Here is a 288,358-nt window from a genome sequence, read left to right on the forward strand (position 1 = left end):
GCAATAGATTATCATTATCTTGCAACCCCAAGTGAATTAATGAATTCATGCAATTATCAATGACTGCTAACATCACAAAAAGAGATAGCCAGATACCGCATACACCCTTAGATACGTACCATCTGTAAGTAATCTTGCCAAAAATTTTAAATGGAATTAGATCAAGCCTCTACCTCCAATTACCAATTTGCAAAGTATACAGAAAGATGTTGAATGATAAGGACAGACCCAGCAAAATGTAACAACAAAATTCAGACAGATAACAAGACACTCTACAACAGACTGGCTGAGAAAAAAGAGATTTCTAGTCTGGTTTCCAGTCTGCCATGCAAGAGGCTAGAACTCACCACGCCTTCCTAACAAATAAAACGGCTGAACAAATGGAAAAAATCAACAACTCTTCATGGCATGGTTAAGAGAAGTGAGGTCACCGTGTAGAGACCAATAGATGAATATAGAAAATCACAGCTTACCAGAGCAAACACCCAGGAGCACAAGCCTCTGAAGGAACCAGGCAGGGAAGTCAGAACTGCAACTGATGAGGGGCTGGAGGCTCAGCACTGACACCTCTGAGAGAGAACAGGAGGGGAAGCCAGTCACTGAGAGGAGCCCCATACCTTTGTGAATTTTACCTCCAAGAGTTCAACCAGATTCTCACAGTGAATTTCAGAGAAAAATCACCTTGTGCTTCTGGCAGAGGGAAGGGAAAAGGAACCATTTTGAAATACGTCACAGCATGGTGTTCTTAACAAGGTCTGCCCACAGGAGCAACTATTTAACTGCAGCCTAAACTGCTGGGGTTTTATCAGAGCCTAACTGACCTGAGGGGGAGGAAATTTGCAACTCCAGCTGCCTCTAGCCATCCTATCCCACTTAAGTGGAAAGAATTGGAAAATGAGAAGCAGGTGTGTGGTTCACAGCCCAGGGGTACCAGCTCATTTAAAGACTGAGACCTACTCTTATGACCATAGAATTCCTCCCCTCTCCTCACACCTCACCGCCACGTTACCAAAAGCCTATTTAGAGTGGTTCTCTTACCCAGCTGATCATTTCTAAAACATCGTGAAAAAAATTACACAACATACTAAAAGGCAAAAACATACTTTGAAGAGACAGAGCAAGCATCAGAATAAGACTCGGGGGGAAACTCAGTGGTAGAGTGTGTGCTTAGCATGCATGAGGTCCCGGGTTCAAACCCCAGTACCTCCATTAAAAATAAATAAACCTGATTACCTCCCTCTCTAAAAAAAAATTTTTTTAATTAAAAAAAGAAAATCAAACTCAGATATAGTTTTAGTTAACAATATTGTACTGCATTTTTAAAAGTCGATAAAAGAATACATCCTAAATATTTCCACCATCACCAGTAACAAAAAAATGGTAATTATTTGAAATGATAGGTGTGTTAACTTATCATGGTAATCATTTCATAATGGATATACATTAAACTTACACAATATTATATATCAAATATATCTCCATAAAGCTGCCAAGGATTCTAAGGATAATGTAGACAGCAATAACATAAGCAGAGAGATGGAAATTTTAAGAAAAAACCAAAAAGAAATGCTAGAGATCAAAAACACTGTAACAGAAATAAGGAATACCTTTGATGGGCTCATTAGTAGACTAGACACAGCTGAGGAAAGAGTCTGCATTTGAGAACATCTCAATAAAAATCTTCAAACTGAAAAGCAAAGAGAAAAAAGATTAAAAAACGGAATAGGATATCCAAAAACTATGGGACAATTACAAAAGGTGTAACATATATGTAATGGGAATTCCAAAAGGAGAACAAAGAGAGAAATAAACAAATGAAATATTGGAAAGAATAATGTGCTAGTCTCTCTGTATTTTTCCTCCCCCTGAAAATTTCCCCAAATTGTCAAATACTGAAACACTGATCCAGCATGGTCAGAGAATACCAAGCCATACAAATAACCAACCACCCCCAACCAAAAGAACCAAACCAAACCAAAATCCTAACTAGGCAAATCACTTTCAAACTATAGAAAATCAAAGATAAAGAAAACTCCTAAAAGAACCAGAGGAAAAACATCTTACTATAGAGGAAAAAAGATACGAATTACATCTGACTTCTCAGAGATCATCTGAGCAACAAGAGAGTAGAGTGAAATATTTAAAGTTTTGTGAGAAAAAAAAAAAAAAAACAACAACCAAGAATTCTGTACTATGTGAAATTATTCTTCAAAAGGAAAAGAGAAATAAAACTTTCTGAGACAAACAAAAATTGAGGGAATTTGTTGTCAGAGATCTACATTGCAAGAAATGTTAAAAGAAATTATTTAGACTGATGAAAAATGCTGTAGGACAGAAACTTGTATCTACATGAAGAAAGTTAAGAGTCAGAGAAGAAATAAGTGAAGGTAAAATAAAAACTTCTGGTTTTCTTATTTTCAGTTTCATCTAATAGATAATGGTTTGTTCAAAATAATACTAGCAACAATTCAACTATGTATGTACATAGATAGTTCTATATATATGTGCACATATATACATGAAATGAATGACAGCAATAATACAAGGGATGGGAGGAGTTAAAATGATCTGGTGTACTCACACCATCTGTGAGCATATCAGTTATACATCTTTTTTTTTGTTTTTACTTTTTTTAGTGATTGCCCTAGAGTTTGCAATATTCATGATAACTAATCCAAATATATTTTTAAATGACGCTATGCAATCTCACAGGTGATCTAGCAATCACGCTTCTTGGTATTTGCCCAAAGGATTGAAAAATTACGTCCATACAAAAACCTGTGCACGAATGTTTACAGCAGCTTTGTTCATAATGGCCAAAACTTGGAAGTAACCACGATGAATAATGGTTGATGAATAAATAAACAGCAGTACATTCAGACAATGGAATATTATTCAGGAAGATCTTTTCTTTTTTGTGCTGGGAAAAGACATGGAGGAACCTTAAATGCATATTAATAAAGTGAAAGAAGCCAGTCTGAAAAGGCCACATGCTGTATGATTCCAACTACGGGACATTCTGGAAAAGAGCACAACTGTGGAGACAGTAAAAAAATTCAGTGATTGTCATGAGTTAGTGGGGAGGAAGGCATGAAGAGGTGGAGCACAGATTTTTAGAGCAGTGAAAATACTCTATATGATATACCATAGTGGTGGATACATATCGTTGTACATTTGTCCAAACCATACAATGTACTTTTAAAAACTTTTAATTGAAGTATAATCGATTTACAATGTCGTGTTAATTTCTGGTATTCAGTACAGTGACTCACTTATACATATATGTATATATATATTTATGTATATTCCTTTTTAAATTCTTTTTTATTATAGGCTATTACAAGGTATTGAATTAGTTCCCTGTGCTTTACAGTAGGATCTTGTTTATCTATTTTATATATGTAGTTAATATCTGCAAATCCCAAACTCCTGATTTATCCCTCCACACCCCTCTTTCCCCTGGTAACCATAAGTTTGTTTTCTATATCTGAGTCTGTTTCTCAAACTATGGAATGTATAAATCCAACTATAATCTATGAATTGGGTAATTATGATGGGTCAATGTATGTTCATCGATTGTAACAAATGTACTCCTCTTGTGGGGTATGTTGATAATGGGGGTAATGCATGTATGGGGGCAGAGAGTATGTGGGAAATCTCTGTACCTTCTGCTCAACAGTGCTGTGAATATAAAACTTCTGTAAAAAAAAGTACATTTTGAAAATGAAGAGAAATATAAAAGGGAACCTATTGATTAAATATATGGTTGTTCCTTGTATGGATCCTGATTTAAAAAAAAATACATATATACACTTTTTAAAATAATGAGATAACATGGTAAATATGAATTTAAACACTAGGCATTTGATAATTCTGAGGAATTAGGTTTAATTCTTTTTAAGTATGATAATGGAATTATTTTTTAAATAATCTTTTTTAGACATAAATACCAAAATATTCAACAGATAAAAGCATATGGTGTCTGAGACTTGCTCCAAAATTATCAAAGGACTTATGTGGGTGAGACATTAGAATAAATAAAATTGTCCATAAATTCATCCTCACTGATGCTGGGTGTTGAGAACATGAACTATATTGTACTAGTCGCTCTACATTTGTATATGATTGAAATTTTCCTCAATAAAAAGTAAAACAATTCAACAGTAGCATACTTATCCCAAAACACATACTCATGCTATGAATTATAATAATAAAATTAACACACTTTACCACCCAATGTAACTTATAATACCAATACTGTTACATTTAGCCAGTGTTCCTCAGTGATCTCTTCCCCATTAGCCTTTATCCTGACTTATTATTCCCTAGTGTTTTCACTATCATCCTCACCATCATCATCATTGTTATTATTTTATTATGTTTCAGAGGTATCTCTAAATATTTGATTTTGCTTGATTTTCAAGCTTTTCAGAAATATTATCATAGTTTAAATAATTTTCTGGGTTTTACTTTTGTCAAAGTTATAATTCTAAAGTTTGTTCAAATAGTTCATTTCACTTAGTTCATAAAACTCACCTTCATGGGAACACTTATTACATAACCATAATTAGTAATTCCAGGCCCTAAGAAAACCAAAATGTTATAGAGAACAGAAACCATGACTTTTCACTAGTTGTCTCATTTTCTATAGACAGGCTACTTCGTGGTAGGTATTTGATAAATGCACACTTAATGAATAAGTATAGAATGAATGAGTAAACATTTGCATGAATAAAATAGCTAGCAAATATGCTTCAACAACAAAAAGAAGTGGAAAAATGGTTCCTTGTAAAAAATATATATTATTTCTGAATTTTTTAGAGGACAGCTGTGAAAAGGCAAAGGTTAGAGATTCTGGTATTAGATGAAATTGAGGATAGGTCCTTCAGTTCTTGGAGTAGAGGCTCCCCATTACCTCATTAAAATACAGATTCACTCAAGGAATAATCTTCTCAATTTTAGGATTTAATTACATAAAATTTAAATTCTGATTTTGGTATTAATGCAAAAAAAAAAAAAAAACCCAAAGACACAAAATATCAGTCCAACAAATGAATAACTATTTAGTTAATTGAAAACTGACAGATGCCTAGACTAAAACTGTTGGATACCTTAAAGTCAAACTTGATGCAGGGAAGATAAGTCTTTAAAAAAAAAAGAGTATGACTCAAGCTCAAACATTTCTCTTTCTCACTTAGGAAGGATTTTACACTTGGGATAGAAGCCAGTGATTTATTAGGTTAAGTCTTCTCTCAAGAGCACTCTGGTCATTCTCACTAGTCAAACGTAACAGTTTCATTGTACAAATCCAAGCATTATACTTTATTTTTATTACTTTTCAGAGACTGTGAGAGTATTGAATTTAGAAAGGAAAGACTAATATCTTCGGTGACATTATTGTTGATCAAAGCACTTCTTTGCAAGGAGCTTGAGTCTTCACCAACAATGACTATTGACTCTTCAGATAAAGCTTCATAAAAAGTTCAGAAGGAAAATGATGAATACAATTTTAATTTAGCAACTGGGACCACTGGCCAGGATTAGTAAGACCTTTAAAGTATCAGTAAAATTTGGTCAACCTGAATATAAAGATAGCAAAATATTTTCATTCTTCTTTCCAGATAGTCAGTGGAAAGAATTTGTTGTTATTCAGTGGTACCATATAGCTTGGTTCTCCTCTGCTTCTTTTAGAAAGAAAAACTTTCTATTCTCAGTGAATTAGGAAAAAAAAAGAGACAATATCACTTAGAGTTTTTATCTCTTTCTTTCAGTTATAAATCTATTTTTCTGTCAGCTGCAATCATGGACATAAAAATGTGCATGAGTCCCAGAAATTATCAGGTGTTGACCCTTTGACAAATTATGTATTTTCTGCTTTTCATCATAATTCCCATTTGGTTATCATTTTTCATGGTACTTATGGTCGGAGCATCAAGTCTGCCAAAGTTTGACAAAAACTGTTCCAAGTTAGGCTTTGTTGCTCTGTCCTACCACCCAACATAACAAGAAATACTAAGGACACAGTTAAATGGAGCTAGAATAAGGCTGATTGTCATTGTAATAACCACACTGAAGTATTGTGGTTTAATGCAGAGTTTCTCAACAGGTAAAAATTATACTGATACTGATATTCATATCCCTTGGGGGACTTTGAAGAGCCAAGAACAGAATCTTGGGCCCATCAAACAGCCTTATCAGTGTACTTCAGTATGTCACACTGATAATCACGTTCTCTGTGTGTTATATTGTAAAAATGATTGTAAAGAACTGTCTAATGTTTTAAAAATTAAGCAAAGGAATTCTTCCTCAATGATTACATTCTCAAATTTTCATATGCCCCCACTAGTATTAATTAAATACAATTATTTGTTTTTGAAATAAGTGTACTGCCAATATATATACACATTCCAAAAAATAGTTTGCAACTCAATAAATACTGATGTTAATATTTAAAAAATCCTTCACATAAGTTCCAGAGAGAGAGATTGTATTTCATTATTCTTACTTACTGTTGTATTATGAATAAAATCTGGATCCACAAAAAGGAATAAAGAGTACTAGAAATAGTAAATACATTGGCAAATATAAAATATTTTTCTTATGTAGATTTCTTTAAAAGATAAAAAATAAGTTTCTGAGCTGAAAAGAATCTACATATGTGTCCAAGGAACTCATCACATTCCAGGAAAAAATATCAATAATAAGAGACAAACATTTAGATATATCCTGGAGTAATTTTTGAGTTGTAATCACAATTAAATATCCTCTTTTTGTGCAGAATACTGCTTCTTTGCTTCCGCAGTAAGTTTTAATCAGGCTAATTTTTTTCTTATCTCCTTGAAACCCTTATGTAGTCATCTCCCTCTTCACTTGCTTGTGGTACCTTTTAAATGATCGTATTTTCTCCTTATGATTTTCCATTCTTGTTTCTAAGAGTCCAAGACTTTTTTGCATTCTATTGAGAATGTCTACTCATTTTTTAAGCCTTAGAATGAATTATATCTTATTTTCCAAAATATTCTCTTCACATGAGGTTTGAGTTCCCTCTTTTCCCTTGCTCTGCAGTATTTTTATATTGCTCTCTCTTGCTTCTGTTCCTTTAGTCACCATCAAAAAACCAAAATCTTTTCAAATTTTATATTTGGCAACAGACAAATTGTGCAAATTACCCTTGGTTCAATTCATACATTCTTGGACCTTGGATAATGGTTAAATCTCTCTTTCAAATCTACAACTAGAGAGAAGGTTGCTATAAACAGTTCTGAGGTTAATTCTCAGTTTCTCACAAGGATACGCCTAGTTTGGCTATGTACCACTATGGCTGCTATTTATACTGCAGAAAATTTCCTCTTCTCTTCTTAATGACAAGCTGTACAAATTACTGCAATTCCTAGGACATACTCTTTCTAGGAAGTTCTGATTGCCTCCAATTCTTGGTATTGGTTTATTTGTGGAAACAACTTTTAGTCTGTTAGACAATAATGCTTTGTTACTAGACCTCCATTGTCCAGCTGACTTTCTGGGATTTTCTATCTTTGATTAGATAAACAAAGAATAGAAGTCAAGAGGCAAAAAAAAAAAAAAAAAAAAAAGAAGGGTAACCACATTATTTCAGTTGTCCCAAAATGGAATAAATGCATGCTAGAAGGAAAGTAACTTAATATTCTTCTTGCTATAATGTCAAGTATCCAATCATTGAAACTACAGTGGGACAGGAGCAAAGTATCATCTCTACAAAATGAAATCTGGATGACCTAATGAGGTGACCTTAAGTAACTTTTTTCCCTAATCGTATCAATTCTCACATACTTAAAAAAGACTTCCTAAAATCTGACATGAGATGGTCTATGGACCTCAGTGTTGTGCTGTTTTTGTAACATTTTCTCTCATTGTCTTCCTAGATATTTTAGTGGGAAGTAAGGGAGAAGGCATTGGGAACTACCAGCCAAATGCTATTTGAATGAAAAGTCCAGATGGGGACATTTTTTGCTTCATTCATTAACTTTTTTATTCTCATTTAAAAATATTAAGAATCAGTTCCATTACTGGTTAGCTAGACATTTATTCAATTGTTCTCTTTGTAAGCATCTTCTGTAACTTTCTGGTTGTGAAGTTCCCAAATTGCTCTGGTATCACTGTTGTGCTACTACCAAAAGTCAAGGAGAAAAATATAGCAGAAGTTTGGCCTCATCTGATGGGCTTACTTATACATAATTTTCCACTTGAATGAAGAATTGTTTATTTTTTCAAAAATTGGAAAATAATGCATTTTGAACACCTACTCTGACCAATACCACATTAAATACCTTGATAAATCTTTTCCTATTTTAACCTTTGAAAAAAGAGGACATCCAACTACCGGTAATAAAGATGAGACAAAATGAGCCTCAGCGAAGTCAAGGGAGCTGTTCAATGCACTGCAATTTTTAGCCCAGCTCAGATCTATGTGACCAGTGAGTCCCTGGCCTTTCCAGCACACCATGATGAACATTTAACATATGAAAGTAATTAATACATTCACATTTTATGTACTGTCTTTAAGCAAATTCTTAACCAGAAACAAACAATAAATGAATTGTACTGATGACAATATTTTCAGCCTTTTCCTGGAAGACAAAGTTAGGCAAAGCAAATAGTTACAATATTTTTGAAAATCTTTCTAACTTCTCATAATACACCATGAACTGCTTAAAAAATTAAAAGATTTGAATCATCCTTCCTTCCTTGTTATGCAATAATTTACTCTTTGAAAATTTACTTGTTTGGATAGCTGGAATCCATAATTTTGGGAAAACAGAAGCTTCCAGAGAGAAAGACTTTGAAGGCAAATAAGTCTGGAAGCCTACCCCTACCCTATCATCTGGGAATGCTAGGAATCCTACCCCTTTGTTATACAAGGCATAAAATAGTCACCTCCAGCTTCCAGCAGGGTGCTTCACCACTGTGCTCTGCTGACTATAGAGCCTGCTAGGAAGGAAACAGGGTCAGGTGTTCTGGAGAGGAATTGATATGAGTATGTATGTAGTAAGTATGAGGCAAAACATGGATTAAAGCTGTAATCCTAATGGTGGAGAGAAGATAACAGTGAGAAATAGTCTCCAAAGAAACTCAAGCAAATACAGGATATTTATGGACCAGATAGAGAGAACTTAGGGAAGATAAAGTGAGCTGCAGAGCTGAATCGATGGCAGGAATTCTGCTTGAAAATGAGACACATGAGAGCAAGGATGGGGTCCAGCTCTGGGTAAATAAGTACAGGCCAAGTGTAAACGACATAGACTCAAGGCAGCTGGTGAGTCAGAGTCACGTCTGCCCACCACAAGTGCTCAGGGCTGGAAAAGCAAAGGAATCCTGGATAGTGAGATGGCCTGGCACAAGGGAACACCCTTGTGTCACCCCCTGGCGTCCACCATCATCACCATTATACTCACATACACACAGGCAAGTGTATTTTGCAGGAGTGCACTTATCTTTTCACAATTTGAAAAGATGGAACAAACAGGACAGGTAGCTTGATGATTTTGCCAATTCAGATCTTGTTCAGGAACTGCTCTATAAGAAAACCAGATTTCTGATAGCAGTTTTCATGCTGACACTCAGAGAATTATAAATCTCTTATTGGATCTTATTTGAGTATTTCTCCCTGAACAACAGCTGAAAGTGAATATTTGCCTCAGAGGTTTAACAGAGATGCAATGGTTTATGAGTGAAAAGTTCAATCCATTTTACAGAATTAGTTTTAGAAGAATTAAGAGAGACATATATACACTGATAGACTATTACATGCAGGGTGACTATACAATTACACATAGAAAATATGTTATTTAATAGACACCTAAAACTCAGGCATAAATACATATCAAACAACTAACAACTCAGAGCTAGAGAATAGTGTGCCTCTGTTGTCAATGACCAACTCCTTCCAAGAATGACTGGTAACACTCTACCCACTCCTTCTCTTTTACTTTTCATGTTAATCACAGAAACAATCCATCCTGGACTGGTCAATTCCTTTTACTAGAAGTGGTATAAAAAAATCACAACTATTTCCATGTATCTAAGTTAAACATAAGTTTCAAATTTTAGGCATAGGGACTGACTTCATCAATGGTGGTTCTCCTGATTTATCTGTGTCTTTATTTCTTTGGTACATCATTGAGCCTTGCAAATACAAGGATTGCACTACACTCTCTTTCTTCTGAGTCACTTTCTGGACAAAATAACTTCTCAATGATTCCCTGGAAGGTTGCTTAAAGACATTTCTGACTATTGGTGGAAAGAGAACATTAAGGACAAGATCATATAGTAAAGATTTTCCTTTCTTCCTCCTTAAAACATTCATTCTATGATTACTTAACTTGATTAAAAGTTGAATATATGCTTGATAGTAAAAGTTATCTGAATCAACTTTGGTATGATTTTACTGTTTAATAGTTTCATGCACTCTGAATTCACTGTAGGAATGAGGTGATATGGAAATGTATCAACATTTCCCGCAGGAGTTATTTGATAAAAGGTATCAAATTTTTAATTGTACATGCCCTGCCATTTCAACTTCCATGAATCTGTCCTTAGATATATTATGTACAAATCCTTAAAGGTATACATACAAGTACATTAACTGCAGCACAGCTGGTATATTGAAAGCCATTTAAAAGCCCACAAATAGATATTTAGTATATTAGTTAAGCGTCCGGGCAATGGAATACTATGCCATTTTTAAAAGAATGAGGTAGATTCTGTAAGATTCACTATAAAAAAGATATCTAAAATATATTAAAGAAAGCAATGCATAGATTATTGTGTGTAATACAATTCATTTGTATTTAGACATATGTCCTTGAGGGGAGGGTATAGCTCGAGTGTTAAGAGTGCATGCTTAGCCCTGGGTTTAATCCCCAGGACCTCCCTTAATTAATAAACAAGCAAAGAAACAAACAAAACTAATTACCTCCCCCTGTCAAAAAAGCCCAACAAACAAAAAACATATGTCTTTGAAAATTCTTGTATACACATAAAACATTTCTAGAAGGTTATGAAAGATACAGTTTACAGTGCTTATCTCTGGAGAGTATGACAGGGTAGGAGGAGGGAAGAATGCTGTTCACGTATAAAGTCTGCATTGGTTGACATTGCTAATCATATGTTATTTTTAGAATAGGAAGTTTAGTATCTATTTTCCATCCTATTGACCAAAGAGTTTCACAAAAGTAAGCACTTCTAATACGAGGCCCCTAAAAAGAGAAAAGAGGTCTTTTTAGTGGATATAGGAAGGAAATTTCTTAAGTTTCCTAAGAAGGAAATACCGGCACCAGTTTCCCATGCCACTAGTCTCCCAATTTGATTCTATGCAGGTTCCTCTAAAATTGTAGGCAACTCCAAGAGGATGACTGGTAATTGAAAATAGAGATCATGTAAATGATGCCTTTTGATCTTGACTTACGTTTTAAATTTCCTAAGGCTGCGTTAACAAGTTATGATAAGCTGGATGGCTTAAAACAACAGAAAGTTATTCTCTCACTGTTCTGGACATTAGAAGCCCAAAATTAAAGTGCTGGCCTGGCCATGCTCTCTCTGAAGGCTCCAGGGGAGGAGCCTTCCTAACTTCTGATAATTGTGGGCAAACCTTGGTGCTCCTTGGCTTGCAGCTCACTCCAGTCTCTGCCTCAATCTTTACATGGCTTTTTCCCCTGTGTCTGTCACTCTGTCCTTCTTATAATGGTCAGGTAGGATTAGGGCCCACCCTAATCCAGTATGACTTCATCTTAACTTGATTACATCTATAAAACTCTAATGTCCAAATAAATTCACATTCACAGGTACTAGGGGTTAGCGCTTCACCACACACAATCATGGTGGGACATAATTTAACCCTCAACAATGTGATTTTTTTTTTGGATCTTCTATTTAAAATTGCTTATGAGATGAACCCTATAGAATTGTTTAGGGATCCATGTAGCAGCTGAATTAGCAGTGGTCCCAGAGAAATCTCAGCTTCTAATGGGGCTCAATGCTCTTCTCCATCATCCTCGAGAACATTTCTCTCATAATGTACTCATATCAAAAGTTTTAACACTTCCTAAAACCCAATCTGAAAAGGCAAATACGTCAACACCCTTGGTTCAACTACATCATATAATTTAGGATGATATTACCCAGGAATTACAGCATTTTTATGGCTAAAACTTGCTATATGGAACAACTGATCTCTGATGTAGTGTGTATTTAAATACATTCATTATCTGAAACTAAGCACAAGGAGTAGAACTCCTCTCTATTAACAAGGGGAAATTGGCCATAACACCATACTTCAGAATTTCATGAAAAATATAAACCAATATTGATGTTCGTTTTTACTTACTTCTTCAAGAAGGGATGATCACAACGAGCCAATTACAGTAGTCTCCTACACACCCACAGAAGTAAGCCTTGTGTGAGTTTGTAGAGTTAAAAATCCTTCTGTTCTTTGACTGTTGAGAAATCTCTTTGGCTGCTTAATCCTACGAATATCCCAGGCTTCCAGCAATATGAAAGCCAGCCAACTGTAGCATCTCTTCTGCTGCAAACTCATGATAATGCTGGATAATATATATTTTTAAAGTTTTAAACACATAGCTGAGCTCACAAGGAAAAAAAAAAAAAACTCATTTAAATCCCAGGTGTTAGAAATCAAGAAAAAATTTAAGCCAGCGTGATAAGCACCTGAGTAGCCAAAAGAACTCTTTGACCATACAGAGGCATTAGCAGATGGGGTTAATGGTTTGTTGTTATTGTTTTATATTCTATTTTTTTTTATTTTTTAACATTTTTTATTGATTTATAATCATTTTACAAGTGTTGTGTCTATTTTATTTTTAAGTAGATGATGTATCCACATGATTCAAAAATTAAAACTATATAATAAGTTTTATTCTCACTCCATCCCCATCTGTTATGTCCCCTTCTTCCTGTAAGTAATGTATTTTACTAATTAATTATAATCCTTCCAGTGTTTCCCAGGCAATAGTAAGCACATATTAATGTACATTTCTTCTCCTTTACACACAAAAGGGAGCCTACCTTTTTATGCAACCTTATGAAACATTGTTTTTTCAGTTAACACTATATCTTGGAGATGTTTCCACATCAGTACATGGAGAGTTCTTTGGGCTTTTAAAACACTGCACAGTAACTATTTACAATAGCCAACACATGGAAGGCAACCTAAATGTCCAACAACATATGACTGGATAAAGAAGATGTGGTATATATGTGTGTATGTATACATACACACACACACAATGGAATACTTCTTAACCATAAAAAGCAATGAAATAATGCCATTTGTAGCAACATGGATGGACACAGAGATTATCATATTAAGTGAAGTAAGTTAGACAGAGAAAGAAAAATATACTGAATCACTTATGTGGAATCTTAAAAAATGATACAAGTGAACTCACTTACAAAACAGAAACAGACTCACAGATATAGAAAATAAATTAATAGTTACCAAAGAGGAAAGAGGGGGAGGGGTAAATTAGGAGTTTGGGATTAATAGATACACACTACTATACATAGAATAAACAACAAGGACCTACAGTATAGCACAAGGAACTATATTCAGTAGCTTGGAATAATGTATAATGGAAAAGAATCTAAACAAGAATATATACATATGTAAATTTATATATATATGAATCACTTTGATGTACACCAGAAACTAACACAACATTGTAAATTAACTATACATCAGTAAAACAAAACAAAACAACACAACACAATCATTTATTGATCAACACAGGTTGTTGCAGTGTATAAACTTGAAATTACATCACTATGAATGAACATTTGTAAATTTATCTATAGGATTAAGTGAGATCCATGGATCACAGAGTAACTTCATTTTTATTTTGAGTTTTAATTTTTATTTTGCTATTGCCAGATTGACCTCCATAGAGAATGTACCATTTGGACAGTCAGCCTGGCTTTCTAATGAATGTCTCTTCCTCACAGACACACAAAGCACATGTCAAATCTTTGGATTTTTTTCCAATCTTATAGGTGTGAAATGGCACCTCACATCTCATATTGGCATTTATTTTGTTATGTATGTTGATGAGCATCTTTTTATATATTTAAAGATCTTTTATATTTCTTTTTCTCCAAACCATTTATATCCTTTGCCCATTTTTCTATTGGGCGTTTTATGTTTTTGTTATTGATTTCTTGGAACACTTTATACATGAAAAAGCATTATCTACAGGACGGTACTTTCATACTTCACAAAGAACAGAAAACATTACATAAGCTTATACTCTGCCAAAAATGACCCTCAAAAAAGAAAAAAAGCATCTAAAAAAGAAATGATTCATGAAAGAATGATTCATGAAAGGTCAGGGAAGAGACAGGAATTTCTGGCTATTTCTGACAAGCTTATTTCTGGTTGGACTTTAGGGAAGAATAAAAAGTTCTCTGTGAGAAATTTCTGTGAGTCCATGTTTATAGTCCCTACTTAGCATGGAGATTCTCAAAGCTTAGAGATGAACACAAACACTGGTCTAGAGCCAGTGAAACTCTGGAATGCACTGAGGATATGGCCCACAATCCACAATTTGCTGATCTATCAGCTTCCTGATGTATAGTCTTTCTGTCAGAATTCCTAGAACTCAGAGATGAGAATGAACTAATGAATGGATAGATTCCCACTATACAAAATGTAGTTTCAGAGGAGTGGTCCCTGGATATTTGCCAGAAAGAGAGCAGTAGTGCATAAGAAGCGTCAGGTAAGTGAATTCTTCCTTTAAAGGGAAAAAGAATTATTAAATGAAGAACTTATGACCAGTGAGGTTGAAGTTGTATAGTATGTTTATGTGTGTGCACTTGAGTGTGTGAGGCACAGGGACACAAAATACACAATCTAAATATTATGTCTGTCTGAACACAGTGGGTAAAGTCAAGTTAAGAAATCAGCAGTGCAGAAATCACGGCTTGATACTATTAACAGTGAACATTGAAATCAGTGAAACACAAATACACATGTAAACAGTATTTCATACAGATTTACAAAATTAAGTGCAGAGTTTGAGATCATCTTTAAAAAACATATTTACAACCCAATTGTTAAAATAAAAAGAAAAATGGATAGGCAAATGTCCGTCACATCTTCACCTTCATCTTCCATAAGGAGAGTTTAAAAACTGTCTACCTTTGAGAGTTGCTGGGCCACCAACTTATTTCTCTGTAAACTGATAATTAGGAAAAGATGATAAGCCTTTATCCTGTCTTTTCATGTGAACTGTGTGTTAGGGAAAGCAAGTAGTCCAAGTAAATGATGGAAATGTTCTTCCATTGAAAAATTCCAGCTAATATAAACAAGCAAACGATAAAATTAGAAGATTACCATTTTCGCAATCTTGGCAAGAAGTAAATGACTCAGGCCCGGGTCACCAATGGATAGTCAAAACAAAAGAAATAAAAAGTTAATGGGAAATTTAAAGTGAAGAGATAAGCTCTGACCGCTTGAACTGAGTGAACGATACCTGATGTGAGGCGGTATGACAGGCATAGAACGACCTTTGAAATATTCTCTCTTAAAAGAAAGAAAGGAAAAACCTAAATCTAATCAAGCATTAAATCTAAATTCTCTGGCAATATCGGGATATGAAAGAAAAGTTAGGTAACGCCACCAGGAAACATTCCAGCAACCTAGGATGTGGAATATTCTTCAGAGCAACTGAAACGGTTTATCAAGTCAGTACATGCTGCTTTCTCACTAGAATATCATAGTTGCTTCTAAAGTGATTTGTCTGCCTCTAAATTCTTATTCATCTTTACTACCCAGTCATGCAGATAATATCATAAAATTTCTCGGCAAGCTGTAAAAACAGAGTCGCTCAATAACCAATTATTAAGCAGCGACTTAGCTAAACAGTAGATGTCTAAATAAAGACATAATACATATAATTCCTTTCCTACCCACTTCAGCCTTCATCTCTTCTTGGGAGAGGCAGAGATAACATACCTTGTTCCTTTTCCGTCTTTATTTTTCCCCTTTTGCTTTTCATATTTCTCTTCTAGTCATAGCTGGCCAAAATGTCCTAAATTTCTGTAAAAGTTTTATTGTAATATTTATTATTTTAACTATTCCAAATATGTTTTAATTAATAGATCAAAGCAAAAAGAACATCACAGTGAATGTTTTCATATCTAATTTGCAAATCCTCACAAAAAGTATTAAGTAGGTTTAGCTACTATTTTCCCAATTTTATAAAGAAATTCATCAATAGTTAAAGGATGTGCTCAGGAACACACACAAAGTAGAGGAGGAAATATTAAACTTTGTATTTTCATACTAAATTCCCTTTGCCATTATAGTTATGTTTTTCGTTCATCCAAGCTAATTCACAAAGTTTACCAGTAAACATAGGTTAGCAGAGGAACCTGAAGATGGTTCTACCTGAACAGAATGACTTTGTTCACAACATTTTATCATAAAAAAGGACAAAATACTTGCTCCATACAGCTTCCTAACATTTGGAAAATTTTAGTGATAATAAGTTTAGCAATTTATTTTCAGTCTTGTGCAAGTCATGGTACCCACATGCTGGAAAAAAAAAAAATCATGAGACAGATAATTGTAGAGAAGAAGAATCATTTACAGTGCTAGAATTCTGATTTTTAAGATTTTTTTCAAATTCAATAGGATATGTTTTATATAATTTCAGGTGTTATGACTTTATTATAAATGTAAGTCTTCTCTGAAAGTAAATATTTTATCCAGTTCTATTTAAAGTCCTAAGAAGCTAATTGTTTCTAATAAAAATATTTGCTAGATTGAAGGGTTATGCTTTATGCATTCAGAAAGTTTACAAGTTGCAAAAATTCAAATATTTCAACTCATCACCAGCAAATTCTGTCAACACTTTAGGAACTATTTAAAATATTTCAGCTCAAAGAGTAAGAAAGAAAAACTCTAAAGTCTACTTAACAGTGAATACAAAAAGATAAACTATAGTTCAAATACAATATTATTCCAAAACTTTAAATATTAGAAAATAGAACTCACCTGCCTACTATAGGAATAATACAGTATAATAAAGAGAAGTTAATTTCAGGAATGAAAAAATAATTAATATTAGGATATCTATTAATATCATTTCCTTAATAATAGATTAAAAGAAAAGCTTTAATCATCTTCACGAAGGTCAAAAATGCATTTGATTTATCAGCCACCCATTACAATTTTTTAAATACCTTATTATGTTATATCTAGCAGGATATATCCTTGACTTTATATTTAAATATATCACATAAAAAAGCCATCACAGCACTAAAATTCTAAAAAATATTGACATGAAATGCAGGAAAACATAGAGACCCAGAATTTTTCTTCCTTCCTTAACTGGTTATGGGGAAACCTGGAGGGGTGGCCTGAGGGAGATACAATTGCTTCAATATAGGGGATATGAAGGTCTTGGCTCCTTGATTGCCCAGGTCCAACCCCAAATGGACTATTTCCACAGTTTAATGGATTGCTGCTATATCTGCCCAACCTTATGACTTGGTGGGTCAGAGAATAAGGAATTGCATCATGACGTTATCCCACGGTACCCAGTAGCATGCCAAGAGCTATTTTTGAATGTTGAATAGGTTCTTCTTTCTATGCTACAAAAGGTATGGCCCTGCTCTAGAACCATCGAAGATCTGGTCTGCAACTCTCCTGTCAGGATGTGCCAGAAATTCCTTATCTACCATATTATTACTTTCCACAGCATGGAATTTGCATATTGGAATCTAGAGAAAAGTTTCAGAAAGAAAAGTAAGTTATTAAAATTGATCCAACTAAAAATAAGAAATATTAATAGATCAACAATCATTACAGAAATGGAAGCAGTAGTCAAATTCATCTCCAAAATATGTGAATTTTACTATATTAAACACACTTGGAACTTTATGTAGATTGAGTGAGGTCATAACCTAAGTCTTAACAAATTCCAAAGTAAAGGCATTCTGTACTCCACATTCCCTCTCCACAATTAACTTTAAAATATACATTAAAAATACATGTTTGAACATTGAAAAATACACCTCCAATTTTTCATGGTAAAAGAAGAAATCAACAGGTAAATCAGAAAGATTTTGAACTGAATGATAAAAATATTCCATATTTAAAACTATGGAATGCAGGGAAAATGGTACTTTGAGAAGAATTTGTAGCTATAGATGTTTCTATTAGAAAATAAGAAAGCCTGAAATGAGCTAAGTGCGCAATTTAATGAGTTTGGAAAAAGAACACAAAAAATCCAAGGAAAGAAGAAGGAAGATGCCAGGTAAAGGATAGAAACCAATGAAACTGAAAATAATTCAGAGGATCAAGAATCCAACCAAGTTGACAAGTCTCTGATGAGATTAATTAAGAGAAAATCTAGAAGATGCAAGTAAATATATAAATCAAACCCACCAATTAATGCAAAGTTAAAAATAAGATTATTTTATCAGCGACTCTGAAACAATCAATTCGAGAACTTGGATGAAAGGACAATTTCCTGTAGCAATATACCTCAGGAAAAAATGGAATCATAAAGAGAGAGCCTAAAACAATAGGTTGAAGAGTTGGATAATAAAAGTACCCCATATTTAAACTTGTGGAATTCAAGGAAAAATGGTGTTTTACATGATGGGGAAATAAGGCAGTTGCCTTATACTTGGCCTTTTCTGGATCCACCCCATCTACTGTCCTAGGTAATCTCAGCACAGCCAAGTGGGGAGTGTTGGTCCTTTTAAATGAAGACAGGAATGGTACTATTTCCGTCTATTTTCTGTTGAAATTCTTCTAAAAAGTTAAAATGCATTTTGGAGGATAACTTCCTAAAACCTGATGGTTTAAATAAAATAAGATTAACAACATAAGCAAGATATAAATAATTTATCACATTTTCTTTCCTTAACTGCACTATGTGCAGCAAGAGTCCTTCTAGCTAAATCTCAGTCTATCTAACTACATGGCTGAGGTCAAACCCTTGAGTTAAAATGGAGATTCAGTGGTAACCCCAGATATTTGAAGCAGGTTATTTATAGTATGATAAGGAATTATTTTTATCACAATGTCTCTGTATCATTCTTATTAAAGAAGTCTATGATTTAACTATTAAAGCAGATGCTCTTGGCTAAATAAAGATAAAGGAAGGAGAAAGGTAAATTAAGTTGATTTCTGCTTGGCTGGGTAGGGAACTTAGGATGTTAGAAGTGTGAGAAGGAGAAAGATTGAATTTTAATGGATTTAAAGATTACATTCACACAAGGCAGATGGTGAATTGAGGTAATCAACCAAATAATTCTGTGAAATAACAACAAGAACAGAAAATGCCACTATCCTACAAAGTATTTGTACTGTGAGAATTAATTATCTTAACTTTGCCAGAGAGGCATTCAAGTTCAGTTTTAATCAAAATTATTAAATAGACTAAGTTTGTTTTCAAAGGCTTCCTGTTCCTTCTTTCTTTACTTCTCTCTTTGCCTTTGCTCTTTTTGTAGGCATTGATCCTAACACCCCATCTTTACCTTTTCTCCCAAGTTTGCTTCATTCAGGCACTGTCCCATGTTCCAAGATAATGTCATGCTTTCTTTTCAAAGTTTAAGGATTTCTTCTTGTGACTTACAGCGTTGTCAGCTGTGACACATCTAACAGCTGATGTTCACATCTGCATCACGCTCCCATGGGCATTCTGAACATGAGAGCTTCAACTCTTCCTTCTTCCCTTAAGAAACAATTACAGGATGCCGAGAACTGAAATGGATATGGCCCTAAGGAGGAGGGGGAAGAATCCTGTGTGGTTTTTGAAGTATATAATTAGTATTAGTATTAGTATTACTAGGAATAAAGTTTTAATACTTCTCAACTGATCACTACATCAGTGTGTGAAGACAGCTGAATTAGAGGAAGTAATTCTGATGAGGCGGATTCATCCTAAGGGAAACATTACTGATATTCTCTCTTAGGAAATTTAAATATTTTTTCCATTTTTATTTCAAAAGAGCAAGTTGCAAATTGAGAATTTTACATGCAAAATGAATGCACTCTTTTGACTCCTTATATCTATTTGCCTTGCTTCTATCTTCCAGTTTTAGGCCATATTTAATCATAAATAGAGGGATGGTCATCTTTTAATGGGGCAGGACATTCTAACTTGCCTCTAGGATCCGTGGGAAGGAATTGATTTACCTAGATGACAATTCACTTCCTTCCATGCAAGTGAAAAAAGTAAAGAGTTGGATAAAGAGTGAAGAAATTAAAAGTAAATTACTCAGATGTCTTGAGGATAAACATATTCTAATACACAAACAGAGTTTTCTAAATAGAAAGAAGGAAGGAAGAAAGAAAGGAAAGAAGGAAGGAAGGAGGGAAGGAGGAAGGAAGGAAGAGAAAGGGGGAAAGAAAGAAGAGAGTGAAAGAGGAAGGGAGGAGTTAAAGGAAAAAAAAGATAATTTCATAGCAAGACATTGTGTCTTCAAGGGAACTATCAGCTCTCAGAGGAGGTCAGGGACTATATTTTATATGGTATTGCTTTTGAATCTTCACCTGAATCTTCTCCAGCAATGTGTACATGGTAAGCATCAAATAAATACATGTTGTTTGTTAGGAATAATCAAATATACAAGACACATGGGAGATTTTGTTTTGTTTTCTTTTAGAGAAATACCGAGCTATGAAAAAAAATAATGAATGTGTTTCTCATAAAGTTGCACAAGCTACAGTATGTAAGGGTCATATTTTTCCTGTGACACAGTTTCATCTGCTGTTTTACGTGTAGCACCAGCTCTCTGCTACCCTGCCAAGCTTGAGCAACTCATAGGTCAGGCTATTGAGGAGAGATCTCCAGGGGCTAAAACATGTTGATTACAAAAAAAAAAGTGGTGTTAATGAGTCAGAGCATTCTCCTCTCCTTTTTCACTGATGTTTAATCTCTTCCAAGAGTAACAATTGCTTTGTCATACATTACTTGCAAGATTAAGTGACCACAGAATTGACTGTACCTAAAAATGACTGCAAAAAACAGGGGTGGGGGCATATACTTGTAATCTAGTCAGGATCTGACTAAGTAAATTAATGATATCTCAAGGACTCTAAAGTCAAGAAACTGTCTTTGAAAAAAGACTCAGAAAACTTCAGACATGTAAATAATGCGGAGTTGACTATGTCTAATCAATGATAACTTTTTTTACAGGTCCTTAGCCTCTAAATTTACTATCATTCTTTCTCTGAAAACCAGCTCAAAGACATTGATTTAGTATATAACCATAAGGAATTAATTAGTTCAAAAACCATGCATGAATGCTTCTTATGTGGCAGGCATAATATCAGATGACAGAAAGAAAAAAAAATGACCCCTTCTTTCTCTAGTGAAGAATGGAGAGAAATGAATGGATTCTTTTATTCCAGAAATACATCTGAACATTTCCTACGTGCTAAACATATGATAGTTTCTTGAGATAAAGAAACAAAGGCAGATATAGACCCCACTCACAAAAGTTCAGCGTCTAGTGGGGACACAGTATATAAAGAAGCAATTACAGTATGGTTTAATAGACATTAAGGAGGTGTAAATTGAATGGTATTAAAAAAACACATTATTGAAACACAGATCATTTGCAATTCAAGGTTAAGTACAATAATAAGGGTATGAATATGTGATGTGGGAGTATAAAGGACTGCAAAACACTTACTGGGAAAGTCAGGGAGGGCTTCCTGGAAGAAGGTGACATTTGAGCTGTGGTAGAAAAGTTGTCTAGGATATGCCAGGTGAAAAAATTCAGATGGGGGTGACAGAAGGAACAACACATAAGAAGCCATAAATTTGTCAACAAGCCTGGCTTGGGCAGGAAACATGGAGAAGAACAGTAGGGTACATATCATGGAGTGATGTAAATGACACCAGAATGAGAGATTAGCTACAGAATGTGAAAGGTGACTTGAAGTGAGCCAAAAAGAAAGCTGCACTTTTCCCTCAAGAAAGAGAGCCAAAATAACTTTTTAAGCAGAGGAAGAAATGATCAAACTTCTCTCTCTCTCACCTTCCTTCCTTCCTTTCTTACTCTTATCCTTCTTTCCTCTCTCCTACTGTTATGCAGAAAGTGACCTAGAGTAAAAGGAGAATTGAGGGTAGAAACCCCAGTTCGGAGATAGGTGCTGAAGCTCAAATGAACAACAATAAGTATCTGGGGAAAGCCAGTGACAGTGGAAATAAAGAGGTGAAGACAAAATTGAAAAGCACTTCTGGGGTAGAAGTCACAGTGTTTGGTTATGACATGAGTGAGTTTGTTTGGAGGATAAGACAACAGGGGGCAAAACATAAAATGTAAGAATCAGGAAGATGGAGATTTTCAGCTTGAAGCCTGAGTGACATCATGGATGTAGAATGGACGATTCAGGAGACAAGCAGTTTTAGGAACAAGGAAAGTTTTAGAATAGAAAAAGATGTTTACATTGTAAGTTTAAATTTCAGGTATCACACAGGTATCTTTAGAGGTAGTAAAGAAATGAAAGGGGACATTTCAAATGGTTAATTTTCCAATGCATTATCCAGTACACAGGGAGAGGTTTTTCTGGCTCTTAGAGCTCAAAACTAAAACACTAATTCAAAAAGATACATGCACCCTAATGTTCATAGCAGCATTATTTACAATTTCTGTAATATGGAAGAAACCTCAGTATCCACCAATAGATGAATGGATAAAGAAATTGTGGTATATGTATATAATGGAATATTACTCAGCCATAAAAAAGTATACAATAATGTCACTTGCAGCAACATGGATACACTTAGAGATTATCATACTAGGTGAAGTAAGTCAAAGACAAATGTCATATGCTATCACTTATATGTGGAATCTAAAAAATACAACAAACTAGTGAATATAACAAAAAGAAGCAAACTCAGATATAGAGAACAAACTAGTGGTTGCCAGTGGGGAGGAGGCTGGGGCAATCTGGGGGTTGGGGAGTGGGAGGTACAAACTACTGGGTGTAAGATAAGATCAAGGATGTATTGTACAACACAGGGAATATAGTCAATATTTTGTAATAGCTATAAATGTAACTTTTGAAATTGTATAATTAAAAAAATTTTTTAATCTAAATATATAGTTCCATGGTGCACTATAGCAAAAAAGGAGAAAGTAAATGGTTGGGTTATTCTAAAAGGTGGAACTCAGTTTTTCTGTGGAAAGCCAATATTGGAAAATTTGTAAAGTTTTGCCACAAGCTAATAACACATGTACTAACATCTTTGGGATTTGTAAATAGGTTAGAATTGGTTAAATACCTATGTTCTTCTTTCTCAGGATTGTTTTGGCTATACAGGGTCTTTTATGTTTCCATACAAATTTAAAAATTTTTGTTTCAGTTTTGTGGAAAATGCCATTGATAATTTGATAGGGATTGCATTGAATCTGTAGATTGTCTTGTGTAGTATGGTTATTTTAACAATATTGTTTGTTCCAAGTGTGACCTTTTTCTGAATGGCACAAAAGGAATTGCTTGAGATACTTAGACAAAATACTCATTTCCAAATTCTTCTAAGCACATAAATCTCCTTGTATCATGAAAAATTCTATTTAGTTTTGTATTGAAAGAGGACTAGCTCCTTAAAGGGGTAAAAGAAGGTTCTATCAACAAGAAGATTCCTGGTAGTTACAGTTTAAATCTAGAGGCCTGAAATGGAGATGCATAATACAGACATCATACTGAGATTGACTTAAGTGACTTTATTCTTGAAGATATCCAGTTTGCAGAATTTCTCTCTTCTGACTGTGAGCTCAGAATTGCCTCAAACTTTATATATATGAGGTTGCCTCCCAGCAGGATCCTTTCTCAATACTTCTGCCTTTGTGCATGCTTGTTTGAGTGTGTACAGGGTTAAGGGAGATACCTCTCTTTTTTCCTCCTCCTGGCTGTGGTCTGGGAAACAAGTAGACAGGAACGCCGAATCTCATATTATGGAAGAAAGAGATAGATGACAGAATTACCTTGGTAATGCCCTGTCTCCTAGATGAGTGGTATGTTTGCCTTTCCTTTTATTCTGACTTTGGGGGTTGGCTGCTTTCATGAAACAGTTCAGATTTGATGCATTCATTTTGGAATAAACATTACTAAATTTGGAAGAAGAGCAGTTTGAAACTAATGGAAAGTGACCAGAGCAAAATGCAAAATCCAAATTACCAGTGTTTGTTGCATAGGGAAAAGGAAAAGTATGAAATCAATATTACTTTATAATACAATACTGATGTGTAACTATTTCTAATTTTATGTATACTTAATCAAATACTAATGGGCTAGATGAGTCTCTATTAACTATTAAAAGAGTACAAATAAATGAAAAATTTAAAACAGAGATCAAGTCTTACGGGGGACTACAAGGTACCTGAATGAGATTACCTAAGAATAAAAAATGCAACAAAAACTAAATGTGAGGGTTGAGTAAATAAATTATGGCATGAAATGGACTATAATGCAGCCACTAAAATATGCTATAGCTCTATATTTTTTGAGATATAAAATATGTCTGTGATATATGTTTTGTGATAAAAGCTGATTATAAAGTTGTCTTATAGCATTAAATGATTTTAATTATTTAAATTATAGAGAGGGGCAAGATTGTGTGTGTCCCTGTGTGTGTATGTCTACTAAACATTTTGGAAAGATGCACACCAAAATATTAATACTGCATGATAGGATTAACAATGATATTTTTCTTTTAGAATTTTTTGTTATTAGTACTAAAATGTTAAGTTTCATATACATATGTTTATTATGAGTTCAAGAGGGAAAAAACAAAAGGCAATTTCCACTTTTAAAACAGTTTGGTTGAAAAAAGATAAGCTTACTTATAAAATTTAAAATCTGACTCTGCATACATATGAATTATTTTTGAAGAGCAGTTGAAATAGTGACCAAAATAGATGACACAAATTAGGGGAACGAGTTTGTCATTCACTTTTTTAATGTGCAAACTTGAATCAAATTAGACTTTCAGGAAGCATGATGGTGTGAGTACATGTTTGCATAGCACGCTAACCAAAATAGCAAGCACAACAGAAAACAACAAAAGCAGCTCCATTATAAGGAAGTTAGTAATTTACCAAAGTCCCATACTGCAGAATCTAAAATATACTTGCTGTTTACAGTAATATTTGATCAAAGTAAATCATGCTTAGTTTTTGACACATATATTCCACAATCAAAAGTGGAACGCTTTTGGGGGGAAGAAAGTAAGCAGTATCCCTAAAAATCCTTTACTTGGAGACAGGCTCCCTTGCAGTTTGGACGGGTTGCAGAAGTACGGGCCACCATCTGTGATACCCTGGATCACAGGCTCGGTGAAGTCAGGAACTCTGTTTTTTGTTAACAACCGTGTCCACAGTTTCTGGCATATAGTAAGGGCTGAATAAATATTTGTCTAATAAATGCTTGAAGTTGTTTTCCTGCCCATGTAATGGCCGGAGTGGAAGGATAAACAAAATAGCCATGTCATTTAATTTAACCCAACCTAGATTCATAAGCCGGAGGAAACAGCTGCTCAGCCACAAAGCAAAGTTAACCAAACAGACATAACTGTTAACTCATCAAGTAAAAAATCGTGTGAGCCTTAGAGCAGTGCACTGATACACACTGCATTACACTGATATGGAAGTCTGCCAGGATGACCTAAACCAGGCTCTAAAAGGAGAAATAGCTAATATTCAGGAGACTTAAGATTGGAAATAACTTGAAATATCTTGCCTTGACAAAGTCTGGGGACAAAGGCTACTCTGGGTCTTTAGCATCAGAAACTGTTGAATCTTCTCTTGACTTAGTTTTAGCGATCCCACCATTAGTGATCTTCATTCTCTGTGTGGCTCTGTTCAAGTGTCATATTTCCAAGAAAGAGAATTGGATTTTCCCAACTTAAATCAGACACCTCTGCCTTTTTTTTTTTTCTGAAGAAGCAGAACATAATTTGCCATATTCTACAGCCCTGACTTATGACTCAGATTTAGTATTAGCATTCCTCTCTCCTTCCACTACCTCCAGATTCTGTTGTTAGAAACTGTGGCCATTTTTCTTTGCTTCATTTTTCTCAAGATTACTTTATGAGAAATGAGAAATGAGAGCTGTTTTCTCATTGACTTGCACAGTCCTGTGTTTAGCTTATTGGACATGAAAGGACTACATCTTGTTGGCTCATTGCTCACACTAGGAATCATTAGCCAATATTGTAGTAATCATTTCCTAGAAGATGCAACATCATACCTGTATCTTTTAACCAAAATAGTCTATTTTGAACTTGAACATAATCCAACATCTTATAATTCTCATTTTTCCCTTTTTTTTAAGGTGAGATATTCATAAAAATATACTTGTAAAACTTTCATTAAATAGAAATATCAGAAAAGATATCTGGCCAGATGTTTTAATTATCTATTGGTTCATAATATATTATTCCAAAAATTAGCAGCTTAAAAAACAAACATTTATTATCTCACTGTCTCTGTGGGTAAGGGATTCAAGTGCAGGTTAGCTGGGCATCTCTCAATCAAGGTTTTTCATAAGGCTAAGTTAGAGTTGTGGCTAAGACTATACTCTTACTAAGGCTCAACTGGGGCAGGATCCTCTTTCAAACTCCCTTAACATGGTTGTTGACAGGTTGTTCCTCATTGGCTGCTGAACTGATGGCCTCAGTTCTTTACTGACTGATGGCTAGAGGCCTCCCTCTTTCCCTTTCCACATGAGCCTCTCCCAAAACATGCCATCTGGCTTCCCTCAGCAAGCAAGAGCGTGAGAGAGACTGCCAAGACAGAAGCCACAGTCTTTCTGCCACCTAATCTTGTAAGTGATAGCCCATAATCTCTGCTACATTCTACTCATTAGAAGTAAATTAGTAGATCTAATCCACATTTAAGAGGAAAAAATTACACAAGGGTGCAAATATCAGGAAGCAAAAATCACTGTGAGCTCCCCTAGAGCCTGCTTATGACACCAGGGAAAACCAGGTCTGTGATTCCTGTAATATTGGAATTATGGGTATATTCTGACATTTAAGAAGTAGAAGAAAGAAAGTAAAGTACAACAAAGTAACATTAAAATTGAGGAGGGACTTTGGGTAAAAATGAAAAGCATTTACTATTACTGTTCTATAAACCAGGAGGGAAAGTGGTTTGATCATTAAGACAAATTTTCATCCACAGGCAAGGGGAATTTTACAGCAAACGTTTACACCAGACCTTCCCTGGGTCACGCATTTCTGCACAAGTTTTAAGAATGTGCCTCGTTATCCTCTAAAATAGTAGCTGTCCATCATGACTTACGTTTTTCAATACAAAAAGTTAAGCGAGGATGTTGGTGATGTAGAAATGACCAGTAAGAGAAACTTTTGTCAATACAAGAAAAATGTGAAAAAGTATTAAATAATTTTAACAACAACAACAAAAAGATTATAAGAAAGATCCACAGAAAGGGAAAAAATGCAACAATTAAAACAACTTACACCAACACAAAAGCAAAATATTTTGAGGCAAAGGAGTTCAAGACCTATGGGCCTCTTTCAGCTCTAAAGGAAACTAGCCAGTTACATTTCTACATGTGAAAAACAGGAGGATAACCAAATTCCTTAATAATTAGATAAAACTGATTATATTAGATATATTAGTCTTAATGAACTGCTCTGACACATATACCCAGAATGAATGCTGTTTCGGATGGGTGGAGTAGCTGAGAAGTAAACAGAGAAAAAAAATTAACAGACATTGGAAGAAAAATTTAAAACATCCAGTTTGGATATGTTATAATCAACATGGTATGCTTTACTTAAGAACTGGCAGAAAATCTACCCTACTAGCCACCCTGAAGATTCATCTTTCAGGTAACAGGAAACTCTCTAGTGTGTTTTCTTTCAAGAGGAAGAATGAATAGGCGAAACAAATAATAATACATCAGAGCCTTATTTGGAAATGTGGGAAAAAATTTTCACATGAACATTTTCAGATCAATTCACCAGAGACTCTATAGAAACATAATAATTGAAAGATTTAAAAAGATGTCAACAAACCAATGGCCCCAATATTCCTAGCAATTCACCAAGATTTACTGAATGTCAACAATATGAAGAGCACTCTGCACCAGAGAGAAGAAGTCAACGAACCATCATTTACATAATTATTTTGTTTCACAATAATATTTTTTCTAGTATTTATTATTTGGAAAAATTGAAGAGTATAAAGAAGAATATGTAAAATAACCCACAGAAAAACATGGCTAACATTTTGGTATGCTTTTAATTAAAAATGATATGTGTTTACATATAAATATGTGTATATACATTTAAAATATTGATATATAATTTTTATAAATTATTTTTCAACTTTCTTTTTTCTCACCTATGATGTCAGGGATTTTTTTCTTATGTTACTGAATATCCTTTGATTAATATAATTTACTAAATTGTATTCATTACATGATTTAATATATTAATTAATATAATTACAATTATATTATATTACCTAATATAACAAATAATTGTAATTCATTACATCTGCTCATATAATAGATATTAGGTTATTTCCAATCTAAATATTTATTTTATTTTTGATATTCATGAAGTAATAAACATCCTAAAGCAAAAATGTACTGGTCATTTATAATGCAGCATACGATCTGTACTTTCAAAGAGTTCTTACTCTGGTGGGGGAAAAAAAGAGGTATAAAGGATTACTTTGACCTATGGTAAATTCTAAAAGTCAAATGCCAATTGCAATGCAAATATAGGCAATGCAGAACTACCTGCCTTCTGCCTACATAAACCAGCGAAGGTCTCACAGAGATCTCACTTGCCTGGGTCTTGAAGGAGAAAAATGAGCTTGTTAGATAGACCACGAGCTTAAAGAATTCCAGGCATAGAGTATCAGGTGCAAGCTTGACATCTGAATAGTGATTAACTGGTTTCTTCCTGAAACACTACCTTTTCTTGCTTTCCATGACTCCAAACTCTCCCTCTTCTCCTCCTGTCTCTTGTTTGAGGAGGAGTACATGTATTTTCCATTTCTCCTATTTCCAATGGATGGACTTCACTAAAATAAACTCCTGGCCTCTTGCCCCACCCCTTAACCACATCTTCCTGTGAAGAGAGCAGATTCCATTATGGTTGAAAGTCACTGGTCCATATGTTACACCCATCATCTGCTATCACTAACAATTTGAATTTCTTTTCTTCTTTCTCTACCAGGTCAGTGGGAAGCAGAAAGCTTAAGTTAGATTTTCAACACCAAATTTACCCACAGAAGAACTTTCCTCAGACATAGACAAGAGATGTGAGAGGAGCCAAGGGCTACCACAACATTCTAGTCAGTCGGTTTAGCTCTCAGGCAACCTCAAAAGTTTAGCAGCAATTAATATTTAATGTGGTATAGCCATTATGGAAAACAGTGTGAAGTGTCCTCAAAAAAATGCAATTAGAACTACCTTATAATTCCAGCAATTCCACTCCTGCGTATATATCCAAAGAAAATGAAACAATAATTTGAAAAGAAACAAGCACCCCAATGTTCATAGGAGCATTGCTTACAATAGCCAAGATATGGAAGCAACCTCAGTGTCCATCAACAGATGAATGGATAAAGAAGATGTGGTATATACATAGATTAGAATATTACTCAGCCAAACAAAAAAAGAATACAATTTTACCATTTGTAATAATAATGGATGGACTTAGAAGGTATTATTCTTAGTGAAGTAAGTAAGACAGAAAAAGACAAATACTGTATGTATCATTTATATGTGGAATCTAAAAAATAAAGCAAATGAATAAATATAACAAATCAGAAACAGACTTACAGATACAGAGAACAAACTAATTGTTACCAGTGGGGAGGGAAGGGAGGAGGGACAAGACAGGAATAGGAGATTGATAGTACATACTACTAGGTACACAAAAAAGACAACACTATAATCTCCACTTTATGACACCCTATTTCTCAATTTGCTCTGCACTGGACAAATCAAAAAGGGGTAATACGTTACTGCCCACCTAAAATCCCAGCAATTTGTATCCTATTTGTAATTACTTTTCGTGTGCCATGAGAATTAGTGGTTGGTTGGATATGAGAGATGAGGGAGAGAGAACTAGAATGATTCCCAGATGCTAAAAGAGAACCTTTACAGAAGTGGCAAAACGGGGTGACTAACATAATACCATTCTTTGAGTTTAAGGTATCCCTGGGGCTCCAAATGGAGAGTTCAAGTAAGGTCAAGTCAATAAAAGAAGAAAGTTGATTTATAGATTATTAGAGAAAATATAATAAGAAATAGCAATAGTCTAATAAAAAGACTATTACATCTTAGGAAGAAAAAAAATTTAGGAATCAGATATATCAAAGTCATTCCATTAATCTAAAAATCTGTATAATGTGAGAAAAAGCAACAATGACAATAATTTGTTGATATCTCTGTTTTTAAAAAACGGAATTATGATAGTCTATCCCACTTCCCTCCTGCCCTAATCTCAACAGCAGTACTGTTACATGATTAACTGGAAAATGACAGTGGCTTGGAGGCCTAAATTAAATCTTAACAGGAGAGGTACAGGAAATGTTCTAGATTATAATTTAATGTGTAAACTTTGACAGTGGGAAGTAGGCCAGCTTTTAAAGAATAATTTATGACTCAAAAGCAAGCAGAAAAGTACATAGCAGGTATGTGAAAGTATTAGCTACTAAGATAAAATATAGCTTCCAAAAGGAGTATATTTGCAGTGGAAGACAACCTTCCTTATCATTTTCTCTTAATAAATAAGTGTATGTTTGTAGCACTTTATCATTTAGCTAGTTCACTGAAAGTTACACACAATGTGTCACATAAAACAGTATAATATATGTCAAACCAGGCTTCTGTAAATTTTCAAACCCAAAAGGCCAGTTTTCTATTCCGCTGTGCTGACAAACTTGTATTCTCTACAAACAGTACAAAGAAAATCTGCAGGATTTTTAAGACATCCAAATGGGGGACCAAAGAAGATTTTGGAGGGGAGGTGGAACTTGAGCTAGACCATCAAGAATTTTGACAGATGAGAACATGACAGAAAGAAAAAGACAGAAAATATGGGTGTTTCTCAAAAGTACATTAAACACTGTATAATGAAGTTGGATATTTTGAAATCAGTTTTTTCTCTTTCCTTGCTACCTTAATACTCTGCAATTAAGTCAGCCTGAACTCCTGAGAACAAGTAACCCAAGTGAAATTGAAACCCCAGGGACATTTTGGGTATTCATGGCAATCATCAAGGGCCCCATCAATTCCTACTTCACCTTCTTCTGCTCCTATTCTCATCTGTTTTTTTCAATCTGGCTGTGACTCTTGGTCTTGGCTCTTACTTGAAGGTACATGTTTTACCTTTTGGATTTAGGTCTTCATTGTCTCCCTGATTTTTGGTTATTATTTCTCCTTAATCGTTTTTTGACACATATTTATCCCCTTGACACTCTCCTACTCTAGACTGTCTCTGGTAGGATGGCTCACATCTGTTTTGGCCCTTTGGGACCCACTCCCAGTGCCAGGATTGTTTGGTAGCTGGAGCAGCCTAATACAGATCCACATCAGGAAGGATTTGGACAATGTCATCCATGGAAGTCGCTTTCGTTTTACTGTTATTTTTTTCTTGTAATTAAACACATGTTCATTGGAGGAAAGTATACAAAAGTAGAGAAAAATCACCTGCAATTCTACCATTCAAGATAAACACTATTAACTTGTTGTTATATTTCTTTCTAGTCTTTTTTCTATGTATTTGTTTATATACATATTTTAAATGATAAAATTGTATTCATAGTACATATACAGTTTGTATGTTTGCTTTTACATACTTATTATTTTATCATGATCACTTCCCAGTATCATTACTTCTGACAAAAAATGCTTTTTAATGGCTGTACATTTCAATATATAAATATAACATAATGAAACTCTATTATTATGCATTTCTGTTATTTTGATTTTTCACCTATTGTGCAGGAAACATGAATATCCAGTGGTCTATGTAGTGCAAGTTACAATCAAGGAACTAAAGATATAAAGCTAAATGCAACGAAAAAATAACACAGATTCCATTGCATCTTGGAAAACATACTTAGGGAACCCATTCAGAGTTCTGAAAACTTCCATAACATCCCCTATTCATTTGAGATTATGTAAATATCCTGTTTCTCCTTAAAATTTTGCCCACTAAATACATGTAGCATTCATCAGTGGATCTTGTGTATAGCAAGTGTTACTGTGATGTTCTAAAGGTAATTTCCTATTTCCCTCATTTCTTCTTCATCTATTATTTGGAATTCTTCTGTAAGGAAGATTTATCTCTTCCCTCATCTCCATTTATTCAGTCATTCACTTAAATCAGTGTAGACTCATATATTCTTGGGGGAAGGATGCTATAATCCAATAATATTGTTATTTATTTTGTTCAAATTGTAGCATTGGCCATTGGGAACTCTTTCAGATAGGCTCTTTTGTCTTTTTGATATGACTCCATTTCTGCATCCTTTTCTCTCTCTCTCTCTCTTTTTTTTTTTTTTTGAGCATTTCCTTACTTTCTAGTATTATACAGTGCTTTAGACTTATTTTGCAATTTTCCCTGATGAGCCCTACTATCAACCATTTCTCCAAGGAGCCCAAATCCCTTTAATTGGAGAAGTGTATTTAGAAACCAAGATCTACGTATTGGGTGAATTTATTGTTACCATGATTGTTACTAGGCCTTCTCAGCAGACAGATCTAGGAAATATGTGTTTGTATACTAACTACCTATGCACACATATCTATAGTTCTGTATTTATCTATTATTAAAATAAACATGAGTTTATGCCTTTATTTCCAACTCCAGTCCAGCACTACAAGGTTCATTCTAGTCTTACTACTTCTTGTTTATTTGTCAGTTCTTTTTCTGATGGTGAGAAAACTTATCCACAAAACAGTACCATACTGAGCAGTTTCATCACTCTCAAAATTCTATTGCATGCCTCCTGTATGGTCATTTCCTTTATTCTTTCAGCTAATGATCTGTTGCCTATTCCTACAGTTTTTCTTTTTGAGAATGCCATATAATGGAGTCAAACAGTTGTAGCCTTTCTTGAATCTAGCTTCTTTCATGCAGTAAAATGAACACAGCATTTTAAAGGTATTTCTGCTAAGCCCTGCAGGATACAGAGATATCACAGAAGTCTCAACAGGAGGTAAAAGGGATATATATTGAGAAACACTTTGAATTTTTTTCCACTCCTGCTAGATCAGAATAAATGGGCTTGTATCTGTTACAAAAGAGCTTCTGTATGCCATTTTATTTTCATATTTTTTTTCCTACTTGAAAGTGTATTTCAAATTCATTATTCTGAATTAAGGCAGTCTTAGAGGTAATGAAGAGTGTGGAACAATTGGAAAAGATTAAAAAGGGAGAATTTAAAAAACATAAAAACTTGTTTGAATGTGTTGAATACATGTACAAAGAAAATTCCCAAGTATTTTGGTTAAAGAGTAGATAGATATAGATATCATTCATCAAGTTATATTCAGAAGAAGAGAAGATTTGGAAGAAGAGGAAAGTTCTGGTTTGAAGATTTTCTAAGTGGAGAGTTCCACTAGTCATTTGTAGCTCAACAATTAGGTCTGGGTAAAAGATACACATTTGGATGTTATTAGCATAGAAACATTAATATAATGTGTGGATATGGATGACTTATCACAAGGACAATGTAAAAAAGGAGAAATAATAAAAGCTTAGGATGCTGTTATGTGAAAGACTGATGTTTATTAAGTAAAATATGGGAAGACCACAAAGGAGACAAGAGAGCTATGTACAAGAAAATCCAGGAAACAATTATACAACAAACTTTAAGAGATGGTGCCTTTCAAGGACTAGGGTGCTTAGCAATGATAGAGAACAGAAGAGAGGAGGTAAAAGACACCAATAGAAATGCTTCCTCTGGATCTGACTGTCAGAGGTTGCTGGTGATGACCAAAATTTCAGTGTGTCAGAAGTTGAAGCTAGATAGCAGTTGATAAACAGTAAGAGAAAATAAAGATGTATTAGAAGGAGTGAGTATAGCCTATTCTCTCTAAAAGTTAGAAAAGAAAAAGATTAGGAGAGAAAGAAATGTGATCTGGGGAATTTATTGGATTGGTAGGCAGCATTATAGCTCTACTTTAAAATATTTAGAACATGGGTTGGTATTTCAGATGTTTTAAAAATAATTTATATCTTTATTTCGCAAAATTATTGTTTGGTAAATGTTCCTAAGTGTGCTTTAGTTAAATTTGTACTTGTTATATGTGAGATAAATGAAATTACAAAATCACAAAAGTTAACTAAAAATGAGTTAAAGACTGAAATGTAAGATCTAAAACCATGAAACTCCTAGAAGAAAACATAGGAATAAAGTTACTTACATGGGTCTTGGTAATGATTTTTTGGATATGACAAATAAAGCACAAGCAACAAAATTACAAAATAAACAACTGGGGCTACATCAAATTAAAATGCTTCAGCACAACAAAAACAAACAAATGAAAAAAACAACCATCAACAAAGTGAAAAGACAACCTATGGAATGGAGAAAAATATTTGTAAATCATTTATCTGAAAAGACATTAACAGCAAAAATATATAAAGAATTCATACAACTTAATAGCAAAAAACCAAATAATTCAAAAATGGGCAAAGGACCTGAATAGACACTTCTCCAAAGAAAATATACAAAGGGCCAATAGGTACATGTAAAGATGCTCAACATCACTAGTCATCAGGGAAATACAAATTAAAACCATAAAAAGATATCATTTCATGCCTGTTAGACTGGCCATCATCCAAAAGACAAGCAACAACAAATGATGGCACAGTTGTGAGAAAAGGGAACCCTTGTGCACTGTTGGTGAGATTGTAAGTTGGTGCAGCCACTATGGAAAACATTATGGAGTATCCTCAAAAAATAAAATATAGAACTATCATATGATTCAGCAATTCCACTTTTGGGAACATATCCAAAGATAAAAAAGACTCACTAGCTTAAAAGATATCTACACTCCCATGTTGATAGCATTATTTACAATAGCCAACACATGGAAACAACCTAAGTGTCCACTGATGAATGAATGAAGAAATTGTGCTATATATTGTATTCAGCTATATAAAATGACTGCAACAATATAGATAGACCTTGACATCATTATGCTAAGAGAAATAAGTCTGACAGAGGACAAATACTATATAGTCTTAGGTGTGGAATCTAAAAAAAAAAAACAAAGACAAAAACAAAAGAATCCCAAACTCACAGAAAAAGAGCTCAAACTTCTGGTTACCAGAGGTGGAGGGTGAGGGGAGGGGGAATTAGAGGAAGGTAGTCAAAAGCACAAACTTTCAGTTATAAGGTAAATAATAATAGAGATATAACGTGCAACATGATGACTATAGCTATCATTTCTATATGGTATATCATAAAGTTATTAAGTGAGTAAATCCTAAGAGTTCTCATCACAAGGAGAATTTTTTTCCTTTTTTCTTTTATTTTTATTGTGTATATATATAATATACATATGAAGGTGGATGTTAGCTGAACCTACTGTAGAAATCATTTCACAATATATGTAAATCAAACTATCATGCCATCCACCTTAAATTATATAGTGATATATGTCAATTATTTCTCAATAAAACCAGAAAAAAAATTACATCCAGTTAGTAGCATATCTCTAGGATTTTTGGAGTCAAGTAAGGTAAAAGAAAAAGGGTTTTAGCGATGTTGAAACTTAGACTTGTTCACTAGTCCTCTACAGGGTCCTGAATACTAAAGACGAAATTTTTAAGTATGTTGGATAAGAGTTTACTGGATGAGCCAGCTTTCTTAATAAAACAAAAATCATCTAAAGCAATCAAACATAAAAAGTTAAATTCTGACGCCCAAAACTTTGGGAATCAGAAAGGAAACAAAGGAGCAAATGCTAAAACTAAGTAGGATTTACATGATAAAATCAGCCATCTTGGATTTAAGAAGAAAAAAAAAATATATATATATATATATGTATAATTCAAAGACAACAAACTAAAAAATGGGACAAGAGGGAGAAGAATTTGTTGTTAATTATTCTCACTAGAGTTCTGACATGCAAACTTCTAGGCAAAGGTGTCACTTAGTTCTGCCCCCTAGGACCTGGGAATTTAATCTCCTGAAGCTGAAGAAATCTCCTTCACAAGATTGGAATAATGATGGCAATCTACCTTATGGAGTGCTTGTGAGGATTAAATGATGTACTAAAAATTATGCTGTGAGATCAAGAACTGGCACTGAGTCCTCAGCAAAAGTTTGATGAACATGATGATTTCATTTCCTCAGTCTAGTTTCCTAATTCCTCTGATACACTAGAATGGAAAAAAACAGATCTAGGAGTTAAGAGCACTCCCTTCCAAGTTTGTATCACTTTCTAACCAGCAGAGCTGCACCAGTGAAGTTACCTGGATTGAATTTTCTCATATTTTGAGTACATTTTTAGCCCCCAAATGTTATTATTCAAATACGCCGCATCTCTTTTACACAGTATAAAATTAATGAACAGTCACTTATGTCTGGAAAGAAAAAAAAAAGCCAAGTGACAAGAATCTCACTTTCTTACATAAATAAGAGAAAAAAGTTCAGCTGAAAAAGCATCTTCTGTAAACTATTAAGAAAAAAAGTAAAATTAGAAAATATCATTTTCCAGCATTTGAAAGTTCTTTGGCACACTTAGGTTGATTCATACAGATTTGAATAGTTTACATGTATGGTCAAAGTTAAAATTTGTTTTGACATTTTCTTGGCCTACTATTTGAGAATTTTTAGAATAATTCTTCATAAAATATGATAGGACACAATTGTTTTGGAGAACTGCCTCATGAAACTGAATTTTTTTATCCTGATGAAAACACTGTAACTCACTGTTTGTTTAGGTTTCACTAAAGTATACTTGCCTTTAGAAACACTTGAAAATATTTACTTTAATTATGTGTTAATTAAGAAAAAAATCAACTGGAAAAATGACTCAAAAAACCCCCAACAAAATGTAGAGAGGTGTCTCAAAAGAAGCCTAGAGAAAAAAAAATTAATACAAAGTAAATATGGATTGAAAGCTAATGGACAACACATAAATGGAGGACATATCACAGTTTATGGTTTGAGGTTTCTAAATGTACACTTAATTGCGATATAGAATAAGATGCATTGGCAAAAAATCATCTAATTTCTTAGAAAATATTTAAAGAAACATGCAAACCTTATGGTGTTTCCTTTTTCAGTCTTAAGTACCTTCCATGGGAAAGTAGTATGGATATGCTATTTTTATTTGGAAAATTTTAAATTATTCTAATACTACTATTATTATTTTCCAAGTCAAAAATAAAATAAAAGGAAATATGGAAACTTAAAGTAATCATTCCTATCATAAAACATTTTCTTTTTGTATCATTTATAAAATTATGATATACCTGTAAATACTATTTCATGGAGCTGGGTGAATTTTTCTCAGTGGTAGCACTTCTAGTTGTCTGATTTTTATGTCAGAAAGAATATATTAATTTATAATTAAAATATGTTAGTAAGTAACTAGGAAATGATATAAATATTTCATTAAGTGGGGTATATATCAATTTATAGATGCAAAAAATTTAATTCATCTTACATGAAAAATCTGCTAACTTACACGGTAAGATTTTCTCTGTTGAAAGAGGACTGGCACTAGAGCAAGTTACTGAGGGTGACTAGATCTTTGGAAATAATCGTAAGTGAAATAAATGGAGATATGATGTTTATATCCTTCATGGAGCTTGCACCTCAATATAAATAAATACACAAATAGACATTTATGTATGTGTTATTTATATGTTTCTCACTTCATTTGGGCTTTTGCTTAAAAATAAGCATTTCAAAATGTTTTCCCAAATCATTCTATATAAAATAGTCCCATTACCTCACCTTACTTTGGTTTATAGCACCTACGACTATCTAATACTTTATTTTTTGTATGCTTATCTTCTCCCCTCTTATTAGTGTAAGTCCCATGCAAGTAGGGATTGTTTTATTTACCAGCATATCCTAGAATCTACTAAAGTGATTGGAATACAAATGTGCTCAGTAAAAAGTACTTGACTAAATAAATGAAATACTATTTGTCTTCTTGAGCAGAGGTTGTTGTTGAGGGTCAGAATATTGTGCCTTGTCCAAGGGTTGGCTTACAATAAAGAACGACTGAATTTTATTTTAATGCTAAAAAAAAATCCTTGGAGTGTTCAGGAAGATAATATGGCATTTTGTGGAAAATACTTCAGTTCTCACACCCTAAGATATCCCTTATCTAATTTGGGCATATTGTATAACCTAATGCAATGTTCAACATTTTCCTCCAAGTTTAGATAAATTGGTTTTCCAAATTATGACCGTCTATAAGTAAAACTATACATAGTGCTATTTCTCAGTGCTTTACTCTGCCTCTAAGTGAAATTCCTCCTTGGTGGGATTATCCACATCTGGTCCCTATCCAACCCCACTCCCCGCACCCCAGCCAAACAAAACCACCACTTCCAGATCTCAGGAAGCTTGGATAATATTCCATGATCCAACTTGGATTCTCAAGTTTAATCTCTCTGCTACCCTCTTAGCTGTTTCCAACTTGTATTACGGATCTAATCAATTTCTTAGCTTACATTACTCTCTCTAAATTAAGAGGTTAACTAGACAGGCACAAAGTTCCTTTTCATGTCTTACTCTCTATGATTTTATATGATATATATCTCTTGGAACTTCTAATTAGTATATCAGAGGAATAATATATTTCAAACTACTTTTATTTTAAACATCGGCTTCAAAAATAATTTTAACTTTAAAACAGAAGTCATTTGATCATGGATTAAAACCATAAATATGATCTGCTACTAAGAGTCAATGTTTCTTTACTTATTAACCCCTTCTAAACAATCATATCGTAGCATACCATAGCAAAGCTAAATTAGAATTGATGTTATTTACAAATGGGTTGATCTTCTAATAATTTTTTTTTCTAAATTATTTCACAGCATTGTACAATTCAGTACTCTGAATTTCTTTTCCAAACTGGGATCTATTATTATATATACTGCTGTTTTTTTCATTCTACCAGATTTATTCTGTCTGTTGTTAATGTGTTTTCTCTTACAACTAGTACTACCTGCTAATTTTAAAAGGTACAGAGATTTAGGGAAATAAATTATTCAAACACTGGTAACATACTGTATTTCCTTCTAGTCATACAATTATGAAAAACCAACATTATTATCTAAGATCCTATGTATATAAATGAAGTGCTAAATTATATTATCTTGACCACACATTTTTAAACAATACCAATTATACCTTGTCTCTTTTTGCATCTGTTTTAATATTAAAATCCACATTTTCTCACATTATCAAAGCCTATTTTTAATAGTTTTTATTTTATAACAGTTTTTATTTTTATTTCTAACAGTTTTTATTATCTTTTTCAGTTATCTACTACTGCATAACAGAGGAACTTAAAGCTTATGGCTTAAAACAACTTTTATTATATCTCATTATTCTGTGGTTGACTGGGCTCAGCTGGGAAGCTCTAATGTACTACATCATGTTGACTGGGCTCACAGTCATCTGGGGGCTCATTTGGGCTGAACTGTCCAAGGGGGGCTCACTCATATGGCTGACAGTTTATACAAGTTTTCAGGAACACCATTTTTAACTGCAAAGATCTATACTACATTATAAGACAAATATCTCTAAATGGTGGCACAGCATATGATTTTTATTTTATTTTTTTCCTTATCCTTTTCTTAACTTTTAAATCCTGGAAAAATGATTTTTTCTAGGTTAAAGATGATATTTTCTAGGTTTTATCTGTAATATAATATAAATATCTATAATCTAAGTTCTCTTGTGAACATATATTGCTTTTGTGGCAGGGTATTACTATATAATTATTATTCATAAAAAAGTATTTTTCTAAATCAGATTAGCTTACATGTATCAGTTAAAAAATAAATAGTACAATATTTATAGAGGCAAATCACAGGCATTCTATATGTAGTTTTGAAGATTTGACAGAAAAATTTTAAAGAGTGCTATGTCCTTTAAGTAGCATTAACTTTGTAAAAGTTAAATTTTTAATTCTTATCTTATAATTCATCATAATATTTAAAGCATATCCCTTTTCATTCCCTTTTCTTCTCCATTCCCCTCCATACTCCTAGGTATAGTGTAGGGAAACATTACAGTGATTTTTTCCCCTAGTTCTTACATTGAAAAAAAAAAAGAAGTTAAAAATATCTTTAATAATCTAGTTTAGGGACAGATGGCGATACAAAAATAACAAAGTTTGCCAAAATGATGGCAAAAATGTCACATTTCTCTGAACACTGTCACTGAGCAACAGGAATAAAATTCAAAGCTTCTATGTCCCCTTCCTCAGAACTGAAGAGTGTGGTGGAATAACACTATAAGGATCAGTTAAAATAATATTTTCCCCACTTATTTCATTTTGATTAGTTAAACTAAAAGCCTTAACATACAAATAATTCAAACTCTATCTCAATTGTCTAGTCATTAAAAACCACAAGGCTGTGTTCTTTTTCCTTCCATGCTAGAAAAATAGAACTTCTTAAATTACTTTACCTTTAGCTTTCTTTTCTGTAAGATAAGGAATTGCATCCTTGAATGTTTTACAGCTTTGATCTGATTTTGACTCCAGGGTTAAGAAAATGACAGTAGCTATGACTGACTTCCTGGGAGGGCTTGGTCCTTACTCTTCATTCGGCTCACATCCCTCTCAACACCCCTCCCCCCACCACAATTTGACTCAGCATTCTTTGTAAATTTTTATTAAGTTAAACATATTTTTTTCCTTAAGTGATAAATTAGTTCAGTCAGCAGTTGATAGGAGACTTTGAATTTACTAAAATATTATTCTAATACTAGTATTCAGTAACTTTAAATATCCAGTGGAAGACTGGATTCTATTCTTGTGATTTTGGTCAGAGTACTTCTAAACACTCCTGTGAGGCAACTATAGGCATCAGAAGAGAGATTTCTTCATTTCTAAATCAGTATCAAACTGGTAGAAACTTCTGGGATTCAAGAAAACACTCTTTTAGCAAAATGATTAGAAACTATATGCTTAAAATGTTTATTTTTTTAAAGCATCGTTGTGCCTTTTTGTTCCTGTTGATGAAGTCTAAATCTCTAAGCTCTTTTCATTCATTCATTCACATGTTCAACAGACATTGTATTAAGCACTAAAATTTATATTAAGTACTAAAATGTGGAAGTAAGGCATCCTCATTATATTTATGAATCTTAAAATTTCTTCATTTATACTGGATTATATCTCCAGAAAAGATCAATTAGTAACTTATCTTGTCTGTCTCTATAATGAGGACAGCTCCAAAACATGCTAATAGATTTACAAAATCATTAAAAAAAAACGGTGTTAGTGAAAAAAGATAGTGATGAGAGCCATTTACCTTGTTCTGAGGAAGTATTTCCTATGTTTAGAGTATCAACAATGAATACAGACAGCATATTCATTGCCTATAAAAATGATCTGGGGAGGGGTTGTGGGTGAAGGCAGAGAGAATTTATGTAGACAAACCTGACAAAGGATCATTTCTTTGAGATCCTGTATTAAATTTCACTTTCTCTATTGAACTAATTGGCTTTGTTGGTGAGGTTTACCAGACATGAAAGCTCCATTCCTGCCCTACATCTGTACCTTGTTAAATGGCTGGCCACTAAAGATGGCTAAGCTATGACACTAGCTACACCTCAGCAAAGTGTGTATACATTATTCCTTGCTAGGGCTTCTTCCCAAATCCCTGCCATAAAGACTGAGGCTGGATTAAGTCATAAACATCAAAGATCCCCCACCCCCTCTCTCTCTCTTTTTTTTTTTTTTAAATCTATCCCTTAAAGTTTAGTTCACAGCTTGCCTTTTGATCCCTTTTCCTTGGGTCCTATGCTGGCTCCAAGTGACCATCCAAAGTTGATGATCTCCCAGAGTGTTTTACAACCTATCACAGAACCTTTTCCAAGGAAGAAATTGCCAATCCAATCACAACATTCCATTGTTGAAGATAATTCCTGGAAAGAATGGGACCCCGACTCCCTTTTCTTCCCTTCAAAAGCTCCACCCTAGTGTGAGTATCTTATTGTGTATCCATTAAGCAACCACTCCATATCACTAGCCTCTCTCTGAAGCTGAAATGATAAGAATGTGGGAAGTAATCTTTACTGAAAAGAGTAAGATTAGGAAATCTTAAAGATTTTGAGAAATCTTAGCCGTGGCACTGTTGAACCAAACAGAGGAAATAGAGATACAGAGCACCTAATCAAAAGAAATTCTTGGGTAATAAAAAAGCTGCTGTCAGGCTTTTACAGAAAAGAGACAATCTTAATTCTATATTTGTCCATATCTCTGAGATAAATGTTGCTAAGCAACAAATGATGCTGATTCTCTGTTTTAAAGTCTGAATGATGAACAATTCCTGATAGGAATTGAGGGTACTAGACAATTGTATTTAAAGCTCCAATACACCCCACCTATACAAGAGATACATGGCTATTCCAATTCAGACAAGAGTCTACACAAATTTGGAAGATGGAGAAATGAAAGAAGTGACTGAATGATTTTTTAAAAGATTTAATCTTTTTAATCTCTTTCAATCTCTGTACAGATTTTCTTTGGCCACATATGCTTAAGGGTTTCACCAGAGAATTAGGGGTGAAGGTTCCTAAGGACCTCGTTGTTGAGAGCAGGCTGTATTTATAGTCATTCTTAAGGTAACTGAATAGTAATTTACATATTTTTTTCAAGACTTAGTGTATATTTAGTTCATTTCAAGATATTCTTACATTATTTTTCATAAAATCCTAAGTAGAATAACTCTTTACATTTATTAAAGGCAATTAGGAGTTAGTACCTGCAAATCCTAAACTCCCAATTTACCCCTCCCCATCCCTTTTCCCCACTGGTAACCATAACTTTGTTTTTTATGCCTGTGAGTCTGTCTCTGTTTTGTAAATAAGTTCATTTATATTCTTTTCTTAAATACCACATATAAGTGATATCATATGGTATTTTCTCTTTCTGGCTTACTTCACTTACTATAAAGATTTCCAGGTCCATCTATGTTGCTTCAAATGGCATTATGTTATTATACTACTATATATAAAATAGATAAACAACAAAGTCCTACTGTATAGCACAGGGAACTATATTCAATACCTTGTAATAGCCTATAATGAAAAAAAATATGAAAAGGAATATATATATACATATATTTGTGTATAACTGAATTACTATGCTGTACACCAGAAATTAATACAACATTGTAAATCGACTAAACTTCAATTTTAAAAAAAGGCAATTAGGTGATCTGATAGAAATAAAGCAATTGCTAACATTCAGATGCCCTGAATGGCTAGAGAAGCAGAGCCGTCTGAGAATAGTGTTTCAGTACAACTGATTCCTACTGAGTTGTGCAGCAACTGTTTCATAGACCCTGCTATCAGTTGGCCAACTGGAGTAAACATTTTGCAGTAATTTGGACTGTCAGAGAGTTAAAATGTTTATGTACCTCCATTGTCACTGAAAGGATTTCTGGTTCTCTAACCAAAAGTATAAGAGAAGGAATAATAAGTGGCAATAAAAATGATCACCACTCAACCTAATACTAAAAGATACAGATTCAGAATATATATTTTAAAAAGCCACTTTAATTAAAAATATTAGCTAAGTCAGTGATGAAGCTGAGAACTTAATGCATCCTAAAATTTATTCTACTTAAGGATTATTTGTTCTCTCCTGATTTCAGATTTACTAGCCACTCCTACTCAATTCTTTTAGACCGATTTCAAATACCACCTCTTTGGTGAAGCTGTCTTTGTCCTCTCTCTGCAAATATACACACCTTCTCCAGCAGTACTCACTGTTCTCCAAGTGTTCTTAGAACACTTTGTACATAACTGTCATAATTTATTATTAGAGTTAGTTGTTACATATTCCTTTCCCACTAGCTGTGAAATTATCTAAGGCATGGATAGCATTTTATTAGTAAGTTTATCCCAGGGCTTAATACAGTGTCTAAAACTAAGCAGTCACTAATTAAATACAGGATTTGGTGGAATGGTGGATATGCAGCCAGTTCCACTAAAAAGTGACCATGGATTACACAAGCAGCTGCCATAGATAACATTTTTTAGCCATAAAAATTCTACATTGTTTATTTATCTTTGGTCTCTTAGATCATGCTCCACATGCATCTTTGTTTTCAAAATTATCTGTGTATTATGTTCAGCCAAAAGACAAAATACCTATTGACTTAAACAGATTTCCTTTCTGTTAAGAGCTCTTTAAGCAAGTCTCAGAATTTGATGCCTTTTTACAGCTATGGAAATAAATTATAAAATGTGTTACCAGAAATAAGGTTTTCCTTTTTTTTTGTATTTAGGACCATTTGTTTCTAGCACATTTATTACAGTTTCCTCCTTGGAGTGTTTTTACTGGTGTTTGTTTAGATGAAAACTATGAAAATTTTGGTTAGGTACAGAGGATAAAGAATTGCTTTAGGATTACACTGATCTTTTCAGTCTAGGCCACACACAGGAGGCAACACTGGCAGGGATATCCTCAGCTAATGAACGGATGGCAATGTAGAGAAGGCACTGGATTAGCACTGAAGTCTAATTTAACAAAATCCTATAATGTTCAGTAATTAAACAATTATTCCTTTTAGGAAAACTAAGGCACTCTTCATCTACCAGCAAGACATTAAGGATAGTATCAATCCCAATCAATCCCAGCAGGCTTTTTTTATAGAAATTGAGAAGCTGATTTAAAAATGTTTATGGAAATACAAGAACTCAGCATATCCAACACAGTCATGAGAAAGGAGACTAAAGCTGGAGAGCTTATAGTGCCTGATTCCAAGACTTAATATAAATGTACAATATTTGAACAGTGTGGTACTGGCATATGGATCAACAACTAGATCAATATGACAGAATAGAGAACTCAGAAACTGACTTACACTTTCATTCAGGTTTTTGGTTTTTGACAAAGGCTCCAAAGCAATGGATGATAAATAAGTCTTTTCAGCAAGTGGTACTAGAAAAAGTAGATATACATATGAAAACAACAAACTCTGACCCTTACCTAACACCATACACAAAAATTAATTTGAGATGGATCATAGACTTAAATGTTAAAGCTAACATTATACAAATTTTAGAAGGAAATATACCACAATATATTTGTGACCCAGGGGTAGCCAAAGGTTTCTCAGATAAGACAGAAAAAACAATAACCATAAAACAAAAGATGATATAGCTTAGATTTAATCAAAAGAACAGTTTTGACTACTTACCAAAAGACATCATTAAGAAAATTAACAGGCAAGACACAGAATGTGAAAAAAATATTTATAAAACCTGGATCTACTAAAGAGCTGGTACCCTTTATTATAGACATAGATATGATCATATCAAGAGTAGGAGGTTTTGTCGGCTGTTGATAGGAACTAACAAAAAACAGTAGCCAGGTCAACCTTGGTCAGAGGCAGTTCAGGTTGTTGAGCCCATGCGTAGCCTCTATCCCTGTCACCATGGCCACTTTTCCTATGAGCTCACTGAGCAACCAGTGGGATGGCTGGAGAAAGAGGCATCTAGCCAAGAAGCAACTACTGTTGAGAGAGCAAGCCAAGAGTGAAAATTGTCCATATTGCTTCATTTCCTTCATTGGAATATCAAGGGCTTAAAGGACCCATTTCACAGAGCTCTCCGGGAGTACAGAGACACTTCCCAACCCATAACAGAAAAGCAGCCAAGCTTGCTGCTACTCAATGGCAGAAGCGAGATACGACACAGAAAACACACAAAAAGCCCATTTTCTGGTCCCAAGTGAGAGTAGGAGGAGACAGCAAGAAAGAAAGGTAAACATGAGATGATTGTATGGCAACCTCCCTTCTTCCCCAGCCTCGGACTTAGTTTAAGAGAGGAGAATGTGATTTAGAAAAGTGAAGGCAACATGAGGGAGGGAGGACCAGTGTGGCTATCCCCTAATCTCTTATTTAAGACGTAGGAAGAGTTTACCTTGTGTAATGCTCTTGAGCCAACTTGGGGCTTGGCCATACTTCCTTGATGTTCTACGAGATAGAAAGAGAGGGGCTCTTAGAGCTTAACTTTCCCAAGCTGCTTTCCAGACTTGAAAGGCATGGATGAGTGTTGAGAGCAGAGAGCTTGCCATGAGGCCTGTGGGAAGGGGCACACAGACAGAGGTTTAGGGTTGAGAGTAAGAGGACATGGAAATGCCTCTTGGGTCTGCATCTAACAGGAAATGAAGTCAGCTAGGGAATCCCTTCAAAATCTGGCTGAGACAAGGGGTGCCAGTTTATGAGTGACATTACCTACAGACTAGAATCAGAGATTGTTCTAACTGAGACCAGAGGCTAGCCAGGACCTCTCCACAGCTCTAAAACTTCCTTTTCAACACTGTCTTGGGAATTCCTCACACTTTTCCTAGGTGGGAACATTTGTTTCTTGAATCTCATACTTCTTTGTTTTCACCCCCAATATCTTCTGGAGCATAGAAGTTTCTTGAAAAGGAAGGTCTGGAAGGAAAATTAAAAATTTTTTTTTCTTTTTTTAAATATTTTTTTTTAATGGGGGGAGGTAATTTTAGGTTTATTTATTTGCTTTAAAACTTTTTTTTAAACAGAGGTACTGGGAATTGAACCCAGGACTTCATGCATGCTAGGCATGCACTCTATCACTGAATTATACCCTCCCCTGGGAAGAAAATTTTTTAAGAATTTGGTTACCTGAAAATGTTTTTATTATATATTTATACCTCAATTAACAATTTTGGTTTATTTCTGAGAACACTGTAGCTAAGTAAAAAATTGTTAAATGATAAAATATTTCCATCAATTTTAAGGGGAAAAACTATGATCCATTCTTTCCCAATCCAAAATAAACATGATTTTCAGGAAAAAAAAATCAATTGAGCAATGAAAATATGTTTATATAACTAAAATATAAAATTCTGAAAATAAATATGGTCTGTATGTAAAATGTAGCTTAATGAACATTTACTGTACTTACCAAATGAAAAAGAAGAGACTACAGCGGGTGGCGGCTGGTGGAAGGAGGTACAAGGCAGCAATTCTTTGAAACATAATGGAGAATTAGATAGATAATCAACTTTCGGGCAGGCATTCAATGTCTGAATCAAGTATGCTTGATGATATTTTTGTTTTCTTTGAGACACTGGCAAAATAAAGCTATGCCTAAGAGCACTTTGAAATAAATGAATAAAACACAATATAACCAAAATATATATGCACTGAAGGGTCATAGAAAATCATGTCTCTTCCCCTTTCTTGGCTATTTATTCATACTTAAGAATGAAGCTCTAAAATGCTGACTGGATACTGTCTGTTCAAGGGTGAGATGTGTTGATTGGGGGGTTATGACAATGTGGTGATTGTAGATTATTGTTTAAGGACTTTCAAATTATAGAATCTGTGGTGTTTTCCTTTTAGACTGGTTTGTTTCCTCAGAAAGTACTGCTCCAGTCTTTTACTAAGGAATGCATTTGATGGATGGCACAGGCTTAACTGTCAGTATTCTTGAAGCTAAATATGGGAAGACGGTTGGACTCTCATAGTTTGCTCTGTATAGTTTCAATTAATCAACAATTCTTTAGCACATGTCTCTTAGTGCAGTAGGATACAATTTCACCAGAAAGCAAATTTCTTTTTTACTACCAGGAAGGTAGATACTAGTGAGAGGTCAGGAAAGAATTCAAGATGCCTAACTACCTCTTACACAGACTTTGACACATTCTTTCTACCTTCCAGGGTACCTAATGCTTCTTAATCCTGAATCTTTATGGTTCTATGACACTTATTCTCTTGTGTCATTTGACATCTTTCTGTACAAAAACTTAGATTTCTGCTTTTTTATCTTTGCTGAAATCAGTTACCAATTCATCTGTCAGCTTTCCATCTTCAAAAATTTGTTGACATCTTTCAGTACCATCATCCTCCACTCCTTTTGTCCCTTCTAGTTTACACATTATTATTCCTTTACAATAGTTTTGGAAGGGGTAGGGACAAAAACAAATTCACCTGTAATATTTAACTAGAAATTTCCTACTCACTCTTTTTCTAAGACTCAGTACGAATTTGCTCACATCAAATGATTTTGAACTAAAATTTTAGTAGATACCAAAGAGTAAACATGAAAGACTAAAATGGCAAAAAAAAAAAAAAAAAAAAAAAAAGGATGTAAGAAGTATTCCAGGTGAGCTGAAAGTAAAACTTGCCATAATGTGTTATTAGGAGTTTCCTTATTATTAAATGGTACTTACAATTATTAATATACATGAGGAAAGACTTTGGAGTCAAGTGAACCTGGATTCAATTTATAGCTGTGTGACCTAGACAAAGTTGCTGTGGCCTCCTCCTTTATAATGTGAAGACAACGAATGCCTTCCTGATAAGGTTTTTATAAGGACTAGTTTAGAAAATTTCAAGTGCTTAAGCTAATACCTTACTCAAACATGGTGCTCTTTGGTAGTTATTACATTAAATTTGGCCATCTATCATAATATTTATACTCCTGAAGATTTCTACATTTTATAGTATATTCTTTTTGTTTGTATATAGGATGTATATAGTGCAAGTAGCAGGTACATGCTATATAGTATGAGCATATTATATAGTATATAAGTGAACAATTTGAAGAGGCACTGGTAGAAGAGCAAGAAGAAGGACTGAAATCTGAAGTTTCACTTTTGAAGCCATTTATATCTATTCTACTCTACCTGCCTTCCACATTGTAAAGACATTCCTACTAGTGCTAGCTGCTCAGAGTTGTCCACTGGCTCTCCTGTTGATGTTAAAGGGATTTGATCTATGCAAGGAGGAAAAATAGAGTAAAATTTATAGCTGAGGTAAACTTCTGAGTGTCGCGAACTGTTGAAGTTATGAACTGACCCTTCACTTGGCTTCTTGCATTGACTCTATTCTCTTCTTTACAATCTTCTTTGGGCTTTTAGCCCAAGTCTATCTTAAGAACTACAGGCAGACTTCAGTCAGGGTCCTTGACCAGAAATGAAATGTGTAGTATCATGTTCAGATATTTGCATGAGGTCCTTAAGGATGTCAAACCCAGCAAAGAAATCCTAGAACAACGCAAGCCCTGGTCCTTCATTCAAATAAAATATGCTTAAGTTCTAAATCTAAAACTTGAACAGCAAAAATGAAAATTATAAATATTAAATCTACATTTTAATCATTATCAAAGCCAGTAAAATTTCCTTTAACCCAGGGAATATAACTCTAATATCTATCTGTCTGTCTACCTATCTATCTATTGATACCATCATGGAGTTCTTAAAATAATTTTCTTTTTCAAAACACTTTAAAAAAATTCTAAGTTGAGCATGGAAACAAACAGGATCAAAATGTTAGAATAATTTTTCAAATAATTTGTACTGGAAATTTTAGTTGGAGTTAAAGAGAAGAGCTCTCTCTGCACGTGCATAAAACTATGCATAACTAAATAATACTGCATGCAAATGCAAACACATTTTATTTTATTTTAACAGCTTTCAATAATTTAATTCATTCATACTTTTTCTTTTGAAACCCATTAATATCTAGATTTATAACCTGAAAACTTCCTCTTTGGGCATAGGGAAACATTCCTTTGTCTATTTGAAGACAAGAGGACAGATTTTCACTTCGTTTTTAATAATATACTCTGTCTTCTCAGTTATTTGCTAGGAGAAAATGATTAAAAGGCAGTTACATACGAGAGAGCCTTTAAAGACTTCAAGGAAAGGGATCAGGTTTGAGACTGTGTTTACTATTTTTTAATGTCAGAAATAGATTGAAGGCAGGGTTGTTTTTTTTAAAACAATAAACTACAATTTTAAAAATTTCAAATGTGAAAACTAAGCTGTTGTCCTGTAGATTCTGGGACCCAATCTAATCATGTGAGTCCTTCAAATTCAGAGACTCTTTCCTGTCCTGGCTATGATGAGAAAGGTACAACAGACAGAAGGATCAGTGAGGTGCAACATGAGGGCCTGACCCACCATTGCTGGCTTTGGGGATGGAGAAAGGGGAGCACAAGCCAAAGAGTGTGGTGACCTTTACCAACTGGAAAAGGCAAAGAAAGGAACTCTTCTCTAGAACCTCCAGAAAGGAGCACAGCACTGTCGACATCTTCTTGGTTTTAGCCCAGTGAGACACAGGCTTCTGTTCGATTTCTGACCACAGAATTGTAAGATAATAAATTTTTGTTGTTTTATGTCATTATATGGATAGTAATCTGTTATGGCAGCAATAGAAAACTAACACACAATCTTTAATATATTTAATAATCTATGCATTTCTTTAATGTTCCAACTGTATTAAAATATAAATTATCTTGATGAAAATATTTTCCATAACAGAAAGAGTAAGCAATTAAAAATTTTCAGCATTTTAGATGAAGGTTCTAAAACGCAAAAGAAATTTCCAGTTATAAGCTAAATAAGTTGAGGATGCAGTTTCAGAATGGTGACTATAGTTAACAATACAGTATTGTGTATTTGAAAGTTGCTAAGAAAGTTGATCTTAAAAGTTTTCATCATAAGAGAAAGAATTTGTAACTGTGAAGTGATGGATGTTAACTAAACTTATTGTGGTAATCATTTCACTATATATATGTATATATACATACACACACATATATGTATAAAATCATTATGTTGTATACGTTAAACTAATACAATGTTATCTCTCAATAAAACTGAAAAATATTAAAAATTCAAAAGAAAGTACTTTCATAATACCAAACAATTAGTCTTATATAAATTTTTAAAGTAATGTGTAATATCTCTTGTCACAAAGGAACTACTAAGTTAACATCTTTTTCTAGATCTCAAGAGTCTATACTAGTCACAGCTAAAGTGACTCAAGTGATGAAATATTCTTAACAAAGCTTTAAAGTGATCCAATTTGTGACATGTACTAAGCACATTTCAATTACTGGACTTTTGTGTATGAATAAAACCAAGTATCAAGATTCACAAACATATGTTGAAGAAAACACATCAACATCTGGAAATTAAAATCATGGGAAGAGATGGTGTAATGACAACAAAGTGATGAAAGATTAATCTGGCAATGTTTGCTTCCTGGAAACTAAAGGCAATTTTCCTATAAAGTGAGAAATATTTTGAATTAAATACAAAAACAGAACAGAATAAAATAAAACAACCTAACATACTCAAAATGAAACTCCTGTAACTGAATAAACTGAATATTTTCTATCACAACATGATATTTGTTAACATATTTAATTGGAACTCCAGAATAAGGCACCAAGCATGTTTAAACCTCCAGTGTGTAGAGCACTCTGTTAGGTATTGTGGTTGATTCAGAAAATCCAGTCTCTGATATTAGGGAGTTAAATACTCTCTGGGGAGTCAAGATAAGTGCAAGTGAAATGACACAGAATTACTACATGGCAATTACTAAGAAGTGCACAATATCAAAATGATGTAGAAGTCAGAGAAGACAAGAAGTGGGCAGGCATACCTAGAAGTAACTTGGATTGCCAGGTGCATGATGCAAATGAGCATGTGCTAAGAAAGCCACTTTCAGAGAAAAAAATATACATCCCCTACCAGCCCTCCAAGATGACTTAAATTTCCACCATTAATCCCACCCACTAGCTATTCTTTTAACCAGAAAATATTTCTTGAATACCACACACCAAGTTGCATGGACCCATGCACCAGTACAAGTATTTTCCTTTCTTCCTCCTTTCCTTAAGCTTTGGGTCATTTTAAACAGGATTGTTCTCTGGTAAAGATAACATAAAAAATCATTAACAGATGCTAACATGCAATTTTGACCTGCACCTTCCTCTCCTCCCTCAACCTTAACTTCACTGAAGAATAGCATGTTCCAATTATCTGCTGTCTACACTATTGCCTGAGCAATACTCTAAAATCATAATCCTCATATCATCTTATTTATATTTACTATTCACTGATCAGTTCTTCAGAGTCCTAAAAGAATAGCTGAAGTAAAACTAAGAGAAGTTTAGACAGAGATGGGGAGTTCAGGAAATGACTAGAGCTTGATCACTTTTATGATTCTGGTAAAAGACCCAAATTAGAGGTAACAGGTAGTAGTACAATGGAGAATGAGTGGATGACAAAAAGGTATTATTTTCTGTGAAGAAAGATAAGGGGTCAGAATTTGATATGAGCATGACTGATCTACAGACAATTATTGAGAGTTTGGAACTTAAGGCAACATTTAGCAATCAAGCCATACAAGGTTGGTAATTCATACCGTGAGAATGGAGGAGCTTCTGAAAAGAATAAATGTTAAGGGAGAAGAGCAAAGGATAAGAAATTAATTCCTCAATATTCCTAAGTAATGGTAGAGGGGGAAAAAAAGGAATCAGAGAAAGAGCATTAAAGGGAGAAATAATAGAAGAAATGAATGTTATAAAATTTGTATTAGGGCTTTAAAAAATTTCTATTTTATTTGCAGTCAGAGAGCTTGTGTATGAGGCGATGTAACTAAAATAAAGTGTTCTGTGAAATTCCTCCTGATTCTCCTTTGGGTCAGCTAGGTTTTGATATTAAGCAGGCTAAATGGTTCCAATTCTTCTTTTCTGGGAATTAAATAAACCAGAGCAGCATTTTGGACTGTTTATAAAAGAAGAAAATGAGCTGCCAAGACACAGTTAATAATATTGTGTATCTTTAAATTTGTCATGTAGAAACTTTTAACAAGCCTTAGCATGACATTTTATTTTTGCATACCCCAGCCAAATAACTTCCCAAATTTCTTATTCTTAAAATGCCTCATTAGTATAAGCTGGTAGCCAAACTACAGCAATAGCTGAGAAACATTGCTTATTCAGCCACAAACTGAGTTGCTTTAAGTGATTTTACTTATTGACTCATTAAAATGAACCATGATAATCCAATTTTTTAAATTTATGTTGAAGTAGCTAAAGGCTAAAGGTGTTTTAATTTATTGACATGAATTTATATAGAACTTGACTATGAAAAAAAATCATTTGGGGATGTTATCCAAGAACATAGACCTGCAAAAAGAGACAGGAATCAAGGAATGAAAAAGCAAAAGTTTATATGTCCTGCAACTCTAAATTCCCATTATCAAAATGTTTCAAAGGCTGTTGTGCCCATACACTGTCATCCTCTTGTCCATTGCTCATTGCTATCGATCATTCTCCTCCTTTCTGCTGACTAGGGATGGACCAACATTGGGTTCTAGGCAGCCATTACCAATTGATCTCAGCTAGCATGCTATTTAAAAACAAATTGCCATCCCTAAGACATTCAAAAGTTATCCAGGAAAAGAGTATGAAAGGGATTAATTTAATGTACCTTCAGAATAGTATCTGAGCATAGTTCCATGAATCCATAATCAAGAAGAATGGCATGTTATTATCCTATCTATCTATCTATCTATCTATCTATCTATCTATCTATCTATCATCTAGTCATCCATCTACCCTTCCATCAGTTTATCTACTTTTTTCTTGCATCTCCTCCTAGCATAGGCTCCTGTGAGCTATTGCTTTAGAAAGAACTTAAAAGTGTCATTTTGAACTTTACTCGAATTATTAATTATATTATATAAATCCTTTTTAGATGTGAAGAATACCTAATTACACTTGTGATGGTCTTATATTGGCTTTATCATGATTTTTTTTTCAAATGTCTGCTTTATTTCACCTAATCTGTAGCATCCTCTAGAGCCAACTCTTTCAACTCTTAAGAAGTAGGGAAAGCACAGCTGCCACGTATGTACTTGTATGTACCTGGGGTGTTCCAAGCATGTGATTTGCAGTGGCAGGAGCTAGGAATACAATAGGCAAGTCACTTAAAAATATGTTGTGAGAGCAAAGCTGAAAGATCACTTACTCTTCTTAGGGGAGAAAGAAAATCTTCACAGAAAAGGTGATATTTTCCAGAGAAATAAGGTTAGAGGTTCTTCAGCAGAGGAAAGAAAGGGTTTGGCATTTTACAAAGGTATTCAGAGGACCCATGGGATACAGAGGTAGATAATGAAGTCAACATCAGATGTTAGACCCGATGTGAAATGATTTTGGGTGCCAAGATAAAGTGTTTGGATTTTTATGCAGTAAATGAGTCAGTAGAGGTTTCTTAAACTGAACATTTAAGTACATGATCAGATTTGGAGTAGAGGTGAGCATAATCTTACTCTTTTAGCAGTTTAGGTTTTTCTTACTTTTCTTTTTTATTATTATCCAAGAAGATTGTTTGAAATTATAAATACAGATAGGTAAAATCATAGAAAATAAAAATCAACTACAATTCTACTCAGCTGACTCATACAATTGTTTACTCATATTTAGTCTGCTATTTTCTTAAAAACAGTTCATTGTATGGACGCACATTTGGACAAGTGCTAATTTTCTGAAACTTGTGTGTCCTTCATGGAACTAACACCTACTACATAGTAGAGATGTTTTAAGGGTTAAATGGCATAGTGTATAAAGAGCTGTTCCTAGTCTGTCATATCAGAGTACTGTGGGCATTGTGCTAAAAAGTGACTATTGAGGAAAAAAGGGATAAACTCAACACTTTTGTTGCATGTTTGCACTACACTGGAATTCCACTCTAGTCACACTGAAATTACTTGGATTAATTTGCATGCGTGAAGAGAGAAAGATAAATAATGTAAACAATATATGCTGTTCTACTTTTCATTCCACCCAATGGGCACATGAAAGAGTGACTATAATTTGAATTTTCTCTTTCTTAGTCAGGCTATTTTCTCATGCCTCCCACAGCATGAGGCTTTGGGGATCAACTGTTTAAATATATGTACTCTTTCAGATGTTATTGCAATTATTCATTCACATATCTGTTTTTACACTACGAAGTAAATCTGATAAGAATATTAGTAGTCATGACTAGCATGTAGTCAGTGTTCAATATATCACAACTACTATTATTATACAAATAAATATGTATTTAAAAAAAAGAAACAAGTGGTCACCAATAAACTGGCAACATGTAATGAGAAAAAACAGCCTGGTGGAGTAAACAAATTTCATAGTCAGATACATCTAGTTCAACTCCTGAATTTTCCATTAGCTCTTTCCTTGGGTATTTGACTCAACCTCTCTAAATCTCAATCCTATCATTTCAAAACTAGAAATTATAACATGATCCCTTTAGATGTGAGGATTAACACTGGACTCTAGAATAGTTTCTGTCAATAAATGATAATTATCATTACCTAAATAAATCTTTTCTTAGTTTAAACACATTTAGCAAACAAGTTTCCGAATAATAAGTATAGGTATTATAGATGGAAAAAATAAAATTATTTAAATTCTATCTAATCACCTAGGTTTCTGAAGTATGTAAACTTAAAGGACCTATGGCCCATTACAAATTTTTTACTAAGTGGATTTTCCGTACTATTACGGCCAGGCTATCTAAGGTCTCAAGTATGCTCAAATGCACAAACACTAATGTACCTTCAATGAAAGGGTTTATAAGAATACAAGGAAATGCTAGTAGCACAGTTCTTAATGTTAGCAACAGCACAGTCAACCCAAGTTCTAGATCTTCTGAGACTGGGAAATGCAGTAGATTCTACAGATAAGTGATTCAGTGTCTGCCTGTTTAGCAACTGTGACTTCATTGATTCAACTTTTCTATTTTCACCAAACATTTAATTTGGAAACTACTCAAACCACCACAGAGGTGCTTGGGTTCCCTCTTGCTGAGTCATTTTAAAGTTATCTCTGGCTCCTGTTCATCCCTGATCCTATCCATATTAGACAGGAGCAATGGTGACTATAAAGCAAAAAAAATCTATCTTTGAAATGTATCTGCATGCTTGCAGGCATTAAAGACTACCTCTGCTGTCCATCTATGTCCTAGCTCTAAACTACATGAGAGTCTCAAGAGTGTTTTTTGGTTTTTTTTTTCCTTTTCTTCTTAAAGACCTAAGTAGGGACTCCCTGCTCTGTTCACACTTGCCTCTGCATGGAAACTCGAGCCTAAGTTTTTGTGTCTCAACATTCCACCTCTGCCTCAAGGTAGCAAGTAAAATGTTGTCTGCCTCACAGAATCTGTCCTCTGAGCTACGCTTCAATTATCTTTGGCTATTTAACATCTTCAAAGACCTTCTTCTCAATGAGTTTTCCTAGATATGATCCCACACATGTAAGCCAACTTAGAAGGAAGAAAACTAGGAAGAAAACTAAGGACAAAGAAATAATGATCAAAAGAAAACACATCACAAAGAAGAGAGCACTATGCTGAGGAGATAACTATGAAAAGAACATATTTTACAGAATCGTAATATCTTTATTCCAGTCTCTGAAATCTCCACAACCTGTCACAGTTACCCTGGTATATGCTGACCCTAGGGACAGCTATTCCAGGAAGGCAGTACCCTAGAAGACATGGCCTCCATGGTAATTAATGTCCTTTCTTTATTTTTAGTAATTCTCTTTCAAGAACTTAGTTTTCCAGTCTAGCTGATAATCAATTGTTAACTCTTTCATAGGTCTTTACCCTTATGCAATTCTTCAGTTTTTCATTGTTCTTGGTGTTCAATTTTACTTGGGAAGAAATCTAATGACTTTGTGGATACCTGGAAGAAGAGTGCTTCTAAGCAGAGAGAATGGGAAGTTCAAAGGCCCTGGGGTGGGAGCTCAGCCAGAAAGCTGATTGAGATGGAGTGAAAAGGGCAGAGTGGTTAGAGGCAGGAGATTAATCCAGGAGAAGGATCATGTAGGACTATTTAAAGCATATTAATCAGACATTTTGTTTTTGTAGATTTTTTGAAAGAGGATGCAAAACTCAGAAAACATGAAAAAAATCCCTATGTTCCCTCCTGTTGAGCAATTTTATCAGTTCCAATCTGTCTTTGATTAATGTCAGACTGACTCCAGAAAAACATGTTGCTTTGAGAAAAATTTTTCTTGGATTATAAGGCATTGGGAATGTATTTAAATGTTTAAAAAGTATATATCAGTAGGTTTTATTTAATTTCATATAACAGGAAATCCAATCCAAAAGGTTTAAGAACAAAAGGAAAATAATTCTTTCAAGTATCTGAAAAATCCAGTTATTGGCTTCTACTGTGTCTTGACTGGGGACCAAATGATGTCACCCAGACCCAGATTCTTTGTTTGATTCTGTTCATTCACCATGCTTTCTACTGTCAGATTCCCATGCCTTCTCTTTGGAGGTGGTTGCTGCTCTAACACCAGACTTACACTGTGTCTCAATCAAATCCAACAGAAAAAGAGCAAGAGATTTTGAGAAGTTCCAGCATCTTACCAATTCTGTCACATACAAAATCCTAAACTTAATGGTGATAGCCCAGGGGATGAAATACACTTATTTCTTTCAGTGTGCATCACTTTCTTCCCTCTAGTAGAGCATCCCTGAATGAATCCCCAGATGGCAGTACTAGAAATAGGGTGAAATGATGTCAGACAGCTAACAAACACAACCAGGGAAATGTCCATTCATCTGCCTACCCCATCTTCTCATCCAATCACCTTCAAAAATATCTCTATTGACATAATCAACTTATGTTATGTCCCAATGAAAACTCACTCTCCTCTACTTTCCCAAAGTCTTACTCATTTACAGAATACAGCTCAAAGTCCAAAGTATCTGTTCAGTGAACAGTCCTCTTAGTCAGACAGCTCTCTAACTCCCCTTGACCCAGAGCACTAATGCTAAATAACAAGTTTAATAAATCCTCAAACACCATTTTTTTTCTAGGCTGCTGTTGGGGAAGGGAAACAACACAAAGCAGTTGTCAGTACATAACTCACATCGTATCTTGCATGAAGAATAAGGTAAGGACCCCTCAGTACAGAAGTGAAATGTAGTTCCTTGGTCAACCAGTCTGGTGGTCTTAACTCTGCTCTCTGGAAGGATCTTTCTTCCACTGTCGAGAAGAAAATGGTTAATCACAGATTAACAGACTACTTTTTCCCTAGTGGGGATAACAGGGAAGAATGACTTTCACCAGATCTCCTTGCACACAGGAATTACCTAACTACACAATGTTTTGGTAGGATATTTCTGACCCATCTGTTTTTCTTATTGTAGGCAACAAGATTTTTTGGATTTTATCTATATCTGGTATTTGCTTGTATCTTTTGAATTATTAGTAAAGTTTGGTGTAAGGTAAGATCTACGATTTGTGTGGGTCTGCTTTGACAATCCAATCTATTGAGTTAACACAATTGTTTTCCATGACCATATCTGAGATGACCCCTGTAATTCTTTATCAGTGCACTTTGTTTAACTTCATTTGCTGGAGCCTGAGGATTTCTTCAAGGTTTGAGCAGTCCTCACCTCTTATTTGTAAGGCTTGGGATTTCTCTAATAGCAAAACTTATTTAAACTCTAGATATACTTTTAATCTATTTCCATTCACTCTATATCATGGAGTAGTAAACAGAAATATCAATAAGTATCAATCTTTAAGTCTGGAAATCACCCTTGGATATTCTGTCTTCTAGAAATTTATCATGGCCCCTTGAATTTTATCCCCCTAAAAATATGTTTAAGTTTTAATTCTTGGTACCTCAGAATGTGACCTTATTTGCAAATACAGTTGTTGCAGACATAATGAATTAAGATGAGGTTATATTAGAGTGGGACCTTAATCCAATATTATAGATTAAGAAGAGAATACACACACATACACAGAGACAGAGACAGAGAGAGAGAGAGAGAGAGAGAGAGAGAGAGAGAGAGAGAAATGCCATGTGAATGGAGGCAGAGATTAAAGTGATACATCCACAAGCCAAAGAACATAAAAAGGATTGCCAACAACTGCCAGAAGCTAGGAGGAAGTTATGAAACAGATCTTCCTTCAGTGCTTCCAGAGGAATCAACACTGACAACACCTTCATTTCAAACTTCTAGTCTCTGGAACGGTGAGACAATACATTTCTGTTGTTTTAAGCCATTCAAGTTTGTGGTATCTTGTTACAGTAGCCTTAGGAAACTAATACAGCCACCATGCACTGCCAATCTCTTTAGCCCTAAGCTGAATGTCCTTTTTATTAGTATCTGTGCACCGTCTCAACAGGAGCAATTTGTACTCTTCTCAGCCCATGTCTGCTTAAATGCAAGAATGTGAATGGGACCTGAGATACTGGATTATATCTTCTCATCTACCACCTTGCTAACTCTCCCACCTCTGATTTTGCTTGAATCAGTGTTAGTTTGAGGCAGAGAATTTGGCTTGCTAACCCTTGCCAATCTTGCTACTGTAGTAGCAGCTATCTCAGACTTCAGACTGCAGGTAGAAAGGATGCCATACTAAAACAATACTCTGATTTGTTTGCTGACAGAATGGATCCATCTTAAAACTTCCTCATTCTTGTTTGACCTTTGTAAAGTCTCTAACAAGTCAAATTTTTCAAAACAATGTCTCTCATCCTGTTGTTTTGTTCAGCACAAGGCACTCAGAACAGTTTAACCAGTCATCTTACACTTAAAACTGCTAACTTCCAAGACTTGGATTGAGTGGCCCACACTGCCCTTTACGAAGAGACCTCCTGAGCTTGGCCAGACTATATATAATCTAGTCCATGTTCAAAAGTTGGCACAACCACTCAGCTATGGCTCAAATGGCTTCCACTATGGGTCTCCAACAATATCACTGTGACCCAATTTCCTGCCCCAGTGACCTGCCTACTCTATCCTGGTTCCATTCTTACATAAAACCTCTCTTTATAGTGGTAAGATGACTGCCACAAATACAAACTTACACTCTGTCTCATTTCAAGACAATGAAGTGTTAGCAAAATCATGGGTCATTTCACTGTTTTTGGTCAAGTTCCCATTCCTAAATGAATCACAGTAGATGGGTCAACATAACGTGCTGAATGACTTAGGCCTGTGTCATATGCTCCGGCTTCTACACCTCCAGCAACATGTAGGCTAATCATGAATGAGTACTGAAGTCCCAAATGGCCATTTGGAGAAATGCAGTAATTGAAGCTGGACAGTCAGAAATGTGTACTACAAATAATAGAATTAAAATATTTTTATTGATTAGTATTTTTAAAATAATGAATAAACGAGAAAATAAAAATCACTGCACCAGAGATAAAATTTGCATTTGTATGTAAAGATACACAAATAAAGGCTATAGTATATCCATACGATGGACTACTACTTAGTAATCAAAAGAAATGAACTATTGATAATTGTACTAACAGGGATGAATCTCAAAATAATTATTCTGAGTGTGTCTTAGCTCAGGCTGCTGTAACAAAATGCCACAGACTGGGTGGCTTAAACAACACTCACTTCTGACAGTTTTGGAGTTTGAGAAGTCCAAGATCAAAGTGCCAGCAGGTTTGGTTCCTGGTGAGAACCCTTTCCCTGGGCATGCAGATAGCCACATTTTTGCTGTGTTCTCATAGGGTGGGGGTCTCTCTTCCTCTTCCTATAAGGACACTAATCATATCATGGGGCTCCACTCTCATGATCTCATCTCAACCTAATTACCTCCCAAAGTCTCCACCTCCAAATACTATTACATTGAGGATTAAGGCTACAACATATGATTTTGATGTGAACACATTCAGTTCATTGCAGAGTGAAAGAAGTTAGACAAAATGTACGATTCCATTACACAAAATTGTAGAAAAGGTAAACTACTCTACAGAGGCAGAAGGCAGATCAGTAGTTTAGGGACAGGGCTAGAAGGGAGGGGTGGAACTGGAAAGGGCATGAGGAAATTGGAGAGGTGATAAATACGTTCACTATAACAACTGTGATTCTTTCGCAGGAGTGTTATATGTATCAAAACTTAAATTGTACATTTCAAGTATGAGTAGTTCATTGTATGCCAATTGTATCTCAAGAAAGTTGTTTTAAAAATATTCCATGATACATTCTTCCAGTCATTCTCTACAACTATTTCATATTTACTTAAAAAAGTAAACTGAGATTGAATGATTCTTTTATATTTCACCTACATTTTTATTGTATTTTCTATTCCCTCAAATACATCTTTTAATACTATTGAACTTTTCTGAAGTTCATTATACATCCAGAAAAAAGCATATATCTTGAATGAATTATCAAAAATTGAACCTGTGAAAATTCACCCAGATCAAGAAATAGAACAAAATCAAAACATCAATACCCACCTCATGCTCCCTCCCAAAGAACACCCTATTTCCTTCCTTGAGATAACAATTATCATAAATTCATCTTGGCAGGTTCTGAACTTCATATAAACAGAATTATAGAGTAGTAACTTTTGTGTGTTTTGCTGCTTTTATCCAATATTTGTGTGATCCATCCATGTTGCTACATGTAGTAGTTCATGCATATTCTGTGTATATATCATAACATTTCATTGTTTGACCATAACACAATTTAAATATCTTATCTACTTTTCATAAATATTGTGGTTATTTCTATGTTTAGACTCTAATAACCTTGCTAAGAATAAGCTTGCATCTGCATTTTAGTGTGTGTTTTTTTTTTTTTTTTTTTTTTGGTCTCTGCAACTCAGAGTGGGATTACTGGGTCATGACTATACGTCACGCTTTAAAAGTTCCGTTGGGCTCCTTTGCTCCTGCCTCAACCCTGTAGTTCTACACATCCACTATAGATGAATTTTGTCTGTCCTGGAATTTCATATAAATGAAATTGTATGTAATGTACTTTTGTGTATGGCTTTTTTTGCTCACAGATTCATCTGTGTAGTTGTATATGTCCGTTTTTTTTAATTGCTGAAGAATATTTCATTGTTTGAATGTATTACAACTTGTTTATCCATTTACCTGCTGATGAGCATCTGGGTTGTTTCTAGTTTTATGTTACTATGAATAAAGTTGCTACGAACATTTGCTTTATGGTCAAAGAACATCATCTTTTGGAATTTACGATGGTTTCCTTTGTGGCCTGATACATAGTCTACTTCTGTAAATATTCTGTATGTGCTAGGAAATAATGCATATTTTCTGTGTGTCAAGTGTGAAATTCTATATGATAGTTCAAACTTATTATTTAGGTCTTTATCTATTTTTTTCTCTGCTGCATCCATTTGTTTCTGAGTGCTTTGTTAAAATATCCAGCTACAATTTATCTATTTCCTTGTATTACTGTTTGCTGTTGCTTTTAGACTGTAATGTTAGAAGACATGCATATTTGTGATGGACATATTTTCTTGTTATAGTGTTACTTTTACCAGAATACACCATTCATTTTCACCTTATGCCTTTTTTCCCCTTTGGCCTTAAATTCTATTTTGTTGTGTTTTAAAATTGCTTCCCCAGCTTACTTTGGCTCATTTTTGCTGATAGAATTTTTGTCATGCTTTTATTGTTGGACTTTGTATTTATAATTCAATATAATTAAATATATACAACTTAGTTGAATATAATTAAAACATATTAAAATTCTTAAGTTTGTTTTGTTAGGTTCAGCCCATTTACATTCATTTTAATTATTGCTACATTAGCCCTTTAGTCTAGTATGTTTTGTATGGCATTTTCTATTTATTTGCCTTGTCCCCATTACTACATTTCATTCAACAGAGTGAGTTTTCTTTTGGTGGATTACAAGTCATACATTCTTTGTGTATATTTGTAGTATTTATTTTAATCTAAGTCCAATAATCATATTTATTTACCCTATTGACGTCTTAACTTTGCCAATGTTCTGAATATTTAAGTAAATCATTAACAAGATCTCATGTCCTTTTGGAATCTCTCTTACCTCCCTTCCCTGCTTTAAGTTGGATATATTTTTTCTTCCTTCTTCTTTCTTAGAGTGAATTTATTATCCAGTAGGCATGAGGTCTGGAAGAGAGGATGCAGAAAATGATGCCTATGGTTGGGATGTTCAGTAGACCACTGGATTCACAGGTCTGGAGCTTACAGACAATCTGGGCTGAAGATTTGAAATCACATATAGCTGAAACCACTGCTTCAAGAAGAGGGGTGAAAAAAGGGTAAAATAGCAAACACTAGAATTTAAAGTATAGGCAGAGAAAAAGCCTGCAAATGACACTGTAGATTCACCTAAAGAAATGGTGACATACAGAGATCATTTATTTAAAATGTACACACTGTATCTACTGCCTAGGAATTAACTTTACAGATCCAATTCTGCTGACAGTCCAGTTATGCTGATTCCACTCCTAAAGGGCAGTATCTGGCCTGCCAGGGCCCATCAGAAACAAGACTCTGGTCAGAATTGGCCTTGTTGTGGTTGCAGATCTTCTTTGTGGCCTCTCTCAATTAGGAAGAATGGTGGAGAAACTCCGTACCACTCAAATAACTCCTACTACACTGCCTGCAACTTGACAAAGCAAGAGGTTCACTTGAATTAACTGTTGAGATGGCCACCCATGACTCATACTTTAGTATGGGTTAATTTAATCAGACTATGTTCCTAATATCAGAAACTAAAGCCATGGGGGAAGGAAGGAGTAAAGACAATTTTAACCATGAAAATCTTTAAGAAAGGGCAAACTAGAATGGTTTGATGAAGGGTATCCTGCTCAAGGCAGAAACATGGAGGTAAACAGGTTCTTACAGAATATAATGCTACTTGATAGGAAATATGCTATCCATGACCACAGTCACAGAATTAATCAAGAAAGTAGGTTCCAAAGAACATTAATCTTCCTGAAATCAAGTCTTCAGAGGCTTTTGGGCATTAATATTTCATCTTATGCTACTTCCTGATGGCAGTGAAGAGCAAGACTGAGGTTGTACAATTTTAAAGTGTCTTACTTTGAGTTATTTCAGTAACTTTATTAAATAAACTTATTCATACATTTAATATTTAATAAATAGATTTTATTTTAGGTTATTTATATACTGGCTGGTTTAGATTGCTATGGAACAAGCATTAATATTAGATTTCTTATAATTTGTTTGCTGTCATGACTGTCATTTACCTCTACTAACATATATATAGATGAAATAATATGCAAACACAAGCCTGAACCTTGCAATTACATTAATAATTAACATCTACTATTATGTGACAAGCACTGTCCTAAGCAATTCAAATATACTAATAAATATATTAATATAGTTAATATAAATATATATTATATATTTCCAGTGAATTTATTTAAAAAACCAATTTAGAAATGTCATAGAAGTAAAACTTCTGACATGTTCCTGAAACAGATGTTGACACCAGGATAAGTTAATAATTGCTTGTTAGGAAAGCTGTCCATAAATAAGGCTAGTCTTTAGTAGAATTAAAAATATATTGCTTCTTTAGCTTTTCTAGTCTGACAGTGCAATATTATCAAACTACAAATATAACAGACAACATTGGATGGATCTATCAGTACCACTGGTTACAGCTGTTAAGTTTCATTCTTGGCGACATAAAACCAATTAAGCCAATTGCATCAAATAAATCGTGGTTTTAAAATTAATCACAATTCACTGAGTAATGTTAATTATGGTTCTTGTCAAATACATTTGGTAAAGGCTATTTATAGCATATATGGCTGCACATGCACTGTTTAGTTATAAAGATACTTGCCTGGTTTATTACAATAGGATAGATACATACTGGCAAGTATATATATATATATATATATATATATATATATATATGTGTGTGTGTGTGTGTGTGTGTGTGTATATATATATATGTTTGTATGTATATGTGTATGTATATATCTCTCTCCTTTTAATAACTTCATGAGAAAAGTATTTTCTCCAACTAGCAGATGGGGAAACTGAGGACATATAGGTTAAACAACTTCTCCTAAGTTAAGCTAGCAAGGATGGTAGCAGGATTTGAATCCAGGCAGATTCATAACTTAAAACTCCTATTATTTCACTACACTGACTTACAACTGTGTATGTATATAAAATTCCACATTTGAGTTTGTCTCATTTTCTTAATAGAGTTTCTGTCACTCAGGGATTGGAAATATATCACTGTTGGGAAACAAGTTAACACATACCTTTCTCAGATCATTATTAATAAAACTACCTGCCAGCTCTTTTTTCTTTGTGGGGGCAGAAATTTCTTGATATGTCATTATATTTTTCTTTTTAACACTAAAAGGCAATTCAGGTTAAAGTTTTAAAAAGTATCAATTTAATACTGAATATTTAGAAATATGGTACACAGACACCATAGTAATATAAAATGCACACAATTATAAACTATTCTATGAAAACTTAACATGGGTGGCTGACAGCTTCGAACAAACAAAACTTTGGACAAAGGTACCAGATATTTTTGAGGGTTCATTTTAAATACCATTTAGTCATGCAGACAATTAGGTTTTCTAAAAAAATAAATATGACAAATATATGGATTTCTGAAGTATAAACTGACATACAAATCTATATATTTTCATAATATTTTTCATTAAAGCATCTTTAAGGAAGCATTCTATAACATGAAGTTGAGAGCTCAAATTACATGTAATGAAAGGCATGAGGTTTTATTAGACTCGAGTAATTCACATATCAAGTATCTACATAAAAGTAAGCACAAAATTGCAAACATATTTGTTTTATCCTCCAAGTCATCAACTACATAAAATTACTTACTGGAGTAATTATTATAAAATTCCCAATTCTGAATGTTAGTAAGGAAACATATATAGGAGCAATATTAAGAAAAACTCAATTCTTCCTTCTGAGAAGCAGTGAAGGAGTAACCTAATTGCTCCTTGGGGATTGTCAAAGCTTCCTAGAACTCCTAGGATATAGATTCTTTTGTAAAACAACATGAACTAAAACTACATCCCTTCACCAGCATATAAACCAGTATATAAGCTTTCTTTTCCAAACTTACAGATGCTCACAATTCAGAAATACAGGCTAGCGAACTGGGCTAAAATGTCCTTACTCTCCATTTTCCCAAAATGACAGCTCCAAAGGGGAAAGAAAAAAAAAAAATCCATTACCTTTTTCACCTGAAGAGCTCGAATAAAACTTCTATTATGAGTTTAAAGAGAAGAAATAATCATCTTACACATAAGCAAGCTTGATAGAACTTAAGATGGAATCAATACTAGTTTTTAAAAGAGCATATTCCTTAATGGAAGTTAAAACATCAAAACTTTATTGGGTTATATCACTAATTTAAAAGTTAACACCTGAGAGAAGAGGATTTTTTGAACTAATTTAGAGCAGTGGTCCTTCACCCTCACTACAAATTAGAATCACTGGGAGTTTTTGGAAAAACTGAAACATTGCTCTATCCTAAGACATTCAGATTTAATTGTTGGGAGGTGGGGTCCAGATGATTCTAAATATAAAATGAGGGTTGAGAAACATTGATTTGGAAACATTATTACTTACTCAGGGTGGATTTGATTTAAATAAATTATTTAAAATTCAAATATATGAACATATTCTACATGATAGGCACTGTTCTAAATGCTAATATGGAGAAAATTCTTTTTTCTATAAAATCATTGGATAATATTAATATATCTTTTACCTTTTGAATAGTTACACAATTAAAATACTACTCAAAGCATTTATTACGGTCTGCTGTCATGAAAGATTTCCTTCTACTTTTCTGAACTATCCCCACTTGATATTATAACACACGAGATCAAACTCAAATTTTTTCTCAAGATATGTGCAGAGAACATAACAATAACATTTCATTTTTCAAGTTATAGTATATGAGGTATTCGCCACCTTGTATCTGGAGTCACAAAGCTATAATTTAAGAACTGAAATTAGATATTGCTTTAATGCTTATTAGAATCTCCTGAATCAAAAAATCAACTACCATTGGTATCAGTACTTACTTTATATTGCCTAAAAAATAATCTATGACAGAGCCTCAAAGAATCTAGTAAGAGTAAGTCTTCAATGCAGACCATGTTTCTTATTACTTACTTATAAAACAGTTCTTTTTAAAAAAATGTTATAGGAATACGGTTTTTGAAACATAATTAGAAATTATCTCAAAAGAACAGAAATACAGTTTTTGAAATGACACATAATTAGAAATTAGTTACTACCCCAGGATGATAGCTTGGGCTTTAAACATTTTAAATCAAAGTTAACTTTATCAGGTTTTATAAAACGCATCTGAAATGTATTTTAACTCATGAAAAAAGTCATTTAAATTAATACGTCTGATTTATATCTACTCTTTAAATGAACAGTTTTCAGGTTTAAATCTGCTAAAACTTACAAATGACTTATTAATCTTATTCTAGGCTAATTATCTTTTTAATAGCTGAACAGATGACAATTTGGCTAAACATGTATGTATATATGGACATATAGAAAAATGCAATAGCAATTTATTTTCCATACTTGATGGAATTGAAACAGCATTAAAATTTTTATGAAAGCTCAGTAGTCAAAATAAATATTTAATAAAAATATACACCATAAGAAGATATCAAGAACTTAGTGTTTAAAAATAAACTTTGTCACATTGTTTTGCCTTCAGTCAAACAGAACTCAGTTTAAGTATCTAAGAATAATTAATGTGTGATTTTGGAAACTAAATTAAAATTCAAGTAACAGTAGAGAGATAACACCAAGATGAAAGAGAAACTGTTATAACTCAAAAGTTTAATAAAGTTACAGTTACTGGGACTTCTCACTATGACTATGACCTTAAGAAACATGAATAATTTGGGAAATAAAAGTCTAGGATAGTCATGATTATGTAATTCATGCTGTGAAACTCTTCATTATGTAAAAAAAAATGAAAATACAGTATATATGAGCACCATTAGAAGTGTGTATATATATTTAAAACTTTACCTGATTAAAAACTGCATTTTTTGAGTGAAGTTAAGGACAAGCACAGTTACAAAAATACATTCTTAAACTAACATGTCACATGACTTATTTTGAAATGTTTCATCTGGCATTCCCTCTAAAAATAAAAAAAAAGAATACAACATAAAGAAAGCCAGTATTCTTTTGTAGTGCAAAGTCCCTTGGTTAAATAGACGGTTACTGAAGAAAAAAGAATGTGTTTAGCAAGTGTTTTCAATCCATAGTTTAAGGAAAGTTTAAGGAAAAATGAAGCTAGCTAATAAATGTGAATTCACACAATAAACCAGCACATGTTGGATGTGACCCTATGAAACTACCATTCAGGCCTCAGATTATTTTTAATTGAGAGTAGTCAATACTATTTTGCCAAAAGAATCTTCCTTCTGTAAGACACAAATTTGCCACCTGTAATTTAATATTCCTGTTAGTCACCAAAACTCAGAAAACTACTCTCACATCTTATACAATACATACCCTGGGGTAATGAAAGGGTCTTTAATGAAAATCTTATTTTGATCCTATGTAGAGGCAGTTCATGATAGACTGATTAAGTAGCCTTGGTATTTTTCAAAGCTCCCAGTATAAGTAATCACAGGATATAGAAGAATTTCTTTGAAACCACTGTCACATCATAAAGAGTAACACTATTATTCACCATTTAAAATACGTTCAATCTCTTCTAGTCTTTTTAAAGCAGCAACTCTTTTCTTCTCAATTTCTTTTATTTCTTTTATTGTTTTGTGGGGGACTTCTTTGTCTGTATTTTTTCCTAATTGTTTGTTGGATTTATACTGACTTTTATTATCACTTGTTTTTACTATCTGTGTGGGTTTGGGTTCACTTTTGATTTCCTTTACATTTTCAGTTGGAATTTTGTCTCTTCCTACACCTGAAGTCTTACTAGCTGGGAATATTGGCTGTTCTACAAGACTAGATGAGGAAATTTTATCTCTGACTATATTCAAATGGCGTTGAATATATTCTTCATGTGGTGCTAATGCCAATGTTTCAACCAGGCATCTTTCAGCTTTTAGTAAGTCCTTCTCTTCAAAATAAACAACACAAAGATTGTGTTTGCCTTGCACATTGCTTGGATCCATCTCCAAAATCTTTTCAAAACATTTTTTTGCTCCAAGTATATCTTTCTTTTGATTCATCAGAATATCTCCCTTTAAAATGAGACCCTTGATATGATCAGGATAGTATCTGAGTAACTCTTCCAAAACTGGCAAAGCCATTAATTCCTTTGCAGTCTGAGAATACAGGAGAGCCAGATTAAACAAAGCACTTCTGAAGTCAGCTTGTAATTTTATGGCTTTCTTCATCCACATCTCCGCTTCAGTGTCCTTTTTGTCATCCATAGCAAGCATCCCCAGATTGAAATAACCATTAGCATCCTGTGGCTCTTCATTTATATAGCTTAGAAGTCGTTTTCTAGCTTCAGGTCTGAGCTTAACCTCACCTAAGAACATTTTTTTAAAAAAGAAAAAAAAATTATATTGCTAGCAAGTGAGTAAGTCTGAAGAACAAAGCCACCTGCAAGTATTCATCTAGTTAGATTACAAAAAAATAGCATCAAAACAAGTAACTGATGTACTTAAATCAAAAAGCAGAAAGCAAAAGCCTCGAAGTTTTCACAGGAAAGACAATATGCTTGAAGTACTGAAATGGTAGCTCATCTCCCTTCCTTTAAAGCAGTAAAAGTGAAAAAAAAAATTAAAAGAGGTGAAATATCTGCTTGGTAGTTTAGATTCTAACCGAGAGAAAATGAAGAACAAAGAATTAAGAGAAAGAGGCATGGAATTTGTCAACAAAGACAAGTATTCAACTTCGATTTTGTTAATATTATGACTTTATACATATATGACTTTATTTGTTTATATACTAAACAAATTATTTAACTTCTCTGGGTTAATCTATTGAATATTCTAAGAATTACATAAGACTATAAAAAATGTTCAGCAAATAGTAACTATGATTGGATAAACAAAATGTTTGTCTTACTAAATCAGATTTTTTTTAAGTTACTTAAAAATTTTTAGGACATTTCAAAGGTAAAAATATACCATTAAATATAAAACTTAAAAAATATAAATTAGGATTTAGGAAACAAGTATTTATTGAGATAATTGCAAATCAATACAAAAAAATTAAAGTTCTATAATTACACATCTCAGAGTGCAATCTTGTGTTGGATAATGGGCATCTTTCATGATTACTAAGGTTAGCTAACTTAACAAAAATATTAGTATTCTAAATTTAGCTTTTTTGACTACAGGTATAAAGATCTCCCTCGAATCTTTTATTTGACAATAGGATGAATAAAGAAAATGTGAAATAAATCAGTAGGCTTAAGTTCTTGTCTTGGACTATTTACTAAACTAGCCATATGAAGTTAGGGTAGTTATTAGATCTATTTGCCCCTCATTTCTAATCTACTAAATAGACAACCAGCAAAAATAAACTCAAAGGTTCCCTTTGGCTCTAAAATACGATTTTATGATTCTTACTTTTTTTTGCAAAAGTTATATAAAAGTATCAAAAAATTAACTAATAAAAAGATTTTTCTAAATGTAAAAATTAAGATTATAAAGTACATATACTGCCTTCTGAGGAAGTACTAAAATTCTTATATATCAAAGATCCTGATTTATTGTGATGAGTAATTTAGTTTTGCTAAATTATAGAAAATATGTGATATTATAATAATATCTCAGAAAACAGTAAAACTGGATATGATACCGAAAGTATTTGGACTTATAAATCAAGAGAAAATAGAATATTATTTTGTCTAAAACATATAATGCTCTTGGTTTCCTAGAAATAATAATAAAAAATTTTATAAATTCAGAGTATTTGAATAGTATGATATTAATACATAAGAAATAGTGCATTTCCATATATAAAATGACAAAACATAAATTAATAAGACATTGCTTAAAAAACTGAAAAATCAGTTTTAACACACAAGAACTAACAATTAGTATTGTGATATTATGTTAGTGCATATTACTTGAAAAGCTTACTTCAAGTATTTTAAAAATTCTCCTTATAAATTATTTATGCAGTTTTGATATAAGCCATCCATTCACAAAATGTTTGCTGAAGATAATATAAGTTTTTATTATATTTCAAACTAGAGTATGTTTAAATATAGAAATATTTTGAGAAAGCATACCTGATTCTTGCATTAATATAGCAGAATTGAATAATGCTAGCTTATGCTTTGGATTTAGTTCTAAAGCATGATTAAAATTTTTTAGGGCTTCATTTGGTTCTTTAAGTTCAATGTGAACAATTGCCAAGTTGTACCAAAGATCTGCATTATTTTTGTCCAGCTCTAGTGCTTTAAGATATGCTTCTTTTGCTTTGAGAGGTTTATTCATTTTTAAAAGCAATTCTCCTCTGTAGAAAAATCAAACACAAGCATTACTTACAACATTACCATGTCAGTTTGTCACAAGTTTTAAGCTTATTCATATAGTCACAGCTTTCTTTTTAATTTAGGTTCTTAAAGTTTTCTTTCAAAAATAACTATCTGAAACTGTTCTTAAACTTGAACACATTAGTTTAGCAAATTTAGCTTGATATGTTTTCAAATATTATTAAAGAAGGAAAAAGTACTCCTGACTTTAGACAGTAAGATGTGGTCAGGTATCCAAGAAAGGGGAACAGAGAAAATATATTCTTTAAATATATCTTGAAAAACAGCAGACTAGACTACATCAGAAGAATGACATCGACCAGAATGGGAGACCAATTTGTCAGGGGATGAAAAAATAGCATTTGAAGAAGGAAAATAAACACAGTAGTGGTGGGAAATTCCAGTATTCAAACATTTGTTAGCAATGTCTCACTATATAAAAGGTAGAACATTTGAAATTTTTTATTCCTTGTAATTATTTAGTTTTCATCAATGTATTCTTATAAAATGACCATTCTATAGAAAGAAAGAAAGAAAGACAGACAGACCGACAGACAGGAGTAGACTTAAGAAGCTGATCTGGTAGAATGGAAGGGCACTAGTGCCACCTGTAGATACCTTTGAGGAATACATCTGAAACTGATCAGTTTGAAAACCATTTTACAAATCATTCTAATATGGTTATATTTTCTGTTAAGAGAGTTTTAAAAAGTCATTTTGCTTATATACATATGTGCAAGTCAATTTAAGTATCAAAATGAGAGCTACTTTTATTATGATACTATTCTTTCCTAAAGTATTAGCATATGAATGAAATCAAATGAACTATTAATATTCTCAATTAATTTCTAGAATAATATGTTGAAAATGTGATTTTTTAATGCAGAGATTGTTAAATAATTCTTTAAAAAATCAACATATGACAAGTTCTATTTATATATACAACCCCACCAAACTTAGTGAATTTCAACAAGTACTAGATAAGGCAGAACAAAGGCAGCTTCCAGCTTATGAACAGATTTTATTTCAAAAACTTAAATTCTGAACGCATTTTCCCCATATAAACAATGTGATAATTATGATCAGGTTTCTGGAGCAGGTTACAAATCAAAGTTTAACATAAAATTTTCTTCAAGTAGAATACAAATGATAACATTTACATGAGAAAATACAACAAGTGCTAACATGCAATACCAAACTTTGTTTTTCACTGGCAACTAAAGTTTCTTTGTAGTAAAGGCATCAGTAACAAGGCAATTTCAGTATTAATTTAAGCAAGCTACTGAGAGTTGGATATTAAAAGAATTCCTTCTTAATTATTTTATATATAATGATTTCTTAGTTACATAATGATTTCTTAATTATTCTATAATAGTTAAGAAGTAATAAGTTCTTATAAAAATGACAATTATTTTATGACAATTAAGTAATTATAAAATGTAATCTTCAATTGTTTTAAGTAAAAATGAATTTGGTGATGAGAAGCAAATGAAACTAAGGAGCTTCTTCTATCCCTTTGTACAAACCTAAGTTTGCTGTTATGAATAGATTCCCTTGTCAAATTCAAAATCAAATCAATTAAATTTGTTAGCCTACATTTATTAGTCTATAGTCTAAACAGGCTATATTATGTTTATATGCTGTTCATTGTCAACTAAGATTACTAAAAGGAAAAAAAGGGGCAAAATTAGCCTAAATAGCCTAAATGTATATGTAAATGCAGCTCCAATCTTCTATTACTGAAAGATTAAAAGTGAACCACAGTACCTGCTAATGTAAGCCTGCTTGAAGTCCGGCCTCATGCTTATCGCTTGTCGGTATAGCTGATCCGCTTCTTCCAGTCGAGACTCATTTGCTCGAATCAGGTTGGCCAGATTAATATAAACATTTAAGTGGTTAGGTGCAATTCTGGCTGCGTATTTTTTACCAGGAATAATCTATTCAGAAAGAAATCATTTTCATAATTTGATACTTTAGAATGAAATAAAAATCAGTAGTAAGTAGTCCTAGTGTCTTATTTAAAATATAGATAGAACATTAAAAGATTATGCTATTAGTTTTTACTGCTATATTAAAATAAATCATAAAAAATGTGAAACAATCTTCAGTATTCACAAAATACAAGTAAAATAATTAGTATTTAGTGGCACTGAAGGATATATTTTTTCATTCATGCCAGCTCGACAGATTACGGTTAGCTTTTTATATATGTATCATTTTATGAAGTCGTATAAATCAGAAGTTTTAGACAGTAAGGTCTCTTCGTACGTTTGTATCACACCAGGAATAGAACTCAGGTCTTTTCTCTCAGTCTAGTGTATTTGTTACACCATGTCAATTTTCATGTTGTCAGCAAAATATTTCCTGGTTGTAACAACAGGGTAGTTAATTTTATTTCAGCACTCTACAAAACACTCACGTGTTTGAAGTTAGGAAATAAAATTCTCTAATAAACTGATTATTCAGGTTAAGTAAAGGTTATTATATTTAATCTATATAAATCCAAATTCTCAATGAATATAATAATTCATATCTGATAAAAATCTATATTGGACACAACTTAACTTTAGAATCGTAGGACTGCAATAACCCTTAATGTATTATGTCATCCAACTCTGTTTTTAAAACATTTCTTAAACTATCCAATCACTTTAATATTACTACTGTTATTAATACAGCACTAATATAAACTATAATTGAGAAAACTGTAGTCCAAGGTAAACTATTTTTTCTGATTATACATAGCTGTTCAAGGGCAGGATCAGAATTTCCAACTTTGACTTTGTATTGTGATATCCAAGGAATCTTCTACTAGTGTCATTATAGCAACTTACGGACACAATACAGCAACAGAGATATATCCATTCATTTTATCACTGTTTTGTTCATTTTTTGATAGGAGTAGTGGTAAATTTAGTGCATAATCCACATAAATAAAATTCTCTTCATTTAAAGTCACTTAACTCATTGACAACTTGTTAATATCTAAAATTCATAATTTCATGGATTTAGTTTTCACACACTGTAATTTTTTTTTTTAGTGAGTTAGAAAAGTAAATGTTACACTTGTTGTAACAGATGGTTCACTGGACACCTTATTTTTAGTATCAACAAATTGAAGAATAGATAGAAGTTTTCCATTTGGATAATTCTATTCAATATGGACATATAGTAGACATGACACAATAGAAATAAACTATGACAACTTACTTGAGGCATCAGCGACTTAGCCATCATGTAAGATTCTTCAGCTTCTTTGGTTCTATTCAAATTTTTGTAAGTTCTTCCTACATTCATGTGGGCACCGATATCATCTAAAATAAAAAAAAAATCATTTGTTGGCAAATATACTAAGTAGTATTGAATGTCAAGAACTAAGACATGTTTCTAGCAACAAACACACTAGGCAAAAAATGCAAAAGCAGGCAATAGGTCCTGCTTCTTTCTTAAAGCTCTCCTAACACAACCTGTTATAACTTAAGAGCAAGGCTACACTAGAAAATTATTAAATAAAGTACTCTAAGAACAGAAAATACGTATGTGACAGGAAAAAACTATTTGAATGGCTCCTGGAAGGGTAAAGCCATGAGAGGGAAGAAATAAAGATGATGAAGAAATTTACCTCATTTTTCTTCACTATATTTTACTATCCTATACTAAGACTTGCTTCCATTTCCTTAATCACATAGTTTTGGTATTCACTCAAAAAGTATGCCTCAACTGTAAAAGTGAAAAGGATCTATGAGTGAAAAGGGTCAACATTATTCCTAGAATTATTTCAAGTGTTATAACTAACAAATATGCATCCATGGTGGGATAGGGGCAAAGAGACTGAAAAAAACTTTGTGATTTTGTTTTTAAAAATTTTTGTGGATGTGGTTGGAGTGCAGTCAGGATTCTATAGTATTACTTAAGATGCACAGCCCAGCTCTCTTAAATGATGATGAATTCTCATATAACTTAATTAAAACTTTTTAAAAGGTTGTGTTAATATCAGAATGTCAGGAACTTTCATCTCTTTCCCTGATATGGAAAACTGAATCCTCAGCAAATTTATTCAGGGACAGAAAAATACGCAACTTAAATAAAAAAGATATGAGGGTTCATTGCACACTAGTTTTAAGATACACTTCTCAGTAAATGTTTCAAAGGTTCGGAATCAAGATAGAAAGAAGGGCGAAGATCTTATATCAGACAAATTTTACTCAACATGAATCTCTAACAGACATTACAAGGTTTCAAATTATGATTACTACTTGCCTGTGACATCGATGATTTTGCAATTGTGGAATAGTTCTCTGTCTCCAACTCCCAGGACACATAAGACCCAAGCATATATATCTTAAGCATTCTCCTAGGAGGAGAGTAACAGTCCTAAGATCTTGCTACATTATGTTTCAGGCTGGCAATTGTGTGCACTGCACAAAAACTGTCAGATGCCATATGGGTTTAGTTAGAAACTAGGGGACAAGACTGGGGGGAGGAGATTGATTTTTTGCTTTTAGATATATTGCTGAATCTCAAGAGATCTTGGGAGTAGGGGGGTAACCCCCCCCCAAAAAGGGAAAAAAATGTTTAGGCTAACTATTCCCAATACTGGCTGCAATTCAGGATACCTGTGTAGCTTTGAAAAATTGAGGTATCTTAGCCCCATCCAGCTCTATCAAAACAGAATCTTCAGGAACAGAATTGCAAAAACGGTTTTAAAAAGTTTCAAAGGCAATTTTGATGTAAAGCTAAGGCCGAAATACACTGCATTCCCAAGTGCATATAAAAATAGACTATTTGCTCTTACATAGCTCTTTTTTTTTAAATGTCAGATAAATCTGTATCATTTACTATAGAGATCAGAAAGTTACTCAAAAAACAGGATATACAGAACCTGAAAAAATTAATCATACAGTAAGAATTTAACTGAAGAAAAGAACAAATAAACAGAAAGTTTAAATAAATAAAAGTGCAATTATGTCAGCTAAGTATTTAAAATGTTACTGAAATGACCAATCTTAGAAAAGGAAGTTAGGATGAAAGACAAGGCAAATTACTACCCACTGGAATCAGGTTCTTAGAATTATGGCAAGGAGTTATCATCATCAGTGAAGACTACAGACACTGGAGTAAGACATTCCCTACCTTTTCAAAGAACAAAGATAGCAATTAGAGAGTGTTTAGCATCTAAAGGACTGCACAACACAGCTAATAAAATGAAAAACAAATTTTAAGCAATTTTCTTTATAAGTCACAAAGTTTTAAGACTCCAGGAATAAACAGCGTTATTGGGAAGGTAAATTTTAAATTTGAAAAAAAAAAAATAAGGTAAGAAAGCAGGCAAGATTAAAAATCAATTACATTTGAATGACTAAAAAGCTACAGAACTTCAAAAACCAATCTTGCTATTATGAGTGCACTATCCAAATCAACAGGAGCATGAAGCAAGCAGTCTGTCTTTAATTCAGTGTAAACAAGGCAAGTATCAGGCAACCCTGTGCCTAATAATTCTTCAGCCATCAACAGAGCAGTTATGTATTCTCACGCTAATGACCCAGGCATCTGTGATGCTTTCCAGTATTCCCTATCCACAAAATTTTCATTTTTTTTTGAAAGATAAAATTTATAAACATCTGGAAACTCCTAAAAACACTTTAAAAATCATTTCCATCTTGATGGCATCAGAGTTGAACTACAGGTCCATTAATTCTTTTCTGATATAAACTGTTTCAAAGATTTGGAGTTAGATAAAAAAGAAATCATTGATTTTAAGGCAAAACAAACCTTATAGAACTCTGGTATTCCTTGAGAGAAATCTACCCATGTCTTGTGAAGGTGTTTATGGAAACTGTAATTCAGTTTGCAAAAATTTTATCTTGTGAATTGATTTTTTAAAAAACACCTGTAACCATCAAAATAAAAGAAATGCAATAAACTGTGTCTAACATGACATGCATGTCCCATAGTTTATATTCTTATTCTGGCTAAGCAAGAAAGTCTTCAGACTGAATGTCTTTTTTTTTTTTTAATTGAAATGTTAAAAATCCCTACTCTGTGTGATCCTATACTATTCTAAGGTTTTAAATACCATCTACATGCTTGTTACTTCAAATTTTTATCTCTGGTCCTGACCACTTCCCTTATCTCCAGACTGACAGATCTATCTTCATCTGTATATCTAAAAGGAACAAAAACAGGACTCTCAGTTTCCTTTCCTACACGTTGTTTCATCTGTCAAATTTATCTGTGGAGATCACTGCTAAAAAACTTGAGTCAAGAAGCCTCTCTGGATGTCAAATTCAATGTTTTTAAGATTACTTACTTTTTCATAATAAATTATAATAAAATGATTTGCCTGTTTTCCTAGCCCACTGCTTATGAGAAACAATGATTTTGAGAGTGAGGTAGGGAAGTAATACTAAAGAAGATAGTTTCAGCAAGTATCTCTAAAAGTGACAACTGACAATGAGAGGAAAGTGATTTTAAAACTGAGTGCCTATACCTGGTAGAAGCCTGGGATACGCACACTCTTCACTAAAACTAAATGTGCACAATCACACACACCCACGCCATTTCATTCAGTCTTTACAACAATACAATGAGGTAGAAATTACTGTCCCAATTTAGAAATGAGGAAGATAGGGCTGAAGGAGCTGAAATAATGTCTTCTAAGTCTCAAAGTCCCTGTGTGTCCTGGCATAAAGATAACTGCACTTCTCTAAAAACTCCCAGAATGAACCTAAAATGCTTTAAAAAGCAATGAATTAAAACTGCCACAGTTTTCCATGTCTGTGAGTCAGTTTTTGTTCTGAAAATTTGTTTGTCGAAAACAACCTTATGGTTACCAGAGGGGGAAGGGAGTAGGAAGGAATAAATTGGGAGTTTGAGATTTGCAGATACTAACTAATATAGTATAAGATAAACAACAAGTTTATACTGTATAGCACAGGGAACTATATTCAATGTCTTGCAGTAACTTACGGTGGAAAAGAATATGAAAACGAGTACATATGTGTCCACGTATGACTGAAGCATTATGCTGTACACCAGAAACTGACACAACATTGTAAACTGACTATACTTCAATAAAAATATATATATACCAAAAAACCCCCACAAAAACTGCCAGTTAATGACCACTGACTGTATATAAGACCATGTTAGGTGACTCAGGGGATATGAAAATGAATCAGAAGTTCAAGCTTGTTTAGGGAACGCCTCAGTCTAAATACATAAATATTTTAAATAAACATTTAAATAAACACTAGACAGAAAATTACAAACATCACAGGAAAGATATGAAAGTTGAAAGGAGTCTTGAAGATGAGAAATGTTTGCTTCTAGCTGGAAAGATAGGAGGGTTTTTTCTCTTTTTTTTTTTTAAGAAGAGAAGTCACTGTAAGGGTTGCAAAAGATGGGTAGGATATGGCAGAAGTTGGATGGGAAGGAAAGGAGAAGGGAGGAATTCTAGGCTCAAAGAAGAACATGAACAAATGTAGAGGTGAGGAAGACCACAACATGTACCCTACACCTTTCTCTCGTTGATATCTGGGTTTGCCTTGAGGACATGGTTTACACTGTAGCCCTTCCAAGTGGTGATGGTGTTCTTTTTCATCCTTTGCAACAATGGGCTTGGAGTTAGAGTAGGTGTCCTCCTTGATCCTTACCACTTCCAGACCACTGTCACTCCTTAAAATCATTCATCTCTGAATTTCAGGTCACTTTATTATCCACTATCCCTCCTTGTCACAGTCACCAATCTCTGGGTCACACATAGCTCCTGGTTCTCTCCAATATCACAGTTGTCAAAATTCTTAGTGGTTTCAAAATCTACACAGATGTATCTTCTAACTCTTGCCTTGATGTCTTTTCTTCCAACGATTTTCATGTCCATCCTCCTTTAACTAGTTAAATGGCCACAGTCATATCTAATAAAAATATAGGGGGCCCTACCCACCACTCCCCATCCCTCTAAGGATATTCTGAAGTGTATGTGTGGGTAAGTACTTTTTGGTCATCACACTGAATGAAAAGTAATGATGGTACTTGGTGGATGAGGGCCACGTTTGGTACATATCCTGAAATACAGTTCTGTGAAATGCCAATAGCATTCCTATTGGAAACTAGCAATGCTCTAGCTTGACCCTACTCAGACATCAAAAATTCTTCAGCTCTGTAAACCACTGATCAATCACCTTTTCCTCATCCTTCATCCTCCCTCACATCCCTTCATAACCAGCTTAGATTGTGTCCCAATATTATAATCAATCCCTTATCTATTTGTTTAGTAATACACATCTGACAAAATCTTAATCCTGTTTAACCATATTCTCCATGCCTGTACCAGTGTAGCTATAAAGTAGCAGGAAAAAACACATACCCAAATCAACTTATTTAATAAAGTATTGCTAACCTCAAGTAGGGTGTTAGAGTTGCTTGACGATCATAATGTATTTTCCTAGTCTATACACTTTCCTAGATCTTTGTTTCTTTTTTTTTTTTTTAACATTTTTTATTGATTTATAATCATTTTACAATGTTGTGTCAAATTCGAGTGTTCAGCACAATTTTTCAGTTATTCATGGACATATACACACTCATTGTCACATTTTTTTCTCTGTGAGTTATCATAACATTTTGTGTATATTTCCCTGTGCTATACAGTGTAGTCTATTCTACAATTTTGAAATCCCAGTCTATCCCTTCCCACCCTCCACCCCCCTGGTAACCACAAGTCTGTATTCTCTGTCTGTGAGTCTATTTCTGTCCTGTATTTATGCTTTGTTTTTGTTTGTTTGTTTGTTTTTGTTTTTTAGATTCCACATATGAGCGATCTCATATGGTATTTTTCTTTCTCTTTCTGGCTTACTTCACTTAGAATGACATTCTCCAGGAGCATCCATGTTGCTGCAAATGGCATTATGTTGTTGGTTTTTATGGCTGAGTAGTATTCCATTGTATAAATATACCACATCTTCTTTATCCAGTCACCTGTTGATGGACATTTAGGCTGTTTCCATGTTTTGGCTATTGTAAATAGTGCTGCTATGAACATTGGGGTGCAGGTGTCATCCTGAAGTAGATTTCCTTCTGGATACAAGCCCAGGAGTGGGATTCCTGGGTCATATGGTAAGTCTATTCCTAGTCTTTTGAGGAATCTCCACACATGTGATTTACAGGCTAAGTATCACCTAGGAACTTAACAGAAATGCAGAACTTCAGGCCCTACTCTAAATCTCTATATATCAGAACATGCACCATAATAACATCTCCAGGTGATTCACAGGCACGTTGAAGTTTGTGAAGCACTGTCTTAGATGACTACCTCATACCCTCCCCTATTCTGAGATCTCCTGCACTTCCTCTCCCTTCCTCACACTCTACTGGTGATTCTGCTTCCTGTTTTACTGAGAAAAGAGAAGCAAACAAAGGGCAACTTCCAGAAGCTATTCATCTATTAGTCACTTACCTATATTCACATCTCTATACTCTGCCTTCCCATTTATCACAGGTTAGCTGTTGGTTCTATAACTGACTGAATGAAATCCTCACCCTTAGCACCAGATCCTATTTATTTCTTCTCATCTATTTAAGGACATTGCTCCAGTAATTCATCCCCTGACCTTGAATTATTACTTTTCCCATTGTCAATGGATTAGATGCACACATGTTTTGTTTCTCCCCCCTTAAATAGAAAAACCTCATCATCCTACTACCCTTTCTTGACTCCACATTCAGCACCACCACCATTTCTTATCATGATTTAAATGATTTTTCAATAACAACTTCAATTACTCTTCCTCCACTGTCCTAAAAGCACTCTATCAGGCTTTTGCATCTATCACTGCCACCGAAATTGCTTATCAGTGCTACCCAACAACTCTGTGTTTAAGATTTCTTAAATGTCTGATATAAATAGCTGTAACATATAATCCAATAGAAAATAAGCCAGCACTGAACACTGTGGTATTCAAGTCAGTTGGAATAAAGCTTGAAAATAAACTCTATTTTCCACAAATATCATCAAGTTTTTTTTAAAAAAGAAAATAAACTATTCCAATAGGTTTATTAATTAATAATGCTTACCTGGCTGAACATGGGTAGCCTGTAAGAAGTACTTCAAAGCTCTCTCAAAGTTCTTTTCATTTTCCAGAGCATGACCCACATTATTCCACAATTTGGCGTTATTTTTATTTACCTTAAATACACAAGTACAGATAGAGATTAAATTAAAAAAAAATTCAGTCTAATTAACACAAATTTTTATTTGGTATGCTATTAGGAACGGCGTATTACACAGAAATGCCCATGAATGTGTGAAGGTGGACCAAAGCTACAAACTTCCAGTTATAAGTAAGGTCTACTGATGTCATCTACAGCATGGGGACTATCGTTAACAATACTGTACTGCATATTTTAAAGTTGATAAGACAGTAATCCTTAAAAGTTCTCATCACAAGAAAAAACTGTAACTATATGAGGTGATGGATGTTAACCTATTGTAGTAATCACTTTTAATATATATATACATATATATGTATCAAATCATTAAATTCTACACCTTAAACTAAGACAAAGTTGTATGTTAATTGTATTTCAATAAAACTGGAAAAAATCATTCAGATTTCTCCCAGAAAAAAAAAAAGTGTATATATGTGTATGTGTGTGTGTGTGCAACCCTAATTAACACAGATACTTGTTTGGTATATTATTAGGAATGGACTATTCCATGGAGATGTTCTTGGAGATGAGGAAGGGTCAAATGAACACTGCTTCATAAAATTTACTCTCTCCTTCCTTTCAACATCAACAGACTAAAACCACAGTTCATCTATTTTATATATTAAACTTTTACTAAAAGTTTTATTTCATCAAAGCATAGTGCCATCTGAAAACTCCTCCTCTACTATTTATATGCTTTTGGGAGAGGAGTTTGAACATGAGAATATGTTTAAAGACTGCACTGAGTAGTTATTTTTAGGCTCAACATAAAGCTATTTATATAGTCTATTATAGTAATGGAAACCCTGGAGAATATAGAAGCAGCCAAAAGAGAGTTAAGATTTTAGAGATTTGAAGAGGGAATTGAAAAGAATCTTTGCTTATAATTTTTATAGAAAACAAATTTTATGATTTTTAAAAAGAAATATTCCCACGTATGTTGTCCATTCTATAGAAATGCTGTACCACTCCGTTCTGCCAGTTTCTATTTTTCCTACCTTTCCTACAGAGTATTATAACCATTGGTTATCCTCCACATAGTAGGGCACCATTTTTTGCCATGTATTTAATTTCATTAAATCTAAGATGCCATCAATTATAAAGCTTACCATTATGTTACGTATCATTAAGAAAGAAAAAATGTCACTAGTTAATTTTAAGATGCCTTTACCTGTAAGATTTATTCTGATTTCAGAGATGTTAAAATGTACACCTTAAGAACTAATGAAACAAAGTGTTCTTATTTAAACATTTTATCATTTGAGCTTCAACAACTGTATAGCATTTGGGGAATTATTCATATATGCTCTTGACATCCAGCTAAGTGCTACCTAGAGCACTGGTTAAACAATACTGGTATATTTTCCACAAAGAACAAATTATTTTTATTGATCTTTTAGTGGCTGCTCTCCCTTTTGAGATGGACCACATTCTGTCTATGGAATGAATATCTCTCTAAATAAACTTGCTTTCATTAAAAAAAATCTTCTGGTGAAGTACTTAATATTGACAGTTATTTGTCTAGCTAAAAGTAAAGTTAAGATATATGAGACCTGGCTATAAGAAATAATTGATGATATATTCTGAGTAATACTTTACCTTCAAGGCTGACATAAACAACGTATATTCAGACTCCCAGTCCCAATTTCTGTGGAGTGTTTTTAAGGCATGAGTAAATATCACCATAGACAGACAAACCCAGGATAATTTTTTTAATACACTGTTTAAGGAAAAAAAGCAGAACAAAAAAACATTGTCTACATCACCCAAAACAGAGGTAAGAAATATGTTAAATATCTCCAAATATCACATTGGAATTCATTCTCAAGATTAGGAATTATTCTAATAATCATTCAACTTGAGAGGAAACAATACCAAAAAAATTAAATATTATGAATACTTACACTTGTCTTCAATTACATTAAATATTTTAATATTTGCCTTTATTTCAGAAGTTTTATTTAGATTTAATGACAAAATATTAGTAAGACCAATTTTTAATTATGACTTTTTATATATTTAGTTCTTTTGTACCTTTACCTACAACTTGAATGTTCTTAATTGTATTTATAAAGGGTCAATCTTATTATTGGCTGTATTTAAAATCATTATTATTTACAATAAATATACATATATACCACAGATTATCATGAAATTCTTGAGAGAATTTTACATTTTAAAGCTTGAATTATTTATTAAAAGTCATAGTAAAACTAACTGTTTTTAAAATAGATGCAAATTTCACATAGCCTTAGGCTAATCACTTGGAAATCAATTTCTCATTTAAAAAAGATAATTATACTTCAATAATCCTTATGATCCTATTAAGCACTAATGTTCTGAGTCTGTGTTTTTTGTCCAAGTAACAATTCAATTTCTTTCATTTTGATAGCTCCATTTAACCAGGATAAGAGTACATGGATCAGAAGGAACATGGACATTGGAAATAGTGAGATGTAAATTTGAATCAAGACTCTGCTGTTTACTACTAACTGTGTGGTCTTGCATAACTCAGGTAACCTGAATGAGCTCCAATTTTTAAATGTGCAAAGTGGAGTTAAGCAGTGTCAAGATTAAATAAGAAAACAAATCTAGTTTATTGTGGAGCTGGTATATAGTAGGCATTCAAAAAGTGGTAGTGATTATAATTGGGTATAGGGATAGAAACAAACAAAAAAGATTTGGTAGATGGTAGTGAAAACTGTAGACATGGATGAGATCATCAGGGAGAACATGCAGTGTGAGAAAAATGGCTATTAGTGTAACTCAGAGAAATAAAAAGCATTTAAAGAGCAGGTACAGCAGGAAGAATCTGAGAAGAGACTGAGCAGAAATGAATAAATGTTGAAGAGAATCAGGACAGAGACTTTTATAGATGCCAGGGAAATAACTTTTAAATAAAAGCACTGACTAGATTTGGCTACTAGAGGCAATTTGTTATGTTAGTAGGGTGATGTAGACAGAAGTCAGAATTCTGCAGGTTGATGGGTGACTGGAAAGTAAGAAAAAAGAGATAGTGACCATATCTTACATATATACACAGTGACTATTCTGTTCCTTAATTGGCAGTTTAAGGCAACTAGGACACGGTGGTTACTGTGAAGCAAGAAATTACAGATTGCATACTATAAGCATTTTACATATATTAACCCAGTATGACTCACTTAAAAACACTGTATCTTAGTTCACTGCATGTGGAAGTAGAAATGACCATTTGAAACTTTAGTCATAATAATATTCTTTTTTTCATTGGGTCTGACTCAAAATTAGTTATGTCTCAGGCTATAAAACAAAATTACATAAATATGAAGAACATAGGATGAGGTAGGAGCTACTGAGCTTTCCTAACCTCAATTATAGATAAATAAGGAGACTATCAATATGCAAAACAAAAAGGTATAAAAATATGACTCATAAAAACTAAATAAACATTTGAAATATTTTAAAATATCACACTTAATCCTATAGTTAGTAAGCATTAAATGCACTAACATTTTAATTCACCTTTTGTTTGATATTTTCTGCCATCCATGGGCTACCAAAATACAGAACCCCATGCTAGGAACATATAATACTCGCTCAGCAACAACAAATCCAACTGGAAAAAAAAGGTTTGATGCAGGAATAAATGGTAATGCCATTAAACAAAGTGCCTACAAAGAAAAACAAGACATTTTATTAAATTAAAAAAATATGGACATCAACAGTCAAATCCAGAATCATTTAATTTGGACAATGTATTGGCAGACCATTTTTAATAATACTTAAGAATACTGATATAAACATAAAGAAGGCCACTTAGGGATGGAGACAATAAACAAGAGGATGAATGTCAGCAAGGTGAGATGAAGTTTTCTTGAATGCTAGAACTTACACTTAGGGCTCATTCAATTAAATAAAAAACATTCTTTGAAAATATATCTAAAATAAGATATTGGTAATTTTTATACATCCAACTTATGTGAATGTGGTAAAATAAACTGACAGGAAAGGATGTTAGTAGGCTTTGGCAAAATAAAACTACAAAGGTTGATAAAAACAGCCAAACATGACAGTTTCTTGTAATTTTACTACTATATATTAAGTATCCATATCATACTGGAAATTGTTAAGGTATGTTTCAGACAAAACAGCAGACTACTTCTATACCACAGTACTATTTTGCACAGTATTCAGATATGTCACATTTAACAGAGAATTAGTATATGTATAAAAATAAAAGTGGCCCCTTTAAATTAATAGTCTTTATAAGAATTTCTAAAACTCTTGACACTGTGTTAGAAGTAAACATCATAAAATGCTTAGATTTTTTGCCATTTTGAAAATGGGATAGCATATGCCTTCCAGATTACAAAGTCATTACAAAAGATAGGACACAAACAACTAGCACACAAATAACTTATGGAAGAAAATGAGTTGGTTGTCAGTAGGACATCTGTTTCTACGGACATCTGCTTCCATATTTTGTTACCCTGATTTGTTTTATAGTACCTAATGGAATAAATAAGTTGCTCCCTCAGCTTCAGAAGTTTGAGTCTTCTAACAGTTTGAGAGGATGGAATGCCTTTTATTACACTTATTAGTGAAATATAGAAATGTAAATACATTGAAAAGAATACTTTCTCCATGAATTACAAATTAATAATTTGTAATGTGGCAAGACTGAATCTGAAGAACTACCATCAAACTGTTCAGTATCATTTATATATATCAATTTATATATCTGAAATTTAAATGCTTTCTTTTTAATCAAAAATGTAAAACATAAGAGTGCCTAATTCACTTTCCACTTTCCAGAAATGCTTGACAAAAATGACAGAGATTTGTTCCTAAATATATGATCCTTAAAAAAAATTCCCTATTAATTCACGGCTGCCTTAAGGCAATTTCACTTGAAAAAATTGAAAGTATTAAAGTCATCCAAACATGCATCATGGATTGATGCATAAGCTACACAAAAAAGAAAAGGACATCTCTCAAAAAACCTATCTGTTCTTGAATAAGGAATGTCTTAATGATTAACTTACTCAGACATTCTAATCTGCTCTCTATTAATATATGTCAACCAAATTAACTATGACTAACATAGTATCTGTCTTCTAGTGACGTAAACTCTCTCAAAAAGGAAGGATGGTAGGGGAAAGAGCAAACAGCTTAGAGGCAAATCTGTTTCACTTCTTCCTATATAACATAGAGTAAACTACTCAAATCATCTTGTGACTCCATTTTTTAAATAAATAAAATAGGGATTAATAACCTCTTACATTATATTATTGAGATACATATGACATCTTATTTAGTAAGTGTTTAAGATGGTATCTGGTACTTGAAAAGTACTTTTTTGATCTATTCATTCCCTTCCAGAGATCTTCAGGAAATATCATCATTAAATAGCATGCATATATATACACATACATATATACATTTTTTTTCCAGATTTTCTGTTGTAGGTTATTACAAGGTATTGAATATAGTTCCCTGTGCTATACAGTAAAACCTTTTGCTTATCTATTTTACGTAGAGTAGTTTGTATCTGTTAATCCTATATTCCTAATTTATCCCTCTCTACCGTGCCTTTCCCCTTTGGTAACTATAAGTTTGTTTTCTATGAAACTAACACAATGTTGTAAATCAACAAAACTTCAATTAAAAAATAACAATAAAAAAGTAAGTTTAGGACTGTACTCAAAGCAGTTATATCTAAGGTCACAACTGTTCCTTTTTTATACATATAAAATATAATTCATGCAAATCTATGTTTATTTCAATGGCACAATCTTCTCTTCATTTTTTAATTGTTTACATATATATATATATACTACATAATTTTATTTGCCAAAATTTAAAATTTACCCACCCTTCTGTTTTTTACCTTTCTTTTAGCAGAACCTCAGCTTTGAATGTATTCTACCATATACCTACATCGTCTTTATTTATGTGAGTAGCAAAGCACTACTAGATAAAGTCCCAAAGCAAAACAGGTTAATATCATCATAAATTCCTGATCTCAACTTCAAATTAATCTTTAAGACTGCTCATGATTCCTAGGTTTCTCTGGGAGGCTTACTCCCATTCTCTTTGACTATTTTGAATCTTGACTATTTTTCTCAAACTTTTGACCCATGTCACTTTTAGCAGGTAACTACACTTCAACCCTAAAGAGAAAACTAAAGCCATAAAATAAGAATTCCTTCAATTCTCTGCTACTAAACCTACCAACATCCACATTCATTTTCATTTCCATCCTTTCTGTCCTGTCTGTCCTGTCTCCATCTATCTCAGGCCAAACCTGAGCTCTATACCTCCTTGCTCTTCACCAATCTCACTATCAATCATCCCTTCTTTCATTTAATCACTTTATCAACTGTATCCTTTCTACCTATACTAAAAATGCTCTTGCCTCTCCAACCTTAAATATCTTCTCCTTTGAAAACACATCTTTAAGCCATCTCATCCATTCACTGTGCCTATGAGGTATAACACTAGTTCCTACACTCTTAGGAAAAGATTTGTAGCAAGTAGCTGGTTGTTAACCCCACTTAATCAATCAACATTTCAACTCAATGAGTATGTTTCTGCAAGCCAATCCATTAGTGATATTCTTTTGCTTCTAGAAGTCAGCCAACTGAGTACTCCAATGAGATTCCTAAATGCCAACCAAGCAACAGTCTTTTCTGGACATCAACCCACTCCAATCTCTGAAGGTCCATCAATTCCAGATCTCTGTGCTTCCCCCAAGCCCTACATAAGAACAGCAATTTATTATGCTTGAAGCCATTGCCTGACTGGCTATTTTCTCTTAGTTAGAAAAGTTCAAGCTTGTCTCATCCTTTGAAATATTCAAAGTTATATCACCCCTACAAGTTACCTACACTAAGAATCTTCACTTCCTGATCTCTTAATCAAACCACTCTACAGAAATAAATTTCATTTAAGTAACTAATATACCTAAAAGAGGTCAAATTCAACTGATCTCACTTTTCTACTTGACAGCAGCTGTAAATGTTAACCATTCTTTCTTGAAACACTTTCCTTTCTGTCCATTTGGTCTCTCTCCTATTTAGGTTCATTTTCCCTTACACAACGTCTAAATAAAGGACTTTTTCACAACCCAGATGTAGGCTTCTTTGCTTTTATTCTATCCAGTCCCCTTCAACTATTTATTAAGGAAAAATTAAGACCAAATATTGTATGGCATTCATTATGCATATGAATTGACTTCTATGCATCTAGAATGGTGCTTGCTAGTTACCATCTCTAAGAGAAGTGACAAAATCCCAGTTGAGAAAGGTGTTCTATAACCTTTCCATAAGCTGCCTTATCCATACCCTAATTTCAATTACTATCTCTATGACAATTATCAAATTTCTCTATGGCATTAATCAAAATTTTACCTGCAGCTCAGCCTTCACCACTGAATTCCAGGCACAAAGTACTATTCAAAATCTCCATTAGAATATTTCAAAGGCACCTCAAACTTAACAGGTCCAAAGATAATAGTAAATATGATCTTTCTTCAAACCCTATATTTTTTCACATTTCTCTAGAATACAAGTTCTTTAAAAATGGGGACCCCTGTATTTCTTTTTATTATCATATCTGCAATGCCTAAAATGCTAGCTGGTACATAGCTGCAATCAAAAATTTTTATTGAGGATGGAGGAGAGTAATAGCTCAGTGGTAGAGCACTTCCTTAGTATACACGAGATCTTGGGTTCAATCCCCAGCACCTCCATTAAAAAAAAATTACTGAATGAGTAAATGAATCTCGTGGCTGGAGCCAAAAATGATATATTTGCAAAGTATTAAAAATATTTTCTGGCATATAGTAAATGCTCATGAAAATGTTTAAGATTATTATTGTGTTCAATAATTTCAAGTTAGAGTAAGCAAAACTGTTATGAGTAAGAAGTGAGGACTGAGTTAAGAAAATTACAAAGAAATAGATCTCAGAAAAACAAAAAGACTTTTCAAATAAATCAGAGTTCAGTGAACATAGTAAGAAGTATCTCAGGGAGTAATTACAATCTTGCTAATGAGAAATGAAGAGCTATATATTTATAGCTGCTTATCTTTTCTGTGCCAAGAAAACAAAGAAGTATATAACATGATTCATTTCTTTAAAGACTGTATAGTCTAGTCGAATAAAGGTAAGAAATGTATTTTAAAAAAGATGCTAAAAAGGATGCTTCATGATTTCAGAGTTCATACCAAATTAGGAAAATTCATAATCATTCTTTGTTTTGCATGCTGAATATGAAGCATTAATCAAATTCTGATACGTAATTTTAGTATAACCTAAAATAAGTTCATAGATTAGGCTGATATGAACTAAGAAAGACAGTATGTCTTCAAAGATGCTTTTGATGAATTAAAAGTACTCTTAATAAACTGAACATAATATCATCTGAAAAATTTAAAAAGTTCTTACCATTAAAACAGTCTTAGAGGAATCACCAGGGTATCTGAGACTGAATACTCCCAAAGCCCCCAAAAGCAAAAGAAAGTAAATGTGGCAAGATTTCGAATGTCTAGAAATGACTCTATAAGTGGTATTGTTCCCATGGTCCAATCACAGCAAAGCTCTGAAGGATTTAATAGAAGCCAAGCATTTACAGGAAGGAGGTAGTTAAAAGTTAGCTGCCTTGTAGGAGTTGGGCTTACAGCAGCTGGGTTATCAAACCTGCATAAAAAATGAAAAAGAGTTATTTAAGCTAAAAGTTTTTAAACACAAAATTATATATAACAGATATAGATAAACACTAAACAACAGTAATAAAAACAATGTTTTATATGTAATCTCATTAAACAGAAGACAAAAGTACATTTTTATGGATAATTCTGATTCTTGACGGAGTTCAAATTGTTTAACCTTTATGAAATGTCTAACTGACAGGAGTGATATTTATGAAGAACTGTTTGAAGGGCAAGCAGATTATCTATTTCCAGTTTATTACTAGAATGATTCAGACATGCATTCTATAATATTATGACATTCTGAAGAAGTGCATTCATTAAATTGTGACCTTCTGATTAAAATAAGGAAAGTATTATAAAATTTATTGTTGTATGTGTTGTATGAACGCTTCTGAGAACACTAACCAATGTCTTCCTACATGACACAATTCTTTCAGCACTAAATGCTAATAAAAATTATGCTTCCTGTAAAGAATTACTATGATTTTCCTCTCATCATGGACAGAGAAAACTATACCACCTATGAACTTTTCCTCTCTGCTTAGACTTCTAGAAAGTTAAAAGCCAAGTTTCCAGTACAGGGTAGTAACTGTACAGGTCTATGTAACATTTTATTTAATGTAACATAAGCATATATCCTAGTTTATACAGGCCATGATATATTAAATATACATTTCATTAATTTAGTCTATCTCCTGCAATAAAGTCGAATCATTTTTTTAAAACTACATTTAAATGAATAGTTTCAGATTCTTATTTTAGTCTGTGTTCTAAACTTTATTGGCTATATTAATGCATAGTCCTTTAAAAACCCAATTTCTCAGTTTAAAATGAATAAATCAATGAAAAATCAACTTCTATTACTTATTTGACTTGGTCTGTTAAAAATATCAAATGATTGAGAAAAAATATTATTTGAACAAAATATACTTTAAAAACTTTCATATTTGAATACATAGTGAAAAAAAACAAATCTTGAGAGTCAAGACTTGAATTCTCAAAATAACCAACAAAACTGAATACAAAGCTCCTTTCCTATAATCCATTATTCAGTGTTCATTTAAAAAAATTAAGTTTATTTGGGATAGCTGATTTAATATGTGAGCTATACTCAAAGAGTACATGTCAAACAAGTCAAATCATACTATAATCAACTTCACACGGTAATACAATAAAATTTATATAACACACACAAATACATACACACACTTTTAAATGCTTATATTATGAAAAAAATATATATGTAACACACCCCATACAGCTATCCACATACACAAAACAAATACATTCACACCTATAAGCCATGTTTTTCATACTGTAGAGCTGGAGATGAAAAATAGCTGAATCAAATTCTCTAAAAGGAATGATAAACAGAACAAAAACACTGAAACTAAGGAGTAAGGAAGAAAATATACAATACGTATCTACAATTCAATCTATTTCCCATACTACTATACTTAAATGAGTTGTTCAGTTTAGTGTAGATAGACTGGAGGTAAAAATTCAGGAAGTTAAAAAGTAATTATTCTTAAAAGAAAAAAATGCTGATAAGAAGAAAAATTCTGTGGGAATATAAAGAATTTGTTGGGCATAAAAGAAATATCTGAATAAAATTTATTCTAACCAGGGCCAGCAATGCACTATCATGGATAGCAACATGAACATTTCGGTCTTTCATTAAAAAAAAAAGTTCTTGCATGTAGTGTCAGTCATTTAAAAAAACTGAATAGGATACTAGTATAAATTTCATTTTAAACTTTAGATGAGTAAGATGAAATGGAAAAATGCTAAATGTTAGAGTAAGAAAAAACAATATGAAGAGTGTTAAAATTCAGTATAACTTACGCTTCTAGCCTTACACAACTAAAAACACGGACAAGATATGCAAAACTTAACACACTGAGCATCAGGCAAAGAAGGACAATGATATCTAACAGAAGAAAAACAAATGAGGGGAGCCTTACCTGGAGAGTTTAGTACCTGGATAGAGTTTTTAGTCTGTGTGGCAGCAAAGGGGAACCTAAGTGGAGCCCATTTATACCCCTGAGTTGAGAAGATGGAGCTGGGAGTCCTAGGAGCCCAGTGGGGTAGAATTAGTGGGCAGAATACCAGAGAGAAGAAAGATGCTGAGAAAGAGAACTCAGGAGATCCGTAGAGGATCTTGTTCCAGTTTTTGGTACTGATGAGAACTGATCAGCATATATATGTGAGGAAATACCTAAGGACAGTTGTAGTGAGGTGATTCGTGTCTCCCCAAAGTTCATTTCTATCCAAAACCTCAGAATGTGACCTCATTTGGAAGTAGGGTCTCTGCCAATGTAATTAGTTAAGATGAGGTCATACTGGATTAGGGTGGTCCCTAAATCCAATGACTGATGTCCTTATACAAAGAAAAGAAAATACAGAGAAATACACAGGGAGTAAGGCCAGGTAAAGGCAGAGAAGATTACAGTGATGCAGTAACATGCCAAGGACTGCCAAAGATTACCAGCAACTGCCAGAAGGCACAGAACAGATTCTTCCCCAGAGTCTTCAGAAGGAACCAACTGTGCATAACACCTTGATTTTGGACTCTGGCCTCCAGCACTGTGAGAGAATAAATTTCTGCTGCATTAAGCTACCCAGTTTCTGGTAATTTGTTACAGCAGCCTTAGGAAAACCCACACAGTTAAGAAAGTACCTCCTGAAATGATTAAAGATTCACAAATATCAAACAGAATTGGTAATAGTTCCTGAGCAGCCAGAATGGAAATCCTCAAAATTCAGTCTATCAGGCAGAGCACTCAGAAGGGTTTTGTGTCAGCAATGGAGGTAAATTAGTCCTATCCTAAATGCTGCTGTGGTCTCCCCAAACAAAGCTGAAAAGCAAGACTAGAAGATGAAACTTTTTTTTTACAAATAACTTATATGCATCCAAGAACAATGCTCAAAGAAATTTACATTAATTTCAAATATTGCACCCATCAAAAAATTACCAGGCATATGAAGAAGGAGAAAAATACAATCCATTAGGAGAAAAATTACTCATTCTAAACTGACCAAGAAATGACATGGATGATAAAATTAGTAGTATAAGGACATTAAAACACTAGAACATGTGAAAACATGGAATACATTAAAAAAAAAAGGCTCAAACAGAACTCAAACAGAGATAAAAAATCTGAGATGAAAACTAACTAGAAGAAATAAAGGGACGATTAGACAGTGCAGAAAAAAATTAGTGAACATTAAAAGACACAACAAAAGAAACTAACCAAAATGAAAATGGGGAAAATAGCTTTGGAGGGGAGGGGAATTAACAGAGCATCAGTGTGACTTCAAGAAGCTTAAAATACATCTAATTGGAGTTCTAGAAGACAGGAATGCAAAGAAGAAATATTTCAAAAAGTGATAATTGAAAAATTTTCAAAATTTATATAAAGTAAAACCAACAGATTTTAAGAAGCTCAGTCAACCTAAGCACAAGAAACATGAAGATAAAATAAACAGTATCTAGAAGTTTGTACCTTTTAGCCAACTTCACCCAAAATTTCAGTTATAAGATAAACAAGACCAGGGATATAATGTACAGCATGATGACTGTAGTTAATACTGTATTGTATATTTGAAAGTTGCTAAATGAATAGATCTTATAAGTTCTCAATACAAGAAAAAAAATTTCTGTAATTAACATGTGGTGATGGATGTCAACTAAATTTACTGTGATAATCATTTCTCTGTGTGTGTGCGCACACTTGTGTGTGTATATATATATAAAAATAATTATGTTGTACATTTAAAACTAATACAATGCTATATGTCAATTATGTCTCAATTAAAAATATATAGAGAAGAGAAACAACGATAAAGAGAAATTATTAAAAGCAATCATAGATTAAAAAACCACACTATGTGCAGAAGCATAAGGATGAGAAGATTTCCCACTTGAAACAATGCAAGCCAGAGAAAATCAGACCCACGTTTTTAGACTACTGAATGAAAAAGTCAACTTAGAATCCTACACTCTGGGAAAATATTTTTCAAATACAAAAGTAAAATAAAGATAAGTTTACATACAAAAGCTAAAATAATTCATCACCAGCAGTTCTACATGTCAAAATGTTAAAAGAAGTGCTTCGGTCACAAGGAAAAATGGTACCAGATGAAAATCTTGATTTAACAAAGAAATAAGGAACACTAGAAATGGGGTAACATAAAAGAATTTTTAAATTTAAATCTTATCCAAAGATAACTGTTTAAACCAAAAAATAACAATGTATTGTGGGATTTACAATGTATACTCAAGAACAATGTATGTGAATAGCACAAAGGCATAGTTCTTATTTATAGTAAGTTTATATATTTATAACAACTTATTTATTGTATATGTGATGTTTGACTATATCTTCTGACATTTATATTACATATACCTGCAATGATAACATCCCTTAAAGATAAACTGTGATGAGCAAAGGATGTAAACAAACAAACAAAAAAAAGGATGCAATCACTAAAAATTCACAGCAAAGATTTTTAGCTAAGAAGCCAAAAAGGAGACAAGAATGAAGTAATAAAAAATACTCATTCCAAAAGAAAAAAGGGAAGAACAGATGAGACAAAGAGAAAACAATTAAGAAGATGGTAGATCTAGTCAAACTATATCAATAATCATATTAGAGATGGATAGATGAAATACCCCATTTAAAAAACATATTATCTGAGCAAACAAAAAATGAAGACCCAACTATATAAAATCTGTAAGAAATCTGCTTTAAATATAAAGATACAGACAGATACAAAGTAAAAGGATGGAAAAAGATAAGTCAAGTGATACTAACAAAAGTTAGCTGGAGTGGTTACAGTAATAGAAGGTAAGGTGAGTATCTCAGTAGAGACTATTACCAGAGATAAAGAAGCTCATTTAATAATGGTAAAGGGATCAATTCATCGAGAAGACATCACAATCTTGAATACTGATACACTGAATAAAAGAGCTTTAAAATACATGAAGCAAAAACTGATAGAACTGCAAGGAGAAATAGAAAAATCTACAATTATAGTCAGCGACTTCATCATCTTTCTTTCAATAATTAATAGAACAAGTAGACAAAAATCACTAAGGATACAGAAGACTTAGCACTTAACTAATTTGGGAGGTCATTATCTTGACTGTGATGGTTACATGTATGTCAGAACCGATTAATTTGTACATTTTAAATATATGAAGGTTTATTAAAAAGTATTAATTATACCTCAATACAGCTGTTAAAAAAACCTCAATGTAAATCAAAGCCTTTCTGAAACATTTACATCATTTAAAATCCAAAGTTTAAAAAAAATAAAAAGGATGGAAAAACCAAAAAAGAACCAGAATTTCATACCTGGTGAATACTGGAAGTTGGGACTGAATAACCTGGACTCTAATCACAACAAGTAATAGTGTACTGAACATCAAAACAATGAGTTTTATTAGTGTCTGCAGCATAGAAAACGGAATACTACCCTTTCCACGAAGAAACTGTCCAGCAGTAGTATATAATAATGGCAAAGTATACTAGAGAAGAAAAAAAAAAAAATTAAATAACAAATTGCAATTTACTGAAATGCTTTCAACAATTGTACTTTTCTAAATGCAAGATTAGATACAAATTGGCTATAATTATAAAATTAACATGGAAAGATTTGTGGAACCGATAATGACTAATCATGAGGCCAATAATCTTATCTAACAATGAATTATACTATACTGTATTACTGTGTACTTTTCCAAATTGCCTATTGATTCCATTATTGACACTTGAAAAACTGTAATATAAAATGTTAAGCAATTTTCAGTGGGTATGAAGGAAAAACATATTTGTTTTTTGCAAATTTTTGGTATACATCATTAGTAAACAGACCAATTTAAATAATGATACATTGAGAGAACAAGTTTATTATAATCTAATTCAAATAGGGTAAAAGATAGCAACAAGAAAATTTATATTTCTCCTTACCCCCTGGGCAATAAATACTTCATACACACAGCAAATTCCCACAACTGTTATTCCCTGTTCTTTACACAGTGTTGCAACTGCCACTAAAAAAACTGTCACTGCAATGGGAGTCCACACTGCAATTTAAAAACAGAAAAATACAAAACACTCAAAACAATTTAATAATAGCATAAAGCAGTATTTTAAGTGAGACAACTATCAGATACTACTGAAAAACTTCACTGGTGTTTCTATATTCATATTTGTTATTTCCAATTGAACCATACCTTGTAGTTTAAAATATATTTAAATCTGTAAGTAAATTTTGCTTTATATATCCAATAGAAAAACAAGATGTATAATTTGAACTAACATTTTTTTTTGTGGAAAGGAAAATTATCTAACAAAATGCTAGCTTTTTAAAACAAAGTGTGGCCAATTTGGAGAAGGGAACTTACAAGACTGAATGTGATGATTAATGAACTACCAATTTGAAATGAAGATAAATACCTGAAATTATCATACAGATAATTTTATTATATCTGTAATTAATTAAAAACGAAACTGAAAATTGCTGGGCAAAGTTCAGTACCATTCTTTTTTAAAAAGACTACAAAAACTGAAATGGGTTAACAATAAGCATTTAAATCAATACTATTAAAAATTTGCAATAAAATATTCACAAGTTCTTTTTAAATGGAAAACCTACTTCACCAACTATAAATAAATGTCTACTATTTAGTAGTCATTTGAATAAAGAACAATAAATTGTGAGGGTAATTCTGGATCTGCTACTAACCTGCTCTGTGATTTTTGTGCAACTTTTCTGAGCTTCAGTTTTCTTATTGGAAAATATGATCTCTAATTCTTTTCCAGTTTAAAAAATATATGGTAGTATGATTATGTGACCTCAATTTTTATTAACAACATTAATCAAAGCAAAAACTCAAATAATTGACTTAAATCCAGGTATAAATAAGAACAGAACTCATGAATTTAATACCTTTTTCTTTTGTCACTGGGCTTTATACAGAAACATCTGTTTTTGAAATTATTTTCAATTTTAAAGTACACTATAGACTAAAATTACCAAAAAGAAAAACAACTCAAAAAACAAAAATTAGAACACTATTGACAATACTAAGTATAACAGTATTCCTTCCTCAAAAAAAATCTCATGTTTTAGATAGGCCCAAACCATCAATACTAATGTAATAAATAGGTTATATCAAGGGCTGAATCTTCGTGCTAAAGTCAACAAGAAATTCATAGAGCAAAGAAATCAGACGATAATTATTTACTACACAGGCTGAACCTAAAGTTGGACCTTGAAGGAAATATAGGACATGGGAAAATTAGGGAAGGGGTATGTATGAGTAAGGGAATACAGGAGGGAATAAGCGTGGCAAATGAATGATACAGAGAATAGCATACTCCCTGGATGAGTACGCATATATTGAAAACTAGTGAGAAATAATGGCCTTGAAAACAGATACACTAAACAGTCTGTATAAACAGTTTAGCATATTTCATTGAGTCTCAACCACTCTACGGCATAAGAGGGAAGTTGTAATTGTACCCATTTTCAAGATGAGGAAATAATATGGAGGTTTGATAAGAGTCATGTACCATAAGGAGACCACGACTTTAACTTGATTTTTCTAATATTAAATTCAAAGCTTCTTACTAATTTGTATCTCCACTCCAAGGAAAAGAAAGCAAATAGCTGCCTCCATAATGTTGGATTCAATCTAAGCAACTGACAGTACTAGTGAAGGCAAAAGTTTTACTAAAGCTGGTCATTTCAGTTCTTCAACCTTTGGTGACTAAATTACTGTATGAACATATACACTTTGATTTTTATAATCAGATCTCTGTGGCTAAAGTTACCATATGTGATTTTGTTCAAAACAAGTAGCCCTGCTAAATAAGCTGATATTTAAAACACACACACACACAAGTGTAGAATGAATTCCAATCATTAAAAACTATTTCAATTTCAAAATACAGGTTTCTAAGCTGATTTTACATGTGTAAAGATACATATCGTCAGCAATCATGTATTCACATAGTCATTTTAAGTATCTACTGCATTTGTAGGGGAGAGAGAGAACAATACGTAAACAAGTAAAGATACATTTAGTCAAATGGTGAACTAAGTGTTACAGAGAAAAACTGAAGGTGAAAGGAAATAAAATGAAGTGGGAAGGATGTGTGATGCTACTGATGACATTTAAGCAGAAATCTAAAGTAATGAAAAAGCAAGTGCAAAGGGTCTGAGATGAATCATGCTTATAAAAAGGGTATGGGACATGAACAACCTAGAATTTAAGTGATTAAATAATTACGAACAGAAAGTCTCTGCATAGGATAACATACACTAGATAGAATGGAGAATATAAAGATGATGACAGAACTGTGCTCTCTAGGGTAAAATAATGCAATGTGCAATATGAAGTATCATAGGGGTTAAGAGGATACAGAGAAGTCCAGAGCAGGTCTCAATACCTTTCCACCTATAATTTAAAATATATTACACTCTTTCACCTGACCATGTCCTCAACAAATATATACCAAACACCTTCTGTGCACCAGGAACCACTCTAAGAAATAGAGATAGAAAGTAAGAGAAAGTTACTTGCCCTAATGAAGGTTACGTTCTATTGTAAGAGAACGATAAGGGGTGAAAGAAAAAAGTACAAATTCTGTATTTTTAGATTAGAAATGAGTCTTATGAGAAATGTAGGTTGGAGGAATAGAAAAGCAATACAATTTGGTTTTTGGTCTGGTCAAGTGGTGAACATGATCTGTTGACTCTTCCCCCAAAATCAAGCCTAGAAAGATTCAGTGAAAGGGAAGTATGGCTTCTAAGACATTAAAAATAAAAAAAGAAAGAGAGAGAAAGACTCCTGGGCATTGAAGGTTATCTTAAAAATGTACATTTATACGCATGTTATGAGGGACTACATCTAAAGCAAGGATGACAAAAAAATTTTTTTTAACTTTTTCCTTGCCAACCCTGACTGCCCAAAGTAAATCATTATCTGTGCCTTTACTGTAGAACTCTGCAGTTGCAGTAACTTGTGGTGATCCAGGAATGAAATGAGAATACTTCAATATAAGTCCTGCTGGGGTAAAGAGCGAGATTTTTTTTTTCAAGGTCCAAATGACCATCCACTCTTGGGTAGTCACTCCCACACATTTTCTATCTAAACGTAGGGGGGATGGTGGACTGGCTGGTTCTCAACGCTGAATCCCTTCAAGAGACTAGAGTGGGTGGTTGGTAAAATGGTAAAAAAAGAACAGTGACCAACAGTGGCCCTGGGGAGCCCAGAGCTCTCCACCCTGGGTTTTAATGAATTACGGGATGGATAGAGTGGCCCTGGTGTTTCTCCTTAACAGAAAAAGTGGTCAATAACTTTCAGAGAACATGTAGCCTGAGTCCACAAGCCAAAATAAGTAGACATCTAAAGGGTACAACAATTATAGAAGATAACAAACATAATAACACGTATGACTAAATAAGAATTACTTGAAAAGATACACTACAAATTTAAAATATGTAATTCTACAGGAAATAAGAAAACTAAGAATTTAAAATAAGTAATTCTAAAGGAAATAAGAAAAGATACTGGAGTTTACAAAGAATAAGAAATCATTAAAAAGAACCAAGTAAAATTATTAAGAATGAAGTAAAGTGAAAGGCTACTTTGGTTAGAATGAAGTTTCTCTAAGGGCAAAGCAGTTGAGCTGAGGCCTGGTGATATGAAGAATGTAAATGAGACAACTATGTGAAGATCTAAGGGAAGAAACCTCAAGTAAGAGGGAATAGCAAGTATAAAGGCAGGTGCTTCACCTGTTTGAAGAACAGTAAGGTTTGCTTGACTATAGTGAAGTGACTAGGGCAAAACTGCAGGAGACATGTTTAGAGAGATAGGCAGGAGCCTGATCATGGTCTTGAAGTTCAGATTTATCATTCATGCTTTGCTGAGGATGGTATTTAAAGAGAATATTAGTTTGTGATTCTGTATTAGTTACTGGACTACCTCTCACCGCATAACAGACAACAGGGAAAACAGGTATAATGCTTACTATGAGCCAAGCAGTGCCCTAAATGCTTTAACATGCTTAACTCATCTAATCCTTTTCAAAAGGTAGGGATTATTATCTATGTTTTATAAAGAAACTAAAGCAGAGACGTTATGTAATTTGACCAACATAGTAAATGGAGTTACTAAACGGTGGACCTGAAATGTGAAACCAGACTCCAGAGTCCATGCTCTTAACCATTACGCTATGCTGTACTCAAATTGTTTTCAGAAGGCATTACACACAGCAGCAAGAGGCGAACCTACTCATATTACAAATCTAAGAAGACACTGAAGGTATTTAGCTAAATTGCTTACTTCTTGAACCTTAGTATTCATACATAAAAAAATTAAGCTCCTTATCATCAGTGCCTTATGTCTACAGTGAGAAAATTCTCCAAGAACATGGGGAAAAAAATCTCAGGATTAAATTTTAGGATCAATGAAGTACAGGTTAAGGCCATTCTGTGAAGTCTCTTTCATGCCCACTGTGCCCATATTCTTAAAATAATCATTTTCACTACCTGGAACTCGTTTTCTGAGAATACCAGGCATCATTAAGACTAATGGGCTAATACACAGAAAGCATTTTCCAAGGAAGGGCACATGGTAAGGACTCAACAAGCAGCTGAGCTATGATAAACACATAATAAAAGTTATACTCTTACAGGCTTTTAACTTCGTCTAAACAATACAATACACAACCTTCCTAGGTGTTATTTAGAGAAAAAAAACTGAAGTACTGGTACCTGAATCATTTAGAGGTAACAGCAAATGGAACTAAGAATGACCCTACGACTCCTACATTCTAGGCAAATTTTTTAAAATTAGATCATATAGAATCTTAGTTATGATAAAACTACACACAAAATTTTTAATATTGATAAAACTGCATACTTTTCTTATGTACATACATGTTAAAATAATATAACATACAAAGATAAACACCAAAAATGGCATATATTTTATAAGAACCACTTGAAATATGTACCTGATCGAGTTTTATAGCTAAAGGAAAAATTAAATGTTACACATTTACCTATGGAATTATCTGGTCCTTTTGATTTGGTATATGATAAAAATGCAGCTAGAAAAAAGATAGATGACAAAAGTTCTGCTCTTCCTACAACACCTGTCACCTAGAAAGGGAAAGGAGGAGTGTTCATATTAATGAAAAGCACCTTCAAAATTTAACTATATATAACAGCAACAGTAGTTTAATTAGAAACTAAACTGCCATAACTTTTCAAGTGCACATTTCTGTTTTTTAGGTATTCTTTGAGCGCCCTCATGTGGTGAATTTGTATATCTTCCATAAAAATAAATTTATTAGTGATTATAACAATTATTATTATTTTATTATTTTGAAGTAATTATAGACTCAGAGGAAGTTGCAAAAATAGTAATAGAGAGGTCCTTTTTACCCTTTATACAGCTTCCTCCAAAGGTAACATCTTACATAATTATAGTACAATATCTAGTTCTTAACTGAAAGAAAAAGGCTTTTCTTATGTGTTTTCTTAAAATACAAGTATCCTTAAAATACAAAAATATAATAAATTTAATACATTATATCTCCATATTAACTGCAAACTAAAGTTTAAAAAGACAATAGTTTTAAAATGTCCTTATGAATACAAAAAATTTAAATGTAAAACTCCGAAATTTCCCTTCAAAGTATTCTGAACTCATCATACAATTTAAAACAATCTATCATTTTTGTAGATGCAGAGAAAAATGTTCAGCTAGACACCAAAGGTTCAGGATACTGAGAGAGACGTACAACCCGCCTCTAACACTCCAATACTCTACAAAGTTTACATATACATACTATTGTTTACAACCGAAAGCTTGTAACAAAGCAACTGAGCAGAGTCTTCTGTGCTGTTGAGAGTCAATTTTGGAGTTTCAAAATTACCAAGGAAAATGAAGTTATAGTTTGAGTATGTCTTAGTGACAGACATATCAGCAATAGCAGAGACAGCTCACAATTTTGAAACACATGGCAACAGACAATATGAAATTACTGAGCATCATCTTTTGCTAGGATGTCTGCTCACATTTGCATATATTTTGATTTATTTTTATCCTTATATAAGTTTGTCTTGTTATTTTGTTTTTTTGAAACATGAACAGTATCAAGTTGACAAATATTTTAAAACTATGTATTTTTCAAAATTTATTAGCAAAGAAAATAATTGCATTCATTTATCTTTTATATTGCTAATGTTGAATGATTATATCTTATGTTCTTGAATAAATGTTTATGTTTCAAAATTTGTTGTAAATTTAAAAATTTTATGCAGTAGGACATTAAGACTGCACTAGGAAGTTAAGACATTGTACTAACTTAGGAGTCTTCAAATACTTGGATTAAAGTTATGGTTAATACTTTTTTCCTAAAAATATATAACCATTATAGTCACTGTGTAGGCTTTATAAACAAAATAATGCAAAAAATATCTATAGTTTTACTTACTGCTTCTGTGTGTATTGGGTGCACTGCAAAAAGTAAAGAGGCAATCACACTACTCCGGCTGTCCAGAAAATGTTTGCAGACTTTAAGAAATATCACACTAACCACAGCATGAAAAATCATATTTAGGAGATGATATGACATTGGTTTTAGTTCACTAAACAGATAATTTAAGCGAAACGTCAATACTGTTAAGGGACGGTAAGACTTGTGGCTTCTCTCCTAAAAAGGAGGAAGAAAAAAAAAAAGAAAAAAAAGCAATCATTGATTATTAAAGTATCTTGGTCCTCCAAGGTACATAAACTAATCATTGCTTTTACGACTGAAAGGATCCACACTTAGCTGAGAAATAACAATAAAATAATGAAATGTCCCAAGAATAACACAAACATAAAAGACAGCTCTATAATCTGTGTTTTCCTATTTTCTTTGTCCAAAAACAAGGCAATTTTCTCTCTGATATATAGTGGTCGAAGAATTACTAGTAGAGGAAAAACATTTGATTATTAATTCTTCTTCAATACATATATTAAAAAAAAAAAAAGAAATAGGACAATAGTGGCACTAATCAAGTTGTAGCACAGGATTCTCTCCAGAGGCTGTTCCGAACTTACCAGTGTAAGTGTTTATCTAACTGCTGGCTAGATCTTCAAAAGGAAACTATAAACAGAATGCTTACCAGTGCAGTTTAAACAGTGATGACTCAGAAAGGTACTGTCTAGTTGTTTTATGAAGAAACACCTCCATAATGTATAGATCTGAATACATTAGACCAAAAATCCCTAGGTACTACATAGAGAGTAATACAAGGGCAAAAACTTTCTCGGAATTTTTACTGTAAGACAAAAATCAAACCAGATTTAAGAATAAAACTCACAAGTCAAAACTATATAAAATATTATCCTAGTTATATTTTGTAATTTTATACAAGGGTATCCACATTCAGCTTCTTTGCTCTCCTATCTCTTACCATATTTTGCTGTAACTCTGACATATAGGTATAGACTTAAGCCAATTCATCCCTAAAAGGTGACATTAGGAAGCACAAGCAACAAACATTTCCCATTTTGAAATTAGGAGTATTTTAACATCAGGCTGTACTAACCACATACAACGTGTTATCTACCTAGAATGTTCTTTCTTGCTTGGTTAATTCCTGTACATCCTATAAATTAAAGTTTAGGCATATGAAAAGTTTTTTAAGGCAAGGTATTGCACTGAAATGATCTGTACCAGAAAGCAGCAAAATGTTCTAGAAGCTTCTGAGTGCCTGAAATGTTTCTGGGGCTCCACTAGAACATATTTGCCAGTTGAAAGGATAAAGTCAGAAAGTAGCAGGGAATAGGTATTTTTAATTGCAGTACACATAATTGCTTTATTAGATACATACATATGCCATACGTAATGACCAACTAAAAGATAGACTAATCATTATACATAACTAATTACTCACATAATTCATTAGTAATCTATTTAATACTCTACTGTGACAAACAATCATCAGCTTAGTAAATATCAGGTTTACTCTGTGAATATATAGTAAAACAATTCCACTATGAAAAAACCCAATTCAGATCATTATTAAGCTCAGGTATTTAAAAAAAAAACTCCTAATTATTCATGGTATTAGTTGGCAACAGAAACATAAACATGAATGTAATGAATGAATAAGCTAACAGTTCCCTATTAATGTGAAGCTCTCCATAAAGGTATGGAAAAAACACAGCAAGAAAGGATATCTCCAGAAGTTATCTTAACACAAGTACCTTCATAAACCAAATGCCGGAAGAGTGCGGCTCATTACAGCCCAGTGATTCTCAATCATGGCTGTACCAAAGAATCATCTGAATAATTTAAAAACAAATTAAAAAAAAAAACAACCTACCCCTCTCCGAAAAAACCACAACAATAAAAAAGCAAATATATAAACAAAACAAAACATATTGATACCCACATCTCACTCTTAGATAACTGCAATAACTGTAATTAACAGGCTTGGGAGGGCTTTGGTGTTAAATTTTTTAAGTGCCCCAAGTGGATTCTAATGTGCAGCCAGGGTTGTAATCCACTGAACCATCAATAAACAGAGTATTACATATCTAAAGAATGGGCTTATTAAAGAGTTGATCTGAACACTTGGAGGACCAGGGAGTCCAAAGACCTCTAACATAGCAGTATTCATGTAGCTAAGAAGAATGTCCTAAGCCCAAAATGTGTCTTTGAGGTCTACATTGGCAGAAAAATCCTTAACGTTTGGGCGCCTGCACTATTCAGGCTATCATTACTTGATGACATCAAACATTAGATCTTTGAATGTGCTAATTTCAGACTTGTCAAGAAACCTTATGACACCTAAATACTACTTAGAATAATTTTTCCCTACAGGGAGAGACTATACCCATCAGAAAGTATGAGGAAGTGACACTCTTCACTCTATAAACTATTATTTTATTTTATTCTTAATTGAAGTATAGTCAGTTTACAATGTTGTGAAAAGGGATCCAAACTAGAAGAGAAGAGGTAAAACTGTCATTATATGCAGATGACATGACACTGTATATAGAAATCCCTAAAGGCTCCACAGGAAAATTACTAGAGCTGATAAAAGAATTCGGCAAGGTAGCAGGATATAAGATCAACATAAAGAAATCAGTAGCATTTCTTTACACTAATAATGAAATATCAGAAAAGGAAAGAAATAATCTCCTTTAAAATTCCATCCAAAAATAAAATACTTAAAAATAAATCTGACCAAGGAAATGAAAGACTTATATGCAGAGAACTACAGAATGCTAAGGAAATTAAAGAGGAGTTTAAGGAATGGAAAGATATCCCAAGTTCTTGGATTGGAAGAATTAATATTGTTTAAATGGTCATACTATCCCAAAGCAATCTACAGATTTAATGCAATCCCTATCAAATTACCTGAGACATTTTTCACAGAACTAGAACAAATCATACTAAAATTTATATGGAGTCACAAAAGACCCAGAATTGCCAAAGCATTACTGAAGAAAAAGAATGAAGCTGGAGGAATAACCCTCCCAGACTTCAGACAATACTACAGAGCTACAGTAATCAAAACAGCATGGTTATTAGTACAAAAACAGACATAATGGGTCAATGGAACAGCACAGGGAGCCCAGAAATGAACCCACAAACTTTTGGTCAATTAATCTTTGACAAAGGAGGCAAGAACATACAATGGAATAAAGACAGTCTCTACAGCAAATGATGTTGCTGAAAACTGGACAGCTACATGTAAATCAATGAAGTTAGAATACTCCCTCACACCATACATGAAAATAAACTCAAAATGGTTTAAAGACTTAAATATAAGACAAAACACAATAAATCTCCTAGAAGAAAACATAGGCAAAACATTATCTGACATACATCTCAGCAATAAACCATCATTTTCATTTGTTTATCCATTCCATCTGAGTTTATTATAAGCCTTTTTTCTTAATGTGTATACTTAAGGGGGCTCTGAACAAAATTAAATTTTCAATCTGTAAAGCTCGAAATATCACAAAGCAGAGCACTGACACTGTGGTATGACAACTTTAATGATCCCTTAATCCCGACTAACATTTCATGTCAAAATCTAATGTCATGATTAAAACATAGGATCATATTTTTCACTCATTATCAAAAGATATTCTTTTAAAGGCTAGAATGGGTGAGAACAGGAATGTTGCAGGAAAACAAATAATCTGATTATTTAATAAGAAAAAATACTTGTCTGTGATCAGAGGAATGAAAGATTCCATAGTCCACCTGGAGAAGTTTCTAAATTTGGAGAAAAGGGCCACAAATGATAACTGACAAACTGTAACTATGAAAGAGTATTACATGTTATCTCTCTACAACTATGTGCTAGGTACCATAGACAGACTAATTAATTTATCCTCAAGGTATTATTCTTTTATAGATCAGGAAAATGCCCTGCCATCTAAAAGCTGTGTTCCCACCTATTCCACTCAACTTTTGCATTATAGAACTAAAATGAGAATCCAATCTATATGAGCCCAAGCTAACAAGGGTTTAATTCTGAACAGTTTAACACTGACCTTCAAAATAAAGTCACTGGCAAAGTAAAAACACTTTCATTAAAAACAAACTAAACCTTTGGGTTCTCAAATACTAAGTCAAAATAAGTATTAGGTAAGAGATACACCACAAATTAAAATTTTTAATAAGTCATTTTTTCCACAGAAAACTGGCAATATATGGACTCAGCATTTTTACCCTTCATGTTCAATCTATTTATATTGAAGTTATATACATTTTTAAATGGTTAAATATACCACAGGTAGTCATCTTTTTGCCTGATTCATAAGACTGGAAAAAGAGAAATAAGTCAGGTGTAATAAACAGATTGGTATTACATCTACTGCTCTTCTAACACATTTGGTTTTTACACACACATATTATTTTTAAAAAGATTAAGCCGAGGTACACAACCTAGGAAAGAATCAAGCACTACTTAAAGAGGATAATCACATCTTCATATTCCTACCTAATTTATTACAAACACATTATGTCTCATATAAAACCTTTGAGGGAAAAAAACCCGTAATTGCTATGATAACAATGCTGACAATTAAGAGAAATAAACTGTAAGAATATTTAAAAATCTGATACAAATAAATAATATATACTTACCTCAGACATAGGAGTTCCCCAGAAATCATTCTGAAATAAAGTTTTTAAAGGAGTAGATGGATGCAGGTCTTTATTATCCAGTATTGCTGAAACATCATCAAAAACAAAACCACAAAATAGGCTGTTCCAATAGCAGGCAGTAACCACACCTATTATTAAGGTTACTTCTTTAAGGTTAATATCAGCCATCTTTTCCACAAGCACTTGTGGACAAAATCTGGGGGAAAAAACGAAGATAAAATGAAATAAGCAACATTTTTTCCCAAGTAAGTCCAGTTTTAATAGAAGGATGATAAGTAAAATAAAGATAGAATGCTAATTCTCCTAGGGAATTCTTCAAAGCTCAGTTCAAATGTCATTCACCTCTAAGAAGCATTAGCTGACCACCTCCCCACATTCCTAACCTAAGAGAGAATTAATTGCTCTTTCCTGTGTGTTTTCATACCTCTATTACAGTCCTTTACCACAGGACTCAATCTTTACGCCTATCTCTCTAGCTAACTAAACTAGATAGTGAACTCCTTATCAACTGTTACAGGTCAGGTTATCTGGGAAACAAATACATGCAAGATAACTAAAACAACAACAACAACAACAACAACAACAACAAAAACACTAGTATGATGTGCTCCAGCAGTAGCTAAATGAATCCCTATGAGAAAACAAATACATACTTAAAGACACTGATCATGGGTTTTCTGAAATGTAGATAAAGCTTATGTTTTAGTACTTTATGAACCTAAAGATCAACTATTACCTAAATCAGGAGTTCGAACTTGTAGCCTGAAGTCTTGTTTAGTTGACTAGCCAGTTAACTACAGTTCCATTATCTTTCACTCAGATTGATTTATTTGACAGAGTTATGTTATTTATTTGGCTCTTGGAGCATAGCAGTTTATGATTCAGATTTAAATCATGGTTTTTCTTTTTCCCATTGCAACAAAAACTTTTAATATAGACAATGGCTTCATACATGACAATTCATAATTAAGTCACTGCTTTAGAAAGGATTCAGTGATGGAATGTTTATAGGGTAGAAAGAACTAATGAACTGAGGGATACTGAAGAATAAACTCTACTATAAAAAAAACAAGGTTGGAAAGTACTCTAACAAGTTGATACACTTTTCTAGCTTGAGTAGTGTCATTAGTATCATTTTAGTGTCATCACCTGTGGAGGGCAGAAAAATGACCCCCCCCCCCCAACTGTCTATACACAAGTCATCTGAACCTGTGAATATATTACCTTACATGGCAAAAGAGACTTTATAGGTGTAACTAAATTGAGGATTTTGAGATGAGGAAATTATTTTGGATTTTCTGGGTGGGCCAATTCAATGGCAAGAGACCTCACAAGTGAACAAGGGAGGAGGGGAGTCAAAAAAAACAGGGATCAGAGTGATATTATGGCTGGCTGCAGGCCACAAGTCAAGGATTGACAGCAGCCTTCAGAAGTTGGAAAATGCAAAGACACATTCTTCATTAGAGCTTCTCAAGGGACCACAGCCCTACTGACATCTCAATTTCAGTGTGAGACCCATTTGGGACTTCCGACCTCCAGAACTGTAAAACAATACATTTGCATTACTTTCAGCTACTACATATGTGATAATTTGTTACAGCAGCAATAGGAAACTAATACATAATTTACAGAGCCAGAAGATCTGGGACCTGAGATATATCTGTCTGTTCAGAACAGAGGAAGAATAGGGTAGAGAGGGTGAGCAGAGATTTTAAGTCATATGTAAGATTCATTTAAGAATATAAATATAAGAAACTATGGGAAAGTATTAAATTATCTTTAAAATCAGATGGGAAAACTTTAGAATATATTAGCCTTTTTAAGGAAATGGAAAATCCACTTAATAAATGGATAATAAATCTAATAAATCAGAGAAGGAAATTAGCTGTATTTTTTGAAGAAGTATAGTTTTTAATTAAAAGAAAAATTATTTAAGGGTTTATCTTGAATCCAGAAGCAATTTAGCATTTCCAAATGGTAATAGACATATTTATTATTAAAAAAGTTGATGGTGCTTGTTTAAAGATTGAAAAGATTTGGCTCAGCTTCTCTCAACCACACTAAAGTGACAGTCAAGGTACTAAGAAAAAAAGAAAACCTATAAATTAACAAGGATGAATATAATTGGAGAGGAGATTACAGCACAGTTTGGAAGCTGCAAAAGGCAAAAGGATTAGTAAGTGACTCAACAGAGTTTAGGAAAGTGAATCATTAGCTGAAAGGGGAAAAGCTGAAAAGTTTTCTGCACCCTTGAAGAAATTTCAAAAAACTCATGTCAAGTATCTAAGGAAAAAGAGCTAAGAACAGATGGATGTGTTAAAGTTTAGACCCATCTCTCACAAAGCCAAGTACCCTCCCCCTCTACATCTAGGTAGAACACTGGAGACCTTCCCTCTGGAGTAGGTGAAACACAGAATGTCTGATACAGGAGACACTAGTAAGAATAAAGGTAGCATACTGAAAATGAGGGTTAAGCTAAAAGTCTGTCTATGTATTTTGAGATCCTCCAGTTATCTTCTACCAGTTAAGCATAATCCTGTAAAACTTTACAACAATGGAAACAAATAGAGGATTCTAAAAGCTCCCAGAAAGATATATAGCAGGTTCCATATGAAAGATTAGGAATCCAAACAAATCACTTCTTTTACCAACAAAACTGGAAGCTAGGGGAAAAAAAAATTCTGAAAACAAAAAGGGAATAATCAAATCTCTGAAGGATACTGATTTCCAACTTACAATTCTGTATTAATGAACACAAATTTCCAAAGTTGGAAAGTAGAATAAAAATATTTTAAACATTCAAAAACATACTTCCAATGTCTCTCTTCTCAGGAAACTAATAGAAGAGCTACTCCAACAACATGAGGGAGTATACTAAGAAACAGAGACACAGGAAAATCAGGAGACAGAGGATCCAACACAAGACAGTGACAAAGGAAATACCCAGAATGACAGTCATGCATGCAGGTCTACTACTCAGGAAACAATGGAACAGCTCAGCAGCTTCCTGAATGACAGTCCCAAGAAGATGTAACTGACAGAACATCTGAGGTGTTTAAACACAGAGTGAAGAACTGTTTCATTTTTAAATTTTGAGTGTGTAATTGTAATTCAGAACATCCACCATTGGGTAGATGAAAATCAAGTCTTATGTATGGGTCAAAAAACTCTCAGGTCCCTGACCAAACATTTGGGGTGACAAACTGCTGTTTAGTTAAATGTTCTTATAATAGGAAGGTTTAAAATTAAGAGGAAAAACAAGGAAATTAAACCTATAGTTTTAATACTCTCGAATTATATTTGGGAATAACGTGTATTTGATTTTTAAAGTACTTATAATGTTTAACAGTATTTGATACGTCACTACAGACTGTCGACTGTAGGAAAAAAAAATCCTTAGCATTGAGAGTTATGTTTTATTTGGAGGACATTCTGAGGACTTAAGCCAGAGAGGAAGCCTCTCAGATGACTTTGAGGGACTGTTCTGACGAGGTAAGTGAGAAGCCAGGAATATACAGGAGTTTTTGCAACAAAAACCACGGAGAAGGAACATCAAAAGAATACTGTTAATTAAAGAAAAATCAAATATCTCAAGATAATGAATTCAGCACTTTGCTGTGTAAGATGTTAAGAGTCTGGGTTCACTGAAATCATTTCTTTGATATGTACCTTAACTATCTAGAGCAAGTATCTTGTTTTTCTCCGTCCCGAATCCCCTCAGGGTACACAGCTGGGGGTGGATGCAGAGGCTGATGGCTTGAAGGCCACAATGCCCTTTTTTACTGATATGGCAGGTGATGTTCTCGGTCCACAATTGCCTCCTCTTGATCATAAATTCTACCAACATTTGGGAGGCATTTCATGACCAATTTTGTCCCACAGACTAGGAAGGCTCATTCCTAGATCAGGTGAAGACTCTGTTGACAGGCCACTAGATGAATGGATTTTTTTTGGATTAGGCCCTATTGATAAGCTAAAACTCTCCAGATTGCTTGTCTTATCAGTTTATCATGATCCAGGAAATGGTTTCCCTTGTTGCTTCTTCTCATATTTAGGGTTGCACTATTACAATTATTCTATGTAGAGTTATATATACAATCAATCGCCTCAAGCATTGTTTTAGCCAGCATTAATTTTGTCAGAGGCCTGGTTACACATTGCATAATGCAAGAGGCAATCTTATAAAATAAACAGGATAAATAATATAGCTAGTAACATTAATAAGTTCATAGTAAAGCAGAGAGGGACACACAGCATTAACAATTTGAAAACTAAGGGAACAAACAGTGATTAGTATAACTAGTTGTAATCTGGTCACAATAAGCCATCAAGTCCACAGGAGAGCCAGCTGGAGAAACCAAATTCTGGAATGATCACGTAGAGAGAAAAAGACAGATGTTTTATCTTTGTTTAGAAAGTTATACTTTATCACTTTGCTGTAGGTCATGGTGTACATTTACATTTCTGATTTGACAGGTGCCTTTAATTCTCCAAAGGACTGGTGTGATGCCTAAATGATATTAAAAGATTGATTTGCCCAACTATATTTTCTTTAATTTGCCTTTTAACAAAATGGCACTGAGTGGCTACTTTTCCTAACACTCTAACAATCATGGAAAGAACAAACATTTAGGAGAATTTTAAATGAAATCTGGGAATATTTAGCTTGGAAATCAAGGTCTTCTCAGCTCAATAATTTCATGATTATATCTTCTTCAATAAGTAAAACTTTGGCCTGCATGGTTTGCAAAGTCTGCATTCACACAGACTCCAATCTTTCCAGTCTCTTCATGTTGAGCAAAGACAAGTGTTTGCTTGCTGCACACTGACTACTCTCCATGAGAACAAGGTAAAACAAAACATTTACTGTACACAGTGGATACTAAATTTCTTACCACTGTGCTTTATGTTAGAAGCTGGAAAAGTAAGCTACCATTTATTTTCTTGATAAGGGAGCAAAAAAGGAACAGAAAGAACATACAGAATATAGGTTCATTGGTACAGAGAACAGAGGTAGCATTATAAAAAGCAAGTCTTTCTTGTGAAGTGATTTTAGTCAGATAAAATTATTCATAAAACCACAGAAATGAAAGAAGGTAGATCCAGGCAAGTGTTTCTGTAGTAAAGTCATTTATAAAGTTGTCAGATAAATCCCTTCTCTTGGTGAAAACTGACTGATTTAGAAAATCTGATGAAAAATAATGGTGAGTTTTAGTGATTTTCCTCAAAATACATACAGTGAGCAACTGAACTAGAACTCAAGTTAAATTTCTTGATTCACAGTTAGGCACAAACATACTACAGTGCATTAGGACCTACACCTTAGTTAACTGGTTTCCTGCTGTATCCCCAGTGTATCAGCTCAAAAATATTGTTGGAATGAGTAAAGTAATAAAATTTAAATATGACTTTGCACTTAGTCTGGGCTGTAATTGAGGTCTGGATTACAACTTTAGCTTCATTAATTATTACGAAATTACTCAGCCTCTGTGAACCTGTTTTCACTTCTGGAAAATGAGAATAAAACTTACCATTTGGCCAGATAGCTTGAGTTAGCAGAGAATTAAATGTAAATAATGTGAGGGAAGTAAGGGTAGAGAAGACCAACACAGACAAAACAAAACAAATAAATAAATAGAAAATAACAGCGATAATGAATGACAGAACAAGAAAAATAAGGTGCTGTAGTAAAAATAACAGATTACTATGAAAAAAATGCAGTATTAAGCACAGTGCATGACATAATATGTGCTCCAGAAACGCTGGCTTTCATCTCTACTTTTCCCTGCTAAATAATGACTTAGAAACACTGAGCATGAAAAATATTTAATTCAAATTCTTGAGTAAACATAATTAGAGTATGGTAATATTTAATATAGATGGCAAAACTGAAGAACAAGCACTCTACAAGTATTGGTTCCCCGCTTGCCTGAGAAGGCAGTGTAGCAGTTATGAACATGTCCCTTAGCCAGAAAGGTCTGTGTTCAATCATACTACTTAAGTTTGAGCAGAGTACTTAACCTCTCCAAGTCTCAGTTTTTTCGCTTAATTGGGAAGTGAGGACAATATAAGCAGTTATTTCACTGAATTGTTAAGATTAAATGAAATAATGAAAAAGCTATAGTAATCAAAACAGTATGCTACTGGCATAAAAACAATCAGATCAGTAGAACAGAATAGGGAGCACCGAAATAAAGGAACCAAGAATATACAATGGGGAAAGAATGGTCTCTAATGAATGGTGTTGGGAAAAATTGGAGAGCCACATGCAAAAGAATGAAACTGGACCCCTATCTTACACTGCTCACAAAAACCAACTCAAAATGGATTACAGACTTGAATATAAGACTAAAACCATAAACCTCCTAGTAGAAAACATAGTGGGTAAACTCCTTGACACTGGTCTTGGCAAAATGGTGAGAGAAAAATACTATGTGATCTTATAAATAAATATAGACGTAGAATCTATAAAAAACGAATTCATTGAAGGAAGGAACACATCCGTCAAAGTACAAACTTCCACTTATAAGATAAATAATTTCTGGGGATATAATATACAGCATAGTTTAAAAAAAGGTTAATGAACAGTATTTGGCATATCATCTTTCAGTAAAGGATTAGACAAAATGATCATTCCTACAAGTCTGATGAATGTCTTTAAATGCATCTCACAAAATCAGTATATCGGTTTTATTTTCCACTTCGCAGTCTGGGAAGAATTCTATTATTTGCTTTCAAAAGGAAACTTTAGTGTCAATTATAGGGGGGGAAAGTGCTTAAAAAAAAAAAAAAAGATAAAGAAGAGAGGAACTGGTCCAAACAGTTGAAAATGTCATTTAGATCTCAAGTCTACAGCTTAACAGAGTTATGTAGTGCTGTATCTTGCTCCAGAATGGTTGAAAGCAGCTGGATGTGCAAAACCTAAACAAACAGAACTATAAACACCTCAGAAAGCGTTTTCACAGAAGGGCACCCTCGGTCACCAAGCAAATGACAGCAACAGGACTGGTGACTATTGGGACCGCTTCTCTCGCCACCTCCAGCAGTGTGGCCTGGACTAGTTCTATCCTCTGCTGTCGAGAGCCTCCCCAGCTAAATGTACTAGCTCCTCAACCTTCACGTTCTGTAATCGAGAAGGTAGTGGTGCTACAGGTAAGGCAGCGGGGGTCGGAGGATGCAGTGTCCTCTTCTCAATTCTCCACTAGCCTCCAAACCACGATAGCTGCTCCCACACCACTGTAGAGAGACAGATTTTGATACCGAAAAAGGCTAAAACTTTTCCTTCTTCTTACAGAGGGCACCCGTCCACCCCACCCCAGGGCGTCTTGGCCAATGCCTAAGGAGAGCGCGGGGTCTACCCACCTCTTCAGACTCCAGCCCGGCCCTTCCTCCCCAACGGTAAGGAGCGTCTCCAAGGCGGGACCGCTCCCCTCAACTCCTCTCCCGCCGCTGACCCACAGCCCGACCTCACCTGGGAGCAGTTCCACCACGGGATGGCTTAGAGAAATCTTGGGAAGAGCGGTCTAGCAAACGACGCCACCGAAGGCACAGTCATGGTCCACCTCATTCAGGGCGCCAGCGCAGACACGCCTCAGCTGCTGCGCCTCCCGCCTCCGGGAGGTTCCCCAGCCGCCCCGGTACGGTCCCAGCCTCCCGCACTGCACGCCGGGAACGGCCTACCTCCTCTTCTCAAAGACTTCAGCGTCCAGACGCACCAGCCGCCAAGCAGAACTGCACTCTGGGATTTGGAGTCCTCATCCCACGCCTTCTCAGCCTCCTGAACGCAGAGTCCCAGGACCCGGCTGAGGAATCTAAACGTAAAGCATTGCTCACAGTCGTGAAATATTGGCGACGCTTGCATCCGGGTCCTTGTTCCGGCCTCGGCGGGGTGGGAAATGGTGTTGCCTAGCAATCACCGCGGCTATTACTTGCTCCGGACCGGTTGGCGGGATCCCGTGTCGGATTGGAACCGCGCTGGGGAGCAGTGTGGAGTGGCCGCGGGGCCTGGCTGGGTGGGTGCGGTAGCAGAGTGGCCATCTCTGGTTACCAGGCTTTGTCTAGGTTGGTGCATCCTGGTGAGCGGGAGCGGCAAGTCTTCTCCCACGCAGGTTCCTTAAGCCTCAAGGCCCGTATACCATAGCCCAGCTTCCCCGCTTCAGCCTTTAGCCCGCAATCCGTCTACCTTTTGCTCGCTTCAGCTCTGGTTTCCCCAGCTCAGCTGCAGTTATTTCAATCGTTTATCTACTCACTTTTTTTTTCTAAACCCTTAGCTCCACTTCCCCGAATCAAGGGTTACTTTCAGCTTTCTAAGTACCCCTGCGTTTGGCACCATTACATGTTCGCGCGCCTTGGTGGTAAGGGGGCGTAGAGGAGGGGGAATCAGAATCTTAGTTCTGACTTAGATTAGTTTTAGCGAGGAAGCCGTCATAATTTATTCAGCCTATAAAATATCTAATGGTTTGTGCCAATTGCTGTAATTTTGATCTAGGCTATTTTACCCACATATCTGTTATACAATTTAGGGGCTATAGCCCTTTGCTAACACCATAGAGAGTTATAATAAGATAATCTGTACAAGCTCTAAATTACTGTAAAAATAGTAATGCTGTTTACCTTGAAAATGCTAATACCCACTTGTTTTGTTAGAGAGTAAAGCACAGTGAAAGAATTCAAGATGCCACCTAATATAAACTGGAAGGAAATAATAAAAGTTGACCCAGATGAGCTTCCTCGTCAAGAAGAATTGGCAGATAATCTATTGATTTCATTATCCAAGGTACTTAATTGATAAATAATACATAGATGTATACATACAACTGTGATTAATCAAAGTTGTCCATGAAATCACTGAATGCTACAAGTGGAAGGGTTCTTACATTTTGATGAAGGGTTATAAAATATGAAATAGTTGCTTTTCTCTTTACTTAGGTGGAAGTAAATGAGCTAAAAAGTGAAAGTCAAGAAAATATGATACACCTTTTCAGAATTACTCAGTCACTAATGAAGGTTTGTATGCAGTAGGTTTAATAATAGCTTTGACTTTTAGAGAAAGTTTAAGAAACTGTTCTAGTTCGATAAATTAATCTCTGTGAAAGTACTTTGCAATATCTAAACCACCACTAAAAAGTGAAATATCTTCAAAAGTGGATTGAGACTTTTAGGTGCAAAACATTATTCATTTCTGCTCTACAGTTCCTAAAAGAAATGTGTAGGGGAAACAGAATGTATGTTTATCAAAGGATAGAGAGCTCCTATGCTAATTATGTTAATATAATTTGTCAGTTATGTTGGCATGTAGCTGACTACTATAGGGTTCTGTTAGGAGGGGAAGAGATTTAAGTGTGAGAAGATCCTATAAAGATCCAAGACTAAAGAGTAGTTTTGGGTAGGTGGAAGGCAGTGGTAAAGTTAAGGAGATTCTAGAGCTGGAGGTACCAAAAGTAAAAACTGGGAATAGAAAATATGCACGTTCTTTCCATTTGAGGAGACAAGTGTAGAAAGCTTATAGCAGGTTGTAGAGGAAACAAATGATGGGTATAGTTTGGAATAGGCTGTCCAGTGCCTTCAAAATGTATATTTATGCTGTCAGTAGTTAGGAGCCATTAAAGGTTTTTGAGCTACATTTGGTAGATATAAAAAACATGCCTTAAGAAGGCTAAATGAGGAATGTTAAAAGGACAAATTGAAGGGAAATTGAAGCTGTTAGCTTCAAATTAGCATAGAAAAAAGTTGGTAGAAAACATTACAAAGGGAAAAGTTACAATACTAAATATAAGGCTTGTGGGAAAAAGAGGAATCAAAGATGTTTCAAAGTTTTAGGAATCTAGAAGTTACAGCCTTCAGTAAGAAAATCATCTATTCATTGAACAAATATTTGCTGAATGTCTCCATGTACCAGGCATTGCAGGCACTAAGTATTGGGATAGCAAATAAAACAGTCCTTATTTCGAGTGCTTACATTCTAAAGTAAAGGCTTACTGAATAGCTTTTTTTAAAAAATGTTTAGATGAAAGCTCAAGAAGTGGAACTCGCTTTGGAAGAAGTTGAAAAAGCTGGAGAAGAACAAGCAAAATTTGGTACGTACCTTGGAGAAGATTATTATGGTGTTAAATGGTGGATTGCATTTATTCACTAAGCAATAGAGAATTAGCTTTAATATATTCTATAAAATGTATATACTCAGTTTATTTTGAAAGATTTTTCTAGAATTCCTATTTCATGGATCAGGTACAAAATAGTTACTTTCTCTTATACCTTATTGCAGTCATGATAGAATCTTTAAAAAGAATTAATTTTATTATTTTATTGAAATTTATTTAAAAGTTTATTTTGAGATAAATCTGACCAATTGACACATTTCTTTTTTTCTAATAGAAAATCAATTAAAATCTAAGGTAATGAAACTGGAAAATGAACTGGAGGTATGTTCTTTTGTATTCATTGGGGTATTACTGTTGTAAATTTTATTATTTTCAATTGTTATTTTCAAAGTTTTTCATTATAATTAGCTGGAAAAATCACAGGAATGATAATTCTGTTTGTAATTGTTCAATATATGTTTTGCATGCTTATTGTGTACCTTAAATTCTACTAAGGATTGCATATCCAGTTGTGAACAAAATAAAGACATTGAATAATCTTACAGTCTAGAGAAATATGCAGAAAGATTACTATTGCTGAGGTGGAGTGAGGCACATTGGAATTTGAGGAACAGTGACAGAAGAGTACTGGGGAAGAAACTTTAGAGAAAGCCAAGAGCCAAAATGTGAGTGTATTGCTGAGGAGCTGAATACACTGAAATTACTGAAATTGTGGAAAGAATGTGATATAAATGGTTTAGCCTTTAAAAGGAGGAAGGACCTTTTCGCTTTGTAATAGGAAGGGAGGAAGAATGGATGTGTACAGAAGCTTTTTATGTTTGTAAGTTTTGTGCCTGGATTTTGAGAATGGGGATGTCGTCTGCTAAAAATAAGAGTGAGAGATGTGTGGTCAAATTTTAAGTCAGATAAAACCTTAAATATAGTGGAGAATGAACTGAAGATTTCATGACCTGTAATCAAGCAGTTCAAGTTCAAATCCTGATTCTTTAATATGTTAACTCTATGATCCTGAATGGTTTATATTTTATTCCTTACTGTATATCCAACTCTTAGGGAAATAGCAGTCATTCTCAATAATGAGTTGTTAAGTGAATTATAAAGTCAGACTGATTCTGTGTTAGTGTTTAGCAAGGCAACTGTTATAGTATAGAAGAATAGGGCCGATGGAGGTATTGGTATGAAAGTGGATGAAGTGATGATTATGAAATCTTAGCTAAATAGACAAGGAGGTCAAGATTGGGGTGGGGAGGAGAGGTTAAAGAGAAGAGGAGTCGAGGGATTAAAGGGTTCTGTGCGGTAAAAGGGCAGGTATAATGTTAATAATTGGAAAAAGTTCCTGCTTGGACAAGATTCTAGTGTGGGGATGGGAGCAGGAGGCTACAGTGAATTCAAGAAACAAGTTAAAAAAAAAAAAGACCAGAATGAAAGTTATATAGATGGAATAGATGCAAGAATTTCTAGATTGCTTAAGGGGCTTCTGATGGGAGACTATGAGCTGGGTGCCAAAAATGAATTTTGTGAAGGAGTGATTGGGAAATTGGTAGTTTGCTGCTGCAGTAAGTAGGTAGTGATCAGATAGGTGGATATCATGTAAGACTGATAGCAGCTGGAGTTTTTACAGAATGGTAGAGGAACAATAGCCTAGAAATTACAGGTTGGGATAAATCAACAACTTCTTTTGACCCTGGTGTATATGGATATGGGATGTGAACGAACGAGCATCTCCCAGTTGAAAGAGTGCCAAAGGCATTAGTGTACTAAAAGAGCCAAACTGTAGCTAAAGCAAGGAGATGGACAGGATGATTCAGTAAAAAGGCTGAGGATGTAAAATATTAATTTATCTTGGAAAAGGATTTTCGAGAGCACAGTGGAAAGCTTTCTGAAGGAGGTAAAGACGAAGAAAATTTAGTTAAGGTGGAAAAATAACAGAGCTGTCTGGTGAAGAGATGAAGGTGAGACAGATTAGATGACCAAAGGATTTGATGTTTTGGATCATGACCTGAAACAGCAGGAATGTGAGGTAAAATGTATTTAGTTTGCTGCAAGATTTTAAAGATAATCTAAGTAAGGGCTGTCCGATATGGTAGCACTAACTACTTGTGGCTATTAACATTTAAAGTAATTACAATTACAATTAAAAATTTAGTTCTTTAGTTGCACTGGCCACAATTCAACTGCTCAGTAGACACATATAGATAGTGGCAACTATACTGGACACTGCAGAGAGCATTTCCATTATCCTAGAAAGTCCTGTTAGATAAGCACTGGTCTAAATAGTCCACGATATGAGGAAAAGTGAAGGTTAAGAGCACTATGAGTCAGTCAGTGACTAGGGTGGAGTCTGGTGGTTTGTAGCCTGGTTTTAGAGCTCTGATCCTCAGGGGAGTTCATTGCTTAGCTAATTCTGTGCCCTTGCATTTTTCCCTGTTGCCTGTGGTTCAGCGGCTATAATAGCCTGAGTGATTGACAGTCGATTCTTCATAGCTCTGAGTGGCTCAGGAAAAGCTTAAGGGGTTGTCAGCCTGTAAACTAAAACATAAATAAGCTTAATTTAAAAAAAAAAGGTTTAAAAATTTTTTTTTTAATTTTTAATTTTTTTTCCTTTTTTAAAATTGAAATATAGTAAGTTTACAATTTCTGGTGTACAGCATCATGTTTCAGTCATACATATACATTTTTTTCTATTCTTTTTATTATAGGTTACTAAAAGATATTGAATATAGTTCCTTGAGCTATACAGTATATACTTGTTTATCTATTTTATATGTAGTAGTTAGTATCTGCAAATCTTGAACTCCCAATTTATCTCTTTCCACCGCTTTTCCCCCTCCAATAACCGTAAGTTTGTTTTCTATGCCTGTGAATCTGTTTCTCTTTTGTAAATAAGTTCATTAATGTCTTTAAAAAAATGATTCTTAATTTTAAATATTTGGTGCTGATTATAATAAAATTTAAAATCAAAATAATTATTTGTTTGTTGTTGATTCATTTGAATCTCCAAATGTAATGTGATTAACTTATGCTTTTGGTTTATTGCTTTAAGATGGCGCAGCACTCTGCAGGTGGACGTGATACTCGGTTTTTACGTGATGAAATTCGCCAACTTGAAAAGCAATTGGAACAAAAAGACAGAGAACTGGAGGACATGGAAAAAGAGTTGGAGAAAGAAAAGAAAGTTAATGAACAAGTAAGGCACATTTTTTCAATGGATCTTCAAGTTACCTAAAAACAACACCTGTGTTTGCCTTATATAATTATTAGTAACAATACTAATTTTTATGTTTTATGTTATATGTGAGAGTTGATGTACACTTATTTCTAAGGTTTTATATCACAGTTCATGTTATCATCACATCTTTAAAATATAATGGATCAGGTACTTCTAGTGAATATGTCCTAGGGATTAGTTTTTTACATTTGGAGGTACATTTTTTTCAGGGTGTTTGAGTTGTTTACATAAAGTTGATTTGGTCTGGAATATTGGAATGAAAAACTTAATAGACATTCAAAACCAATTGATTTTTTAATTTGCCATAGTTTATTTTGGGAAAAAAGATATTTATTTGTATTGATATTAGTAGTAAACTTGGAAATTAATCTTTAAATGATGTACTCAATAATAATCAAATTTTTTATTTTCAGATGTACCTCACATGTAATACATAGGTTTTCAAAAAGTGTTAATGTCAGAATTTTGTAAATCAATTTGTATTTTAAATCGACATCATCTTTTATATTAGCATGATTTTTTATTACTTCATATATTATGCTTATTATTTTTAAAATAACTCATGCAATGTTCACTTAAATTTAGTTTGAGGAAAAAATAAGTTTTTTGCAGATAAACTTGTTTTCCCACAAGAAAACAGTATGTTTTCTATTTTGCCTCAGCTGTCAGTGAACTTAGTACAAAATTTGGTGCCTGTATGTAGTAACTGTCCCAGCCCTGAATCCCAGAAGCTTTTTCTACCTTTGTGTCCTTTAGAAAGTCAGTGTTGTATTACATCCTGATAACCTTATAATGTCTGTTGTTCTCTTTGAAATAGATGGTTGTGAACTTCAGGTAAACCACAGTGATTATGAGGTGACATTGCTATTTGAAAAGAATCCACTGTAGACTGATTTGTAAGGAAAAGCATCCTTACACTTGATATATCTATTTTACTATATAATTTGAAAGTCATGTGAAAGTGAACTATCTATATAGTTTTTGCAGGAAAAAGTATGGATTGTTGCCACCTAAGGGTTAAGATAAGCTTTTGGAGGATTATGTGTTTAGTTGACTCAGTAAAACGTAACAGATCTATGGATTTCTTAATCATGAAGGATCTAACCTGTGCTACACTGTAGTAATAGGTTTACTTAGGGAGATGTCTGTCTGTGTGGTTTTCTGAATTATTGTTCTTCTGTTTAGCCCAGATATTAGTCAATTTCTCTTCACTGATACTACACACCATTAGCTACTCTGAACTATCTTGTCCATTCATATCTTAGACTATTATCTTTATTCATAGGCACACACAGAAAACTTGTATAGATGGCCTCAGTACCTCTCCAGATGCTAGATTTCTTAAGAATATGGACGTGAGTTGCTTTGGCAATTTCTTCTTTGTCTTTAACCAATCATTCAGTTTTACTGAGTATTTATTGCATGCCAGAAACTGTGCTAGGTACTAAAGATACAGTGGGCAATGCTGTTCTGCTTCTCAGGGATATTCACCATCAATAATAAATGTAACGTAGGATAATATGATACTCTGGAGACACATAAGGATATAAGAATAGTCTGGGGTACTCTGGAGAGGTATACCTGAATCAGTCTAGAGATTCAGAAAATGATCTGTAAACTGAGACCTCAAGTAGGAGTTAGCCTGGCACAGGAAATGAGATATACTTGGTGGTTATGGAAAGGACATTTTGGGTAGCAGATACAGTGTTTGCTAAGACCTAGAGGTAAGAGGTAGCATGGTATATTCAGGAAGCTACAGTTATTCATTTAGGCTGGAACATGTATAAAAATAGCTAGCATAGAGTCCTTACTAAGTGCTAGATATTTTACGTTTGGGATTATTTTGGGATTATTATTTGGGATTTTTTGGGATTATTATTTGGGATTATTATTCCCCATTTGGGATAGGTAACATTTCCCCTATGCTACAGAGGAAAAAACTGAGGCACAGAAAGGGTAAGTAATTGCCCATAGCTACGTAGCTAATAAGTGATAAAACCATGATTTGATCTAGATTTACTCTAGAGTGTGTGCTCTTAACCTCTGTGCTACCCTACCTCTGAGCTTTTAACATTTACGATCCTGTGGAAAGATAAGCAGAGGCCGATTCCTAACGAATTTAGTCCTTTTTCTAAAAGGAGCCAATGAAGAATTTGGAACATATCATGATCAAATCTGTACTTTTCAAGTTTACTCTGCTTTGTGGAGAGTGAATTGAAGGGGTGCAAGGCTAGTAAGGAAACATTTGTACTAATTCAGGCAAGTGTGATGATAGACTAGTTAAAGAAGTAAATGTGGGGCATTAGGACGTAGACACATTTGAGAGATGTAGATGTAATTAGATATGATGAATGACTGGTTGTCTGCGAAGAGGGAGGAATGGGTAGTCCACCTAATTTTCTGGGTAGAGCCACTGGATAGGTGGATAGTGCTATTCACTTAGAACACAAGAAGTGCTTAGGAAGTTTGTGATTATTATTTGTTTTGTACATGTTGAATTTGAGGTTCCTGTGGGCATATTCAAAAAGAGTATCTGTGGATATGAAATTCATGAGAGACACTGGGTTGATGATAAAGATTTGTGGGTCATCAGCATAGATACTGAAGCCATAAAAGTGGTTGTAAGGCAGATCTCTGAGGTATAGAAATGTCTAATGAGACAGGAAGAGGTGCTTCAAGGGACAGCCCAAGAAAGGACAAATATCAAGAGTCTGATGTTTCAAAAACCAAAGGAAAAGAGCGTCAGTAGTGTTAATTGCTTCAGCCTTAAGTTCTTGACATTTCTCTTCTTGTTAAAATTTTCAAATTCAAAACAGGATGGGACTGGTTCTTAACTCCTAGATAATAATAATAGGTAAACTAAGACTTGTATAGCACAGTGCATCTTATCATAAACTTTCTTTAAACTTTATTTTGAAAACTTTTCTATCTTCATTAAGAGTGTAAGAAAGACAGTAAACACCCATGTACTCTTCATACAGGTCCACCAGTTAACACTGTGCTACGTATGCTTTCTCTGTCAGTATCTTTGTACACACGTATTTCTCTCTTTCTCTCTCCTCTCCTCTTTTTGCTGAACCATTGAGTGTATTGCAGATATTGTGATATTTCATACTTAAATATTTCAGCATGTTTCCACTGAAAGGAGAATTGTATTCTCCTTTATAAAGAGAATTATATTCTCCAACATAACTGCTATATAATTAGCATACCCATGAAATGTAGTATCAATTCAATACTGTTATCTAATCTCTAGTCCATAAACTGATTTCCCTTACTGGCATAATAAGAACCCCCTCCCCCAGTATCCAAGCGTCCATGCTTCTTTTTAACCATTTTGTTATACTGCCTTGTATTTCTAAGTAATTTAATGCTCACTGAGAGCAAAGAGTATTCTAGCCCTGATAATAGAAGAACTGCAAAATGATAAAGGTCTTGGACAGAAGACTACTCATTATTATGTCTTGGGCTGGATGAGGGTAATGTTTTTGTTTTCTGTATCCTTTGGTTAGAGTTTTTTGTTGTATGATTTTTTTTAAACTCAACCTGCTTAACCCTTCTTAATCCTTAGTTTTCAGAATTTTGGCTTATTCATGTCTTGGGTCATCACGAGGTCCTTAGTAGTTAAACATTCTCTTCTTTATTGTGGAGGAACTGAAAACCTAATATTATAAAATTACTTCTGAATTTCATCATTCATTTGTTTTTTGCTATTTTAGTTGGCTCTTCGAAATGAGGAGGCAGAAAATGAAAACAGCAAATTAAGAAGAGAGGTTCGTAAAAAATTTTAGTAGTTATGGTGGTTCAACAGAGATGATTGTTTAAAAAGTTTTCGTAAGTTTATACTGTAGCTAAAACTGGAGTCGTCTAAATAATTGATGTTTTCAAACTGTCTGATTTTATAATATAACTTTGTCTTAAGGAAATAGAAAGTAAATTGAAAGGTGAAGACATTAATACATTCATCTTTTAGGTCTGTGTGGGTAGCTCTTTGTTTTATAAGCTGTTCTTTGCTAGTTTGCTGTCTAAATATATGACTGGATTTCTACCTTATTTCTCATATTTTATCTAGCGTTCTTTTAAAACTTTTGTTTCTGACAAGTTTCAATTATTATTTGGTTCTTTTAAGCCAAATAATGTTTGTACATTGTTTATCCTGATAGGAGTTCTTGCCTTTTCAGTATAATCAACTTTTTTTTGGTTTTGGTTGGTACTTACTATTCTTGCTTTCTTTGGTTATCCTTATTCTCCTAAATTTTCTTTTTGCTGTTTTCTTTAATTTCTAATTATTATTTTTAACTCTGTATTGCCTTTCTCATTTGTAATTACCTTTTTCCTGTCCTTTTCTGGAGAACAAACGTCTAAAGAAAAAGGTGAGGTTTTAAGGGTGGTGAAACCTTGGGCATTTAGAGATATGTTTTGAGATCACTGTTTAGAGGGTGCAATTCTGTTTCTTTGGATAGTTTTTTTAATAGAATATTGTGTTTGATCTACCTTCAGAATGAACAGCTTCGTCAGGATATTATTGACTATCAGAAACAAATAGATTCACAAAAAGAAACACTTTTATCAAGAAGAGGAGAAGACAGTGACTATCGATCACAATTGTCTAAAAAAAACTATGAGCTTGTCCAATATCTGGATGAAATTCAGGTAAAATGGATAGAAGTCAGTTCAAAGCAATATGTTTTTTGTTGTTGTTGTTGTTTTTGTTTTTTTTAATGGAGGTACTAGGGATTGAACGCAGGACCTTGTGCATGCTAAGCATGCTCTCTACCACTGAGCTATACTAACCCTCTCCTCAAAACAATGATTTTTTTTATAAAACTTTAATTTCATTGTAATGTAATTCTAGCATTTAGCTCTACATTTAAATTCTTTAAATCTGTAAATATGGGATTGTAAAAGGTAAAATAAGTTGCATCTTTGAAGTTGCAAATCTTGCAAATTTATTCCTGTTAACATTCCTATCTTGGGCATTGTTTAAGAACTAAGATCCTTAGTTCCAGTTTTCTTGATATTTAATTTGATTTAATTGGCCAACAACAGTTGATACTAAATATCTATAAAGAATTCTGTTTTCTCCAACAGACACTTATGACTCTATTTAATTTTACTTTAATTTAAATTTTAGTTTCTGAAATTTTTTTTAACTACAACGTCTTTACCTTCTTAGACTTTAACAGAAGCTAATGAGAAAATTGAACTTCAGAATCAAGAAATGAGAAAAAATCTAGAGGAATCTGTACAGGAAATGGAGAAGATGACTGATGAATATAATAGGATGAAAGCTATTGTGCATCAGACAGATAGTATAATGGACCAATTAAAGAAAGAAAATGATCATTATCGGCTTCAGGTAAAAATTCTTGTTAGACTAACTGATTTGGGCAGATGTCATATTGCCTCATTATTATTTACTGGAAAGGAGGAAGTACTTTAACTTTCTAGGACATGAGTTTTTGTCTTATGCTCCAGTATGTCATCTTATACTGTAACATGTTGCCATGCTGATACGTTTGTCCATATTTATTTCTCTAGTCTCCTTTCGTATACCTTGTAACTCTTGCCATGCAGGGTACATGGGTGATAACCTGAATGAATGTGTAGATAGCAGTCTGGCAAAGCTAATAATTACAGGGAATTTTCTACTAACGACTCTTCAAAGTCCTGTGGACCATAAAGTTTAATTTTACACCTTAAGATAAATACACTCTAAGTATCATCAAAACCAATACATTGTTCACTATTTACATGGATTAAAGTCATTTAAAAAAATAGAGTAGTGCTTAAAAACATAATTTTCTAGTAATAGAAATAGACAACTGTAAAGATGCACAAACCATTAAATGTCACCTCTAATTACAGAACTGCTCCTGTATTCATTTGTATATGTATACACGTGCATGCATTTGCTTATCATGTGTGTAATGTACATGTAAATATTCTTATATAATAAATATGTATATATTGCACTGATTTGCAATAATTCTTGAAATTGTTGCTTTTCAGGTGCAGGAGCTTACAGATCTTCTGAAAGCAAAAAATGAAGAAGATGATCCAGTTATGGCAGCTGTCAATGCAAAAGTAGAAGAATGGAAGGTGCTTTTTTCAATTGCTATTAGTTTTTTCATTTTTATTTTAGATTTCAATTTTTTAGTCTTTTTTTTAAAAGGCCTATACTAGTTAATGACCTTTTCATTAGGCATTTTTAAAAGTGTACTAAATGTCTTAGCTAGAAAAGCTCTAAGAACTGTCTTCTGGCTTATTTGTTGTTGAATAGATTCTTCTACATCAACGAGTTAAACTTTAATCTAAATTTTATGGTAGAAATTATAAGTACAAAATATAATATAGTTGTCATCTCAAAGAGATCATTGTAAATAACAGCTAAATATTTTCACATAAATCATTCTTACATTGTATATATTTGTTATATGGTTCTAGGTTTAATTTTAGTTTTTCTGACTCTCCTTCTATGTTAGATTAATCAAGCTATTGGCATTGGGTGGGAATGGGAGTAAGGAAATGGACTGGGAATCAATGTAAGGAAAGGGGTCTTTTATAATCACCTGAGAAGACTTTTCAAAAGTCTATTCCTCCTCACCAGTCTGTAACTCCAACCAAATCTCTTAGCCTTACTTATCATATTAGAAGTTAGGATTGTAACGATTGTGTATTTAAAAAAAAAATCTGAAATGATTCTAAATAAATAATTCTAATTTAAAAAGTTATCCCTTTTATAGTCATTGTTTCTAATAGTGTTCACATAAATCTTGTTGCCTATTTGGAATTATGTGGGAGGCTAAGATAACCTTTATTTTAAACAAAAGCAGTAGCAATGGAAATAAGGTTTATAGAATCAGCCAGAGGTCAGTAAACCTTTTGTGAAAGGCCAGGGAGTCAGTATTTTGGACCAGTTTAGTTTTTGATATAATAACATGAAAGCAGCTGTATAATACACAAATAAATGAGCAAGGCTGTTTTCCAATAAAACTTTACAGAAGCAGGCAGCAGGTCAAATTGAGCCATAGTTTACCAACCCCAGGAAGAAAAGAGTTGTTTTTAACTGTTTAATTTTGTGGGGAGAGTTGTTAGTGTAGGTATTCTTCTGCACTTTGTTTTTCCTTCGTATTTTTAACAATTGGCTTATATCAGTACATATAGTATTGCTTTGCTCTTTTTTAATGACTAATTTTTCTTTGTAACTATATATGTTATTTACTTAATGGATTCCCTGTTGTGTGCCATTTAGGAAGTTTCTGATTTTCTTGTTAGCTACAAGGTTTTAATGAGTATCCTTGTATGTTATTTTGAAAATGTATATCTGTAGAATAAATGCTACAAATGTAATTCTGATATAAATTGCAAATATATCCCTCCAGTGCATCACTTGTCTTTTGGCTTTATGGTATTTTTTGCTATGAAGTATTTCTTTTTATATTGTGTACATTTTTTTTAATGGCTTTTGGCCTTTGCATCATAATTAGAAAAGATTCTGAATATAAAATTGTTCTCATATTTTCTTCTAGTATTTTCTAATTTCATATTTTACCTTTAAATTTAGCATATATTATTTATTTTGATATGAAAGGTGACAGAGGGATGCAACAGAGCTACTCTGTTGTCCAAGCATCGTTTATTGAATATTTCATCTTTCTTCTACTGAAATACAGTTCCATTTTTATTATATACAAAACTCAAAACTGCTGAATTTGAATTTATTTCTGGTCTCTCTTCTTTTTTATTGATTGATCTGTTTTCTTACCACATACAGTTTTTAATTATTATGTTTAAAAATTTGAAAAAGCTGTTCTCATTATTTTTCTGTTCTTTAGACTCTTACAAAAGTGCTTTTTTAATACAAATTTTAGAAATAATTCTTTAAAATATTATAGTTATTTTATTGGATATGTATTAAATATATAAATTAATTTATAGACTGATTTTGCTATTTCATCCTAGCAAAGAATACAAGATACCTTTCATTTGTTTAAACTAATGTGTTTATGACATAACATTAATTTCAGGTGTGCAATGTAATGATTTGATATTTGTATACATTGCAAAATGATTACCACAGTAAGCCTGGTTAACATCCATACTCATACATATTTACAGTTTTTTTCCTTTGGTGGCGAGAACTTTGAAGATCCATTCTCTTAGCTATTTTCAAATATGCAGTACAGTATTAAAAAATGATGGTTAGATGCCATGAAGTAGATAGCAGTACCTTAACCGCATGCATGTTGTCAGGCCTGAAGGCCTGTTGCATTCCTGCTAAGGGGAGTGCTAACCTTCTCTTTTCCGATAATACAGCAAGATGCATTTCATTCATTCAAGATATTTTATGATTCTTAGTGTCATTTTAATGTTTTCTTCCTAAAGAGTAGTTGTACAAAGCTTTTTGTAGCTGTAGGGAGACATTAATAACTTCTTGTTTTAGGAGTGGGTTTTAGAACCTTGAGATTGTTTAAAAGATTGAATTCCTTAGAAAGCAAAAAATACAGTGTATATTTTTTAATCGTTTCCTATTTGAACTTCAGGTTGTATGCACCAAAGGAACAATGCTCATTCCAATACTTTCTGATATTTTCTCACTTCAAAGAATTTTATTTCCTGTATTTTCTTGAAATCTGCTAATATTTCATATTAGAGTACTTACTGTAAATGAAATTGCTTTATTAATTTTCCTCTTATGTAACATCCTATTTTGTTTATTTCTAGTTAATTTTGTCTTCTAAGGATGATGAAATTATTGAGTATCAGCAAATGTTACATAACCTGCGGGAGAAACTGAAAAATGCCCAGCTTGATGCTGATAAAAGTAATGTTATGGCTCTACAACAGGTAAAACTTTCTCAAAATTTGGCTTATTAACCAGTTTTATTAAAGTTGGCAATGAAGCTCTGAATTGTGTCTTAGTTATATATTATCGCCTATGTCTAATCTAGTCACTTGCACTATTGGATATATAATAAAGTATTTTGAAGTTTTTTACACCATCCAGTTCCAAGAAAAAATTAGAATTAAGGTGAAAGTTATTTTTCTATGCTGTTGCAGATAATACATTTATTGTTTTGTATGGGAATTATTTAATAAGAAAGTATTAAAAACTTCCAGAAATTCAAAAATATCTTAATACTCCTATGAAAAAGTTCATAATATTGTATTTTAGTGCTAAAATATCCTGTGCAATGTGAAATAAGCTAAGAGTATGGTTATAATTTATACTACATAAAAATTTTATTTTTAGTAAAAATACATTAATATAGAAGTTACACTTGTATCATCTGTGTTCTCTAGTCATGGTCCAAAAGAAAGAAGGAAATCTGGAAAGTTTTTGGAGACTAAGGACAATTGCAAGGGACAAAATTGCAAGGGACAGAATTACTGTAGGGGTGAAAGCTAAGTTGAGTAAGAGAAAAAGCAGACATATGAAATGATAAAAGGAATTGGACGCATGATGAGGAAGAGTAACCCAAAAGGACTAATAAGAACACACAAATATTAGAGAGTTCTAGAACTCCTATTTGCCAGAGTGTTAGCCATCATATCATCTGTAAGTACTAGAGTGACAGCGGTATACGTACCATTGAGTAGTGCATTTGAAGTATACAACATAGTAAAAGGCATAGTTTTGACCCACAAAAAATATACTCTATAGTTTTGTTGAAAAAAATAAGACCTACCTTTTTCCTTTTAAGGTTTATATTAATATTCATAAAGATAATATATAATATTTAAAAATATTTTATAGGGCATACAAGAACGAGATAGTCAGATTAAGATGCTCAGTGAGCAAGTAGAACAATATACAAAAGAAATGGAAAAAAATACTTTTATTATTGAAGATTTGAAAAATGAGCTCCAAAGAAACAAAGGTAATTCAATGTTTTTTAGTATATAGTTATTTTATATACTTTAAAGTTTTAAAAATACTTTATTTTTATTGAAATGAAATTGTCACAGCAATAGACATATTACTAATTTTTCTCTTTTATCATTTAAAAAAGTGCAGGATATTATTAACTACGTATATTACTAATGTTTAAGTTTGTAAATAATGGCAAGATTTTTTGTAATTTTTCTCTGATAAAAATTACAGTAACCTCTATTACCAAATTGGCTGTATGAAAGAAGTAAAAAATGGTGATAAAATTGTATTTAACCTCTTTTTGTAATTAAGAAAGAATGGAAGAAAATAAAATTTTGATCATTGTAGTAGCATTGCAGAGATTTTTCCGAAGTAATTTGACTTGTCAACCTTTGAATTAACCTTACTGGACTTAATATCTCATCATATTCTCCCCACCTTGGGTAATACTCCCTTACTTAACTCATCAAATCCTCTGAAGTAAGCCCTTACAACATTAGTGGCCTTATAATTCCATACTATAGTTTTACCAGAGCACATTAATGCAAACTATTCATAATAATTTCACGACATTTATTATAATTGCTGAAGATAAAAAAAAAGACACACAGGGGGAAATAGTCTGTGTGTGTGTGTAAGTAAGATAATGGTGCTGGTGTTTGGAGGTGTGGTTGTAATTCAGAGTGTGAGGGAAAAGCCTCACTGAGGAGATATTTCAATAAAGACGTAAAGAAAGTAAGGGAGTGAGCCATGCAGATGTCCCTAAGCAGTGGGAATAAGTGTAGGATCCTGAGGCAAGAGTGTACCGAGCATGTTTGGGAAACAGCAAAGTAGCCTTCCTGGCTGGAGCAGAGTGAGCAAGTGGGCAGTGGTAGGTGATGAGATCAGAGATGTAACCAAGGTCTTATCATATGGGGCCTTACAGTTCATTGTGGAGACTTGGGCTTTTATTTTAAGTGATAATGGGCACTGAAGAGAGTTTCTGAAGAAAGTAGTGATATATTTTGACTTAGACTGTGTCTCTAATAGACTTTAGGAAGGGTAGGGACGGAAGCAGGAGACCTGCTATAGGACTATTGCAGTAATCTGGAGAGAGCTGATGGTAGCTTAGGGCATGGTGAGTAGCAGTGGAGCTATATGTAGTCAGTTCTGGATGTATTTTGAAGGTAATAGAAGTAAAATTTGCCGACAGATAAGATGCAGGATGTGAAAGAAAGTTATCAGGCCTTTTGGTCTGAACACTAGGGAGGGTGGTGGAAAGAGCAGGTTTGGAGATGATCAGGTGCCTAGTTAAACAGGACATGTTAAGTTTGAGTTGCTCATTAGACATCTGAGTGAAAGTGACAAGTAGGTATTTGTATATGAAAGTCTGAGGTTCAGGAGGACGATCTAGGCTAAACATACACATTTGGGTATCATATGCATAAAAATGGTAGTTGAAGTCATCAGGCTGCTGCTTGAGATCATCAAGGGAGAAAATGTTGGTTAAAAAGGAAAATCTTGAGACTGAGCCCTGGGATACTGTTACTTTAGAGCCTGGGGAGGTGAAAAGGAACAACCAAAAGAGACTGGAAAGGAATGGCCAGAGAGATGGGAGGAGGACCAGGAGCCTGTAGAGTCCTGAAATCCGCATGCAGAAAGTCATCAAGGAAGAGCATAAGCAACTCTGTTCAGAACTGTATTCATTGCTGATAAGTCAAGATGAGCACTGAAAATTGACCATTGGATTTAGCAGTGGCCATTTTTGCTTCAAGAAAAAATGGGTAGAGATGAAACAGAGCAAATACGGAGGACTGTTTCTATGAAGAAAAGGAGAAAAATAGGGTGGTAGCTTGAGGGGAAGGAGGGACAAAGAAAGTGTATTTCTCTTTAAAAATAGAAGAAATAATCATGCTTCTAGGTTGATAAGAAAGATCCATTGAAGAGGAAACAATTCATGAACTGATGAAGCAAGGGAGGGGGAGAATAACTTCTGGAGTAATATCCTTGAAGAGGCAATGGAATGGGATCTAGGGTTCAGTGGAGAAGGTGGCCTTAGGAGCACGGAGAGCTCCACCATAGTGACAGGATGGAAGGTGGAGTGAATCGATAGTTCGAGGTGGCTGAGTGGATGTCCTGATGGGAAAAGCTTCAGTTTTCTCAGTGAACAAGGAAGCAAAGTATTCACCTGAAAGTGAGGGTGTGGCAGATATATTAGAAGTTTGAAGAGAGAGAAGAAAAGCAAAGATATGGAATGGTCATCTGGAAGAAGGAACACACTTCTGTTCCTTCTATTGTAGAATACACTACAAACTCAGTATGACTGTTGAGCACCATCCAGGCCCACTTGATAGAGTCATTTCTATATATGTGTTCTCTGTGTGTATATTAGAATTATAGTTTGACAGTAGTTTAAACTGCTTATTCGAGCCACCAGGAGAAAAACCGGCAGTTGATCTTTGCTATCAAATAAGGAAGAGGTCTTCAGTCAGTCCATAGTCATATGTCCCCTAAAGCTCACAGAAGGTGTATGTACTACAGTATCTTGCATTTAACTTGAATTTGACTTATGTATGACAACTAATGGTATTCTCCCTTTATTGATTAGGGTTAGTTTTAGCTCTCTGAAGCAGATGTGGAAAATGGTGGCAAAATCAAGATTGTGTATTGGTCTAGAATTAGGCAGCCCAGGGTATTGCCTTCATCTGCCTCATGCAAAATGGAACTTTACCCTCACATCCAATCCTAAACAGCAAGATAGAGGAGGAGGGGGCAAGAAGCAAAGAGCAGGTACTGAAGGATAGACAAGTAAATATATTGTGGAGGGCCATGTAGAAGAAGTGGAGGATAGATTTTGGGGACAGCAGCCTCTGTCACTTTGTCTAGTTAGACTATTCACTCCAGAGAGCAGATCTCATTTTTTATAAATGTATGTGATCTGGTCTGATGCCTGTGTGTAAGTATATTTATGCCCTAAAAATCAGTAGATGTTTATTATGGGTAAGTATAAGAATGGTTTATGTCAATAAGTTTTAGAATGATAGGAATACTATATTTTGGTCTTGGCAACAGTTTGGTAAAATTTACAAATAGGAATTTTGTTAGCTATTAATTACCGTTAAATTCAGCTGCAAGTGACAAAAAGAATTAAATGTAACAATGGTTAAACAGGACAGAAATGTGTTTTTCCATAATACAAACAGAGCTGAGGCAACTAGTTTAGGGTTGGTGTGCTAATTGTACAGATACCAGATATCAGGCACCCTACCTTGTTGCTCTACCTGTCTCAACATGTGGTCATCTCATGTTCTAAGAAGACTGTTAGAGTTACACCCCTAGTGTCCATATTCCAGCTGACAGGAGGGAGGAAAGAGAAAAGGAAGAAACATTTCCTGAAATATGGACGTGGCCTATTTCTATCCCATTAGTCACATGACCACACCTAAGTTACTTGCCTGTAAGTAGAAATTTAGTTTTTGTTTCAAGTGGTCATGTGTCCACCTAAAAATCTATAGTTCTATTACAGTGGACATAAGGGAAGTTGAGTATTAGGAACAGATTTCAGCCTTTGCCACAATGATCATCTTTGTAAAGCATTGTTTTCCATTCTTTTGTAATCCATGTCCCTTCAGCTAAGAAGATTTTATTAAATTTAAAATTATGATATTAATATAATATTAAATGGACTTTTTTAGTGACATACCACTTTTCCTGCCTCCCATATTGGAATCTGATTTACAGGAGTAAGTAGTCAATTGAATTCATTTATGATTTATTTTGCCCTATAGGAGCTTCAACACTTTCTCAACGGACTCATTATATGAAAATTCAGTCTAAGGTTGAGATTTTAGAAGAGAGAACTAAAGAGGCTGAACGAGCAGCTGAACTGGCTGAGGCTGATGCTAGGGAAAAGGATAAAGAGCTAGTTGAGACTCTAAAGCGATTAAAAGATTATGAATCGGTATGTATTTTTATCTCGTCAATCAAGGAGCTTAGAATTATCATTGTCATTTACAGTTAGACTGCTCTGTGCCACTTACTGTGTACCATTTAAAAATATTCCAGAAGTATGATAGAGGTTATTGTTGACTTACACTGAAATTTTCAAACTTCCACATAGCGTTTACTTTTTGGCAGAATTGTTTTCAAACCATTTGGTTAAACCATTTTGCCCAGGTAATCAGCTTTGGCGAGGCAGCAGGATTAGATTCTTTGTAATCTATGTCATTGTACCACCATGTAGATGTGACACCACTGATAAGTTGTATAAAAGTTGTAACAGGGACAGTTTTGCTGCCTACAGTGCCAACATGGCCTTATTTTGCACTTTTGTATTTTTAAATCTGATTACTGCTAGGTCAGGCAACTAATAACTTACATATTCTAATGGTATCACTGATTCTCCCTTACTGTTCCTTTTCTATATTTTGTTATGTGTTTTATATGTAATATTCTGAGTCACTTTGTCATTAGGATGCTGTACTGGGAAATTTCAACTGTCCATTTCCCATTATTAGTATTACTGGATTTGTTTTTTAAGAGTACAGTAAAGTATAGTTTAGAGAAATAAATCTTAGCTATATGTACACTTACCCTCAGACTTAATGAGAAAGTAAATTCATGAATTTGATATTTCAAATAATGTTATATTTAAATTATATTGGGTATTTTTCAGGGAGTTTATGGTTTAGAAGAGGCTGTTATTGAAATAAAGAATTGTAAAAACCAAATTAAAATAAGAGATCGAGAGATTGAAGTATTGACAAAGGAAATCAATAAACTTGAGTTGAAGATCAATGATTTCCTCGATGAAAATGAGGCACTTAGAGAGCGTGTGGGTAAGCCATCTAAAATATGTAGTTTGCTCAACCCTAATTGTCAGGTCATTTTCTTGTTTTTTCTTTTTGTTTAGTATTATTTTAAAATAGATGCTTTTTTCCCCCAAATAAATCTTCCTATAAAAATATTTAAAACAAGTAAAAGTAGAGCTGTTCCAATTGAAGTGAATTATGAATTTGATGCAGTTGGAGCAGTGGATGGGCAGACCAGGAGCACTGCTATATTCAGTCTGGGATCTCCTCTGTAATAATTGCTTGTTTGAAAAATGAAAGTCTAATAAGTTAATATCCCACATTAGAAGTTAACCTTTTTTTCAACAAAAGTAGTTTGTTGGTTTGCAAAACGCTCTAGTTTCAGATGGATGCATGGGAACATTTAGAAATAACTGTTTAATCATTTTTAAGACTTAAATACTTGACTTATAATTTAGACTGTTAAGTTTTAATTGGGTTGAGTATTTTAAGGTTACTATTGATTCTAAGAAGTAATTAGTAAGTATAGCTTGAAAGTTTATATGCTGATATCAATAAATAGTTCAGTAGTAAATATTTCTAGTTTGAATTTTATGACTGCAATCTAAATTGCTACTTTAAAACACAAAAAAATAGCTGAACAATGACTTAAATACCAGTAGTTTCTTAGAGTTTAAATGATTGCCTTTAAAAACTATTCTCTAAAGGAAGGGGAAATAAATATTTTATACATATTATTTATTTGTAAAAAAAAAAAAAAAAGCATCTAACTGGAACACAGAATCATGCCAGAACCTCAAGTTAGACTTCTAATGTACTCGGCTTATCAATCACAGCTAACTTCAGTTTGGGCTTTCCTAAAGATGACTGAGCTGTGTAGATAGCTGTCACAAACACCAGATTTTCCATATTTTAAAGGCTCGAAATCTTGATTTATAACTACTTGAGACAGTCTTGATATCTGGTTTTCAGAGCATAGTGCTTAGTAATTGGAAGTTAGGAAAGAGGCACACTGAGAACATCAGGCTAGTCATGATAATATAATTGAGACTGATATTAATAATGCCTACTCTGTGCCAGGCACTGTACTAAGTTCTTTATTTGGGTTAATTAATTATACTCCTGACAACAAGCCAAAAATATAAATACAGACATACATATAGTATTATCCCTACAACTCAGTTAATTGTTGAAAGTAGAAATTTAAGTTAATCTTGTTTTATTCCAAAACTTCTGTTGTTAATACATTATAGTACCTCTGTGACAGTTCAACATGGAGAAAACAAATCATAATATTTCCATTAATAATTTTAGCTTGTAGTGTTACAGTGTGACTTTCTGAAAAATTCTTGTACAAAAGGTAACCCATTTTTCAGTGATGCTGACTAAATAGACTGTAACCTATTGCTTGATGATAACCAGTTGCTGTATGAAATTTTTGTAGTTTATTTGGATGTTAATAAGGTTTCAATCATAATTGCATTTTATTTTAGGCCTTGAACCGAAGACAATGATTGATTTAACCGAATTTAGAAATAGCAAAAGTTTAAAGCAGCAGCAGTACAGAGCTGAAAACCAGATTCTTTTGAAAGAGGCAAGTGCAGTAATCAGTTGGTTATTTTCTTGGTTGAAGTAAAGAAAAATACTAATAATTTACACTTTGTAGATTGAAAGTCTAGAAGAAGAACGACTTGATCTGAAGAAAAAAATTCGTCAAATGGCTCAAGAAAAAGGAAAAAGAACTGCAACTTCAGGTATACTCAGTTATTCCAAACCTTTAAAAGAACCAATGGAAAATGACTCGTCTGAATCTGAAATTTTTTGTTCTGTTCGAAATATTTTTACTATATGACTGTGGTTTTGCTACAAGTTTAATAAATGAAAATAATGGCCTGATGAAGGGTATATGAGTGTCATTGGGTTCAGTCCTAAATCTGAAACAGGTGAAAAAAATAATAAAATAAATAAAAATAAGTGAACAAAAAACAATATTAAAAATCATGGACTCTTAAAAAATTTACAATGTAGTCTGTATTAATTTCTAAATAATCCCAATATGTTATAATTAGTAATGATAAAACTTAGTAGTTTCCATGTTAATATATATTATTGTTAATATTTTCCCTTAAGAGTTACGCATTGGAAGCATTCTTTTTACATTATTCTTTACTAAGTGAAAGTAATGTTTTACTGAGTAAAAATTAACTTTTTTTTGGTTTATATTACATAATGTAAAGAGAATAGTTGGTTTAGTTTTTTAATAGCTATTGCAATGCTTTTTTGTAAGAAGACCATAGAAAAGGAGGAATTTTTTTTTCCTAACTTGGCCCAAGTCCACAAGTGTCTATGAATAAAGAAGGTTTTTTTCTGTTTTTTTCTTTTCTTTTCTTTCCTTTTTTAGCATTATGGTCTCTATAGTACATCAAAAAATTTCAAGAAAGGTAAAACTTCATAATTTATTAACCAGTTTAGTTGTTATTTGTGATTCTTGTCTACTTTTTTAACATGTGTCTTTTAACTATTTTAGTATTTATTCATAAGGGCAAAGAATGATAGAGAAGGTAAAGTTTGTATTCATTTCTCATTAATATCTTATTAAAAGTGAGCTAAATTAGGTGATTATATAGGCTACATGTGGATCAAAGATTTTGGAAATAATAATTCTACCTTTTGTTTGAGTTAAAACTTGATTCTAGTTCTTATGAATTAAAGTATTGGAATAATAGGAGAATTATTTTTATGTTTCAAATTTGTTAATTCTTTTATGTGTAGGATTAACTGTTGAGGACCTGAATCTAACTGAAAACTTTTCTCAGGAGCATAGAATGGGAGAAAGAAGATTTGATTTCATGAGTCTCAAAAATATGAGTGAAGCACAATCAAAGGTAAACATATTGTTATGGCAAAGAGAATAAAGAAAAATGTTATTATCAGTGCTTTCATTTCTGCCCTCATCTCATTTTAGACCTTGCTGCTTTTTATACTTGTTAAATAAAAAAAAAGTTTTATGTAAATAACCTGTTGATCCCAAGATTGATTAATGAGGCATTATTTACTCTGAATACAGATTAGGAGTTCAGATAAAGTAGAGCTGCTGCATAGGAGACCATCATCCAATATTCCACAGTCATATCAGAATGAGCCAGAAGAGAACATGACCATAGGATCATTATCAAGAATGTTACCTGAAATCCATCACAGTGTAGAAAGTGAAGTGGATCCTTCTGCCTCTTTAAGTAGACATTCTTCATCTCTACAAGTAAAAGATATTTCATCTCCAGAAACTATTACAATAAGGGAGATTTTTAAAGCACCCTGTCTACAATCTTTAAGAAATCTAGAATCATTAATCAGTACCTTTAGTAGGGAGAGTCGTGAAGAAATAAACGACTATTTATACTCTCTTTCTGATGACTCAATGAAGAAAGTGTCAAGAAGCCATCAGGCACTTGAAAAGACTAATTTCACACAAAAAAGTGCTGCATCTTTACAAGCCTTATCAACAGCTTCAGACTTAATGCAGAAGTTACCAGTTAGGCAAAAATCTGCAATATTTTGTCAACAAATTCATGATAATAGACCTGACTTGGGTAAATCACAAACAGCAACATCAGAAGATGAACAGGTTCACACCCAAATAAAATATGCTGATACCAATTTGAGAGAAGACGTAAGAAAAAGTGAGATACCCTTACAGATAGAGATTTTGAAAAGTAAACTTGAAGTTAGTGTTCCAGACCCTGTGCCTACGACTACACAGTCAAAATTATCTCAGATAGATCCACTGGAAAATCTTATAGAACAGTTACGGACAGAACTAGTATTTCTTACGTCTCAGGTGAGTTTTCTTCCAAATTACATTCCTGGGATTGCATTTTAATTCTTTTCTATTACTTCTCTAACAAAGTTCTATAAGTAGTAATTATAATAAGAATTTTTTTTTTCATGTTTGCACATTAACACTCATTTATACATATTCTGTTTTTTTTTTTAATCTAAAAATGCAATACATTTGAAATGAACTCATTGACTTGCCAAATGTATTAAATGTTTCTTTAGAATGAGGTCATAGCACAGGATTTATTGATCAAAGAAGCACAGATTAGAAATGCAGAAATAGAGCTTGAATGTCATAGAAACCAGGCAGAACAGGTAGTGTAAAGGCAGATCGTTAAAAGAGTTGATTGTGGTACTAAAGACAAAAACCTTTATTATTTGTTTGGCTTTTGCCTTGGGTGTCGTGGGGAGGGAGAAGGTGGGAAGAGGATCATTATCTGTTTTACCTTTTAGATTTTATTTTTTTTTATGACTGCTGCTATGTTTCTATAGCTTGTTTTGGGTGTGTGAAACCTCAATAAACTTTTTTTTTAACTTCAAAAGTCTAAATTATTGTTATTTTTTTAAAAATTGATTTTTTTAATGTTTTGTTTAGAATGAATTTCTTTCAAGAGAACTACTTGAAAAGGAAAGAGATTTAGAAAGAAGTAGAACAATAATAGCCAAATTTCAGAATAAATGTAAGTTACTATTCCTTATTTTTCTATACTTATTTATTTTATACTGAAAATTATAGGTTTGAAGGACTTTAATACATTCTGTTTTCTAGTCTGTTTTAGCCTTAGTTTCCTCTGTAATGTATAGACTTTTGTCTTTCCTTTATCTTGCTATATTCATCTTCAGAGAATGTTATTAACCTGAATTTTTTGTGATGATAAATAAGTCTATTTTTTCTCTTCTGTTCTCTTTTGAAAGTGAAGTTAGAAAAACCAGTTTAAAAGTTTATTTTATTTTAGTTTAGTTTAGTTTTTAAATGTCAGTGCCTTTTTATTTCTTTTTTTCCATTTTATGTTATTTATTTATTCATTTGGAGGGTAGGTGATTAGGTTTATTTATATATTTTTAATGGCAATACTGGAGATTGAACCCAGGATCTCATGCATGCTAAGCATGCACTCTACCACTAAGGTATATCTTCCTCCCTAAAAGACTTTTTTTAATATAAAGTGAAGGTAAAGTATACTCATGATTTATTCCTTTCAGCCATGAGATATATATGTATATGCACATAATTTAAACAGCTGTGAGATTTAACTCTACTGTTCACACATTGCACTTGCTGAATTTTGGGGGCATTTATTTATAGTTGCATTTTACCAATGGATAATTTTTACTGTATATGAAATATTTGCCATCTCCATAGAATAGTGTAAAATATAAAAAAGATTTATTCATTCACTGAGAAAAATGTCATTCTAGTAAAAGAATTAGTTGAAGAAAATAAGCAACTTGAAGAAGGTATGAAAGAAATATTGCAAGCTATTAAGGAAATGCAGAAAGATCCTGATGTTAAAGGAGGGGAAACGTCTCTAATTATTCCTAGTCTTGAAAGACTAGTTAATGTAAGTTATTTTTTTCATATGAATGGTTTTATTTTGTTGTTTCATCACTTTTAAGATGTTATTCCACTCTCTGTGGTCTGCGTAGTTTCTAATGAGACATTTGCTGTCATTTGAATCGTTTCCCTGTATGAAATACGTAGTTTTTCTCCGGCTGCTTTCAGAAAACTTTTTTTTGTTTGGTTTTCACTGGTTTGACTGTAATGCACCAAGGTGTATGTGTGTGTGTGTGTGTGTGTCTTGTCTGGGGTTTGCTGAGCTTCTGAATCTGTTTGCTTATTGCCACTCAGAATTGGGAAGTTTTCCACCATTACTTTCTCCAATTATTTTTGCTGACCCATTCTTCTGAGACTCAATGAAACATGTTAGGCCTTTTGATACTGTCCCATAGGTCCCTAAGGCTCTGTTCATTTTTGTTTGTTTATTTGTTTTGTTTTAGGCTCTGTTCATTTTTTCCCCTAATTTTTAATCTTTTTTCTCTCAATTGGATAATTACTCTTGATTTATCTTCACGTTCACTGATGCTCTCCTCTGTCATCTCCATTTTTCTGTTGTAAGGGTCAGCCTGAGACCTGGTAGAACTTTTACACAGAATTTGGAGCTCCCTTTTGCTGGCTCTTTTTTTTTTTTTTTTTCTGGGATTCTCCTCTCACTTTCCTATGGCTTTGGGCTCTAACCTCTGGTTTTCTAGGCCGGAAGACAGGTCACTGTAACTGCAGCTTGCCCGCGCAGTAAAGCCTTAATTAGCAAATTCACTCCTTGCTGGTACTGTCTTCCAAGTTTCAAGTCCCTTCCAAAATTTGCTTGCTTCTGTTTTCTAGAACAAACATGTATGTAGTAGTTTTTTGTATTCACTTGTTAAATGTGGAAGGGTAGGTCTGTTAGGACCTTATGCCACAAGCCTAGAAGTGTAATAGAAGGTAATAAGAATATTTTAAATATCTAAAGAGTTAAACATTGCTACAAGAAAGATTTTAACCATCAAATGACATTCTATTTATACTTATCATATAGGGTCTTAAGAGTTCTGTAGTATTAATGAGAGTCTGTTATAACCTTGAATAAAATATACATTTTTAGATTCTTAATATTTAAATATGTCATTTACATAATCTGAACATATTTAACAGGCATTATTATACTATTATACTGTGATTGATTTGATTAGAAAAAAATTCTTATTATTCATTGAGTTGCCTATTTAATGATGACTAGTGAATCGTTGAATACTTTTTATTTTTTTAAAACAATACCATATTGCTACCAGAGAAGGAGAGTGATACTGGTATGTTAAAAAATTTCTGGGGCAAGAAAATGATTTGTCAAAATTTATGAAAACCATTTGATTCTCTTTATATGTTTGTTATTCATTCTGACTTTCCTTCTCTGGTTAGTGACTTTGTTTTGCCTCTGCAATTTTGAATATCTAAATGATTCTTCATGCTTTCTTATGTGAACATCTTTTGTCTATGATGCAACCCATTACTAATTCTGTATCTTAGAGCAAACTGTATTATACAAGGAAAACTACTTAGTGACCAAATAGAAGCAGAATGAATAGCTTAGAAAACCTGGACTTTTTCTGTTTCACTTGACAGCCTCTGACCGTCCCCGGAGTGCTGCTTCCATAGATTTCAATTGCTTCTGTTCTGGGTTGTTATTTTATTATTTTTTTCTTTTTTCTGATTGACGTGCCTTGTCTGATACTAACAAATAACTTAACGATACTTCCTCTAAGAAATCTTCGGAATCAGTTACACTTTGGATCAGATAATTTCAGTTTACACACTTCAATTCACTTTCTATTGCTACAGTATATTTTTCAGGTCCCCTAATCACCATCTAATTCAATCTCATTTTACCAAAGGCCGTAGAGTCAACATGGTGCTCTTTTTCAGCAAGACAGCTAACTAGACTACTTTGCCATCTGTCAGAGTATCTCCTCTGCCTACTTCTGTCTTTCTGCTATCCCCTTTGAATTAGTATAGCTTATTACTCCACGTAGTCTGTTCTGACCTCCTTGGGGTAAAGATTTACTTTTACAAATCTACTGCCCTAAGTTAATCCCAGATCAACTTCCTGAGTAGATTACATGTGCTTTTACTCACCTTTCTTTCTTTATCTTCTGCCTTCATTTCTGTACAATTCTTTTAAAAGTCAAATATTTTATATGTATGTATTCTGTAGATGTATACATGGGTGTAGGTATATTTATGTATGCCATTGTTGGAGAATTAGGACCAGTGAATCCTCTTTGATAATATTTTAGTATTTGTCATATTATTTTTCCTTATCCAGCACTCTTAGATAATACTGTGTTATCATACTTTGCTTTTGTTATTATGTATGCTTCAACTGTGTGGAGAGGAAGCACTGAAAATTTACCTAATTGAGTGTAGTAGCTATTTCGTTCCTTTGCTCATGCTTTAAACTCAGGTGCTGTACAGTTTCAAAGTATTTACATATAAATTATCTCATTTTGACTATATAAAAATCTTGAGAAGTAGAAAGAGTTCTCTTCCTTAGAGATAAGGAAACTAAGGTAAGAAAACTAAGGTGTAAGGAATTTAAGTCACGTGCCCAGCTAGTAAGAGATTGGTTCAGATTTGGACTCCAGTCGTCTTATTACTGTCCAGTTGTTTTTCTGTTCTACCAGTCTGCTTGGATTAGCTAGATATTTGTTAATTGCTATAAGGAAGTGATTACTATGCTTAGCAATACTGATGTATTTAAACTCGAGTCTTAAAAATTTAAATTTATAAATAAGAAATAGATTTGGCGTATTTTATTACACATGGCAATGAGAATAGTAAAATGCTAAAATGTGAATTTTACTTAAAGGTAGATTATTTTACTATGATTTTGGTGTTTTTCTTCACATTTCTTCAATATAATCTGAATATATTAGGCTATAGAATCAAAGAATACAGAAGGAATATTTGATGCCAATCTGCATTTAAAAGCCCAAGTTGATCAACTTACTGGAAGGAATGAAGAATTAAGACAGGAACTCAGAGAATCTCGGAAGGAGGCTATAAATTACTCTCAGCAGTTAGCAAAAGCAAATTTAAAGGTGAGAATTGTATTAAATAAAAGAAAATGCTAAGCTTATGAACAAAAGTTTAATGTGAAACATTTGATTTTTTTTAAATGACTATTTTATGAGAAAATGTCCCTTGAATTAATTCTTTCAACATTAGGAAAGCTTCTGTTCAGATTTTTGCATAAAATATTAAGTGGAAAAATAAGTGCTTTATAATATAAAGGGCTACGGAAATTCTACATATATACATAGGCATTTCTAAGTAGAAACTAAAATATGATTTAATTAATTCTTAGCAAAGCATTCATCTACTTACTTTTTAAAGATATTCAGTAGGTGGTATAAATTACTGCTTTTAAATTTGTCTTTCTTTAGGTGTAAGAGATGTAATTCTCATTTCTGAACTGTTCATTTCCAGATAGATCATCTTGAAAAAGAGACCGGTCTTTTACGACAGTCAGAAGGATCAAATGTTGTTTTTAAAGGATTAGACTTACCTGACGGAATAGCACCATCTAGTGCCAGTATCATTAATTCTCAGAATGAATATTTAATACATATTTTACAGGTACTGAAAATTTTATATGTGAATAGCAAAAATAATTAATAGTATGTTTATAATTTAATCATCATGTATTCCTTTGAGTTCTTAGAATATTAACAGTGAGATATATTTTTTAAAATTTCATTTTAATATTTTTAATGGAGGCACTGGGGATTGAACCCAGGATCTCTTTCATGCTAAGCATGCACTATACCACTGAGCTATACCCACCCCCTGCCAAATATGTAACGGATTTTGTTGTTAGATGGAATGTTATGAATAAAAGCAATTTGTTCCACTCATCTGAATGAGAAGCATGCTGACACATCTTCATGTGTGCCATTCATATGAAATATGCTATTGACAGGTAGAATAACATGCAGGTGTTATAAGCTAATAATGTATAAATAAGATAAACCCTTATCTATTGCTGGTTGGAAAAGCAATTCAAGTGAATAAAGTCTGACACAGCTTTTTAGTGTAATGGTTAGAGTTGTTTTTTTTGTGTGTGTGTTAACTACAAGAAGAAACTTTTAAACAAAATTGTCCTTTATCTCTTTCTTCCCTTTACACTGTAAAGTGTTAGTTAATCCATTAGCAAATTAGAAAGGGCACTGCCTTCCCTGTGTTTCTCAGTTTTGCTGTTTATATTATGGTCATTATAAATGGCCTAATGGGAGATGCTTTTCATTCTTTCATTTGAAATGTGAATATCCACAACATCACATACATTGCAAATACCATTACAAAAATGTGTTCAGAACCAATGAAAATACATTTTTGATTATAATGACTGCTGTTTCTCCTAGATAGTCCATTTGAGAATATACTTGAGTTATGAATATCAAGTACTTGTATATGTATTTGTAAGTTACATTAACTAATCTTTTTTGAATATTGGAATTTGTACATTGTCAGGGAGGGACAACCTTAACTACTTACTAGAACATTAATTTATAAATCATCTTATATCATTACTTTTAAATTTAGCACTCTTCATGACTTTATTTTTCTCCAAGACAGGAACACTGTCAATAATATCAGCATGGCATTGTCATGTTGCTTGAGATAAGATTCATATTTGTTTTTTCATCGTTATATACAAAAACGCATGAGAAGCATTGTAGTAGATTAGAGAACATTAACTGGGAATCTGAAAACCTGTTAAGAGTGGCAAAACAGGTGCTGGACTCCCAAACCTAAGGCAGCATAGAGTGACGGAAGTAGCAAGGTCCTTGGAGTCAGACAGACCTGAACTTCAGTGTTGGATCTGTAAATACGTAAAGCACCTAGCCCCAGGCTTGGCATATGTGCTTAGGAAATGGTTACCAAGTGTGGTACTAATGAGTGTTTTAATGTTGAGTAAGTTACTTAATCCTTCTAAGTCTCAAGTTTCCTCATCTTCAAAATGAAGTAATTGGAAAGGATAATTTGGGTGGAGGTATGAATGTGTATGTTCACAAAAGGGTGTCTGGGGCTGAGTAGCTCGGTAACTCGGGGTCTGTTTGTAACTACTGTAGCTGATAATTTGTATGGTTACTGTAACTGTCATATATGATGAAAATAATTTTACCTATTTTATAGCACTTCTTTTTTACACATATTGCTTAATTCTGTATGCCTTAAACTAAGATGTTCAAAATAATCAGAGAAATGATCTATACTGCTTATGGATTTGCTGAATATTTTCTTTTATATATTTTTCTATAATCTTGTCAGAATATATTATACCTTCAGATTTAAAATGTATTCTGATGCTTTTTTTCTTCTAATTTCTAAACCAACTTTTAGGAACTAGAATATAAAGAAAATAAGTTAAAGAATTTAGAAGATTCTCTTGAAGACTATAACAGAAAATTTGCAGTAATTCGTCATCAACAAAGTTTATTATATAAAGAATATCTGAGGTATAGTTTTTAGCAAAACTTTATAAATATAATGGCTGCATATTCTTGTTAAAGATAAGTAACATAAAAATGTTTAAATATTTTTTCTTCATGCCTCTTCACCTTCATTTTATCTTAGTTCTTTATCTAAAAAGTCTATGATACCTTTTTCATAGGGTTATTATGAATCTTAAGTGAATTATGCAAAAATGCCCAGGTATGAGCATTTTATGAATTTTATGGCACATATGAACACTTTGTAAATACTATTAGCAACATTCTTCTTCATCACTGTCATCATTATTTATTATTTTCATAGGGAACTGACCTGTTTCTGCTTATTTCTGCCATCTCATCTGTACCAGTGGACTAATATCCTTAGTAATTAGAATACCTGATCAAGGTGATTTAAACACTAAGGCTGATTATTATCTGATCTAATAAGAAACCCAAAGCTAATTATAGGGTAGGTCGTATTTGGGAATATTATAGTGTAGTTTATATTATCTCCTATCATGGTTGTGAAATAGATGAAGGAGTTCAAGGAAGATGGAACCATCCCCATGGAAGAAGAAAGGGTTTTTTTTTTTCCACGTAACTTTTTATTTTTACATTAAAAATTTTTCCAGAGGCTTCTGGCAGATTTAGATCTAATTAGCTAGAATTGGATTAATAAGCTATACTAATTATTTGTTTAAATTTGAACCATTCAGTGGCAGAAAGAATGATGACACCGTAATGGTTTATGCCAAGCAGATTGCAGGTGACTATGAAATATCTTTTGGGTAGGCAACGGCGTCTTACCTAGCTTAAGTCTAATGATTTCTTACTTTGTTGGTATTCTAAATATTTCACAAGTATTAATACTCAAATTTAAGAGTAGAGTCAGAATATTGTGACTTGATTTCTAGAATTAGTTTGGGATGTTGATTATTTTCCTAATTGTTTTCTGTTTTTTTATTAATAAAATGTTTAAGATTCAGCTGCAGTTGTTAATAGTGTAACAGTTGTAGACTGATAATTCATAGAATAATGAAAATAATTTGATAAAGTAATTTCTTTACCTTGCATTTATTAAATGAAAACGTACCTTTGAGGATAAATCCTTTCAAATGGAATTTTGACTTCTTATATTATCAGATATTGAGTAGTTATGATTTATCTTGTTTTATGAAAACTTTAAATTTCCATAATCTAAAGCTGTCTCTTCCTATAGTTAAGTATTATATTAGGTTTACTGTGCTGTTATTTTTTTAAGTGAAAAGGAGACCTGGAAAACAGAATCTGAAACAATGAAAGAGGAAAAAAGAAAACTTGAGGATCAAATCCAACAAGATGCTATAAAAGTAAAAGAATATAATGTAAGTAAAAGCTTTTAAAGTCAATATACACTATTATACAAACTAAGATAGCTAGGTTCAACAAGTAATAAAAATGTGACTTTCTGCAGAATTTGCTCAGTGCTCTTCAGATGGATTCAGATGAAATGAAAAAAATACTCTCAGAAAACAGTAGAAAGATCACAGTCTTGCAAGTGAATGAAAAGTCACTCATAAGGCAATATACTACTTTAGTAGAAATGGAGAGACAACTTAGAAAAGAAAACGGGAAACAGAAGAATGAATTGATATCAATGGAGGCTGAAGTCGGTGAGAAAATTGGACGTTTGCAACGTTTTAAGGTACATCTGATTTTTTTGACTACGAAAATTTTCAAATTTTAAGAAGAAAGGATAGTATGATGAGTACCCATCACCTGAATTAATAGTTAACATTTATTAACATGCAGCTATAATTGCATCATCTGTTTTTTGTAGGACTACTTTAATTACAGACATTTCTCCCTTAAATATTTTAGTGTGCATCTCTTAAAAAAGTCTTTTTCTATTTATATAACCACAATGACTTTACCATGCTTAACAAAATTGACTGCAGTACCTTGTATTATCTAATGTCCAGACCATACACATTTCCTCAGTGTCCCAGGATCCAGTCAAGGACCCTGCATTGTATTTGAATGTTACATGTCACAAATCTTTTTAATACAGAATCCCCCCCGCCTTTTTTTTTCTCTCTGAAAAATATTGAATATTTATCTGATTATTTTCTAGCATAATTTTACTTCTTCCTCTATCAATTGTATTTTCTAAAACTTAACTCTGAAGCCTTTGTTATATTCAGGTTAAACATTTTTGGCAAGAATACTCTGTAAGTAATGCTTTGTACTTGCATCACTTCAAGAGATAGAATGTCTAGTAGTCCCATGTTTCATGCCTGATTACTTTATTAAGGGGGAGACAGCCATGTATCCCTATTATTAAGTGATTTATTTAACTCTTCAGTGATGTTTTGGTACCATTCAAATGACCAGTTCTTCATCAATTCTCTTAATGGTTTTAGCATCCACTTAATTGTTGTTGCTGACCCAGTTATTTCATTAGGAGTTGCAAAAATCATGATTTTCTAGTTATGTTCTCTACATTTATTAGCAGATATTCTTTTGTAAAATAAAGAGCTTTTCCTCATTAGCCCAAGCTCTTTGGTTTTCTTGAAGTATGGTTCTTACTTGAAAGGAAAGATAAAAGTTTCATTCTTTCCTTTTAATGACAGTTTTCAAAATACGTAATTGGTGTACTCTGCTTCTGCCTGTCCCCTCCCACCCGCTGCACCCTCCAGCTTTCTCTTTCTTAAGTATTGTAGCAGACTCACACACTTTTAAATAACTGTGTTTTAAGTCAGTTGGAGCCATTATTCTTTTGTTTCCACTTTGGCCAATGGGAGCCCTTTAAAGCTGTCTATTGTGTCCCTTTGACAGAAATCCATCATCTTTGAACCAGGCTGCAAAGCTTGGTTTGTTTTCTGGCACAACATGATGTCCAAGATTTATCTTGTGTACTTCTCTAAAGAGCCCTAGTTCTTTTTAGTGGAGACGGCACTTAGATACCACCGGTACAAGGTGTCATTTGCTCTTGAAGTATCACTGCTACTAGTCCCTTCCAGGAAACAAGTTAGGAAAATATGTATAGACTTAAACCATGAGTTCATATTATTATTTTCTATTCAAATTTAACATTTTAGGGTAAGTAAGTAGTTTGGAGTTTTTACTAACCTTTGATTCTGTGCCTTATATTTCTTTTTTTTTTAAACATGGAAATCTTCAATAAAATAACATTAAATCTAACATTAAAATAATTATTAGTTTTATACTACAATATTCATACATTAATTTGAAAATAATATTCTTATATTGGGATTAACAATAACAATAGCAGTGCTACCATATGTAGTTTAAAATTTCTTTACAGTTCTTATTTTCTTTAGAGTATCTCTCACTAAGGATATATAGTCGTGATAACATATTGTACAGTAATTTGTCTTTGTTTTTGTTTTTTAGTTTGTAAAGTCTTTATTCTTTTTTTAATGTTGTACAATAATTTGAAATAATGCTCCTGTTTGTGTCTAAATTTGCATGGGAACATATAGACAGAAAAATTCAAAGTAAAATTAAAATGAACTTGAGTTCCTTACCATCCCCTTTTAAATATAGTAATGGATGAAACTGTCATGCTAATAAACCTGTTTTCAGTGTGAAATGTTTTTGTCTTTATTTTTGTGTTAGATTTTGTAAAATATACTTTTGGGGTATTACAAGTAAGTATAGCTAGTATTTGAGATAGAATTGAAGAAAGAACTACAATTTTCTCCCTCTTCAACCTATTGTTCAGCCTTTTGTTGTTGTTGTTACAACAATTGGAAAGCCAAAAAAAAAGGGATATTTTTAAGGATGGGGAACATAATCTCTCCCACTGCAAAGAAAAAGTGAAAGTGAATTCCAAGGGTTACTTATTTATATAGAGAAGTTGTCAAAATGAGATCTGAGCATTATTAGCAATATTTTCCCCTCATTACTATACTTCAGAATGAATTATAACCATAAATTCTTAATCTTTTTCACTTCATAAGTTTTGTTTTACACTCTTTGGATAATGTCTTTGAATAATGACTTTTTATGGCTCTGTAGCTAGAGTAGAACATGTACCAAGTAACTTAAAGGCTTTGATATTATTTGTTACAGATAACTATGATGCAGAGAAGCTTTTTCTTCTTAAATAATGTTTTCTTCTTGAGAACAAAATTTTTTCTTATATTTTTAAGCTAATCTGTGTAACTATAAATGAACAGCAATGGCTGAACTGTCAATGTTACCTATAGTAATGCTAATTTTGCCATTCAGCTGTCAAAAGACAAGTTTTTTTTTTAATTTTATGAATTTAGAAAAGCCATCCTTAGATACATTCTGAGTGATATGTTTTCTTGCTGGTGTATATTATGCTTTTCTCAAATTAATTGAATTTCATTAACTATGACAGGAGTTATAAAAGTATTCACTTTGTTTTTATTTTTATTATGATTAAAAATTTCCAAATAATATTATTTATTATGTGAAAGAAATTGATAATTATTGCAATATTTTTCCTTACATGAGAAATCTTATATATTTTTAAATGATTCTAAAACCAGTTTTCCTTCAGTTATATTATCTTATCCTTCTCAATAGTGGCTAATGCTTCACTAGAAAAAATATACCAACTTAACGCAGTGTATCCTTATTTACATAGGAAATGGCCTCTTTCAAGATTGCAGCACTCCAGAAAGTTATTGATAATAGTGTCTCTATGTCTGAACTAGAATTGGCCAATAAACAATACAATGAGCTGACTGCTAAGTACAGGGACATCTTGCAAAAAGATAATATGCTTGTTCAAAGAACAAGTAACTTGGAACACCTAGAGGTAAGTGTGATCCTTAAACCCTGAGATATTAGCCATTCTTCTCTGGTGATATCTTACTGTAGGTGCAGAATGATTTCTGGATGACTTCCTCCAGGTCATCCTCCTCAGCCCACTTGCATGATTAAACTGAATCAAACCGCTTTCTGCCAGGCACTTAAAAAGAAAAAAGAACATGAAACAAGGTATTGTAATCAAAAGAGGAAGCATCATTAAGTACCCATTCCTTTCTCTTCCCCCAGTGCAAATCATTTCCTCATCATCCGTAGTTTTTTGGGATGAATGTAGCCAAGAATGGATGAGGTATTGATTGCTCTTTCTGGACCATGGATGAACTCTGCAAATCCCTGTGCTTTCTAATTGTAGAGATAGAGTAGGATAGTGTATCATTAGTTCAATTCAAAGAATCTATGACTATGGCCCAGACCCTTTGTAGTTCTCTTCAGGCCACTTGACCTCCATACCTGTTACAGTAGGCAAAGCAAGCTCCCAAGTTTGTTTATCTTCTTCATAAAAATAAAAGCTTATGTCCTTTGGCTCATTCTCTTTTATGATCTTCTCATAGGACTGGAATGAGATCTAATTCTTTTGGCTCACAAGCTTACACTCGCTTAGGGCTACACATTCAGAAAACATTCTGAATAGCTTTCAATGACTCTTGCAAAATTATCTGAGTCATTATTTATTAATACTAACTAGAAATAATCATGATCAGTTTACTTATTATTTTGGCCAAAGAGAGATGATTGTGATAATTTTTATAGAAAATTCTGAATATTTAGGTGTGTTAAAATTTATTTTCTTTTTTCCCATCTTTCATGTCTGTTCTCCACTCTTCTTTAGCATTAGAAAATCCTAGGTAAGAAATCTGTAGATAACATATCAATGTGTAATTTTTAACTTTTAAAATTTATTTCTCCAGATAATATTTTTCATATTTACTAAAAACTTAAAAAAAAAGTGTATTTGTATTGTATCCCTTTCTCTCCTTTACTTCCTGCATCTCAGTTATAATTTTGAACATATATCTCTTCTGAATGACAGTGTCTTAGCTTTATTCTTTATTATCTTTATTGTAGTAGTTGTTACCCATATCCTTTTCTCCAGTGTTACATGCTCCTTACTACCACCAGAATGATAATTCTAAACACAGATCTGGCCATGTTTCTCCCTTGCTTAAAACCTCTCAAAAGCTGCCGGTCACTTAAAGAATAAGTGACTTTTGTGATTAGTCGCAGTTACCTTACGTCATTTCTTGTGGTATGCTACGGAGTTTCACAATTTATGTTTTGGAAACTGAGCTACCAGTTTTCTGCAACACAGTATTTTTTTTCTTACAGATATTCTTCTGTATGTGCAATTTTCTTTGTCTTGAAAGCCCTCCCCCCCCCCAAGTTTATCTGCTTAGGGAATTTCTATTATGTTTCAGAATTTTTTTCAGGCATTATCTCCTTTTCTGTAGCATCCTTTATAGAACTAACTCACTCCCTCTGTCTATATTAGTTCTATATCTTATAAATAGTTCTGCTGTTTATATCACATCATATCATATGTGTTTGTATGTCTGCCTCCCCCACAGTAATATAAGCCTCCTGGTATCAGGAACTCTACTTAATTCATTTTTATGGGTTTGGTACCTCCTGTTTGGCACAGAGTTAGAGTTAACAGATGTTAACCTCAGGGATTAATTAATAGTGTAGAGCTAGTCAAAAATCATCAGAATGGTGATTGAGAAATCATTGGTACCTTTTGAGAGTAAAGTTTCATGAGAATAAAGGTGATGAAAGTCAAATTTTACAGTATAAAATATAGAGTGAGTGGTAAGGAAATACAAAATCTGAGTGGGTGATAAGACAATAAAACCTGGAAATTTGATAATAGAAGAAAAGAGAAATAGATACATGTTGAGGTAGAATTAAGAGGATTTGCTGTGGGTTTTATTTTTTTTAGTTTAGTTTAGTTTTTTTTTTTTTAAATAAAAGAGACCAGTGAAATTTGAGAGAATGAAGAAATAAAATTTAGCACTATAAAATTTAGGAAATAAAATTTAGGGAGGGAGTGATTGAATATCAGAGATAAGAATGGTAGTAAGTAAGAGTGCAATACCAGAGCAGGCTGATGAAAATGAGATCTGGTGCAAGACCACAGTTATCCTTTAATAGAATCTGGAAGTAAGAGAAAAATAAAGGGTAGCAAGGTATTTAAAACACCCTAAATCCTTTTTTGTTTTATTCTTATGAATTACAGTATCTAAAAACAGGGTTGTAATTGTGCACATTACCAGAAAGTCACATTTTATCCCCTTATCTTCCTTTTCACCATCAACATCCCCTGTTCTATTGTTTTTCGTAACACTTATTACTGACGTTGTGTTGTATATTGGCTTATTTTCCAATTATTCCACTGAAACAAACACAAGTTCTAGGATGGAGCTTGTTTACCATTGAAGTCCAGTGCTTAGAATACCAGGCATATGGTAGACGTTCTATTTGTTAAAATTAAGAATAAGTGAGCTTAAAATATTATACTTATGTATCAACCCCTACGTTTATGTCTCCAGCCTGACTTCTCAGAGCTCTGTCTACTGTATGGAATTACCTACTTTACAACTCATGTTTCAAGGAAATCTCAAGTTTAACATATCCAAATTGAATTCCTGGTGTCCTGATGTCTGTTTCTCTCATAGTTGTTCCTGTTTCTATATATGCCGCTATTATCTACTAAGTTAAAGCACATATCTTAGAGTTATTCTCTAGTCTTTCTCTTCCTTTGTCATTTTTTCCCCAAATGTAATTAACCTATGTGTTCTCTTTCCTCCGTCTTTACTGCTCTAACTGTAATCTAAGCTGGTGTCATCCCTCATCTGGATGGACCCTACAATATCTTCCTGACTGATTTCTCATTTTTCTATTTACCCCTTTATTTATTTGCCACATTTCATTCAGGATAGTTGTTTAAAACTTCTTCCTAAAATCTTTAAATGATTTCCTAGTGTGCATTAAGTTAAAATTCAGTTCCTTGTCTTGACATAATACCATGCCTTGCCTGGTATGGCCCCCTGTTCTCTCTCCAGTTTTATCCCTTTCCACTGCTCACTCTTATTGTTGCTCAGTGTGCTCAGACTCTTCCCACTTAGAGCGCCTGGGTTTACCTGCACATCAGTTCTCTCCATGACTAGTTTCTTGTTAGGACTGGCTTATTACCTTTGATTTCAGCTTAAATACCACTTCTTCAGTATTTAGATATGCTGCCTTTTATTATTCTTTGGTTTTGTGCTCTTTCTTTCTAGATACTGATGTTTTTAGTGAATTTTTTTGTTTGCTTATCTGTTTACAGCCTGATGCCTTCCACACTCTCCCCAACTCCTACTACACACATACCCACAGACACCAAATGGTGAGGCCGATGAAGGCCAGAATTTTGTCTTTTTCTTTTCATCATAAGCATCCAGCACCTGTCACTAATGGTGTGGTAGGGATACTCAGTAACTGTATGAATGAGGGAGGTAAGCACTGGTTTGTGATGGTTGTGAAACTCTTGAGTATTCCAGCTTGGCCAGAATGAATATCACAGAAGTCAACAGTTCAGGGCCACATGTTGAATATACTAGATTTTGATGATTATTTTTAAGTAATATTTTATATATGTGCGTGTATATACAACATATATGTATGTGTGTGTATATATATATGTATTACATGTACAAGAGCTTCTCATTTTATTAAAAAGAAAACCCACTAGATTGTGAGCTTTAAGAGATTATTATATAAAGTTAAGACATTGTCACTTCTGTGGTATTAGTCTGAACTGCAGGTAGTTTGTCAGTGATGTTTGTTTTATTCAGTGTGAAAATGCATCCCTAAAAGAACAAGTGGAGTCTATAAATAAAGAGCTGGAGATTACCAAGGAAAAACTTCACACTGTTGAACAAGCCTGGGAACAAGAAAGTAAATTAGGTAAGTACTGTGACTCTGAGAATATAAAATGATGAAGATCTAATAGTGAATATTTTTCATTTAAAGTTCCTTTTCTATACCAGATGAAAAGGAAGTATTTTGATAAAAATGAACTCTTTGCCTAACAGCTTAATTTAGCAGGCAGTTGATGAATAATATCTTGTGCTAATCTTTACCAAAATTTGGTTTTTAGTTATTAGATTTGTTTCTAATGAAATAATATGTGTTAAAAATTTTTGACTAAGCATTTAGCTATATTGAACTATTTAACAATTGAGACTGGTGATAATTTTGAAATATCTGTATTTTAATGATAATATTATGACTTCTTTCACTATGTGTAAAGTAATATTACAAATATATCATTTGATATTTTTCAATTAAAAATATCACCAAAAAACATAAAAAATTGGAAATAATTTATATTGCCCATAGTTCCACTACTATATTATCTTTTTTTTGTATTCCCTTCAAACACTTACGTATTTTATATACTTTAAATTATAATAAACATTATATGCTGTATTTATTTAGTAGATATCAAAATATTTCATGTTTTGTTCATCATACTTATAAATATTTATGCAGTATTTTACTGTTTGAGTGATTTACATTAGCTTTTCTTATTTTTGCTGTTGCTCTTAGTACTGAAATGAATGTCTTCATGTATATCTAACAGAGATATTATTATCTCAAAGGGTATTAAAATATTTGTGGCTTCTGCTAGGATTTTCCATATTAGTTTTTCAAATGACTTTCCTAGTTCACAACATTTGAATAATCTTATCTCGCTTTCATTTTGCTTTATAATTTTCAAATAAATTTGCTCCTGTGGATAAGGTGTTTTAAATTTGTTTGTTTTCTCAGCCATAGAGCTCTAATGCTATTCAAGGTTTCTGTTACTATTGAATTGGTAACTAAGACATATGATTTAAAGAGGCTTAACTTTGAGAAGTCTAAAATAAGCTACTTTTAGAAATATAATTTTTAATTCATTAAGAGATTAAAAGTGAACTTTCATGTGGCTCTTACCTGAAAGAAGAGACCTTTTTAACTTAGAAAAGAGTATTATATACAGTTTTAGTATGTTCTTTGTTCATTTTACCATATGTCTCTTTAATGAGTGCTAACTTCATTATAGAAATTTCTTAATTTTCAGATACCTTCATCTTTCCCATACATGGCTATGTATCACTGAAGTTTTAAAAGCTTTTCTTATTTCTTGTTGCTCTTATATCTTTGTTTAAAAGTGTCACTTTACTAGCTTTTTTCATGTAGGAATTGATCGGTGTTGGACTCTTTGTTACCTTCTCTCTAGGAACACTCCAAACTCAGGAACGTAACAGATGGCTAGTCCACTGCAACCCCTGTGCTGTGCCTCTCTTCATTGTCAGAGTTTAGCACAAAATAAAATCAAGAAAAGGTTTTATGTTCTTTGTAGATTTATATTTATATTTAGTACACTTTTTTTTCTTTTTTCTGGTGCTTAGAGTTGCCCGAATGAGTCTTTATTCAGTAATGGACTGTTTACTAACACTTTTAGCTTCTTTCGGTAATCTGTTACTATTAGTTATTTGATCACTGCTTACAGCAGCTATTCTAAAATTGTGTACTATTTAAAGATACATACAGAACAAAAAGAGGTACTTCTTAAAACTGAGGCAGACACCAAAATATTTTTCTTTGGTTGGTTGGTTTCAAAAATAATCTATTTCTTTGAGCGAACTCAGGTATAAAACTCAAGCTTGTGAAGCTGGATGAATAGGAGGGGGCCTTATGGGTGTTACAGAAGACTATTTACAAGGTGTATCACTGCTTTAGTTCCTTAAAATAATTGACTTCCCTGAACATAGATTAACTGACTCTCAAATACAAAATGCTTTACCAAAGTTTGTGTTTTTCCTTGAGCATGTCTGTCCTGCAAAGCAAAATGTTAGTTTTCTCTTCTCAAAAAATGATTAAGTGACTAATGACAGTATTACATGATGCCTTTTCATGGTAAATTGGGGACTTTTCATTCTCTTCTCATTTAACCACAAACTTTTGTATCCAAAGACAAGCTATACACCAATACATATGAGATTAGGTTATAATAACTAATAAAATAATTTAAAATATTTGACATTAGATGTATACAAAGGCCAGATAATAATCAGGGTTAAGGAAGATATTTGGTGGAATTCCTAAATCACATGGCTTCAGATTTTACTTTTCAGCTTGACTCTGTGAGACTTTAAAAACAAAGTTATTGCACTTACAGTCACAAAGTAGTGTCTCCTCACTGTATTGCTTCTTGTATAGTTTATCTCCTTTCAGTTAACAAAATATATTTATTTACCCTTTTTAAAAAAACAATTTGCCCTTTTTTGATTGTCTGCATATGACACCTCCTACACTGCATCCTACAGTACACTGTTACATTGTTATTTCAACACAGGCATATCTTGGGCATACTGCAAGTTCTGCTCCATGTCGCCACAATAAAGCAAATATTGCCGTGAATGAGTTCCACAAATTTTTTGGTTTCTCGGTGCGTATAAAAGTTATGTTTACATTATACTGTAGTCTGTTACTGTGCAATAGCATTATGTCTAAAAAAACCCAACACACATACCTTAATTTGTAACTACCTTATTGCTAAAAAGTGCTAACCATCATCTGAGCTTTCAGCTTGTTTAAGTTGTAGCATCAAAGATCACTGATCGCAGATCATCATGACAAATATAATAATTTTGGAAAAATTTGAAATATTGTGAGACTTACCAACATGACAGAAACATAAAGTGAGCAAATGCTGTTGGCAAAATGGCACCAATAAACTTACTAAACTCAGGGTTGTTGCCCTAGACCTTCAATTTAAATAAAAACAAGAACAAACAAAAAACCTGTAGTATCTGCAAAGCTCTGTAAAGCAAAGCGCAATAAAATGTGGTATGCCTGTTATCCTATGAAGAATAATTTCTCTTATCATTTGATGAAGAATATAAGTTCCAGAGGGGTTAAATGGAATAGGCAGCATGCAGATTAGAAGTAATAGAGTTAAGATTAGAATCCAAGTCTGTCATGATTCAGAATACTCATGTGTTTTCCATGGAACCAGATTGCCTCCGTCTATACAATGTCTAAAATATGTGAAATAAAATTTTGATAAGAACAGCATGAGATTGACTATACTGTTGTTGCATTTAGGAAATGAATCTAACCTGGAAAAGGCAAAGAAATCAATAACCAACAGTGAGATTGTTTCTATTTCCAAAAAAATCACTATGCTGGAGATGAAGGAATTAAATGAAAGGCAGCGGGCTGAACATTCTCAAAAAATGTACGAACATGTGAAGACTTCGTTAAAGCAAATGGAGGAACGTAATTTTGAATTGGAAACCAAATTTGCTGAGGTTTGATACAGTTTTTATCATGCAGTTAGAGAGTAGAGAATTAGTCATGGTAGACATAGTATTATTGTTAAGAGGTTTATTTGTAACTCTGAAGTAGCATGTTAATATAGTGCTTGAGTTTCATGTAGTAGATAAATTATGTGTTTTAAAATCTGAAATGTTTAAAAAGAAAGCAGATACTACTGTGATTGAGTTCTTATTTCTCACCAGTATTGCATTACTAGATTTAATGTGCAAAAAGATGTCATTTGCTTAATAATGAAATTACCACCACTATTCATTTAACAATCATTGAGTGCCTATTATATGTGAGACACTGTGTGGAAACTGGGGTTACAGCACAAAATAAAATAGACAGTAATTGCTGCTCTCAGGGACTTCATTCTAATAGGAATTTTTAGACTTTTTTTTGATATGGTCAGAATTATTACATTGGCTGTCAATAAATATAGTTTGCAAATATTCAACAATTTATGATGAAGTAGCACTCTTTCAATCTTTGTTTACCTAGAGAATTAGTATATTTTTCAAAGCATTTATGTCATTGTGTTTATTTTACCTGAATCATTAAATAAGTATTAATAAGATTTTATTAACTAGTTAGACTTATTTATAGATGATATCACTGAAGTAAAATATAAGGAGTATATGGCATTTCAAGCAAGTTGAGGATATCAGAGATTCAGATATTAGTAGATTGTGAGTTGACTAATATAAATGACTTTTGGTGGTTTTGTGTATAATTAGAGTTTTCGTAATTTGTTCCTGGTTCTTCCTTCCATTACCCTCTTCAGTCTATTCTTAATACTTCACACCTAATTCAGTGTTTGGATTGATGCAAAGTAAAGAGGGCTGCAGTACTCTGTAAAATATTGTAAAAGAAAAATCTTGCCAAAAACTGATGTTTCTGAACATTTTTTGTTACTTTTTCTTAGCTTACCAAAATCAATTTGGAAGCACAGAAAGTGGAACAGATGTTAAGAGATGAATTAGCTGACAGCGTGAGCAAGGCAGTAAGTGATGCTGATAGGCAACGGATTCTAGAATTAGAGAAGAGCGAAATGGAACTGAAAGTGGAAGTGTCAAAGTAAGTAGATGCACACTTTTCAGTCATTTGATTAATATGTCTATTCTAGTTATGCTTAAGAGGTAATTACACTGGTAAAGGTGTAATGTCCTTACTTATTGATCTTAGTTTCTTTTTATAAGAATAGAGTTGAATAATATAACTTCTCAAGATTTACATTTTTCAGAGTCCAGGAATAGTATTATAGAAAGAACTGAACTTGGAATCAAGACCCTATGAGATCCAGTGTTTCCACATACTAGTATTTTTTTGGATGGAAGCATTGTAGCCGTTTAATTTATTTAAACTTAAGTTAACTTATTAAGGGAGTAATACTATACCTTCTTATTTCATAAGGTTGCTATAAAAATAAGGAAAATTTCAGAGTTTGATTTAGTTTACATTTATTGGGTAGCTACTATATACTTTGCTAGATATTGACTCATCTAATTAAACTTAATGACCCTGAAATAACTGTCATTTTCATTTTACATGTGGGAACAGTTTATTCTCTTAGAATTCAAAATGTATATAAGGAGGAACTACTGTGTGCCAGGTAGATGCTGTGTACCAGCTCTCCTTTGTCACTGTGTTGTTTCATCAGAAAAGTATTGAGGATCCCTGAGTTGATCAGTCAAGCACAAATAATTAGTAAAAAGGGTTTATGGCAGTCATTCCCAGCCCTTTTCACTCTGAAGGCCTCCTTTTTTAATCCTTCCTCTTATTTCATGATCCTCACCTTTCGAAATAAACTAATTTATAATTATTTATTTTGTTATATTTTACCTCGCCAAAACTTAGATAAGTGCAATGAGTTTCTAATCAATATGAGGAAACCTGACTTATCTGTTACACTGGACTAAAATTATTCCAGCCCAAAGTAAAAATGCATTTTACTTTACCTGTTTAATCTTATCACAGAAGTCATATAGGAAATTTAGTAACTTACTATCATGCTCCCACCTTTTTTTGTAATTATAGTAAATGTATAATCTCTTCTGCACATTTCTGGTAACTTGTAAATTAAAGCAAATCAGAACATTAGTTGATCTAGGGAACCTGGGAATTTTAAATTTGTGTGATCTTAACTGTACAATTGTATCAAGTAAGCATACTTAATACCCTATTCTTGCTATACCATATCATGGTAAGAAGGATCTCATGAAAAAAAGTGTGAGAGAGGAGTACTTTGGCCATATACATTGGAAAATGCTGTAAATGTAGAGATGGAGATAGTTTTTTACTTTAGACCTTCTCAGAGCATTTAATGTATGAATCTTCAAGGGGAAAGAATGTTAGGAATGGAGGGTTTTTTTTTATAGAACACTTGTCAACCTCTCATGGAAGTTTCATGAAACAGTTCAGGAAATTTTGCTTTAGGATTTCATTTCATTCCAAGAAGAGATGCTGCAAACTAATGGTTTTACCAAGGGTCTAGAAATTTTGAAATTCTGATATTTATTTACATAGAAAATGTACCTGATCATATCTGAAGTATCTTACCACTTCCTAGATTGAAAGAGATTTCTGATATCGCCAAAAGGCAAGTTGAAATTTTGAATGCACAGCAACAGTCCAGGGAAAAGGAAGTAGAGTCCATCAGAATGCAGCTGTTAGACTATCAGGTATGTGTGATATTGGCTCTTCTAGGTGGATTCTTTTCTTTTTTCCCAAATGTATGTTGGAGATTGGGATGGTTTTGTAGTTTTAATCAGAGGGCATATCAAATAGTGGCTCCTGTTCTTGTTCATTGTAACTCGAACAGAAAACCTCTTTAATTGGAAATTCCATTTATAACATAGAAAAGCATTTAAATACGTACAGATGCATTGTGCTGGCTGCTGATCAAAGCTCAGACAGTGAGGAGAAATATAAGTCTTTCATAACAATATTTTCTCTTGCATTTCTATGTAGTTTCTCACATATTCTCACATAAAATTTTTTAGGATAAAAAACCCACATTGTCCACATTAGTACTGTATTAGTGTTGCTATTTACATATGAAAGTTAAAAAGTAATAATATTCCAGCTGTTACTTGATTAGATGCCAGATACAGATTTTAAATGAATTTGATTCTAGGTCTTTTTCTTCACTTCTTCGGTGATTTGTGTTAAAGCAAGGTTAGATGTTTGTAGAATTTCATGTAGCACTCTGTTTTAAATTTTATTTAGTAAATTGTGATTTGAAATCCAGGATATGTTTCATTGGGAAAACTTGAAACTTACTATAAACATGTTTTTTTTTGTATCAGGCACAGTCTGATGAAAAGACACTAATTGCCAAGCTGCACCAACACATTGTCTCTCTTCAAGTTAGTGAGGCTACTGCTCTTGGTAAGTTGGAGTCGGCTACATCTAAGCTGCAGAAGGTTGAGGCCCATAATTTGCGCTTAGAGCAGAAACTTGATGAAAAAGAACAAGCTCTCTATTATGCCCGTTTGGAGGGGAGAAACAGAGCAAAACACCTGCGCCAGACAATTCAGTCTCTACGGCGACAGTTCAGTGGGGCTTTACCCTTGGCGCAGCAGGAAAAGTTCTCTAAAACAATGATTCAGCTACAAAATGACAAACTTAAGATAATGCAAGAAATGCAGAATTCTCAACAAGAATATAGAAAGATGAAGAACAAAACACTGGAGCTGGAATTAAAGTTAAAGGGACTGGAAGAGTTAATAAGCACTTTGAAGGATGCCAGGGGAGCCCAAAAGGTAAATCATTGATTTTAAGTTCAGTATTGTCAAAAGAGTTTCATGATAATTTTAAGCTAGTGTGTGCCTATATGAAAAATGCTTAATATATGACCAAAATTCCCATTATTAAATTAGATTTTATAAATTAGGAGTTTGGGCTATTTGAATGTCTATTTGTAAATAAAATGAGACTCTTAAGCAATGGTTTCAGAAGAAATGCTTAGATTGTACGATATCAAAGAATTTTAAACACTACAGAAAAGTTTATATATTAAATACTAATTATAATTATTATTAAATATTGTAGTAGTTGAATTCTACTCTTGGAAATTATTCTTTTAAAAATTATTTACAAGTAGAAGGCCTACTTTTTTAAGTATAATTTATTTTTATCCTCATTTGGAAGAAATTAAATGAAAAATAATTATTTTGGAAGTAAATTTTTTTTCTCTAGGCTAAAAATATTTAGGACTTTTATTTTTGAAAGTAAAACTATTGTTGCAAATAAATACATACACTAAAGACTCAATAAATATATGAAAGTAAATGAATAAATGAAAGTGAATATTAGTAATATCCATTCCAACATAATTTGAAAATATTTTATGTTAGGATTCCATGTAATAGAAAAGTCTAAGAAAACTCTAAGTAGACTTTTCCTTGTGGCTCCCTCAAGGATAATTTTATATCTTATTTTATTATAAAATCTTTGTTAATTTGAATTGAAATCATTTCAGTGGGGAAATACATTATTTGTATGGAATTTACATTTGTATGTATAATTTATAAATCTTTAGGTAATCACTTGGCATACAAAAATAGAAGAACTCCGTCTTCAAGAGCTTAAACTCAATCGAGAATTAGTCAAAGATAAAGAAGAAATAAAATATTTGAATAATATGATTTCTGAATATGAGCATACAATCAGTAGTCTGGAAGAAGAAATTGTGCAGCAGAATAAGGTTTTATTTTATATTTATTTTGGTGTTTTGTTGCTAAGATCTTAAACGTAACATTACATAGATGACCACATTATTTTCCTAATTGAATGTGGCTCTTGATCTTGTTGTTATAAAATATTGTTTCTTGTTTTTTTTAACTATTCTAAAAATACATGTTCATTTATTTAGTTGCAATTGTAATCTTAAAAGGAATAATTAATAAGCAAACCTATTTGGTAAGTTAATTTTTATTTCAGTTATTAGTTACTTGACTTTTCAGCCACATGTTTCTACTGGCTCTCACTGATGGAGTAGGAGAAGGCAGCTTGGTGTAGAATAAAGCACATACGCTTTGGAGGCAGATGAAATTCACTGAACACATACTTGCCTCAGAAGTTTTGTTATTCCTTCTACTTAGATTATTTTTACCCCAGATACCTGTATGGTTTATCCTTTCACTGCCTTCTGGCCTTAGCTCAAATGTCTAACCTTCTCAGGGAAACCTTAACTAGCCATCCAATATACAACAGTAATTCTTACCATCAAGATTCTGTAAATAGGGATTACCTAGTTTCATTTTTCTCCATAGCACTCATCACCCTCTGACATATTACATACTTACATGTTTATAGACTGTCTCTCCCTCACTAGTATGTAAGTTCCATGGAGAAGAAACTGGTTTTATTCACTGCTGTGTTCTCCTTATTTAGAATAGTGCTTGCCCCATAGAATGTGCCATTAAGTATGTTTTAGATGGATGGATGGATGAGTGGATGGGTGCATGAGTGGATGGAAATCCTGACTCCACATCTGCTTATCTCTGTGATCTTAGGCAGGTTACTTCACCTCTGAATTGGCTTCCTTTTTCCATAAAATGAGAATAATAATAGTGACCTCACAGGGTTGTTGTGAGGATTAAATAAGAAAAATTATGTAAAAATTCCTGTAAATGCCTGGTGAGTGTCTCTGGGTGTGTCTGACCTAAACTATCTTTTTTTCAGTTTCATGAAGAAAGACAAATGGCCTGGGATCAAAGAGAAGTTGAGCTGGAACGTCAGCTGGACATTTTTGACCGTCAGCAAAATGAAATACTAAATGCAGCACAAAAGGTATGAATAGTTAATCCTGTTTGTTACTCTGTAGCTTGGCCCATAATGTTAACCAATAGAAATGTTTTCTAAAATCAGATGGAATTTTAGTTCATAGTATCTTTTTATGTTTCAAATGTAAGTGGGTTTTAACCATGTCTTGTCATATAGTTGTGAAGATTAGTATTGTTCTTCTCAATGCCACAACTGCTTTTTAAAAAACATTCTATTTCTCAATAGCCACAACTGCTTTTTAAAAAACATTCTATTTCTCAATAGTTTGAAAAGGCCACAGGATCAATGCCAGACCCTAGTTTGCCCCTTCCAAATCAACTAGAGATTGCTTTAAGGAAAATCAAGGAGAATGTTCGGATAATCCTGGAAACACAGGCAACTTGCAAATCACTAGAGGAGGTAATTAGAAGAATTTGCATTTTGATTAGTGCATTGTTGGGTATGCTTGTGGAATTTTCTAAGTAATTATTTTTAAATGAGGACAAAGCATGGAATGATGAATATGTTGCTAATTCCACTCTCCTTTTCTACTCTCCTATAATGTTTCTAGTAGCCAATAAAGAACAGCAGATATGGCTAATTTGAAATTTCTTTCCTCTTAATCTTTACTTGTCACTGTTGAGCACATTCATCAGTAGTAGCAAGCCTGAAAGGAAATAAAAGAACTTTTGACAGTAGCTTTATGAATAGTGTATTTCCTTCCCCTCTGTGATCAAGAATTGTTTTCATCCTTGTTTATTTTTGTTTTGTTTTGAACTGCATGTTATGTAGTTATGTTATCAATTTTCAGTGCATTCATTTTTGTGGATGTTTGAAGTGTTTGAAGGTAAACTAGAAATTATTTCTTAGTTTAATCTAAGTCTTAAATTTAATAGGTGATCAAATCTCTTCTTTATTAAATTATAGAGAAAATGATATAAAGTGGATATGTTTCATTTTAGTTGACATCTAACATATTAACTGTAAATACATTTAAAATTTATAAGGAACATTGTACATTTTTAATCAATTGAGGAAATTTAGATTGTCTTTTGTAGTAGTAAGATTTGTCATTTATGTGAATTGCCACTGAGTTACTTGATTTAAAATATCTGCCTTAATTCTGTTGAGCAGTAAATACTTTTTTTCTGTTTTGTTTTAAGAAGCTGCAGATTTTATGATAGTGGTCCATTGACTCAGGCCTCTAAAATTCCAATTTGTGTAATTAGTTGACTTTTATAGGTTACTCTTCTAGTACTCTGATTGTCAGTGGACCAAATAAATAATAAATAATATTCCAATAAAAGGAATAATTTGTTACACTTTCTTTCTAAATCTAGCACCACTATTTGTACTTCTAAAACTACCGTATTTAAGTACTATATTTAAATTTGAGTTTCATCATAACAATGAAGTTTCTAACACGTGGTAATCTTATAAATAAATAAAATATGCATATAGATAAATGTGCTGTCTCATAGAAATACAGCTAATATAACCTTATTAAGTATCATTTGACTATTCCAAGTTTGATGTGACAAAGTTAAATTCCTTTTCTTATAATGAGTCTGACTAAAATTCAGATTGAAGCATTTTTAAAACAAAAATATACTGCAATAATTTTTTATAATTTGATCATTGCAGAAGCTAAAAGAAAAAGAATCTGCTTTACGGTTAGCAGAGGAAAATATTCTGTCAAGAGACAAAGTAATCAATGAACTGAGGCTTCGATTGCCTGCCACTGCAGAACGAGAGAAGCTTATAGCTGAGCTAGGCAGAAAAGAGATAGAACCAAAGTCTCATCATACACTGAAACTTGCCCATCAGACCATTGCAAACATGCAAGCAAGGTTGAATCAAAAGGAAGAAGTGTTAAAGAAGTATCAACATCTTCTAGAAAAAGCCAGAGAGGTATTTTATTATATTATGTTATGCTGTTTTATTTGTTATGATGTTTTTTCAGACAAATGCCAAATACTATTTTGCCCTAAAGTGGTAGTTCATTTCCTGCTTTCAAATGATTCTATTTAGTATTATAACTTTCATGTGATTGGATTACAGATCTGTCAGTAAAACTGGCAGTTTGTGTTACAACTAAACCAGTAATAGCTTTCATGGTGAAACTATGATTTTGAAAAATATCACTAGAGTTAATAGGTAAAGATTGAGGCAGTAGATTAGAATGAAATTTGTTACACTGGTATCAGTGGAAGTCAGATGGCTAGAACTTTGAGGGAAAAAAATCTAACATTTAAAATTTTTCTAGAGACAAGTTAAAAGGTGATGGATACGTATTATTCTAATATTAAGAATAAATTATGCTCAGAAGGTGGGCTTGTCAGCTTGAACATGTGCCACAGGAAATGTGTACTGGTGTAAATATGTACCTGCAGGTATCATTCCTTCCCTGTCTCATAAGGATTTTAGAAGATTAACGATAAAACATTTAAGATCTTTAGAATGTGAATTTATTTGAATCATAATATAAGCTATAGTTTTGATTTGTTGTAAAACAGGAGCAAAGAGAAATTGTTAAGAAACATGAAGAAGAACTTCACATTCTTCATCATAAATTAGAACTACAGGCTGATAATTCACTCAGCAAATTCAAAGAAACAGCTTGGGTAAGATTTTAGGAACTTTGTTCTAAACTTTACTGGTTTTTGAGACCACGTAATTGAAAATTTAGCTCTTCTTTTCAGGGGCTAGAAGCCACCTTACCTTTTGTTGCCAGAATAATCTTCCAAAAACACAGCTCTGATCATTTTTCTCCCTGGACCCAAATTTGTTAGTAGCACACTGCTGACTGCAAAGTCATACTTCTTAGCCATCTACTCAGAGCTTTCCATGATCTGACTTCGTTCTTACCTTTCAGATCTGCTTGTTGTAAGTTTACCTGTGTCTTAACTATTTCCATGTTCTGAATTCAGTTCATACTTGCCTCTTTTGATCACTGTGTCCTGTATGTGTGAAATGACCTGTCTTTCATCTCCTAACATGCAAACCTTAGCTTCTTCAAGCCTTAACTCAAATTCAGTCAACATTCATTGATCCTCCACTATGTGTAGGCACTTTGCTAGATGCTGCAAATACAAAGCATAACATCTCTATTCCCTGTCTTCTTTAGGCCTTCACTGCTTATTAAATCATCAAATTTCACATTTGATACTATATTTTGATTGTTTAAGGAACCAAGTTAAAATGATAGAGTAAGTATGGCGTTGAGTTGTATATGCTCATGGCTAATTATCATATTTCATAGGATTTAATAAAACAGCCTCCTATGCCAGTTCCTACCAACAAGCATTTTGTTCGTTTGGCTGAGATGGAACAGACAGTAGCAGAACAAGATGACTCTCTCTCCTCACTTGTGATCAAACTAAAAAATGTATCTCAAGATTTAGAGAGACAAAAAGAAATCACTGAATTAAAAATCAAAGAATTTGAAAATATCAAATTACGGTAAGTCTTAGAAATGTATTATAAAAAATAGGCAAATGGTAACAATGATATAATAAAGACAAATGCAAGCATTTGCTGTGTCATGCACTGTTATAAAAACATTGAATATATTAGCTCATTTTATACTCGGTAACACTTATGACATGGGGTCTTATTCACTCCATTTTTCAGATAGGAAACTAGGCTACAGGAAGCCTCAGTAATATGCCTAGGAGAATATGGTAACACCACCACTTAAATTTAGTCAGTGTGACTCAAAAGTCAACCCAGATTCTTGTTCAGAATCTCTCTTTTAATCTCTTTAAATTTCTGTTTCATTATCTATAAAATAGAAATGACAGTACTTACCCTGGCTTTTTCAAGGTGGTTATATGAAGGCCAAATGATGCTGCATATGAAAGTAATTTGAGAACTGTAAAGTAACATTTAAATATTAAACTTGTTTACACACCTCTAAAAGTTTCTAGCACACATTAAAGGCTCAATAAATATTTGTAGAATGAAAAATTAACTTTTTAAAATGAACTATAGTTACAGTGGAGGTTCACGTCATTCTCTGTATCAGAGATTTAAACATTGATCAACCATTTATCAGCATATATATTATAAACCTAAAGTAGGTTTATATTTAGGCATTTTGTAACCACTGTAGAACTATGTCTCTGGGCCTCAATTTATTATCTGAAAAAAAATGGGAAAGTTAACTGCTTGACTTATATTTCCATTCCATCTCTGCAGCCCTTATTAGAACCTTTGATTCTTCACTCACTTAACCAAGGTGCCTCTGACAAAATTATCACTATTTTTGCTTTATTAAGAAACTGCCACTTTTAGTAAATTATTCCCTAAAAAAAAGAGAATTAGCAATAGCATATGGTATACTTTCAGTCTAATTTTTCCCATTCTGTTAATTTTATACGTGCATTGCTGTTTTTGGTATAGTAAGTTGCTGTCATATTCTAGAATATAAAATTTCATGTGTTTCTGAATCTAATTCACAGATGTAGAAAATAATATTTTGGTATTACCTTGTATATATAATTTTTTTGCCACACTGAAACACTTGAAGTTGTTGTTTTGTACCTTAATGTCATTTTAACCTGAAATTATATTTTTATTCTTTGTCTGCACATTGGTATGCATATTTTAATGTGTCTTAGGAAATTATAGTTCTGTATGATTTCTTTACTGAAACGTTGTGTTTTTACAGTTCGATGATTATTTAAAATGACTTAAGTTTTTGCTATAAGCAACTAGTTTCAGACTGTTTAGTACCTGTTCATGGTTTAATAGCCCTTCCTCTCATTGGTCAAACTTTAATAATTTGAATCTCTATATTGACAACCTTATTAATACAGTGTTTATATACACCCAGTGAACTGGATATTATTCAGTTTATAAGACTAACTAATACTGAATGAACAGTAGGATTCATTCAATTAACTAAGACTATTGATAGTTTCTACTTTCATATGGTATACAGTTATAGATACAATGCTAATGACTTTAGAACTGTAAACAAATTGTTAATACATGTGATTTCTGTGATAGTTTATATTTTGTCTTTGTAACATGCCATTATAGGTCAATGGGTCTCAAGCAGATATAATTTTGCTCTCCTCCTCCCCCTGGAACATTTGGTAATGTCTGTAGACATTTTAGATAGACAGCTAGAGAGAATATAGGCATCTAGTGGGTAGAAGCAGGGGATACTGCTAAAAGTTTAAAAATGCACAGGATAGTATCTCCCACCTCCCAACAAAGAATTATCCAGTCTGAAATGTCAATAGTGCCATGATTGAGAAACCCTGTTATAAAGGAAGCAGTCACATCTTGTAGGAATCATAACATTTAAAGAGCTATTTTGTTCCTTCTCTATTATTTTGTCTAGAGCCACAAAATTACTTGATGCGATTGTTGCCGAAAATAGTAGATAGAAACTAGAAGAAAAAAGTCTCATGTTATGTTTAAGAGTAGTTAAATGGAATAAACAATTGTTCTTCTGGATTTGGATCAAGACTTAGATTGTAAGGATACCTAGGACCAAGCATTTGTTCATTGTAAAATTTATATTGATCAAATTAATTGCAGCAACCACTCTATTATAGAGAACATGTTTTGCTTTATATTAGGCTCCAAGAAAACCATGCAGATGAAGTGAAAAAAGTAAAAGCAGAAGTAGAGGATTTAAGGTGTCTTCTGGCCCAGTCACAAAAGGAATCACAGAATTTAAAATCTGAACTTCAGGCTCAAAAAGAAGCAAATTCAAGAGCTCCAACAACTACAGTGAGGAATCTAGTAGAAAGGCTAAAGAGCCAGTTGGCCTTGAAAGAGAAACAACAGAAAGTAAGTAACAATAGAAAATCAGCGCCCCTTAGGAAGAACATGTGGTAGGCTGCTTTTAGGGAAGATTTGTAAAAGATGATAGCATGAATCTCTCCCTTATAATAAAAAGCATGAGCCTTATCTTCATCTGTTAAGCAGGATCTTTCAAGATAATTCTTTTAAATAGCCTTGAAGATTTGTCTTGTTTATAAGGGCAGATATAGTTCAGTTTATATTTTTATGTTATCAATCTATTTCTTGGTTAACTGTAGGAAATAAAGGGAAATCTTCATTACATTATTTTCTCTCCTTTTCTTTTAGGATTATGTATTACTGAGGCTATTTTGAACAATTTGAGTAATTGAAAAATTTTGAACAATTTTGGAGATTAAGAGGGAGATAGGATGGTGAAGAGGAAAGATTTAAAAAGGAGATTACAGAGTGCTGTGTAAAGGAGTTGGCCAGTGGATTAACTGATTTATTGTTTTTTTTCATTTACCTTGGATTTTATATACTTATTTTAGAAGGTGCTGCTATTTTTCTTTGCTAGCTCATGAAATTTATTGGCAAATTTTAAGTCCTTTCTAACCTTGTAATTTTCCTTGTCTACTTGAATTCAGTTAATTTCACATGAAAGTGTGTGCTACATGAGTAATTTAAATAAATATTTCAACTTCGAAATTTGAAAATAAAACTTGCCTGGGTTTTGTAATACAAATTACTTGATTTAACACTGTTCTCACAATTATTATTATGAAGATGTTGATTTCTCACACTCAGTTTGGAAAGAATTGAGCTCAGTTGCTAAAGGAAGTTCATTTGAAAAAGTTGGTTTGTTTGTGAATTATGTTTGATTAAACACATGGTATTTTAGGAAAATAGTTGACAGTAATGAAGCTTATGTATATTTTTATTACATATTGCTCATATAAAATACCAATTTTTCAAAAAGATGTATGTACATTGTAATTTTTAGGCACTTAGTCGAGCACTTCTGGAACTTCGGGCAGAAATGACAGCAGCAGCTGAAGAACGTATTATTTCTGCAACTTCTCAGAAAGAGGCAAATCTCAATGTTCAACAAATTGTTGATCGACATACTAAAGAGCTAAAGGTGAACATCAACATATGCATTAATGTAACAGAATTCCTGTTAATTCCCTTTGGAAGAGAATCCATTTGGATATATATAGTAATTTTGATGATGAATAGGGAATTTATTCTAATGAATTATTGATGGATAGCTGTACACGGGTGCATACATTTTTGAACACTGAGTATCTTTATTGTATTCATTGAATATCATCCTAGGGATTAGCAAAGGATATAAGCCACTCTTCTTAACAGAATTAAACATAAGAAACATTTTTCTTAGCATTTTTAATTCTATATTGATAAATATAGATTTTTTGGTTTTGTTTTATTTCTTTTGTCCTATCAGAATTTTCTATCTGGTTTTTGCTAAGTTCATAATATGAATTAGTTAGTTTTCCCTTTTTATCCCCTGAAATACTTTATGGAAATCATATAGTCCTTGACATTTAATCTACAGAGTTGCCTAACTCTGAAGCCTTTATTTTTGAAGTTATTTATTATTTTTTGGCAATGTATTTTATTATTTTCTTACCCAATTGTTAGGCTTGTTACTATAATATAAAAATTTTTTCCAAACTATGTATTTTTAATGGAAATTTTCACATTTCTTTACATAAAGTTTCATATAGTATATGAACAAATGAATCTATGTTTTGTTTATAATTTCTATTTATTTTTGATTTATTTATACATACCATTCACCACCATTAAACTGTGTAAGAAGTGCATTTTACAGTTTTTTTAAATCTCCGATTGCACCTATCAAGATTATGAGCATGATTGACAGTAAAAATGCATTAAGTAATATATAAAAAGGAGTAGCCCTTTGATGATGTCTTCTTCAATACCTTTCTCTTTGCCTGAAAGTTCCTCTCTGAATTCTACATTCTTCAAGTCCTTTTTCTTGAAGCCTTTTCTGACTCCTCTAGGAGAGTTTATTTTTCTTATACAACTGCATTATAATACTGATTCCCTATTAATGCTATTAGTAATACCTTATGGCCTGTAATAATTTATTCAAAAATGTATATTAAGTACCTGTATTCCCATCAATGTTGCCATCTAGGGACAGCTGGAACTTCCTTTCTAGTGCCTTACAGATACTGTTTAGTATTGTGAGCTACCCTTTTATGTCTTGTCTTCACAAAGTAGATTAGAAATTACTTAAAGTCAGAGATTTTGTTTTATACTATTCATCTGCTTCACAATATTTAAATGTTTGCTGTGTACATTGATATGTATTTGTTTTTCTAATAAGTTAATTCAGCTATAATGAAACATTTGCTTATTTGATAAAATTTTGGTTCTAGGTGTTTGTTGAAGATGAATTGCTTTAGACTGTTTCTTCTTGTTTTGTTTTGTTTTTTCCTCATAGTAGACTTGGTTCGTTTGACATGAAGGTAGAAAAATATATGTAGTTTGTGGTTGTTTTTTTGGGTGTGTGTACTTAAAAATTTAGATTGAAACTTTCTTTTTAGTAAATATTAATGGTGTACTTTCTGTATTAAATTGCTTTTATCATTGGTACTTGGTGAAGAGTCGTGAATTAAACCTTTTTTATCTTTGTACTAGTCACAAATTGAAGATTTAAGTGAAAATATTTTAAAACTGAAAGAAACTCTTAAAGCAAGTAAAACCAGAGAAAACTCACTAACTGATAATTTGAATGACTTAACCAATGAACTAGAAAAACAACAAAAAGCCTATAATAAAATGCTCAGAGAGAAAGATAGAACTGATCAAGAGAATGATGAACTGAAAAGGACAAATTAAAAGACTAACCAGTGGATTACAGGTAATTTTATATTTAATTGTGATAATGTTATATAATTGTGATTATATTATGATTTATAATGCACAGGTAGCAGTTTATTCCGATTTTTAAATTTTATCTATAATATTTGCTGAAACTAGCTTTCAAATCACTTTGATTAATGTAGCTGCTATTTCCTTCAGTGACTTCTATTGTATTTGTAGTTTTAGGGTAGCATGTCTTATTAAAATACAGAAGCAGCTACCATGATGTATTTAAATACCAATAATGTCATTTAGAAAGTATGGTTAGCTACAGTATTAGAAAAGTTTCTACAATTGGAATATTTATTGTGTATTTTGTTTGATACTTTTTTACTTGTAAAATGTAAAAATGCACCTTATTTTTCAGGGCAAACCTCTGATAGATAATAAACAAAGTTTAATTGAAGAACTCCAAAAGAAAATTAAAAAGCTAGAAAGCCAGCTGGAAAAAAAGGTGGATGAGGTAGAAGTAAAATCTGTGAAAGAAAAGGTACTGTGAGCAAACATCCTGATGTGTTTAAGGTAGTGATAGACTAAGATAAATACATAATTGATGAACACATAATCTGAGGACCTGGTACATACTAAAATAGTAATGGATAACATAGAGAAGTCTAAGACAGATTTCTGTCCTCTAGGAATTTACATGTCTACTTGAAAAGACACCAATAATATAACCTTATTTGGAAATTACTGTATCATCTCCATGTCATCTTCCTGACATTATAGCACCTCCAAAACCCCTTCATTCCTTACATAGCCAGCTGCATTTATCATTTTTACCAGTGTAATTGTTTATATAGAATGGTTTATATAGACCTTTGGGAAAGAAAGCTGAGCATTTTTATTCTTCTGTCTTGACCCAAATGTGTTTTTTTTTTAATCCTTTAATGGAGTGGGCTATTAATTTCAGGGTAGACAAAGTGGTTTGGAATATATTCAATATTTGCAGTAATAATAACCAATCCACTCATAAATTGATTCTGTAATATGAGAAAAATTGCTTAAAATTTTCTTACACATTAACTAGTAGACTATTTTGTAATAAAAATTACGGATGGAAATTACCCCCCAAAAACTAAAATACATATAATTAGATTTATTGAAAATAATAAACTGAACACTTAAATCTTGTTGGTAGCATTGAAAATGTCAAAAATGACCTGGTAAATATTGGTGTTAGTAATAATGTTTGCCCCTGAGGAAAATCACAGTGGAGGAGCCATGGTTAGGAAAAAATTTTATTGTAAAATTTACTCAGAAAATATTCAGTATCTATAAAATAATTTCAATAATGTGAAAATAGAAAAGAAAATTAAGTATCTTTAATGGCATGGATAGAAAGTAAGTAATGAGATTAAAATGTTTTATAAAGTAGATTGCAAAAAATATTTTCCTTATGAAAATTATCAGTGTCAGTATAATTTTGATTTAAATGTTTACATTTATATACATGGAACCACAACATACTTGTCAGAAGTTTTGCTGGTGAAAACTACAAGATCAAAATGTCTTTACTCTTCTACATTGCTTTTTGCTGCCTGCCTAACTTGGTTGTAGGTCTAATCCTTGGATACTAGTTCCTAACTTAATTCCTATCAGAATACCTCGATCCCTGTGGCTTTGTCTGGACCCCTAATTTCTGTGATTCAGCTTATTTCTCTTTAAAATAGAAATAATACTGTTTGTATTGCCACTTTCTCAAGATCTCAACATTATTTTGACAATGAAATGAAATAATACATGAAAAGTCTTTTGTAATCCCATCAACGCTAGACCAGGGTATATTACTCACTAGAAAAGGAAAGAGAACACAGATAGCTGCAAAAATACTAAAATCTATATTCAGGAATCCGATGAGAATATTCTCTCACGTTCTACAATGCTGGGCATTTCTAATTTATAGAAATAAAATTTTAATACTCAAAGAATGCTTTAATATTGAAATTACAGCTCTTTTTCTCTGTAAACAGTGTCTGTGGTCTATCTCTCTAAGATAACAAAACCCAACCCCATCCATACCTTGCATTCTTGTTTCTTAGGCTTCTCTCCTTTCCTCTATAGCATTTATTACTATCTGACATACTAGAATTTACTTATCTATGTGTTCATCTTTTAGACTTAAGCTTTGATGGAAAGAACTTTGCCTGTTTTGTTTATTTTTGTATTCTCAGCGTTTGGAAGGCTCCCTGGCATGTAGTAGATGCACTCAGTATTTGTTGAATGAACGAATATTTTAAAATGCAATGAAATTATTCTGAACTCTGTGGTAAGAGACTGGTAGGAAAAATATGAAAAGAGAACTTCTCTTCCCATCCTGTCTTATCCCCTTTTCTCCCCTAGTCTAGGTCAGGCTCTTGGTGACATGTGCCTTTGTTGTTTTTCTGTTCATTTTTTAATTATTTCAGCCTTGCTTCCCGTCGGTCCTACTTCAGAGAGTAATGTCAAATGAGATAGAATTGCCCAGCCTGTGCAGAGCACTCCATGCTGCAGAATTACTTACTTATATACTTTTGCCCTCAACTAATAACATTTCTGAAAATACACAAAATTCCTTGTCTATTTTTCAGAAAAAAAGAAGTTAATAAATATCAACCAGCTACTGAAGTTTTTACATTTTTTGAAAGGATATCTGTTAGGCAAACCAAATAAATAAGGTAAAAAATTGGCCAGTATGGGAGAAGATCATTTTGATAGGGCTACTTGTCTTAGTTTGGTATTTGACTTTAAACGTGGCTTTTAATCCTTTCAGTCCCAACATTCTCTTTAATAGCAAATAGTGTTTCATAATGTCCCCTTTACTATTCCACATGAAATTTATGGTTAATATAAACTACCTACATGGATAATTTCAAAAATGTCACTATAAATGGCTTAAGTGAAATATGAAGGAGAAACAAAAGGAAAATAATTTGTAAAAATAATAAATATACTAATATATTTTTCATAATTCAACATGTAAATGCTTCATAGAAAACATAATGAAGTAGTCATGTAGTTTCCCTTTAGGGGACACTGATGTAAATTCTGAGCTACAGATGCAGACTAATACAAATGTAGTCTGTTGGCAACTCATGTCACAAAGGCATTGCCATTTCTGATTTGATTTCCAAAATGGTAAACAGTTTCTACAGTTCTCAGCAAAATGAAGTCTATAGTCTTACTTTTATAAGTCTCTTACATGCCTAGAAAAGTCAGTGTACATTTAAGCCATTAAAAAATTGCTTGGTGGAAGGTAAGTAAGTTCTTAGCTCAGATGATTTTGAACAGAATTTTTAACTATATGAATATTCAAGAGGACACGTGATAATTATTCAGTACATGGGACTGTTCTGTGTTACATAGACTTTCATGGATACCTTATCTCAGTTATAACAAACCACAACATCTACCCTGAAATGTCTTAATTCCCTTCCTTTTTTTTTTGCAGTTATCACGAGCTAACATACTGCAAAAAATCTTTTCTTGTTTTTTGTCTATATTTTGCTCCCTTCCCCTAATCCACCCACCAACCAACATAAACTAGTCTGTAATATCCTTGAAGATAAGGGGTTTTTTTTGGTCTGATTTATTCATTGTTTCTATTCCTAGTGCTTAGAGTAGTACCTGGCACAAAATTAGCACTAAATAAATATCTGTTGAATGAGAGAAATAATGTGCATCGAAGATTTCAAGGGGTTGTGATCCTAGGAGATTGCTTTTGGGTGACAAAATTGGGTTGGTCATTTCTGCATATGCATTCTTTGTTAGAAATTTACTTTAGTTATGATCCATTTGTATTAGACTCCTTAAGGGTGTTGGCATTAGTCCAAACTGTTCCTCAAAATTTTATCTGTCAAGTTACATAATACAGAATCTTAAACTGAAGGGCATTTTTGCTTACAGCTTAGCATGCCTAAAGATCCTAGAAGTGACACAGCAAAATGAACCTAGTTATATATTCTTTACGGAGTGTTGGTTTACCATTAGTTCTAGTAAATTGTAATTGATAAATCTAAAATTAAAAACAATATTGGTAATTTTCTTCTTCCTTTGTTATTTTTTAAACATTTTTATTGATTTATAATCATTTTACAATGTTGTGTCAAATTCCAGTGTAGAGCACAATTTTTCAGTTACACATGACCATATATATATTCATTGTCACATTTTTTTCTCTGTGAGCTACCATAAGATCTTGTATATATTTCCCTGTGCTATACAGTACAATCTTGTTTATCTATTCTACAATTTTGAAATCCCAGTCTATCCCTTCCCACCCCCAACCCCCTTGGCAACCACAAGTTTGTATTCTATGTCTATGAGTCTGTTTCTGTTTTGTATTTATGCTTTGTTTGTTTGTTTTTTCTTCTTCCTTTGTTATTATTTACAGAGTGCCAGAGAAGAATTAATTAGATGGGAAGAAGGTAAAAAATGGCAAACCAAAATAGAGGGACTTCGAAACAAGTTAAAAGAGAAAGAGGGGGAAGTCTATATTCTAACAAAGCAGTTGAATACTTTGAAAGATCTTTTTGCCAAGTGAGTTTAAATTTAATATAAACCTAGTTAATTATGTGTAAAGTCTTAATTGACCTGGAAGTTATATAGTTTTTGTGAACTTGATAATATGAAAGATTTTCTAGTTTTAATTATCATTTATTGTCTATAGTTCGCTTTTTATTTTCTTTAAAATATGTCAAATACATTTTTAACAATTTATAAATGGAGTTTCCTATAATTTTGAAATAAGTTAGCTCATAACAAACACAGAATGATCCAACTTTTGTATATTGGGCTTATAGTAAGGAAGCTGCAGTTTAATAAATTGAGTAAGCCAAACAATGAATGGTATATTTTCATCATTCTGTATTAAATCCCACAGAGCTGATAAAGAGAAACTTACTTTGCAGAAGAAACTAAAAACAACTGGCATGACTGTAGATCAAGTTATGGGAGTGCGAGCATTGGAGTCAGAAAAAGAGTTAGAAGAATTAAGAAAGAAAAATCTTGACTTAGAAAATGACATATCGTATATGAGGTAAGCTATTACATGACATGTGCTATCCGTTACCATGAAGGAAAACTGGTCAACCCATAGTAACTGATACAGTAAGTGTGTTAATTTAACATGCGGGTTCTGTTGATTGTCTTCTCCCTTGTGATTCAGGATATTCCTGGTTCTTCGAATGTCACATAATATAGATTATATTCTTGAACTTTGGAATATTATGCTGTGACTCTGGGTCTTGGTTAAATTGTATGGAAAATGTAGATATTTTTGTTTTAGCAGGTCTGGTTATGTTCAGGCCCCATGTTCTAATTTTCTGTCTGTGGGCAATGGTTCTAATATCATTTCTGTTTTCAAAGCTTTTGCAGTGCTCTTTGGCTCTATTCTGCCTCTGTACCTCCTGGTATATGGGCTGTCTTCTTTTAGTTCAGTTCTCAGAGTCTTTAATAATCTCATTAGGATCAGATCCATACATGCATGCTCAAGGGGGAGCCCAGGAGTTTGCGTACAACTTTGTAAGGTTCCCTGCTTGTGCTGCTTTCTTTCTGTGATCTCCCTGATACTTTCCGTTACCCGTGGGCTCCCCCTCTTGGTGTATCTTCAGCAGCATCTGGGGCTTTAGTTGCCTGTTCTTCAGTGATTGTGCTCCTGTGTGCAGCTAAGCCAGCAATAGGAGGGCAGAGAGGGGACAAGGGGGGTGCGGCACTACTTTGCCTTCTCCTCTCACTAGTCACAGTTCTGCCAATTGAAGAGGATTCCTCTCCCTAAAAATTTTGGCTAGCGCGTTCCCAATGCAGCCTCTGCCACCACTGCCATGGGATTGCCTGAGGATTAGGACCTGAGAGAATGGGTAGGAGAGAAAATAAAAAGGGAGTTTTGCACTGTCTGTGAGTCTTGTAAGTACCCTTTCTCCTTGCTGGAGCTAGAACTAGAACTTTTAGCCTTCCTAGAGCTCTCTCCCTCCGTGCTGACACTCTTCATCAGGTTTCAAGCTGTGTTGTGTTCAGGCCAAAATACTAGAAGAAAAGAAAAGGTAAATTGACCACCTGTTTGCTCATATTTCAAATTCTGGTATTCTGTCTGAATATGTAAAATACTAATTTTTCAAAGTTCTCAAATAGCTGCTCCATGAATTTGGGAGAGACGAGAGTGGATGTGTTTACTCCACTCTACTTAGAACCAGAACCCCTGCCACCCATGTCATTGTTTTAACAGAGCCTTTGAAATTTTTTGTTGTTTTGCTGTCTCTTTCCAAGCTTTATCTTCTGATGTAGTCACAGTCATGCAAAGCAAAATAAAATCATGTCCAAACAACAATTCAACAATTGAAACTATTTATAATTTTCTGTTTCACTTAGTCCTTTCAAGGTGAATTTAGATTAATTTTACATAATTTACTTCCTTTCCTAAGTGCTTACAAACAGTCTGGAATCATGTTAATGATCATTGTCAAAGTCTGGTACCTACCTGTAACATTTGGCTATGAAGACACTTACTCTTCCTAAATTTATCATACTTTTTTCCTTTCTTTAAAAATTACAATTGGTCTTTATTAATGACTATAATTGTATCCATATTAATGTAATGTGAACCTATGAAATTGAATTCTTTTGAAGGAACACTCATGAGCTTCTAGCCTACATTCCATCTCCTTTACTTCTAAGTCATTGTTTCGTAAATCCTTCAGAATTTTCCTTGATAGAAAAGAAAATAGTGCTTGAAGAATTCTTCTTTCTTATGTTCTTATAGCTACTGTCTGGTCCTAGCAGTTGCTCCGTGCCTCCTTGTTTTTCTTAGTCGAAACATATGTTCAAAATAAAACTAAACCCTTTTAGTCTCCTTTGCAGTTTTCACAAGGATCAAAATATTTTAATTTTAAAAACTGCTAATACTTTTAGATGATGAATGGCTCTTTTTTTTTTTTCCTAATAATGCAGATCTGTGTAGGCTGAAGTAATTGGAGAAGACTTGATAAAAGATTGAACTTATCTTCTCTCTCAGTTTAAGTGGGAATTTCTGAATTTTATGATCTAGTTCTAGATATTAAAGGGGGGAAGGACATTCCAAGAAAACAGAAGCCTAGCAGAGACATAGAGACAGGAGTGTAACTTTCATGTGTGGGTAAGAGTGGATTTATTTGCCTAAATAAAGGGAGGCTCCTAGACAAACACGTTGAACAGATGTGGTTGTGCCAGATAGTGGACAGCCTTGTAGATCATGCAGATAAGTGTGGATTGAAGTAGTAGATTTTTGTCTGGCACCAGTAAGAGCCTTTTAAAATCTTTGAACTTCTTGAGAAGCACATGGATGTTATATGTTTTAAAAATAGTAAGTTTTTTTTATTCAGTAATATTACACAATCCCCAAAATAGATACATGTTCTTTACAAATGTTAATGTATTTCTTAAAATCAAAATATACTTTTAACTTGTAGTTTAAAGGACCCCTGCAGTGAATCCTCTGTAAAGGATCATTTTATAATATAGCCATATCCTAATTTAATTTTTATTAAGTTCTCAAGTTTTGTAGAATTTAAAATAAATGCAGTATAAATAAATATATATTTCCCCCGTATTTTAATGTAGTAAAATAGTGGAAAGTTGAAAGTTTAAATAGTAAAGAGTCTGTGGTTGTTTTTCACAGGACTCATCAAGCTCTTCCTCGAGATGCTGTTATAGAAGATTTACGTTTACGAAATAAATACCTCCAAGAAAAACTTCATGCTTTAGAAAAACAGTTTTCAAGGGATGCATATTCTAAGCCTTCAGTAAGTGTACATCTATTCTTTTTTCATTCTAAAGTTTAAAAGTAAAATCAACTTGTACCTTTATCTGGCTTAAAGTGGCAGATCCCTCCCACTAATATTAATGCAAGAAATTCAGCTTTTATTTTTACTAGGTATTGATGTATATTAACTTCTCTGATGCTTTTTTTGTAACAGTAAACGTAAGATTCTTATGCTTTGCATAAAACTTCATTACAAATGATTTTTGGAGATTTTAAATGTAGTTATGAGTTTTGCTGTGGTAAGAACATACAGTTAGATAAAATAGGAAAATATGTTATAGCATTATTTCCATTCAAATGTGTGATATGTTTCTAGTTTTTCTTTATAATTAACAGAAATATTTGTTGTATCTTATTTTAAAACACTCATGTGTATATTTTTATTATTTTTTTCCTTTTCTTTTCCTGTTTCTTCTCTTTCTTCTGCTTCAAGCAGAGTCTGTCATGTGACACAGCTGTGCTTTCTACTCTTGCTACCAGTGTTAGTAAAAACAGGTACAATATTCTTCACAAAAAGAATGCTTTACACAGGAACAAAAAGAAACCCATAACAGTACTCAGAATTAAAGATGGGAAGGGAATAGATGTCAGTGACAAGTTATGTCATCAGCTACCTAGAAATACTGCACAGTATTATGGTAATGAAGAAAAACACAAAGCAGAAGTTATTGTAGATCCTGCTGAGCTAAATAAGTCTGAGTCACGGCCAAACAATAAATCAAGTCCATTTAGGTCAACAGATGGTACCTTGGCAGATTTTAACTCCAATGTTGAAAAGGAACCAGATCCTGAAATTGAGAATATTAATCAGGACTCTTGTGAAAATTATGAACAGGGTTATAAAAACAAGGAAGAGAATGAGCTAGGCAAGAATGAGAAAGGAAAGGGACACGTAGCTGAAGATGTGGGTCACAGCCATCACATGGATCCAGAAGAATCTGCCGGGGAGGACGGTGGCTGTGCCGCAGGGGCTGCTGCGGTGACTCAGTGCGCTGAGGAGGATGCGCAGGCAAACTCTGAAACTGATGCGCCAGCCCAGTCGAGAAACGAAGTGTCCCAGGTTTAAGTCCGTGGCAGTCTGCTATTTCTCTGTTAGCTGAGTTCTCTTATAGCAAGTAGTATATGTATATGATGCAAATAGAAACAAATTGTGTAGGATTTGTAAAAAATATTAGTTTTTAATAAACTTCTCTTTAAACCCTAACATATGACTAGTTCCTACAAAAAATTAGTGATTGTGCATTTCCTAGTTCATGTTAGTACTCACTGTTTTACCATCAGTATTCACAATACGTTGCAGAGCATTATTCCTATCTTATGTAGAAAGCTTGGAGAATAAGTAACATCTCTGGTAAACAGAAACAGACTTACAGACATAGAAAACAAACTTACAGTTAGCGAAGGGGAAAAGTGGGTGGGGGAGAGATAAATTAGGAATTTGGGATTAGCAGATACACACCACTATATATAAAATACATAAACCGCAAGGTCCTACTTACTGTATAGCACTGGGAACTATATTTAATATCCTGTAATAAACCACAATGGGAAAAAAACATCTCTAGTGATCAAGAAGATGCAGAACCAAGACTTAAATGCAGGTTTAATTTTACAGTTCATGAACTTTTTATATACACACTACTTTTGGTCAGTTTCCATTGCAGTCCAAAATAAGTTTGTTCCCAATTGAAATCAAATAGCATTCATTCATTTATTCCTTCCTTTCCACCTCAGATATTCCAGTCACCTAAGTCCTCATTAAATAGACACTTAAATTAAGAGAAAATGGATGAAAGTGACTTAATTCTTCTTCCATTTTCTTATCAAGGTTCATAATGCTTCTCTTCTTCACTTGAAAAGTAATTGAGAATTAGAGACTTCCACTGTGTATTATCTTTATCTCCCACCCGCTAAGATTTTGATTTCTAGCAGTATATATCTTTTAACAAGATTCTTCCATAAAACAATTTGGAAGTCTCGAAAAATTCATTATATAAGAATTCCATTTATTTTATTTTCGTAGAGGAGTTTTATTAGAATTTATTTTCCAAAAATTTGGACAATCTCAACTGATACCTTTAGTTTTGTTTTCTGAGACTTGGAAGGGAAAAAAAATGATCCACATTCACTTACATAATAATTGCATCCGTATTTTAGTGAGGAGGACTGTTGGAAAAAATCCTCATGTGAGATCACCAGATAGAATTATTCTCCTCTGTGAGTGGAATTTAATCTATTTTATATCTGTCAGTCAGGGGAACTGATTTGTTAAGTAGCTATCATAGGCTGAAGAGAGAAGTAAGAAAGACAGAAGAGCTCAGGGACAGAGAACTACAGATTTCCATGTCTGAAGAGACATTAAAAATTACCCTCGCTAGTGCCTTCATCTGTAAGACGCAAGAACCCTGCAGGTGGTGTGATTTGCCTAGTGTTAACCTAACAGTAGTAAAACCAGAATGTATGCTTGGGTTATCTGACAGAAAATAAGTAGGGGCATATTCCTACTGACGTCATCAGATTTATCTGTGTTATTTTTCTTGCCTACTGTGTATGTATGTTCACATGCACACACACACCCTCCAACAAATGGAAATTAGGTGGGCACATGCAGTGTTTCTGCCAGTGTTGTGTTATATGCCCTCAGGTCAGAATCAAAGCTTAGCCTAGAATTTCTTTACTTTTCTGTATCCTATTTTCTCATTTTTTAACTTTTACTGCATTTTACCTAAGAAAACGTTTTTGTTTTTGTTTTTTTTAACCTAAGGGTGAATATATCAGAATGTAAAATATTTAACCTACTGCTAATTGAAAAGATGTTATTGAGCCATGTGTAATAAATATATATAATATTGTACTTTAATAATAATCTATAATATGTAATATATTAATATGATAATAATCATGATAGCGTCTGTGGAGTTATTGATAGTTTATTAAGCCAGTAGAGAGAGAAGGGGATGGTGGGAAAAAAAACAGCTGTTCTGAGTGCTTTCACAAAATTATTTCATATGATGTTCATTAACAGTCTTTTGAGGTAAGTGGTATTCTATCCACTTTATGGAAAAAGGGAATCAAGCACAGGTTTCTCTTTCAAATAATCTATAGTTTAGAGTGAGAAATAAAAAATGAACATAAATAATAACCCAAGGTGGATTCATGCCGAGAGAAATGCAAAGTGTTACTGGATTTTAGAGGAAGGAGTGATTACTTTAGCTCAAGGAAAAAGGAAAAGCTTTCTACAGGAGGAAGGAATTGAGGCACTTTTTTGTAGGCTTGTGTCTTCATTTGCTAGGCTCACCATAACAAAACACCACAGAGTTGATGGCTTAAACAACAGAAATTTATGTTCAGTTCTGGAAGCCAGAAATCCCAAATCAGCAGGGTGGTATTCCTCTTTAGGCTGTGAGGGAAGGATCTATTCCAGGCCTCTCTCCTTGCCTTGTGGATGACTAGCTTCTCTCTGTCTCTTCACATTGTCTCCCTTTTGTGTATGTCTGTGTGTCCAAATTTCCCTTTGGTACAAGAACATCAAACATTGTTTGATTAAGGCACATTCTAATGAGCTGATTTTAACCTGATATCTCTGTAAAGACCCTATCTCCAAATAAGATCATTCTGAAGTACTGGGGGTTAGATTTTCAACATATGAATTTGGGGGGTTGGGTGGGGGCCAGGGTGTTAATACAATCTATCACAGGTAGATAACAGTCTCATTTTATTTTTGGACTAGAAAACTACCACAAATTAGTCATTATGAGAGTATATATGGAGGCTTTGTATGTGTGGACAATATTAAATCATACGTGACTTTCTATATTAATCCAAACAAAACTACCCTTTTCTCCTGTGAGTTTGTTTGTGGTTATTTTCTTTAGAGCTCTCCAATTTTCTCATTTCTTTGAGGAAAAATGTTCCCTTTTAGCATGGTGTTTTCTTACCCAGTGTGTCTTACACAGCTTTTATTTGTTAAACCTTAAAAATATTCCTAACTTCATTTTCCTGAAGACTTCAGAAGTAGAATCAGATGATCATTATCAAAGAGAACAGGAGCTCCAGAAGGAAAACTTGAAGTTGTCATCTGAAAATATTGAACTAAAATTTCAACTTGAACAAGCAAATAAAGATTTGCCAAGATTAAAGGTAAATTTAATATTCTTCGTTATAGTTAGGAAATCTAATGCCTGAAAACCTTTTTTCTCTCTACTTAATTGTTACGTTTACCCTATTAGCTCATGAAGAAGTCAGAAACTCATGTTCATAGAATATCAGGATAGTATTATACTCTCTACATTCTAGGTCAGGTGTTCTAGGTACTGGAAAACAGCAGCTAAAAAAATTCTCGCACTCATAGAGCTTTCATTCCAGTGGGGAAAGCTACTAATCGGTAAACACGTCAATATATAGTATGTCGGCTGATGTTAAGTGCTAAGAAGAAAAAGCATGTTTGGGGTGAAAGATGTGTGTATGTGTGCTGGAGAGGGGTACAGCTGACCCTTGAACTGCGAGGATCCACTTACATGAGGATCCACTTACATATTTTTCGATGGTAAATACTGCTGTACTGCGTAACCCATGTTTGTTTGAACCCATGGATACCGAGGAACTGCAGATATGGAGAGTATAAGTTACACCCCCACATTGTTCAAGGGTCAACTATATATGGAATCGCTATTTCAAATTGGGTAGTAAGGGGAGGCTTCCTTAATAAAATGAAATTTTAGCAGAGAGCTAGGGGATAGGTAAAGAAGTGGGCCATACGAATACCAGAAAAAGAGTTCCAGACAACAGAAATAACAAGCTCAAATGCCCTGTGGCAAGGTTGGAGGTTGGTGTAATTAATTAGCAGTTGTCACACTTTAAAATACTAGGATAGCTCTAAAAAAATAAAGTCTTTAAATTAAAATAAATATATAGTAGAATAATTGTCTCTGTTAGAAATTTTACTTTATTTTGATGTTTATAATGCTTCTTTTTGGTTTTCTAAGTCTTATCCTATTTATGGGAATCTTTTTCTCTTGCCTGGCTAATTGTTTCTGTTCTATTTTTTAGCCTAGAATATAAGCAGTCTGTTAATTCCACTGATAAGTAATGGCATATGAGCTATGTTGCTTCTCATTCTGATTTTTACAGTATTAGAACCAGTGTTGGAAGATTAGTTGTCTTTCTCTGTACAGTATGGTATGGTTCTACAGAGGTAATTTATGGGACAGTCAAAATCAGGAGTTCTAAACTCAAATTTCTATTGTAACTGAGGCAATAATACGGAAAATATTTCTCAAAATTCACATACAAAATGCTTCTATATTAATACACTTTAATTCAGTATGTCCTATTTTAATTCAAAATCCTCTTCATAGGTGTGAAGGCTCACTTGTTTAATTCAGCTATACAGTTGAAAAGACTGATGGTTCAGATGAATTGTTTGCCTTTCCTTTTCAGTGGCTATAGCTATTTTAAATTGTTACATGTTTTCTTTAATCTTTCAGAGTCAAGTAAAAGACTTGAAGGAAATGTGTGATTTTCTTAAGAAAGAGAAAGCAGAAGTAGAGCGGAAACTTGGCCACGTTAGAGGGGTAAGTATGAACGTATGCCATATGTTTGTTTTGGTTTCAGAAGTGATAAGCTGGAAGTGGGAAAAAAAAGTTTGGATATGTCATAACAGTATTGATAGTCCTCTTACTAGTGCCTCTAGCATCAGTTTTTATTCTGCTGCATCTACGATGTAAAATATCATTAAGCTTTCTCTTTGTTTCAAGTTAAGTGTGTTATCATCTATCACATCTTACATGCTTTTTATTCCACTTGGACTCTATACCATCTCTTGTCATTGCATATCCCTCCACACCTTGAAAACTTGTAACTTCCAGGACTCTTCCTTCTGTTCATTGAGGTAACTTCTAACTGCTCCTTGGTCTGATTCTAACATTTTATAACTATTTTTTATGATAACCATGGTGACTTCTTAGTTATAATACTAATATGCTAATGTTCTTTGCAGTATACCAGGGTTTGAGCTGTTACTTATTAGTTGCATGACTTTAGGAATATCAGATTCTCCGAGTTTTGATTTCCTTGTATATAAAGTGAGGATTATAATTCCTCTTTCATAGCATTATTTTAATGATAAGTTGAAGTGATACAAGCTTTGGCTTCAAATACAGGAATCAACAATGATTTTAATAATAAATCTCATGTTCTTGGCACTTTATATTATACTTTCTAAAATATTTGATTAAATAAAAACTTGACACATTTCTTTCTAGTCTGGTAGAAGTGGAAAGACAATCCCAGAGCTAGAAAAAACCATTGGTTTAATGAAAAAAGTAGTCGAAAAAGTCCAAAGGGAAAATGAACAGTTGAAAAAAGCATCAGGAATACTGACCAGTGAAAAAATGGCTAATATTGAGCTGGAAAATGAAAAGTTGAAGGTAATATTTTTAATGTGATCATCTGTACAGAATGTTTTACTAATATAATTTTTATTAACTTTTAAGGACAGTTTTAAATATACTATATAAAATGGCTTTAGAGGATATTTTATACATATAGAAAAAAAAAAATACTGGAGACAAGGGCTGAGTAGTTAGCGTATCACCACTTGGTCATCTTATTTCCGACCAGCGGTTCTCTGGCAGCAAAAAGTAATTAACTGGGTCTATATTCAACAGTATAGCTTCCTGAGCCTCCAGTTTTGAGATTGATTGGATTATTTCAGGGTTGGTCCTATAATAGGTATTGTGGTTTTTTTTTTTTTTGTTTTTTCTTTAAGTCACCCACTCACTCTAAGCCAGGATTGGGAACCTCTGCTCTGGTCATCTGACCAGTATTAAACGGAAGAATTTAGTTCTAACTATGTCAAGTGTGGTCTCTAAAACTACGTTAAAGTAAGTTTTATGAGTGTACAACATCATTGTTTATTTCCTTGTTTTGATAAGGTAGAGTTTTTTTTAATTACTAGGCTGAATTAGAAAAACTGAAAGTTCATCTTGGACGTCAGCTTGAGCATGCAGTATGAATCCAAGACCAAAGGCACAGAGAAAATTGTTGCTGAAAATGAAAGGCTTCGTAAAGAACTTAAAAAAGTATGACTTTCACTACTGACTGTAATTATTTTTATGTTAATAAACTGGTACACTTTGGGAAAACTGGATGAAAAAGCTAGTCTATTCAGAGTCTGTATTAAGAGATTTAGGAATTGTGTTTTTATGCCCACCATCCTTTTACTATGAGGAACATTGAAAGTAAAAATTAATAGATTGATAGGTAGTATAATGGAGAAGCTACATAGCCAGGATTCAAATGCTGACTCTATCCCTTCTTAGCCCAGGGAACTAGGGCAAGCTTCTATTCCCTCTCCATCTCTCAATTTCCTCATCTGTAAAACTGGGACTATTAAGTATACCTGTTTCCCAGAGCTACTGAAGGGCTTAAATGAGATAATATTTGTGTACATGACCTAGAATAATGCCTGATGTACAATAAAGAATATATAAAACTGTTTTCTTTAAACGATTTTATGAAGTCTTTACTGTGTCAAAATACATTCCTTGCCCCAGACAACTAGGTCCAGGGAAGTAAGTTGAAATTAGTATTTTTAAACTATTTATAACAGTATCTGAATATACTTTGAGGCCAGTGTGATACTGTGCTTTGAATGTGGATGTTTAATAGTGGAAATAATCTTTGGTACTCACCCATACTTTAGATTTCTAGTTATGTTTCTCAGGAATTAAAGAGTCCAAACATCTTTTAAAAATCTAAAGACATAACTATCTCATTTTCTGTAACTATTACAGACAAAGCTGATAAATTTAAAGTAACCACTAGAGTAAATACTTGTAAATATATTTTTATAATCTCATTTACATGATCTGTTCTAAATATTATGATCATTGCTGTTTTAGATTAGAAGAAACATTGGATTTTTATTGGAATTTTAATCAGCATTAGAACTCCACTTTATTTTTTTCTAGTTTGTAGTGATAATTTTGAATATATCACATCCATGAGAACAGTAGTATGTTTTGTCATAATACACTAATTATCTTTTAATGATAGGAAACTGAAGCTGCAGAGAAATTGCGGATAGCTAAGAACAATTTAGAGATATTAAATGAGAAGATGACAGTTCAACTAGAAGAGACTGGGAAGAGATTACAGCTGGCAGAAAGTAGGGGTCCACAGCTTGAAGGTGCTGACAGCAAGAGCTGGAAATCAATTGTTGTTACAAGGTAGGAACAAATGGTTTAAAACACAAAGTTTAATCAGTTCTAATTCTGCCATTATTACTTTTCAAGGATGTGATACTATTCTGATTAACTTAGTTCTTTCCTTGATGAACTGTTTTGCTTTAACACGATCCTCACTTTTTCTTCCTGAAAATATTTAACTGAGTGGGTTGTCAGAGCAAAGGACAGAGCAGAGCTGGGGCTGGGCTGAGGGTGTTGGAGCTGGGTCGGCGTAATGAAGGTGCTATCAGCCGCGAGCCTGGACTGCTGGTGCCCAGCTTCTCCTGGGTGCTGCTTTTCTCCAGCCACCCCTCTGCCTCGTCACTGTAAGCAATTTCTACCCCGAGTAGAAGCCAGGCACAGAAGAAGTCGAGCTGTCTTGTCACAACCTGTGGCACACCGGATCTGGGCTGTGCTGCAGTTTTGGAGTTACATTCTCAGCTTCTTGCTCTTCAAATAGCCTCAAAAGATGAATTCAGCAAACAGCTTTAGTGTCTTACTGGCCTCTGCTTTCTGGCATTTGATTTTCTCCCTCCCCTTGAGCCCATTCTACAAGTATGTGTGAGCCCTGCCTGTCAGATAAACTTTGTGGCTATGAACGAGGTGATGGGAATTCACTACTGAACATTCACATGTTCATCGCCTCTATCACCAGGGGTGGTTCATCATGACACTGATGAGTCAGTAAAAGGCTTTGGTGTCATTCTCATTTCCAGCCTTAAGCAGCTGCTTCAAGGAGTCTGTATGGAAGCCAGAGACCAGTGAGATCCTGCCCATGTCCTTTCCCATTAAAGTCATCCTGTCTGAAGTTGCCTTCTTTACGTCTGCTGGCCCCATTTCAGAAGGCAAACTCGTCTTAATCTTACCATATTCCTAGAGTTCCTTATGTCCATGCATCTCACTTCTCCCCTTAGGTGTCTACCTGCTGTTTAGAGTGGACTTGATGAGGTATGGATTGGCAGTGACCACCCCGACAAGTAGCATGGGAACCTTAGCACTGCGAGGCTACAGCTGGTCCCATAGTGGCCTGCTGCACTGCCAATCTGTCAACCAGGTCGAAGGAGAAAAGAAAGGATATGCAGGTAGGTTAGAGGTGCAGGTGGCCAGGAATTTCTGGAGGCGGATCCTTGGTCCGTGTCCTAACATCACACTGAGAGCATTCAGAATCCACTCTTCCCCTCTATAGCTGTCTCTTCCCCTCTAATTCTGTCAGAGGGCTAGTGTGAGGACTAAATGAAATAATACGTGTGATAGATAGTAGAAAGGGGAGAAGGGGCCTCTTCTGCCTGCTTGGACCCCAGTAGAGGCTCTCACCCAGCAACCCTGTCAGTTGATTTCTTGGTTGGTCCTTTATTTCCTTCTACAATCACCTATGGATTAAGAAAGAATTCTGAATTACTTTGAGATGTATTTATCCAGCAGGAATTTACTCAGTACCTGCTAAATGCCAGACTCTGCTTTATGTTAGAAGTATTTCTAAAAGGCCTACTTTGGCTCGGTTCCTTTAGAAAGCCAGGTAGCTGCCATGGCTTACAATTACCTAATTGCCACCATGACCTTAAGTGAATTACAGCTCTTCTGTGAGCTCAAGTTTTTTAATCTGTGGAAATGATAATCCCTGTCCTTTTTTTTCCTAAAAAGGGCTTTGTGAGGCTGCAGAAAAGATTATTAATGTGAAAGGGTTTATAAAGTTTATAAACATTTGAGAGGTTTGATGATATTTAACCATAACTGAAGATGACTTTGCCTTTTAGATTATGTATGTGTTTTTAATCCAAGAACTGTACAGGTAACTGAGCATAGAGTAGGCCTTACGTAAACCCTTTTGGAAAAAACGTTAAGTCCTAGCAGAATCCACTTGACAGAAGGCTAATTCTGATCCTTGACCTCAAGCCTCCCTAAATCCACTGAAAAGAATTACTGAAGTCTGCAGCTGTAGTTAGGCACCCCGCTCAGTAAAGTGGTTTGGAGATCTCTTTTGGTGCCCATGGCACATTGCTCATGCTGACATCTTTATAGTTGCTCTGTTGTTACTCAACAAACTAATGACATCTATTCCATATCAGGCTTTATAATACTGACTGCTGACAGGCCGGGGTGATGTGGGAGCTGTTTCAGATAAGGTGCTCAGGGAAGGCCTCTCTGACTGGATGGCATTTGAGCCAGGAATTGAATGAAGGGAAGGAATGAACTTCTGATATTTCACCACTTTGATAGGCTTTGTAGGATAAGAACACTGCCTTCTAATCTAAGTTTTAAAATTTATCAAAAGCTCTTTGGTAATAATTATATTATTATGTATTATGTTGTAATATTGAGATAATGTTCCTTCCTTGTCCTGTCCTTACCTGATTTTGTTGCCAAATTGTTCCTTTTTCCCTTTTTCTGGAAAAATTCGAATATTATAAGCATTGTCTCACTTTAATGTGGTATGTTGTGCTTGTAAAACCATTTTGGCTCAATGTTTTTTAAAATTTCTTTTAGAGTCTGGATTTTTTTTTTTTTTTTTTTTTGGTAACTACTGATCATTTCTTTAAAGGTTACGAATCTATTGAGATTCTTACAAGCTTCATCTCTCCCCCATATTATACCAGTTTTTTTACCCCTGTTTTTACACATTCTTTTCCCTCCCAGCAGTGTTCTTTTGGTTTTGCTCTACCTGGATACCTCGTGTGTGTGTGTATACACGTGCACGTGTTTTAGTTTGTTATCTTTAGGTACATTCTTAAGAATATCCAATAATAGAGAATTTGATACTCTGTTGAATTTTAATTTCTATTTCTTCATTTTGTGACTGAAAAAGGTATTAAGGTATTAATTTTAATCTTTTTTGAGTTTTTTTTTAATTGAAGTGTAGTTGATTTACAATGTTAGTTTCAGATATACAGCAAAATGATTCAGTTATACACTTTCAGTGGTCAAATTCAGGCTCCGTTCTAGTTTATAACCTTGGGAAACACCTAAATCCTCTATTTTAGTTGGCCTGTCTGTTAATAGGAATACTTACCCTGGCTGTCACCTAATGCTAAATAAATATGTAGGAAAAGATATGATGAGAAGGAACAGTATAATATTATTTTTAGTGCGATCCTTTGAACTGGCTTTTAAATTAATGAAAAAAATTATTTTTCATGTCTACACCATTATTTTCCTTTATACTTTCAGAATGTATGAAACCAAGTTGAAAGAACTGGAAACTGACAATGCTAAAAAAACTAAAAGCCTTACTGATCTTAAACAGCTTGTAAGACAAGCAACAGAGAGGGAACAGAAAGTTAAGAAATACAACGAAGACCTTAAGCAACAGGCAAGTAATGTGATTTTTCTTTATGTGATAAAATAATGCATTATATTTCAAACCACTCCTTGGCATCATCTTACATACGTAAAAATGAACTCTTGACTGATTCCTCTCCTAGAAGGACCATCTAAATGAATGGTGCCACCATTCACCCATTTGTTTAAGCCACAAACCTTGGATGAGACTCCTTTCTTTTCACTCCTACCTCACGTCTTTTTCATTAAGTCCCATCAGCTCTGTTTTCAGATATATCCCAAACCTGCTGACATCTCAGCACCTCCAGCACTGCCAGTCTGACCTTAGCCATTGTCTCACCCCTGAACTGTTGCAGTGACTTCCTAACTGGTCTCCCTGCTTCCACTCTTGTCTTGTTTAACCTTCTTCCTATCCCTGACCTATTTTCCACGTAGTTGCCAAGTAATCCCTTCCAAGCATAAAGCAAATCATAGCGGTCCTATCCTTAGAATCTGGGTTCCCCATTACCCCAGAATTATTCCTGAAGCTCTTTTCATAGCCAGTAAGGCCCTGCATGGTCCGGCATCTGGTTTCCTCTCTAGCCTCCTCTTTACTTCTCCCCTCACTCACAGTGTTATAGTCACACTGACCTTTCAGTCCTGGGAGCAAACCAAACTCATTCAAGCTTCAGGGCCTTGCTCTTGCTTCCCTTGTTTAGATTACCATTTACCCAGATATTCTCATAACTCACTCCCTCGCTTCATGGCTCTGCTTATTAAATGAAGGCTCCTCAGAGCCCTCTGCCAAGCCCTGTACTACCTTCCATCACTTTCTGTCCTCTTACCCTGGGTTATTTTCCTTAATAACTCTTCACTCTGTTTCGAAGTGTTATATCACATCACATCATATGCTCATTTGTCTTCCGCCACTAAAAATGTAAGGACCACATGAACTCTCGGGAAGGGATTTTGTCTGTTTTTTTCACTGCTGTATCCTCTGTGCCTACAGACAACACGCTGTAGTTCCTCAGTGAAAAACTGTTGGGTGAATAGTGACTTAGAACACCACAGAAGTGTGCTCATAGGTGCTTTTGAAAAACTCAACTTTTAAAATTATGTTTTATTGAAAGTATGTATCTTTATAAAACCTCATATCACCATGTCAAACTTTGCCTTCTTTTCATTGTGCCCAAAGACTGAGATCCTCAAACGTGTTCCTGAAGGTGATGAGACAGAGCAAGGCCTTCAACGGGAGCTTCAAGTTCTAAGGTGTATTATTTGTTTATATGACTACTTTTTTTAAAGTTATTTTTTAATATAACCAGGTTTACCACATTTAGAGACTAAGATTTTTTCAACTTTGCTGCCTAATAGGATTATCAGCCTTATTTCATCCTTCTAAAGCCAATCATTCTTTTATATAATAGATACTGAAAAAAGGGTAAACCTAATATATGTGTCAAGTTTGCAACTTAAACTTTCTCAAAAGCATGGACTGTATTAAACCTTAGCTTCCAAAAGCAAACATTAATACAATGAAGAAAAAAATTTTACTTCCAAAGTTCTGTGTAGCATATTCTGATGAGGCTCCTCCAACAGGAAAACTACTCTTGAAAATGACATCAGATCAGATTTTAAGAACATGAAGGATTTTGACCATAGGATCTGTTTGAGAATGCAGCACTGCAGCAGGGAGAGTGAACGGACAAATGTTTACCTTTATAAACATCAGCAGGTTCTGAGCACTGCACATCACACAGTGAAAGAAATGCCCATGTATATTATGGAGTAAAGTCTGGTTTTTATTTTGTTTTAACACATTATTATTGTGTTCTAGATTGGCTAATAGTCAGCTGGAAAAAGAAAAAGAAGAATTAATCCATCAGATAGAAGTTAACAAAGACCAAAATGGAGCTGAAAGCACAATGCCGGGTAATGCATTTTATAACATACTCATAGCATGTTCACTAACCCAAAGTTTTTGAATTAGGGTTTGCTTTTTTTGTTCAGATTTCTATTGTCTTCCTATAAAGTCAAATCCCTGACTTAAGGTTTAGAGCTGTCTCTTTCCTCCACACAAAACTATCTCCATTGAGCCCTTTTGAATTCTTTGTAGTATTAAGAAGCCAATATTCTAGTGTTTTTCTCCTTTTGTTCTTGAGTGTTCTGAATTTAATCATGATACAACAATGCTAAGCAATATAATACTAGGTCCATTGATTCCAGTTTCTCAGTATAGGCCCTCTGAACATTTTCTTCTAAATGTTATTGTCATCTTATTATTAATTTAAAAACCACATGCATATAAGTGAACATTGCATAGTCTTTCTTCCTTTTACAAAGTTAAAACAAAGTCTTTTACCCTCTTCTACCCTCTTCCACCCTCTTCCGTTCTCATTCAGAAATGATTACTAATCACTCCCATGTTCCTGTGTGCATAGGTATGCACATAATACATACATAAGTAATGTATATGTATATATGTGGATACACACACAATGAACAATTGATCCTCATTATTTGCAGATTCTCTATTTGCAGTGTCACCTACTCACTAAAATTTACTTGTCACCCAAAATCAGTACTATGTGGTGCTTTTGCAGACATACACAGAGCAGTGAAAAGTGTAAGTTCTATGATCCACACTTTCCTAGATGAAATCCAACAAGGTGACACTGCATTCACTGCATTAGAGGACCATTCCAAGGTCACCTTAATAGAATATGCTTCCTGTCCCATTCATGAAGATGTATTTGCTGCCCATTTTCTCAAACTTCAGCATTATTTAAAAAATTTTACCCTTCAATGGCTGCAAAGTATGAGCACATAACACATTATATATAGTGTTTAAAGAAATATATTTTTGGCAAAGATGGCAATGAAAGCAAAAATCCTGTTGCCCATTGATTCTCATGATAAAATCAGAGATACTCCAGGGGAAGTCCAGTAAAACTAAAGCCCTTGTGCTTTTTATGTTTTCCTACCAGAGTACCAGGACTTATTCGCCTTTGTTATCCACCCTACCCAGCACATTTTTCACATAGTAATTACCCAATGAATGCGTATTTACCTACATGGATTAGCCAAAGTGGTCTGGTAACAGGAGCACTTGGCTTCTTCCCTAACAAACAGTCTGCTTATTTTGTTGTACTTTGAGCACTTAAGAAGTTTTCTTGGTTCTAGAATTTTTCTCTGAAAATTAACCTGACTCTATACTTCTAATACCTAGCATATGCCTCTGCCTGAAATGGAATATTAATACCTGATATAGAGGTAGCATACAGAATTCACAGCCTGAAAAGTGTTTCAACCATAAAATCCCTTATTTTCCAGGCTCTAGTCTCATAAGTTTCCTCCTTATCTAAAACAAATCCTTTATCTTGAATTTATTCATAGTGGGAAAAACCTGAGTCTGATTTTTATAACTTTTTTGGCAGATCCTGATCAACTAAAGGAAAAGGTCGAAGATTTAGAGACACAGCTCAAAACCTCAGATCTAGAAAAGCAGCATTTGAAGGTAAATATTTAATTATATCTTATTATAGTATTATGAATGTTTTTTGAAAACAGCTGTTGAAAACTATTTTTATGATCACCACCTTTGAGTTCAGGGTATGAGTTCTAAAAATTCCTGGGATCACATTTTATACTTACATTTAACTTTGATATTGCAAAGTTTATTATGTTCATCTAACTGTGTTAAAAATATTAAGAACTAGCAAAAAATTGAGACAAAACAAGTAGGCTTAAAGAGTAAATTTATTTTTAACTGTCAAATATCGTTCATTATTTTAATATTTTCCTAAGTTTTGGGTTACATTTTTATTTCCTTTGGAAATTTTTTTCAGGAATAGCTCCCTTAAAGAAAGATATTGATATACTTTATCTCTTTAAGAATCGGTAAACTGAAAAAAAGAGCATAAATGTGAAAATTAAATAATGATCACTGGCTATTCTACAGTCTTTAGTTAAAGCTCAAATTGTTTCTTTACTAGATACCTAACTTTTAACCAGGCAGAATCCTAGAGGTTCCCTGATCATAAATATATTTATAACAAGTGACTGTTATTCATTACAAATTAGATATTTATTAAGAAAACACAAATGAAGCCTAAATCAAAGAATCTTAACCAAAATGACTTCAATGTTGTGAATAACATAGCAAAGTTTTTCTGATTGCCTCACTGAGAATGTCTAATAATCTTTTGGAGAGAGATTAAATCACCCTAATTTAAGAGCTGATAAATTTTAGTCCAAGACTAGGACATAACTTACAGAACAAGTAATTTGACAGTTTACAAGCTAGTTACGTACGCTGTACAATGAAACTTAATAAAATCTTAAGAAAATACTTATGCCTTTATAAGTATATTTGACTATTCAGGCTACTTTGATTTCATGTTTATAATTAAATCTCTTTACTTTAAACCTAAAGAATGTATTCTTTCTTATATGTAACTTCTAAAGATAGTATGTTTCTATTAGGAGGAAATAAAAAAGCTGAAAAAAGAACTGGAAAATTTTGATCCTTCATTTTTTGAAGAAATTGAAGATCTGAAGTATAATTACAAAGAAGAAGTGAAAAAAAATATTCTCTTAGAAGAGAAGTTAAAAAAACTTTCTGAACAGTTTGGAGTTGAATTAACTAGTCCAGTTGCTGCTTCTGAACAGTTTGAAGAAGAGGAGGAAAGTCCTATTAATTTCCCTATATATTAAAGGCCACATCTGTACTTTTATTTAACTATTTATTAACTTTATAAGTTAAAATTCCATCTGGAAATTCCATCTGGAAATCAAGTAGGTCTCTGACCTACATGCTTTCCTTTCCAATACCTTGTACCTTTACCTAAATTGAAATTTTCAGTAAATAAAATTACATGAAAATTTCAACATATTAGAAAAGTATATTTTTGAAGACTTTTAGAATAAGTCATCTATCAAATAGGCAATAAGCTGTGAATTTCTGTACATTCATAATGTTTTGATTAAGACGAGTATGAGGGTAAAGAACAATTTTAACATGTAAAATGGGTTTTATATATACTTACATATTTATATATGTTAAGATTCTCAAATTATATATGTGTATGTATATATATGTTGAGTTTGAGCCATATGTTTTGTTAACTGTCTAGCAATATTAAATTCAGCTTGAACTATTTAATTTTGAAAGTAAATGATCCAAAATTGTTTGTTTAACTACTATCCATTTATAATGGATTGAATCCAACCTTTGTACAAGATGGGGAGCTTATTATTACTTATATTTTTAAGTCCAAACGTTAAAATTCATTTGCTGTTTCTAAATAAAATTTTGAGTAGATATCTGCAACTGGGAAATTCATTTTTTCAAATGCTAGAAGACATGTTACTTTAACATTAAACACTGAATAATAAAAAGAAATCTTGAGGTATTTTTACCTTTTAAATATGGCAGAATATTCAAGATTGAAATATAACAACAATGAAGCTGATTTTTAATTGCATTTCCAGTTTATACACTGAGTATTATATCATTGAGCCTACTAAATTTCTGATGATCAATTTTTGAAAAATGATTAAATAAACTCTTAGCATCAAAGGCATACTCATATTTGTTCAGGTTCATGTTGATAATAACTGGCTTTGAATTCATATAAGTATCTGGGATTGGCCAGCATAAACCAAGATGGTGGCGATGGACCTGAAAAGAGGAAAAAGGGTATTAGCTTCCACCCACATTCTCTTCATTCACTTACAAGTATTTAGAGGGCCTATCTTCTGCCAGGCACCATTTAAGGCTCCACTTCATCTTACTCTTTTTTTTTTTTTTTTCATAGCTGTTCTCTTCCTGACAAATTACATATTTGTTTGTTTATTGCTTCTATCTTCCCCATTAAAGTGTGAGCTTCATGAAGGCAGAGACACTGTTTTGTTGACTCTGTTTCCAGCACCTGGAATCATGTCAGGAACATATTCAGGAGCTCCATAAAAATTTAATGACTAATAGAGTCTGCTGCTGAGTACAGAAGCTAGCCAACTAAAAATGTGGGCAGAAGGCATTCTAACCAAGGGGGGTGTTACGTGACAGAACACTGCTTTTTGCTCTGGTTGCAATTAGTTAAGTGTGTTTAGAACATATACAGTGTGGGTGTGTTTGGGAGATGGGTGTGGAGAGTTCTGGAAATTTAACCAGGGGCCAGATCATGAAAAATCTTAATGTCACTCAGCAGTTTTATGCAGGGAAGTAGTATTCTTGTACATTGTGAAGAGTGGACAGAACAACGGACAAGACTGAAAGATATCATTTAGGAGAGTGATAAAATAGTTCAAGCGTGAATTCTGGTTTGAATTAAAATTAATAGCCAGTCGGCTGGAGAAGTCAGATGAGAATCTTTTAGAACTGTTAACTGGATTTATGAAGTAATGGAGAGAGAGGTTAAAAACGATATCTAAGTTTCTGGCTTCAGTGAACACATGACTACCTGTGCAAAATCACATACACAAGTCCAGGAGACAGAAAGGGCACAAAGTGTGAAATAATTCATTCAGTACATATTAATTGTCACCTTGATACCCCTAACAAATTCCATAATCAAGTAATTTTGAGAAATGTTGAGTAAGTTACTAGTACAGGATGTCTCAGAGAATGCTATATTCAACACGAATTTCTAAGAAGGAAATACGTGGTATGCAGAGTTCTCCAGACGTTTTCTTCACTTTAATCCTGAAGCACATCTAGAATCAAGCCCCACAGATTGAATACACATTGGGAAACAACTTTATCTTATAAAGATGGTGGCACGTGAGATGAAGAAATTAAATTTCTTTACTGCATATCAGAATTAACTGCAATTCGAAGAGAGTATTTTAGTGCCACTTTGTTTTAAGAATATAAAATGACAGAACACCACTATTTTCTGCCATTACCTTGATTAAACAGCCATCATTGCAATGCCATACTATTCCTTCAATTTTACCCTCTCTGCAACCTTCAAACCAGGACAGCAGATCACTGTGCTTCAAGGTAGGTAGATTTCTTACTTGAAATGCTCCATGTGGTATAAGAAGATGTAACGGATGCTTCTTGCTTCCTAACCCTAAAATTGTAAAAATTTGCTATTAGCCATACAAAAGTTTCAAAAAGACAGAAAATTTCTCCAAATAAAAAAGACTTATCAATGTAAATTCCACCTTTGTGTGCTCTACACTAGGAGCTGACAAACTATGGCGTTTGGACCAAACCCAGCCAGATGCCTGTTTTTGTAAATTGTTTCAATGGAGTACAGCCACACCCATTCATTTAAGTACTGTCTGTGGCCTGTTTCAGAGGTTATGACCCAAAAAACCTAAATGTTTACTGTCCAGGTCTTTTGCAGAAAAAGTCCACCAATCTGTCCTCTAAATCATCAGCCACATTCAACTATCATTCAGTGTTTGCCAAGCAGCCATGTTGTGTCTGTAACTTGTATAATTACTGTTTTAGCTTCTTCTCACCTGCCAATCTATCTGCTTCTGATCTCTACAGAGTATTTTGCTACTCAGCTTTAATACCCGTGGGTCTGTCTTCATTCTCCTGTCAACAATGAACTCCACAGTGCCCTAAGGACTTGTACTCAGTTCATCATGGTATATATTCTGATGACTGATGTGCTATTCATTGCCAATTTTTTAATTTTTCCCTTAGCCATTAATTAATGCTAAATTAATTGCCTAGCCATGAAAAGCAACCTAAGTGCCCATCAACAGATGAATGGATAAAGATGTGGTGTGTACACACACAAACTGCAAAACTACTCAACCAAAAAATAAAATAAAATCTTGCCATTTGCGACAACATGGATGGACCTGAAGGGATATTATGCTAAGTGAAGTCAGAGAAAGACAAATCCTGTATGATTTCACTTACATATGTAATCTAAAAAACAAAACAAATGAACAAACATAACAAAACAGAAAGAGTTATAGATAGAACAAAAAAAATTCTGCCAGAGGGGAGTGTGTTAAAGAGAAGAAAAATAGGTAAGGGAGAGTAAGGTACAAACTTACAGCTGAAAAATAAATGAGTCACGGATATAAAATGTACAGTGTGGGAATAGTTAATAACTACGTAGGATCTTTGTATGGTGACAGATCATAACTAGACTTACAGTGATCATTCTGAAATGCATGGAAGCACTGAATCACCGTTTTGTGTAATAGGAACTAACAAAGTGTTACAGGTCAGTTATACTTCAAAAACAAACACACCCATGGAAAAAGAGATCAGATTTGTGGTTATCAGAAGTGGAGGTGATGGGAGGGGGAACTGGATGAAGGCAGTCAAAAGGTACACACTTCCAGTTATAAGATAAATAAGTACTAGGGATAATGTACATGATAAATTAGCACTGCTGTGTTATATATGAAAGTTGTTAAGAGTAAATCCTAAGAGTTCTCATCACAAGAAAAAAAATTTTTCTTCTATTTCTTTAATTTTGAATCTATATAACATAATGGATATTCACTAAACTTACTGTGATAATCATTTCATGATATATATAAGTCAAATAATGCTGTACACCTTAAACTTATACAGTGCTATATATGTCAATTATATCTCAATTAAACTGGAGGGAAAAAAACATACCATGACTTTCTTTCAACTCAGTTCACCTAAGTTTTAAAAAGGAATGAAAAGTTACATTTGATTAATTACTTTCATACATGGTTCTATAATGTTATTACAGTAAAGAATGAGAGGCTCAAATGAACCTTTTGGATTAATGAGTCATGCAAAAATTTCTCCATGGACATAAAATTTAGAAATACCTATAATCCTAGAAAGCTATTTATTAGTTGAATTTATTAGTCATTTCTTTAGTGTGTATTTTTTTCAGCTGAACCTAGAAGTTGTATCTATAAATGACAGTCACTGTAACTGAACAGGAAAAACGCTTTACTCACCATATGGGTTTCCATTAATATTGGTTCCTATAAGCTCCAGTGTTTGTTCTAAGAGATCTGACAGTGGCACTGCACTAATTTCCAAAAGACCAGGATCATCAGAATGATGCTTCAGTACCAGTGCAATTTCAAATTCATAATTAACTACCGAAGAATGCCAGCAATACTGTTTGTTGTTTTTCTCCACTGGTACCCAACCTATCATTTAAAGAAAGAAGTGTTTTTTTTTTCATTACATTGTTTTTCTTTGGATTGAGACTTGAGGTAATTTTAATTTCTGTTCTAAATTTTCCATATTTTCTGGATGTTCTATCACACAAAAGTATCACTTAACATCAGTGGACATGTTAATAGTTTTACTGCTTTTTAAATCCTATTTTTTTTTAATCATAAGATTTCATTCTTGATTCTGTTGAGGAATTAACCTATTTGACTATTCACTACAGAGCACCTAGAATTTTTTTACTAGAAAATTCACCGTTTCAATAAGAACTGAGCACCATTCTACATTACACAGCATTAAAACCTTCTTTATTTTCTCTCCACCTTCTCTCTAATTTCAAGGGCAGTAGTAAGGGTTTCACAATTGATTGTACTGTTCCAATATTTGCTGAACAATTTATTGATTTCACATTTATTGAATGTCACTGTTATTCCCTTCCTAACTCCTGTTGTCAGATTAGGCTTCCTCATTGCGGAGAATTCTTTATTTAAAAAAAAAAAAAAGACAAACTAGGGCATATATGCCATTATGACCATCACATCTTTGGCATTCATTATTCACCCAGATTACTGTAATAACCTCTGCCGGTCTGCTAGTCTCCAGTGAAACCCACCCCACTTTTATCATAGTTCTATTTCAAAAATTTAAATTTAGTTCTGCTGTAGCTCTGCTTAATAATCATCTTCAGTACAAACTTCAAACTAATTTAGATGCAATACAAATACTTTTAAGATCTGAGTCTGTTCCACATCTCCAGCCTCAATTTTTATAACCTCCTCAAATGTCACACACCCTACACAATACAGCCACAATGAAGTGTTATTTAAAATTTCTAAAAGACTCATGATCTCTCCCCTTTGTGAGAGTTTGCTGAAGCTGAACTTCTCCCTTCCTTCCAACTAACGTTCTGGTTCTTAAGCTTCAGTATAAATGTCACTCCCCTCAGAAGCTTCCTCTAACCACCACAGGTTGAAGTAGGAGTTCTTCCTCTTTTCTCCAACTGTACCCTGTATCTTACTTCCTTTCAGTTCTTAAGTCATACTATTAATGGCAGATTTGTCCTTAATATCTAAAAGATCATCAAGGATAAGGGCTCTGGTGTCCATTGTTGTATTACTAGAAAGAGAGCTTTGCACATTATAGGTTCTCTGGTCATGCCTGCTGGACTCACCCTTAATCTGAGCTCTCTTTCTACTCAGCACACTTTTGCAACATTTTCCTATCCTCAGAAGAACTACTGTGAGACATCTATTTTCACTTCCATTCGCTGTGAAAGTCTTCAAGGATCTTTGCAAAAAATATATACGTATTGTTATCCCCAGTCTAAAAAATAACGGCTTCTTAATATCCTATTTCAGACTAGATCAATCACACTGCCTATCTTGACAACATGCACGTCAGGGCTAGTCCCACTCAATGCTTTAGTGTTCACAGACTACAGGTAGTACCCTATCCATCTTAGGAAACATTCTAAACCCAAGAGGATGTTCTTGAGATGAAACTTCATTGGTATTAACTGTAAATTAGACTCACATTTTTTGCTATATAGATAAGTACCATGAAGAACCACATTAAAATTAAATTCTGTATTTGGCAATTGAATGACCTTTTGTTCTTTATACTAGTAAACACAAAACTGTATTTTAGAAGAGATTTCATAATACCAGGAATGTGTCCATTTTCATCAGGCATCGGATTCCCATTTAATTGTTCTATTTCCTTCGCTGGTATCCAGCACTCTGGAACAGGTTTGAAGTCCTCCTCAATATTCCAAAAAAATTCTAAAAGAGTCAAATAATCTTATGTGTGGCAATACTTTAAAAAATATAAAATAGTGAAGAAATTCAAAAACAGCTAATGAAACTTATAATATGAGGTACCATATAATTCTTCATTTATTATTAGCACAATGTGACTACTCAGGGTGAAAGTACTGACACCTTAAATTTTCAGTTTTGAACCTGGCCCCATCTGTAATAGTAGGTAACAGTCTAACTAAAGCAGCCAGTATTTCAGTATGTGTAGATTAATGATAAATTATTAATGCACTATGAATATAAATATATGTAAAGATTAGATTATATATAAGTGGATATATAATAATGAATGTATATATATATCTACTTATATACTTAGAGGCATTTAATATAATAATTAAAAATGTTAATAATCTTTTGATATTTGTACCTGATTTATAAAATTACCTATTTATCTCTTAGGCAGACAAAACCAAAATGTGTCACTCATTATAATATATATACAGTAGGTCATATATTTTAGTAAAATTGACATACTATAATGAGGAGTCACAGAAATGTTAAAACATTTTGAAATATTTTTCTAGCATATTCTTTTACATATAAAAATATTCAAGTATAATGTTCTTCTTTCCCCAAAGCAGTTAAATTGTAAAGGACATACTGTATAGAATACCATAACAAGAAATAAGTAAAAAAATTTCAGCTTACTTAAATCATGAAAAGCTTAAAAAAAAAAAAAGACCCACTAACCTTTTGAATTTTGTTTTGAATGTAGAAAATTTTTAAATCTTTTCTCAGCTACTTTGTTAGGTTTTCTATCCAGCCGAGCCCAAAGGTATGGCTGACCTAGAAAATAATAAAAGGAAAAAAAGTTTAAGGCAAACAGTAAAATTTATCTTGAAAGACATTTCGGTATAAAAGTTTTCAATACACAGTAGGGCTCATCTTTTCTAAAAGAAGCAACCCAGGAGACAAGGGAAAATGTGCGGTGTAACAGACACATCCTACCTAGCAGTACCTGATGCTGTAAGACTTCAGTCTTTGGTTCAAGAATGATGGGGATGAGATAAAAAGCAAATGTGACTCTTGTAAGGACATTCCACAGCCATTCTTTATTAGTAACTAGCATTTATGAGAAGCTGAAGCTACCTCTATTCTCAATTGAAACATAACCAGAAAATTGTATTCACACCTTCCCTGAAAGCATCACAGCTCTATGTTATGAGGGTTAATTCCCAAAACTGTGGAGTGAGGCTCAGTTGTTTTACATGGCTCTCACCCGGTCAAGGCACGGAACACTGATTAACACTCTGCAGTCACGGATCTGAGACGTTCCGGGACAGTGAGCCAGCCAGCAGTCTTTATTGAGAACAGTGAGTCTAATGAGTTGCACCTGGTCTCAGTGAGGCTCCTGGAGGGCTCTCCTTGTTGAGGCCAGTTACTCAGCAGGAAGATGCCTTCCTGACCAGCAAAATATAAAAATCCCCAGCTGACACTCCATTTCAGATTCCCTGTTTCTGAGGTGCTCCCTGATTTGAGAAAGTGTGTCCTGCTACGATTTGGCAGGAAGGCAGGAGAGGAGTTGGAGGAGGACTATAGAAGTTTTTACCCAGTCTCACCAGACTCTGCTATGAGATAGTCTCTGGTTGTGATGTACATCTTTGCTTTTAATGCCCTTGCTGTATTGTATTTCCTTTACCTGTAATGAACTGTGGATTTGCAAGCATTGCCATTTGGGGTCCTGTAAGTTTAGCAATTCAATCTTGTTTAACTGTCTCCATTATACATAATTACACATAGTGATGCTCATTTAAGTTTCTTACTATAAATACAAAAGTCTAAAAAAGTCCTTTATAATTTCTTCAAATATATAAATCAGGGGTTTCAAAAACTATTGATTACAGTTTGGTTTAGACATTCTATATTACATATTAGATATACCAATAAACAATATAAAGAACCAGATTAAAATTACAGTACCATTTCTGGTTGAATGGACCTTTTGTTCTTTTTACAAGTAAACATAAAAAATGCATTGTATTCACACTCATTAAAATGCCTACTATTAAAATAAAAACAAAATAAGTGTTGGTGAGAATGTGGAGAAACTGGAAACTTTCTGCCCTCTTGGTAGGAATGTAAATGGTGCAGCTGCTATGGAAAACATATGACAGTTCCTCAAAAAGTCAAATAGAATTACTATATAATCCAGCAATTCCACTTTTGGATATAGGCCCAAAAGAACTGAAAGCAGAGACTCAAAGAGATATCTGTATACCATATTCATACCAACATTGTTCACAACAGACGATAGGTGGAAGCATTTCAAATATACACTGATGGATGAATGGTATATACACACAAGTATGTGGTATATACAAACTTGCAGTATATACACACACTGAAATACTATTCAGCCTTAAAAAGGAAATTCTGACATGTACTACAACATGGAAGAATCTTGAGGACAATATATAAATGAAGTAATAAGCCAATCACAAAAAGACAAATACTGTATGACTCCACTTATATTTAGTACCTACGGTAGTCAAAATCCTAAAGACAAAGTAGAACGGCGGTTGCCAAGGGCTGGAAGAAGGGGGAATGGTGAGTTGTTCAATGGATATAGTTTTAGTTTTACAAGATGAAGAGAGTTCTGGAGATGGATGGTGTTGACAGCACAACAATGTGAACTACATACCACTGGACCATACAGTTAAAAATGGTTAACATGGTAAATTTTATGTTATGTGTATTTTGCACAATTAAAAATTTTAAAATGCATTTCAGAAGAGATTTCTTGATATGAGGAATGTGTCCAATATGCATTTAACTGTTGTATTTCTCTTGTTGGAACTGAGAGGTAATTTCACTATCCAGAAAAAAAATCACAAAGATTATTACCCTCTTTTAATGCATTTTTTTCCTCAATATGGTTGACAACTTCTGAGTCTCTACCTCCTTTAAAGTACATTAAAATGAAATAAATTAGAGACGTTGCCAATAGTGATAAAAACAGTGGAATCAGCACTGGGACTGGGGAGACAAGAACAAGCTTTAGGGTCAGACACAGCTAGGTCCTATCACCAGTTCAGCCCTTCATTAATTATATGGACTTGGGCAAATTATTTATGCTCTCTGAGCTTTGGTCTCCACTTCTGTGAAATGGAGAGGCTTATTGTGCAAATTAGAGATAATATGTACAAAGAATTTATCACACTGTCTGTTCTTAATGGGTATTAAGTAAACATCAGTTATCTTCCTTTCCTCCCCAAGAGAAAGATACTAGATAATAAATACGTATAACATAACAATTGTGACTTTATTATTTTCCTATTATACTCAGGTTTCCAAGGGTTTATGAAAAGTAATGCTCCATTTCAGATATATATAGTTCAAGTGATCAATAAAAATAGTATTTGTAGTATAGTTTTATTTTACCTTTGTAGGTAGTAACATAACAACATGTTCCATCCACTTTTTCTGTTGGAATTGCACTGTATATATCTGCATCTAATGCCTTGTGACTTATAGTTTCAGTTGCCAAAACTTTAAATGGCTTAAAAAAGAGAGAGAGAAAACTGGTTTAAGATAAACAGCCTCTATGCCTTTGCACACACTCTCACCTGGGACGTTCTTAATTTCACAAGTTCTGAGGGACCTTCGAGACCATTTAAAAAATACTTCGGTGAAATTCTTACAAATCACCCCCTCCCCTTCTATGCTCTCACAGCAATACGTGTTTTCCCGCACAGGTTTGTAATTACAGTTGACTCTTAAACAACACACGTCGAACTGTGCGTTTGAACCCACGTATGCGCACATTTTTTCCAACAGTAAATACTGCAGTACTACCATTCACAGTTGAATCCCAGATCGAGAACCACGGATACGGAGGAAAACTCAAATGTAAGGGCAAGCCACAAGTTATACTAGGGTTTTTCTGGTATTGTTCATGGGCCAACTGTATTCACACGTTTCTTTACCCACTGCAATTAGCTTGACTCCAGGAACCATGTCCTACGCAGAGCTGCATCCCTAGTTCAAGTGTTCTGTGTGTTCAGTCGTTTACCTGACAATCATTGGCTAAATGACTCCTATGGGTGAAGAGTTGTCCTCAGCACTGGGATACAGGTGAACAAAACAGTACCTGCCCTTGGTAGAACTTTCATTTTAAGACAACAGTGACAAAATGCACAGTGCCCTGTTTGATATGATAAGTGCTAAGGAGAAAAACAAACGGGGACCCTCTTAGATTTACCAGTAGTAAATTGCGCATTTAATTTGTGGTTTTTCTACTGTCAGGAAGACAAGCCAAAAGAGCACCAGAAATGGAAGAAAAGACAGTTTCTATGCTTCGTACCAATTTTTTATCTGTAATTTATTTTAATTTCTGAGGACTTATGCCAGTGTTTTACTGTCTAAAATATCTGAAGTAACATTCATCTTACATGATGTGAAAAACATTGCACAACATAAACATTATACTGGTGTAATAGGCTTAAGACTAATAAATGAAGTACTGTTTCAGAGTCAGGCAAACTTAGGAAATTAGCCCCATTCTGGTACTGATCCAGTACTTTTAAGATAAAACTGAATGGTTGGGGATTCATCACTAACTTGTAACACTGGTATCAGAGGATATCAATTTGCCCTGTGGTGGCAGAACCAGGGTTTGGCCGGGTAGTGTTTATCAAAGATTCTAGGGAGGATTTACTCTGGAGTTCCCGAGGAGTACAAATGCCCCTTCCATAAGAACGAATTATCTACCCCTCTTTGCTACTGACACGTCCAAAGGGCAACCTAAGATACCAAAGGGTACACAAAATTCTCCTCTACCTGTCACTGGAGACTTCAAACTATGACTGAAAAAAGAAGGCATGTGTGTTTAAAAAGAGAGTATGAAATGACAGGTCCTCTACAATTTCTGGGCAGGGGAAATCACTGGATAACTAAGCTGAGCAAGATTCCATAGAGAAGGTCTGATATGAAGAATTTTAAATTCTGGTAGTGCTCTAGGCAGAGTGCGTAGCCTGAGCATGAACACAGAGATGACTATGTCTGGTATGTTCACGGGATGAAACAGACTTTGCTAGAACAGACTTCACTTAAGTAGGCACCTCAGTGACAAACGCACATTGCACTTTCCGCTGCAATGAGCACAGGAGCTTCCTGGCGGGTGCAACAGACACTCTAAGACTGGGACTAATTCATGGGAATCCTTGAATTACACTTAAGAATTTGGATGCTACACTATAAACAATACTATAAGCTATTCTTAACTGCAGAGGGACAAGAGATGGGGCTTATTTCTCCTGGTAGAGGGGGCTTTCATCAATTACTCCCTCTCCATCCCCAACATAGAAAGTTGAGAAGCACAGCTAGAGTGAAGCACTATTCAGGATGACATTGTTTCATATGAATTGAGTTTGTTAGAGTTAAAAAAATAAAAGCTTGACAACTACTGCTACAGACATTTAGTAGTAACTGCGGGGTTGTGACCAGGAAAGAATGTAATGCCGATCATTCTGGGTGGCAATATAGTAAACAGGTAGTGCAATAACAGGGCATAAAATATTAAGGAATTATAACAGTGATGGCAGTAGATTCTTTTCTACTGTTATACGGTAAAAAGCGTTAAGGTAAAGGGAAAACTGGCATGAAATGACGCCAGGGTTCCTTTAATTCAATCAATATTTATCCAGTGCATGTGACAGGTCCTAGAAACTGGGACTAGAGATAACAGGGTACTCTTGGCCTTAAAGGTCTTTTAGTCTGGAAGACATGAAGGCCAGTGTCAATGATGTTAAGGGGAGGTGAGGGTTGATGTCAACTGCACAAGCTGATTTTGTATGAGCTGGAAGCACCCAGATGCTAATGGGATTCTGCTATCAAGGACTTTGCCATATATTAAAGAATAATCCTGATACAGGATCATTCACCGGTATGTATTAAGGACCCTCTACGTGTAAAACACGGTGTTGAGAGAATAGAAAACCTTGAGATGAGAATATCAAAATTAGAATCAAGTAGGTAATTACACAAGGTCTGATCTTCAGTGACCCAACTAGGTTAGCTGTCAACACTGCCATGGGTTCCCAGGTTAGAACAGGTGAAGCAAGTTTTCTAAAAACCTCCACTTAGTCACCACACTAGTAAAAAGTAGTAAAGCTTGTTTTGCAGTGATTACATGAATTCTTGAGGGGTTTTCCTCAAAAGATGGTAATGTGAGAAAAAAGGTACATTATTTAAGATACAGGTTTTCAATTTCCATGCAATGACCAGTTTGAATCGCCCGATTAGAAAAACTGTCCCATATTCCCTCCCTTGCAACTCAGAAGGTACAAGAACCTGGAGCTCGAGGCGTAGGGACACCCGTCCCCTAGACGGCCCCAGCGAAACCTGCAGAAACCCCCGGCCTGCAGAGCGGCTCCAACGCGCCTGGGCGTCCGGCTGGGTTCAAACCCAGCCGGCGCCGCGGGGAGGAGCTCACGCGCGGCCGCCCCGCCGGCCCCGCGCTCCTCGGTACCTGATGCTCCCTTTTGGTGGAAGGCTCCTCTTTCACCTCTGTCACAAACACACACGGCATTTTCCTCTGCACAGAGCCCAGGCGCCTCATGATGAGTCCGCAGGCAGGGGAGTGGAGAGAGTGCTCCGGGACAGCGCCGGACCCCGGCCAGGAGAGCGTCGACAGCAATCAACCGCGGCGCTCAACCCACGAACACGGCCGCAGCACTCCAGCGTCCCCCGGCACCGAGCGTGGGGCGGGGGTCACACGCTCGGAAGCGGCCTCCTGGTCGCGGCGCCTTCTGGGAGTTGTAGTGCGGAAGCCGAGGTACCTCCGTGTGCACTCCCGCGAGCGTCCCCCAGTTCTGATGCCCGTGAAAAACCAGAGATCCGTTTCTGGTGTGTGTGTTTTAGCAGCCGATGATATTTATGAAAAATAAATAATATCAAGTTATAAGTAACGAATCATTTCAGGTGGCGAGTTAACACCATTCTGATGAAACCGATCTGCCTGTTCCCCTTAATATGTTCCTGGGGGAAGAAGCACCAAGGAGCTTAGAAATATCCAGAGATATCCCAAGACGGAATGAAAACTAATTTCCCAGGAAAAAGTTAGAAAACGCTACAGTTAAAACACCTGGGGCAAAACAAAACAAAACTGCTTAGATTACGCCTCTTTGTGCGGCATAATGTGGTCAAAATTGGTTCTGATGTGTTTTTTTTTCCAGACTGAGTGCAAAGTTTAGCCTTAGACCAATCCAAAACTACACGAATACCAACAACCAGACTTCAGTCTCAATGTTTTCATAGGAATCTCATTTACCTTAATTAAATATGAGCTCCAACAGAGTCCAAATGGCTTGAGTAGTTGTCCTCAATCAACTGCAGAGCTAAAAACAATTTTGATTATTGCTCAGAAGAATATTGGAGGGTAAGTAATAAGATAGTCAATGACTGAATAAAATAAATATTAAGTATTTATTAATAGTAGCCTTTATCTCATTGAAGCTAGTAGTCCTCAGTAGGGGAATTTTGACTACTGCCATCTTTTATGTGCTTGGACAAGGCCCATGTCTCATTTCTATAACTGTCTTATCTGCAGGTATCAAACTGCCCAGTATTTTCCTGATTTAGCCCTCGGAAAAATGAACGACTATATCTCAGTTGGAAACATCTATGTATAAGGGAATTCCCAAAGAATAAAAAAGGCCTCAAAACAATTCACTGTTTTTTGATTGCTGGATTCAGAGGGGAGAGGGAAGAAGAGACTTGCCATTTCAAAGTATTTACTTTCTCTTCTGCTATCTTTGATTTTTTCATACAATAAATAAATTTGGGGATAGAGGGAGAAAATACGTGGTGTGAGATATTGAGACCAGAAATGACTTAGCATTTTATAACTAAATACCAATGTCTTTTTGTTCCTCCAGAGGAATCCTAAAAACCAGCTTGTTTCATGAGTCTCAAAGAAACAACAAATAACCCTCACAACTCTCAACTGTCATTTTCCAAACTGCCAAAGAATCTTTTAGGTCCAACATTCTGTCATTTCTGAGAAAAGATCATCTTCCAAAACATTTCACTTGCTGTTTGAATTGTAACAGCAAAGCTAACCATTTGTTAGGAAGTACTCTTCATTTTCAGTGCTTTGATTTCATTAGTGCCTGGAGTAAAGACTCTGGCAGAAACAGGCAGTCCAAGGCGGGGAGAGCCACAGGACAAATTCTCAGTTACAGCCTGGACTCCCACTCAGATGGATAGCAGCCAGCAGCTTTGCCTGATTCTCGTTAAGTAGGAAGAGCCAGAAAGGAGTGACTATCAGCCCAGGTACTTAAAGTGGTGTCACAGGATTACACAAACTGGAAGAAAGACTGTTTTCTCTGATTGATGTTTTAGTGTTCTGGTGTGCACCAAAGATAAAAGATTCACTGCAAGTGTACCTTGGACAACACAAAAGACTTACACAATTTTCAGGCCTACCCCAAGCTGTGGAGGCAAACTTCCCATAACTCTTTTTTAACTCATTACAGGGAGTAAAAATCCTCATGGGTATGGTTATAGCTTTCCCTGAAAAACCAGAATGAATTTCACAACAGGAAAGAAGTGAAGAGAATAAGGAAGAGGGGTGGGGAGAAAGAACAAAAAAAAAAAAAAAAAAAAAAAAAAAAAAAAAAAGAAGAAGGAAGAAAGGATGGAAGGAAGGAAAGAAAGAAAAAGAAAAGGAAAAGAGAGTTGAAATAAAAGAAGAAATTAGAGTTCCAGGTACTCTAAAGACAACTAAAATGGACAGCTCTATTTAAATGACAACAACAACAAAAAATCCCGATGTAGGTTTGATGTGTTTTTGCTGTTTCTAATGGGACATAGTTGTTCAAAACTAACTTCAAGCATTTATTCAACCTTTCTCCTATGTAAAACATGAATTCTCACAATGGCGTTTAATCATGGTGTTAATGTAATCATGCAATAATGGTGTTTGGTAACAGTATTTGAAAACAGTCCAATGCGGCTAAAATTTCGTAGGTGGAGAGGGAGTTTATCTGGAGGCAAAGACCATTTAAAGATACTTCTCCCAGCAATCTGTGTGCTTAAGATGTGTACATTGTTAGTCTAGAGTTAGAAGGTAGGGCAAAACAAAAATTGAGATGTAAGATTTTTCTATGTATCATTGCTAATACTTCCCAGAGTTTAGTCAGGTCTGTTCCCTACTTCATTTACTTCTAATGCTGTGTAGTTTTTATTTTCTCTTGTTTACAGTTATAGGTGAACAACTCTTTTCTAAATTCTAACTTATTGCCTAGATTTTTATCCTAAAGTATTCAATTCAAAAAGTTCATACTAACTTAGTCTGTTTTACTTAACCAAAATGGGAATACATATCTCTTGATCTTTTAAATTTCCAATTAAAAGTACACTGCCATTTATAAAATATATTTTGATCTACTGTAATATGTCATCTCTATGATATCTTCTAAATTACTTACTATAAATATTTTTATTAATTTTTGCTAGGTTCTAGTTCTTTTAGTAAAGGTACTAAGATGAAGAAAGACCTCAGCAACTGCTGATTGAAATGTCTCAGTCTGGGAATCAGAGTACTTCACTTTGCTTTCAACAAATTCTCAAAAATCTGCCAAGCATTCTGGAACTTTTTCGCTATATGAAGAAGCTGTTCCTCCTTTAATGATGGATGAAGAATGAAATGGAATATAGCTACAAGATGAATAAGTAGTTCAATTTATTTTCAGGTACCTATTAAATATCACAATCTGAATGATTTTTTTTCCAAACCAGTGGATAGCGGTGAGTACATATTTAAATAATTTTATTTATTATCTTGAAATACAGATAGCATATTTACCTATTTTAAAATTTTAGTTTTGTTTCCAAATCATATAAAAATAAGAGTTTAGAAAATAATTATTTACTTGTGAAATACTTAATACTTCCTAAGTATGAACTAGTTTACATTCCATGTTCAATCAGAATATTGAAGGATAAAATGTACTGTTTTATTTTTACTAGCTTTTTCTGGTTAATACACTGGAATTGAGTAAGAGAAATACTGTGCAGTATTCACTAAAGTAAACTAGCCTACAGTTACATGTGAGGTCATTTATGATGAGCAAACAATGGATTAGGTAATAATGAAAATTCTGGAAGCTTGAGTTTGTGTACTTACTAGCAACCACTTTCAACATTTCTGCAAAGCTAGAGAAGGTATCTTCTAATTTAAATTTCTTTAAGAATTATCTATTGTGTAATATACTGTCAACAGGAGGTCAGTTTTAAAGGAATACTACTGATAGCCTGAAAGACTGTGGAAAAGAAATTCTTTTTTTCCCTTATACACTGATAGTTCATATATTTGCATTCCTGCAATTATTATATTAAAAAAACATTGGACTAGCAGCAAGAGAGCTGAAAATGGCAGAAGTTGGGAATGACTGCTATTTCTTTTTTAATTCCACATGCATAAAGGTAAATATTGTACAATTTACGGTATTTCACATACTTAAGCTTTTTAGTAGAATGAGGGAAGATATGGCAATAATTTGCCTTGCTAAATCAAAATTTACTATTTTCCCACGAAATATTTTACGTATTTAAAATCTGAAGTAAAACCTTATGTATTTTTGATCTACTGAGTTTCTCTGAGGAAATCTGGAATAACCTAAAATTATTTGAAACTATCCTTCTAGATGCCAGTTACATGCCTATGGCTTTCTAATTCTCAGTGTGGCACTTTTGCCTATATTATTTATGCTCTTTGAAACCTCAAATTCCTAATACTAAACCTTATATGACACATCATACCTTTTTGATTAATATGATTCCAATCATATAAATTTGAATAGTTAAATTCAGGTCAGTATCAAACTCAGTTTAATAAATTTAATTGATCCCATATTTGAAATGTATTCATGAAATTACTGAATTTTCCCATCAAAGTCTGAGTAATAGCAAATATTTAGTACCATGGGAAACAGAAAAGAAGTAATACAAATTGGCCAAACATGAATTAAAGTTTATCAAGTTAAAATGGGGAAAAAATATTTAACCCAACAGATTAGAATTAATGGATCTCAAAGAAACCTAATAAATGTAGAAACTTGATGTTTGGAGCTTCATGTTTATGTCAAAATGAACCCAGTTAAAAGCATGCTGTGTCTAGTTTAAAGCATTTCATCTCTGCTAGGACAACTGAGTGGACTCAACCTCTTTGACAGTTAAGAATTAGATCCACTTCTGTGACCTGTTACTTAAAGATTAAACCCTGGGATGATAGATAATAATGGATTTATGTTCCACATGGGCAGAGAGCTTTGTCTATTTCACTGCTGTATCCTCAAATATTTAGTAAGTTCTTAATAAATAATCAATAAATAAAAATAACAATAGCAATCACAATACCTCATCTCACATAATTTTTACAATGATCTGTGAGGAGGGCATTTTATTGCCCTTTTATAAATGAGGAAACCGAGATGCACAGTTGGTAAGGGATTGACTTTGTGTTTATGAGGAAGCAATGGAGCCAGGAGTTCAAATACCGGTTAATCTGGTTCCTGACCACTCTCCTGGATTAGGAGATCTACAGATCCACTTGAAAAGGGAGAGATAGTGAAGACGGGGAAGTAAGACCAGAGATGGTGAAGACACACAAAACGTGTCAAGAAAGGGATGAACTTAACAGGATATTTTTATTCTCTGTTATCCACCTTCTGCCCCAAAGACAATGACCTGCAGTTTTTCCAACTGTGGATCTATGTGTAAAAGATATACAATTTTTATATAGCAGCCCATTAAAATAATCCACACTGGCTTTTCTGGGATATAAAGATGATGCTATTGTGTAAATATACAGGCACAATTGTTTATCTTTGTAGACCAAAGGCATAAAGCATATATATTTAATGTAATGTAGCACAATGTGCTAATTACTTAAAATTCCACAATAATATAAAGTTAAGCTCCATTCACTTTCCCTATATAAATACACTTAACCTTATCTCCATGGACTAAGAAAACAATGATCTAATAAAAGGTATGATTAATAGAGATCATCTCCACAATTCAAATATAGGTAATGATTCTTAAAAAAAAAATTCTGGCTTTCCTCAGAAAGAAATTAGATCCTTTTGTCATTGGATTGTGATCAAGGGTGTCACTGATCTCATAAATTTATCTTTAGTAGATTAACTGATAACAAAAAGGAGCATTTTATCAGTGACTTGTGGTATGTTGTACTGTTTAATCACTAGATTATCTTGTCAGTCCCTCACTAAAATTAGACTAATTTGCTAACATTTACACTTAAAGCCTTGTACTTGTAGTATGCTATTTTAATTCAAATTTGATTTCCTTATGTTTCCTTATATGAATTAGCATACTGTTGTTAAACACTAACGGTCATACATTGAGTTTTCCACACTGTTTACTTTTTCTTTTAGGGTTCCCAGTGCCGATTCCGACACTGTGAAGAAGCCCTTGGCAGTGACACTGTGTGCTCATTATGGAGAGAGGGAAAATGCTTAGATCCACTTTGCAGATTTAGACACATGGAAATGCAGGTAGAATTACTCAGCATCATCATATTTGTTAAAAGCATCTCCCATAATACTGAACTATATACTCTTCCAACACAATAGAGAAGAAATAATTCTTTCTTCCATTACTTAATTTTCGGCATTTTTCACTTTGCTCAACTTAAATTCTTAGAAAAATGGAAGAGGATGTTTTAGGAATATCCATTGCATCAGAGTTTAGAAACACTGAAAGCCTGGAAACACATGTGATCCTGAGTCAGCAATCACAGTAGTTTTCGTCCCATTGTGTTGTGTTGTAGCACATCGTGTTTATTGTGAATATGGCTTCTGATCATTACATTTCCCCCACCTCCTTTGTCTAGCAAAACTGCAGCATTTCATGCTTCTGGGAAACTCAACCTCTTGGTTGTGTGAAGATCAGTTGTATCTTTTATCACAGCAAACCTCGAAATATCAATGGACTATTTTTGCCACCAAGTAACAGTGAGTATACATGTTGAAGAACATGGACATACCATATTATAATCTGGTTTTGGAGTAGCAGCATAGAATGACACATTAAATAAAGTGTGACAAGGTGAGTAATGCAGTTTAGTAGCCAGTGGATGATTTGGGTGATTCTATCAAGTAATGCAGTTTAGTAGCCAGTGGATGATTTGGGTGATTCTATCAAGAATTACGAGATGAAGCTTAGAATGAGCCATCAAGTAGCTAACAACAAAGTGAAGAAAACAGCAAGTTCAACTTTCTCTGCCTGTGTTTCTAAAGTGGATTTTATTCATCTAAAAGTGAGATGACTACTGACACTCACTAGGTACAGGGAAACTGTCTCAGCAAATCATCACTCAAGTGGAGCCAAGCTCAGAGGTCTTGGCCTCACCATTGCTCCCTGTGAATGTGCAGAAGCCTATCTCACAGGTGGGGAGAGCTAGAACATGCTCTGGTCTGCACACTTCTTCTTCTAGAAGAGCAGTTACATATGTGGTTCTTCCTAAGACTTCAGTTGTGGAGAAAATCCCATTGTTGCAAAATAAGTGGCACACTCCAATCCAATGGAATGATATTGAGGTTCTACTATGTGGTGAACCTTAAACTAGGTTCTGGGAAGGGGATACAGAAGATACCAAGCCCTGTAACAGTGAACGGCAAGAACCTTGCTAAGAAGTTGGGAATGTCAGGTTTCCCTGACGCTACAGCTACTCCACTCTTCTCCTCTGGCTACCATATTTCTCGTGATGGGTTCACATGATATCAGCCCTTAGGATTTGAAAATCTGGCTTCATATAATCCTTGGCATATGAATGATTAAAACTTATGTCCCTTTGTTATATTCTTCTTGAAAACTCTGACCTCATAGCATTTACCATGCATGTAATGCCTTGATCCATGTTTCTCTTCCTCACTTGACTGTAAACATCACGAGGATGGGGATCATAATTAGTTTCCTTACCAATGCTTTGCACACTGTTTGGAGCACAGATGCTCAGTAAAACTGGACATATAGATAGATAGACAGGGGATGGAGAGCTGACTATTGAAGGTAACCTCCTGGGAGAAATGTTATTCCACCTACTAAGTGGTTAACTTGGTCCCATTGTTTTACATATAGTGTGATTTTATCTCATGAGAAAGACTGTACTAAATTCTCTCTCTCTAGTGTAAGTTTGTTTCCTAATGGCCTATGGGTAAAATTGCTATCTTTCAAACTAGCTCTTTCAGGACTAGAGGAAAACAAAGACTGAATCTCTGGGAAGGGAAAGGTAGAATCTGTGAAACAGTTACTGGACCCCTTGCTCTAAGACATGCCCTGGACTAAGCTCTGTAGGGATGCATTTTATTATTCTCACTTATTAGGCACAGAATGTAGGGGGTCAAAGGTACATTCTGGCTTTTCTGGAAGTCTCAATTTCTTCAACAGGCGTCAAAGCTGATCCTGCCTCTTGGAGGAGGCTTCCCCCTCTCTCAGGGTCAAAACCAGATCCGTGCACTGGGATCAAATCCCTCCCCTAGCCATTCTACCTCCATCATGAGAGGGGGTAAGCAAGGTTCATAGGCTGCTCATACCCTGCTTCCTCAAACCTCCTTTACTCTTGTCTACAGGGGACAAGTCCACTTATCTGTTTTGAATTCATTAGCACTAATTTCATTCTGCCCTTTATTTCTGTTTATGTCAGTTTCTCTAGGAATTAAAAGAATACTCCTGTGTGTTTCTCCTTTACTCTCACACTACCGCCATACTCACAACACTTCTGATACCAGATGAGTGGGTTTTTCCTCCACCAAACAATTCTCTTGACATCAGCTGGGTGTCCTACAATTCAATTTAATTTTGACACTAACCAGAGTTAGCATCGAATTGAGACCTGAAAGTATTCCCACGTCACAGAACCCCAGATAAATGATCACTGATTTGGGGCTTTGGTTTCCAAAATTGCCTAATTTTGTAATTGTCTTGAGACATTCAAAAAATAGTATTTCCAGGCTTTAATCTAGACCTGCTAAATAAAAAGTTTGGAAAGCAGGGACCCTAAAGATGATTTGAATAATTTCTTTAGTTGATTCTGATAATTAGCCAGATTTAATAACTATTGGTTTGAAAAACAAAGGGAATTGAATAAGTAACAATAAATGATACATATGTTCACCAGCCTTTTCTATTATTTGCTGGTTAGTTTCGAAGGTTACAGAACACTTAAATATGACCTAGAGCTCTGTTCAGTCTGACCTATGTAGCCAAGTAGAGGAGTCTGAAAGTATCATTATTCTCACCTCCAAGTTATCAACTCCCAGCCACAGAAAATAAGAACCACTGGATTTTTTCCTCTTTTGAACATATATACTCTGCCATTATAAGCTATGCCTTATATGAGTTTGCCTTTGTTCCTTTGTCATTATGTGATTAGTTAAGTTATTCTTATCCATGGATCTAATGTAAGAATGCAGTGAAGCTTGTGATCACTTTGTATTTATACCAAGGGTGTGATATATACCAAGTCATGGTTGTAATTATTATCTAAAGTCTATGAATTAGCATATTTTCTACACCTTACCAGAAAAATGTTGATATTTTAAGTTAATTTGATAGCCGTTCCACAGATAAAAGAGACATCCTTTAACAAAATATGCAGTTGATCAGGTGAACAATAGTTGATCACTGAACATGTACATAACATACATTTTGAGAAGACTGAAATGTTACATCTTCTCTAGATATCACACTACAGAAAGAAACTCAGGAAGGAATTCCACCCTCAACCCAGAGTCAGGAGCCTCTGAAACCTCAGGAGAATATATCACGACCCATTCACCATCCCTTAGTTTTAAAAACTAACTTTGAGGAAGAAGAGGAGGAAGGAGATGAACAAAATGGTTAGTAAACCTTTTTTTTCAGATTCACAATGCATTTTCAAAAACCTTGTGATATTTTTGATATATTTGTTTAATTATTAGAAGTTTATAATGTAATATATAAGGCAGATTTTGATGAGAAAATAGCTTTAATTTTATCGAGTATATTAAATTCATTATGTTCTAATTTGTTCTATGCCTGCACATATGCTTATGATCATTTGGATTGCAGTTTTTGTGGTGTGATGGTTAGGAGACAGATCTCCTGTTTAAATATGTATAGCTGCTTTAGGGGTATTGATAACCTGTTTTATTTGTATATAACTTAACACTGATAGCATTGATTTATATAACTTTTATTTATAAATAACTTAACATTGATATACATGAGTGTCAATCTATCTATTCCATCTATCTGTCTCACATTTAATCCTTGAAGTCATAGAGATCAATAGAGTAGTTTATAAAGCATTATCATCTGCATTATCCCAAGTAATCCTTGCAAAAGTATAAAGAAGGTTAGAATTCAGGTCTTCCACATCATAGTCCATCTTATTCCTCCCATATCATAATAGCACTGCAGTGCCAATAAGTATGTACAAACAAGACAAACATGCAGAAAAATAAGCTCTCAGTCTGTCTCTGCCCTGGAATGTGTCCTTATATGGAGACTAGAATGTGGGCACATTGAAAATACTGAAATATTACATCTTCTCTGTACATATCACACTACAGAAAGAAATTCAGGAAGGAATTCCACCCCCAACCCAGAGTCAGGAGCCTCTGAAACCTCAGGAGAATATATCACAACCCATTCACCATCCCTTAGTTTTAAAAACCAACTTTGAGGAAGAAGAGGAGGAAGGAGATGTGTCCTTCTCAGCTATGACTGCATGTCTCCCATACCAACATTCTCCTCCAAACAAACAAACATGGTCTCAACATATGAATCTATGCCTCCAGCTTCTCATCTGAAAGCACATATGTCTAATTAGTCATTTCTTTTCTCTTGAATGATTCTTTCTAATATGTGAAATATAGCAATCAGAAACATTTGCCAGGATGCAAATTATTGATTTACTAAAAAAAAAAAAAAAACCAAAACCCACTAATCTATCCATGAGAACAGTGTTTGGGATGTTTCATTCTGGTTTATAAATTTTCAGATTATTTGGCTTTGGGACAATTTAATTTAAACAAAATATATCCTATAGATGCTTCTAGTTTATGGACAAAAACTCCTGAAGAAATTGAAGAAAAAAGAGCAGTAAAGGAGATGTGTCATAAATCTGGTAAGAAATTAAACATTTGTGGATTTTCTAATATTTTATGTGAAAAATATGCTAACCATTACTTTCCTTATGCGAGATTAGGTGAATACTACAGAATTCATACTCCTCCAGATATTTCATCATCTAAAAGCATAGCCTCATCAGTGGAAAAAGAGTTAGAAAAGCCTTTGGAAAATGGAAGTGAATTACAAGAAGGTAAGGAATGGAAAGGAAGCATTTCAAGGTGATGAATAAGAGACACTTGCTGTGATAGGCTGTGCATTATTTAGTAGGGTGTGCACTAGAGTCAAATGATTGATAATACATCAGATTTGAGAGTGAGAAGGTGTTATGGGATCACCTAAATTTAATATGAAAAGCTGCTATTAATGTAATTATATTTTCTTAGAGGAACCACAGAATGAATAGACTTCATAAACACATGGTGGCACTACATACCTCATGCAGTAATTCTGTAAATAATTTGGTTTCACTGTTTTAGCTATGAAAATAAATCTCCCTGTGAAACAGGTGTATATTTTTCTTTATAAGCAGAAAAACAACTTAGCCCTAGAAGGACAAAAGGGAGATCACAGAAGAATGTTAGCAGTAGAACAGGGTACATTTGTTCACAGAATGACTGCCTTCTGTGGACCAGTCAATTTAAGGGGCAATGCAGGTGGGTAATTCCAAGGCTGTGTCTCTCATAAATCTTATGTTTTGGTGAATCTGATTTTTCTGTTGGTGAACATTTTGCCTTTGAAGGCAAGATAAGAACATTTTTTTGGATATAAAATGAGGAACTCAGAGAAAATCCGTGGATACTATGAGTCTAAGTAGTTTTCTTACCCCCAGAATGAGCTGAAAAGTAAGCTCTGCAGCAGTTGGAGAGATCTGAATGCTTCCCTCCACCCCTTAGAAGAAGATAGTTGAGAAAGTCTCCCAGGATCAAAATGAATAATAAAGAGTAGACTGCCTGTCTTGCAAGTACATATATGTGGCAAACTAAACACGTGGCGGTAGGTGGCAGCAACATACCATCAGATGGTAGTAGGATCAGCAAGACCTAGCTGATAGGTGGAAGCCATCTAGTGAAGGACAGATTGCCTGCATTACACAGATCAAAACAAAACCAAGCAAGGGGAGAGGGTGTAGCTCAGTGGTAGAGTGTACGCTTAGCATTCACAGGATCCTGGGTTCAATCCCCAATACTGCTCTTGAAATAAGTAAATAAGTAAACCTGACTACCCAACCCCCACAAACAAGAAAAAACAAAACAAGTTAGCAGTGAATATTAAAAATGGTGGATTATAAAGACACATACGTAAATATGCAAAGGCACATTTTATATTATGGTTTTAAAAAGCTTTTTATTTTTAAATAATATCAGTTAATTCATGAAACTCTTTACCCAGATTTCCCCAAATGTTATTTAGCATTTTACACATTTGATTTTTCTCTCTCTCTCTAAATATACACATTGTTGTTATTTCTTCTGAATCATCTGAGAGTAAGCTGCAGGCATGATGCCCTTATGTAACTCTCACACACATGTAAATATAAGTATCACAGCCAGGAAAATACTTCTGAAACATTATTTGCAGACTTTTAAAAAAAAACTTTTATGTCCTTTATGTCAAAATGAAGATTTTTCCTTGGTTTAGAATCCAGTTCAGAATCACATGTTGCATTACATTGTCATATCTCTTTTATTCTACTTTTAATAATTTATTTCAGGAGAAAGTTATCTAGGGATGTATAAGGAAAGTGGTGAGAATTAATTTTTAGTATAATAAGCTTTTTTAATCAATAGTGTACCTTGATACTTTTTACTCAATTTGTTCATGGCGAGTAGATAAAAACAAAAGAAATATTACAAAGTTTATTATATGAAAAGCATATCAAATAAAATAAATATATACACACAATACTGTTAGATTGCTTAAATTTTTTAATTGCCATTTGATACATTATCCATGTAGGAAAATAAACTTGTTTGCTGCTTTCCTGATAATTATAAAATTTGCTTAAAATTTATATATTTATAAATTTATTGTTCATCAAATTATTATGCAAACAATACTTGCATTAATTTTTAAGCTTTTTACTATCATAAATTCTGTCATAAACTTAAGTAAGCACCTAATCGTTTCTGGAGTGATTTTTTTTTTTTAATTTCTAGGGGATGGTCTAACAGTTCCAACAAAATTTAGCCTATTTGAAAGGCAAGGTGAGATAAAAGCATCATTGGATAGGAAACCAAGGACTGACATTGCTGCTTTTGAAAACGGAGGTGAGTTAACTTATCACTGATTGATTCTGAATATATCCCCATATAATAAAGGAGTCCGAATTTTCTCTCTCATAACTAATTTTGTTTCATCAACATCTTTTTGACATTTTGATTGTTGGCTTTGGATAAGCTCCTTGAGGTCAGGAACTGTTTATAATCAACTGCTCTAGAGGAATCTCTGTAATAGAATGTTTGCCACATGATGTGCAACCCATAAATATTTGTAGAATAAGTAATTTCATGTTTAAACAATTGAATGAGTGCACATATGGAGACGATTTTACAAAATTTACAGATGACCTCAAGTTAATATGCTGGAACAGTGAGCCAAGTTTAACAAGGTAAACTCAAACTGTGATAAACATAATGTCTGGTATTTTAGTCCAAGATGTTAATGGTAGGCTTTTCTTCAAGTTGGGAAAGACCTGACATGATACAGATTGTGAGGGAAAAAATAAAAGCTTGTGTTGGCCACAGGGTTTCAAAATGGTTCAGTAACGTGTGTCAGCTACCACATAGCTAAGGTAAACTCACACTGAATTATTAGTAGTAGTATAGGGAGAAAATTAAATGTGATCAGTCATTTAAAATACTCAGTAGAGTGTCTGACATACAGAAAGATGCTCCATAAATGTCAACTATTGTTATACTCATTCCACTGATTTCTGTACAGGGGAGTCCATGTTTGGGTATGATTCTTAAAGAAGGGTACTTGAAACAAATAGTTTATGTTAAGAAAGGGTAACTTGTATGAGGAAGGATCTGAAATTAAGTATGTAAGCGATATTTAAAGCAGCTATGGATATTAATCCTGGAAAATAGAAGACTTCTAAGGAACACAAAACTGCTTTCATGTATTTACAGATATTGTATGGAAGATGTTATGTTTACTCCGAGTATCTCTAAAGCATGGTAAAGGGTGGAATTAAGATTATTTAACAGAAAATTGTGTTGACTACGTGAATTTTCTTATAATTATCTGTAAGTGTACGTACTATATATTTATGTACATATGTATATACCTGTATCAATCTAAATACATATGCTATGTATACAGATGGGGATGGTATCACTGAGAAGTACTGAAACAAAAGTGGGCAAGAGGGGTGTTGTAGAGGAGGATTATCCTGCACTGAAAGGCAGTTTTGTGCAACTTCCTGCCATTGCTGTGCTGACAGTAAGTTATTGTCATAGGAGGAGATTGCTATGTTCCCCAGAGGATCATATTCCTTGGAGTACATGAGAATGAAGCTTTAACTGAAGAGAAAGAAATCACCATGTCAAAATGTTCAAATGCTAAAGGTAATGAACCAGTCAGTATTTTAAGATCCATTTGTAATTTGGACAGATGATCTAAACATAAAGCTTGATTGTTGCAGAAACCAATACAAGAGGCAAGGTAATAAATAAAAATATACACGAAATACACTAGATAGAAGTCAAGAGCCCCACGTTTCCAGTCCTGGCTCTGTCCTTGGTTGTTTATCCATGGGGCTTTATCTTTTTTTAGCTTCAGTTTCCTTATCTGAAAAATTGGCCTGCTGGACTACAGAATTTTTAGGGGTCTTGCTAGCTCTAAAGTTACTGGTTCTCCTAAATGGTAATACCAAGTCTTTTTTAGTTTGATTTTCAACTTGGAATATTCAGTATGATTGAATTTTCTTAGAAAGCTTTGTTGGTGAAGATATATAATGTAAATATGTACTGAGAAGAGTATTACTCTCCTGCTGACTTCCCCACTTTATGATTATTACTAACTATAGTCTGTGAATAATAAAGAGATATAATAAAATACATCCTCTACAGTTTTATGTTGTGCTTATTGTGCTTAGAATCCCCCAGCTCGTACTGCTGCTGGGCAGCTCGCTCAGTCACAGACAGTACAGCTGTCCTGTAATTAGAGGACTTCACATATTCTCAATCCAAATATTAACCAATTTCCCCATCACTGAATAAATGTTCTCAAGAACAAGACACATGATCAAATTATTCTTGTGGAAAATTATATATGTAAATATTTTCCTCTTTTGCTCAATCTATCAAAAAAAAAAAACCTAACTACACTATAAATGGTATAACTACACTATAAATGGTAGCCACCCCCCTATGTAGCCGTTTAAGTTAATTAAAATTAAATAAAATTTTAAAATTCAGCTCTTCAGTTGCACTAGTTATATTGCAAATGCTCAGTATCCACACGTGATTAGTAGCTATCATTTCAGAAAGCACAGATACAGAATGTTTCCATCGCTGTAGAAAACTCTATTAGGTGGTTCTGCTCCAAAGCTTAGAACTAGTGAAGGTTGTTATAAATATTTCTGCATTCTTGACTAAAATTGGCACATTTGATGTAAAATTGATAACTTTTTATTTTTTGTATGGAGGTATTAAAAATATTTCCACAAATACATAATTTACATACTGAAGATAATGACTGTATTTCTGGATTTTTAATATTTTGTCAGTGACATCTTTGGGGGACTCAATGTGGTAATTAGGGAATTTCAGTGATAAGATTCTAAAAATTAATATCCATATATATTTTAAAGAGGTATACCCATCATATGATGTTTGAAAAGTGAAATACCAACTGAAACACTTTTTTTTACTAATATTGACATTTTATTTTCTTAATTTGCTTTAAAAGATAACAAGGACAGTCCTCATCCAAAGCGTTCCCTAACTACCCGACTAGTACCTACAACGCATGTATTAAATGCCACTGAGAATATCAGTATGAAGTGCAGAGAGGACCCCTTTTCAAGTGAGACATTAGCTCTATCACTTTTTGGCCTAAGATGTATATGTCTTACCATGGATTTATTTGCTTATTTGAAATAGAATTTTGAAAAAAGAAAGGAAAAAGAATGGTTTGAAAATTATTCAGGGTTAAGGATTAACGACTATTCTTCTACTAACTCTCACAATGAATTGTGATGTAGGTCCTAGTAAATCGTAATATACTTTCCCACTAGTTTAATTTAGATATTAAAAGTAATAATATGCTACCTTCTCAGAAGATTCATTAGTATAGCATTTTAAATTTAACCCGTAGTGGGGAAACACTGACAGGTTTATTATTATTATTATTATTATTATTATTTTAAATTATTTTTCTTAATTTGGCTTCTCCTTGCTATTTAGTACTGTGAGCTTCTTCTCTTGATACAATTAAGACTCATGAATCTTCCTGTTTCCCTCTTTCCTTCCTTTTCTTTACTTCACTTAATGAACCCCTGTAATATTTTTTGATCCCAGCTAGGCACCTAGGGGAACCATGAAGCTTAGTTAAGTGACACCTGTGAAAAATATGGATTCCAAATTCTGGGAGTGGGAGCGTGAGAGTAAGGATGGGGCATATTGTCTGAAGAAGAGGTATTAAAATCAGAGCTTCAGTGAAGGCTTGGTGCTTAAGCTAAAGATGAGAGCTAGTGCAAAGAGAGATTTATCAGTCCACTATAGACAGCTCTGTGCAGTAGTTATTCGTGAATGTTCAGGATCTCCACACAGAGAAATAATAAAGAATGCCCCACCCTACTAAATTGTTTAAAGATTCTCTGGAAAAATTTACCTTAAAAATTTCTGGAAAATTGAGCATGCATATAAAATTTTCCATGTAAAAATATGTGAGCAAGAAGTGAATAATTTAGTGATCTTATCATTTACAAAGTCTGATTATTCAGTTTTATTTCACTAAACTATTTATATACCCAACTTCTTAAGATCTTACAAGAAGAAGGTAATATTCACTAACAATATCTTATATTAATCTAGCTTCTTAAGAAGTAGTAGTTTTGGCTTAAAAAGTACAGATGGATTTATGTTCAAAATAACAATTCTAAAACTACTTAAAAATAACATTATAATGAGATACATATTATATTTGGATTGAATCTTATGAAAGCATTTTTCTCCAAAGGAATGTTACTTATTGAAAGTTTTCTCATCAATCAATTTCCAAGTTAGATTTCTTTTTGGCACTTAAAAATAAATCATCCTTTGTTCTAGAAAGTAAAGTATTAGGGTGGTACATTTATTTTTTCTCTTGCTTGACATGTGAATGCACAGATACGTAATTATCACTTACAAGTAATTTTCAGATAAAAGAATCTCTTAAAAAAACTGTAAAAATTTGTATCTTCTTTAAGTGAATAATGTCCAGCCAGTGAGGAAGCCTCATTTTAAAGGTGTGAAAAAAAGAAAGTGGATTTATGATGAACCAAAGAACTTTCCTGGCCCAGGAATGCGGAGAGGTAAAGTGCTTATGCATCTGATATCCCTAAATTGTAATTTGAAAAAAGATTAAATAATCTTTTCTACCTGAAAAACAAGTCACTGTTGTGCAGCCTGTTGTTTTAGATGTCAACCCAACTCCTATAAATTTAGTTCTTTTAGCTTACATTGTTTTCCATTGTCCTATCAAACATTTAAAGTGCAATATTGTATTTCCAGGTGTGAAACCTGCTTGTTTTATCCCTCACTCCCCGCCCCCTTTCTTTTACAGCAGTACAGGCCCCAAATCCCAAAAATAAAATGAGTTACCATCGCAATAATAAAAACAGAAATCCCGAGAATGCGTCCTATATCCATGTTCAGAGAGATGCTATCAGGACTGTCTCACTGAATGCACCTTCCCGCAGCAGGCCTACACAAGGGTCCTACAATAAAGTCGATGTTAGCAAGGAACCCAAATTCAACCTCTGTTCAGGTAAGGCTCTTTGCTTATATAGTTTACTCCTGTCTGTGGTTTGCATTCCCATGGACTTTGCTGATGACCCAACTAATCTTCATTGCTACCCATCCCCCTTCTTTTTTTTGTCCAGGCCATCACCACCATAACATTTTAGAAAACAGGTAGGAGGATTTCTTCCATGTGCAGGAGTGTACATGATTTAAAGGATATTGGAGAAAACATGTTGGGTGCAGATGACGTGACACTGAACCTCCCTAGAGTTTTGTCTCAGAGCACTGCACTTTGTTTGCCCTGGATAGCTTTATTTCACTCTTAAGGATTGTTTTCAAGTGGTTGACATTTTCTTGTGCCACTAACTGCACTGTTCAATTATCACTTTCAGCCTAGTGCCTTGGTTTTTCTTTAGGCCTTCATGATTACTTTCTGAAAGGATTAGTTTGGGGGTTAACTGCAGTATTTTTGACAACCTCTCATCTCTCCCACCCATGCCCAGATTGCTTTTAAATCATTTCATCATGTAATAGGCAAAGTCATGGTTTATGTCATGAAGTACAAGGCCACAAGGAAGGAGGGAATCAAATTTCTTTTTTTTTTTTTTTTTTTCTTGTCTCAGATGAATTTTCCTCTTTCAAATTTCGGTTTCAGTTTTCTTAACTTAACAAAAGGTCACTCAATTCCCTGTAATTTCATATTTGTATTTTCCTGTGTTCACTGTCTAGTTAGTGGTCTGAATGATGTATACTTTCTAGAACCTAAGTAAAAACTTGATGTCTCTCTTCAGTCCTTCCTTTTACAATTTAAATAGAAGTTAGCTTTATTTAAATTGCTTTTCTTCTATTTATTTTAGAATATAATGATGCATGGATTTACATATAAAAATAAGGACATTCTTAGGTGAAACAAACTTTTAATTTTTATTTATTACTATTATTATTTTATTATTAATCTTGCCATTATTTTACTGTGAGTTGATAGCTGTGGAGATCACAGTGACTACCAGAACAAGTGCCATTGTCTACATTTGTGTTCAGGTGGCCGCAGTTATACTCATGATTGCTTTTGCCCCGTTAGTGCAAATGTCAACACAAGGGGAAAAAAAACCAAATAAATTCTTAGTATTATTATGGACCATGCTTTGAGAATCACAGCTGCATAGTGTGATTCAAAACACAACACACAATACTTCAAAACACAAATACATCATTCTTAGATAATAGTTCAAATACGGAATTGTCAGAGGAAAGTAGATAATTTAAGGATGAAACCAGTGTACAAATACTTTGGTTTTGTCGGACAGTAAGTTTTACTGTGGTAGAGCAAACACTGCCATCTTGGGAGTCGGAAGGAAAGAGGGAAGTGGGCTGTACCTCCTAGGTCTTTCTTCCTTTCTCTTTCTCTCTTTTTAATAGAGTTACTGGCAGTCGAACCTAGGACCTTGTGCATGCTAAGCATCTGCTCTACTACTGAGCTATTTCCTTCCCCCATTTATTTTTTACTTCCTTTCTAAAGCTCTGTAAATACTAGCAGAATTGTGTATAGAATCATGGTAAAGCCTAGCAGTGAAATATTTTGGTCACATACACATATCACACTCTTCTCTAGCTTAGCCTCACGGGACAGGCCTTATTTGAGGAACTGAGCAGCCAATTAAGAGATGTGTAACCATGTTCGTTGATAACTCAAATGGTTTTAATAAGCTCAGTTGTGTCCCTGATGCCTTAGCCTTGAAATGGTAAAATGAATTAGAGAATAGCTTCACCTCTGAGATGTTTGTAACTCTGAAACACTCCTGGAATATGATTTTAGCATTATGAAATATTTCATTTGTTTCCTTTTTCTCTCAGATAAATATATGTCAACATCATATAATGGTTCAGCCTGGAGAAAAAGAATTCCTTTTTCAAAAACATACTCAAAAACTGAAAAGATATATACAGGTAAATACTAGTGATTTTAATGTAGCATACGATTCTGAAAATGACAAGTTTTTAAGCTCAAGGAACATATTTTAGAAAACCTATAAAGTCTTCGTGATCTATATGAACATAGTTTCTTGGAGTTTAGTAGATATCTGGTCTACCAGCAATTTCATTTTACTTTGTTTTATTGTGTTTGCCTATTCTTATGTGTTATCAGAAATCTCTTGATATATTTCTCTCCTTAGACACAAGCATAGCATTTGCAGCAATTACGTATGTTAAGATGCATTCTCTGTTGAACCATAAAGCAATATATAAAACCATATTTTGACACAAAATATTAAAGCCCCACTGTTTCCACCATGGACAGAAACGGTGCAGGCTGGAGCAGGCTGATAGGGCATCTAGGATGAAGTTTCCGTGATGGAAGTTTGAGAGGGGCTGTGGTCTCCCTCTTGTGCTCTGTGCTCTGGGAGGGCATGGGAATTCTTGGAACCTTCCCAGGATATAGGTTTGTAGCAGACCTGACCTCAGGTTGGACTTAATCTGGGGTAGGGGGAAGGAGGTGAAAAGTCGATGAAAATCCAAGATAAAACTACAACTGTAAAGCCCATGGTCTCCTAGGAGGTGTGTTGTTATTTGGAGGATTAAAGGATGTGCTCCTGACCTCTGCTCCTGTCCCAGTGACTGCCCTTGTATCCCAGCAACCTTCTGCCTTTCCATCCCACTCATAGTTAAACATGATTTACTGAAGGATTTGGGGGAAGGAGTGGTCACTTTAGGGCATGAAACATGTACCATCCATGTATGGCAGGGAAAAGAGGATGTGACGGAGGATGTGAGCTGACAAAACTGCTTTTTGCTTTTACTCTGGAAAATACAGAGGAGCCTGTAGAGAGACAGCAAGAGACCAGAAACAGTGTGTGGAGCACTTACTCAGTACTAGTCCCTGCCTCCTCTTCTCCCACCACCTCCAGCTATGCCAGGGCCCAGGGCAGAAAGGTCAATGATAGAATTCCTCTCGAATTTTATATGAATCTGAACATAAAGAGGATCTGCATTGCACTTTCCAGTTGCAACCTAGAGGGGAAATCTTTGGAGAAACTTTCTCAATGCCATCTGGTGGTGAGGTTGGGGGGAGGGCAAGCCACATCTAATGCAATCAGACTGGAGACAGAGCATCTTGAGATTACCAAGCTCCAGGGTTGCTTGGGAGGGCATCACATATTCCTGTGAGTTTCAAGTGAGAGTGAATTGCTAAGAGAGAGGACCAGCAGGTCTACACAAAGTCTCCTGGCTGGAACTGAAGGGACAGCATCAGAAAGACGCCTTTGTGGTTAGGCCCTACTCCAGGGGAGGACTCAACTGGAATTGCAATAGATTGCTCTGCCAGGGAGTCGATTAGAAACCAAAGCCATCCTCCACTGATCGAACTGTACTTGAAGTATGGTCTGAGGGCCACCAGCAATGACATCACCTGGAAGCTTGTTAGAAACGTGTAATCTCCATCTTGACCTGTTGAATCATTATCTGCATTTTGATAAGATTTCCAGGTGATTTGGTTACACTAATTAAAGTTTGAGAAACCTTAGACTATATATGTTATCTGGGCCACCATTCACCAGCACATGACCTAGACCTTGTTGAACCCAAGATTGTTGAGATGACATTCTTTTCCTGGTTGTCACACAGTAGCAACTGTTCTCCCCAGTCCCAACCCTAGAAATACAAGAGGTGGGGGAGGGAGAAAAACCCTGAGAAAGAATTTCGTATCTGAATGTGACTGAAAAATACATATGAAGTGACTAAAAAAAAAAAAATCACTGAACTGGACTAAGTTTATATGCAAAGGACTAGATAAATTTTCTACATCAGGCAGGGTAGAGTCTTAGAATCAAGAAATTAAATAAATTATAACAAAATAAAATTAGTTTTCTTATTTACCTGAGCTCTTGGTTGGGAAATCTGCAACCCCTAAACTCTCATCCTTTCTAAATATTGTTGTCATCACCAGAAGATAGAGAGAAGTTAGCTTGTGTTTCCCCCCATGCACTTCCTGCTAGGACACAGAGGAGAGATTTCAGCATTTCCCAGTGGACAGATGGCCTGCTGGAGAGAGGGAGCAGAAAACACTAGTTGTGACTAGTCTGTTCCTCTAAGGAATATCTGGGAGCCAAGGCCATAGAAGTATAAATGGGCAAGAGGAGCCCTTTGGGAAAATGTTTTTGGATGCTATGATGCTAAGGCAATAGGGGAGGGAAAATGTGTCTTGGGAATAGAGGAAAGGAGCTTAAAGCAATTAGAGATGTTGTTGTCACCCCTCTCTGAGGCCACCATCCTTTCTGATAGGGGTATAGCTGGTGTGACTAGAGGTGCCTGTCTCCAAAGGAGGGAACATTCATTCTGTTCATTCTGGGTCCCCCATGTGCAGCCTTACATACAGTATTATTTCCATTCCTTTCCATCCCTCCATTGAAATTCAAAACACGGCAAGCTTCAGAAAGAAGTGGAATTAATCTGAATGGTGTTCTGAAAATTTATGAATTAAAACAATAAGCTTAGTTTTTGTTTTGTCTTTAGATTTATGCTAAGTAATTAGCAAAAGACATGCAATATGGTGGTACCCCAAAGAATGCTGAAAAAGAAAATAACTGAAATATTTTTGTATTTTATTATTAGAGCCAAGAAGAAATGGAAGCAAGTAAACCTGGAGGTTGAGAGAAGAGAAAAATGAGAAAAGAGAAAAGTGCCAGACATCATCTGATTTACAATTCAAAAATGAAAATTCAAAGAATGAGATATTCAAGTACTCCATACTATATACTGGGTAGCCAAAGATGATAAAATGCAAATTCTGAAAATAAGATGCAGGAAGTACATTGTGCTCTTTCAAAACTGATAAAAATGCAAATTACAAACAGCTGCCTGTGTATTTATATAGGTCTGGAATTCATTTGATGCATTGCCACAAACATTTAATAAAATTTAAAAGTTTGACAATTAAAATCATTCTTTAATTGTAAACTAAGTTAGATTGCCAGATTGAGGAGTAAAGTTGTGCCTTTGATTTCTGTTTTGCGATATTCTTTAAGAAAACTCACATTTTCTTTTCTTACCTAGAGTTTAAGCTGGGCCCTCTGTGATAGTAACAGATAAAATGTAAACAAATTCAGTTAAGTCCCAGGGTTACAGTTTGGTGATGAGTATGTTAGAAGAATTCTAATAGAAATATACTTTGATGTGTTATAGGAAGAGACAAAGATTAGTTTATTATTCAGGGCAGTTGCTGAACAACGTCTTTTAATTGGCAACTATGAAATCTATCTGCTGAGATGTGCTACATTCAAAACTGAAAAATAAACATTTTCCTACCATGAAAACAAAAATTATACAATCATACTGGAGAAAAAGGAGTTGTAAAAGGAAAAAGAATGAATTAATAACATGGCATCCAAAAATCTTAGGGAGCTTTTAAGGCTTCAGTAACTCCAGATACAGTATAAATGCTTACAAATGTAAGAGAGGCATCATTTGAAAACTTATTTCCATTTCTTTTGTGCTTATTTAGAATTCTGAATCTTGAAAAACAAATTTTTATTTAATCAAAAATTCTCATCTGCAGGGTGACTAAAACAAAAACTTAATATTTAAAATATATTCTTCAAACTTAAAAAACAAGTATAGGAACAATATAAGTACTTAATATTTCAAATGATGTTTTTGTAAGTTTGTAACATTTATAGTTCTGACTTTATTAAGGCTCAGAACTTCACTAAGACTTTAGGATACCCTGTATTTATATTTGCATGTGTCTTGTGGTTATTGGTAGCCTCTTGTTCAATGTTTATTGGGGAAGGGAGGGAATCAGGGTTCTTAGAAATATTTTATTTTAAAACATTTTATATGACGTGATTCCAGCTTGTGGAGAGGTAAACCCTAATTTCTGGCTTCTAACGGTGCTCTATCTGCACACTTTCAAAAACATGAGGATATAGTCATTTTTTTTTCTTATAAATAGCAGATTGAAGTGAATACTGTGCCAGGAAAATATCTTGGTAAGATAGATTTGAGAGGAATGTAGGAAAAGAGCTGAGTTGAAAAGCTGTCTAGATGGAGGCTGATAGGAAACATCCTATAATTCCATTTAACAAACAGATCTATGTCCTTCCAAAGCTTTTCAATTTTCAACTAGTGATGCAGAAGGAAGGATTCAAAGAAGGAAATTCAAGCTTTCTTTCTGGAAGTACAGATTCTCAGTATATATATCTTCATTGCATGCCAAATACTGAAGAATCAGTGAGGAATGAGAAAAATCTGAAGGAAGGCTTGAGTGTGATTGATTCTTCTGAATGTGTACATGTATAATTCTTGAATAAATGGACATTTTATTTTGATAAGTTATATATCTAAAAGGACCAAGTAAAATGATGGCATTAACCAACCTTGTTTTATGTTTGTGATTTAGGGAAAAGCCAGTTGGTTTAAATGGGGATAAACTAGTAACCAAGAAGGAATAAGATAATAAATCCCCAAATAAGAAAAGATAGGGTATGACAAAATAAGTGGACAACCAAACATTTGGAAGCCAGCAAGAAGCAATGCTTACTGACTCCAAAACATACAAGTAGTGCATTTAAGCTTAAATTCCACAATGCCATTGGTGGACAGTTGCTTTTCTGACACATACAAAAGCTTTCAATGAATTTCACTGATGTTCTATGGTTCTACTCTTTTCAAAGTGTGGCAGTAATAAAAATGGTAATAAAAATAGCATATATTAATTTGCTGGGGCTGCCATAATAAAGGACCACAAATTGAGTGGCTCAGACAACAGAAATTCATTGTCTTACAGGTCTGGAGGCTAGAAGTCTGAAATTAAGGTTTAGTAGGGCTGGTTCCTTCTGAAGGATCTGTTCTAGGCCTGTCTCCTTGGCTTGGAGATCACTGTCTTCTCATGTTTCTTCACGTCATCTTCCCTTTATCTGTGTTTCTGTGTTCAAACTTCTTCTTTTATAAGGACACAGTCACATTGCATTAGGGCCCATCCTAATGACCTCATTTTAACTGGATTACCTCTGTAAAGATCTTATATCCAAAGTCGCATTCTAATGTTTTGGGAGTTAGAACTTCAACATATGGATTTGTGAGGGGACACACAAAGGTGTCTCCCGGACCCTTCCAAGGTGAGTGAGTAGATCTTAAATGACAAATTCATTATAACACTCCAGTCTCCCTAAGCTTTTGAATCCCTTCCTCCACAATAAACCAAGGAAGGTCTGGCATTTTTAGCTTGCTTACTCTGGGCTTCCTTTTAGTCCATATTTAAAATAACCAACCAACCAACCAACCAACCAAACTATTAGAACCCTTTCTAACTCCCTAGGCTGCAACTAGGTCCAGAATCTCTGCTTAGTGGGTCCCTTATCAACAAATTCTGCTTGATCTAAATTTATGTTCCTTCCATAATTACTCCACATCTTTAATATCCATCGCCACACATATTCCCTGGACTTTTGTCTGTATGAGTTAGAAAGCTCAAGTAGTAGCTTTGAAGGGTGGTATACTGCCTCATGGGTCACACATTGTACCTTTGAGAGCCTGCTGGAACTTGAGTCTAGTTATAGGTCTAGTAGCAAACAGGGTAGTGGAGGTGGATCCTGAGGGAATCAGCATGTTTTGCATGGCAGCTGCCTTAGGGTTAATCTCAGATGGGGATGTAAAGGCCGCTTCTACTGGGGGTGGAGACACTTGATCTACTGGCAAAGAAGACTCATCAGAGTTTAGGGGCTTAATGTCCCCAGCTTCATCAGAGTCTTCCTATGTGTCTCTATTTCAACTTTCGGGATGACGTTCCTCCCTAGTCGATGCTATCACTTTAACAGTAAATACTCCATGGGACTGGGAATTCAGCTTGCATTGTAATTCAGTCACTCTGGGATGAAATTTTCGGTTTGTTTTTCAGCACTCTCAACCCTGTGGCTATGGGAGAGAAAGGGTCTTTATTCAGGAAAGGCATTAGAAGCTTTCAGGTAATTTATGTGAGGTATGAGCTAGGAATTTGTCAGCATAAAGAAAAACACCCATGAGAGTTGTGAGTTTAAGTTTTACTCAAGGGTCTTACTGAGAACTGCAGCCAGGGAGATAGTTCCTCAGTAGCTCTGAGTAAACTGCTCCAAAGAAGTAGGGGAGAAGCCAGTATTCATATATATATGAATTTTTCAGCTACAGAAAAATATGTAGTCAAGCGCATATGTTAGTAAGAGATTACTGTCAACAGGTATCTCATGTTAATGATTTCAGTGATTTTCTAGGTATGGGAAGATGCAAGAATCTAGGATTATTGAAGTTCCTTCTGAGATATGCATCTAACTATCTAGGGGCCTGTTTATTAAAAGCACAGAATGTCTCATCGTGTTTTATCCATCCTGAATTCCACTCAGGGCATGCACTGTCTGTGGGTAACTAGCGTGAGGGGTGATTTAATCCTTTGTATAACTGCATGGTGAGTAGTACTCTTTCTTTCTTTCTTTCTTTCTTTCTTTCTTTCTTCTTTCTTTCTTTCTTCTTTCTTTCTCTTTCTTTCTTTCTTTCTTTCTTTCTTTCTTTCTTCTTTCTTTCTTTCTTTCTTTCTTTCTTTCTTTCTTTCTTTCTTTCTTTCTTTCTTTCTTTCTTTCTTTCTTTCTTCCTTCCTTCCTTCCTTCCTTCCTTCCTTCCTTCCTTTCCTTTCCTTTCCTTTCCTTCCTTCTTTCTTTCTCTCTTTCTTTCTCTTTCTCTCTTCTTTTCTTTCTTCCTTTCCTTTCTTTTTTTTTTTTTAACAAATTCAAATTCCTGAGCTCATTTTTTCTTTTTTTCATTTTTGTTCAGTGACATTAGGAGCAACCACCCAATCTCATCATATTTGTTAGACAAAAATGCTCGAAAGTATCATATACATGGTCATCTAGATGCTTGTTTCTTAGTGTTTGATTATGAGTATCCAATAGTGATATTTTGTGTATTTCTATTGCCACAACATGCCATGAACAATCAGTGCTCTGCTACTGGAAATGAGAGTCATCATGTCTTTAAATCTAATCATATTAGAGATCCAAGGCCAGAAATTCCAGACCCAATTCAGAAAACTCATTCTTAAGTTATGCTCCCATAAAGCCACTCTCAGTACCAAAATTTGTATTAGGGTTCTCCAGAGAAATCTAACTAATAGGGTGTGTGTGTGTGTGTGTGTGTGTGTGTGTGTGTGTATACAGAAGTGAGAGAGATTTATTCTAAGTAACTGACTCATGAAGGGCAAGGCTTTGTGTACAAATCTATAAAATTTAAGTTTTTAACAACACCTAAATAAATAAATGAACTGCTATTACCATGATCACGGATAGACAAACACAATATATTAGACAGTGTCAAATAGACCCAGACTTGATATCTGTCAATCAAAATCCTAATAGGTTCTTTTCATGAAACTTGACAAATTTATTCTGAAATTAATATGAAATTTCAAAGCCTCAAGAATAAACAAGACACTACCAACAGAGAAGAATAAAGTATGGGGATTTCCCTGTTGGATATCAAGATTTGCTCCAAAGCTATTCAATATTAGAAAACTATATTCTGTTTTTGTTACAGCATAGTGTTGATATTGTTATTATATTTGAGGCAAAACTGAAGAGAATATAGAGCCTAGAACACCAACCTACATATCTATGTAAATCTGATATATGGCGAAGGTGGTATTGTAGATCAGTGGAGAAAGGAGAGGCTATTAAATAAATGTTTTGGGAAACAGTATCCATAAAGAAAAAAAAAAAACAGTGGATCCCTAATCTCATACAAAAAATAAATGTCAAATGAATCAAACACAATATTAAAGGCTAAACTTAAAATATACAAGACTATTTGCTGAGTGTACACATGGGTCCTAGCATATTTAGAAATGTATCACTGAATGAAAAGTTTGATAAACCCATATTTACTGATATGCTTGCCAATATTTGGGTAAAGGAAGGAAGGCAGGAAGAGAGACAAGCAAGAACGCTCCACTCCTAAAGTCACAAGAACCCGCACCCCAAGTACATTTTCCAAATAAATAAGGGCACATTTATAAAAATTAGGCACTAGTTTTCTTGCATTTATCACTTAAGGGGCTGTATTAAATTTTCTTTTTATTTAAAAGTCTATTCCTTTGATGCACATAACTTCTTTTCTCACAAACATACATTTTTACCTAAATCTTCCTTTCTTAGATTTACTTGAGGGATCCAAACAGCTTGTTTTCAATTCTGATCTTAGGATATATATATATATATATGTTATCTTTAGGAAAGTTTACTGTAGACAGACTTTCCTTCCTTTGAAAATGATTTTTGGCTCCTTTTACTGGAAGCTGCCATTTGACCTGGAAATCAGTTTCTTTTTACTTACAATTATTCTGTCACAAATTGGAGTCTAAACTGCCTGAAAAAAAAAAAAAAAGCCACAACTTCTACTTTGCTCCTGGCATAAATTCAGAAGGACAATTTGTACCATTTGTAAGCTAATCAAAATAGATCACCCACAGTAAGGCTGGGAGAACTTTTGGTTTCAATTCAATCTGCTTTGGGTTGGCTTTGGGTGGTAGTGTTTGTGGAGATAAGTGCCCCTATTGCCAAGTTGATATTTATGTTCGTTTCCCCAGGAGAAAGACTGCCATAGAACAAATTAAGTGATTCATGAGAAGAGTAGGTAATTGCCACTGAGTTTGGTAAACTCATGTGGGCTTTGGAGCCAGAAAGCATTTTTGGCTCCTGGCTTTCCCTTTTGCTAGTTGTTTGACCTAGGAGGAACCAGTCAGTCTCTCTGTGCATAAATTTCCTCATTTGTAGTAAAAATGATAGAGTCATCATGGGCAGAGTCTTCCTGATAGAGTCGTTATGGGAATTAGAGATAATATTTGAAGTGCCAAGAGCTGTGTCTGGGATAGGGATGGTTTTGAATAAATGATGCTCAATTGGAAATTATCTGAAAGGTTACCACTATTTCTTGATCAATATAACAGAAATAATGTAACCATACTCTTAGGACTTTGATAATTACTTTGCCTGATATTAAACAGCAACTTAATAGGATAAAATCTAGATGTTTCTGTGAGAGCTTAGGCCAGAAATACAGTTTGAAGTTGTTTTTGAGAACAGACTGATAATTCTGACTCACTTGCTCCTAGCCTATGAGATCTGGTGGCTAAGGATGCACAAATGTTTCCTTTTCTTACACTTTTGATTCAGAAACAAATCTATATCCATGATTTTAATAGGACTATAAATGTAATGTAATAAGAACAAAATAAATTTGATACATTATAACATTAAAAATTAAACAATAAGTCACATGTAGCAGAATTTTAAAGAATGCTTTTTTACTTTTCTTTTTAAGATTGTGATTTAATAATTTATACTCCTCAGCCACGCAGCCCTGGGAAATTTCTAGCCCAGGGCATTGTAGCTCTGCATAGAGTCAACTAAATGATTTTTATGAGATTTTCCACAGGGAAATAACTTCAAATTTGCTTCCCCTGACATCCAGAAGCTTCTTTTTTCCTTCCATAGCTAGTGGGTTATGTTTAATGGATATAAAATTGCTTTACATCCTACTGTATGCACTCTTATTCAAAATACAAATTGTTTTATCAAAAAGGTATAATTAAAATTATAAAGAGAATATTTATTAGTTGGTTGATTTTCTGGGTTCTTCACGTTATGTTTTTTGCATGAGCCTGAATAATCAAGAGATGGTTACTCATTATTGGGAGAATAATTCTATTTATGTAAGTATAGGTTTTCTGAATCATCTTCAGTCTGGCATTGTGTTATGTAATTTGTAAATTTAACTCTGAAATATATTAATATATTAATGTGCTATTATATTAATATATGTTAATGTATTAATGTGATATATTAAGGGTTATTTCTTGTCAAAAGTGCATACAATTCCACACTTTGTCAGCCTTTATCCAGTTATGTGCTGATAAATGTTTGACAACTGATTCTCAGGAAAAATAGCTGCAGTTTGTAGCACTGCTGACTTCTGTACGGCAGAAACTCCCACCATGGCTGACTGAGAGCTACCAAATCGAAGTCACCAAATACAGAATTAGGAAGAAAGGCACACAATTGGCTTTCCTGAGCAGAAAGAACTCACTGCAGCACACCTCTGCTTATTCTTCATGTTGCAATAAAATAATTTAAAATAATCTAACTTAATTCATATTGAGTACCTGTTATGAACCAGTTCCTATTTAAGATCTTGGGGATATCCCGTTAACTATATATTATACATATTGTATGTTTATTTGTTTGTTCATTGCCAGTTTTCACCCTTAAGAAAAAGCCTCATGAAGGTAAAGATCCTTTCTGTGGAGTTTATTATTGATTTCTCTGAGCCGAGCATGATGGCTTACACATAGTGTCATTACACATAATGGCAAAAGACTTGTTAAATCAAATGAGGGAAACTCAATCTCTGTCTTAATCAAGATCAGAGTCTATCAGATGGAACAAAATCGTTTTTAAAGAGAAAATCAGATTAGAGCATATAATAATTAACAATACTTAGTATTTTTCTGAAGTTGAGAATTAAATTATAACAAAATCCATACTACTATAATTAATAGCTTAATCTCTAGAAAAAGCTATATTTTATTGAAGTGTTATATGTTGATTATGATTCTGCAAATAATAACAGCAATAACACCAAAAGCAATAACAAAACTTCAGAGTGCTTATTCCATGCAGGCATATACTAAGTGAATTACATGTATTATTGAATTTAATTCTCAAAATATTCTTTCAGATCTGCACTAATTTTACATTTCCATCCTATAAATAAGAACACTGCAATTCCAGATTGTTCACTCACTTGCTTGAGTCAACAGCTAGTAAGTGTCAGGCTCCGTTTTGTACCTAAGTCTTTCTGATTCTGGAATCTATGTTCTCAACCTCTGCTCAGTCTTTTAAACACTAACTTTCTTTGTTGTTACAAAATGGTCCTGGAGAATTCACATTTTCATTTGGATGCTTCGCAACATGCAAAATACTCTAAGAAAAGGGAAGTCAGGGGCTTAGAGGCAGGAAGAAGCTTGTCTAAGGTTTAGCTAAGCCGAGGAGAACTTTCAGGTCATCTTGGTCAGTGTCTTCACTGAAGAAAGCACCAAGAAACCAGTGTGACTGGATCAAAGGGAAAGACTGAGAGAGGGAGTGTTGTGAATGACAAGGTTGGAGAGGTGGGGTGGGGAGGTAGGTCAGATGGGGATATGTTGTCATCTCCAGACACTGGCCTTTTCTTTGAAAGCCCTGGAAGCCATCTGAAGGTTGTGAGCAGAGGAATCCCTCAATCTGCTTTCCACTTCTAAAGGACGATGGTGGCTGCCAAAGCTAACAGACTCTCTGTAGGAGGAGAGCTATAGCCTCAGAGAAACCAGTGAGAAGGTTATCACCATAATCCCAGCGAGAGAACTTGTGGCTTGGGACAGGGTGGTGGCGGCGAGAGGGTGAAAAGTGGCTGGATTCTAATGTGTCCCACAGTAGAACCCACAGGATTTCTCACAGACTTGTACAGTGAGAGAAATACAGAATTCAAGGTTAACTCCAAGGCTTTGAGGGTGAACAAATGGAAGGCTGGAGATCGTAAGATGAATAGGGAGTTTGGTTTTGGATTATGTTCAACTTAGGATGCTTCAAAGGGAATGTCTATGATGACAATTGAAAATGTTTACACCTCTTCTAAAAATTCATATTTTAAAAAGTCCCCAGCCCTCAATTCTCAGATTCAGTATTTATGTTAAAAGGCTATTGTTTACTTATTACTGAACTGAGAATTTTTATCAGACTCTACAAATAGAAGAGCCAAACCCATGGAGAAAGTTTGAAAATACTAAATACAGATGAATTTAAAGAAAACATCAGTGTTCTTAATGCTAGAGGTCAGCAATATCAAACAAACAAAACATGAATCTAGGAAGAAATCACAGTAAGACTGTTTGGGAACATTCATTTCTAACTCACTGATGCTAGCTAGCAGTAGGAGCCTTCAGAAATGAAAACGAACAAAGCATAACCTTTTCATCAAAGACATTTTATGCAAAGAAAAAATAACTCACTTCAGTTTATAAGGATCCAGAGAAGCTATAATGTAGCTTGGGGGCTTCTATAGTACTTAAAAATAAAAGCATAAAGACAGATGAAGCAGAGGACACTCTGGGGCATATTTTCCTCTGGGTGCCCTTGCTGAAATCATGCTAGCAGCAACAAATTGCATTAGGACAGTGAAGAGAGCAGCCCAGCTTGTCCCAGTTCAGATTTGGAATTCCTCTCAAGGACCAGGTTACAGCTTTGGTATATGTGCCTCCTAAGAAAGGTGACATTGCTGCCTGAGGCCCTACTTAAATCAGCTGTAGCTGGTGGGGCCAGCAGGTCATGAGTGCTTGAGTCGGGAATGGTAATCTTCCTTCCATCAGGGAACAGAGGAGGACGTAAGAAATAAACCAAGAAAAGCAATAGTGCATAAAGGAAGACACCGCAGAGTTGCAGCAAAACTGGTAAAACTTTAGAGTCTGCCGAAAAAGATGAGAAAAAAGAAACGTATATTTATTTTAAGATGAGTGAAAGGGATACACACATTTATATAAAGTAGGTGGTATATCTATTTTTGTTAGAAAACAGAGTAGGTGCTGATATAGGGAAGTAAACTGTCTGGAGCTAACATACTAGATTTAATTTTGAGGGGATGGTGACTATCTGTTGGAGAAATTCAGTGATTTTGATAAACAAACTGAACAGGTAGGGGTGTAGGGGTGTGTGTGTGTGTGTGTGTGTGTGTGTGTGTGTGTGTGTGTAAGTCTGTGTAAGATACAGAGACAGAGAGAGAGAATATCTGTACTGCTTTAACTTCTGTTAAACTGCTATTTATAGCTAGAAATACAATCAGGATATCTTTCTTGACAATGGTATTTTAAAGTGTGATGCTCATAGAATGACATTATTATATGTGAAAATTACTGCCTCACTTTCTCTGTGGAACAGAGAAATATATAAATATTTGTATCTTTTTATAGGAGTACGGAATAAATGTATTATAATTTATTACCCCCAAACCCTGAAGGGGTAAATGGACTAAAAAACTATTAAGGCCAATTAGGCACACGTGATTACAGAGTACCATGAATATAACTCATTATTTGCATCCACTTGAAGTTCTCATTTTATCCTTACTTCAGTCTGTGAACTCAATTATCGATCTTTGCTCCTTTCAACCACAGTCCCTGTTCTCTTATAGATGGACATTTTCTCTTTTTTGGATCATTAAAGCCAGCCTTCCTTCTTTCCTTCCATCCTTCCTTAATTCCTCCTTCCCTCCCTCCCTTTCACTCTCTGTCCCTTCTTCCTTTGTTATATCCCTTGTTTTCTCCTTGGCTCCTTCCCTCCCTCCTTCCCTCCCTCCTTTCCTCCTGTCTTGTATTCAGTGAGTGTACTTTAAGCTCACTATATGGCAGACACTGTGCTGGATGGCAAGATTACAGAGCTAAAGAGGACACACCGTCCCTGCTCCCAAGAAACTCAGGTTCAGTTAGATAGACAGATATAAGCACAAATAATTAAGGTGCTGCTCAATAAATGCTATATCAAAGGAATTCATAGTTGCTCCATTTAAAAGTTCATAACCCAGGAAAGTAGAATAGCTATCATTATTTTCAGTTTACACATATGATAAAAGGATTAGAGAAGTCAAATGACACATTAAAATTAATAATCCTCAAACAGTGAGTACGCTGCATTGGTTGCATGAAGTATTTATGTCGCTGTTTCCAGAATCACCAAGCTGCCACTTCAGTGTCATCCTTCATTATATCCTAAATCTGTAGGACACTAACGTTACTTCTTTTCTTTGTGACTGTTACTTCACTTCTAGTTCCTTTGTGTCACCTTTATTGCTAGATCTTTCTCAACTACCCCTGTAGCTAATATAGAATAATTTATTTTTTGCAACAAAGAACTGACCATCTTTCCCTTTTTTTCCAATTGTTCAATATAATATAGAATGCTTTCAGTGTTATGAATTAATTTATTAAATTAGTTTGCATCCTGTTGAAAGTTAGAGAGATCTTAGCTCTTGAAGGATGAGATATGGTTCATAATAAGTTTTTAATTAATAAATTTAATTTTTTAGGACAGTTTTAAGTTCAGGCCAAAACTGAACAGGAAGTACAGAGTTCCCATGTACTCCCAGTCCCCCGCCGCAACAGAACTCCCCATACTAAACACATCCCACACTACACTGGTTCATTAGTTGTAACAGATGAACATACATTGAACATAATTATTACCCAAAGCCGATTGTTTACATTAGGATTCAGTCTTGGTATTGCATATTCTGAGTTTTGACAAACGTATAATGACATGTATACACTATTGCAGTATCATACAGAATAGTTCCACTACCCTAAAAAAAACCTCTGTGCTCTGCCTAGTCATCCCTGCCTCCACTCAAAACCTTGATCCTTTTACTGTCCCCATAGTTTTGCCTTTTCAGAGTCACATAGTTGGAGTCATACAGTATGTATCCCTTTCAGATTGGTTTCTTTCATTAGGTAATATGTATTTCAAGTTCCTCAATGTCTTTTCATGGATTGATAGTTCATTTCTTTTTCATGCTGAATAATATTCCATTGGCTAGATGTATCACAGTTTATCCACTCACGTACTGAAGGATAACTTGGTTGCTTCAGACTTTTGGTAAGTTCTTTCATTTTTTAGTATATCAATTATGCTTCTTTAAAAAATTTTTTCCAGTGATTACCCTAGAGTTTGCAATATATTTTTGCAGCTGGATCTAAGTTCACTTTCCAATATCACTCTTCTACTTCATGAGTTGTCTAAGTATCTTATAAAAACAAAATAACCCTAATTCCTTTTTCCAGTCTCTTGTAGCATTACTGTCACTCATTTTACTTATGCATAAACTTAAACACACACACATATATGTAAGAATACATAATTGAATACACTGTTGCTATTATTGTTACAAACTGCTGTTAAATTAAGAATTTATTTATTCCTAAGAATTCTTAAATAAATTCATTTATTCATTCTTCTATGCTCTTCCTTTCTTTATGTAGATCCAAGTTTCTGACCTATACTATTTTCCTTCTCTCTAAAGAACTTCTAACATTTCTTATATGGTAAAAATGGGAAACACATTCCCTCAATTTTTGTTTGCCTGATAGAGTCCCTATTTCTCCTTCAAGTGTGAAGGAGCATTTTTTAGGATAAAGAATTCTAGGTTGGTGTTTTTTTTTTCTCTCAACACTTTACATATTCCACTCAGTCTCTTCTTTCTCACGTGGTTTCAGGGGAGAAGGCAGATGTCATTCTTATCTTTGCTCCTCAATAGGTGAGGCGTTTTTCTCCTCTGGCTTCTTTCAAGATTTCTTTCTTAATTGTTGGCTTTCTGAAGTTTGAAGATGGTATGAGTGGGTGTACTTTTTTCGTTTTTATTTTTCTTTTGCATTTATCCTGCTTGATGTTCTCTGAGCTTCCTGGATCCATGGTTTGGTGTCGTATGTTAATTTGGAGGAAACTCTCAGTTATTATTGGTTCAAATACTGCTTCTGTTCCTTCCTTCCTTTCTTTCTTCACTTTTTGGTTTTCTCATTACGCATATGTTACACACTTTTAGTTGTCCTACAGTTCTAGGATATTCTGTTCTGCTCTGGATTTTTTTTCCCCACTCTTTTTTCCTTTTGCTTTTCAGTTTGGAAGTTTCTATCATCATATTGTTAAGTGCAGAGATTCTTTTATTCTTTTATCAAGGTATAATTGGTATAACATTGTATTAGTCTCAGGTGTATAACATAATGATTCATACTGCAAAATGGTCACCACAATAAGTCCAGTTAACATCTATCACCCCACAGAGTTACAAAAATATTTGTCCTAGTGATGAGAACTTTCAAAATCCACTCTCCTACCTCCTTTCAAATATGCAGTAACTATGGTCACCATGCTGTACATTATATCGCCATAATACATTCATTTTCTAAGTGGAAATTTGTACCTTTTGACCCCCTTCAAGCATTTCATTCCTCTCCTCAGGCATCCACCAATCTGTTTTCTATATCCATGAGCTCTTTTTTTTTTTCTTTTAATTCCACATACAAATGAGATCATGCAGCATTTATCTTTTTCTGTCATGCAGAGATTCTTTTTTCAGTCATTTCCTCTACTAATGAGCCCATCAGGGGCCTTATTTCTGTTACCGTGTTTTTGATCTCCAGCTTTTCTTTTTGATTCTTTCTTAGAATTTCCATCTCTCTGCTTACATTACCTATCTGTTTCTTGAGTGTTGTCTACTTTTTCCATTAAAGCCTTTAGCATATTAATCACAGTTTTCAAAATTCCTGTTCTGATCATTCCTGTCATTTCTGACTCTGGTTCTGATGCTTGTTCAGCCTTTTTAAGCTGTATTTTTTGCCTTTTAGTGTACCTTGTAAACTTTGTTGAAAAGTGATTATGACTGTGTAAGAGGAACTTCAGAAAAAAGGCTTTCGTAACAATAGAGTAAGGTTTGGGGGAAGGGAAAGCCTTCCATAGTCCCATGGTTAGGTCTCCGTCTTTTTGTGAGCCTGTACCCTGCACTATGGGTTTCATCACTGCTTCTCAGTCTTTCCCCCCCACTTTGGTGAGATGGACTTTCTAAAGGGGGTCAGCTATTTCCCTCTCTCTGGGTTGGTTAGGCTCTGATAAAACCCCAGCAAATTAGGCTCTAGTAAAATACAAGTAAAAAACAAGATCTAGTAAAGATCTAGTAAAAAAAAAAAAAAAAAAAAGATCACCTTCACCTGAGGGAAGATCTTGTTAAGAAGAGCAGAATGCTCTGGACTTTTCAAAGTGGTTCCTGGAGATAAAACTCCTCCTGGAGTTTTTCCACACTGAGCCCCTAGCAATTCATTAATTGCTGTTCAAGTTTTCCCATGCCATCACTGTTTCCTAAGGAGGTTTCTGCAAGTGGGTTTCTGCCCTGGTCAGTTGTGATTCTCACTATCTATCTGCCTGTCTTTATAATTTTGTGGGCAGTGGTTTGCCTTGTGACTTCACTGTTCTGCCAGATTGAAGAAGGGTAATTGATATTATCAGGTTTGTTCAGTTTTACTTGTTAGGATAGAGTGATAATTTCCAGTTTCCTTATGTGCCAGACTGGAAACCTGGAGCCAGTTTATATTAATTTTAACAACGATGGAACAAGGAAGCAGAATGTTAATGGTAGTGGGACAGGTAATAAGATATTTTATACCAGATTCAAATTCTTGGTTATAATGGACCAGATTTCCCATTAAAGAGTGAGTAAATTATAGGATATTTCTTTTAACATGCTTATGTAAGTTAGTTATCTTTTGAAAATATTTAATCTTCATAAGTTCTAATTTCAAGTGATTTTAAATATTGCTGTTTTAATCTAAATATTCCCAAAATGGAACAAAAGCCCAGAAAATTACTGAAGAATTTGTGGTCAGAATATTTTAGGAAATTCCATACAATATGGCCTCCCCATATAGCTGAAAAATTCACTTTGGTCCATTAAAGACTTAGGTAGAACAGTTATCTAAGGAAGAACCTACAGTGTGAAATCATTTTTCTTCATGTGAAAGCTACTTATGTAATGTGGCCACTAGTTCTTTCTCTACTGTGCTACTATAGTAGACAAGAGCTATTCATTGAGAAGGATTAGAAAGAAAACAAGAACAAGGAACAGAATGGAATAGGAAGAACAAGGAATAGAATACGAGTCTAGAGTATGCCAAGCTAACTTTTGGACTTCCCTGGCTATGCACCTTTCCAGTTGTGTGACCTTGGCCAAATGACCCCACCTTTCTAAGCCTCTGTCTCATCTCTTTCTCATCACCTGTGTAAGGAGAATAATGAGGTGCCTATCTTATAAGGCAGCCATATATGGACTGCTCAGCACTGTGTCTGGTGTATGAAAAGATTTCAATAAATATTAACTGCCATTGACTCTTATTTTGCGTCTTATTTATTTACTTCTTTATTATTACTGGGTTCCAATGACATGCCAAGCTCTGTGCTAGACCCCAGGGATTCAATGGTGAGCCCAAACAAACAGGTTCCTGCCCTTAGGAAGCTTACTGTTGAGGGGATATGAAAGATACAAATCAAGTAACCACATAAATAAATCATATTTTTGTGCTTGTCCTAAAGAGCTGTAATATATAACTGAGGAATCTGACCCTATGTAGACCATGAGGGGCCCTTGGAAAATCCTGCTTGTGGGCGAAAAATCCTTTTGGATCTTTGTCTTGTGACATCTCTTCTTTCACCCTCATCATTGCTAAATGGTCACCAGTGTTCCTAGAATGAGGCTCTGACTGTTCCATCTGAAGACATATAATTTGTATATGTGACAACAAAGGGAGAAAGTAGGAGTGAGCAATGTTTTTAAAAATTCTCTGTTTGGAATTTTGTGTCTGCTACTTGCTAGTTTTTAATTTTTCCATAGAGAATGGAAACAGTGCCACTGCCTTGTAGTGCCTTGAGTATGAAAACAGAGGTTGTTCTTGAATGTTATCACCACTAATCACCCAGTTTATAGAAGACAGAGTTGGGCATTGGTGGGATTGAGATCACATTCTCTCTTTGGATGCAGCTGCTGGGTAGTATCTGTAGAATACGACTTTCTGTATTTCTGTTTTTGCTAAGGATGGTGGCAGATGGGGAAGAGTTTACACTCAGCTGTTTAAACAAATAAAGGAACTACAATCATCAAGACACATTCCACAAAGATTAAAAATGTATACAATGCTAGGTTATAATAGAATAAAAATGCATAGGATTGCCTCCAAATTTTCTACACTGTGAAATTTTTTAGGATAATTATCTGCCTTACTCATTTTTATATCCTTAATTAACTAGCATAATGCCTGGCTCGTATTAGACTTTCAATCAGTTTTTGTAGTACTGGAATCTTCTTAACAGTCTTGGTGTATTCATGCGAGTTTTCTCTCACATGGGCAGGCACAAGCCAGCCAACAGTCTTCTGTGATTATTCACAAAGAAAGTGAAGGAAAAGTAGTTTAATATAAGCTTTTAAATCACTTTCTTAGCTGGAAGTTTTGTTCACTTTTTCTCTAATGGCCTGAGTATAAATGAACACCCTGAGTTTCTGAAAATAATTGCCTTATGTGACTTTTTAAATCAAATAGTACAGTCAGTCAAATTTCTTACATTTGTATGGTGCATTACATCATAAAAGGGTTTCCTCATGAGATTTCTCCTTTAATTTCTACAAACAACCCCAGTGGAGATATTATTTTCCTATTTTATATACCAGCAACTAAAGTTTGGATATGCCAGTTGCCTCATGATTATGCCGCTAATATGTGAAGTTCTAGCACTCAGACACAAGTTTTATATAACTTTTAAATAAGCTACACATGAAGACAGTTTTATTGTTAAAGTTAGAAGTTACACTTGCTTATTGTATTGGAAATTATAAAAATACATAAAGAAGAGAATTAAAGTTATCTATAATCTCACAGTTAAAAGATGAAGACTAACATCTTGACATATTTCCTTCCTGTATGTTTTCTACGCATATGTATATAATTTTCAGTTAAAGTTCATGCAATATATTCAACTTTGTACTTTTAATTGCTGTATCAGCCCAGGTTGGAACCTTTGATTAAACTATCTAGGCAATGAAGTTTTATTACTATAAGGCCTAGAATACTACTACTTAGATTATTATACAAAAGAGATGATGAGTAAGACTTTGCATTTCAGACCTAATTGCTATTGCTCTATTGTGTAACTTCTATGTGTTAGGCATTATTCCATTATTCCAAGTCCTTTATGTGCATGAATTAATTTAATCCTTACATCAACTTTATAAAGTAGGTACCGTTATTATCACCATTTGGCACAGGCAAAACAGATTAGTTAAGTATTTTACCGAAGTTCACACAGCTAGTAAGTAAAAGGGCTAGAAATTGAATCGAAGCTGTCTGAATCCAGAATTCATGTTCTCAACTACTACCGCGAACTACCTCTCAAAGTCCTGACTCTCTTCTAGGATAGTATTCTGAGGAAGTAAATAGCTGCATGGATGTCTTAAAAACTTAGCACAAAGTTTTGAGACCTTAAATGAGGTCACCTATAGCCTACCCCAAATTGGAGAAAGTGGAGCTGCTGGCAGATTGGCCTTCTTTCAAAGGATCATCGTTAGGGAGCTCAGCCACAAAGACTTGGACAGACCTGGAGAGAGACTTCACTGTGGCATGCATGGGCCAGCAGGGCTGGGGTAAAACATTCTGCACAGCACACCTTGGAAGGGCAACCCATAGTGATGGCTGCAGACTGGTAGACAGAGAATCTCTTCCCAGCCTGGAAAAGGAATGATGGCCCACCTCTTTTTTCTACTGAGTAAGCCCTTATGGCTCTTGGATAATGTGTAAGGGACATGGGCTTATCTGAAAAGGAGTCCCAAGAATGTGGTAGTAAACTTTTTGCCAAAATGTTGGATGGAGGCTCAACTCAATCCTAATATAATTAAAATTTTAAATAAAATACAGTAGGCACAAAAATCTACCACACTTTTGTAACCATTGCCCTATTATTGAGTATTTAATTTATTGATATAAGTAAAATTGTAATAACGTTTAAAATTTAACATTTTACAGTAAGTATTTTACAAAATGTTAGATAATTCCTCAGTCATAATGTTGAGCAACAGAAACCTCAACGCAACAAATTATACACTCTACGACTCCATTTATATGACATTCAGGAATAGGCAGCATTAATTTATATTGCTAAAGTAAGAATGCGGGTTACCTCTGTAGGTAATTAATTCAGGAGGATGTTGAAGATGTTCCTATATCATGATCTGGGTGGTTCTACAGGGATATCTATAGCTAGAGATATAGATTTGTAAATATGTGCAAAAATGTATCAAGTTGTACACTTACGATTCATGCTCTTAACTGCTCGGATATTATACCTTAAAAAATAAAAAGATGAATAATCAATAGAGGTCAGACATTCAGGACCTCTTTTGTTTCCCAATTTAAATGAGTCCTTCTTTGTTTTCTTTTTCCATCTCATGCTCAACAGTCTAGATCAAGGGTCACAAACTTTTTGACCTCTGGGTAAAATCTGGTGCACTGCCCCTTGCATTTATAAATAAAAACACACTGGCACACAGCCATGCCTATCTTATGTTTTATAGACACTGCTTTCGCGCTACAATGGTAGTGTTGAGCATTATGGCCTACAAAGCCTAAAAGCATTCAGTATCTTATACTGGAAAAGTCTGCTGCTTCTTGCTCTAAATGACCTTTCAGCTCCCTTCCAATATTGAGATTTTGACTATAGCCCTCGAGTCCAGGACATTTTCCTCTGGAAACTTCTCTAGAACTAATGCCAGTATTTCTTAGGATTTATTATTTGTAAAGGGAAAGTAAGAGGACCATAGCCCATTTTGTCTTGATCTTGAATCGCCACCTTATATGTTTCTATTAAAAAAAAAAAAGGAACAGAAATGTATGTATAAACACTTCCAAAGCACTTACACGGGTTGTGACTGAAACCTAGGCCATGACTCATATAGAAGTATCCTTTGTACAGGAAGGATGACCATGAAATCCACAACAACAACGGGATATGGAACTGGAATTTTATTCATATCAGGTTTTAGGATATGAAAGCGAAAAAACGGAAAAAGGAAATTAGGAGAAAAACCACCCCGAGAAATCTTTCAGCTCCACCTCTGCAATGTTTCAAGTCTGAAAGTTGGCTAACGCTTAACACTTCTTACCTTCAGGCTCTCGCTACCTTCTGTTTAAGGCATTAGAAAAGTGATCAGCTTTTCTTGCTCTAGATGAAATTGCTGCAGAATAAACAGCCTTATAAGCCTAACACTTCTGTGCTTTCAGTGTACTGTTCACCCCTTCCGTTTCTCTCCTCTCTTTGGAAGCTTCGTAGGGTTTCACAGCATCTATTACCAGCTGATATTAATGATGCTGATAGTCAGCCCCCAGAGACTGCTGTTTTAAGGAAGCTTTACTGGAGCAATCTTAATACAACTCTCCTGAGTTTCTTCGGGTTTTTGTTTTCTTTGGCTCTTTTTTTCCCTTTGCTCTGGAGAAGGTGCAATTTGCCATTTCTTGCTGCTCCTTACATTTTCTCCCCTGCTGACAATTTGAATTAAGGTTGTTAGTAAGTTACCATACTATTCCTTTGCGACCACCTTGTCTCTATACACTGTAGGTAGAGCCTTTCCAGCAACCCGCTGTTCACAAAACAGGAACTACAGCAGAAGCCAAGCAATTCCTTTGTTGTCGTTTCAGACATATTGAGCACTGCCTATGTACTGAGCATACAAAACAGAAGGCTCCTAACCTCTACAAGCTTACAGTGTTGGCCATCAAAGATGTTTAAGCTCTTAGGGCAAACAGAGCAGTTAAAGTTAGCAAAGGCAGTGATAGTAACAAGCTTTAAAAACAGAGTCCAAAAACGTTCAACTAAGATGATCTGAAAAATTAATTCTTCAGTTTTAAAGCTATGATCCCTATTTCCCACTTGCTCTGTTAGAACACTCCACAAATGCTTGATGTTCTTTAGAGTTCACAGAGTCTGATGTCATTCAGCCATCTTTCTTCCGGCCCTTGGAAAGACAGGCTCTAGCCTGCCACACTTCTCTGAAGAGAGGGTGCTGCTCAGCTGGTATGCCCATTTCTGAGCTCAAAGGAGGGGTCCTATAAGGCCGTAAGCCAGACTTCTGAGGAGGGGGTGGTAGTCAGATGGAACTGATGTGGATGGAGCTACTTCTGCAATTGCTGCAGAAACTGAAAACTAGATTCATTTGCTGCTATGGGGACGCACTGCCTCTGTCAGGGTGAAGATGTGTTGCTGGGTGGATGCTCCCAGGAAATTACGGCAGTCAGGAATCCTGAGGAAGCACACAGGGAATACATGGAAATGAGCATGTTTCCTTTTTTGTCTCCTGCTTCCCAGTCTTCCTCTATCATCCTACAGGAAGGAACTGCCAGTGCTGGGGTGAAGAAGCCTGATATGATGCATACAGGAACCACGGCAGTCAGGAAGCCCACCAGACACCACCAGAGAACAGGAAAGAGCAAGCCCCTCCTCTTCCTCCAAACTTGCAGGCTCCTTCCAGCTCCTCTTACTGTCAAAGTTTAATAGGCAGCAGTTTGTGTATAAGAAAAGCAGTTTGCAGAATCCCATCAAAAAGAGTAGGAGAAGGCAGGTTTGGAGCTGAAAGACAGTGGCTTAATATGTGGCATAATTATTTTCCCCATAAAGCTTTGTTCTGCATACCCTGATTGTATTAAAATGATGGTGGGTACTAAGAAGTACATTATTCCACAACTGTGCTGTGGACCATTAATTATACTATCCAGGAGTGAAGAAGAAAAAGGGAAAGAAGATGAAAGGTTTTGAGAAGGGAGCTATAGATAATGTGCTAGGCATTGACTTCATTTTTAATTTGAAACATGATCATTGGTTAGTTAGGTGTGTTCTTAATATATAGGGAGTGGAAGAAAATAAGAAAAAGCAAGAGGAAAGAGAGGCAATCATTTCACAGAAAAGTTGTTGTCACTTCCCAAACATCATACAGTTTCTCTATACTATTTATCCTGTTCCTCGCACCCTCTGCAATGCTCTGGGTGGAACACTGATACATAACACACCTAGAATAAGCTGAGCACCGTCGGTTAAGAAAGGTACAGGGAGCATATGCTTGCAATTCTCTTCCATGCATGGAAGCCTCCACGTGGTTTCTGTTTGTTTTACTGGCTAAATGCTACGCAGTTGGCTGTCATCTGGTATGTCAGTTGGTGTAACACACAAATGGCTCTACTTCCTCCTTTCCCACAGGCAGTAATTGTAATGGCATAATTATGTGTCCAGAATTCAAGCTAAGAGAAAAAGGGAAAAAAGTCATGAGCAGAGTGCTATAGGCTTAGACTTCAATGAGTTAGGAGGTAATGCTTTATTGGCAAGTGTTCTTTGCTACAGACAATAAGGAAGAGACCCTTGTGTGCTGTAAAATTTTCTCTTTTATTTCAACCAGTAGTTTATTCAGATTATTGTTGTTTTATTTTTCCCATGTCCTTGGAGTGAAATTGGCCATACTGTATATCTTTAAGGAGTTCAAAGACCACCAAGAAAGATATACCTGAGAGTGAATCTTGCCTCTGGCACTTATCAGTGAAATAACTTGGATAAAACATATAAATAGGTCCAAAGTTCAGTTTCTTTTCTAAAATAGGGACTAAGAATAGGCTTAGGGTGGTTAAGTACTTCAACACTCTGACTTACCCATATAGACCACTCCAATGTTAGCCATTATTATTATCAGCTAGCATTATTATATAATTATTATATTTATCACTATTACTATTACAATTAATAATATGAAGCATTGTTATGGTAATTTTGTTAGCTATAGCTATTGCTTCTCTAAATTCTAATTTACACTTGTAGATGGAAAGCATTGCTTGCTTTCCTTGCCCATGTGTCTTGCCTGAAGGAGCAGCAAGCTGGAGAAAATAAAACTCTATTAAGGGAAGGGAGCACGAGGCTATTCTGCAGCTGCTCTGTATAATTCCAACACATCAGTGGGCAACATTCTGTTTCCAGCTTGAGCATACCTGCTGGGGTGGTGCTCACTATGGGCAAATTGAGTTTGCATAACTGATGTAACACCTTGGTGATCAAGAGGGCATTTAAAATTCAAATTGATATCATCTAGCAGTGTCAGTATCAATGAAATAACCATTTTTATTCTTCTGTGCTAACAATGATATGGGAAATCAATTAAAAATAATAGTTGATCTGTAAAGTGTTGAGGAACACTTCGTAATCTATCGCTAGATCAACACACAAGAATTTGAACCTTTAGCACTAAAAATAAATGAAAGATTTCTAATTTAGTCCTGTTAATTGCCCAGCATAGTGCTAGAGCTTATGGGATTTCTGTGAATGATTTGAACAGGGTTTTTATCTCTCTGAATAATGACACACGTGGGACATATACAGGAGAAGTAGAATTTGGAGACACATATGGCAAGGCTACAAGGTGGAAATAATTTGGAAAAATTTCCTAAGGTTTTGGCTAAATTAGTTAAACTAATTGGTAATCTCTTTCCGGATATGTCAAATAACTGTGACATGTTGAAATGATGTGCTTGGTTTTAACCACTTGCAAGTGAAGTTCCGGGACTCTAGCATCTGTTCATGTGCCAAGACTGTGACTAATGCCTGCTGTTAGTGTTGCTGGGAAAAGATGTCATTCTTTGGGCATTTCTTCTTGGTAATTAAAGAATGTCTTCAAACTCACTGTCCTTTGGGGGGAATTTTCATCCCCAGTCTATTTCTGTACTTGGAGCAAACACCTAATTTATAATTGTTGCCTGGTAGTGAAGACAACTATTCCCTAGCCCCAGCACTTGCATCTAATAGAGCAAATTATTCCTCCAAAAGAGAAGGTTCAGATATTTTCTGCTTTTACATTTAATGAATACAATGCAGGTTCATGAGTGGCTCAATTGTAACTGATACAAACAATGTAATCACTTATTCAAAAAGATTCAATATAGGTCAAACTTATCCACTTCTTTCCATCCCTAAAGACCTTTCCTTAATTCAGGTGTGGTGGACAGATCATAAGATGCCTCTACTACCTGAGCCATGTTGGGGAACACCATGTGGCAAAGAATTGCTGGTAGCTTCTGAGAATGGAGGGTGGCATCTGGTGAATCAGAAAAGCTGAAGATTTTAGTTCTACAACCACAAGGAACTTAAGGTTGCTAACAACCATGAAACTGGGGAATCAGATCCTTCCCAAGTCTCCAAGTGAGAACACAGCACTGGCTGACACTTCGCAACCATATAAAACCTTAAGCAAGAGAAACCATGTTTAAACTTCTAATCCACAGAAACAGACGTGTTGTTTTAAGCCAAGAAGTTTGTGGTAATATTATTATGTAGCAAAAGGAAATTGATACAAAAAGTGACTATCATCAAGGGCTGAATTAGTGCCCCAGCTTCCCAAGTAGCCTCTTTGGGGTTGGTTCTACTCTAATCCATTCTCTGCTCTGCAGTCACTGTTCTGAAACACAAATATGATTATGTCACTGCCTTCCCTAAATCTCTCCAGTGACTACAAATCTGAGGATCCTTCATCATCTGTTTCCTATGTACGTACCTCTCTGGCATATTTCTGCCTACTTTGTCCCCACCTCACATAAGGCTTTACCCCCTGGAAGAACTTCAGTCTTTGCACATACCCCATTTATTCCCTATTTGTCTTTCAATTCTCAATTTAGGTATGACTTCCTAAATTTAGGCCACAGGTTTCTATCTGCTGCTGTAAAGCTGTATACTTAACTCTAACACTGAGATTATCGACGTGTATTATAATTACGTATTGACTTGTATATCTCTCCTGTTGACTACACACTTCTGGAATTGTTCGGTCAGCAAAAGAAGCCACAACTTGTTCATCACAAATTTCCACTAGCAGCACCATGGCTAGCATACAGTATGTAGTAAATAAATAGCTCATGCTACTCACTGCGATGTTCTTCAAAGGAAGACTCAGGAATATTATTTTAACCAATGCTCTTTGCAACTCTTGTGACTTAACAAGTTTGGAAACATTGGTTTTAAAATTATTACATATTATTGACTATTGCAGACCTGAGTACTACTTACTGGCTTTAGTCTGCCTGTAGAGCCAATTAAATTAAGCTGCATTAATTACTTTCTCTTGCTAGAATTGTCCAGATCTGAGCTCTGCTGACTTGTCCCTGGCTCAGCAGTTGATTTTCTGTTTTCCACAGCTCAGTTCCCAGAACCCTTTCATGCATTCTCTTTGTTGACAACCTTTTGGACCCCCACCACATCATCATTTTGGAGGTGGCCATTTCTTGGTGTTGACTCATTCTTTCTCTCTTGCTACTAATTTACACCCAAATTAAACCTTAATTTACTGAAACCCCTCACTTCCCAGAATGCAGTTTTCTAATTTACTTCATGCCCAGGTGTTCCTGAGTCACAACACAGCAATTCCTGTGGGAATGTAGATGTTGCAACTATATAAAAACATTTATTGCATTTTAAGTTAATGCAAGATGTTTTTTTAACTCTGAATTATTGTATCCTCTCAGGGGATTTAAACACTTAAGTAAATATTTCTTGTGGTTCTACAAAATGTAAGAATAAGTTCTTTAAGAGATAGAAAATTCATATGAATTTTATTATTTCCTACATACTATACTATTTCATTCTAGCTATAGGATTGTGTTAGGTAGGCAGCAAGAAGCTACATATTCAATATGGATGCCAAATCTTTGGAAGTTTTAGGTATCAATTCCATTCATTACTAACTGGAGCACTTTGGGCAAGTGACTTAACTGCTCTGTACCTTGATTTTTTTCATCTGTAGAAATGGTGATATTAATAGGGTTTTTGTGAAGAAGATATGACTTGCTGTAAATAAATTGCTTAGGGAAGTATTTGGCACACAGTAAGTGCTCAGTTAATACTGAATTTAAAAACACAAATGGAATAAACTTAAATCAATTTTGCCATCAATTTACAACCAGCTTATAATGGATTAAAAACAATATATAATCTGTTAACTCATAACTGGGAATTAAACAGTGGAGTAGGGTCAGCACCAGACTTTGTTCAGGGATTAGACTCCTTTCTTTCTCTTCTGTTGGCTCTACCCTTTTCTGTATGTAGGTTTGTCTTAAGGATGGCTCCCGGCTAATTGAAAGATGGCTCTCAGCAAAAACAAGGGGATTTTTCTCCACACTCATGTAAGTGAAAGGGAGAGAGTGGAATCCCAGCTCTCTTATTAAAGGAATAAAGTAGAATTTTCCCAGAAAACTCTATCATTCCTTGCCAGTGAAGTGGGTACTAATCATTCCAGAAGTATCACTGATAGGAAGGATAGTTTTCCCTTAAGCAATTAGATTCTACACTTGATTTAAGGTCAGCCGTAAAAACTGCACCGAGAGGAGAATATTAGTAAGTTCAGTACAGTATTCATTACATTTTATTTTTCAATTATAAAATGAAGAAGATGGATCAAATGACTGATTACATTCTTTCTATCTCTGTGGTTTTCCACCAGAGAGAAGAGGTTAGAAGTCCTTAACCATTTTTTGACACCATAGAATAATTGCAAAGGAAAAAGTCTACATTGGCATGTAGTCAGTAAAAGCACCAAAATATAATGTATGGTAATATTTGTGGTTTTTTAGTAGCACATTATATAATAAAAATTACTGTAGCTTGGAAGTAGTGACAAGGGTAAACAATAGTTAAAGATCTCAATTGTGATTTCAGACATTGCTAATACTACTGTGGATTTATTAATATGTTAATATATGCAGAAAATCAAAGAATTTAATGAAAATAAAGATGTTATTATTTTTCCCGCTTTAGTCCACCACACTCTTTCTATCCATGGACCTCTTAGGATTTCAAGGAGATCAAGAACCCCTGACATAGAACATTGTTTTAATAAGTTAATAAAATCCATAATATGAAGGGTCACAGGGTTGGAGGTTCAGTCTTATTTCTCTTTAGCATGTACCACAATTTCCCCATAATAGGATTATGAGAGTATGTGGCATATTTTCAAAACTAGACTGTGAGCTGCTTAAAGGAGAGAGCCACCTCATCCACATCTTTGATTTACTTATAGCCCTACTCTTAGAACTGATTCCAGTAAAATCACTTTGGGGAATTAAAAAAATACAGATGCTCCCCACCTACCATAGACCCTCTAAATCACAAAATGTCTGCATAGGGACCTGGGAATCTGTATTTCCAAACTCTTCCAGGATTATTTTGGCAAACAGTTAGCTTTCACCAAGTTGATGATGCACATTAGACAGCTACTGTCATTTAACACCTGGCGTAATGCTCTGCACAAATTACATCCTCAGTAAATGGTTAGAGATTTAAATGAGAGAAGCTAGAACGTACAAAAGGAGTTTACATTTCAAAACACTACCAAAAAACCCCTCTCACTCAAATATAACATAAAAATGTCCAGAAGAAACAAAGTTTCATTCTTAAGTTTTTTAAATAACAAAAATACCAGAAGGCATAACCCATGGCTCTTACATAAGAGTTACTAATACAAATTGCTCCTGCAATTCAGTGCCAGGGAAATTTTAATTTCTCAGATGAACAATTATGGTTCTACTTATTATAATATAAAAGCCAGGTAGCTTTCACTTGATTGTATAGAATTTACTAGAGGAGTAAGAGACAAGAGGTGGAGCTACTGTTTAGTCACTTATGCCTTTGGCATTACAAATGTCACTGTGAGGGTAACCTGGAGGAATCAATCAAACATAATTATTCCCACCTTGGCACCAAACCATGACTAGCTGGCCTTTTGGATCCAAATTTCAGATATTTTCAGCCCCAATACAACAGTGTTATTTCTGAAACGTAAGAGAACACATTTCTTGAGAATACTGCCAAGGAAACTATGGGTTAGCTATGTGCAGATTTATTTAAATATTAATCTATGTCCATATATTACAAATTGACTGTAGCTAAGATATGTCCATGTACGTATACTACTTGTGCCAGTTGACTAACAAGAATGCTCTTAATTAATCATGAATCCTTTACAAATGGATTGGAAAACTCTTCTTACCATGGATGGCTAGAGCCAGTGGCAGCATTTACCCCTCCCTTTTACTCTGCACCATTTGCTTCTGTCTATGAGTTATGGAATATTCTGTTTCTCCCTGGTTGAATTCAGAAGCTCTTAAATTCCTTTGCATTTTCTCACAGTTTATTATCTCAAGACCACACTGTAACAATTGTACTGTTCCTGTTGTCTTTCCTTCTGTATGTAGTGAACTACTTTACTTTGTGTACAGCCTTAAACAAGCCTTAAACTCTTTGCTCCTTTCTTTTTGCTTAAGCTCTCAAAGTTACAATTTCACATTTTGCTAGCTATCTCCCTCCAAACTAACCTTAGGTACATCAGTCCTTTAATAAACTGCATTTATGGACACAGAACAAAAAGATATCAACCTAGTTGTCACTTCCTCCAGGAGTCTTCTTTGACACCTAAAGTACAGGTTAGGGTTCCTCGATCGTAAGCCACAACAACTAAGTTCAGCTAATAGAAGCACAACAGAATTTATAGGACGACTATCTGGGCTCTCAGAACTGAGAGTTAGGGAAAAGCGTTGGAGGCTATAGGAAGCAGGAAGCTCAGCAACTATCTTACAGCAGGAACCATCTGCTTTGGCTGCATCAGTGGGGATGAATAAAGGATTCTAACAGTTTCTTTTATACTTGTGATACTCACTGAAGGTGTATGCTCTGGAAAAAAGCAGCTGATCACTGAGCTAAGCTAATACATTTAAGCCCTGAATTAACTGGGCTATGAAAAGAAAGAACTTGAATGTTTCCATATTTGTAGGGTGAGTCAGGCATATGAATTTACCATTCTATCAGTACTCAATGGAAAGGCAATTCCCCACAAGGAAACCCAGAATCTTTAGGAAGGGAGAATAAAGCAAGGGTCCTCAAAAATACGAATGTCCACTATGTTGTGGCTTCTGATCGTCCCCATAGCACTCTATGCTTCCCTCCTCTTGGCACTTACTGTGTTGTCTTCCTATTCTCTACATACTTCACTGGATTCTAAATTCTGGAAGGGCAAAGACCATGCTTGTCTCTCTTTTTTTTTTTTTATCACAGTATACATCTTCTAGACTTAACATAGGGTTTGGTACATATAATAAATAAATGCTGAATAAACAAAAATTCTTTTGACAGATTTGACTAAAGTCATTGTGTTGCCAGTCTCTCACTATACTTCTGTGACAACAGCAAAAAACCTACCTCAAATATACTTAACTAATTGTGAAAATTTATTCAGTCATCTGACTGAAAAGACCAGAAGTAGATTCAGGTATCACCAAGAACCGGTTTTGTTTTTCTCAGCCCAGCATTTGGCATAGGCTCAGTAGTGGTTTCCTCACAGTCTTGAAATGGTGGCCAGTGGCCACCAGAACTATGAATGTCCTTTTTAAACGTCCATCAGACAAAAGAGACAGATTTGCATCTAGAATTCCTGGATCCGAGTTGAAGAGAATCACTCCTTGATATACTGGTTTGGTCACCTGCTGCCTCCTGGACTAAATCCTTTGCTTAATAGGAAGGAATGAGCTTATTTTTCAGCCTGGCACTAGGGCTGGAGTCTGATTTCCTGGGTCTACTTCACTTCTTTAAGTAATTTGGAAAGTGATAGGAAGGAAAGGTTTCTAGTGAGACTACCAGCAAATACCTGTATCACCAGTCAAGCTTTCTGGCCAGTAATGGCCACACACTGACCTCTTCTGGGTATGACCCCATCCCACAGGGTATACTGTCATTCTGTTTACTTCTCTTTCAGATTCCTAGAAAAGCTTATTAATCTCGCTTCTGTGGGTGAAGTAAAAAACAAACAAAACCCAGAAATGCTTCTGTATGGTCAAGAAAAATTATACTCTGAAACAACCGATATCTTTTCTGTAATAGTTCTCTGTTTTCACCTTTCATCCTTTCTCCTTTGCATGTCTGGCTGATGGAGATAGCAAGCAAACTTTTGCTTCCATCAAAGGTTGTCCAGAGATGGAAAAGTCTTTAGTCTCAGCCCTGTGTAAAATCCTATACTCCTCTTGTTTAATTCCCACAACTACAATTTGGTTTTGCTGACACAATTATGGAGAGTGATGGACTAAGGCAGGGAGAAGAGACAGCTGAAATAGCTTTTTGCCTAATCCCCAGAAATCTTAATGTATTCCTCTTCAAGTAAGAAAAAAATCCAGAGAAAAGCTTTCTAGAGGATGTTCCGAATAGCCACATTTATCAAAATACCATATAATGTCATTCAAGGGTGTTAATGGGGTGCAGTATTTAACCAATTCAGCATCTTATTCTTCACTTGCTAGCATCTTATCTATTATCTATTATGTGTTATTATTAAGTACCTATTTGCTTTCAAAACACTAAGTGAGGCACTTGTTCATCATTGGTAAAGCACTTGCTCCTTGCTATTCTCTGAGAACACCTGGGAAGTAGAGTGATTTCTTGTCAATAAAGGCATCATGTGTGAGAGACATATAATATTAGTATAAATTACCCTAATTAAATATAAGGTACTTGAGAGCCCAAGTCATGACCAAAGTAAAGTATCGTAAATACCTTTACTGCTTTAGTATGAGTGAATCGTCACCTCACACAAGCCCACTCGTTCTTAGAATTCTCCAGCTGTGCAGAATGGAAATTTTGGGGAAGATAAAGTTATGTCTCTTATTTTCTGTCTGCAAGACACAGTATAATATCCTGCCACAGACTTAAAGATGCTTTTAACAAATAGACTATTGTTAAAGGACTTTTAAAGTTGTTTTGTCCTAGAATTGATATTTCATCAAATCTGAATTCAGTTGCAAAGGTTAAAGAATGAATTTTACCCTGCTATTTATTCAGACAACTATCTTAACAATTGAAATAATTAAAGTTCTAACCATGTTAGAACTTAAAAATAGTAAACAAAATTCAGAATGTAGCTCCTAGGAAGCATAATGCTGGTTTTTTTGATCAAAGAATTCATGCAAAACCAATGAGTGACATTTTAGCTTCCAGAGGTTGATTTTCTGCATATAAACAAGTATTTTCTACATGCAAACAATGTTCTACATCTGTTTTCAGGCTTTAATTTTCTTTTGCCTTCTTGTTTCCTTTCTTTCTATTTACTTTTTCTTTTTTTTTTTGTTTTTCAGCTAAACATCAATGATCCTTAAGGGTTTGTCAATGGATTTCTCTCTTCCCTTAAGCTAGGAGCCTTTAATCAGATTTGTTTTCTTTTTCTGTGCTTCCTCTACCCTCCTTAGAGATAGCAAGGTTTCTGTGACAATTGTCAGCTGTCATAAATAGACTGTGATCATATATGAAAAGCTTATGAACATTCACAGAAATCCAAGTGTTCTGTGTTGAATAGCACCTTGAAAATAATTAGCTATTGGATGTGAGAGGGAAATGCTTTTTAAGGCAATAAAATGTCTTTGTAAAGTGTTCATTTCATTACATATTTTAAAAATATGTGTATCATAAACTTTGAAGACATCTGACTAAAAATATCCTGTGAATTCTGAGGGGAGTTTTCTGCCTTTCTAATGGATGACTGGAAACATTTCTAAGGGTTTATTTATAACTGAATGCTAATGAGTGAGGTACAGCTTAAGAAGATATCCTTGAGAAATGATATGAGATTGACCTTCATATTCCACTTTCTTCCAAAGATTTTAAATTTCTGTTTAAATTTTTTTTTTAAATATTTTCTCTTTCCTTTCTAAATGTTATGTCTTACAGGGCTTTTTATTATCCTCTATCATACTACTGCTGTTTTTTGTTGCCCGAGGAGGGCATAGGATCAATCCCTGCCAAACCAAAATTAGTTTTGATACAAAGACTGAGGACACCACATGTACACAAAGACAGTATGGGAAGGTTTATTACTCACATAATGAGACTTTCTGGGGAGAACAGGGCAGGCACCCAAGCCAGTCTGGGACAGCTTGAGCAAGTGGGTGGATGACTACTTTGGTTTTTATTGTGGTTAGGAAGTGGGGCCACACTGAGGGCTCCTGTGCAGGGCTCCAAGTTTGTGAGCTTTGAACTTTCCCACTGACATCAAGAGAAGGAGCACCCGGGCCTTTTTAATGACTTTCCCAGATGGAGGGTAAGAGGGGGGGGGTGGGGGCTGTGTGGCAGAAATAAGGCCAAAAAGCTTTCAGTATTCAAATGTCCAAAATGGAGGGAGACTATTGCAATTGTTCTAAATGAAAGTCTGTTTTCATAATCTTTTTTAAAGGAATCAAAACATTTACGAGGTTGAAACCCAAATGTAATATGGGGATCTTCTTTGAATTTTTAAAAACATTTTGACAAAATTTCAGACTTATAGAAAGGCTAACAGGAAGCTCGGACTTTATCTCACATTGTTCTCCCAACTCTTCCCTCTGAGAGTCCTTAGATAAAGCTGTGTGTGAGAGTCACAGATGGGACTTTCTGCTCTGCCATTGCTCTCTAGGGTCTACCTCTCTAGCTCTCCCTCTGCTCCACTGACAGCTGCTGCCTTCTCTCCTACGGTGGCTGCCTATACTGCAGTCCTTGTGTTGCCAACCTATTCTAAACCCATGACCTCCCTGGCCTTTTGGCAAGAAAGTGCCTTCAGCTTCTTGAGACTTGCTCAGTTTATTTAGAGGGTTCCCCCCAGAAGAACTGTTGAACCTTTAGGTATGCTGTAATCCACCCTTACACTTGAACTCTCTCTTCAGTCTTGGGGTTGCGGGGTGGAGGGAGTGTTTCAGGAGGGGCTGGGTCAGGTCAGTTAAGCAGCACCTCATATTGGACCTGGAAGCACTCTTACCTCTGCATTCCATTCCTCGCTGCCCAGTCTCCCCCAAGTTGCCCAACTTCTTCACTTGGGTACTTTTTATTTTCTCCAACCTCCCCTTTTAATCTCCCTTCCAAATCAACTTCCAGTGGGGTACCCAGTCAATTAGATAGGTGTTTATCTACCTACAGCTCATTTATGGGCTGTGTTCAGGTTCTTACCCATAGGACTCCTGAGTCTTAGGCAAGTCAAGGACATGGCTAAACATTTATTTCAGATATCAAGTGAAGATATGTTTTAAAAAGGGAGTGTGAACTATGTTACATGTATTGATAGACAATAAAATGAAGCCTGAAAATTGATAAAGCTTAGGAAAATAGATGTCTTCGCTGACCTTGGATTTCAACATTTTCAGTGAGTTTGGGGGACAAATTCCTCATGGAGTGTATTCAAGTGAGAATATGAGGCATGGAAGTGGAGATTGTTGAGTGTGAACAATACTAAGGAATTGTGTTGTGTGAGGATCACAGGACAGAGAGGGGGAGAAAAACGATTACACTGCAAAGGAATGGCTTTGAGTAAAAAAGCAGTATGATTGAAAAGATTGATGACACAGTGAACATGTTGGCCTTAGAGAGGAGCATGAATCATTTATCCACTTTAACAGGAGGGAAGGCAAAGGAAACAGGGACATAGGGACAGATGCTAGCAATTTCATGGCAAGCACTAGGATTCCTGATTACTTCCATTTTTGCAATGAAATGAACAAGCAAATCACTAGTCTCCAGATATGCTTATGACATCATTTGGGTTAAACTTTTCACAATTTCTCCCTTTCAAGTTCAGAATCCTTAATTTAAGAAACCACTTATAACATGAGAGAGATGCACTTGAATTAGGTGGGCCCAAATCAGAAAGACTGCAAATGGGTGACCTACCACCTGGAGTAGGTCCTGTAGGTGAATTTTTTTTTTAGCCCTTATATAATTTTAACATTTTAAAATTTAGTTTTCATTATTTAAATATAAAGGGATTTTATACTGAAACCAAATTTAATATTTCTCTTTAGCAAAATGGATTTCCTAGCAGCACTGGGCCTGCATTCCTGCATGGCAGTGGTAGGATGGAGTTGAGTAACACTGAGCCTTTAGACAGGGCACTCCAGCGTTCTCCAGTCTCTAACATTCCCCTTTATTACCTTATATTTGACTTATTCCTGTAGTTTGCCCTCCTAGCTCCTATAAAGGAATGAAACAGGTATAGGCTTTGCATGGTACAAGTCTAGAAAACTCTGTGGTAGCCTCTGTGAATGGCACCCCTGCAGTTGTGTCTGGTGGAGATCCTTGGCTTAACAAATATTTCAGTTCCTTTCCTGATGACCACATTGAGTTAGACAGCTGAAGAACACTCCTAACAGACTGGTTCTCACACCTAAATTTATTTCTATTTGTGATGCCCTATTTTTCTTAAGAAAAAGCTCTGCAATGTTATTTTCCTTATTTTCCTTCAGGGCCTATATGTTCCTTCCTTGAGCGGCTGAACTGTATCTTCCCAAAAGATAAGTTCAAGTTCTAATTGTCAGTACCTGTAAATGTGATCCTACTTGGAAACAGGCTCTTTGCAGATGTAATTACAGTGTAAGTTAAGATAAAATCATACTGGACCAGGGTGGGCCTAAACCCAGTCATTGATGTTTTTATAAGAAGAGATGCAAAGACAGAGAGAAACAGGCACACATACACTCAGGGAGAAGACGACCATGTCTGCGGCAGAGACTGGAGTGACGCAGCCAAGGACTGCTAACCGCCACCAGAAACTGGGAAGAGGTGAGGAGGGAGTCTTCTCTACAGCTTTAGCAGGGAGAACAGACTAATAAAACATTGATTTGGGGACCTCTGGCTTCCAGAACTCTGGGAGAATAAATGTCTGTATCTTAAGCCACCCAATTTGTGGCAATTTGTTATAGCCACCTTAGGAAACTACTACAGGGACCGTACTTCTAAAATTTTCTCCATTATTTTTTCCCTAAGATGTTTTGGAAGCTCTTTGACATTCAGATTCATGCTTTACCTTTACCTTCTTATTTGAAAGAGCTTTGATTTTCAGGACTAAATAAGGATCCTGCGTTTGAATTATGTTTATGGTCTTTTATCAGTGCTAAAGTAATTTAAACTCCGAGGCAGTCTATAGTCACTTATTTTTCACCAGTGAAATCTATACATGTCTTTAGATTCCATGTAATATACTTATAGATTCTAAAAAAAAAAAATGAGGTATTCTGATGTGTTCTTTAACTTTTGGACCATTAAGTGTACAATGATGCAATTATGTAATTCAGTGATCAAAGCTGCATGTCATTCTGTTAGTACATTTAGAAAAGACTAGGAAGAGCCTTATTTAAGCATTATTTTTAGTGGATAAAGACGTTGACCATCAAAATCTGTTATCTGGTAAAAATCAACACTTTAAATGCTGGGTAGGAACAATTTTATCAAATGTAGAATTTATATTAGAATAAGGATACTGTTCTACTTAGAAGAAAGAAATGAAAAGATGTTCTTTGAAATATTTATCAAAAACTTTTATGTGCCAATTATGTTTTTTGTTTGTAACCTTTGGAAGTACCAGGTGGCAGCAACACTTATCTTTGAAATAGTCTGTAGTATCACTTATAAAGACAACAATAAGATGAGGTAAAAAGTGAATATAAATATTGTTAACAGATGACTTGCTCTAAGACAAGAAAATAAGAACCATAGAGAGATCCTCACTCTCCAGTGAGCAGTGTATTCCTTGAATTTCTCTTACATAACTGTGTGTTTTTGGTCTAATCAGAAAGTAAGCTATGCAAAAGCAAATGCATTAGGCATTGAGCTTTGTGAAAGTTACATTATTAATTACATGAAAAAGATATGAACATCTTATTAATTTAACATTTTGCTAACTGGAAAATTAATTGTAAGATGAAAGTCTCTCTTTCAAATGAATGACTCCATTAAAACATTTAATAATATCCATCTCATTGAAATAAATTCCACTGTTAAAAATCTTCTGAATAATTAAACTGTTCTAATGGCTACAAAGTTAGATATCTCCTATTATCTTTATAAATAGATATATGTAATTAAATGCTGTAGTTTTAAGCATATGAATGTCTAACCCTAATGGAGAAATACGTTTCCAGAATTCAGAGTCAGCTTTCTTAACCAAAGTTGTCAAATCATAGATATTTTATCTTTGGTGATACCATGTACAGTTACTTTTCAGGGATGTGTTAATATTCATTCACAAGTAATTTTATTAGTATGGTATAAAGCTACATCCTTTCATATATAAAAATTATTAATATTTCTTTACTCTCATAGAGAGAGGTTTCTTTTTTCAAGGCACATAGACTCTATCTACTACTGACTTTCCATTGAGGAAGCAGCAACTGCATAACTACAGAGAAATATTTTTCTGCATGTAGTCTTATTGATATTAACAACCCTAATAAATAGCAACCTGTCTAGATGTGAGTTCACGAATAATATAATACATAATAACTAACTCTGTCTCCACGCTATGACTGTATAAATCAGAACCAGTCCAATTCCATTTATTCATTTCACTCTCAGTAATTGTGATATGTTATAATTTTAATATGCCATGAACATAAAGGTAGTATTCAACGAGAAATTATTTATTCTTCATTTATCAAAAATTAACTGAATTCCCAATACCAGGGATATAGCTATGAGCAAGACCTAGAGTTTATGAAGCTTATCATCTATGGAAAAATATATAAACGTTTCTACATCAGAGCTTTTGTTTTTCCAAGTTTTTCCAAGCTTTTGTTTTATTTAGTAGGTGCTATAGACCGAATGTCTGTGTACTCCTCAAATTCAGGTGTTGAAATTTAATTCCCAATGTGACAGTATTTAGAGCTAGGACATTTGATTGGTGATTAGGTCATGAGGGTGGAACCCTCATGAGTGGGATTTGTGCCCCTGAAAAAGAGACCCTACGTAGCTCCCTCATCCCTTTTACCACGTGAGAACACAGCAAGAAGACTGCCATCTGAACCAGGAGGTGGGTTCTCACCAGACGGTGAATCTGTAAGTGTCTTGATCTTGGACTTCCCAGCCTCTGGTACTGTGAAAGATAAATTTCTGCTGTTTATAAGCCACCTAGTCTATGGTCTCTTGTTATAGCAACCTGAATGGACTAAGATGTAAATGTCTTGTTTCTAGTGGATCTGACAGGTTAATCACTTTGCCCATGTGTCAAATATTTTCTTTACAAAGTCACACTAGTAGTTCCTGCCCAACGCTCCCCATCCCAGGTACTGACAATGGTAGTACAGATGGTTTATGTATAAACTTCACCCAGTTTCTACTGATGTTAATATTTCATATAAACATGGTGCATTTATCGAAACTAAAAGGTTGACAGTGGTACATTATGATTAACTAAATTTCTGACTTTAAAGGATTTCACCAATTTTTCCACTCATGTCCTTTTCCTGTCCCAGAATTCAAGCCAGCATATTACACTGCACTTAGTGTTACATCTATTTTGTAATTTTTAAAATTTTAAGTTATATGTTTTGACTAGAGATTACAATTTTGTTACTTTTCCCTCTTTCTATTCATTTAAAAATTATTAAGGCTTTAAAAAGATTCTTTATTTCTGTTGAACCATTCAATAAATGTACAGCTCTGCTGAGTTTCAGGAGGTAGATTTAAATGCAGTCAGAAAGAAAACTTTAGGAAGGGAGACTATGATGAACTCTTCTGAAGTTTCTAAGACAATTGACTATTTTTTTAACATTTTTTATTGAGTTATAGTCATTTTACAATGTTGTGTCATATTCCAGTGTAGAACACAATTTTTCAGTTATACATGAACATATATACATTCATTGTCACTTTTTTTCGCTGTGAGCTACCACAAAATCTTGTATATATTTCCCTGTGCTATGCAGTATAATCTTGTTTATCTATTCTACATATGCCTGTCAGTATCTACAAATTTTGAAATCCCAGTCTGTCCCTTACCATCCCCTGCCCCCTTCACAACCACAAATTTGTATTCTATGTCTATGAGTCTGTTTCTGTTTTATATTATGTTCATTTTTTTTTGATTCCACATATGAGCGATCTCACAGACTATTTTAAGATCCATAAGTAGAAGTTACTTTTCCTCTAAAATTCCAGAAAAACATTTTTGTACTTCTAAGTTATAACTAAAAATTGATCTGATTGCTGCCTGACCTACAAATTCCATAGTCTTCACAGAGATTGAATTTCTGTTTGTAGAAAATCAAACTGAAATAACTTCAGGAACTGTAAGATCAGAGTTACAGAGAGGTCTTAGTAAAACAGGTCGGCAAGAGCACTGGAAACTTTCATACAGAATTCCTTGCATTGCTTTAGTCTTCTGACATCTGTGAGTATCAGGAAGATGAACAAGAGGTTGAGTGACACTGTTGTTCTTATTTTCCAAAATGTCCTTATACATGACATAACTTTAGTAGCTCATAGATAAGTTTCTCTTTCATTTTACTTTAACTATGAAGATTTATTAATGGTCTATAAAGAATGTCTAGAGAAGTTCAATGATTTTCACTTTCCTCAGGATGAACATTTCATATTGTTTTGTTTAAATATACGTAATTTTTATTTATTCATTTTATTACTCTTTTTAAAATAAGGAAATTGTGCATACAGTAAAAAAAAATGAATTTCATTATCAAGCTTATAAGAAAAACAATAGGTACACTCCCCTCATTCCAGGCCCAAATCCCAAAGTCTGTTTTGGTTCTTCTGGTGGCTGCATTTGAAAATCTAAACAATATGTTTACACTATTTTACTTAACTTCTCTCTGGAAAATATGGAAGTGTACTCTGCACTCAGGCATGTGCCTCTTCTACTCCAAGCTGGCCTCTGCTGGCCTTCCAGGAGGATAGTCATTATTTTCACTTTTCCCATAAGTCATTCTTTATCAGTTAATACTAGATTAAGCATCCAATTCTTGTTTCATTGGCTTTAGACAATGCTTTTGTTTTTCTTTTTCCATTACGCACAGTAAGTTTATTACAGCTCTATTTCTTCCCCACTTCTTCTAATATCTATTAGTGGGGCTTTTTTTTTTTTGTGGTTGAGGTTAATAACATTTATTTTTATAACTGTCTCTATTGATTAATTTAAAAATACAAAAAACAGTAAATAGCATTCACATTATATTCATATGGCAAATCTTCTTCCCTGTTCATCCTTTAGGGGATGCTAGGAATGCATTTTCATCTTCATACGTCCAAAGGAATGACCTCTCTTTCATCAAAGGTGATTGTTCTTAGAATTAACATTTTACTACTCATACCCTATCAATTTAGTCATCGATTTACTTAACACATATTTATTGAGTGCCCACTATGTGGCAGGCACAATGAAGGCACTGAGTAAACAGTAGTGAATGACACAAATAGAAATTTCTATCTCCATGAAGTAAAAACAGAGTATAAGAGGGTGGTGATGATTGTGGTTATAATTTAAAATATGGTAGTTAGAGAACACCTCCTTAAGTACAGGGTATTTGAACAAGTTATAAAGGAAGTGAGGGAAGGAACAGTTTGTGGACAGGACATGCCTATCGACAAACTAATTTTATCAAGTGTGCAGGGAGTGGAGACTTGTTTGAGTAGTGTTAAAGTCAGCCTTTGTTGTATACAAACACCCCCAAATTCAGTGGCTAACCATCACCACCACAAAGTACTTCTCAGACTCTTCTGCTAGTCTCATCTGGGCTCACTCATGTGGGTCCATTCAGGAGGAAGTTCAGCTGGGATTGATGGTCTCAAGTTTTGAGGCTCAGATAGCAGGGCTGGAAAGACAGGAAGCTGGGGCAGTCCTCTTCATGTGGTCTTCCATGCTGGGTTTCTTCACATGATGACAGAAGTAGAATTCCAGGAGGATGAAGACAGGAGTTTAGGAACTTGCACAGTGTCAATTTTGCCACATTCTATAGGTCAAAATAAGTCACAAGAAGCAGATGGAGAATCGAGAGATGGGAAAAGAGATTCTACTTCTCAATAGGAGGAGCTTCGAAATATTATAGCCATGTTGTCTTCCATGTTTTGTAAATCTATTTTTATATATAGTGGTTATCATCTGCAAATCTCAAATTCTCAAATGTATCTTTTCCCACCCCCTTTCCCCAAGTAACCATAAGATTCTTTACTATGTCTGTGAGTATGTTTCTGTTTTGTAGATGAGTTCATTAGTGTCCTCTTTTTCCCTTTTCCTTTTTTTTTTTTTTTAGAGTCCACATATAAGTGATATCATACAGTATTTTTCTTTCTCTTTCTGGCTTACTTCTCTTAGAATGACAGTCTCCAGGTCCATCCATACTACGAATGGCATTATTTTATTCTTTTTTATCGCTGAGTAGTATTCCACTGTATACATATACCACAACTTCTTTATCCAGTCATCTGTTGATGGACATTTAGGTTGTTTCCATGTCTTGGCTACTGTAAATAGTGCTTCTATGAACATTGGTGTGCATGTATCTTTTTGAATTAAGGTCCCCTCTGGATGTATACCCAGGAGTGGGATTACGGGATCATAGAGTAAGTCTGTTTTTAGTCTTTTGAGGAATCTCCATACTGTTTTCTGTAATGGCTGCACCAAACTACGCTCCTACCAACAGTGTTGGAGGATTCCCCTTTTCTCTACACATTCTCCACCATTTATCGTTTGTGGACTTTTGAATGATGGCCATTCTTACTGGTGTAAGGGGATACCTCCTTGTAGTTTTGATTTGCATTTCTCTGATAATTAGTGATACTGAGCATTTTTTTCATGTGCCTATTGGCCATTTGTATGTTTTCACTGGAGAATTGCTTGTTTAGGTCTTCCATCCATTTTTAGATTGGGTTATTTGTTCTTTTTATTATTAAGTTGCATGAGGTATTTATATACTCTGGAAATTAAGCCCTTGTCAGTCTCATCTTTCACAAATATTTTCTCCCATTCTGTAGGCTGTCTTTTTGTTTTGCTTATGGTTTCCTTTGCTGTGCAAAAGCTCACCACTTCTATTCAATATAGTATTGGAAGTCCTAGCTATAGCAATTAGCCAAGAAAAAGAAATAAAAAGGATCCAAATTGAAAAAGAAGAGGTAAAATTGCCATTATATGCGGATGACATAATACTATATATAGAAAACCCTAAAAGCTCCACACAAAAACCATTACAGCTGATAAAATAATTCAGTAAGGTAGTAGGATACAAGATTAATATACACAAATCAGCTGCATTTCTTTACACTAACAATAAAATAGCAGAAAAGGAAAGTAAAGAAACAATCCCTTTTAAAATTGTATCCAAAAAATAAAATGCTTAGGAATAAATCTAACCAAGGAAGTGAAAGACTTACATGCAGAGAACTATAAAACATTGACTAAGGATATTAAAGATGACTGAAAGTAATAGAAAGATATCCAATATTCCTGCATTGGAAGGATTAATATTGTTAAAATGGCCATACTACCCAAAGCAATATACAGATTTAATGCAATCCCTATCAAATTACCCAAGACATTTTTTATAGAACTAGAACAAATAATCCTAAAATTTATATGGAAATCACAAAAGACCCAGAATTGCCAAAGCAATACGGAAGAAAAAGAATGAAGCTGGAGTCATAACCCTCCCAGACTTCAGATAATACTAAAGACCTACAGTAGTCAAAACAGCATGTTATTGGTACCAAAACAGACATATGGATCAATGGAACAGAAAAGAGAGACCAGAAATAAACCTACAAACTTTCGGTCAATCAATCTTTGTCAAAGGAGCCAAGAACATACAATAAAGTAAAGACAGCCTCTTCAGCAAATGGTGTTGGGATAACCGGACAGCTGCATGTATATCAGTGAAGTTAGAATACTCCCTCAGACTATACAGAAAAATAAACTCAAAATGGCTTAAAGACTTAAACATAAGACAAGACACTATGAACCTCTTAGAAGAAAACACAGGCAAAACATTATCCAACATAAATCTCATCAATGTTCTCCCAGGGCAGTCTACCCAGGCAATAGAAATAAAAGCAAAAATAAACAAATGGGACCTAATGAAACTGAAATGTTAATTTTAAAATATAAATAGCAATATTTATTTGGGTCAAAATAAAATTAAATTTTAATTTTTATAGTTCCATATTATAAGAAATGCATTTTCAAGTGTTCAAAATCTATTACAATTTTTCTTGTTAAGATATTTTCTTCAGCTTTGCTTGCTTTCTTTTCTTTCTATCAATTATAAAACCTCCACTTTGAAAAAACTTTATTAAAAAAACAAACCTGGTGATACGTCAGGAACGTGACAAAAATCTCTTTCATTATCATTGTAGAAAAAAAAATATAGCAGTCAAATCAAAGATCAATTTGGAGCTGGTTTAGTATGTTTAGACGTAGAGAAATATTGATTAACCATCCACATTTTAATCAATAACTTGGAGGATGACAGAGAAACCATGTTACTAAAGTTTGTTACTGACGAAATGCTAGGTGAGATAACTAATATGATGGGTGATAAAAGTAACATTTAAAATAATCTCAGTAGAAATGGGTGAAGGTGGTCAAACTTTCAGTATGAGATAAATAAATCCTGGAGATGTAATGTACAGCATGGTGACTATAATTAGCAATACTTTATTATAAATTTGAAAGTTACTAACAGAGTAGATCTGTGTAACCATGTATGATGATGAATGTTAATTAAACTTATTATGGTAATCATTTTGCAATATATACACATATAAAATCATAATGTTGTACCATTAAAACTAATATAATTTATGTCAATTATATCTCAAAAAATAAAAAAGAAAAAATGATCTCAATAATTCAGCATACAGGCTGAGATGAGTAAGATGCAATTTAATGGGATGAAGGTAAACGTCAGTATTTTGGTATAATATGAATTGTCATTCTATAGAACGAACCGTAGCAGCAGTATGGTGACTGCGAGTTTTAATTCACTATAACCTGAATTTGAGCCAATGATATTTTGTTGGCAAATGCTTTTTAAGAATTAGTCTGTTCTTAGTTTGGACTAGTTGAAATGCAAAGAATACATCATAAGAAGTATGTATCTGATTATTCTCTGTGCTAGACAAGACTCTTGGCATTATTGTATTCAGTTTTTAATCATATTTGAAGAGACTTACAACTGGAATTTGTCAAATAGACAGCCATTTGGATTGTGAAGTTGGTGAGGTCTGGAAACCATATCATGGAAAGAAGTACTGAAAGCCTCTAGAATTATGAGTGTGAAGAACAAAAGACTGAAGGCAATTTCTCTTCTAGGAAGTCTTGCATGATTTCTGTGTTTGCCCAAGATCCCCTCTTCTTTGCCTATCCCACATACTGTAAGTTCATTAACTCATTCCACTAAGAATTGTGTGGGATGCCTGCTATATGCCATGTGCTGTTCTACACTGTGAGGCACACAGTGATGAAGAAAACAGATAAGATTCCTGTGGGTGTCACCGACATCATATAAGTACACACATTAGGGATAAGTGCCATAAGAAAGTAAAACGGGGCATGGTAATAAAGCGTAATTAAAGAGGGGGTGCTTTTTTATATCTTGGTTATGGAAGGCCCCTCTGAGGAGGTAACATTTGACATGAAATGAATTACAGGATGAAATCAGCCAAGACCTAAGATTGGCATCTTCCTTGCAGAGGGATTAGTGAAGGCAAAGGTCTTCCGTTGTAAGGATGAGCTTGGCTCATAGCAGGAGCAAGGAATAGAATGGCAGGAGATGAAACTGAAAATATAAGTAGGGATATTTCTTGTAAAAAGTTTAAACTGTGGTAATGAGTGCATGAGACGTTTATAGGAGGTCTGAACTGGGGAATTCCATGATTAGATCTGTAGCTATGAGGCGACTATGAGGTGTATTGATTGCAGGGAAAAGAATGGAAGAAAGGAAACACTTAGGAAGCACTTTATTTGTAGCACTTTCCGTGTTATAGAAATGTTATTTGCTTATTATACATACTCATTTCCCTCTAAACTGTAGCTTCCTCAAGAACAAGAATCATACCTTATTTATTTTTGTGTCCAGCACCTAGAAAAATATCTGGAACCCAAGAAATACTCAATAAATTCTTTCTCACACGAATCTCTGCATTTGTCCAAGGGTCTCTCTTAAGGTTTTAATTTTATTCTGTCTGTTCTCTTAAATGGAATAAATAATATTTGGAAACCTAATAATGTCTATTTCTGTCACTAGGAATGGAATCAAAGAAAGCTGGTTCACAATAACAGCAGAATGAAGCAGACATATAGATGAAGCAAAGAACAAGGTGTTTGTCCCTTATGGTACTGCATTAGCTTGTTCCAGCTTATTCCTGATTGTATTATGACTTTCAGTGTCAGGAGACCATACCTGAATCTTTATAATAAACTAGTTCTCCTACTTTTATGTTCCATTAACTGGTATTAATTTCTGTTACTTGCAAAGGAAAGAGTCCTAGGATTAACTCTCAATTTTTACTCACTTATTGAATGATTTGGGGCAAGCTATTTAACTTCTTTTAGTTTCCTATTTCCTTAAAACATGTTTGATAAAATTGTAATACCTGATGATAATACAAATTCAGATAAAGCAATTAGCACTGAGTTTTTATGTCTAGCTTCTAGGAATCATACTATGTGTGGAGAGTAGCCACGATGAGATCTGAATGGGAGCAAAAGGCCAGACAAGTGAATGACACGCTAGCCCATTTGGGGAAGAGGGAAGAACGAGAGCGAGTTCCCAAGTCCCTAGCACTTTCTTAGCCCAGTCACTTCATATCTGTCTGACCAAATGGGCTTTGAAAGATTCTGGAAACTACTGCCTATGACCTGGAAGTCCAAATCATCATTGTCACACACGGAAATAAGTAAGCCGGAGTTGACAACTGTCACCAGGTGATACACAGCTACAGTTGGGACCAGGATGGCTGCATTTTTCACCTCACTCTTCACCCCACCAATATCTTGTCCAGGCTCAACCCAGTCATTTAGTTACACTTGCAGTAACATTACTTCATATATTATACAGTTGAAACTGTTATACATCACTTACTACACTATGGTGGGGTTTTGCTATAATAAAATCTATCAATAATTTATTAAGAAAATTAAATGAGACTGTATATATAAAGTTCTTGGTGTGCGTCATTATATACCCAATAAGTGTGAAACCAATATCAATCATTGTTATTATTATAATCCTCAAAATTAGTTACTACAGTTGGAGGATAAACATGTAAAGGGGTTGAAATTCAACATGGTTAATTCTAACATTTCTTTTATATTTGGAGAATAGAATTAATACAAATGGTTGAAGTAATAATCTGTGAATCTCACTTGTGTAAATCATTTATTCCTCCTCTATCCAGACTAATTGTGAGTTGGATGCATATTTAATATTTTCAAAAGGGGAACTGGCAGTGAGTTTGCTCTGTTGGCATTTTTGCTCATACATATTCTCTATCTATGCCTAGAGACAGTATTATTTTTACCTTCCTGTCATCACACTCATCTCTTTTATAAGAGCAATCATTTCAAAATATGAACATTTGGGATTTAGTTTATTCATTTTAAAGCACTCATCTTTTTTAACTTGTATTCATTTCTATTGAAATATGAAGTCTGTAGATTCTATGCTACTTAGAATTTGTAAAACAATTATTACAAGTCTGATTTTATAAAGTATCTGAAGCTTTCAGAGTAATTAATTATTGATAACCCAGATGAATCAACCTATCAGGTCATAATAAATATTTAATATTTTCTTGGAATGAAGTGATGCATTTCATGAAGTTTTTTTTTAATATCTTATCCTCTTCTGTGTTTAAATTTCTAGTGTCCTGTATTGCAATTAGATATAATCCACTTCTAGTAAATCGACTTTTTTGGTCCTTATGTTTAATGTTATTTTAAATAAACTATAAATATAATATAGTTAATAACCATACATTTTTTCATTCAAATGTAGATGACTTTTAATTTATCTCTGGGATTGTTTGGGGTTTGATATTCTTTATAACAAGCAAAAAATTTCCTTTTTTTCCACAAAAACAGAATTGAATATTTTCACTGTTCTGACTAGGTATGTTGATCAGTACAAAGTTACTCTTCAAAAGTTGTTTGGTTCAGATTAGTATTTATAAAGAATTTGTTAAACTCAAACTACAAAGTGCTGTTACCTGTCTCCTTGGGATCAATGGTATCCATAAACAAACTGCTATTCCATCATAAAAAATATCAAACTACTCAACAACATAAGCTTTTACCACAGCAGCTGCATTCAAACAATGAAATACCTAGAGTAATATTCTCTTTGTGTAAACATGTTTCAGAGTCTTTGCAGAATACAGTTGTGTTAGCAGCATGATCCATTCATTCATTCATTCATCAACAATTAAACACGTACAAATACTCTGTGCACTCCCGCAGATTCTGAGCATGTAACAGTGAGAAGGACAGACATGGTTTCTACCTCTGAGGGTGTAGTATGAGAGATAAACACAAGGCCAGTTACACAAAGGTGCTGCGATAATGAAAACACCCCTGAACTGACGTATATCCAGTGAATATAACTAACCCTGTGTGTATGAGTGTACATGTGGGGGTAGGAAGTAAGTAGAAATTTGCAAGGTGAAGTTGGGGGAAAATAGTTGAAACAGAAGGAAGGGTCCATGAAAACGGTCAGGGTTTTGAAAAAGGTAATTAGGAACAAAGGGAGGAAGGCATAATATAACAAAAAATATTGTTGTTTTAAATAAACATTAGTGACTAAGTAAACAAATGAAACAGGTAAGGGTGTGAGAGTAAGTGGAGAATTAAGAAATAGGGGAAGATGAAAAGAATAAAAAAGGAAGAGGAAGAAAACTCAAAATATAATATTAAAAATTAGAACATTTATGAATTTAATGTTTAAAAAGTAAGTGTGATAATGAATGGCAGGAATTGGTTAATGTGTTTCTATGGGTGCTGTTTAATATTATTTCAGAAATATTTTCATTGCAGTATAGATTTGGGAAAAATTGGGCAAATTAATTTATCACAGGACTCTCTAGAGCCTGCAATAGTCTAATGTACCCTGTGATTTTTCCGGTAAGCAATATTACTGTGAAGATTTTCCCCGTATTTCTTGACCATGATATTTTTTTCTTACTAGAACTATTTCCAGGGATTAAGCTTCTGAGAAACACAATAGGAAATATCATATTAACAGAGATATATCAAAAAACAAAATGGAAGGGAGATGGGGAATAAACCAACCTTAACTTGTTTTCCTGAATTTGACATCAGGTCTCCCTGGGAAAACCCCTTTCAAGTCTCAGTCATATCTCTTCCTGCCCAGTACTCGGCCTGCCATAATCTCCTTATTTCTCAAGCATAAATCCCATGGCGTCCTGTATGTATGTATGTATGTTTGTGTCTGTATAGATGTGTGCATATGTACATGTGTGGGTACGTACACATATACACGCATATATTATGCCTGCATCTTTGGTTCTCCTTAAAAATCAGTTTTCTGGCTTCAAAGGGAAATGGTACACACTGATCAAAGATATTCAGCAATTATAATAGCAGTTAAGAGTAGTGTATACACAAAAAAGTTGTAATAGAGATTTATGATGTAAAGTAAATATGAAAAATATAATAGGAAAAAAGGTAAAAATGTGGAAAATGCTATAGAAATATTCCCCCAGTCTTCAAACATATTACAGCACAGAAACTCTTAAGGGATCCCTAACCAGGGTGTTTATGGATGCCATATGGAAATATTTCCTCTGCAGTGTGCCTGCATTGCTATTTAAATGGAGAATAAATGTTATGTTAGCAATATTTTTCTATAGCCTAGAATTGTTATTTTTTAAATTTTTTTCTCCATTGCATCTGGATGGTAAATAAAAGATAAAATTCAGCTAGAGAAGTAGTTATTTATATAATCTTATGCAATAATATGATTTAAAAGGAAACTTACAATTTTATTCTTGAAAGAATAAGCAATTTTTTTCTTTAAAAAAAATAATAACTTCAATTGGTAGATAAGTATGCACTCCAACAACAATAAAAAAAATTTTTATGGACTGTTATTCTATAACTTTAAGACAATGCTGCACATAACAATGAACCTTATACATTAAAGTGCTAATTCAAATAGGAAAATTCAGTAACTTTGGAATTTCTAAAGCTATTATTCCTGGATGTCTATCCAAAGGATTTTGATAATGCACCAATTCCTTTTCATGATTTTTATCTACCAAATAAGAGTAAAGATGAAAATCATCTTACCATTGTTAACTTTTCATATTAGAAAGCACTGTCTATTATAAAGCATACTTCTCAGTCATAGGAAAATTGGAAAACAGAAAATTACAGAAAGAATATTAAAACTGCAGATATCCAATCACCCAGTGCTAACCACTCTTAACATTTACCATATTTTTCTGCACATGGATTTTGTCTGCACGTCTCTATTTATGTGTTACATATACCCACAGTTTTACTTTCAACATAGCATCACACTGTATATATTTCAAGCCATATATTGTTGTTTTTTCCCCACCCCACCTGCACTCAAGGCAGATTCTCATGTCTACTTAGACTTAAGTCCTGTAGTGTATTACATCGTATCCACAGCTTGCTTCCTTTCCTGAGCTCTGGCAGCCTCATCATGTTGTCTGTTATTATCACTTCTCCCAGATACTGTTATTGCATACTGAACTGTGTGCCTACAACAAACCCTACTCTCTCCCCTATGGGGCCCCAGCAGAGCTGATTTCTGTGGAACTTCTGAAGCCTGAACATCCTTCTATACTTTGAGCAGGAGGGAAGAGAAGACCTTTCTTTCTCTAAATCCCTAAAATTATGTTTCCCTCAGTGTGTTTAAGCTGTGAGGTTTGGGCTCCAATATTGTTCAGATTTTTTTCTCTTTTAGAAAAGAACTTTTTTAGTCTTTACTTATAGTTGCAACTTCATTCCTCCATGAAATGAGGGGGTAGGGCAGGAGACACACCTACATGACAACTGTCACCGTGTGTTGAGAAAATACTCTTCTGTCACAGCACTTAAACTTTGTGATTTGGCCATGCTTACGACTTTCTGGTGCAGCAGTATACTATCCCTTGTCAGTTCTGCACCTCCAAGGTACAGAATATCATGTTTGGCAGATGATAAGTCCTGAAAATGTGTGTGTGTGTGTTTGTGTGTAGGGAAGAAATAGCATTTGTGCATATGTATGTGTATGTGATGAGAGGTAGCCATTTTTCCCTGAATAAATACTTATTATATTGGTAAAAAATGCAAAGAGAAATATATATTCTGTTTTAGTATGAAGAAGGATTCATTTTTGCTAAATATTGTACTATATTTTCCCCAAGTACTTCTCATATACATATGAGACACACACACATATATATATATTATATATATATATATTAAGACACTAAGGCACTCATATCATGGAAAGAAACCAGGTTCCCATCGGTTATCTGGAAACATAAAACTATACTACAGTGCAGGTGCAAAGCTATGCTGTAGGAAACTTTATATAATAAGGATGCAGAGCTCCTGCTCAGAGTGTATTACTGTTAGAAAAATCCCCAAAGAGGCTTTCAGTAATGTTACCCCATTCATCCTTTGTCTGAGACTTTAGGAAAGGGAAAATCTATTGAAACCTTAGAAAATGGCTTATTTCATGGAAGATAGAAACACAGTTCTCAGAACTCCCAGTTTCACTGAAATTTCTGGTTCTTTTCAACTGACTTGCATCATTTTCTGTCCAAAAAAATCACATTTCACAGAGATTTTGGACATTCTTTTAATGATTTTGGGATGCACCCTGGGCCCCAACTCATTAAACAGTCCTGTCAACTTTCATCAAATAACTTTCTAGTCCCTGCCTAGTAAGTGATGTAAAGTTCTAGAACTACTGCCCTTTTTGAGGGGTACAAATGAAATATGCCTGTTTTCATCCCCAGAGCCTCACCAACCAGGAAATTCCAAGATGCCACAGCCTGCTGCTCATTGTTTAAAAAATGCAAACAATTTTCTTTAAATAGCAGACACTGGTCAACTTATTATCTACCATATTTTGAAATTTCCTAAAAGCCACCATGTAAGCCTACATGCAGATTTGGCCATTAGCCACGATAACATTAAGTAAAAGATATAATTTACATTTATAATATATAGTTTTACATGAATAAATCCAAGTTATAGTTCTTCTACATATTTATTTCTAATCTGTCAAGTATTCGTATTTCTGAGTTATATGTCACTAAAAATGTTTCAGTTAATTTCTCATGTTATTTCAAATATTAAATAAAAGAAGAAAATATAAAATAAAAATTTTAAATGCAATAATTTTCAATTATTCTTAAATAATTAAACAGTCTCAAAACACTGCTGAGGGTAATTTTTAATCAATATAAAGTCCTCGTTACTGAATTCATACTAGCTAAGGATGCACAACGTTTACTTAAGCTGTTCAATTATGCAGTGGACACCCCAGAATCATTAGACATCCTTCTCATCAAGTTATCTTTTCCAAAGAGCAACTGATTTTTGCTCCCTGTTATAATCTTTCAATTATCTGTAGGTGAATCTAAAACTCAGCTTTTTGAGGTCAATCTTGTCAGTCGTGGTGTTTTTTTGTAAACATTAATAAATATATGGAACATATATTGTTGTCTAAGTTCAAAAAAAAGAACATCAATGGAGAATCCTTAACTCCAAGAGACTACTGGATACAAGGTCAATTAAAGAAAGAAGTGCTCTTCCTTTGATTCTGGGATCATGAATGAATTGGCACTACACAGTCCTCTACTTGCATGCACCATTCCAGGATACCAGAAATGGCGGGAGTCAGTACGACCCTGGCCACCAGTGGAGTGCAACCACATTTCTGTCCGGCCATATTTTGGGGGCCCCTAACCCTACAATTGAGCTGCGTGAACACACAAGAACCCGCGTGCCTTCGTCAGGCAGAAAGGTGCGTCACATCTCCGGACACAAGACAAGAAGTCGATAGCTGTTCCTGGGAGAGAAACTGGCGACAACCAGCGAGCACCCGAAAGCGAATTTACGAGTCACAATTTAAAGATTTAAATCTTGCGAATGTTTTTTTTCCATTCTAATCTGAAAGGAGAGGACGACGTGAAATTTTCCCTTCCTCTCCTGACCAGGCACCACATAGAGAAACCTAGGAGAGCTGACTTTAATGAGACTTCTTACCCTTCGCCGGCTTCGGCCAGTTTGCTCAGGATTCTGCAGGCTCCGGAGCAGGTGGGGTGTCCCAGCGGGTCGCGACAAACTGAAGAGGAGGAAAAATAATTTTCCCTCGACCCTTTACTGTGCGTGCTTGGCAGAGACCCCATGTTCTGTAGGGCGCCTCGTAAATGGAAAAGCTTGTCCAGGTTAAAAGTTCTCTGCTGTGGCCGCTGTACTTAAACATTATCTTGGATAAGATTATCCTGCTTGTTCGGCCTTAAAACAAAGTTTTGTTCACCTGAGGCTTCACGCTGGGCCCCGTCGAGCTTAAGCTGGATGCAGTCTGACCCGGAACCAGTGTTGGTTCTAACTCGACTGTGGTCGGAACGTGGACCCGGTCCCGTTTCTAAGTCGGACCCGGTCCAGTTTTTCAGTCGGACCCACTCCAACTCTGGCCATTTCCAGACGAGTCTAGAAAAGAAATGTTCAAGTAAAGCCTGAAAGCTCCTAAGACAGAAGCCCTGGAGGCTCCTAGAGGAACGGACCCGGCTCTTCCTGAGGCGGCGCAAACGCAGCGCGAAGGCAGCGCGAAGGCAGCGAGCCCAGGGGCTCTGCAGGTACCCTGTCTGGTTAATCATGGCGTCTGGACCCGGGGGGTCTCCTTCGGTTCCCGCCTCTTACTGTTACTAACAGAACTGTTATAAGATAAACTGAGGCATATTAAACATTTTAAGAGTTTGAGCAAAAAATCAATTCAAGTCGGGCAGCATTCAATCTAGCAGGTAGAACGGAGCTCTGGGGAAGCTGTTCAGAATAAGAGACTTTCATAGGCAGAAGGGAGAGTGGACAAGAAAAATAAACGAGGTGAAAAAGTACGTTAGTTCTAACAAAGTTTCTTTCCTTTAGGGGACTGCAGGGTCTATTAGGCACACTAGCTTATTAGTGCTGATCAGGTGGCTCCTGACTGACTGGTTTCAGATTCCATTTCTGAGAGAGCCAAAACTGTTAAGTCTTTGGTGACATGAGGCTTAGCATAAGTAACTCCATTTTGGGCCTGTTGTCTTGTTTTTAATGCCTTTATGGCTTATATGTAATGTCATGCTTAAAAGATCTTCCTTGTTGCAAATGTAATTTAAATTAAATTAAAATTTAGTGCTTTTAAAAATGTTTCTGACCTCAATTATATGTTTTTCTTGTAAATTTATTTTGGTAAGAATATGAGAAAGACCCATTTGTATAATATTTTTCCAAATGACTGGTCGATTTTCTCAACATCCTTAATTGATTTATCTTTTTCCCATCTATTTAGAATACATATTTTCCAAATTTCCTATTTAACTAATCCATATCTGAAGCCTCTGTCCTGTTTCATTAATCTGTCTATTATAGTGTTTCTCAAATTGTTGTTTTTTTATTGGAGAAGATGTCCCTTTAGCCGACATTATCAACATGATTGGAATTAGTATTTTCTTTGTTAATAATAATATTTTCTTTGTTTAATAATAATTAAAACAGAGAATCATTAAAAATATATAATTTCCTAAATATTGTAATTTAAATCATACGAATGCATATTTATCTGCCAGTCTCTTAAATTAGATCTCAGGCATTTTCTTTGATTATGATTCTACTGTTAATTTTTTTATGTCATCAATTTCATATTAATGATGATTTTATCTTTCTTAAAAGTGGGGCAAGATATTAAAGAAAGACCTTTATGAGTAAACTGAGAATCATTCTAGCATTTTATGATTTATATCCTAATCTGTTACAGTTTTCTCATCCACACTAGTTTAAAAGATTTTTTTTTCAGCAATTTACTTTTATTCTATTTTTCTAAAATATTTAACTTAGTTTTCATGAAAACAGTCTTCTTTTTGAATTCATGTTTTATGGATTTACATAATATTTAATTAAATTCGATAATTATTTGATGTTAATAGGCATAAACAGTTATTAGTGTTTAGTTTTGGTTCTGAGAAAGAACACAATGGAGTCAACCGTGGGAACAGATTTGTGTGAATGCAACAGAGTGTGGTCTGTTGGCTTTAGTTTCAGTATGCAGAAGGCATCAAATGTTACGTCTCACTGTGAAAGTAGAGCTCCTTAGTTAAACTGGTAGATTAGTTAAGGGAAGGATAATTGTACTTTACTTGGGTTAAAATCACCTGGGAATCTTGTTATAAAAAATGCATATTTTCACGCTCTAGCCTTGACCTAGAAAATCAGAATTTTTAACGTTTGATCCACAGGGAAATTTCAGAGTTAACATGCATCCTGGGTGATTCTTCTGCATTATTTGAGAGCCACGGGTATACAACTCCACTCACACCAAGCTACTCTAACTTATGTAACTCTATTATATTTTAATATTCTGTAGGACTTCTCCATTAGTTTTCTTCATTTTCTTGGCTAGTTCTGAATGTTTATTTTAACAGCTCAAAGTTAAAATTTTACTTTCAAATTATTTCGTTTCAGGTCATATTGATTCAATAAATTAATTTAGAGAGAATTAACATCTTGACAATGTGAAATTTTGGTTTCCACAGGTGAATTATGTGTTTCCATTTATTCAAGGCTCTTAACACGTCTCACTAGGATTTTAACATTTTCTTTGTATAAGCCCTACACAATTCTTGTTAAGTTTTTTCCTAATATTTTGTTTTGTTATTTCTGTTGAAAATAAGATCAATTTACTCAACTTTTCTCACTCAGGTTTGTATATTGAAAAGCTGTTGCTTTTTATATTGTGATTTTATAATGCCTTCTGATTCACCTTTTTGCATTATTTCTAATAGCTTTTTTTTCACTTTGTTCTTTTGTGTTTTGTAAGTATATAGTCATATCTACTGCAAACAATAATAATTTTGTCTTTTCCTTCTCATAATTTTTGTTTCTGGTTTCTCTTTCCAAGTGCGCTGACTTCCAGAATGGCACTCTGCTGTTCTGTAGTATGGAGCTGTGTCCCCACAGGGATCTTGTTTAGTCCTCCTGTGGCTGGCCCATGCCTGCAACTCTTAGCAGTCTAAGGAACTGATGCTGGGTGCATACAAAGCTGCAGCATTCACTTCTTGAATATTCTCCCCCCAAAAGTGTGGAAGGTTATATCCTCTGCCATTTGCTCCAAAGTGCATAGTGTTTGGCAAATATTTTTCTTGATTTGTTTTTCAAATTGATAGCTGTTTTTCTAATTTATGAAGATGCTGTATTTTTATTTTTGTTGATGAGTTTCATGTAGACTATAATAAATATTTTTATCTAGCTAATTATCACAGAAAGTCTTCTCCATCAGCCTTTTAAAAACCTTCTGGAAAATATATCATTTGGATTTTCTTTTTTTAAACATAAATTTATATAGTCAAATATGTAAAACTTTTCCTGTGTAACTTGGTTCATCAGTGTCACAGAAGTTTGCAAAATGTAATTGTTGAAGCTCTATAATGGAAAGAGGAATTCATCATGATATTATCACTGCTTTTTATGTTTATAGATTTTCAAAATTAAGAAAGATTAAGAGCATTAACTAAAAAAGATATTTCTCTACTTTGGGATCTGACAAATCTTTATCAAATATTTTATCTTTTTATGATTTTATTTTCAATTTATTCTGTCATAATTTAGAATAAAAATTTTTTATGATGTTAAGTGAGTATATGATATTACCCCCGCCAAGGAGGCAATCAGTTATCCCAGAAACGTTTACTGAACAAACTTTCCTCTCTCTCTGTCCTCCCTCCCTAGATAGATTTATGATGCTACTTTCACTGTTGTCTAACATCATTGTGCAAGTATGCTTCTGGGCAATTTATTTCATTACATTTATCCATTTGTCAATTCTTAGATAATAATCTACTTACAGCTTTCATTGTTTTAGTTTTAGTATTGCTTATAGCAAATCTCCCTCATTACTTTTCTTTTTAAAAGTTTTCTTGGACCTTTTAATCCAAGAAATTTGCTCTTCTTGATAAACTTTGGAACCATTCTGTCAATTTCTAAAAACAATCACTGGGATATGATTTAAATAGCATTAAACCTACATAGTAATTAGAGAAGACACTCAACATCTTTTCCTCTGAGCTGAATGCTTAGTATGGTTTTCCAGTTATTCCAGTCTTATTTTAAGATTCTCAGTGGAATTTTATAGATTTTTAAAATTTATGTTCAGCATATTTTTTCTTAAGTTTTTTAAATGTATTTTATACATTTTGTTAGCAGTTGTGAATTAGATATATGTTTTTCTAATTAAAATTTCTAATTTATTCTTCCTGGGTTATATAGTACTAATGATTTTTGTTTGCACATTTAGTGTATACCTCTTTATTAACTTTTCTATCAATTTTATAATTTTTTTTCTAGAATGCATTTACTGGGAAGATTATTATCAATAAACAATTTAATTGGCTTTTTATTTCTTCTTGACATTATTCATTGGGCAAGGATTTCAGAATACTGTCATAGTGATTATACTGACTAAATTTTCACTTTCTGATTTTAATAGGCATTTCTCTTGTGCTTTATTTTAATTATGACATTGTAGGCTGATTTCATGTTAAGAAAATAATTTTAGAACTTTGCTAAGATGCTTGTTTCTTATTGCTTTGATACCAGGCTTTAATATAGGAGAACTTACGATGGTTCAACTTAAGATTTTTTTGACTTTACTATGATGGGAAAGCGGTTCAGCAGAAACCATACTTGAATTTTGATATTTTCCTGAGCTGGCAGTATGTGTAGAGACTCTCTTGATACTCTTGTGATGCTGGGCGGCAGCAATGAGCCCCAGTTCTTAGTCAGCAACATGATCATGAGGGTAAACAACCAACACATTTGCAACTGTTCTGTACCCATTCAGCCATTCTGTTTTTCACTTTCAGGACAGTATTCAATAAATTCCATGAGCTATTTAGCACTTCATTATAAAATAGCTTTGTGTTAGATGATTTTGCCCAACTATAGGCTAAGATAAGTTTGTGAGCACATTTAATGTAGGCTTGGTTAAGCTATGATGTTTGGTAGGTTAATATATTAAATGCATTTTTGACTTATGATATTTTCAATTTTGGATGAATTTATCAGGATGTAACTACATAGGAAGTCAAGGAAGATCTTTACCTCAATTTTATCACATGTCAAAATGTATCTTATAAAATTGATAATGAGAAATTAAGGAATATTAAATTTTTTTTATTCTTAATTTATACTTTTGTATTTTCTCTTTATCTTGATTGGGATTGTTAGAAACTTGACTTTCATGCTTTATTTAACAGAAAAATATCTAGTTCTTAGATTTGCTCTTTATTTTGTTGCTGTTTTAAAATTTATTAATATTTGCTTTTATCTTTATTATTGTTATTGTTATTTCTTAGGCTTTTTTTTTAATGATCCTCTTTCTAAATTTTTGAATTGAGCATTTTGGTACATACTTTCATTCTCTTTCATTTAATAATGAAACTATTTTCTTCTATAATTTCCCTTTTAGTGTAATTTTGGCCATAAACCATATACTTTCATGGTTAGCTTATCAGTTACTATTGCATTCAGCCAAGAATTAAAGTAAACCTGGCAAATAGTGCTTTATTTGAGAAATCTTTATTTTTACTCTTTTATTGGAATTTTTTCCTAAATGTTGTCATTAACATGTTATCATTAACATATACTTGGTATTGGGTTTGCTGCCCACCTATTAGAGAGAGGACCCTCTATCCTTCCACACCTACTGTTAGAAAGACTAGTTATTGCTCTTATAATACTGCATTTAACTTAACTTCAAATTCTTATAATTTTCAATACAAAGATTTATTTCCTACTTAGGGCTCAGAAAGTCAGCCAGAGCAGCTTTGCTTCAGGCTCCAGGCCAAGATCATCTCTCTCCTCAGAGCTGTACAGTATCCCCTATACTCAGATTCTCCTGGTCAGAGCAGGACATATGGCACACCTAAATGGGATGGAAAATATACTCTGCCCACACAGAAGTTATGAAAAGGACAGGGAAGGAAGGCAGAATTGTAAAACAGCAATATAATTGACTAACCATGGCAATATAACAAATGCTTTACTTGGATTTTTCTTTCCTGGTCTTTTAAAAATAGCAGATGTGTAAGACCAGGGGAGCTAAGCTTGAAGTGTTAGCTAAGGTCCAGAATCTGATGAAGCACCTGCTTAATATAGATTTAGAGACTAGAGTAATTCTTACCATATATGTGGTTCAGCAGGGAAGAAAGTTAAGAATGAATCAGTGCCAGAATCCTAGCTAAAGTAACCAGGATAAATATTAGTTTATAAACTCAAGTGTGAAAGAAAGAGCACATTTCTTTATTTCTTTAAACTATATTAGGTTCCAAAACCCCATGCCACTTTGAGATTTATAACACAGTCATATTCCATGTCTTCCTCATTCTGTCACTGAAAAGTACAAAACAATCTGGGAG

General features: G+C 34.2%; 4 protein-coding genes, 2 long non-coding RNA genes and 1 other non-coding gene across 10 annotated transcripts; 2 read left to right on the plus strand and 5 right to left on the minus strand.

Annotated features, from left to right (window-relative positions):
* Positions 1-370: 370 nt before the first annotated feature.
* Positions 371-46,671, minus strand: LOC116667740. Its single transcript, XR_004324763.1, has 3 exons — positions 46,168-46,671; positions 1,608-1,687; positions 371-569 (listed from the first exon to the last, which is right to left on the minus strand). It is a non-coding gene; the product is annotated as an uncharacterized LOC116667740 (long non-coding RNA).
* Positions 46,672-65,225: 18,554 nt separating this feature from the next.
* Positions 65,226-115,138, minus strand: TMTC3 (transmembrane O-mannosyltransferase targeting cadherins 3). The gene is given in 15 exon segments (XM_006185505.3): positions 65,226-69,382; positions 71,099-71,325; positions 73,112-73,281; positions 74,555-74,658; positions 81,419-81,530; positions 83,153-83,273; positions 85,058-85,206; positions 89,985-90,046; positions 90,049-90,236; positions 95,611-95,783; positions 96,226-96,341; positions 101,332-101,431; positions 102,772-102,990; positions 107,437-107,653; positions 114,929-115,138. Coding segments are annotated over 14 exon segments (2,745 nt in total). The 5' UTR covers positions 107,626-107,653; positions 114,929-115,138; the 3' UTR covers positions 65,226-68,567.
* Positions 115,139-115,531: 393 nt separating this feature from the next.
* Positions 115,532-197,067, plus strand: CEP290 (centrosomal protein 290). The gene is given in 54 exon segments (XM_032493651.1): positions 115,532-116,233; positions 116,386-116,463; positions 117,464-117,533; positions 117,832-117,878; positions 120,601-120,744; positions 124,506-124,559; positions 125,287-125,439; positions 125,963-126,145; positions 126,799-126,888; positions 129,514-129,636; positions 130,547-130,670; positions 134,431-134,603; positions 135,318-135,480; positions 136,947-137,047; positions 137,120-137,207; positions 138,226-138,338; positions 139,886-139,970; positions 140,710-140,852; positions 143,758-143,922; positions 144,311-144,460; positions 146,228-146,343; positions 147,581-147,683; positions 147,773-148,003; positions 150,941-151,114; positions 154,956-155,067; positions 158,257-158,462; positions 159,398-159,549; positions 161,042-161,153; positions 161,781-162,236; positions 163,016-163,180; positions 164,161-164,268; positions 164,527-164,661; positions 165,886-166,152; positions 166,758-166,865; positions 167,504-167,703; positions 169,836-170,049; positions 171,005-171,142; positions 172,696-172,887; positions 172,889-172,918; positions 173,288-173,410; positions 177,293-177,438; positions 177,782-177,937; positions 180,551-180,674; positions 184,700-184,834; positions 186,181-186,267; positions 186,958-187,122; positions 187,653-187,691; positions 187,693-187,776; positions 188,753-188,925; positions 192,088-192,229; positions 193,373-193,446; positions 194,015-194,109; positions 195,615-195,694; positions 196,663-197,067. Coding segments are annotated over 54 exon segments (7,422 nt in total). The 5' UTR covers positions 115,532-116,131; the 3' UTR covers positions 196,894-197,067.
* Positions 121,682-133,856, minus strand: LOC116667741. The gene is made up of 3 exons (XR_004324764.1): positions 133,844-133,856; positions 131,726-131,728; positions 121,682-121,840 (listed from the first exon to the last, which is right to left on the minus strand). It is a non-coding gene; the product is annotated as an uncharacterized LOC116667741 (long non-coding RNA).
* Positions 128,980-129,103, minus strand: LOC116667838. The gene has a single exon (XR_004324896.1). It is a non-coding gene; the product is annotated as a U6atac minor spliceosomal RNA (small nuclear RNA).
* C12H12orf29 (chromosome 12 C12orf29 homolog) lies at positions 195,919-209,873 on the minus strand. Of its 2 annotated transcripts, none has more exons than XM_014559969.2 (7): positions 209,615-209,873; positions 206,527-206,644; positions 203,836-203,931; positions 202,990-203,106; positions 201,103-201,300; positions 199,201-199,256; positions 195,919-197,860 (listed from the first exon to the last, which is right to left on the minus strand). In XM_014559969.2, the coding sequence occupies exons 1-7, from the start codon at positions 209,702-209,704 to the stop codon at positions 197,672-197,674; spliced, it is 864 nt and encodes a 287-aa protein (XP_014415455.1). In that variant the 5' UTR covers positions 209,705-209,873; the 3' UTR covers positions 195,919-197,671. The 2 variants fall into 2 exon arrangements, with proteins under 2 accessions (XP_014415455.1, XP_006185565.1); XM_006185503.3 differs by having other exon boundaries at positions 199,087-199,256; positions 209,615-209,871.
* Positions 209,874-213,235: 3,362 nt separating this feature from the next.
* C12H12orf50 (chromosome 12 C12orf50 homolog) lies at positions 213,236-232,084 on the plus strand. Of its 3 annotated transcripts, none has more exons than XM_032493854.1 (12): positions 213,236-213,312; positions 215,547-215,666; positions 216,005-216,125; positions 218,853-219,011; positions 220,205-220,282; positions 220,364-220,477; positions 222,444-222,554; positions 223,749-223,856; positions 226,703-226,807; positions 227,062-227,262; positions 229,092-229,184; positions 231,846-232,084. In XM_032493854.1, the coding sequence occupies exons 2-12, from the start codon at positions 215,655-215,657 to the stop codon at positions 231,869-231,871; spliced, it is 1,128 nt and encodes a 375-aa protein (XP_032349745.1). In that variant the 5' UTR covers positions 213,236-213,312; positions 215,547-215,654; the 3' UTR covers positions 231,872-232,084. The 3 variants fall into 3 exon arrangements, with proteins under 3 accessions (XP_032349745.1, XP_032349744.1, XP_032349746.1); XM_032493853.1 differs by lacking the exon at positions 213,236-213,312 and adding an exon at positions 225,202-225,318 and having other exon boundaries at positions 215,655-215,666; positions 227,059-227,262; positions 231,846-231,953; XM_032493855.1 differs by lacking the exon at positions 213,236-213,312 and having other exon boundaries at positions 215,655-215,666; positions 227,059-227,262; positions 231,846-231,953.
* Positions 232,085-288,358: the final 56,274 nt, after the last annotated feature.

The sequence above is a fragment of the Camelus ferus genome, chromosome 12 (assembly GCF_009834535.1).
Source record: "Camelus ferus isolate YT-003-E chromosome 12, BCGSAC_Cfer_1.0, whole genome shotgun sequence".
NCBI lineage: Eukaryota > Metazoa > Chordata > Mammalia > Artiodactyla > Camelidae > Camelus > Camelus ferus.

Excerpts from the sequence above, each read along its gene's own strand:
- C12H12orf29 (XM_006185503.3), bottom strand. The coding sequence starts at position 209,704 with ATGAGGCGCCTGGGCTCTGTGCAGAGGAAAATGCCGTGTGTGTTTGTG. Across the intron at positions 203,932-206,526 it reads TTATGTTACTACCTACAAAG|GTCAGCCATACCTTTGGGCT; the intron begins GTAAAATAAAAC and ends ATTATTTTCTAG. Across the intron at positions 201,301-202,989 it reads TGAAAATGGACACATTCCTG|GTTGGGTACCAGTGGAGAAA; the intron begins GTATTATGAAAT and ends TTTAAATGATAG.
- C12H12orf50 (XM_032493853.1), top strand. Across the intron at positions 220,478-222,443 it reads TGGAAGTGAATTACAAGAAG|GGGATGGTCTAACAGTTCCA; the intron begins GTAAGGAATGGA and ends TTTAATTTCTAG. Across the intron at positions 226,808-227,058 it reads TGGCCCAGGAATGCGGAGAG|CAGTACAGGCCCCAAATCCC; the intron begins GTAAAGTGCTTA and ends TTTCTTTTACAG.